Raw genomic sequence first — 288,001 nt, 5'->3', positions numbered from 1 at the left:
GCTCTGGCTGAGATCAGCCAGCTCATCACGGACTGGGAATGGAGCTGGAGACCGTCCTGATCTGTGTGGCCCAGCGTTACATCTAGTCATCGTCGCTGGCTCAAAATTCCGGATCTCCCGATTGACACACTTGTGGGAGCACCATCACCATACGTACTGTAGCGGTTCAGAAAGAAGGCCCACCACCACCTCGGCAACTAGGAATGTATGATTCCACGACGGCTCTGCAATGACGACATGTTAATCCCATTGAAAAGTTATATCGTGCAGCGAGCGTTAGCCATCTGTAAGAAAAACTAAAAGAGTTCATGGATTCTTCGGTCATTGTCCCTGTGATTGAAAGGAACCAGAGAGGGCCTTTATTTGGCAGGAGTGAGGGAAGGAAAGAATCTTGGCTACAACTGGAAAAGTCTTAAAACGACCTCACTGCCCCAGTAAACCAGTTTTAAGATAATTCTCATTGTTCTGTCAATCGTGCTGCCTGATTGTAAGAACCTTGCATGTAATGACGAGCAGCACTCATTTGCCTCTGCCGGCATGGAGGATTATTATTCCCTCCCCAGAATGCCGGAACCTTCCCTTTTAAAAGGTAAGGTGTCTTGTGACTTTCCCTTTTAAAGGTTAAGGTGTCGCTGTGGCCTTCCCTTTAACGGGTAAGGTGTCTCTTTTCAGTTTCCACATTAATTTATTTTTTTCAAAATGTCCACCCTTTTTAGAAAACATATAAATTAACATTTTTTTCCCTCACATTTATTCCCCTTTAATGTTCACCTCTCTTCTTTTAAAGGTGTTGACTCCTTCCCAGTATAGAGTTTAACCGGCAGCAGGTAGCTTCTCGTTCACAATTGATGAGCACTCTTCATGTATGAAACCAGACAGTACATGTCGGCCTACTGTCAAACAGCAGAGGGCAGCAGGGAGCAATGCAGACAGTCTCGCCCAGTGTTCACGCAGCAGGGCTCAGTGAATGGTGATCAGGAGAGGCAAAGTTATCTGATTCTTCCAATTATAAGCCCAGGAACACTAAAGCCAATTGTCACACTCCTGTCCTCACGCTGTATGTAGCCAATTAACTCAGCACAGATCACTGATGGAACCTGGGATCTTGCTCTGTATGATTCAGTCCCACATTGGCTAGCATACACAACTAGGGGCAGCTAAAGACTTTGCTTCTGACCACCTGATTAGAGCTGGCACTTTTGCACAGCTTAATGCCCTGGCGCTGAGGTGTTACATTTCAGTGTTCAGCCTTGCTGTTCCACCCCCCCTGCACTCTGAAGATTCACTGTCAGCGGTGAGGCATCATTCAGACGCACTCCCAGAAATGTGTTTTCAGCTGACTTTATCAGTTTAACAGTTCAGTTACAGGGTATATCTAGATCCAGCAGGGAGCCAGCTAGTGTCCAGTAAAATCTTAAATACCTTTATGTAACTTGGATCAAAAGGTCCTGGGTCAGTTGTGCCTGTGAATCAGAAGGTCGTGGGTTTGAGCCCTACTGCAGAGATTTGAGCACATAAGCCAGGCTGACGCTCCCAGTGCTGATGGAGTGCTGCACTGTCGGAGGTGCCGTCTTTCAGATGGGAAGTTAAACCGAGGCCCCGTCTGTCGTCTCGGGTGGACGTAAAAGATCCCATGGCACTATTCGAAGAGCAAGGGAGTTCTCTCCAGTGTCCTGGATCAATATTTATCCCTCAACCAACATCACTGAAACCAATTATTTGGCCAGTATCACATTGCTGTTTGTGGGAGCTTGCTGTGTGCAGATTAGCTGCCATATTTCCTACATTACAACAGTGACTACACTTCAAAAAAGAACTTCATTGGCCATAAAGCACTTTGGGACGTCCTGAAGTCGTGAAAAGCACTATATAAATGCAGGTTCTTTCTTCTGTCAGTTGGGCATGTTCCTTGCCCGGCTGGGGACGGTGATTCCACCAGTCTTTACAACAGGAAAGCAGTTCAGTTGGTTACAGAGCGTAATGTGTCTGCACAGTGAGGATTAGCACCATCTGCAGCCGCCCGTGGGCTAGTGCCCAACACCGAGCATCCAGTTACAGCCATGCGACCGTGGGGAGCGTGCGGAGTGGAAGAGAAGGTTTACCACCGAAAGGGAACAAAAATTTGAGTCCCGCCCCCCACAAGTCATTCACAAACCACCTAATAGTAGGAGAAAGTATTTCCTATGGTGGGGGAGTACAGAAAAGGGGGGCATAGCCTTAAAATTAAAGCTAGGTCATTCAGGTGTGATGTCAGGAAGCACTTCTTCACATAAAGAGTAGTGGAAATCGGGAACTTTCCCCACCCCCAAAAAGCTGCTGGGGCTGGGGGTCAATTGATAAATTCAAAACTGAGATTGATCGATTTTTGTTGGGTGAGGGGATTCAAGGATATAGAACCAAGGTGGATAAATGGAGTTAAGATACAGATCAGCCATGATCTAATTGCATGGCAGAACAGGCTCGAGGGGCTGAATGGCCTCCTCCTGCTCCTATATTCCTAGTTTACCCCCCCCCCCCCGCCCCAGTCAGTCACGCACCAACTAACAATACACCTGTGTGTAATTACCCCCCAGGTGTGTAATTCCACCCTCCCACCCCCCCCCATGTAATTACCTCCTGTGTCCTGCTTTACTGGTGCAATATTAGATTTATTGAAATCAGTTTTGTTTGTTCATTGATCCGTGTGGAAATTTTGGGTCTTTCCAGAGATTTGTGGACCTGGACAATAGATCAGACAAAGAAAGCCACCCTGACGTGGTAGTTTCATTAATCAAAGTGATTATTTAATGAGTCAAAAAAAGCACATAGCAAGCGTGAAGCAACTCAATCAATACGTGGATTACTCTACCTGATTATACAATTGGTGGTTCGCAATGTTCTTATATTTAATGATTTAAAAAGGAGTATATAAGCAAGGATGAAACCAATCAAGTAGCACTTACAACCTTTGTAAAGCATCAAGTCAGCCGTCTGAGTCTAGACAGAGGGTGTCAACTGCTGCGGTAACAGGTGTGCCGTGGAGGGATGATGTGTCGGGGTTCTTTGGCATCAAAATTTTCCTCTTCGTTCCAGTTCAGTAGTAGTGTCGAAGTTTTGTCTTCTCATCAAAGTTTAGAAACAAAGTCCTTTTGTCAAGGTTTAGAAGCAAAGTATTGTTGGAGGAGCTCATTGTGGAAGTTGTGCAACTGTTACTCCTGTAATGTTGACCCCTTAAGCTTCTAAAATGTCCTATTTTCATATGGCTTTTAGCTGACACGGTGTGCACCAAGTTACGAGAAAGCCCAGTTTGGCCAGTCACCCTTTGTAGCATTAAAGATGGATAGTTGTACCACTCAAGATCTGTGTGAATATTCTCCATGTGAAGCCTGGTGCCTTATCAGTTAGTTGTCCTTTGCATTTGTTATGAGCATCAAGATGCATCTCAAAGCTTCTGAAAGCTTCTGTCTTTCGTGCTTATCAGTTGATATTGAAAACCGCAGTTTGTTAATGTTTCTGTACTTTTGTGCAGTTTAAATTGATATCCAAATGTCCAGTTTAAACTGTCTGCACTTTGCTGTCTTTGCAGTTGTTCTGTCCAAAGGTAATGTCATGGGGCGAGTTAACTCTCACTTTCACATATACTGTCCAAGTGAATGTCCAAATCCTTAAAGGGACTAGTTAACCCTTTACATTGAAACATCCAACAATTCAAAAGAGTAAAATGGGGTCTGACCCAATGTCCAAAATCCTCACAAGTCAAAGAAAGATTTTCACAAATTGATTGAAAACAGAAGACTCGTTAGCGATTTTCTTCTGGAATTTTCTTTCAGTGACATCCTGATGTCTGATTTGGGCCTGATTAATAAAATCCTGTTAATTCAACCAGTGATGAAGTAAAAGTCTCACAGTGACGGGATTAGTGCATCTGTGTGGCTGCATATTGTACTGTTAATGTCACAATACAACCAAAATGCACCTTATCTCCATGGTTTATTAATTTGTACTAAAAGCATTTACACTAAGCTCCAAATATGAATATTCAAACAGATTTCAATCAATTTCTGCTTAAATGCCCTCAGGTACTATTTTTGTGCATATTTTGTTTAATGTGAATGTCCAACAAAATATCACAGTAAGTACAGCACAGGAGGAGGCCATTCAGCCCATCATGCCTATGCCGGCTCTTTGAAAGAGCTATCCAATTAGTCCCATTCCCCTGCTATTTCCCCATAGCCCTGTATATTTTTTCCTTTCAAGTATTTATTCAATTTCCTTTTGAAAGTTACTATTGAATCTGCTTCCACCGCCCTTTCAGGCAGCGCATTCCAGATCATCACAACTCGCTGCGTAAAGAAATGTTTCCTCATCTCACCTCTGGCTCTTTTGCCGATCACCTTAAATCTGTGTCCTCTGGTTACTGACCCTTCTGCCACTGGAAACACTTTCTCCTTATTTACTCTATCAAAACCCTTCATGATTTTGAACACCTCTATCAAATCTCCCCTTAATCGTCTCTGTTCTAAGGAGAACAACTCCAGCTTCTCCTGTCTCTCCACATAACTGAAGTCCCTCATCCCTGGTATAATTCTAGTAAATCTCTTCTGTACCCTCTCTAAGGCCTTGACATCCTTCCTAAAGTGCAGTGCCCAGAATTGGACACAATACTCCAGCTGAGGCCTAACCAGTGATTTATAAAAGTTTAGCATAACTTGCTTACTTTTGTACTCTATGCCTCTATTAACAAAGCCAAATATCTCATATGCTTTTTTAACAGCCTTCTCAACTTGTCCTGCCACCTTCAAAGATTTGTGTATGTGAACCCCCAGGTCTCTCTGTTTCTGCACCCCTTTAAAATTGTACCATTTAGTTTATATTGCCTCTCCTCATTCTTCCTACTAAAATGCATCACTTCACACTTCTCTACATTAAATTTCATCTGCCATGTGTCTGCCCATTTCACCACTCTGCCCCTGTCCTCCTGAAGTCTGTTATTATCCTCCTCGTTGTTTACTACATTTCCGAGTTCTGTGTCATCTGCAAACTTTGAAATTAATCCCTCAATACCCATGTCCAGGTCATTAATATATATCAAAACGAGCAGTGGTCCCAATACTGACCCCTGGGGAACATCACTGTATACTTCCCTCCAGTCTGAAAAGCAACCTTTCACCACTACTCTCTGCTTTCTGTCCTTTAGCCAATTTTGTATCCACGCTGCCACTGTCCCTTTAATTCCATGGGCTTTAATTTTGCTAACAAGTCTATTATGAGGTACTTTGTCAATTGCCTTTTGAAAGTCCATATACACAACATCAACCGCACTGCTCTCATCGACCCTCTCCGTTACTTCATCAAGGACCTTGATCAAGTTAGTTAAACACGATTTTCCTTTAACAAATCCGTGTTGACGTTCATTTATTAGCCCAGACTTTTCCAAGTGCCAATTTTGTCCTGGATTATTGCCTCTTTTGAACAAGAGTGTAACATTTGCAATCCTCCAGTTCTCCGGCACCATCCCCATATCTAAGGAGGATTGGAAGATTGTGGCCAGAGCCTCTGCAATTTCCACCCTTACTTCCCTCAGCAACCGAGGATGCATCCCATCTGGACCGGGTGACTTTTCAACTTTGAGTAATGCCAATCTTTTAAGTACCTCCTCTTTATCTATTTTTATCCTCTCCAATATCGCTACTCCCTCCTCCTTTACTGCTACAATGGCAGCATCCTCTTCTCTGGTGAAGACAGATGCGAAGTATTCATTTAATACCTCAGCCATGCCCTCTGCCTCCACAAGATCTTTTTTGTCCCCAATCGGCCCCACGCTTTCTTTCATTATCCTTTTACCATCTATATGTTTATAAAAGACATATGTTAGCCACTAATCTATTCTCATACTCTCTTTGCCCCTCTTGTTCCCTTTTTTAGATCTCCTGTACTTTCTGTATTCAGCCTGGTTCTCTATTTGTGAAGCTTACATTCATCATAAGCCTTCTTCTCCTGTTTCTCTTTAATCTCCATATCTTTAGTCATCCAGGGAGTTCTAGAATCATAGAAAGTTACAGCACAGAAAGAGGCCATTCGGCCCATCGTGACTGTGCCGGCCGAGAAAGAGCTATCCAGTTTAATCTCACTTTCCAGCACTTGGTCCGTAGCCCTGTAGGATACAGCACTTCAAGTGCACATCCAGGTACTTTTTCAATGAGTTGAGGGTTTCTGCCTCTACCACCCTCTCAGGCAGTGAGTCCCAGACTCCCACCACCCTCTGGGCGAAAAAAATTATCCTCAGCTCCCTGCTAATCCTTCTACCAAATACTTGGACTCTATGCCCCTTGGTTACTGACCCCTCTGCTAAGGGGAATAGGTCCTCCCTATCCACTATCTAGTCCCATCATAATTTTATATACCTCAATTAAATCTCCCCTCAACTTCCTTTGTTCCAAAGAAAACAACCCCAGTCTATCTAATCTTTTCTCATAGCAGAATTCACCAGCCCTGGCAACATCCTCCTAAATCTCCTCTGTACCCTCTCGAGTGCAGACACATTTTCCTGTAATGTAGTGACCAGAACTGTACACAGTACTCAAGCTATGGCTTAACCAGTGTTTTATACAGTTCTAGCATAACCTCCCTGCTCTTATATTCAATGCCTCTGCTAATAAAGGAAATTATCCCATATGCCTTTTTAACCACCTTATCTACCTGTCCTGCTACGTTCAGGGATCTGTGGACATGCACTCCAAGGTCCCTTTGTTTCTCTACACCTCTCAATATCCTCCCATTTATTATGTATTCCCTTGCCTTGTTTGCCCTCCCCAAATGCATTACCTCACACTTCTCTGGATTGAATTCCATTTGCCACTTTTCTGCCCACCTGACCAGTCCATTGATTTTTTTTTCGTTCATGGGATGTGGGCGTCGCTGGCAAGGCCGGCATTTATTGCCCATCCTTAATTGCCCTTGAGAAGATGGTGGTGAGCCGCCTTCTTGAACCGCTGCAGTCCGTCTGGTGAAGGTTCTCCCACAGTGCTGTTAGGTAGGGAGTTCCAGGATTTTGACCCAGCGACGATGAAGGAACAGCCGATATATTTCCAAGTCGGGATGGTGTGTGACTTGGAGGGGAACGTGCAGGTGGTGTTGTTCCCATGTACCTGCTGCCCTTGTCCTTCTAGGTGGTAGAGGACATGGGTTTGGGAGGTGCTGTCGAAGAAGCCTTGGCGAGTTGCTGCAGTGCATCCTGTGGATGGTACACACTGCAGCCACGGTGCTCCGGTGGTGAAGGGAGTGAATGTTGAGGATGGTGGATGGGGTGCCAATCAAGCGGGCTGCTTTATCTTGGATGGTGTTGAGCTTCTTGAGTGTTGTTGGAGCTGCACTTATCCAGGCAAGTGGAGAGTATTCCATCACACTCCTGACTTGTGCCTTTTAGATGGTGGAAAGGCTTTGGGGAGTAATGGAGGTGAGTCACTCGCCACAGAATACCCAGCCTCTGACCTGCTCTTGTAGCCACAGTATTTATATGGCTGGTCCAGTTAAGTTTCTGGTCAATGGTGACCCCCAGGATGTTGATGGTGGGGGATTCGGCGATGGTAATGCCATTGAATGTCATGGGGAGGCGGTTAGACTCTCTCTTTTTGGTGATGGTCTTTGCCTGGCACTTGTCTGGCGCGAATGTTACTTGCCACTTATCAGCCCAAACCTGGATGTTGTCCAGGTCTTGCTGCATGCAGGCTCGGACACCATTATTTGAGGGGTTGCGAATGGAACTGAACACTGTGCAATCATCAGCGAACATCCCCATTTCTGACCTTATGTTGGAGGGAAGGTCATTGATGAAGCAGCTGAAGATGGTTGGGCCTAGGACACTGCCCTGAGGAACTCCTGCAGCAATGTCCTGGGGCTAAGATGATTGGCCTCCAACAACCACTACCATCTTCCTTTATGCTAGGTATGACTCCAGCCACTGGAGAGTTTTCCTCCTAATTCTCATTGACTTCAATTTTACTTGGGCTCCTTGGTGCCACACTCAGTCAAATGCTGCCTTGATGTCAAGGGTAGTCACTCTCACCTCACCTCTGGAATTCAGCTCTTTTGTCCATGTTTGGACCAAGGCTGTAATGAGGTCTGGAGCCGAGTGATCCTGGCGGAACCCAAACTGAGCATCGGTGAGCAGGTAATTGGTGAGTAAGTGCCGCTTGATAGCACTGTCGACGACACCTTCCATATCTTCCTGCAGTCTACAGCTTTCCTCCTCACTATCAACCACACGGCCAATTTTTGTATCATCTGCAAACTTCTTGATCAAGTCCCCCACATTCATTCATCAAATCATTAATATATACCACAAAAAGCAAGGGACCTCGTACTGAGTCTTGCGGGACTCCATTGGAAACAGCCTTCCGGTCACAAAAACACCCGTCAACCTTTGCTTCCTGCCACTGAGCCAATCTTGGATCCAACTAGCCACTTTCCCTTGGATCCCATTGGCTTTTACATTTTTGACCAGTCTGCCATGTGGGACCTTGTAAAAAGCCTTGCTAAAATCCATGTACACCACATCAAACGCATTACCCTCATCGACCCTTATTGTTACCGGCTCAAAAAATTCAATCAAGTTAGTCAGACACGACCTTCCCTCAACAAATCCATGCCCTTGATTAATCCGTGCATTTCTAAATGACAGTTTATACTGTCTCTCAGAACTGATTCCAATAATTTGCCCACCACTGAAGTTGGACTGACTGGCCTGTAATTACTCGGTCTATCCTTTTTAAACAAAGGTACAACGTTAGCAGTCCTCCAATCCTCCGCCTGTAGCCAGGGAGGATTAGAAAATGATGGTCAGAGCCTCCGCTATTTCCTCCCTGGCTTCTCTTAACAGCCTGGGATACATTTCATCCGGGCCTGGTGATTTATCTACTTTCAAAGATGCTAAAACCTTAATACTTCCTCTCTCACTATGTTTATCCCATCCAATATTTCACACCGTTCCTCCTCAACGACAATCTCTGCATCGTCCCCCTCTTTTGTGAAGACTGACGCAAAGTATTCATTAAGAACCATAAAAACATCTTCTGCCTCCACATGTAGATTACCTTTTTGGTCTCTAATAGGCCCTGCTCTTATCCTCTTTTTCTTTATGTATTTATGAAATATTTTTGGGTTTTCCTTAATTTACTTGTCAGTATTTTCTCATGCCCTCTTTTTGCTTTCCTAATTTCCTTTTTAATTTCACCCCTGCACTTTCTATACTCCTCTAGGCTTTCTGCAGTATTGAGCTCTCAGTGTCTGACATAAGATTCTCTTTTTTGTCTTATCTGACCCTGTATGCTCCTTGTCATCCGGGGGGGGGGTCTAGATTTGGCAGTCCCACCCTTTTTCTTTGTGGTAACATGTTTACTCAGAGCCTCCAGTTTTGGATGCCGTTCCTTTCCCCCTTGGAGGGATGAGTCTACTCTGTACCCAAACCAACTCCTCTTTGAAGGCCTCCCATTGTTCAATTATTGTTTTGCTTACTAATTTTTGATTCCAATTGACCTGGGCAAGATCCCTTTTTAACTCACTGAAATGTGCTCTCCTCCAGTTAAGCAGTTTCACATTTGATTGTTCCTCGTCCTTTCCCATACCAAAACGGTGTGCAGATACACAGTGTGCTGAGAGTTTGGTACGTGTGGGAGTTTAAGGGTTAATCTCTTTAAATCTAGTGCATATTGCTTCAACTGTTTAAGGTCAATTTAAAAGTTTAAATTTTTAAGTTTCTGTCAGGCTTCAGCAGAGAGAGCTGCTGCAGCAAGTTAATTGGTTAGCTAGATTCAACTGGTACTTGAAGGTGGGGCAGGCCTGACTCATCTGAGTCTCAACTGTAGAAATACAGGGGCCTGTCAGTGCGAACAGCACGGTGTGCGGATATACACAGTGTGCTGAGAGTTTGGTACGTTGTGGGAGTTCGGTGAAGTGGGGGAAGGAGGTGCTGCTTTGCCTTGCTTTTCCTAACTTTTCCCGCAGAGCGGCAGTGGACCTGAGAGTAGAAGACTGAGATTGTGGAATAAAAACAGCAGCAGACCTGCAACAAGAGACAACTACTGTGCGACGTCACAGGTGAGGCAGGAGAGTCCGAGAGGTGAGCAGAGTATAAAAGGGGAGGCCTAGAGCGGGAGGAGAGTCTGAGAGTCTAAGGCAAGTCATGGCAGCACAGCTCACACCCGTGATATGCTCCTCCTGCACTATGTGGGAAGTCATGGACACTACCGGTGTCCCTGGCGACCATGTGTGCAGGAAGTGTGTCCAGCTGCAGCTACTGGCTAACCGTCTTTCAGAGCTGGAGCTGTGGGTGGATTCACTGTGGAGCATCCGTGATGCTGAGATTATCGTGGATAGCATGTTCAGTGAGGTGGTCACACCGCAGGTAAAGATTACACAGGCAGAAAGGAAATGGGTGACTGCCAGGCAGAGTAAAAGGACTAGGCAGGTAGAGCAGGAGTCCCCTGGGGCCATCTCCCTCTCAAACAGATATTCTGCTTTAGATACTGTTGGGGGAGATGGCTTATCAGGGGAATGCAGCAAGAGCCAGGTTCGGGGCACCACGGGTGGCTCTGCTGCACAGGAGGGGAGGAAGAAGAGTGGCAGGGTTATAGTGATAGGGGATTCAATTGTAAGGGGAACAGATAGGCGTTTCTGCGGCCGCAAACGTGACTCCAGGATGGTATGTTGCCTCCCTGGTGCTAGGGTCAAGGATGTCACGGAGCGGCTGCAGGGCATTCTGGAGGGGGAGGGTGAACAGCCAGTAGTCGTGGTCCATATTGGTACCAACGACAGAGGAAGAAAAGGGATGAGGTCCTGCAAGGTGAATTTAAGGAGTTAGGAGATAAAGTAAAAAGCAGGACTTCAAAGGTAGTGATCTCAGGATTACTACCGGTGCCACGTGCTAGTGAATATAGGAACAGGAGAATAGACAGGATGAATGCGTGGCTGCAGGGATGGTGTAGGAGGGAGGGATTTAGATTCCTGGGACATTGGGACTGGTTCTGGGGAAGGTGGGACCTGTACAAGCGGGACGGGTTACACCCGAGCAGGACCGGGACCAATGTCCTCGCGGGGGTGTTTGCTCGTGCTGTTGGGGAAGATTTAAACTAGAGTGGCAGGGGGATGGGAACCTGAGCGGGGAGTCAGAAGGGAATAAAGTTGAGAGCAGCAAGAGAGGGGAAGACCCAGGGGAAATCTACAATACAAATAGTACAAACAGTTGTTCAAGAACAAGTGAAAGGGAAAAGCGTAGAGCAGCGGAAAGAAAGTGCACTTTAGGTACTTGAGGCACGACAGATAACATGAAAACTAGAAGGCATAAGGAGATTAACCCAGCATCAAAGCTGTGGCAGGGGGTTGGGAACCTGAGCAGGGAGACAGAGGAAAGTGTATCAGGAAGGGACAGAAGGTATGGAGTAAAAGGTAAAGTGTTAAAAAAGGAAAAAGCAGGAACTAAGTGTCACAAAACAGATTTGAAAGTTCTTTATCTGAATGCACGTAGCATTCGTAACAAAATGGACGAGTTAACGGCACAAATAACGACGTATGGGTATGATCTTGTGGCCATTACAGAAACATGGCTGCAGGGTGACAACGACTGGGAATTAAATATGCCAGGGTATTTAACAATCAGGAAGGACAGAGGAAAGATAGAGCAGGAGGTAAGAGAGGAGGGGGAGTTGCGTTCTTGATTAGGGAGAACATCACGGCAGTAGTGAGAGGGGATATATCCGAGGGTTCGCCCACTGAGTCCATATGGGTAGAAATGAAAAATAAGAAGGGAGAGATCACTTTGATAGGATTGTACTACAGACCCCCAAATAGTCAACGGGAAATTGAGGAGCAAATATGTAAGGAGATTACAGACAGCTGCAAGAAAAATAGGGTGGTAATAGTAGGGGACTTTAACTTTCCCAACATTGACTGGGACAGCCATAGCATCAGGGGCTTGGATGGAGAGAAATTTGTTGAGTGTATTCAGGAGGAATTTCTCATTCAGTATGTGGATGGCCCGACTAGAGAGGGGGCAAAACTTGACCTCCTCTTGGGAAATAAGGAAGGGCAGGTGACAGAAGTGTTAGTGAGGGATCACTTTGGGACCAGTGATCATAATTCCATTAGTTTTAAGATAGCTATGGAGAAGGATAGGTCTGGCCCAAAAGTTAAAATTCTAAATTGGGGAAAGGCCAATTTTGATGGTATTAGACAGGAACTTTCAGAAGTTGATTGGGAGAGTCTGTTGGCAGGCAAAGGGACGTCTGGTAAGTGGGAGGCTTTCAAAAGTGTGTTAACCAGGGTTCAGGGTAAGCACATTCCTTATAAAGTGAAGGGCAAGGCTGGTAGAAGTAGGGAACCTTGGATGACTCGGGAGATTGAGGCACTAGTCAAAAATAAGAAGGAGGCATATGACATGCATAGGCAGCTGGGATCAAGTGGATCCCTTGAAGAGTATAGAGATTGCCGGAGTAGAGTTAAGAGAGAAATCAGGAGGGCAAAAAGGGGATATGAGATTGCTTTGGCAGATCAGGCAAAGGTGAATCCAAAGAGCTTCTACAAATACATAAAGGGCAAAAGGGTAACTAGGGAGAGAGTAGGGCCTCTTAAGGATCAACAAGGTCATCTAAGTGCGGAACCACAAGAGATGGGTGAGATCCTGAATGAATATTTCACATCGGTATTTACGGTTGAGAAAGGCATGGATGTTAGGGAACTTGGGGAAATAAATAGTGATGTCTTGAGGAGTGTACATATTACAGAGAGGGAGGTGCTGGAAGTCTTAACGCGCATCAAGGTAGATAAATCTCCGGGACCTGATGAAATGTATCCCAGGACGTTATGGGAGGTTAGGGAGGAAATTGCGGGTCCCCTAGCAGAGATATTTGAATCATCCACCGCTACAGGTGAGGTGCCTGAAGATTGGAGGGTAGCAAATGTTGTGCCTTTGTTTAAGAAGGGCGGCAGGGAAAAGCCTGGGAACTACAGACCAGTGAGCCTGACATCTGTAGTGGGTAAGTTGTTAGAGGGTATTCTGAGGGGCAGGATCTACAGGCATTTGGAGAGGCAGGGACTGATTAGGAACAGTCAGCATGGTTTTGTGAGAGGAAAATCATGTCTCACGAATTTGATTGAGTTTTTTGAAGGGGTAACCAAGAAGATAGATGAGGGCTGTGCAGTAGACGTGGTCTACATGGACTTCAGCAAAGCCTTTGACAAGGTACCGCATGGTAGGTTGTTACATAAGGTTAAATCTCATGGGATCCAAGGTGAGGTCGCCAATTGGATACAAAATTGGCTTGACGACAGAAGACAGAGGGTGGTTGTCGAGGGTTGTTTTTCAAACTGGATGCCTGTGTCCAGCGGTGTGCCTCAGGGATCGGTGCTGGGTCCGCTGTTATTTGTTATTTATATTAATGATTTGGATGAGAATTTAGGAGGCATGGTTAGTAAGTTTGCAGATGACACCAAGATTGGTGGCATTGTGGACAGTGAAGAAGGTTATCTAGGATTGCAACGGGATCTTGATAAATTGGGCCAGTGGGCCGATGAATGGCAGATGGAGTTTAATTTAGATAAATGTGAGGTGATGCATTTTGGTAGATCGAATCGGGCCAGGACCTACTCCGTTAATGGTAGGGCGTTGGGGAGAGTTATAGAACAAAGAGATCTAGGAGTACAGATTCATAGCTCCTTGAAAGTGGAGTCACAGGTGGATAGGGTGGTGAAGAAGGCATTCAGCATGCTTGGTTTCATTGGTCAGAACATTGAATGCAGGAGTTGGGATGTCTTGTTGAAGTTGTACAGGGCATTGGTGAGGCCACACTTGGAGTACTGTGTACAGTTCTGGTCACCCTATTATAGAAAGGATATTATTAAACTAGAAAGAGTGCAGAAAAGATTTACTAGGATGCTACCGGGACTTGATGGTTTGACTTACAGGGAGAGGTTAGACAGACTGGGACTTTATTCCCTGGAGAGTAGGAGGTTAAGGGGTGATCTTATAGAAGTCTATAAAATAATGAGGGGCATAGATAAGGTCGATAGTCAAAATCTTTTCCCAAAGGTAGGGGAGTCTATAACGAGGGGGCACAGATTTAAGGTGAGAGGGGAGAGATACAAAAGGATCCAGAGGGGCAATTTTTTCACTCAAAGGGTGGTGAGTGTCTGGAACGAGCTGCCAGAGGCAGTAGTAGAGGCGGGTACAATTTTGTCTTTTAAAAAGCATTTGGACAGTTACATGGGGAAGATGGGTATCGAGGGATATGGGCCAAGTGCAGGCAATTGGGACTAGCTTAGTGGTATAAACTGGGCGACATGGACATGTTGGGCCGAAGGGCCTGTTTCCATGTTGTAACTTCTATGATTCTATGATTCTATGACAGGAAGGAAGGGGAGGTGGAGTCGCTATGTTAATAAGGGAAGGAATCACTGTAATACAGAGAAAAGATATTGGGACAAAGGATCAGGATAATGAAACAGTTTGGGTAGAGATAAGGAATAATAAGGGGAAAAAAACACTTGTGGGCGTAGTATATAGGCCTCCTAATAGTTGCAACTCTGTTGGAAGAAGTATTAATCAGGAAATAGTCGGGGTATGTAATAAGGGAACAGCTATAATTATGGGGGATTGTAACTATCATATTAACTGGACAAATCAAATTGGGCAGGGTAGCCTTGAGGAAGAGTTTATTGAGTGTATTAGGGATGGATTTCTTGAGCAGTATGTAACTGAACCTACAAGGGGGCAAGCAACCTTGGACCTGGTCCTGTGTAATGAGCCAGGATTAATTAATAATGTCCTAGTTAAGGATCCCCTTGGAATGAGTGACCATAACATGGTTACATTCCATATCCAATTAGAGGGTGAGAAGGTTGGTTCTCAAACAAGCGTACTGAGATTGAATAAAGGAGACTATGATGGTATGAGAGCGGAATTGATTAAAGTGGACTGGGAAAATAGATTAAAGGGTAAGACGGTACATGAGCAGTGGTGTTCATTTAAGGAGTTATTTTACCACTTTCAAAAAATATATATTCCACTGAGGAAAAAAGGGTGTAAAAGAAATGACAGCCATCCGTGGCTAAGTAAAGAAATCAAGGATAGTATCCGACTAAAAACAAGGACATATAAGGTAGCCAAACTTAGTGGGAGGATAGAAGATTGGGAAGTCTTCAAAAGACAGCAAAAAGTAACGAAAGGATTGATTAAGAAAGGGAAGATAGATTATGAAAATAAATTAGCAAAAAATATAAAAACAGATAGCAAGAGTTTCTATAGTTATATAAAAAGAAAAAGGGTGGCTAAGGCAAACGTAGGTCCTTTAGAGGATGAGACCGGGAAATTAATGGTGGGAAACATGGAGATGGCAAAAATGCTGAACAAATATTTTGTTTCAGTCTTTACGGTAGAGGACACTAAGAATATCCCAACACTGGACAAACAGGGGACTCTCGGGGGGGAGGAGCTAAATACGATTAAAATCACTAAGGAATTGGTACTCAGTAAATTAATGGGACTCAAGGCAGATAAATCTCCTGGACCTGATGGCTTACATCCCAGGGTCTTGAGGGAAGTGGCAGTAGGGATTGTGGATGCTTTGGTAGTAATTTTCCAAAATTCTCTGGACTCGGCAAAGGTCCCGGAAGATTGGAAAACTGCCAATGTAACACCCTTATTTAAAAAGGGTAGTAGGCAGAAGGCTGGAAATTATAGACCAGTTAGCCTAACATCTGTGGTGGGTAAAATTTTGGAGTCTATTATTAAGGAGACAGTAGCAGAACATTTGGATAAACATAATTTTATAGGACAAAGTCAGCATGGCTTTACGAAGGGGAAGTCATGTCTGACAAATTTGCTTGAGTTCTTTGAGGACATAACGTACAGGGTAGATAAAGGGGAACCAGTGGACGTAGTGTATTTGGACTTCCAGAAGGCATTCGACAAGGTGCCACATAAAAGATTATTGCTCAAGATAAAGAATCATTGGATTGGGGGTAATATTCTGGCATGGGTGGAGTATTGGTTATCTAACAGGAAGCAGAGAGTTGGGATAAATGGTTCATTCTCGGACTGGCAACCAGTTGCCAGTGGTGTTCCGCAGGGGTCGGTGCTGGGTCCCCAACTCTTTACAATCTATATTAATGATTTGGAGGAGGGGACCGAGTGTAACATATCAAAGTTTGCAGATGATACAAAGATGGGAGGGAAAGTAGAGAGTGAGGAGGACATAAATAACCTACAAGGGGATATAGACAGGCTGGGTGAGTGGGCGGAGATTTGGCAGATGCAATACAATATTGGAAAATGTGAGGTTATGCACTTTGGCAGGAAAAATCAGAGAGCAAGTTATTATCTTAATGGCGAGAAACTGGAAAGTACTGCAGTACAAAGGGATCTGGGGGTCCTAGTGCAAGAAAATCAAAAAGTTAGTTTGCAGGTGCAGCAGGTGATCAAGAAGGCCAACGGAATGTTGGCTTTTATTGCTAGGGGGATAGAAAATAAAAACAGGGAGGTATTGCTGCAGTTATATAAGGTATTGGTGAGACCGCACCTGGAATACTGCATACAGTTTTGGTGTCCATACTTAAGAAAAGACATACTTGCTCTCGAGGCAGTACAAAGAAGGTTCACTCGGTTAATCCCGGGGATGAGGGGGTGGACATATGAGGAGAGGTTGAGTAGATTGGGACTCTACTCATTGGAGTTCAGAAGAATGAGAGGCGATCTTATTGAAACATATAAGATTGTGAAGGGGCTTGATCGGGTGGATGCGGTGAGGATGTTCCCAAGGATGGGTGAAACTAGAACTAGGGGGCATAATGTTAGAATAAGGGGCTGCTCTTTCAAAACTGAGATGAGGAGAAACTTCTTCACTCAGTGTAGTAGGTCTGTGGAATTTGCTGCCCCAGGAAGCTGTGGAAGCTACATCATTAAATAAATTTAAAACAGAAATAGACAGTTTCCTAGAAGTAAAGGGAATTAGGGGTTACGGGGAGCGGGCAGGAAATTGGACATGAATTTAGATTTGAGGTTAGGATCAGATCAGCCATGATCTTATTGAATGGCGGAGCAGGCTCGAGGGGCCGATTGGCCTACTCCTGCTCCTATTTCTTATGTAATGATATTATGATCACTGTTCCCCAAATGCTCCCCCACTGAAACATGTTCCACCTGCCCCACTTCATTCCCCAGAACTAGAATCAGCATTCTTTCCTTCCTTGTTGGGCTGGAAATACACTGTTCCAGAAAGTTCTCTTGAACACATTTCAGGAATTCCTCCCCCTCTATGCCCTTTACACTATTACTTTCCCAGTCTATATTGGGATAATTGAAGTCCCCCTTTTCATTACTCTATAGTTCTTGTATCTTTCTGTAATTTACTTGCAAATGTCCCCCTCTATCTGCTTCCCACTATTTAGTGGCCTATAATATACACCCAGTAGCGTAATAGCTCCTCTATTGTTCCTTAATTCTAACCAAATAGATTCTGTGTTTGACCCCTCAACTTCATCATCCCTTTTCAGTGCTATAATAGTTTCTTTGATCAATACTGCAACCCCCCCTCGCCCCCCACCGCCGTCTTTTCTTTCCTTCCCGATCTTTCCTATATCCTAGGGTTCTAAAAATGGTGGCTGCAGAGATAGTGGATGCATTGATTGTGATCTTCCAAAATTCCCTAGATTCTAGAACGATCCCAGTGGATTGAAAGGTACCAAGTGTAACCCTGATATTCAAGAAAGGAGGGAGAGAAGAAACAGGGACCTACAGGCCAGTTAGCCTGATATCAGTCGTCAGGAAAATGCTGGAATCCATTATTAAGGAAATGGTAACGGGACACTTTGCCTGATCAGAATATGATCAGACAGAGTCAACATGGTTTTATGAAAGGGAAATCGTGTTTGACATGTAACTTTTGAGGATGTAACTAGCACGGTAGATAAAGGGGAACCAGTGGATGTCGTATATTTGGATTTTCAAAAAGCATTCGATAAGATGCCACGCAAGATAAGGGCTCATGGGATTGGGGTAATATAGTAGGCTGGATAGAGGCTTGGATAACGGACAGAAAACAGAGTAGGGATAGGAACATAGGAACAGGAGTAGGCCATTCAGCCCCTCGTGCCTGCTCCGCCATTTGATAAGATCAAGGCTGATCTGTGATCTAACTCCATATACCTGCCTTTGGCCCATATCCCTTAATACCTTTGGTTGCCAAAAAGCTATCTATCTCACATTTAAATTTAACAATTGAGCTAGCATCAATTGCCATTTGCGGAAGAGAGTTCCAAACTTCTACCACCCTTTGTGTGTCTAAATGTTTTCTAATCTCGCTCCTGAAAGGTCTGGCTCTAATTTTTAGACTGTGCCCCCTACTCCTAAAATCCTCAAGCTGCGGAAATAGTTTCTCTCTATCCACCCTATCCGTTTGCCTTAATATCTTATAAACTTCGATCAGATCACCCCTTAACCTTCGAAACTCTAGAGAATACAACCCCAATTTGTGTAATCGCTCCTCGTAACTTAACCCTTGAAGTCCGGGTATCAACCGGGATAAACGGGTCATTCTCAGGTTGGCAGGCTGTAACTAGTGGGGTGCCGCAAGGATCAGTGCTTGGGCCTCAGCTGTTTACAATCTATATCAATGACTTAGATGAAGGGACCGAGTGTAATGTATCCAAGTTTGCTGATGATACAAAGCTCGGTGGGAAAGTAAGCTGTGAGGAGGGCACGGAGTCTGCAAAGGGATATAGACAGGTTAAGTGAGTGGGCAAGAAGGTGGCAGATGGAGTATAATGTGGGGAAATGTGAGATTATTCACTTTGAAAGGAAGAATAGAAAAACAGAATATTTTTTAAATGGTGAGAAACTATTAAATGTTGGTGTTCAGATGAATCTGGGTGTCCTTGTACACAAAGCACAGAAAGTTAACATGCAGATACAGCAGGCAATTCGGAAGGCAAATGGTATGTTAAGCTTTATTGCGAGAGGGTTGGAGTTCAGGAGCAGGGAAGTCTTGCTGTAATTATACAGGGCTTTGGTAAGACCTCACTTGGAGTACTGTATACTGTTTTAGTCTACTTACCTCAGGAAGGATATACTTGCCTTAAAGGTGGGTGCAATGAAGGTTCACTGGATTGATTCCTGGGATGAGAGGGTTGTCCTTTGAGGAGAGATTGAGTAGAATGGGCCTATACTCTCTGGAGTTTAGAAGAATGAGAGGTGATCTAATTGAAACATGTAAGATTCTGAGAGGGCTTGACAGGGTAGATGCTGAGAGGCTGTTTCCTCTGGCTGGAGAATCTAGAACTAGAGGACATAGTCTCAGGATAAGTGCTGAGATTTAGGACTGAGATGAGGAGGAATTTCTTCACTCAGAGGGTTGTGAATCTTTGGAATTCTCTACCCCAGAGGGCTGTGGATGCTCAGTCATTGAGTATATTCAAGGCTGAGATCGATAGATTTTTGGTCTTTAAGGGAGTCAAGGAATATGGGAATCGGGTGGGAAAGTGGAGTTGAGGTCAAAGATCAGCCATGATCTTTTTGAATGGTGGAGCAGGCTCGAGGGGCCGTATGGCCGACTCCTGCTCCTATCTCTTATATTCAGAATACCGTTATAGTCAGGAATATTAAGTACCCATTCCTCCCCTTCTTTGAGTCAGGTCTCTTGTTATTGCCACTATATCATAGTCCCATCTTGCGTGTGCAGCTCACCAACCTTATTTACCACCCTACGTGCATTTATGCACCATGCACTCCAATCTCATCTTAGACTGCCTCACATTTACCCCCTGTCTGATCCCTCCTATTTCTGAACTATTCCTTACTCTAGTGCTACTTGTCCCTCCCAATCCTTTGTGCACCTTGTTTCCCCTCTCCAAAATTTCATCATGGTGCCCACCCCCTGCCAAGTTAGTATAAACCCTCCCCCACAGCACTCGTTAACCTCCCTGCAAGGACATTGGTCCCAGCTCTGTTACGATGCAACCCGTCCATCTTGAACAGATCCCTCCTGCCCCAGAACTGGTCCCAATGCCCCAGGAATCTGAAGCCCTCCCTCCTGCACCGTTCCTCCAGCCACGCATTAACCTGGTATTCCTATACTCACTAGCCCGTGGCACTGGGAGTAATCCAGAGATTACGACCTTTTGAGGTCTTGCTTTTTAACTTCTTCCCTAGCTCCTGAAACTCTGAGTGCTCGACCCTTTTCCTTCCTTTGTCATTGGTTCCCCTTCCACCACCGCCCCCCCCCAAATATTCAGCACCCTCTCCGTGATGTCCTTTACCCTGGCATCAGGGAGGCAACACATCATGTGGGGCTCACGTTGGCGGTTGCAGAAATGCCATCTATCCCCCTGACTATTGAATCCCCTTTAACAACTGCAATTCTTTTGCCCCGGTGCAGCCGAATCTCCCATGGTGCCGTGGATTTGCTTCTGGCTGCACTCCCCCGAAGTGTCAGCACCCTCACTGGTGTTCAACACTGAATACTGGTTTGTGAGTGCCACACTCCCAGGGGTTTTCTGCACTGCCTGCCTGTTCCTCCTAGTTTGTCTGGTGGTCACCCACTCCCTCTCTGCCTGAACTCTCTGTAACTGCAGGGTGACCACCTCCTGAAAGGTGCTATCCACGAAACTCTCAGCCTCCCGTATGCGCTGTAGTGACGCCAGCCACCCCTCAAGCTCAGAAACTCTGAGTTTGAGCAGTTGGCGGCACTTCCTGCGCATGTGGTTTTCCAGGACACACGAAGTGTTCTGGAGTTCCCACATGACATATTTCTGATTAACTGTCCACGTGTTACCATAAAAACCTGGTACGTAAAGCAAAGATAATTCTGGAAAAGCACCTCAAGTTAAACCGTAAGAGTAGGAGCAGGGGCTACACATACAAATTAATGGAAGGCCACTGGAACCATAGAGCCATAGTAAAGATACCTCACAGAAGGGGGCCATTCGGCCCATCGTGTCCGTGCCGGCTCGAAGAACAACCAGGTGCCCATTCTAATCCCACCTTCCAGCACCCGGTCCGTAGCCCTGCAGCTTACAGCACTTTAGGTTCAGGTCCAGATACTTCTTAAAAGAATTCAGGGTCCCTACCTCTACCACCAATTCGGGCAGCGAATTCCATACACCCACCACCCTCTGGGTAAAAAGGTTTTTCCTCATGTCCCCTCTAATCCTTCCACCAATCAGCTTAAATCTATGTCCTCTAGTTCTTGAACTCTCCGCTAGGGGAAACAGGTACTTCCTGTCTACTGTATCTGGACCCCTCATAATTTTGTACACCTCAATCAAGTCTCCCCTCAGCCTCCTCTGCTCCAAGGAAAACAACCCCAGCCTATCCAATCTCTCCTCGTAGCTGCAATTTTCAACCCCTGGTAACATTCTTGTAAATCTTCTCTGCGCTCTCTCCAGGACAATTATGTCTCAATATCCAGCCCCTCCTCCACCGACGCACCGTGGCTGCAGTGTGTACAAGCTATAGGATGCACTGCAGCAACTCACCGAGGTTCCTCCCTCCACCGTGACCTCCGCCACCGAGAAGGACAAGGGCAGTAATGTCGGAAGAACATTGCCTCCACCTCCAAGTCACACATCGTCCTGGCTTGGACGTATATCGGCCGTTCCTTCTCTGTCTCTGGGTCAATATCTTGGAACTCCCTACTAAACAGCATTGTGGGAATACCTTCACCACACGGACTGCAGCAGTTCAAGAAGAAGGCCCTCCACCACCTGCTCAAGGGCAAAAAGGCAATACAGCCGGCCTCGCTAGTGACGCACATACGGGGAACAAATTTTCAAAATTTAGGATTGATGTCAGGAAGTTCTTCACAAATAGATGGATTAGTCTTTGTAGGGTTGTAGAATCATATAAGAAATAGCTGGACTCTGTGATGGGAGGGCTATGGGTTCTTTCTGGGTTGAAGAGCTCAGATAGGCTGGCTGGCTTCACTCATCCATATCTATCTCATGATCTACAGACACCCCATCGAACAGTGGGCCTTACAAACATCTCGGTCTGAAATGAAAATGGAAAATTCTGTCAGTATCTGTAAAGGGAGAAGCCGGTTTAACCTCTCGTCAGAACAGTAATCTTTGGTTTCCATTAACGCCTCACTATCGAGCTGTGAGTGATGATACATCACCGATCACACAACATTTTGAGGTACAAATAACGGGGATCTTAGACATTAGTGTTCATTGGGGCAGCACTACACTCGATAGGATCTTAACAGCAGGAGGCTTAGGTTAAGAGGGACTGGGGGTTTTTGGTTGACATGTGGCTCTTGGAGGCATCTTGGGTGGGTGTTGGGTCTTGTGATCTCCTCGATTCCATTAACATAACATCAGTGAACTCATTGAATTTAATTGAAATTAATTTTTTCTCTCCTCTCCTTAAGCCAGTTACTCGTGTTGCTGTACATTCCCTTGGATACTGGCTGCCTTCTAGACTTCAACCAAGGCGCCAGTGAGGGTTGACCCTGTCCTCACCTGTTTGCGGGGCGGAGACGGGCAATGTTAGAGGTGGAAGTAGGCGGTCTTGGTGATGGAGAGGATGTGGGGTCAGAAGCTCATCTCAGGGTCAAATAAGGAGCCAAGATTGCGAACGTTCTGGTTCAGCCTCAAACAGTGGCCGGGGAGAGGGATGGGGTCGGTGGCTGGGGAATGGAGTTTGTGGCGGGGACCAAAGACAATAGCGCAGCAGGCTCGAGGGGCTGCAGCCTTTGACGTGGTTCACCACACCACCCTCTCCTCTGTTACCCAGCTGGGTGGGACTGTGCTCGCCTGGATCCATTATCTGTCCAGTTGTAGCCAGGGAATCACCTGCAACGGCTTCTCTTCCCGCTCCTGCACCGTTACCCCCGGAGTCCCCCAAGGATCTATCCTTGGTCCCCTCCTATTTCTCATCTACATTCTGCCCTTCGCCGATATCATCTGAAAATACTTCAGGTTGCACATGAACACTGACCACCCCTCCACTGCCTCTGATTTGTCACACTGCATGTCCAACATCCAGTACTGGATGAGCAGAAATTTCCTCCAACTAAATATTGGGACGACCAAAGTCATTGTCTTCACTTCCCGCCACAAGCTCCGTTCCCTCCCCACTGACCCCATCCCTCTCTCTGGCCACTGTTTGAGGCTGAACCAGATCGTTCACAACTTTGGCGTCCTGTTTGACCCCGATATGAGCTTCCGACCACATATCCGCCCCATCACCAAGACCATCTGCTTCCACCTCCGTAACGTTGCCCGTCTCCGCCCCGCCTCAGCTCATCTGCTGCTGGAACCCTCATCCGTGCCTTTGCTACCTTTAGACTTCACAAGCTTTCGGAGGCTTCCTCCTTCCTCAGGTGAACGATGTGGAAATGAAATCCTCGAAATGAAGTCGCATTTATAATTCACAGAACAATGCTTGGTGATTACAGACAGTTTTTTCAACTGCCCGTTGCCAAGGCAATCAGTGTGCAGACAGACAGGTGTTACCTGCCAGGTCTCAGAATATACAAATCACCAAAAAAAACAACAAACAAAAAGAAACAGAGATAGAGAGGTAGAAACATAGAAAAGACAGCAACTGACCCGTTATATTAAAAACAGATAACATTTGTTCGCTGGTGGGGTAACGTGTAGCGTGACATGAACCCAAGATCCCGGTTGAGGCCGTCCTCATGGGTGTGGAACTTGGCTATCAATTTCTGCTCGACGATTTTGCGTTGTCATGTGTCTCGAAGGCCGCCTTGGAGTACGCTTACCCGAAGGTCGGTGGCTGAATGTCCTTGACTGCTGAAGTGTTCCCCGACTGGGAGGGAACCCTCCTGTTTGGCGATTGTTGCGCGGTGTCCGTTCATCCGTTGTCGCAGTGTCTGCATGGTCTCGCCAATGTACCATGCTCTGGGGCATCCTTTCCTGCAACATATGAGGTAGACAACGTTGGCCGAGTCACAGGAGTATGAACCATGCACCTGGTGGGTGGTGTCCTCTCGTGTGATGGTGGTATCTGTGTCGATGATCTGGCATGTCTTGCAGAGGTTACCGCGGCAGGGTTGTGTGGTGTCGTGGACGCTGTTCTCTTGAAAGCTAGGTAATTTGCTGCGAACGATGGTCTGTTTGAGGTTGGGTGGCTGTTTAAAGGCGAGTAGTGGAGGTGTGGGGATGGCCATAGCGAGGTGTTCGTCGTCATTGATGACATGTTGAAGGCTGCGGAGAACATGGCGTAGTTTCTCCGCTCCGGGGAAGTACTGGACAACAAAGGGTACTCTGTTGGTTGCGTCCCGTGTTAGTCTCCTGAGGAGGTCTATGCGATTTTTTGCTGTGGCCCGTCGGAACTGTCGATCGATGAGTCAAGCGTCATATCCCGTTCTTACTAGGGCGTCTTTCAGCGTCTGTAGGTGTCCATCGCGTTCCTCCTCGTCTGAGCAGACCCTGTGTATTCGCAGGGCCTGTCCATAGGGGATGGCCTCTTTGACGTGGTTAGGGTGGAAGCTGGAAAAGTGGAGCATCGTGAGGTTGTCCGTGGGCTTGCGGTAGAGTGAGGTGCTGAGGTGCCCGTCTTTGATGGAGATTCGTGTGTCCAAGAAAGAAACTGATTCTGAGGAGTAGTCCATGGTGAGCTTGATGGTGGGATGGAACTTGTTGATGTTATCGTGTAGTCTCTTCAGTGATTCTTCGCCGTGGGTCCATAGAAAGAAAATGTTGTCGATGTATCTGGTGTATAGTGTTGGTTGGAGGTCTTGTGCAGTGAAGAAGTCCTGCTCGAACTTGTGCATGAAAATGTTGGCATATTGGGGTGCGAATTTGGTCCCCATGGCTGTTCCGTGTGTTTGGGTAAAGAACTGGTTATTGAAGGTGAAGACATTGTGATCCAGGATGAAGCGGATGAGTTGTAGGATGGCGTCCGGAGAATGGCTGTTGTTGGTGTTGAGTATTGATGCTGTCGCAGCGATGCCATCATCGTGGGGGATGTAGAGTGTAGAGTGCCGAGACGTCCATCGTGGTGAGAAGTGTTCCTGGTTCAACTGGTCCGTGGGTACTGAGTTTTTGTAGGAAGTCTGTAGTGTCGCGACAGAAGCTGGGGGTTCCCTGTACGATGGGTTTCAGGATGCCCTCGATGTATCCAGAGAGGTTCTCACACAGGGTTCCGTTGCCTGATACGATAGGACGTCCGGGTGTGTTGGCTTTGTGTATCTTTGGGAGGCAGTAGAAGTCTCCCACGCGGGGAGTACGTGGGATGAGAGTGCGTAGGATGCTTTGAAGGTCTGGATCGAAGGTCTTGATCAGTTTGTTGAGCTGGTGGGTGTGTTCTTTGGTCGGGTCTGCGGGTAACCGTCTGTAGTGTTCCTGGTTGTCCAGTTGTCGGTATGCTTCTTTGCAATAGTCCGTTCTGTTCTGTATGACTATGGCTTCTCCTTTGTCCGCTGGTTTGATGACGATGTTGCGGTTGGTCTTGAGAGCGTTGATGGCGTTGCGTTGTGCTCGGGTGACATTCTGGACTGTCTTCCGAGTGCGGCTGATGAATCTGGCATTGACGCATTTCCTGACAGCTTGAGCATACATGTCAAGCTGAGGGCAGCGACCCTCCGGAGGAGTCCAGTTTGACTCTTTCCTCTTCGGTTGCTGTACCGCGGATCCCTCTGTCTGCTGTTCCGGATCGTTGATTGTCTCATTGGGTTTGCTGCTGAAATCTTGGGGTTTGTGGTAGAATTCCCGGAGCCTCATTCTCCTGATGAATTCCTCTGTGTCCGCCGCGAGACTAGTGGGGTCCATTTTGGTGGTGGGGCAGAAATTGAGCCCTCGGCTGAGAACTTCGATTTCGTCTGGTTGAAGGGTGTGGTCGGACAAATTGACGATAGACTTCCCTGTGATTGCAACCGTGGTACCAGGGGAAGCTTGGTCGATGCTGGTGGTGATGCCGAGTTTCTCAAGTTTCCTGCTCTTGGTTTTCATGTAGGCAGCGTAGTTCCGTTGCCTCGTCTGTTTGGCGGTATATCGTAGCTGGTCTGCTGTGTCCTGAGTACAGGTTGAGAGTATGGACTCTATCTTAGTTTCGAGGTTGTGGCGTCTGCTGTAGAGTTGGTGTATGAGATGGTTGCAGAGTGTGCGAGAGGTACGGCGGCAGAGTCTCTCAGCGTAATCCGAGTTGTATGTGGACCTGAGTGGGTTCGTGATCTGGAGTCCTTTCGGGATCTTGTCTGCTTTCTTGCAGCTCTGTAAAAACTTGATGTCTGTGTCTAAATGCGCGATCTTCTTGGATATCCTTTCCACTGTGAGCCGGCAGTTTGTGGTGTCGATGGTAGTCATGATGTGGAGATGCCGGTGATGGACTGGGGTTGACAATTGTAAACAATTTTACAACACCAAGTTATAGTCCAGCAATTTTATTTTAAATTCACAAGCTTCAGCAGTCAAGGACATTCAGCCACCGACCTTCGGGTAAGCGTACTCCAAGGCGGCCTTCGAGACACACGACAACGCAAAATCGTCGAGCAGAAATTGAGCACCCATGAGGACGGCCTCAACCGGGATCTTGGGTTCATGTCACGCTACACGTTACCCCACCAGCGAACAAATGTTATCTGTTTTTAATATAACGGGTCAGTTGCTGTCTTTTCTATGTTTCTACCTCTCTATCTCTGTTTCTTTTTGGTTTTTTTTGGTGATTTGTATATTCTGAGACCTTGCAGGTAACACCTGTCTGTCTGCACACTGATTGCCTTGGCAACGGGCAGTTGAAAAAACTGTCTGTAATCACCAAGCATTGTTCTGTGATGTATAAATGCGATTTCATTTCGAGGATTTCATTTCCAACAACGTTCACCTGAGGAAGGAGGAAGCCTCCGAAAGCTTGTGAATTTAAAATAAAATTGCTGGACTATAACTTGGTGTTGTAAAATTGTTTACAATTGTCAACCCCAGTCCATCACCGGCATCTCCACATCATGACCTTTAGACTTGATTATTCCAATGCTCTCCTGGTCGGCCTCCCATCTTCCACCCTCCAAAAACTTGAGCTCATCCAAAGCTCTGCTGCCCGTATCCTAACTCACACCAATTCACCCCCTGTGCTCACTGACCTACATTGGCTCCCGGTCCGGCAATGCTTCAATTTTAAAATTCTCATCCTTGCTTCAAGACAGGTTTTTGTTGGGTAAGGAGATCAAGGGATATGCAGTAACAGCGGGTAAATGGAGTCGAGATACAGATCAGCCATGATCTAATTAAATGGCGTAGCAGGCTCGAGGGGCTGAATCGCCTCCTCCTGTTCCTAATATTCCAATGGAAATAATATAGAAAATAGGAGCAGGGGTAGGCCATTCGGCCCTTCGAGCCTGCTCCGCCATTCAATATGATCATGGCTGATCCTCTATCTCAATACCATATTCCCGCTCTCTCCCCATACCCCTTGATGCCTTTTGTGTCTAGAAATCTATCTAGCTCCTTCTTAAATATATTCAGTGACTTGGCCTCCACAGCCTTCTGTGGTAGAGAATTCCACAGGTTCACCACCCTCTGAGTGAAGAAATTTCCCCTCATCTCAGTCCTAAATGTCCTACCCCGTATCCTGAGACTGTGACCCCTCGTTCTAGATAATCATTACAGAAGTTAAACAATGAGTTTGTGAACAGCTGAGGTGGTGAGAGGCAAACTCATGGATGAGGTAAGAAAAATGGGCTCAGAAAAGCTGCAGATCAGGTGTCAAATGTAAACAGGAAATGCTGGCAGAGTACAGTCAGCCTGCCAGCTCCAGGAGAGAGAACAGGCCAATAGCGAGGGTTCACCCCACCCCTGGCAGTCGTCTGTTCCGATAAAGGATCTCCACACACGCCCCCCACCCCTCCGCCTCCCCTCCCCTCGGACTCTGACACACCCACTGCACCCCTCACCGTACAGGAAATGCAGGGCACAAGGGCTGAAGTCATGAAGCCAATGCTCAGATCAGAGAGCCGTGATAAGACGCTGTCCATAAGTCACTGCTCCTCTCAATTAGTGAATGTTGCCTCAGTTTAGCTGGTGAGATTCATTAAATCTTTCACAGTGATAATGAATCAGGAGTTCAAGATAAACAAAGTGTCCTTCACAAAATACTGGAGCTTTGTTGTTGTGGAATTGCTTATCCAAGGCTGTGAGTGAGGAGTGCATGACTTAGATTGCTTCTAATTTTATTTTTGAAAACTGAGGTGGATGAAGTCGGGTTTATAGACGTCTCTCTCTCTCTCTCTCTCTCTCTCACTCATTGTCTCGCTCTCTCTCTCTCTCACTCATTGTCTCGCTCTCTCTTTGTCTCTCTCTCTCTCTCTCCCTGCCTGTCTCTCTCTCTCTCCTCTCCCTGCCTGTCTCTCTCTCTCTCTCTCTCCTTCTCTCCCTGCCTGTCTGTCTGTCTCTCTCTCTCTCTCTCCTTCTCTCCCTGCTCGTCTCTCTCTGACTCTGTCTCTCTGTTTCTCTCCCTTGTGGGAGAGATGTATTTTTAATGTTAGGCCCTGTTGTATTAACCCTTCCATTAACTTTTTCTTCTGTCCAATTTTCTCCATGTCTCTTTTCCCCCCTGGGCGAGCTTGGTTTGAATATCCCACAAACTGAGTGGTGACACATTATTCAACTGTAGATTTTATCACAAGTCCCAAACTAGTTGTTTACTTTATTGCTGCTCCAAATCACAGAAACAGGTTTTAATAACAATGATCAGGAATTTATAAAAAGAACTTACCTTTCTATAGCGCCTTTTACGACCTCAGGACATCCCAAAGCACTTTACTGTCAATGAAGTACTTTTGAAGTGTAGTCACTGTTGTAATGTAGGGAGACGTGGCAGCCAATTTACACTGAGCAAGATCCCACAAACAGCGATGAGATAAATGACCAGATAATCTGTTTCAGTGATGTTAGTTGAGGGATAAATATTGGCCAGGACACTGGGGAGAACTCCCCTGCTCTTCTTCAAACAGGGACAAGAGAATCTGTTTTAGTGATGTTAGTTGAGGTGGTAATGACAAAGTGATATTGTACCTCAGATGTTCTGTTATTATTGCCAAAGCAATGCAGGGCGTGAGGAGCACCTGGAGACAACAGGGTGCCCGATGATGTTACAGCCGACAGAGGCCTTTCTAAAATTAGAGTCCATCCCACGGGAGCTCGGTGGGCTGTGAGGGATTGATTCACTCAGCAAGTCTGGTGCAGCAAGGAATCTCCGCAGGCCCCACTCAACACCAACAACTCCCACTTATACAGAGCCTTTAATGTAGTAAAACGTCCCGAGGTGCTTCACAGGAGCGATTAACAAACAAAATTTGACACCGAGCCACATAAGGAAATATTAGGACAGGTGACCAGAAGCTTGGCCAGAGAGGTAGGTTTTAAGGAGCGGCATAAAGGAGGAGAGAGGGGTAGAGAGATTTAGGGATGGAATTTAGGGCTACGACGGCTGAAGACACGGCCGCCAATGGTGGGGTGATGAAAATCTGGGATGCGCAAGAGGCCAGAATTGGAAGAACTTAGAGATCTCGGAGGGCTGCAGAGCTGAAACATAGGAACAGGAGTAGGCCATTCACCCCCTCGAGCTGATCTGTATCCTAACTCCATCCACCCGACTTGGCTCCATTTCCCTTAATACCCTTGGCTAGCAAAAATCTATCATAGAATCATAGAAAAGTTACAGCACGGAAGAGCAATCCAGCTAGTCCCCCTCCCCCACCCTATCCCCGTAGCCCTGCAAATTTTTTCCTTTCAAGTACTTATCCAGTTCCCTTTTGAAGGCCATGATTGAATCTGCCTCCACCACCCCCTCAGGCAGTGCATTCCAGATCCTAACCACTCAGTGTGTAAAAAAGATTTTTCTCATGTCACCCTTGGTTCTTTGGCCAATCACCTTAAATCTATGTCCTCTGGTTCTTGACCCTTCTGCCAATGGGAACAGTTTCTCTCTATCTACTCTGTCTAGACCCTTCATGATTTTGAATACCTCTATCAAATCTCCTCGCAACCATCCCTGTTCCAAGGAGAACAGCCCCAGCTTCTCCAGTCTATCCACATAACTAAAGTCCCTCATCCCTGGAATCATTCTAGTAAATCTCTTCTGCACCCTCTCTGGCCTTCACATCTATCAACCTCAGATATAAAATTATTAATCGAGCCAGCATCTACTGCTTTTTGTGGGACAGAGTTCCACATTTCTACCACCCTTTGTGTGAAGATGTGTTTCCTAACTTCTCTCCTGAATGGCCTGACTCTGATTTTAAGGTTATGACCCCTTGTCCTAGACTCCCCCACCAGCGGAAAAAGTTTCTCTCTACCCTATCATTCCATTCAAAATCCTAAAACCCTCAATCAAATCACCCCTTAACCTTCTATATTTCAAGGAATACAAACCTAGTTTATGTAATCACTCCTCATAATCTAACCTTTGGAGTCCTGGTAGCAGCCTGGTGGAGGTTACAAAGATGGGGAGCGGGCAAGGACATGAAGGGATACACGTCTGTGATGGGCTCCTTGGAGCAAGCGGAAACCCAGACAGGAGTCCGCCAATAAAATGTAAATTGATCTGTCCCCAGGAAGCTCTCATCTGTTGGGCCAGCATCAATGCCAATGATGGACGTCTCAGCCAAGCTACCTGATTCATACTGCAGAAAGTTCTACACAGCTCATTCAAAAAAATGATCCAAAGCCAGATGCACAATGAACTTCAGGCACTGATCAGCCCAACCACCCAGGACTTCGAGACGTCATCTGCAATAGTAGATGTGTGATTGTACCCAGCTCTGTGCCCTGCCCACTGTCTTGTCCCGTTGGTTCCCAAGTAGTTGATCCCAGGGCGGAGAATCAGTATGTTTCCCCAGAGAGCAGTGAGCCTCTGGACTGCGTTGCCGGTGGGTGTGGTGGGAGCCGACTCTCTGCCTTCAAGAGGGAGCTGGACTGGTTCCTGACTGGGGCAGAGATCGCATCATATAGAAAGGAAGTGTCTTTACAAATAACGCTTGGTCCGTGTGATCTCCTGGTTCCGATCAACTGAGGAGGTCGAAGAGGAATTTTCCAGTGTATTTTTTTCCCTTATTGGCTCTGGATTTTGTCTTTCTTTGCCTCTCCCAGGTGATCACATGACTGGGAGATTGGGGGGAGGAGGAAGTCTCTAGTCAGGATGCTCAGGCCATCATGTTGTGGGGCAGGCTTGATGGACCAGCTCAATTTTGTATGTATCCAAGTTCTTTAAAATGATAAAGGAATTTGATTGGGAAGCTACAGAGAAGCTATTTCCTCTGGTGGGGGAGTCCAGAAAAGGGGGCATAATCTTACAATTAGAGCCAGGCCATTCAGGGGTGAAGTCAGGAAGCACTTTTTCACACAAAGGGTAGTGGAAATCTGGAACTCTCTCCCCCAAAAAGTTACATTGAGTTGCATCGAAACTACAGCACAGAAACAGGCCATTCGGCCCAACTGGTCTATGCCGGCGTTTATGCTTCATACGAGCCTCCTCCCTCCCTACTTCATCTCACCCTATCAGGATATCCTTATATTCCTTTCTCCCTCACATGTTTATCTAACTTCCTGTTAAATGCATCGCTGTTATTCGCCTCAGTTATTCCTTGTGGGAGCGAGTTCCACATTATTACCCCTCTTTGGGTAAAGAAGTTTCTCCTGAATTCCCTATTGGATTTATTTATATTTATGGCCCCTGGTTCTGGTCTCCCCCACAAGTGAAAACGTTTTCTCTACGTCTACCCTATCAAACCCTTTCATTAATTTAAAGCCCTCTATCAGGTCACCCCTCAGCCTTCTCTTTCCTAGAGAAAAGAGCCTCAGCCTTTCCTGATAAGTAGATCCTCTCAGTTCTGGTATCATCCCAGTGAATCTTTTGCCAATGCCTCTGAATCTTTTTTATAATATGGAGATCAGAACCGTTCACAGTACTCCAAGTGTGGTCTAACCAAGATTCCATACAAGTTCAACGTAACTTCTTTGCTTTTCAATTCTATCCCTCTAGAAATGAACCCTAGAGCTTGATTTGCCTTTTTTATGGAGTATGTATCTATACTCCTAGATCCCTCTGCTCCTCTATCTCCTATTATCCAAGCAGTATGTGGCCTCCTTATTCTTCCTACCAAAATGTACCACCTCACACTTTTCTATATTGAAATTCATTTGCCAATCACACGCCCATTCTGCAAGTTTATTAATGTCTTGTATTTTGACGCATTCTTCCTTTGTATTAACTACACCCCCCAATTTGGTGTCGTCTGCAAATTTTGAAATTGTACTTCCGATTCCCGGAAAAACCTTGGATGCTGGGGTTCAATTGGAATTTTCAAGGCTGAGATCGTTAGATTTTTGTTGGGTAAGGGTATTGAGGGATATGGAGCAAAGGCGGGTAAATGGAGTTAAGGGCAGATCCGCCATGATCTGATTGAATGGTGGAAGAGGCTCGAGGGGCTTAAGTCAACGTTACAATCAGAAATTAGAACCATAGTAAAGATACCTCACAGAAGGGGGCCATTCGGCCCATCGTGTCCGCGCTGGCTCGAAGAACAACCAGGTGCCCATTCTAATCCCACCTTCCAGCACCCGGTCCGTAGCCCTGCAGCTTACAGCACATTAGGTGCAGGTCCAGGTACTTTTTAAAAGAGTTGAGGGTCCCTGCCTCTACCACCAATTTGGGCAGCGAATTCCATACACCCACCACCCTCTGGGTAAAAAAGTTTTTCCTCATGTCCCCTCTAATCCTTCCGCCAATCAGCTTAAATCTATGTCCTCTAATTCTTGAACTCTCCGCTAGGGGAAACAGGTACTTCCTGTCTACTCTATCTGGGCCCCTCATAATTTTGTATACCTCAATCAAGTCTCCCCTCAGCCTCCTCTGCTCCAAGGAAAACAACCCCAGCCTATCCAATCTCTCCTCGTAGCTGCAATTTTCAAGCCCTGGCAACATTCTTGTAAATCTTCTCTGCACTCTCTCCAGAGATGTGGTGACCAGAACTGCGCACAATACTCCAGCTGTGGCCTCACCAGCGTTTTCTAGACCCCATTGCTTCAGTCACACTTCCAGCTCCCAACCTTAATGCTTCTCGACTCACCGTTCTGAGAGGACAATGAGGCTCTAGAGAGGGAACAATGCTCCTCACTAGGATGCTGCCTGGTTAGAGGAAGTACAAATACAAAAGACTTGAAGAATTAGGGCTTTTTTCATTAGAAGATTGCGGATTATGGGGTGATGTGATACAGTGTTTAAAATTCTGAAAGGTTGGGACAGGGTGGATAGAAGCAGAATGTTTCCAGCAGTTGAGGGTCTAGAAGGAGGGGTCATCGATACAAGATTAAATGTAAGAGATTTAGAACAGAGAGAAGGAGAAACTTCTTCACACAGAGAGTTGTGAGGCCGTGGGATTCACTTCCAGGGTTAGTGGTTGAGACAGAAACTCTATCAACATTCAGGGATTAGATTGGAGAGGTGGATGAAGGAAAAGGGGTTGGAGGGATATAGGAACAGGGGGTAAATGTGATTAGGGTTATTTGTTTGCATGGAGGGTAAATGCTGACATGGATTGGTTGGGCCGAATGGCCTGTTTCTATTTTGTAACTTCAATGTATTCCTGTGTTTCTGAGGATTCCCGTATTCTTCCCAGCGATTCCCACTTGCCTGTCCCATTACTTGGCTTTTATAATAATTTTCTTCCTTATTGACCATTTTAGCTTCATGTTTATTTATTCTGTGCTGGCTATTTCTTGGTAAATATTTATCCTGCATGCTCAGCAGTATGCATTTAAAGGTGTTCCATTTATCCTCAAATGAGCTGTTATTAAACAATTCCTCCCAATTGACTTGTTTAAACTCTTCCCTCAGTCCCGTGAAGTGGGCCTTTTAAAAATAGTACACTGAGCATTGGTCCATCCCAAGGAGTGTCACAACCTTCGTGCTGGTTGGGTCACTTACCCTTCGTGGTGCCGAAAGCAACTGCTTGTAGTTTCCCTGATGCTCTGGGCTTTGAAGCACTGGTAAATTACACTTAGTATCTCGAACTCTTAACCACTGGGTTTTGCCGATTGAAGTCACCCATGAATATAACTTTCTTCATGGAATAAGCTGTTTTCCTTCTTATTCGGATCTGACTGTAACAAAAGCTCTTTTTGTGCTAATAACATGCAGCCAGGATAGTTTAAGTAGGTTTATACAAAACACAGGATCTAATTGCTTAATTTGATGTCATGGATGATATTGAGAAATACCTCACTTCCTACCCTGAGCACCTTCATTCTCCTCCATCTCCCAGGATTAACCATGTTTCTTATATTCTTATTATATTACACTTCCCTACTGCCACAACAGCCTCAGGCATCTTATTACAAATGCTTCTCGTATTCCTGTACATGCACCTTAATATAGATTTAGTTGCTCTTTCGCCTTCAGTCGCTGTCTGTTATTGTTAGCTGTATCCAGTGTTTCTCACAGTTACTGTCCACATGCCGATATCCGTTCTCCGATCAGTCTTGTACGGGGTGCACTTCACCGACCCCATCTCCGTTAAGTGATTTTCAATAGTTGCCTCTCCGTTCACTGCCTTCCCTGTGGTTCCTCATCTCTGCAGGTGAAGCTCGTCTCTTCCTCACCCTTTTGTCAATGTGAGCATAAGTCACAATTACCCCGCTTTATACTCACACCAACTTCGTCACGGGTACGGGAGTGTCGTGGGTACATTACTGGACTAACAATCCAGGGACTGGGAATTCAAATCCCACCGTGGCAGTTTGAGAATTTGAACTCAGTTTATAAAATTAAAATGGAAATTTTAAAAAAGCTGATATCAGTAAAAGTGACCATGAAACTGTCGGATTGTCGTAAAAACTGAATGGCCTCTTGTACTGTATAATTCTATGACGTCCAGGTGTGCACTTGCAAGCTGGGGTTTACTGGATAATCAGGAGCGTGGACTTCAGCTTTTGCTTCTCCTTCCTCACCCAGTGGTGCTGAAACTAACTGTGACAATCCAACTTGGCTGAATTGTACCCGGAAAAACAGAACAGGATATCTTCATGGTGCGTCTGGCCCAGCGCCCACCACTTCCTTCAGCAGAGGGTGAGATGCTCACTTTGTTCTTCTGAGTTCTTCCCTCAATTTGGTCTCCCTACAGCATACACAATCCTTGGCCACAACATGGCAACATCGCTGTTTGTGGGATCTTGCTGTGCGCAAATTGCCTGCCGCATTTCCTACATTACAACACTGACTACACTTCAAAAGTACTTCATTGGCTGTAAAGCGCTTTGGGACTTCCTGAGGTTGTGAAAGGCGCTATATAAATGCAAGTCTTTCTTCACTGCTTTGCACAACCGGACAAACTCTCCCCAGAGTTCTCTCATAGGAACATAGGGTCAGGAGGAGGCCATTCAGCCCCTCGAGTCTGTTCTGCCATTCAATTAAATCATGGCTGATCAGCATCCTAACTCCATCTACCCGTCTTGCCTCTCGATCATCCTGTTTGCAAATATCATTGACTCAGTCCTCCCAGGGATACAATCAGGCTGATAATGTGATGCTCGGCACCTGTAGGACTGATGCTCAGCAGGCACTGGCTTCCCTCATCACGAGGCCCTGAGGCCTGAGGCCTGCTCAGTGCCTCGATCGCCTCGCGTGCAATAAAGTGCCACTGAAACACCTGTGGCACTCACGGCCAGCGCACCTACCACAGTATAACTCCAGCTATCACCTCCCTACTACCTGCCTGGAGCACCTGAGCAGTGTTCCTAGCTCTGTGTCCCATTTGGAATGGGCACCTCTGATGAGGCCTATACTAAAAAATGATTCTGTTACTCCTGGGTGACCCTCTCCTTCCAGTATCCTGGACTTTGCTCCTGTGGTCTCCAAAGGTCAGCTTTTCTAAGGGGTTATTGTGACCCAAACTTGTTTTAGGCACATGGGAACAGGAAAAGGCCATTCAGCCCCATGAGCCTGTTCTGTCATGCAATTAGATCATGGCTGATCAGTATCTCAACTCCATTTACCTGCCTTTGTTCCATATCCTTTGATACTTTACCCAACAAAAATCTATCCATTTCAGTCTTGAAAGTTTCAATTGACCCCCAGCCTACACAGCCTTCTGTGACGAGAGTTCCAGATTTCCACTGCCTTTTGTGTGAAAAAATGCTTCCTGATTTCACTCCTAAATGGCCTGGCTCTAATTTTTAGATTGTGCCCCCCTTGTTCTGGGATTCCCCCAACAAAGGAAATAGTTCCTCGGTATCTACCCAATCGAATCCCTCAATCATTTTAAAGACCTCGATTAGATCACCCCTCAATCTTCTAAACTCAAGGGAATACAAACCAAGTTTATGCAAACTGGCCTCATAATTTAACCCTTTAAGCTCTAGTATCATTCAGGTGAATCTGCACTGTACCTTCTCCAAGGCCCAGTATATCCTTCCTGAGGGGCGGGGCCCAGAACTGAACGCAGTCTCCAGACGGGGTCTGACCAGAGCTCTGTACAACTGAAGCTTCACTCCCTTCCCCACCCCGTTCCCCACTTTGTATTCCAGCCCCCCTTGAGATAAAGGCCAACATTCCATTAGCCTTTTTGATTACTTTTTGTACCTGCGCACTAGCTTTTAGTGATCCTCCACAGCTCGTTGTCTCTCACAATAAGAAAATATTCTGATTTGTCTTTCTTGAATCAATTGAAGTTGATCTCCAAAGCCAATTGTCTGATCAGTCCCCCGACCGAGTGAGGCTTCACTCGAGGGGCATTAACTCAGAAAATGTACCCGAGTGCATTTACCTCTTATTAACAGTTCACCGTGTCCTCCATAAGAAGATTTTAATGTGATATTATTCTGATCTGATTGGGCAGATTAATATGTCAGTTTAAATTGTTGTCACGTGTTGATATAGTCTGGTTGAAATGCAGGAAAGAGCAGATAGTGAATGTAGCAATCTTAGGCCATCGACCCATCGTTTACTAAAGTATTAAGATTATTAACATTTTTGTTTGCTTGATATCTTGCAATAAATGACTTTACAACAAAGGAGATGAGAGGAATAAACGACCTAAATCTGGCTGCATGGATCTGGTTCAGAGGCTTCGAAAGTCATGGGTACTTTGGGGCTCGTATAGGAACAGGAGGAGGCCATTCAGCCCCTCAAGCCTGTTCCTCCATTCAATTAGATCATGGCTGATCTGTATCTCAACTCCATTTACCCACCTTGGTTCCGTAACTCTTAATCCCCTCACCCAACAAAAATCTATCGATCTCAGTTTTGAAATTTTCAATTGACCCCCAGCCTCAACAGCTTTTTGGGGGAGAGAGATCCAGATTCCCACTCCCCTTTGTGTGAGGAAATGCTTCCTGACATCACCCCTGAACGGCCCGGCTCTAATTTTAAGGTTATTCCCCTTGTTCTGGACTCCCCCCACCAGAGGAAATAGTTTCTCTCTCTCTACCCTATCAAATCCTTTAATCATCTTAAACACCTCAATTAGATCACCCCTTAATATTCTAAACTCGAGGGAGTACAAGCCCAGTCTATGGAACCTGATCTCATAATTTAACCCTTTTAGCCCCGGTATCATTCTGGTGAATCTGCGCTGCACCCCCTCCAAGGCCAATATATCCTCCCTGAGGTGCGGTGCCCAGAACTGAACCCAGTCTCCAGATGCGAGCTGACCAGAGCTCTGTCCACAAGTAGCATAATTTCCACCCCTTTGTATTCCAGCCCCCTCGAGATAAAGGCCAACATTCTATTAGAGTTTTTAATTATTTCTTGTACCTGTATATTCAAAGTAGAAGATTCATCCTGAAAGATAAATTTTGAAACTGGGTACCGTTTACCAAGGAGAAAGAGTAGGATCATCTCATTCATCCAAAGAAACTCTTCCATTCCAAGAAAATTTAAGGAAAGCTGAAAGCAGCATTCTGAAAAAAAGTGGATTAACCCCTTGTGGATTTTTAAAATGGTATGTTCCTGGGATGTGGGCTGTGCTGGCGAATTGCCCATCCCCAGCTGCCCCTTGAGAAGGTGGTGGTGAGCCGCCATCTTGAACCGCTGCAGTCCGTGTGGTGACGGTTCTCCCACAGTGCTGTTAGGAAGGAAGTTCCAGAACTTTGACCCAGCAACGATGAAGGAACGGCGATATATTTCCAAGTCGGGATGGTGTGTGACTCGGAGGTGATGGGAGTTTCCATTACAGTCTGGCTCTTGCCTCAGTGATACAGGTCGTGGGTTTGGGAGGTGCTGTCTAAACCAGCTTGGCGAGTTGCTGAAGTGCATCCTGTGGACAGTACATACTGCAGCCACAGTGTGCCAGTGATGGAGGGAGTGGGTATTGTATCCAGTCCAGTCCTGTTATATAATTATAACTTAGTATTTTTACTTGCAATCTTTTTGGTTTTAGAATAATCTTTAATTGTAAATAAATCTGGGCAATAGTGAAGCCTGTACAAAATTGTCCAGCATTACGATATTTTTGCCTTGTGAATTGACAGTGGAAATAAAGGGTATCCTATATGTTCTCCAGCAGGTTACTTATTAACTGTTAGACCTGGGCAGCAGAGTAAAAGATGCAAGATTCAGGTTGTAAGAGGTATGGTGACCCTTATGGGAACTGACATCAAGCTATTTACATGAGAAAGAGGTATCAGAGAAAGCCTGAATAGTAACAGAACCCCCTCGCAGCAATGGCAGTGTAGGTTGTGGCTGACTGGCAGGAAGGGGACTGAACGGGGAACGGGGGAATGGCCCCTTATCTGGTCCGAAGTCCGAGCCGGGAACAGCACAAACTCGCGGGAGTGACGGGTGACAGAGGATCATGGCAGCGAAATGGAGGCGGGTCTTCGGAGCTGTGCTGGCAAACCTCAATATGATTGGGGGGAGAGTGGGGGTCATGACCTCTCCTGACCCCTGCTGGCTCCGCCACTGCCTCACAGAGAGATGGAGCAGAGAAAATGGAACCAGGGCGGCCAGTGAAAATAGAAAAAAAAACAGAACTTGCATTTCTATAGCGCCTTTCACAATCTCAGGACGTCCCAAAGTGCTTTACAGCCAATGAAATACTTTTGAAGTGTGGTCACTGTTGTGATGTAGGAAACATGGCAGCCAATTTGCGCACAGCAAGATCCCACAAACAGCAATGAGATAATGACCAGATAATCTGTTTTTTTAGTGATGCTGGGTGAGGGATAAATATTGACCCAGGACACCGGGCAGAACTCCTCTGGAAGACATTCAAGGATAGACTCAGCTTGTTGTCAATGGCACTCAGTCACATTTAGTGCCCATAGGAATGGCAAAAATAACAGTACCTGATGTATAATAATGTATTTCATGGGAATTGGAGAACAATGACTTTACAGATACTTAAAAATGAAATGTTGTGCAATTAATTTATGGAGTGTAAGTTTTATTCCCTCCTTTCATTTTCTCCACTTGCTCTATCTGACAAGAAATTTATTGTTTTTGTCTAAGATTTAATTTGATATTCACCTCTTTAATTCTGTCATTATTTTTTTTAAAAACAGCTTCACTCACAGAAATCATATCCCAGTTTAACTTAATAAAATTGTTCAAGATTTTAGTCAATTTGATCATCCCTGATATCTGAGGGAGGGAGCAAGCAATTCAATTCAATTCAAATACAAACATTGAGATTTATTCAAATAATATGTTTGATTTTCAGCTTTATCTTAACTCAGCAAACAGTTATTTAAATCTCCTTGGTCCCTGTCTCTTTATTGAAGATATTTCTCACCCTTATAGTTCAAATCAGTGAGTTTGTCTGCAGCCTTTGAAGAAAGATAGTTCAGTCACATGGCTTTGTTAAATCATTGTCGTCCAATAGAAATCACTGACTAGCCACGTGTAGCTATGGTGACACTGTTTTAGGCTCATGTATTAATTTTAGTAGAAAACTCCTTACACACAATCCAGGTAAATGTACTTCCCACGTGGATATTTACTTTCCGGGGATGAGGGGGTGGACATATGAGGAGAGGTTGAGTAGATTGGGACTCTACTCATTGGAGTTCAGAAGAATGAGAGGCGATCTTATTGAAACATATAAGATTGTGAAGGGGCTTGATCGGGTGGATGCGGTAAGGATGTTCCCAAGGATGGGTGAAACTAGAACTAGGGGGCATTATCTTAGAATAAGGGGCTGCTCTTTCAAAACTGAGATGAGGAGAAACTTCTTCACTCAGAGGGTAGTAGGTCTGTGGAATTTGCAGCCCCAGGAAGCTGTGGAAGCTACATCATTAGATAAATTTAAAACAGAAATAGACAGTTTCCTAGAAGTAAAGGGAATTAGGGGTTATGGGGAGCAGGCAGGAAATTGGACATGAATTTAGATTTGAGGTTAGGATCAGATCAGCCATGATCTTATTGAATGGCGGAGCAGGCTCGAGGGGCCGATTGGCCTACTCCTGCTCCTATTTCTTATGTTCTTATGTAAACATCTCCCATCATTCAGTGACCAAGGGACTAAACCAGCCACAACGATCAAAAAACACTCTCACACTCTCTGCTTTTCGTTTTATCATTTTAGCAACAAATGCACAAAAGGGTTAAAGTTCACATGCACATGCAGCGTGAATTTGAGTATTGAGATCACATGACCAACGATAGTGTCTATAACTCATTTTATATTTATTAATCAGAAATGCAATTAGCCACATCTGTATTCCCAATTATCCACATGTGACTATTGGCTAACGTATTGGACAAGACAGCCTTAGATGGTGAAAAAAGGAAAGGAACTACAGTGCAAGGATATTCTATCATAAATTAGCTCACTGTCACAAACAAGGCCAAGCTGGTGAAGGTGAATAGCTTCTGTAAAAATAGAACTTGAGCGACTGCTGCTATTTGTTTATTCTTTTACTGTTTAATAAAGTTCATAGTCTTGTAGAATGATACAGCACAGAAGGAGGCCATTCAGCCCTTTGTGCTGAGTCCCACTCCCCTGCTCTTTCCCCATAGCCCTGCAAATTTTTTCCTCTTCAAGTATTTATCCAAATCCCTTTTGAAAGTTATTATTGAATCTGCTTCCACCGCCCTTTCAGGCAGCGCATTCCAGATCAGAACAACTCGCTACGTTAAAAAATTCTCCTCATGTCCCCTCTGGTTCTTTTGCCGATTATCTTAAATCTGTGTCCTCTGGTTACCGACCCTTCTGCCACTGGAAACAGTTTCTCCTTATTTACTCTATCAAAACCCTTCATGATTTTGAACACCTCGATTAAATCTTCCCTTAACCTTCTCTGCTCTAAGGAGAACAACCCCAGTTTCTCTAATCTCTCCACGTAACGCATCCCTGGTACCATTCTAGTAAATCTCCTCTGCACCCTCTCTAAGGCCTTGACATCCTTCCTAAAGTGCGGTGCCCAGAATTGGAGAAAATACTTCAGCTGAGGCCTAACCAGTGTTTTATAAATGTTTAGCATAACTTCCTTGCTTTTGTACTCTATGCCTCTGTTTATAAAGCCAAGGATCCCGTATGCTTTTTTAACAGCCTTCTCAACTTGTCCTGCCAGCTTCAAAGATTTGTGTAAATACACCCCCAGGTCTCTCTGTTCCTGCACCCCTTTAAAATTGTACCATTTCATTTAAAATGCCTCCCCTCTTCTTCCTACCAAAATGCATCACTTCACACTTCTCTGTGTTAAATTTCATCTGCCATGTGTCTGCCCATTTCACCAGTCTGTCTATGTCCTCCTGAAATCTGTTACTATCCTCCATATTGTTTACTACATTTCCAAGTTTCGTGTTATCTGCAAACTTTTAAATTATGTCCTCTATACCCAAGTTTTTGATATTTACCCAAGTCCAGATCAAAAAGAGCAGTGGTCCCAACACCGACTCTTGGGGAACATCGCTGTGCACTTCCTTCCAGTCTGAAAAACAACTGTTCACCACTACTCTCCGCTGTGGTAATTAAAGCCTACAATAAAATCTAGTGTTTTCCATCTTCTGAAGACAAAAAGGAGCATGTCATTGGGTCAAAATCCTGGAACTCCCTCCCTAACAGCACTGTGGGAGAACCTTCACCACACGGACTGCAGCCGTTCAAGAAGAAGGCCCATCACCACCTTCTCAAGGACAATTAGAGATGGACAATAAATGCCGGCCTCGCCAGCGACGCCCACATCTCGAGAATAAATATTTTAAAAGAGTGAAAGCACTGGGTAAAATCCGTAACTGAAATAAGATGAACGGCGCTCTCAATCCGGTCCCTGAGCACACGATGAATTTACCTGGATATCTTGGCAAGTGAAAACACTCTGGGACAGGGGCAGCTAAGGCTCATCTACAACAACAGTCTGGAAGCCAAAGTATCTGGAGTGAAAAATAGTGAGGAAAGCCCAAGTACGGACTCTCTCTTCTCCTGAAAGTGGTGGATCATGCTGGGGTATGTTCTATACATGTTGTCCAAAAGGTGACATCACTTGAACTTCCGCAGTGAGTGTCAGTTATTTTACATGAGAGCCTCCCAGCCTGATCCTGTACCGACCTCCATGAGGTCAACTTCCCACCGTTAATGGATAGTGGGCGAAGTGGGTCCCTCAGGTATAGGAGATTGAGTGGTGATCACATCAAGGTGTTTAAAACGTTAAAAGGATTCGATAGAGTGGATACAGAGAAACTATTTCCTCTGCTGGGGAATCAAGAACAAAGGGGCACAATCTTAAAATTAGAGCGAAAGCAGGAAGCACTTTTTCTCACATAGGGTGGTAGAAATTTGGACCTCTCTTCCCCCAAGAGAGGATGGTTGGGGTCAATTGGAGCTTTCAAGACTGAGATCGATAGATTTTTGTTGGGTAAGGGCATCGAGAGACATGGAGCAAAGGCGGGTAAACAGAGATGAGGTACAGATCGGCCATGATCTAATTGAATGACAGAACAAGCTCAAGGGGCTGAATGGCCTCCTCCTGTTCCTATGGAACTCTGCTGATTTTTTTTTCACATCTTCCTATCCCAGGCACATTGTGGCCAATCAAAGCCACTCCTTCCACAGTCCTGACTTAGAGCAGCTAACTCAGCTCAGAGTAAGGATTAAACTGGGAGATTCCTCGCCTGTATGGGTCAGCACTGCATTTGACATCAACTCCACTGAGCCACAGGCGTGTTTTGAAAGACTCTGCTCTCAAGGTCAGACAGTGAACCTGCAGAGCCTGTTTTATTGGTTCCATTTACATTCAACTGCAAAGCAGGCTGGTTTCTTAGGAGTGGTTTACTTGTTTTTACCTTATTCAGTTGAGACTATTCTATTTGCCTAGTCTCTTCACATGGATTCTGTAAATGGTATTAAAATTAGATGAGTAAAAATAGTCCCTTATGCAACTTTTCATTTAAACTTTTGTGAAACAGAACAGGATAAATATCTAACACAGCATTAAACTAAATAATACTACCCCTATAACAACAAAAAAATCCAAAGTATTCGGCACAATTAGGACACGGAGTTAGTAAATCTACATTTGGTGTTTGAAACCTTGATCCCTATTGTCAGCTGGCCCACTAATGCTCCCTGACAGTCAGTATCTGTTATCTCATTGTCCACAGCAGGTTTTACTTTACTCTGGTAATGGTCTGATTCTGTAAAATCATCCAGTCCTGACAAAATACCATATAATACAGAATAACATCAATGGGGCAAAATTGCATTGTGCAATATTAGCATTCAAACACTTCACACACCTGTGTGAAACTCCTTGATTCACTATTTTCATGGAGACATAAAGACTCATTTACAATAAATGAGATAATACCTCCATTAAAATATCAGACAAAGAAATGTCATACAGACGTGTTATGTGCTTGCGCTAATGCCAATGATTTTACTCCCAAATGTTCTGGGTTTTTGATGCCTTCGACAACCAGTTGTGGTTCTGCAAAAGCTTCCTGTGCAAAGAAATATGAAATCCCCTGTAATTACTGGGGATTAAAGCACTTTCCCATTTCAAGCTTCTAACATCAATACAAGCACTCCTGGGTCAAGTATAGCAGGGTTAGACGCAGGGTAAAGCTTCCTCTAATCTGCCCAACAATGGTTCAGCTCCAACCTCAGAGGTGTATTCCTAACGCACCTGTGTGGCATTTCCATTTGCCACATCTCTGGTACCTTTCCCAATTCCCATGTTGGCAGGTGTCTCTGAGAATGCCAAATATTATCAATGATGTGGAGATGCCGGTGATGGACTGGGGTTGACAATTGTAAACAATTTTACAACACCAAGTTATAGTCCAGCAATTTTATTTTAAATTCACAAGCTTTCGGAGGCTTCCTCCTTCCTCAGGTGAACGTTGTTGGAAATGAAATCCTCGAAATGAAATCGCATTTATACATCACAGGACAATGCTTGGTGATTACAGACAGTTTTTTCAACTGCCCGTTGCCAAGGCAATCAGTGTGCAGACAGACAGGTGTTACCTGCAAGGTCTCCGAATATACAAATCACAAAAAAAAACCAAAAAGAAACAGAGATAGAGAGGTAGAAACATAGAAAAGACAGCAACTGACCCGTTATATTAAAAACAGATAACATTTGTTCGCTGGTGGGGTAACGTGTAGCGTGACATGAACCCAAGATCCCGGTTGAGGCCGTCCTCATGGGTGCTCAATTTCTGCTCGACGATTTTGCGTTGTCGTGTGTCTCGAAGGCCGCCTTGGAGTATGCTTACCCGAAGGTCGGTGGCTGAATGTCCTTGACTGCTGAAGTGTTCCCCGACTGGGAGGGAACCCTCCTGTTTGGTGATTGTTGCGCGGTGTCCGTTCATCCGTTGTCGCAGCGTCTGCATGGTCTCGCCAATGTACCATGCTCTGGGGCATCCTTTCCTGCAACGTATGAGGTAGACAACGTTGGCCGAGTCACAGGAGTATGAACCATGCACCTGGTGGGTGGTGCATGGTTCATACTCCTGTGACTCGGCCAACGTTGTCTACCTCATACGTTGCAGAAAGCATCCTACGCACTCTCATCCCACGTACTCCCCACGTGGGGGACTTCGACTGCCTCCCAAAGATACACAAAGCCAACACACCCGGACGTCCTATCGTATCAGGCAACGGAACCCTGCGTGAGAACCTCTCTGGATACATCGAGGGCATCCTGAAACCCATCGTACAGGGAACCCCCAGCTTCTGTCGCAACACTACAGACTTCCGACAAAAACTCAGTACCCATGGACCAGTTGAACCAGGAACACTTCTCACCACGATGGACGTCTCGGCACTCTACACCAGTATCCCCCACGATGACGGCATCGCTGCAACAGCATCAATACTCAACACCAACAACAGCCAATCTCCAGACGCCATCCTACAACTCATCCGCTTCATCCTGGATCACAATGTCTTCACCTTCGATAACCAGTTCTTTACCCAAACACACGGAACAGCCATGGGGACCAAATTCGCACCCCAATACGCCAACATTTTCATGCACAAGTTCGAGCAGGACTTCTTCACTGCACAGGACCTCCAACCAACACTATACACCAGATACATCGATGACATTTTCTTTCTATGGACCCACGGCGAGGAATCACTAAAGAGACTACACGATAACATCAACAAGTTCCATCCCACCATCAAGCTCACCATGGACTACTCCTCAGAATCAGTTTCTTTCTTGGACACACGAATCTCCATCAAAGACGGGCACCTCAGCACCTCACTCTACCGCAAGCCCACGGACAACCTCACGATGCTCCACTTTTCCAGCTTCCACCCTAACCACGTCAAAGAGGCATCCCCTATGGTCAGGCCCTGCGAATACACAGGGTCTGCTCAGACGAGGAGGAACGCGATGGACACCTACAGACGCTGAAAGACGCCCTAGTAAGAACGGGATATGACGCTCGACTCATCGATCGACAGTTCCGACGGGCCACAGCGAAAAATCGCATAGACCTCCTCAGGAGACTAACACGGGACGCAACCAACTTTGTCATCCAGTACTTCCCCGGAGCGGAGAAACTACGCCATGTTCTCCGCAGCCTTCAACATGTCATCAATGAGGACAAACACCTCGCTATGGCCATCCCCACACCTCCACTACTCGCCTTTAAACAGCCACCCAACCTCAAACAGACCATCGTTCGCAGCAAATTACCTAGCTTTCAAGAGAACAACGTCCACGACACCACACAACCCTGCCACGGTAACCTCTGCAAGACATGCCAGATCATCGACACAGATACCACCATCACACGAGAGGACACCACCCACCAGGTGCACGGTTCATACTCCTGTGACTCGGCCAACGTTGTCTACCTCATACATTGCAGGAAAGGATGCCCCAGAGCATGGTACATTGGCGAGACCATGCAGACGCTGCGACAACGGATGAACGGACACCGCGCAACAATCACCAAACAGGAGGGTTCCCTCCCAGTCGGGGAACACTTCAGCAGTCAAGGACATTCAGCCACCGACCTTCGGGTAAGCATACTCCAAGGCGGCCTTCGAGACACACGACAACGCAAAATCGTCGAGCAGAAATTGAGCACCCATGAGGACGGCCTCAACCGGGATCTTGGGTTCATGTCACGCTACACGTTACCCCACCAGCGAACAAATGTTATCTGTTTTTAATATAACGGGTCAGTTGCTGTCTTTTCTATGTTTCTACCTCTCTATCTCTGTTTCTTTTTGTTTTTTTTTGGTGATTTGTATATTCGGAGACCTTGCAGGTAACACCTGTCTGTCTGCACACTGATTGCCTTGGCAACGGGCAGTTGAAAAAACTGTCTGTACTCACCAAGCATTGTTCTGTGATGTATAAATGCGATTTCATTTTGAGGATTTCATTTCCAACAACGTTCACCTGAGGAAGGAGGAAGCCTCCGAAAGCTTGTGAATTTAAAATAAAATTGCTGGACTATAACTTGGTGTTGTAAAATTGTTTACAAATATTATCAAATTAGGGTATTTTCTGCTCTGGACGTGTTTCCACCAAGGGTTGAGAGTTCCCCGAACTTATTTCACGTAGAACCCAGGGTGACGACTTTGACCCCACCACTCTGGGACAGACATAATCCCAGGACCCAGAGATGGAAAGGCAGTACGGTAATGTAGTGAACCACTCAGTCCACAAGGTACAATCGCCTAGTGGGTTATGATACTGGACTAGCAACTGAGACTTGCATTTCTATAGCACATTTCACGAACTCAGGATGTCCCAAAGCACTTCACAGCCAATGAAGTACTTTTGAAGTGTAGTCACTGTTGTAATGTCGGAGATACAGCAGCCAATTTGTGCACAGCAAGATCCCACATACAGCAATGAGATAATGACCAGATAATCTGTTTTTTAGTGATGTTGCTTGAGGGAAAATTTTGGCCAGTTCACCTGGAGAGCTCCCCTGCTCGTCTTTGAATAGTGCTGTGGGATCTTTTACGTCCACCTGAGAGGGCAGGCGGGGCCTCGGTTTAACATCTCATTTGATGGACGTCACCTCCGACAGTGTAGCACTCCCTCAGTACTGCATTGAAATATCAGCCTAGATTTTGTGCTTAAGTCTCAGGAGTGGGACTTGAATCCACGACTTTTTGACTCAGAGGCGAGACTGCCACCACTGAACGACCCCTGAACCATAGTATCATAAGGTTTAGATTAGCTATGGAAAAGGACAAGGAGCAATCTAGGGTAAAAATACTTAATTGGAGGAGGGCCAATTTCAGTGGGTTGAGAACGGATTTTTTTTTATTCGTTCATGGGATGTGGGCTTCGATGGCAAGGCCAGCATTTATTGCCCATCCCTAATTGCCCTTGAGAAGGTGGTGGTGAGCCGCCTTCTTGAACCGCTGCAGTCCGTGTGGTGAAGGTTCTCCCACAGTGCTGGTAGGAAGGGAGTTCCAGGATTTTGACCCAGCGACGATGAAGGAACGGCGATATATTTCCAAGTCAGGATGGTGTGTGACTTGGAGGGGAACGTGCAGGTGGTGTTGTTCCCATGTGCCTGCTGCCCTTGTCCTTCCAGGTGGTAGAGATCGCGGGTTTGGGAGGTGCTGTCGAAGAAGCCTTGGCGAGTTGCTGCAGTGCATCCTGTGGTGAAGGGAGTGAATATTTAGGGTGGTGGATGGGATACCAATCGAGCGGGCTGCTTTGTCCTGGATGGTGTCGAGCTTCTTGAGTGTTGTTGGAGCTGCACTCGTCCAGGCAAGTGGAGAGTATTCCATCACACTCCTGACTTGTGCCTTGTAGATGGTGGAAAGGCTTTGGGGAGTCTGGCCCGAGTAAATTGGATTCAAAGATTGGCAGGCAAAACTGTAACTGAACAATGGGCGGCCTTTAAAGAGGAGATGGTTCGGGTACAATCGAGATACATTCCCACAAGTGGGAAAAGTAGGACAACCAAAGCCAGAGCTCCCTGGATGACGAAGGAGATAGAGAGTAAGATGAAGCAGAAAAAGGGGGCGTATGACAGATGTCAGGTTGATAATACAATTTGAGAGAACCAGGCAGAATATAGAAAGTTCAGAGGGGAAGTAAAAAAGGAAATAAGAGGGGCAAAGAGAGAGTATGAGAATAGACAGGCAGCTAACATAAAAGGGAATCCAAAAGTGTTCCATAGGCATGTAAACAGTAAAAGGGTAGAAGGAGGAGGGGTGGGGCCGATTAGGGACCAAAAAGGGGATCTACTCACAGAGGCAGAGGGCACAGCAGAGGTGCTAAATGAGTACTTTGCATCTGTCTCTACTAAGGAAGAGGATACGGCCAAAGACACAGTAAAAGAGGAGGTAATTGAGATACAGTATGGGATAAAAATTGATAAAGAAGAGGTACTAGAAAGGCTAGCTGTACTTAGGAACATAGGAACATAAGAATATAGGAATAGGAGTAGGCCATTCAGCCCCTCGTGCCTGCTCCGCCATTTGATAAGATCATGGCTGATCTGTGATCTAACTCCATAAACCTGCCTTTGGCCCATATCCCTTAATAACTTTGGTTGCCAAAAAGCTACCTATCTCAGATTTAAATTTAGCAATTGAGCTCGTATCAATTGCCGTTTGCGGAAGAGAGTTCCAAACTTCTACCACCCTTTGTGTGTAGAAATATTTTCTAATCTCACTCCTGAAAGGTCTGGCTCTAATTTTTAGACTGTGCCCCCTACTCCTAGAATCCCCAACCAGCGGAAATAGTTTCTCTCTATCCACCCTATCTGTTCCCCTTAATATCTTATAAACTTCGATCAGGTCACCCCTTAACCTTCGAAACTCTAGAGAATACAACCCCAATTTGTGTAATCTCTCCTCGTAACTTAACCCTTGAAGTCCGGGTATCATTCTAGCAAACCTACGTTGCACTCCCTCCAAGGCCAATATGTCCTTCCGAAGGTGCGGTGCCCAGAACTGCTCACAGTACTCCAGGTGCGGTCTAACCAGGGTTTTGTATAGCTGCAGCATAACCTCTGCCCCCTTGTACTCTAGTCCTCTAGATATAAAGGCCAGCATTCCATTAACCTTCTTGATTATTTTCTGCGCTGTTCATGACACTTCAATGATCTGTGTATCTGAACCCCTAAGTCCCTTTGGACATCCACTGTTTTCAACTTTTTACCATTTAGAAAGTACCCTGTTCTATCCTTTTTTGATCCAAAGTGGATGACCTCACATTTGTCTACATTGAATTCCATTTGCCACAGTTTTGCCCATTCACCTAATCTATCAATATCCCTTTGTAATTTTATATTTTCATCTACACTGCTTACAATGCCACCAATCTTTGTGTCATCGGCAAACTGAGATATGAGACTTTCTATGCCTTCATCTAAGTCGTTAATAAATATTGTGAATAATTGAGGCCCCAAGACAGATCCCTGCAGGACTCCACCAGTCACATCCTGCCAATGTGAGTACCTGCCCATTATCCCTACTCTCTGTCGCCTATCGCTCAGCCAACTTCCTAACCAAGTCTGTACTTTTCCCTCGATTCCATGGGCTTCTATCTGAGCTAACAGTCTCTTATGTGGGACTTTATCAAATGCCTTCTGGAAGTCCATATAAATAACATCCCTGTCCACTACTTTAGTCACCTCTTCAAAAAATTCAATCAGGTTTGTCAGGCACGACCTACCTTTCACAAATCCATGCTGGCTCTCTCTGATTAACTGAAAATTCTCGAGGTGTTCAGTCACCCTATCCTTAATTATCGACTCCAGCATTTTCCCCACAACAAATATTAGGCTTACTGGTCTATAATTCCCTGGTTTCCCTCTCTCTCCTTTCTTAAAAAGCAGAGTGACATGTGCAATTTTCCAATCTAGAGGGACAGTTCCTGAATCTAGAGAACTTTGAAAGATTATAGTTAGGGCATCTGCAATGTGTTCACCTACTTCCTTTAAAACCTTGGGATGGAAACCATCTGGACCTGGGGATTTGTCACTCTTTAGTGCTATTATTTTCTTCATTACTGCTGTTTTACTTATCTTAATTTTATTGAGTCCCTGTCCCCGATTCAATATTCGTTTTCTTGGGATTTCCGGCATGCTATCCTCTTTTTCTACTGTAAATACTGACGCAAAGTAATTGTTCAACATGTCCGCCATTTCCCCATTGTCAATGACAATATCTCCACTTTCAGTTTTTAAGGGGCCAACACTGCTCCTGACCACCCTCTTTTTCCTAATATAACTATAAAAGTTCTTCGTATTGGTTTTGATATCCCTTGCAAGTTTCTTTTATCTTTCCCATTTGCCAGGATCTATGCCATTTTTTGCCTTTTTGTATGCCCTTTCCTTATGTCTTATACTGTCCCTTACCTCTTTTGTTGTCCATGGCTGTTTTTTTTGCCCCTCAGGGGTATAAACCGATTCTGTATCACGTTAAATGTTTCTTTAAACATTTCCCACTGATCATCAGTTGTTTTACCCATTAACAGATTTGCCCAGTTTACTGTGGACAGTCTCTGTCTCATCCCATTGAAGTCGGCCTTGCCCAAGTCTAGAATCTTAGCAGCTGATTCACTTTTTTCCCTTTCAAACACTACCTTGAACTCGATCATGTTATGATCGCTATTGGATAGATGTTCACGCACAGTTAAGCTGTTAACTGAATCTGGTTCATTACTCATTACTAAATCTAGTATGGCTTGCCCCCTTGTTGCCTCCAGGACATACTGCTGTCGAAAACTATCCCGGACACACTCAAGAAATTCACTACCTTTCTGACAGTTGCTCGTCTGCTTTCCCCAATCTATGTGAAGGTTAAAGTCCCCCATTAAGACCACTATGCCTTTCTTACACGCTTGTCTAATCTCTGCATTTATACAATCTAGCACTTCAGAGCTGCTGCCAGGGGTCCTATACACAATTCCCACTATAGTCTTAGATCCTTTCCTATTTCTCAATTCAACCCATAAGGTCTCTGTTGGCTGCTTACCCCTCGTTATATCCTCCTTTATCATTGAAGTGATTTCATATCTAATCACTAAGGCTATTCCTCCCCCTCTTCCATTTTCCCTATCTCTCCTATAGACCTTATAATCCTTAAAGTAGATAAGTCACCCGGTCCAGATGGGATGCAGAGGGAAGAAAGGGTGGAAATTGCAGAAGTACTGGCCACAATCTTCCAATCATCCTTAGATTCGGTGCTGGAGGACTGGAGAACTGGAGAATTACAAATGTTACACCCTTGTCCAAAAAAGGGTGTAAGGATAAACCCAGCAACTACAGGCCGGTCAGTTTAACCTCGGTGGTGGGGAAGGTTTTAGAAACGATAATCTGGGACAAAATCAATAGTCACTTGGACGAGTGTGGATTAATAAAGGAAAGGCAGTACAGAATTGTTAAAGGCAAATCGTGTTTAACTAACTTGATTGAATTTTTTAATGTCGTAACAGAGAGGGTTGATGAGGGCAATGTGGTTGATGTTGTGTATATGGATTTCCAAAAGCCATTTGATAAAGTGCCACATAATAGGCTTGTCAGTAAAATTGAAGCCCATGGAGTAAAAGGGGCAGAGGCAGCATGGATACAAAATTGGCTAAGTGACAGGAAACAGAGAGTAGTGGTGTAGTGGTGAACGGTTGTTTTTCGGACTGGAGGGAGGTGTACAGTGGTGTTCCCCAGGGGTCGGTGCTGGGACCACTACTTTTCTTGTAATACATTAATGACTTGGACTTGGGTGTACAGGGCACAATTTCAAAGTTTGCAGATGACACAAAACTTGGAAGTGAAGTGAACAGTGAGGAGGATAGTGATAGACTTCAAGAGGATATGGACAGATTGGTGGAATGGGCGGACACATGGCAGATAAAATTTAATGCTGAGAAGTGTGAAGTGATACATTTTGGTAGAAAGAATGAGGAGAGGCGATATAAACTAAAGGGTACAACTCTAAAGGGGGTGTAGGAACAGAGAGACCTGGTAGTATATGTACACAGGTCGTCCAAGGTGGCAGGACAGATTGAGAAAGCGGTTAAAAAAGCATACGGGATCCTGGGCTTTATAAATAGAGACAAATAATACCTAAGGAAGTTATGTTGAACCTTTATAAAACACTGATTCGGCCACAGCTGGAGTATTGTGTCCAGTTATGTGCACCGCACTTTAGAATGGATGTGAAGGCCTTGGAGAGGGTGCAGAAAAGATTTACTAGAATGATTCCATGGATGAGGGACTTCAGTTCTGTGGATAGACTGGAGAAGCTGGGGTTGTTCTCCTTACAGCAGAGAAGGTTGAGAGGAGATTTGATCGAGGTGTTCAAAATCATGAAGGGTCTAGACAAAGTAAACAAAGAAAAACTGTTCCCATTGGCGGAAGGGTCAAGAACCAGAGGTCACAGGTTGAAGGTGATTGGCAAAAGAACCAAAGGCGATATGAGGAAAAAGTTTTTTATGCAGTGAGTGGTTAGGATCTGGAATGCACTGCCCGAGGGGGTGGTGGGAGCAGGGTCAATTGTGGTTTTCAAAAAGGAATTAGATAGGTACCTGAAGGAGAAAAATTTGCAGGGCTACAGGGAAAGGGCACGGGGAGTGGGACTAGCTGGATTGCTCTTGCATAGGGCCAGTGCAGGCTCGATGGGGCGAATGGCCTCCTTCTGTTCCGTAACCATTCTATGTTTCTATGATTCTATGTCTATGATTCTATGATTCCATGGGCTCGATATTAGGAGGGAGGCGGTTTGGCAGCGGGGGGTCGACTGGGCGCGTGGGTAACGCGCCCAGTGAATTCGGGGTGCTCCGCACGAGCTTGCAGCCTAATTGAAGGCACTTACCTTGGCTTTCGGGTTTTGCGCTGGAAAACTGCTCAGCGGGCGGACTGCGCACCCGCATCATAGGCTGTCAGCTGGAGGAGCTCTATTTAAAGGGGCAGTCCTCCACTGACTGATGCTGCAGAAAATAGGCAAAATTACAGCATGGAGCAGCCCAGGGGGAAGGCTGCTCCCAGATTTAATGATGCCTCACTCCAGGTCCTACTGGATGGGGTGAGGAGGAGGGGGAGGACAGAGATCTTCTCCCCGGCGGGCGGGAGGAAGTGGCCTGCCTCTGCCAGCACAAAGGCCTGGCTCGAGGTGGCAGAGGAGGTCACCAGCACCACCAACATATCACACACCTGCATACAGTGCAGGAGGCGCTTCAATGACCTAAGTAGGTCAGCCAAAGTGAGTACACTTACTCATTCCCCTACACTCCATCTGCCACATCACTGCCCCCACCCCACATCTCCTTCTGCACTGCCAACACTACTCTATCACATCACCCCTCACATCCACTCAAACCTCATCCTCATCTTACCTGCACCTACTCACCTCACCAGTACTCATCCCGCCACTACCACTCAACCCAATCCTCATACAATCTCATGGCTCGGTCAGCCTCACCCAACCTGCCACTACCTGTGCTGCAGCCACAGGGCATCACATATGTGTAGCAGGAAGCGTAAAGCAAACGTGTCGTGAGCATGAAGGGGATGCACAAGGGTGTTTGAGGGTTTGTCATGGTTTTTACTTATATTTAATTTCTGATCAACTCACATTACATATTATATTGTCACCACTACTGCCACGTCTTGGCCATTCTTGACTGGTTTGTGCAATAATGCCCTTTCCTGAGGATCACCATGAAGACCCACCACTGATGCCACCCATTGTGTCACTGCAGAGTGGGTGTAGGTGTATTTTCAGGGCTCTTTTGTGCAGACGACTGAGAGACGTCGGCGATGTCCCCGGTGGCACCCTGGAAGGTGCGGAGGAGAAGTTGTTGAGGGCAATGGTGACTTTGACAGCGACAGGTAAGAAGATGGTGCTCGGGCCAGCCAGGAGCAGCTCGGCATGAAGGAGGCTGCAGACGTCCACGACTACATGTCGAGTGACTCAGAGCCTCCGTGTGCACTGCTGCTCAGAGAGGTCCAGGAAGCTGAGCCTCGGTCTGTGGAACCTGTGGCGAGGGTAGTGCCTTCTGCAATGCATCTCTCTCTGTGGTTGCCCTCCCTCCTGCTGTGCAGGTGGATGTGTCACAGCACTGTGTTGTGGAGCTCCACGTATCAGAGGTGGACGGCGTGGCCGGTGAGGCTGGTGATGCTGTTCGTCCTCCAAGGAGGTCATGACTGAAGTTACGGCGGCCCCCATCCAGAAGATGTACGTTTGAGGGGGTCCGCAAGGTAGATACATGTGTCTGGACACTGGGGTTGAGGTTGTAAGTTTGTGATTTTTTGTGTTGGGAGGAGGGTGGGGCAGGCCAAACTTTGTCCAAAGTGACAGAGTGGCCTCCTGCAATGAGTGAGGGACCCACCCCCCACCACCTGTCAAATGGACCTTTGCAGCTGCCACAGGCTGGTGGCTACAACACGTCCATTTGAACTGGGAGTGTTTCCCCCAGTACCGGAAACACTCTCAGTTTAGATGAAAATCCCACCCCTCCTAAAATATCCTACAAATCAGGTCTGCTAACGACCTGAAGTATCAAAATAATTGCCTTAAGTGGGATCCCGCGGCTTTAATTGCCGGCGGGAGTCCCGCATGCGGGGGCTGCTCGCACATCTAAGCGCGTCATTGGGGAACCCGGAAGTGGGCGGGTTGGAGCCGGGCTCTGGACCCACCCCGGGAATCCCCGATTATCGGAGCCCCCCCGCCACGAATGCACCCTCTCAGACTTCCGAAAATCGAGCCCTATGATTCTATGTTTCGATGATTCCATGGGGGAGAATTGGATGCGGGTCCATTCTGAGCGATGGTGGCCTGATGCGTTACCACCCCGCGCCGAACCGGCCCTCCGCAGGCAGCACGTGAAATTCGTGCTGCCTGTTACTTACCCTGAAATCTCCGTGCAGCAAACACAGCCCTCGCTGCTGAGAGGCTGCACGGAGAATGAGGAAGTTGGAAATGGGGCGTGGCCAGCGCACGTCATCAGCAGCCTGCACTACTTAAAGGTGCAGGCACATTTCTAATGGCAGATACACAGCCAAGGAGGAGAAGGGAGAATGGCATCACGAGTAGCTGCACCAGCAAGAGAGCGGGCACCAAGATTCTCCGACGATGCTCTGGAGGTCCTGGTGGAAGGGGTGGGCCAGAGGAGGGCAGCATTGTACCCGCAGGGTGGCCGGAGACCATCTAGACTACAGCTGCGTGGGCATTGGCAGGCCGTGGCACAGGAGGTGAATGCGAGGAGCATTGCAGCACGCACGTGGGTGCAGTGCCGCAAGAAATTTAATGACTTGACACGAGTGGTCAAGGCGAGTGAATGCAAGTGGCACATCCTGCCAACTGCACCAATACTCCACGCACGACACCTCCCGTCACCCACCCACCCACCAACAAACACTGCCATCCATACACAATGCTGCATCTCACACGCACATAATACCACACTTGCAGGCTACACAACCACCACTCAAGTCACACAAACTGGCAGCTATTCAACCATGACAGGCACATCACCCACACACCTTGCAGGACACTCACTGACACACTGTTCTCTGTTTTGCAGGAGGAGGTGGCGTATAACACCCGGCAGCAGGAGGGACCTGAGGCTGGAGGGGCACGTCTACACGCCCTCACCCCCCTAGAGGAGATGGTGCTCAGGATCATTGGGCGGGCCATTGCTGCAGCCGTTACAACGTGCCGTGCTGGAGGTCCCGGTCAAGGGGGTCTCTGCATATCTAATGCTCCTTCTCCTTTCCCACATCTCCCTCCTCCCATAATCTTTTCTGACTCACGTGCTGCAGACGCTGTCGGCTCACACCTCGTCCTCACTCCTCTCCCCACTCCACAACTCAACCTGTTTCCCTTTGTCATTGCAGATACCCAAGAACACATGATAGCACCCGAGGAGGAGGAGAAGGGGGGGGGAGGAGGAGGGGGAGGAGGGGGAGGAGGGGGACACTGAAGCCACACCGTCACTCGATCTGACACTTGCTTCCACTGGCTCAGAGACTGACACTGCGCGTCCTTTAGAGGCCGGGTTAGAGGAGGGATCTGCATGTGGTGAGACACCGGGCACAAGTGCACAGGAGTCGGGGCGGGGGGAACGGATACCACAGGTGCCAGCTCACCGGAGGATGAGGTCGCTCACTAGTTCTGCTGCAGTGGAGTCGGATGAGAACTTCGATGGGCCAGGCTACAGAAGACGGCTGATGGGCGTACACCACCAAATGCTCGGGGCACTGGAAAACCTGCCAGAAAGCCTGTGCACAATGAGAAGGGCCATGGAGGAGTCCAGCTTCAAATTGGCGCAGAGCTTTGCGCAGAGCTTGGAGCCCATCCTTTCCAACATGTAACGGGTGGTCACCTCCATCAGCGCACCTGTGGAACCCACCATGATACAGCGTCTGATGACTGATGTCACAGCTTCCATTGCAGCACAAACATCTGCCATCCGAGGTCCGACTGCTGCCTTGGAAGCTCAGACTGCTGCTATCGTGGCTCTGGGGACCACTGTGGAACGGGGCTTCCAGGGCGTCACAGCACTCCAGCAATGCATTCTCCAGCCAATCACCAGGATTGCTGAGGCGCCACCCTGGGAGAGTGGCAGTGGCGCCATGGCAGTCGGACCTGCTGTCCTCTTTCAGGACGACAGCATTCCTGCTCCCACCCCTGCCACTCCTCCAGTGCCCCTGTTGTTGTCTGTCGGCCGGCCAGGCCAGACTGCTGCAGCCCATGCTGAGATGGTGCAGTCTGAAGCCGGGCCCTCCAGGCCCAGAGCTGCTCGAGGTCGTCCTCCAAGGCCATTTGGACGTTCCTCCATTGAAGGCCAGCAGCCTCCCACCACCCATGCTCCAACCACTGGGGAAGCATCTCGTAGGAGCACTAGGATAGGTAAAGACACACGAACAACAGGCACTGAGGGAATGCACAAGGGTCAATAGTTCTGTTATATTTGCATATTTTCATTTATTAATCCATAAATGAGAGTTTGATTTTGCATTTGGTGGTGGTTTTTATTCATGCAATGAGCTGAGAGGGAAACCAATGTGTAATCAGATGGAGGGCGATTTGATTATCTTGTGGGAGTGGAAAGATGGGGAGTGTAGGACTGTTGGTGAGTTGGGGGATGTAGTTCCAATTATTGATAGCGGGCACGGATCAGGCGAGCACGCACAGCCCTCGCAGACAAGGCGTGTGGTTCCTGCTGCACTCTTGCGTCCTCCTCCACTTCCTCTTCTGGCTCCACCCCCTCCTCCTCCTCCTCCTCCTCCTCAGCCTCTTCCTCTTCCTGCTCCTCTGCCTCTTCCTCCTCAGCCTCCTCCTCCTCCACCTCTGGCTCAGGATCTTCTCCAGTCATTGGTGGCAAAGGCTGGTCCCTCATGATGGCGAGGTTGTGCAGCATGCAGCAGACCACCACGAATCTGCCCACCCGCTCAGGGGAGTCCTGCAGGGCTCCTCCAGACCAGTCCAGGCAGTGGAAATGTTGTTTGAGGAGGCCTATGGTGTGCTCCACGATGTTGCGTGTGGCAGCATGGCTCTCATTATAGGCCTGCTGTGCACGTGTGCGTGGGTTCCTGACCGGTGTCATGAGCCACGGTGTGAGGGGATAGACCTTGTCACCCAGTAGCCGGCCTTTGACTTGCTGAGTCGGGTGAAATATAGCTGGCACGTTGGCCTGCCACATGACGAAGGCGTCATGACTACTCCCAGGGTAGCGGGCATCGATCTCCATGATTCGATGCATGTGGTCACACACCAGCCGCACGTTGAGGGAGTGGAAGCCCTTTCGGTTGACGAAGACGGCCGAGTTGATGTGCGGGGCACGCAGGGCAATATGTGGGCAGTCAATGGCACCCTGCACCATGGGGAAGCCAGCAATGCGGGCAAACCCCCGTGCTCACTCGTTCTGCTTGTCTCTGTGGAGAGGGAAGGTGATGAACCTGTTCCTCATCTGGTACAGTGTGTCTGGGACCTCCCTCATGCAGCAGTGCACTGCACACTGCCAGATGTTGCACATGTCGCCAGCAGAGGCCTGAAATGATCCTGAGCCGTAGAAATTCAGCACCACGGTGACCTTCACAACCACAGGCAATGCTGCCCTCGCCCTGCTCTGAGGCTGCAGTTGTGGCCGCACCAGTTGACAGATCTCGGTGACGGCTTCCTTGGTGAACCTCAGGCGTTGGATGCAATCCTCCTCGGTCATGTTGAGGTAACAGAATTGATCCCTGAAGGCCCTCATTGGGTAGGGCCTCCTCCTCGGTGCCCTGCGCCTCCTCGTCCTCCTTCTCCTCGCAGCTTGACCCGCTGGGCGTGGCCTCTCTGCATGCTCCCAGACATGCTCAATGCCCAAAGGGAGCCCTAGCAGACCGCCCATGGTTGCCAGGAATGTTGTTCCACCAGGGTTGTAGTTTCCCGACCCAGAAGGCAATACCTGCCAAAGCACTCTCAAAAGTAGTGTAGGAACTCTGAATAAGAATAGGGAGCTTCAAAAAACACTTCCTACTCCTCCAGCAGCCAGAAGCAATAATCCAGCAACTAACCTGCAACACCTGCATGGCCCTTTAAATAGCGCCGGTGGGGGGTCCTTCAGGCACTGTTAGAAACATTGAGATGGTCGGAGGCAAGACTGTGCGTTGAGTTCAGCATTAAGGTCCAAAATTGTGTGTATCACTTTAAATCGGCGTTGCACACTGATTGCAGCCATTTTCTCCCTACTTTACATGCTTCCAGCGCTCGGGGTTAGCGTCCTATACCAAGATGGCATCTGGCGCACGTCACGCAGGAAACGTACATGCGCATCCAAGAGGCCATCTTGGATGTCGGAGGGCAGTGCAGTGTCGAAACAACGGGCACTATACAGACCACTTTAGCACCCTATGTTTCTTTGATTCTGTGATTTTATGATTCTATGTTTATATGTTCCTTTGTTTCTATGTTTCCATGATTCTATGTTTCTATGTTTCCATGTTTCTATGATTCTATGATTCTATGATTCTATGATTCTATGTTTCTATGATTCTATGTTTCTATGTTTCTATGTTTCTATGTTTCCATGATTCTATGATTCTATGTTTCTATGATTCTATGATTCTATGATTCTATGATTCTATGATTCCATGATTCCATGATTCTATGATTCTATGATTCTATGATTCTATGATTCTATGTTTCCATGATTCTATGTTTCTATGATTCTATGTTTCTATGTTTCTATGTTTCCATGATTCTATGTTTCCATGATTCTATGATTCTATGTTTCTATGTTTCTATGATTCTATGTTTCCATGTTTCTATGTTTCCATGATTCTATGTTTCTATGATTCTCTGATTCTATGTTTCTATGATTCTATGTTTCTATGATTCTATGATTCTATGATTCTATGTTTATATGATTCTATGATTCTATGATTCTATGATTCTATGTTTCCATGATTCTATGTTTCTATGATTCTATGATTCTATGATTCTATGTTTCTATGATTCTATGTTTCTCTGATTCTATGTTTCTATGTTTCTATGATTCTATGATTCTATGATTCTATGTTTCTATGATTCTCTGATTCTATGTTTCTGTTTCTATGATTCTATGTTTCCATGTTTCTATGATTCTATGTTTCTATGATTCTATGTTTCTATGTTTCTATGATTCTATGATTCTATGTTTCTATGTTTCCATGATTCTATGATTCTATGTTTCTGTTTCTATGATTCTATGATTCTATGTTTCTATGATTCTATGTTTCTATGATTCTATGTTTCCATGATTCTATGATTCTATGTTTCTATGTTTCCATGATTCTATGTTTCCATGTTTCTATGATTCTATGTTTCTATGATTCTATGATTCTATGTTTCTATGTTTCTATGATTCTATGTTTCCATGATTCTATGATTCTATGATTCTATGTTTCCATGATTCTATGATTCTATGTTTCTATGATTCTATGATTCTATGTTTCTATGTTTCCATGATTCTATGTTTCTATGATTCTATGATTCTATGTTTTTTTGACTCTATGATTCTATGTTTCCATGATTCTATGTTTCTATGTTTCTATGTTTCCATGATTCTATGTTTCTATGTTTCTATGTTTCCATGATTCTATGTTTCTATGTTTCTCCGATTCTATGATTCTATGATTTTATGATTCTATAATTCTATGTTTCTATGTTTCTATGTTTCTATGTTTCCATGATTCTATGTTTCCATAATTCTATGATTCTATGTTTCTATGTTTCCATGTTTCTATGTTTCTATGTTTCCATGATTCTATGTTTCTATGTTTCTCCGATTCTATGATTCTATGATTTTATGATTCTATGATTTTATGATTCTATGTTTCTATGTTTCTATGTTTCTATGTTTCCATGATTCTATGTTTCTATGTTTCTCCGATTTTATGATTCTATGATTTTATGATTCTATAATTCTATGTTTCTATGTTTCTATGTTTCTATGTTTCTCCGATTCTATGATTCTATGTTTCTATGATTCTATGTTTCCATGATTCTATGTTTCCATGATTCTATGTTTCTATGTTTCTCCGATTCTATGATTCTATGATTTTATGATTGTATGATTTTATGATTCTATAATTCTATGATTCTATGTTTCCATGATTCTATGATACTATGATTCTATGATTCTATGTTTCTATGTTTCTCCGATTCTATGATTCTATGATTTTATGATTCTATGATTTTATGATTCTATAATTCTATGTTTCTCCGATTCTATGTTTCTTTGATTCTATGATTCTATGGGGTCGATTTTAGGAGGGAGGCGGGTTGGCAGCAGGGGGTCGACTGAGCACGTGGGTAACACGCCCAGTGAATTCGGGGTGCTCCACATGCAATCACAGCCTAATTGAAAGCACTTACCATGGCTTCCGGGTTTCCCGTTCCAGACCTGCGCAGCGGGCGCACTGCGCACCCGCACCACAGGCTGTCAGCAAGAGGAGCCCTATTTAAAGGGGCAGTCCTCCAATGCTCCTCCTGCAGCAACAACCAAATTGGCAGGATGGAGTATCCAGAGGCAAGGCTGCTCCAAGGTTCTCTGACTCCTCACTCCAGGTGCTGCTCGATGGGGTCAGGAGGAGGAGGGAAACGTTTTTCCCAGCAGAAGGGAGGAAGTGGCCTGCCTCTGCCACCAAGATCTGGCTCGAGCTGGCAGAGGAGGTCACCAGCAGCAGTAACATCTCCCGAATCTGGGTCCAGTGCAGGAAGCGCTTTAATTACCTAACCAGGTCAGCCATAATGAGTATATTTGCACATTCTCCCACACTCCGTCTTCCACATCACCTCCACCACCACACAACTCCTTCTGCACTGCCACCACAACGCCCTCGCATCACTCCTCACATCACTCCTCACATCCGCTCAGCCATCATCCTCACCTTGCCTGCACTTACTCACCGCCCCAGTTCCCATTCGAACACTACCACGCAACCCAATCCTCATACAATCTCATGGCCATGTCTCACACGCACCCTCCCATGCATCTCCCTCATGGCCACCTCCACCCACACCAATGTGTGCAGCGGGTCACTATGCAATCATCACTCAATCGCGCCTCTCTGTGTTTTGCCTTGATAGGAGAAAAGACGCCAGAAGGCCCGGGAGAGGGATGATGGCAAAAGGGGACATGGAAGTGGGGACGCCTCTCAAAGCGCTTCCACATCTCACCCGTTGCCCCCCTCTCAACCAGTACCCGCAATGCTGCCTCCTCTCCAGGTGCTCGAGCCTGCCACTGCACAGGTACAGGTGGAGCAGACTTCGGAGGGGTCCTCACAGGCACCGAAACCCAGAGGGCGTCCGCGCAAAGCATCTCATCGGTCAGGGCACGGACAAGAGCAACCTGCCACTACCTCTGCTGAAGCCACAGGGGTAGCACTACGTAGGGGTTCCCATAAACGTACGGCGAAGGTTTTGTGAGCACAAAGGGGATGCACAAGGGTGTTTGACGATTTGTCATGTTTTTTATTTATATTTGTTTTCTTCCACATTCACAATAAATCTTATTACCACATCTTGCCCATTCTTGACTGGCTTGTGGAATAAGTCCCGTTCATGAGGTTCACCATGAACACGCACACTTGATGCCACCCATTGGGTCACTCTACAGTGGATGTGGATGTAGTTGCACCACTGTTTTGTGCAGGGGGCAGGGGACGGGGCTGGTGTGGCCGCTCCTCTGTCCAGGTGGTGAGGACTGGACTCTTCACACTGTCTGATGTTAGGAGAACCGTTCACATATCAGTGACTCCCTGGCCTCACAAGCAGCCAGGTGAGCCGCTGTTCTGCCCATGGGTTGTTCCTCCTCCTCGTCCTCCTCCTCCTCATCTCCTCCTCCTCCCAATCCTCCTCCTCCTCAATGTGGGTGGCAGATGTGGATGGGGCCTCCTCCAGCGTTACCCCTCTCTGTTGTGCCCTGTTGTGCAGGGCACAACAGACGACTATAATGTGTCCCATTCTGTCTGGTGCGTATTGGAGCGCTCCCCCAGAATGATCAAGGCACCTGAAGCGCATCTTCAGCAGCCCTATAGCACGCTCAATTGTAGACCTGGTGGCGATGTGGCTGTCGTTATATCGACGCTCTGGCTCGGTGGTGGGGTTCCTCAGAGGTGTCATGAGCCACGTGTACAGGGGGTATCCCTTGTCCCCGAGGAGCCAGCCTTTACCGGTGTTCGGTGCATGGAAGAGGGGCAGGTGTTGGACTCCCAGAGGATGAAGGACTCGTGGCAGCTGCCAGGGTATCTGGCGCACACGTGAAGGAATCTCTTGCGGTGGTCACAGATGAGCTGAGTGTTGATGGAGTGATAGCCCTTCCTGTTGATGAATAGTCCTGGCTCGTGTGGAGGTGCTCGTATTGCTATAAGGGTGCAATCGATTACACCCTGCACCTGTGGGAAGCCGGCCACAGCGTGGAATCCCACTGCCCTCTCCGTCTGGCTGAGATCATCCATGGGGACGTTGATATAGTGCGAGGCCCTGCAGCACAAGCCGTCGGTGCCTTATGCACTTGTGTGCAGACGACTGAGAGACCCCAGTGATGTCCCCGATGGCACCCTGGAAGGATCCGGAGGCGAAGAAGTTGAGGGCAGTGGTGACTTTGACAGCGACAGATAAGAAGATGCTGCTCGGTCCATCCGGGAGCAGCTCGTCATTAAGGCGGCTGCAGGTGTCCGCGACTACCTGGCGACTCACTCTGAGCCTCCATATGCACTGCTCCTCAGAGTGGTCCAGGAAGCTGAGCCTCGGTCTGTAGACCCTGTGGCGAGGGTAGTGCCTTCTGCGACGCATCTCTCTCTGCGGTTGCCCTCCCTCCCGCTGTGCAGGTGGATGTGTCACAGCACTGTGTTGTGGAGCTCCATGTGTCAGAGGTGGACGGCGTGGTCGGCAAGGCTGGTGATGCTGTTCGGCCTCCGAGGAGGTCATGACTGCAGCTACAGCGGCCCCCATCCAGAAGATGTACGTTTGAGGGGGTCCGCAAGGTAGGTAAATGTGTCTGCACACCGGGGTTGAGGTTCCAAGTTGGTGAATTTTAGTGTTAGGAGGAGGGTGGGGCAGGCCAAACTTTGTTCAAAGTGACAGAGTGGCCTCCTGCAATGAGTGAGGGTCTCACCCCCCCACCTGTCAAATGCACCTTGGCAGCTGCCACAGGCTGGTGGCTGCAACACGTCCGTTTCAACTGGGAGTGTTTCCCCCAGTACGGGAAACAGTTGCAGTTGAGTTGAAAATCCCACCCCTCCTAAAATATCATGTCAATCAGGTCTGCAAACGACCTGAAGTATCTACTTAATTGGTTTAAGTGGGATCCCGCGGCTTTAATTGCCGGCGGGAGTCCCGCATGCGGGGGCTGCTCGCACATCGAAGTGCGTCATTGGGGAACCCAGAAGTGGGTGGGTTGGAGCCGGGCTCCGGAACCGCCCCGGGAATCCCCAATTTTCGGAGCCCCCCCGCCACGAACCCACCGGCTCGGACATCCGACAATCGAGCCCGATAATTCTACGTTTCTATAATTCTATGATTCTATGTTTCTATGATTCTTTGATTCTATGTATCTATGCTTCCATGATTCTATGTTCTATAATTGTATTTTTCTATGATTCTATGTTTCTATGATTCTATGTTCTATGATTGTATTTTTCTATGATTCTATGCTTCTATGTTTCTATGATTTTATGTTCCTATGTTTCTCCGATTCTCTGATTCTAAGATTGTATGTTTCATTGATTCTATGATTCTATGTTTCTATGATTCTATGTTTCTATGATTCTATGTTTCTATGTTCTATGTTTCTGTGATTCTATGATTCTATGTTTCTATGATTCTATGTTTCTATGTTCTATGTTTCTGTGATTCTATGATTCTATGTTTCTATGATTCTATGTTTCTTTGATTCTATGATTCTATGTTTCTATGATTCTATGTTTCTATGATTCTATGATTCTATGTTTCTATGATTCTATGTTTCTGTGATTCTATGATTCTATGTTTCTATGATTCTATGTTTCTGTGATTCTATGATTCTATGTTTCTGTGATTCTATGATTCTATGTTTCTATGATTCTATGTTTCTATGATTCTATGATTCTATGTTTCTATGATTCTATGTTTCTTTGATTCTATGATTCTATGTTTCTATGATTCTATGTTTCTATGATTCTATGTTTCTATGTTCTATGTTTCTGTGATTCTATGATTCTATGTTTCTATGATTCTATGTTTCTATGTTCTATGTTTCTGTGATTCTATGATTCTATATTTCTATGATTCTATGTTTCTATGATTCTATGATTCTATGTTTCTATGATTCTATGTTTCTATGATTCTATGTTTCTTTGATTCTATGATTCTATATTTCTATGATTCTATGTTTCTATGATTCTATGATTCTATGTTCCTATGATTCTATGTTTCTGTGATTCTATGATTCTATGTTTCTATGATTCTATGTTTCTGTGATTCTATGATTCTATGTTTCTGTGATTCTATGATTCTATGTTTCTATGATTCTTTGATTCTATGTATCTATGCTTCCATGATTCTATGTTCTATAATTGTATTTTTCTATGATTCTATGTTTCTATGATTCTATGTTTCTATGATTCTATGTTCTATGATTGTATTTTTCGATGATTCTATGCTTCTATGTTTCTATGATTTTATGTTCCTATGTTTCTCCGATTCTCTGATTCTACGATTGTATGTTTCATTGATTCTATGATTCTATGTTTCTATGATTCTATGTCTCTATGTTCTATGTTTCTGTGATTCTATGATTCTATGTTTCTATGTTCTATATTTCTGTGATTCTATGATTCTATGTTTCTATGATTCTATGTTTCTTTGATTCTATGATTCTATGTTTCTATGATTCTATGTTTCTATGATTCTATGTTTCTATGATTCTATGTTTCTGTGATTCTATGATTCTATGTTTCTATGATTCTATGTTTCTATGATTCTATGATTCTATGTTTCTATGATTCTATGTTTCTTTGATTCTATGATTCTATGTTTCTATGATTCTATGTTTCTATGATTCTATGTTTCTATGTTCTATGTTTCTGTGATTCTATGATTCTATGTTTCTATGATTCTATGTTTCTTTGATTCTATGATTCTATGTTTCTATGATTCTATGTTTCTATGATTCTATGATTCTATGTTTCTATGATTCTATGATTCTATGTTTCTGTGATTCTATGATTCTATGTTTCTGTGATTCTATGATTCTATGTTTCTATGATTCTATGTTTCTGTGATTCTATGATTCTATGTTTCTATGTTTCTATGATTCTATGTTTCTGTGATTCTATGATTCTATGTTTCTATGATTCTATGTTTCTATGATTCTATGATTCTATGTTTCTGTGATTCTATGATTCTATGTTTCTGTGATTCTATGATTCTATGTTTCTATGATTCTATGTTTCTTTGATTCTATGATTCTATGTTTCTATGATTCTATGTTTCTATGATTCTATGATTCTATGTTTCTATGATTCTATGATTCTATGTTTCTGTGATTCTATGATTCTATGTTTCTGTGATTCTATGATTCTATGTTTCTATGATTCTATGTTTCTGTGATTCTATGATTCTATGTTTCTATGTTTCTATGATTCTATGTTTCTGTGATTCTATGATTCTATGTTTCTATGATTCTATGTTTCTATGATTCTATGATTCTATGTTTCTGTGATTCTATGATTCTATGTTTCTGTGATTCTATGATTCTATGTTTCTATGATTCTATGTTTCTGTGATTCTATGATTCTATGTTTCTGTGATTCTATGATTCTATGTTTCTATGATTCTATGTTTCTATGTTCTATGTTTCTGTGATTCTATGATTCTATGTTTCTATGATTCTATGTTTCTTTGATTCTATGATTCTATGTTTCTATGATTCTATGTTTCTATGATTCTATGATTCTATGTTTCTATGATTCTGTTTCTGTGATTCTATGATTCTATGTTTCTATGATTCTATGTTTCTGTGATTCTATGATTCTATGTTTCTATGATTCTATGTTTCTATGATTCTATGTTTCTATGTTTCTATGATTCTATGTTTCTATGATTCTATGTTTCTACGATTCTATGATTCTATGTTTCTATGATTCTATCTTTCTATGATTCTATGATTCTATGATTCTATGTTTCTATGATTCTGTTTCTGTGATTCTATGATTCTATGTTTCTATGATTCTATGTTTCTGTGATTCTATGATTCTATGTTTCTATGATTCTATGATTCTATGTTTCTATGCTTCTATGATTCTATGTTTCTATGATTCTATGATTCTATGTTTCTATGATTCTATGTTTCTATGATTCTATGTTTCTATGATTCTATGATTCTATGATTCTATGTTTCTATGATTCTATGATTCTATGTTTCTATGATTCTATGTTTCTGTGATTCTATGATTCTATGTTTCTATGATTCTATATTTCTATGATTCTATGATTCTATGTTTCTATGATTCTATGTTTCTACGATTCTATGATTCTATGTTCTATGATTGTATGTTTCTATTATTCTATGATTCTATGATTCTATGTTCTATGATTCTATGTTCCTTTGATTCTATGTTTCTCCGATTCTCTGATTCTAAGATTGTATGTTTCAATGTTTCTATATATCTTTGATTCTATGATTCTATGTTTCTATGATTCTATGATTCTATGATTCTATGTTTCTATGATTCTATGTTTCTTTGATTCTTTGATTCTATGTTTCTATGATTCTATGATTCTATGTTTCTATATTTCTATGATTCTATGTTTCTATGATTCTATGTTTCTATGATTCTATGATTCTATGATTCTATGTTTCTATATTTCTATGATTCTATGTTTCTATGATTCTATGTTTTTTTGATTCTATGTTTCTATGATTCTATGATTCTATGTTTCTATGATTCTATGATTCTATGATTCTATGTTTCTATGATTCTATGATTCTATGTTTCTATATTTCTATGATTCTATGATTCTATGTTTCTATGATTCTATGATTCTATGATTCTATGATTCTATGTTTCTATGATTCTTTGATTCTATGTTTCTATGTTTCTATATTTCTATGATTCTATGTTTCTATGATTCTATGATTCTATGTTTCTATGATTCTATGATTCTATGTTTCTATATTTCTATGATTCTATGATTCTATGTTTCTATGATTCTATGATTCTATGTTTCTATGATTCTATGATTCTATGTTTCTATGATTCTATGATTCTATGTTTCAATGATTCTATGTTTCTTTGATTCTATGATTCTATGATTCTGATTCTAAGATTGTATGTTTCTATGTTTCTGTGTTTTTTTGATTCTATGATTCTATGTTTCTATGATTCTATCTATGTTTCCATGATTCTATGTTCTATGATTGTATGTTTCTATGATTCTATGATTCTATGTTTCTATGTTTCTATGATTCTATGATTCTATGTTTCTATGGTTCTATGATTGTATGTTTCTCTGATTTTATGTTTCTATGATTCTATGATTCTATGTTTCTATGATTCTATGTTTCTATGATTCAATGTTCTATGATTCTATGATTGTATGTTTCTATGATTCTATGATTGTATGTTTCTATGATTCTATGTTTCTATGATTCTATGATTCTATGTTTCCATGATTCTATGATTCTATCATTCTATGTTTCTATGATTTTATGATTCTATGTTTTTTTGATTCTATGTTTCTATGTTTCTATGATTCTATGTTCCTTTGATTCTATGTTTCTCCGATTCGCTGACTCTAAGATTGTATGTTTCAATGATTCTATATTTCTTTGATTCTATGATGGTATGTTTCTATGTTTCTTTGTTTCTTTGATTCTCTGTTTCTATGATTCTATTTTTCTATGTTCGTGTAATTCTATATTTCTATGTTCTTTGATTCTAGGTTTCTATGATTCTATGTTTCTATGTTTCTATGATTCTATGTTTCTATGTTTCTATGATTCTATGTTTCTATGTTTCTATGATTCTATGTTTCTATGATTCTATGTTTCTATGTTTCTATGATTCTATGTTTCTATGATTCTATGTTTCTATGTTTCTATGATTCTATGTTTCTATGATTCTATGATTCTATGTTTCTATGTTTCTATGATACTATGTTTCTATGATTCTATGATTCTATGTTTCTATGTTTCTATGATTCTATGTTTCTATGATTCTATGATTCTATGTTTCTATGTTTCTATGATTCTATGTTCCTTTGATTCTATGTTTCTCCGATTCGCTGACTCTAAGATTGTATGTTTCAATGATTCTATATTTCTTTGATTCTATGATGGTATGTTTCTATGTTTCTTTGTTTCTTTGATTCTCTGTTTCTATGATTCTATTTTTCTATGTTCGTGTAATTCTATATTTCTATGTTCTTTGATTCTAGGTTTCTATGATTCTATGTTTCTATGTTTCTATGATTCTATGTTTCTATGTTTCTATGATTCTATGTTTCTATGTTTCTATGATTCTATGTTTCTATGATTCTATGTTTCTATGTTTCTATGATACTATGTTTCTATGATTCTATGTTTCTATGATTCTATGTTTCTATGATTCTATGTTTCTATGTTTCTATGATACTATGTTTCTATGATTCTATGTTTCTATGATTCTATGATTCTATGTTTCTATATTTCTATGTTCTATGATACTATGATTCTATGATTCTCTGTTTCTATGTTTCTATGTTTCTATGATTCTATGTTTCTATGATTCTATGATTCTATGTTTCTATATTTCTATGTTCTATGATACTATGTTTCTATGATTCTATGATTCTATGTTTCTATGATTCTATGTTTCTATGATTCTATGTTTCTATGTTTCTATGATTCTTGTTTCTATGATTCTATGTTTCTATGATTCTATGTTTCTATGATTCTATGTTTCTATGATTCTATGATACTATGTTTCTATGTTTCTATGATTCTATGTTTCTATGTTTCTATGATTCTATGTTTCTATGATTCTATGTTTCTATGTTCTATGTTTCTGTGATTCTATGATTCTATGTTTCTATGATTCTATGTTTCTATGTTCTATGTTTCTGTGATTCTATGATTCTATGTTTCTATGATTCTATGTTTCTATGATTCTATGTTTCTTTGATTCTATGATTCTATATTTCTATGATTCTATGTTTCTATGATTCTATGATTCTATGTTTCTATGATTCTATGTTTCTGTGATTCTATGATTCTATGTTTCTATGATTCTATGTTTCTGTGATTCTATGATTCTATGTTTCTGTGATTCTATGATTCTATGTTTCTATGATTCTTTGATTCTATGTATCTATGCTTCCATGATTCTATGTTCTATAATTGTATTTTTCTATGATTCTATGTTTCTATGATTCTATGTTTCTATGATTCTATGTTCTATGATTGTATTTTTCTATGATTCTATGCTTCTATGTTTCTATGATTTTATGTTCCTATGTTTCTCCGATTCTCTGATTCTACGATTGTATGTTTCATTGATTCTATGATTCTATGTTTCTATGATTCTATGTTTCTATGTTCTATGTTTCTGTGATTCTATGATTCTATGTTTCTATGTTCTATATTTCTGTGATTCTATGATTCTATGTTTCTATGATTCTATGTTTCTTTGATTCTATGATTCTATGTTTCTATGATTCTATGTTTCTATGATTCTATGTTTCTATGATTCTATGTTTCTGTGATTCTATGATTCTATGTTTCTATGATTCTATGATTCTATGTTTCTATGATTCTATGTTTCTTTGATTCTATGATTCTATGTTTCTATGATTCTATGTTTCTATGATTCTATGTTTCTATGTTCTATGTTTCTGTGATTCTATGATTCTATGTTTCTATGATTCTATGTTTCTGTGATTCTATGATTCTATGTTTCTATGATTCTATGTTTCTGTGATTCTATGATTCTATGTTTCTATGATTCTATGTTTCTATGATTCTATGATTCTATGTTTCTGTGATTCTATGATTCTATGTTTCTGTGATTCTATGATTCTATGTTTCTATGATTCTATGTTTCTGTGATTCTATGATTCTATGTTTCTATGATTCTATGTTTCTATGATTCTATGATTCTATGTTTCTATGATTCTATGATTCTATGTTTCTATGCTTCTATGATTCTATGTTTCTATGATTCTATGATTCTATGTTTCTATGATTCTATGTTTCTACGATTCTATGATTCTATGTTTCTATGATTCTATGTTTCTATGATTCTATGATTCTATGATTCTATGATTCTATGTTTCTATGATTCTATGATTCTATGTTTCTATGATTCTATGATTCTATGTTTCTATGATTCTATGTTTCTACGATTCTATGATTCTGTTTCTGTGATTCTATGATTCTATGTTTCTATGATTCTATGTTTCTGTGATTCTATGATTCTATGTTTCTATGATTCTATGTTTCTATGTTTCTATGATTCTATGTTTCTATGATTCTATGTTTCTACGATTCTATGATTCTATGTTTCTATGATTCTATCTTTCTATGATTCTATGATTCTATGATTCTATGTTTCTATGATTCTGTTTCTGTGATTCTATGATTCTATGTTTCTATGATTCTATGTTTCTGTGATTCTATGATTCTATGTTTCTATGATTCTATGATTCTATGTTTCTATGCTTCTATGATTCTATGTTTCTATGATTCTATGATTCTATGTTTCTATGATTCTATGTTTCTACGATTCTATGATTCTATGTTTCTATGATTCTATGTTTCTATGATTCTATGATTCTATGATTCTATGTTTCTATGATTCTATGATTCTATGTTTCTATGATTCTATGATTCTATGTTTCTATGATTCTATGTTTCTACGATTCTATGATTCTATGTTTCTATGATTCTATGTTTCTATGATTCTATGATTCTATGATTCTATGTTTCTATGATTCTATGATTCTATGTTTCTATGATTCTATGATTCTATGTTTCTATGATTCTATGTTTCTATGATTCTATGTTTCTATGTTTCTATGATTCTTGTTTCTATGATTCTATGTTTCTATGATTCTATGTTTCTATGATTCTATGTTTCTATGATTCTATGATACTATGTTTCTATGTTTCTATGATTCTATGTTTCTATGTTTCTATGATTCTATGTTTCTATGATTCTATGTTTCTATGTTCTATGTTTCTGTGATTCTATGATTCTATGTTTCTATGATTCTATGTTTCTATGTTCTATGTTTCTGTGATTCTATGATTCTATGTTTCTATGATTCTATGTTTCTATGATTCTATGTTTCTTTGATTCTATGATTCTATATTTCTATGATTCTATGTTTCTATGATTCTATGATTCTATGTTTCTATGATTCTATGTTTCTGTGATTCTATGATTCTATGTTTCTATGATTCTATGTTTCTGTGATTCTATGATTCTATGTTTCTGTGATTCTATGATTCTATGTTTCTATGATTCTTTGATTCTATGTATCTATGCTTCCATGATTCTATGTTCTATAATTGTATTTTTCTATGATTCTATGTTTCTATGATTCTATGTTTCTATGATTCTATGTTCTATGATTGTATTTTTCGATGATTCTATGCTTCTATGTTTCTATGATTTTATGTTCCTATGTTTCTCCGATTCTCTGATTCTACGATTGTATGTTTCATTGATTCTATGATTCTATGTTTCTATGATTCTATGTTTCTATGTTCTATGTTTCTGTGATTCTATGATTCTATGTTTCTATGTTCTATATTTCTGTGATTCTATGATTCTATGTTTCTATGATTCTATGTTTCTTTGATTCTATGATTCTATGTTTCTATGATTCTATGTTTCTATGATTCTATGTTTCTATGATTCTATGTTTCTGTGATTCTATGATTCTATGTTTCTATGATTCTATGTTTCTATGATTCTATGATTCTATGTTTCTATGATTCTATGTTTCTTTGATTCTATGATTCTATGTTTCTATGATTCTATGTTTCTATGATTCTATGTTTCTATGTTCTATGTTTCTGTGATTCTATGATTCTATGTTTCTATGATTCTATGTTTCTGTGATTCTATGATTCTATGTTTCTATGATTCTATGTTTCTGTGATTCTATGATTCTATGTTTCTATGATTCTATGTTTCTATGATTCTATGATTCTATGTTTCTGTGATTCTATGATTCTATGTTTCTGTGATTCTATGATTCTATGATTCTATGTTTCTGTGATTCTATGATTCTATGTTTCTGTGATTCTATGATTCTATGTTTCTATGATTCTATGTTTCTATGTTCTATGTTTCTGTGATTCTATGATTCTATGTTTCTATGATTCTATGTTTATTTGATTCTATGATTCTATGTTTCTATGATTCTATGTTTCTATGATTCTATGATTCTATGTTTCTATGATTCTGTTTCTGTGATTCTATGATTCTATGTTTCTATGATTCTATGTTTCTGTGATTCTATGATTCTATGTTTCTATGATTCTATGTTTCTATGATTCTATGTTTCTATGTTTCTATGATTCTATGTTTCTATGATTCTATGTTTCTACGATTCTATGATTCTATGTTTCTATGATTCTATCTTTCTATGATTCTATGATTCTATGATTCTATGATTCTATGTTTCTATGATTCTGTTTCTGTGATTCTATGATTCTATGTTTCTATGATTCTATGTTTCTGTGATTCTATGATTCTATGTTTCTATGATTCTATGATTCTATGTTTCTATGCTTCTATGATTCTGTGTTTCTATGATTCTATGATTCTATGTTTCTATGATTCTATGTTTCTACGATTCTATGATTCTATGTTTCTATGATTCTATGTTTCTATGATTCTATGATTCTATGATTCTATGATTCTATGTTTCTATGATTCTATGTTTCTATGATTCTATGTTTCTGTGATTCTATGATTCTATGTTTCTATGATTCTATGTTTCTATGATTCTATGATTCTATGTTTCTATGATTCTATGTTTCTATGCTTCTATGATTCTATGTTTCTATGATTCTATGATTCTATGTTTCTATGATTCTATGTTTCTATGATTCTATGATTCTATGATTCTATGATTCTATGTTTCTATGATTCTATGTTTCTATGATTCTATGTTTCTGTGATTCTATGATTCTATGTTTCTATGATTCTATGTTTCTATGATTCTATGATTCTATGTTTCTATGATTCTATGTTTCTACGATTCTATGATTCTATGTTCTATGATTGTATGTTTCTGTTATTCTATGATTCTATGATTCTATGTTCTATGATTCTATGTTCCTTTGATTCTATGTTTCTCCGATTCTCTGATTCTAAGATTGTATGTTTCAATGATTCTATGATTCTATGATTCTATGTTTCTATGATTCTATGTTTCTTTGATTCTTTGATTCTATGTTTCTATGATTCTATGATTCTATGTTTCTATATTTCTATGATTCTATGTTTCTATGATTCTATGTTTCTATGATTCTATGATTCTATGATTCTATGTTTCTATGATTCTATGTTTTTTTGATTCTATGTTTCTATGATTCTATGATTCTATGTTTCTATGATTCTATGATTCTATGTTTCTATATTTCTATGATTCTATGTTTCTATGATTCTATGATTCTATGTTTCTATGATTCTATGATTCTATGTTTCTATATTTCTATGATTCTATGATTCTATGTTTCTATGATTCTATGATTCTATGTTTCTATGATTCTATGATTCTATGTTTCTATGATTCTAGGATTCTATGTTTCAATGATTCTATGTTTCTTTGATTCTATGATTCTATGATTCTGATTCTAAGATTGTATGTTTCTATGTTTCTGTGTTTTTTTGATTCTATGATTCTATGTTTCTATGATTCTATCTATGTTTCCATGATTCTATGTTCTATGATTGTATGTTTCTATGATTCTATGATTCTATGTTTCTATGATTCTATGATTCTATGTTTCTATGGTTCTATGATTGTATGTTTCTCTGATTTTATGTTTCTATGATTCTATGATTCTATGTTTCTATGATTCTATGTTTCTATGATTCAATGTTCTATGATTCTATGATTGTATGTTTCTATGATTCTATGATTGTATGTTTCTATGATTCTATGTTTCTATGATTCTATGATTCTATGTTTCCATGATTCTATGATTCTATCATTCTATGTTTCTATGATTTTATGATTCTATGTTTTTTTGATTCTATGTTTCTATGTTTCTATGATTCTATGTTCCTTTGATTCTATGTTTCTCCGATTCGCTGACTCTAAGATTGTATGTTTCAATGATTCTATATTTCTTTGATTCTATGATGGTATGTTTCTATGTTTCTTTGTTTCTTTGATTCTCTGTTTCTATGATTCTATTTTTCTATGTTCGTGTAATTCTATATTTCTATGTTCTTTGATTCTAGGTTTCTATGATTCTATGTTTCTATGTTTCTATGATTCTATGTTTCTATGTTTCTATGATTCTATGTTTCTATGTTTCTATGATTCTATGTTTCTATGATTCTATGTTTCTATGTTTCTATGATTCTATGTTTCTATGATTCTATGTTTCTATGTTTCTATGATTCTATGTTTCTATGATTCTATGATTCTATGTTTCTATGTTTCTATGATACTATGTTTCTATGATTCTATGATTCTATGTTTCTATGTTTCTATGATTCTATGTTTCTATGATTCTATGATTCTATGTTTCTATGTTTCTATGATTCTATGTTCCTTTGATTCTATGTTTCTCCGATTCGCTGACTCTAAGATTGTATGTTTCAATGATTCTATATTTCTTTGATTCTATGATGGTATGTTTCTATGTTTCTTTGTTTCTTTGATTCTCTGTTTCTATGATTCTATTTTTCTATGTTCGTGTAATTCTATATTTCTATGTTCTTTGATTCTAGGTTTCTATGATTCTATGTTTCTATGTTTCTATGATTCTATGTTTCTATGTTTCTATGATTCTATGTTTCTATGATTCTATGTTTCTATGATTCTATGTTTCTATGTTTCTATGATACTATGTTTCTATGATTCTATGTTTCTATGATTCTATGTTTCTATGATTCTATGTTTCTATGTTTCTATGATACTATGTTTCTATGATTCTATGTTTCTATGATTCTATGATTCTATGTTTCTATATTTCTATGTTCTATGATTCTCTGTTTCTATGTTTCTATGTTTCTATGATTCTATGTTTCTATGATTCTATGATTCTATGTTTCTATATTTCTATGTTCTATGATACTATGTTTCTATGATTCTATGATTCTATTTTTCTATGATTCTATGTTTCTATGATTCTATGTTTCTATGTTTCTATGATTCTTGTTTCTATGATTCTATGTTTCTATGATTCTATGTTTCTATGATTCTATGTTTCTATGATTCTATGATTCTATGTTTCTATGTTCTATGATACTATGTTTCTATGATTCTATGTTTCTATGTTTCTATGATTCTATGTTTCTATGATTCTATGTTTCTATGTTTCTATGATTCTATTTTTCTATGATTCTGTGAGTCTATGATTCCATGATTTTATAACTATATTTATATCATTCTATGATTCTATATTCTACGTTATCATGATTCTATGATTCTATGTTCTATGATTCCATATTTCTATGTTTCTATGACTCTATGATTCTATGTTCCTTCAATTCTATGTTCTCTGATTCTATGTTTCTCCGATTCTCTGATTCTATGTTTCTTTGATTCTATGATTCTATGTTTCTATGTTTGTATGATTCCATGTGGGAGTTCGGTGAAGTGGGGGAAGGAGGTGCTGCTTTGCCTTGCTTATCCTAACTTTTTCCCCAGAGCGGCAGTGGACCTGAGAGTAGAAGACTGAGATTGGGGAACAAAAGCAGCAGCAGACCTGCCAAAAGAGAAAACTACTGTGCGACGTCACAGGTGAGGCAGGAGAGTCCGAGAGGTGAGCAGAGTATAAAAGGAGAGACCGAGAGAGGGAGGAGAGTCTGAGAGTCTGAGGCAAGTCATGGCAGCAGAGCTCGCACCTGTGATATGCTCCTCCTGCACTATGTGGGAAGTCATGGACACTACCAGTGTCCCTGGCGACCATGTGTGCAGGAAGTGTGTCCAGCTGCAGCTACTGGCTAACCATCTTTCGGAGCTGGAGCTGTGGGTGGATTCACTGTGGAGCATCCGCGATGCTGAAACTATCGTGGATAGCACGTTCAGTGAGGTGGTCACACCGCAGGTAAAGAATACGCAGGCAGAAAGGAAATGGGTGACCGCCAGGCAGAGTAAAAGGACTAGGCAGGTAGAGCAGGTGTCCCCTGGGGCCATCTCCCTCTCAAACAGATATTCTGCTTTAGATACTGTTGGGGGAGATGGCTTATCAGGGGAATGCAGCAAGAGCCAGGTTCGGGGCACCACGGGTGGCTCTGCTGCACAGGAGGGGAGGAAGAAGAGTGGCAGGGCTATAGTGATAGGGGATTCAATTGTAAGGGGAACAGATAGGCGTTTCTGTGGCCGCAAACGTGACTCCAGGATGGTATGTTGCCTCCCTGGTGCTAGGGTCAAGGATGTCACGGAGCGGCTGCAGGGCATTCTGGAGGGGGAGGGTGAACAGCCAGTAGTCGTGGTCCATATTGGTACCAACGACATAGGTAAAAAAAGGGATGAGGTCCTGCAAGGTGAATTTAAGGAGTTAGGAGATAAATTAAAAAGCAGGACCTCAAAGGTAGTGATCTCAGGATTACTACCGGTGCCACGTGCTAGTGAGTATAGGAACAGGAGAATAGACAGGATGAATGCGTGGCCGCAGGGATGGTGTAGGAGGGAGGGATTTAGATTCCTGGGACATTGGGACCAGTTCTGGGGAAGGTGGGACCTGTACAAATGTGACAGGTTACACCCGAGCAGGACCGGGACCAATGTCCTCGCGGGGGTGTTTGCTGGTGCTGTTGGGGAAGGTTTAAACTAGAGTGGCAGGGGGATGGGAACCTGAGCGGGGAGTCAGAAGGGAATAAAATTGAGAGCAGCAAGAGAGGGGAAGACCCAGGGGAAATCTACAATACAAATAGTACAAACAGTTGTTCAAGAACAAGTGAGAGGGAAAAGCGTAGAGCAGCGGAAAGAAAGTGTACTTTAGGCATGACAGATAAAATAAAAACTAGAAGGCATAAGGCGATTAACCCAGCATCAAAGCTGTGGCAGGGGGTTGGGAACCTGAGCAGGGAGACAGAGGAAAGTGTGTCAGGAAGGGACAGAAGGTATGGAGTAAAAGGTAAAGTGTTAAAAAAGGAAAAAGCAGGAACTAAGTGTCACAAAACAGATTTGAAAGTTCTTTATCTGAATGCACGTAGCATTCGTAACAAAATGGACGAGTTAACGGCACAAATAACGACGTATGGGTATGATCTTGTGGCCATTACAGAAACATGGCTGCAGGGTGACAACGACTGGGAATTAAATATGCCAGGGTATTTAACAATCAGGAAGGACAGGCAGGAAGGAAGGGGAGGTGGGGTGGCTATGTTAAAAAAGGAAGGAATCACTGTAATACTGAGAAATGATATTGGGACAAAGGATCAGGATAATGAAACAGTTTGGGTAGAGATAAGGAATAATAAGGGGAAAAAAACACTTGTGGGTGTAGTATATAAACCTCCTAATAGTTGCAACTCTGCTGGAAGAAGTATTAATCGGGAAATAGTCGGGGTATGTAATAAGGGAACAGCTATAATTATGGGGGATTTTAACTATCATATTAACTGGACAAATCAAATTGGGCAGGGTAGCCTTGAGGAAGAGTTTATTGAGTGTATTAGGGATGGATTTCTGGAGCAGTATGTAACTGATCCGACAAGGGGGCAAGCAACCTTGGACCTGGTCCTGTGTAATGAGCCAAGATTAATTAATAATGTCCTAGTCAAGGATCCCCTTGGAATGAGTGACCATAACATGGTTACATTCCATATCCAATTAGAGGGTGAGAAGGTTGGTTCTCAAACAAGCGTACTGAGCTTGAATAAAAGAGACTATGATGGTATGAGAGCAGAATTGATTAAAGTGGACTGGGAAAATAGATTAAAGGGTAAGACGGTACATGAGCAGTGGTGTTCATTTAAGGAGTTACTTTACAACTTTCAAAAAATATATATTCCACTGAGGAAAAAAGGGTGTAAAAGAAATGACAGCCATCCGTGGCTAAGTAAAGAAATTAAGGATAGTATCCGACTATAAACAAGGACATATAAGGTAGCCAAACTTAGTGGGAGGATAGAAGATTGGGAAGTCTTCAAAAGACAGCAAAAAGTAACTAAAGGATTGATTAAGAAATGGAAGATAGATTATGAAAATAAATTAGCAAAAAATATAAAAACAGATAGCAAGAGTTTCTATAGTTATATAAAAAGAAAAAGGGTGGCTAAGGCAAACGTAGGTCCCTTAGAGGATGAGACCGGGAAATTAATGGTGGGAAACATGGAGATGGCAAAAATGCTGAACAAATATTTTGTTTCAGTCTTTACGGTAGAGGACACTAAGAATATCCCAACACTGGACAAATAGGGGGCTCGAGGGGGGGAGGAGCTAAATACGATTAAAATCACTAAGGAATTGGTACTCAGTAAATTAATGGAACTCAAGGTGGATAAATCCCCTGGACCTGATGGCTTACATCCTAGGGTCTTGAGGGAAGTGGCAGTAGGGATTGTGGATGCTTTGGTAGTAATTTTCCAAAATTCTCTGGACTCGGCAAAGATCCCGGAAGATTGGAAAACTGCTAATGTAACACCCTTATTTAAAAAGGGTAGTAGGCAGAAGGCTGGAAATTATAGACCAGTTAGCCTAACATCTGTGGTGGGTAAAATTTTGGAGTCTATTATTAAGGAGACAGTAGCAGAACATTTGGATAAACATAATTTTATAGGACAAAGTCAGCATGGCTTTACGAAGGGGAAGTCATGTCTGACAAATTTGCTTGAGTTCTTTGAGGACATAACTTACAGGGTGGATAAAGGGGAACCAGTGGACGTAGTATATTTGGACTTCCAGAAGGCATTCGACAAGGTGCCACATAAAAGATTATTGCTCAAGATAAAGAATCACTGGATTGGGGGTAATATTCTGGCATGGGTGGAGGATTGGTTATCTAACAGGAAGCAGAGAGTTGGGATAAATGGTTCATTCTCGGACTGGCAACCAGTGGCCAGTGGTGTTCCGCAGGGGTCGGTGCTGGGTCCCCAACTCTTTACAATCTATATTAACGATTTGGAGGAGGGGACCGAGTGTAACATATCAAAGTTTGCAGATGATACAAAGATGGGAGGGAAAGTAGAGAGTGAGGAGGACATAAAAAACCTACAAGGGGTATAGACAGGCTGGGTGAGTGGGCGGAGATTTGGCAGATGCAATACAATATTGGAAAATGTGAGGTTATGCACTTTGGCAGGAAAAATCAGAGAGCAAGTTATTATCTTAATGGCGAGAAACTGGAAAGTACTGCAGTACAAAGGGATCTGGGGGTCCTAGTGCAAGAAAATCAAAACGTTAGCATGCAGGTGCAGCAGGTGATCAAGAAGGCCAATGGAATGTTGGCTTTTATTGCTAGGGGGATAGAATATAAAAACAGGGAGGTATTGCTGCAGTTATATAAGGTATTGGTGAGACCGCACCTGGAATACTTATTACAGTTTTGGTGCCCATACTTAAGAAAAGACATACTTGCTCTCGAGGCAGTACAAAGAAGGTTCACTCAGTTAATCCCGGGGATGAGGGGGCGGACATATGAGGAGAGGTTGAGTAGATTGGGACTCTACTCATTGGAGTTCAGAAGAATGATTGTGAAGGGGCTTGATCGGGTGGATGCGGTAAGGATGTTCCCAAGGATGGGTGAAACTAGAACTAGGGGGCATAATCTTAGAATAAGGGGCTGCTCTTTCAAAACTGAGATGAGGAGGAACTTCTTCACTCAGAGGGTAGTAGGTCTGTGGAATTTGCTGCCCCAGGAAGCTACATCATTAAATAAATTTAAAACAGAAATAGACAGTTTCCTAGAAGTAAAGGGAATTAGTGGTTACGGGGAGCGGGCAGGAAATTGGACATGAATTTAAATTTGAGGTTAGGATCAGATCAGCCATGATCTTATTGAATGGCGGAGCAGGCTCGAGGGGCCGATTGGCCTACTCCTGCTCCTATTTCTTATGTTCTTATGTTCCTTTGATTTTATGTTCTCTGATTCTATGTTCTATGATTGTATGTTTCCATGATTCTATGTTCTATGATTGTATGTTTTTCGGATTCTCTGATTCTCTGATTCTATGTTTCTATGATTCTGTGTTTCTATGATTGTATGTTTCTATAATTGTTTGTTTCTATGATTCTATTTTTCTATGATTCTATGTTCTATGATTGTATGTTTTTTGGATTCTATGTTTCTATGATTCTGTGTTTCTATGACTCTATGTTCTATGATTGTATGTTTCTATGATTCGATGATTCTATGTTTCTATGATTCTATGCTTCTATGATTCTCTGATTGTATGTTTCTATGATTTTGTGTTTCTATGATTGTATGATTGTATGTTTCTATGATTGTATGTTTCTATGATTCTGTGATTTTATGTTTCTATGATTCTATGTTTCTATGATTCTATGATTGTATTTTTCTATGATTCTTTGTTTCTATGATTCTATGATTCCATGTTTCCATGTTTCTATGATTCTATGTTTCTATGATACCATGTTTCCATGTTTCTATGATTCTATGTTTCATTGATTCTATGAGTCAATGTTCTATGATTCTATGATTGTATGTTTCTATGATTCTATGATTGTATGTTTCTATGATTCTATGATTCTCTCATTCTATGTTTCTATGATTCTATGTTTCTTTGATTCTATAATTCTATGTTTCCATGATTCTATGTTCTATGATTCTACATTTCTATGATTCTATGTTTATGATTCTATGGTTCTATGTTCTATGTTTCTATGATTCTATGATTCTATGTTTCAATGATGCTATGTTTCTCCGATTCTCTGATTCTATGTTTCTATGATTCTATGATTCCATCTTTCTATGTTTCCTTGTTTCTTTGATTCTATGATTCGATGTTCTATGATTCTACATTTCTATGATTCTATGTTTATGATTCTATGGTTCTATGTTCTATGTTTCTATGATTCTATGATTCTATGATTCTATGTTTCAATGATTCTATGTTTCTCCGATTCTCTGATTCTATGTTTCTATGATTCTATGATTCCATCTTTCTCTGTTTCCTTGCTTCTTTGATTCTATGATTCTATGTTTCTATGATTCTATGATTGCATCTTTCTATGATTCTATGTTTCTATGATTCCATGATTCTCTGTTTCTATGATTCTATTTTTCTATGTTCCTATAATTCTATGTTTCTATGATTCTCTGATTCTATGTTACCATGATTCTATGTTTCAATGATTCTATGTTTCTATGATTCTATGTTTCTATGATTCTATGTTTCTATGTTCCTTTGATTCTATGTTTCTCCGATTCTCTGATTCTAAGATTCTATGTTTCTATGATTCTATGTTTCTATGATTCTATGATTCCATCTTTCTATGTTTCCTTGTTTCTTTGATTCCATGATTCTATGTTTCTATGATTCTATGATTACATCTTTCTATGATTCTATGTTTCTATATTTCTTTGATTCTATGTTCTATGATTCTCTGTTTCTATGATTCTATTTTTCTATGTTCCTATAATTTTATGTTTCTATGATTCTCTGATTCTATGTTTCTATGATTCTATGATTCTATGATTCTATCATTCTATGTTTCTATGATTCTATCATTCTATCATCCTATGATTCTATGTTTCTTTGACTCTGTGATTCTATGTTTCTATGATTCCATGTTTCCATGTTTCTATGATTCTATGTTTCTATGATACCATGTTTCCATGTTTCCAGAAACTATGTTTCCATATTTCTTAAAACTAATGGAATTATGATCACTGGTCCCAAAGTGAGGGATCACTTTGGGACCAGTGATCATAATTCCATTAGTTTTAAGATAGCTATGGAGAATGATAGGTCTGGCCCAAAAGTTAAAATTCTAAATTGGGGAAAGGCCAATTTTGATGGTATTGGACAGGAACTTTCAGAAGTTGATTGGGAGAGTCTGTTGGCAGGCAAAGGGACGTCTGGTAAGTGGGAGGCTTTCAAAAGTGTGTTAACCAGGGTTCAGGATAAGCACATTCCTTATAAAGTGAAGGGCAAGGCTGGTAGAAGTAGGGAACCTTGGATGAAGTGGATCCCTTGAAGAGTATAGAGATTGCCGGAGTAGAGTTAAGAGATAAATCAGGAGGGCAAAAAGGGGAGATGAGATTGCTTTGGCAGATAAGGCAAAGGAGAATCCAAAGAGCTTCTACAAGTACATAAAGGGCAAAAGAGTAACTAGGGAGAGAGTAGGGCCTCTTAAGGATCAACAAGGTCATCTATGTGCGGAACCACAAGAGATGGGTGAGATCCTGAATGAATATTTCACATCGGTATTTACGGTTGAGAAAGCCATGGATGTTAGGGAACTTGGGGAAATAAATAGTGATGTCTTGAGGAGTGTACATATTACAGAGAGGGAGGTGCTGGAAGTCTTAACGCGCATCAAGGTAGATAAATCTCCGGGACCTGATGAAATGTATCCCAGGACGTTATGGGAGGTTAGGGAGGAAATTGCGGGTCCCCTAGCAGAGATATTTGAATCATCGACAGCTACAGGTGAGGTGCCTGAAGATTGGAGGGTAGCAAATGTTGTGCCTTTGTTTAAGAAGGGCGGCAGGGAAAAGCCTGGGAACTACAGACCGGTGAGCCTGACATCTGTAGTGGGTAAGTTGTTAGAGGGTATTCTGAGGGACAGGATCTACAGGCATTTGGAGAGGCAGGGACTGATTAGGAACAGTCAGCATGGTTTTGTGAGAGGAAAATCATGTCTCACGAATTTGATTGAGTTTTTTGAAGGGGTAACCAAGAAGATAGATGAGGGCTGTGCAGTAGACGTGGTCTACATGGACTTCAGCAAAGCCTTTGACAAGGTACCGCATGGTAGGTTGTTACATAAGGTTAAATCTCATGGGATCCAAGGTGAGGTAGCCAATTGGATACAAAATTGGCTTGACGACAGAAGACAGAGGGTGGTTGTAGAGGGTTGTTTTTCAAACTGGAGGCCTGTGTCCAGCGGTGTGCCTCAGGGATCGGTGCTGGGTCCGCTGTTATTTGTTATTTATATTAATGATTTGGATGAGAATTTAGGAGGCATGGTTAGTAAGTTTGCAGATGACACCAAGATTGGTGGCATTGTGAACAGTGAAGAAGGTTATCTAGGATTGCAGCGGGACCTTGATAAATTGGGCCAGTGGGCCGATGAATGGCAGATGGAGTTTAATTTAGATAAATGTGAGGTGATGCATTTTGGTAGATCGAATCGGGCCAGGACCTACTCCGTTAATGGTAGGGCGTTGGGGAGAGTTATAAAACAAAGAGATCTAGGAGTACAGGTTCATAGCTCCTTGAAAGTGGAGTCACAGGTGGATAGGGTGGTGAAGAAGGCATTCGGCATGCTTGGTTTCATTGGTCAGAACATTGAATACAGGAGTTGGGATGTCTTGTTGAAGTTGTACAGGACATTAGTAAGGCCACACTTGGAATACTGTGTACAGTTCTGGTCACCCTATTATAGAAAGGATATTATTAAACTAGAAAGAGTGCAGAAAAGACTTACTAGGATGCTACCGGGACTTGATGGTTTGACTTATAGGGAGAGGTTAGATAGACTGGGACTTTTTTCCCTGGAGAGTAGGAGGTTAAGGGGTGATCTTATAGAAGTCTATAAAATAATGAGGGGCATAGATAAGGTAGATAGTCAAAATCTTTTCCCAAAGGTAGGGGAGTCTATAACGAGGGGACATAGATTTAAGGTGAGAGGGGAGAGATACAAAAGGGTCCAGAGGGGCAATTTTTTCACTCAAAGGGTGGTGAGTGTCTGGAATGAGCTGCCAGAGGCAGTAGTAGAGGCGGGTACAATTTTGTCTTTTAAAAAGCATTTGGACAGTTACATGGGTAAGATGGGTATAGAGGGATATGGGCCAAGTGCAGGCAATTGGGACTAGCTTAGTGGTATAAACTGGGCGACATGGACATGTTGGGCCGAAGGGCCTGTTTCCATGTTGTAACTTCTATGATTCTATGATTCTATGTTTCATTGATTCTATGAGTCATTGTTCTATGATTCTATGATTGGATGTTTCTATGATTCTATGATTGTATGTTTCTATGATTCTCTGATTCTATCATTCTATGTTTCTATGATTTTATGTTTCTATGATTCTATGTTTCTTTGATTCTATGATTCTATGTTTCCATGATTCTATGTTCTATGATTCTACCTTTCTATGATTCTATGTTTATGATTCTATGGTTCAATGTTCTATGTTTCTATGATTCTATGATTCTATGTTTCTATGTTTCCATGATTCTATGATTCTATGTTTTTTTGATTCAATGATTCTATGTTTGTATGATTCTATGATTCTATGATTCTATGTTTCTCCGATTCTCTGATTCTAAGATTGTATGTTTCAATGATTCTATATTTCTTTGTTTCTATGATTCTATGATTCTATGATTACATCTTTCTATGATTCTATGTTTCTATGTTTCTTTGATTCTATGTTTCTATGATTCTCTGTTTCTATGATTCTATTTTTCTATGTTCCTATAATTCTATGTTTCTATGATTCTATAATTCTATGTTTCATTGATTCTATGATTCTATGTTTCTATGATTCTATGTTTCTTTGATTCTATGATTCTATGTTTCTATGATTCTATGTTTCTATGATTCTATGTTTCTCCGATTCTCTGATTCTATGTTTCTATGATTCTATGTTTTTTTGATTCTATGATTCTATGTTTCCATGATTCTATGTTCCTATAATTCTATGTTTCTATGATTCTATGATTCTATGTTTCCATGATTCTATGTTTCTATGATTCTATGATTCTATGTTTCTATGATTCTATGATTCTATGTTTCTATGATTCTATGTTTCTATGATTCTATGTTTCCATGATTCTATGTTTCTCCGATTCTCTGATTCTATGTTTCTATGATTCTATGTTTTTTTGATTCTATTTTTCTATGATTCTATGTTTTTTTGATTCTCTGATTCTATGATTCTATGATTCTATGTTTTTTTGATTCTATGTTTCTATGATTCTATGATTCTATGATTCTATGTTTCTATGATTCTATGTTTTTTTGATTCTATGTTTCTATGATTCTATGATTCTATGTTTCTATGATTCTATGTTCCTTTGATTCTGTTTCTCCAATTCTCTGATTCTAAGATTGTATGTTTCTATGATTCTATGTTTTTTTGATTCTATGTTTCTATGATTCTATGATTCTATGTTTCAAAGATTCTATATTTCTTTGTTTCTATGATTCTATATTTCTATGATTCTATGATTCCATCTTTCTATTTTCCTTGTTTCTTTGATTCTATGATTCTATGTTTCTATGATTCTATGATTACATCTTTCTATGATTCTATGTTCTATGTTTCTTTGATTCTCTGTTTCTATGATTCTCTATTTCTATGATTCTATTTTTCTATGTTCCTATAATTCTATGTTTCTATGATTCTATAATTCTATGTTTCTTTGATTCTATGTTTTTTTGAATCTATGATTCTATGTTTCTATGATTCTATGTTTCTTTGATTCTATGTTCCTTTAATTCTATGTTTCTCCGATTCTCTGATTCTAAGATTGTATGTTTCAATTATTCTATATTTCTTTGATTCTATGATTTCATCTTTCTATGTTTCTTTGTTTCATTGATTCTATGATTCTATGTTCTCTGATTCTATGTTTCTCCGCTTCTCTGATTCTATGTTTCCATGATTCAATGATTCTATGTTCTATGATTCTATGTTCTATGATTCTATGTTCAATGATTGTATGTTTCTATGATTGTATGTTTCTATGATTCTATGATTCTATGTTTCTTTGATTCTATGTTTCCAAGATTCTATATTTCTATTATTCAATGATTCTATGATTCCATGATTCTATGTTTCTATGATTCTATGCTTCTATGATTCTATGTTTCTGTGATTCTATGATTGTATTTTTCTATGATTCAATGTTTCTATGATTCTATGATTCTATGTTTCTATGATTCTATGTTTCTATGATTCTTTGTTTCTATGATTCTATGATTCTATGTTTCTATGATTCTATGATTCTTTGTTTCTATGATTCTATGATTCTATGTTTCTATGATTCTATCATCCTATGATTCTATGATTCTATGTTTTTTTGACTCTATGATTCTATGTTTCTATGATTCCATGTTTCCATGTTTCTACGATTCTATGTTTCTATGATTCTATATTTCTACGATTCTATGTTTCTATGATGGTTTTGTGAGAGGAAAATCATGTCTCACAAATTTGATTAAGTTTTTTGAAGGGGTAACCAAGAAGATAGATGAGGGCTGTGCAGTAGACGTGGTCTACATGGACTTCAGCAAAGCATTTGACAAGGTACTGCATCGTAGGTTGTTACATAAGGTTAAATCTCACAGGATCCAAGGTGAGGTAGCCAATTGGATACAAAATTGGATTGACGACAGAAGACAGAGGGTGGTTGTAGAGGGTTGTTTTTTAAACTGGAGGCCTGTGACCAGCGGTGTGCCTCAGGGATCGGTGCTGGGTCTGCTGTTATTTGTTATTTATATTAATGATTTGGATGAGAATTTAGGAGGCATGGTTAGTAAGTTTGCAGATGACACCAAGATTGGTGGCATTGTGGACAGTGAAGAAGGTTATCTAGGATTGCAACGGGATTTTCATAAATTGGACCAGTGGGCCGATGAATGGCAGATGGAGTTTAATTTAGATAAATATGTGGTGATGCATTTTGGTAGATCGAATCGGGCCAGGACCTACTGCGTTAATGGTAGGGCGTTGGGGAGAGTTATAGAACAAAGAGATCTAGGAGTACAGGTTCATAGCTCCTTGAAAGTGGAGTCACAGGTGGATAGGGCGGTGAAGAAGGCATTGAGCATGCTTGGTTTCGTTGGTCAGAACATTGAATACAGGAGTTGAGATGTCTTGTTGAAGTTGTACAAGACATTAGTAAGGCCACACTTGGAATACTGTGTACAGTTCTGGTCACCCGATTATAGAAAGGATATTATTAAACTAGAAAGAGTGTAGAAAAGATTTACTAGGATGCTACCGGGACTTGATGGTTTGACTTATAGGGAGAGGTTGGATAGACTGAGACTTTTTACCCTGGAGAGTAGGAGGTTAAGGGGTGATCTTATAGAAGTCTATAAAATAATGAGGGGCATAGATAAGGTAGATAGTCAAAATCTTTTCCCAAAGGTAGGGGAGTCTATAACGAGGGGGCATAGATTTAAGGTGAGAGGGGAGAGATAGAAAAGGGTCCAGAGGGGCAATTTTTTCACTCAAAGGGTGGTGAGTGTCTGGAACGAGCTGCCAGAGGCAGTAGTAGAGGCGGGTACAATTTTGTCTTTTAAAAATCATTTAGACAGTTACATGGGTAAGATGGGTATAGGGGGATATGGGCCAAGTGCAAGCAATTGGGACTAGCTTAGTGGTATAAACTGGGCGACATGGACATGTTGGGCCGAAGGGACTGTTTCCGTGTTGTAAACTTCTATGATTCTATGTTTCTATGATTCTATGATTGTATGTTTCTATGATTCTATATTACTATGATTCTATGTTTCTATGATTCTATGATTGTATGTTTCTATGATTCTTTATTTCTATGATTCTATGATCCTATGTTTCAATGATTCTATGTTTCTGTGATTCAAAGATTGTATTTTTCTCTGATTCTGTGATTCTATGATTGTATTTTTCTCTGATTCTATGTTTCCATTATTCTACGATTCCATCTTTCTATATTTGTATGTTTCTTTGATTCTATGATTCTCTGTTTCTTTGATTCTGTGAGTCTATGATTGCATGATTTTTTGACGATGTTTCTCCGATTCTCTGATTCTATGTTCTATGATTCTATGTTTCTATGATTCTTTGTTCCTTTGATTCTATGTTCTCTGAATCTATGTTTCTCTGATTCTATGATTCTATGTTTCTTTGATTCTATGATTCTGTGTTTCTATGAATCTATGCTTCTATGTTCTATGATTCTATGTTTCTTTGATTGTTTGGTTCTATGTTTCAATAATTCTATGTTCTATGATTCTATGTTTCTATGATTCTATGTTCTATGATTCTATGTTTCTATGATTCTATGCTTCTATGTTTCTGTGATTCTATGTTTGTATGATTCTATGTTTCTATAATTCTATGTTTCTTTGATTCTATGATTCTATGTTTCTATGATTCTATGATTCTATGTTTCTATGATTCTATGATTCTATGTTTCCATGATTCAATGATATTATGATTCTATGTTTCTATGACTCTATGATTCCATCTTACTATGTTTCCATTTTTCTTTGATTCTATGTTTCTTTGATTCTATGATTCTATGATTCTATGATTCTATGTTTCTATGATTCTATGTTCTATGATACTTTGTTTCTATGATTCTCTGATTCTATGTTTCCATTATTCTATGATTCTATGATTCTACGTTTCTATGTTTCTATGGTTCTATGTTTCTCCGATTCTATGATTCTATGTTTCTTTGATTCTATGATTCTATGTTTCTATATTTCTATGATTCTATGTTTCTATATTTCTACGTTTCTATGTTTCTATGATTCTATGTTTCTTTGATTCTATGATTCTATGTTTCTCTGACTCCATGTTTCCATGTTTCTATGATTCTATGTTTCTATGATTCTATGTTTCTTTGATTCTATGATTCTATGTTTCTTTGATTCTATGATTCTATGTTTCTATGTTTCTCTGTTTCTTTGATTCTATGATTCTGTGTTTCTTTGATTCTGTGAGTCTATGATTGCATGATTTTTTGACTATGTTTCTCCGATTCTCTGATTCTATGTTCTATGATTCTATGTTGCTATGTTTCTCTGATTCTTTGTTCCTTTGATTCTATGTTCTCTGAATCTATGTTTCTCCGATTCTCTTATTCTATATTTCCATGATTCTATGATTCTATGTTTCTTTGATGCTATGATGCTATATTTTTATGTTTGTATGATTCCATATTCCTTTGATTTTATGTTCTCTGATTCTATGTTTCCCTGCTTCTCTGATTCTATGTTTCCATGATTCTATGTGTCTATGATTCTATGTGTCTATGATTCTATGTTCTATGATTGTATGTTTCTTTGATTGTATATTTCTATGATTCTATGATTCTATGTTTCTATGATTCTATGTTTCTAAGATTCAATGATTATATTTTTCTATGTTTCTATGATTCTATGATTGTATGTTTCTATGATTCTATGTTTCTATGATTCTATGTTTCTGTGATTCAATGATTGTATTTTTCTATGATTCTGTGATTCTATGATTGTATTTTTCTATGATTCTATGTTTCCATTATTCTATGATTCCATCTTTCTATATTTCTATGTTTCTTTGATTCTGTGAGTCTATGTTTCTTTGATTCTGTGAGTCTATGATTGCATGATTTTTTGACTATGTTTCTCCGATTCTCTGATTCTATGTTCTATGATTCTATGTTGCTATTTTTCTATGATTCTATGTTCCTTTGATTCTATGTTCTCTGAATCTATGTTTCTCTGATTCTATGATTCTATGTTTCTTTGATTCTATGATTCTGTGTTTCTATGAATCTATGCTTCTATGTTCTATGATTCTATGTTTCTTTGATTGTATGGTTCTATGTTTCAATAATTCTATGTTCTATGATTCTATGATTCTATATTTCTATGATTCTATGTTTCTATGATTCTATGTTCTATGATTCTATGTTTCTATGATTCTATGCTTCTATGTTTCTGTGATTCTATGTTTGTATGATTCTACGTTTCTATAATTCTATGTTTCTTTGATTCTATGATTCTATGCTTCTATGATTCTATGATTCTATGTTTCTATGATTCTATGTTTCCATGATTCAATGATATTATGATTCTATGTTTCTATGACTCTATGATTCCATCTTACTATGTTTCCATTTTTCTTTGATTCTATGTTTCTTTGATTCTATGATTCTCTGTTTCTATGATTCTATGTTTCTATGATTCTATGTTCTATGATACTTTGTTTCTATGATTCTCTGATTCTATGTTTCCATTATTCTATGATTCTATGATTCTACGTTTCTATGTTTCTATGGTTCTATGTTTCTCCGATTCTATGATTCCATGTTTCTTTGATTCTATGATTCTATGTTTCTATATTTCTATGATTCTATGTTTCTATATTTCTATGATTCTATGTTTCTATATTTCTACGTTTCTATGTTTCTATGATTCTATGTTTCGTTGATTCTATGATTCTATGTTTCTATGACTCCATGTTTCCATGTTTCTATGATTCTATGTTTCTTTGATTCTATGATTCTATGTTTCTATGTTTCTCTGTTTCTTTGATTCTATGATTCCACATTTCTATGATTCTATGATTACATCTTTCTATGTTTCTGTGTTTTTTGATTCTATGATTCTCTGTTTCTATGATTCTACGATTCCATCTTTCTATTTTTCCATTTTTATTTGATTCTATGTTTCTATGATTCTATCTTTCTATGTTTCTTTGATTCTATGTTTCCATGATTCTATGTTTCTATGTTTCTTTGATTCTATGAGTCTACGATTCCATGATTTTATAACTATATTTCTATCACTCTATGATTCTTTGTTCTACGTTACCCTGTTTCTATGATTCTATGATTGTATGTTTCTATGATTCTATATTGCTATGATTCTATGTTTCTATGATTCTATGATTGTATGTTTCTATGATTCTTTATTTCTATGATTCTATGATCCGATGTTTCAATGATTCTATGTTTCTGTGATTCAAAGATTGTATTTTTCTCTGATTCTGTGATTCTATGATTGTATTTTTCTCTGATTCTATGTTTCCATTATTCTATGATTCCAGCTTTCCATATTTCTATATTTCTTTGATTCTATGATTCTATGTTTCTTTGATTCTGTGAGTCTATGATTGCATGATTTTTGACTATGTTTCTCCGAATCTCTGATTCTATGTTCTATGATTCTATGTTGCTATGTTTCTCTGATTCTTTGTTCCTTTGATTCTATGTTCTCTGAATCTATGTTTCTCCGATTCTATGATTCTATGTTTCTATGATTCTATGATTCTATGTTTACATGATTCTATGATTCTATCTTTCTATGTTTCTGTGTTTTTTTGATTCTATGATTCTCTCTTTCTTTGATTCTATGATTCCATCTTTCTATCTTTCCATTTTTCTTTGATTCTATGATTCTATGTTTCTTTGTTTCTTTGATTCTATGATTCTATGTTTCTTTGATTCTATGATTACATCTTTCTATGTTTCTGTGTTTTTTGATTCTATGATTCTCTGTTTCTATGATTCTATGATTCCATCTTTCTATCTTTCCATTTTTCTCTGATTTTTTGTTTCTATGATTCTATCTTTCTATGTTTCTTTGATTCTATGTTTCTTTGATTCTATGATTCTATGTTTCCATGATTCTATGTTTCTATGATTCTATGGTCTATGATTCTATGTTTCCATGATTCTATGATTCTATGTTTCTATGTTTCTTTTATTCTATGAGTCTATGATTCCATGATTTTATAACTATATTTCTATCATTCTATGATTCTATGTTCTACGTTACCATGTTTCTATGATTCTATGATTGTATGTTTCTATGATTCTATATTACTATGATTCTATGTTTCTATGATTCTATGATTGTATGTTTCTATGATTCTTTATTTCTATAATTCTATGATCCTATGTTTCTATGATTCTATGTTTCTGTGATTCAATGATTGTATTTTTCTCTGATTATGTGATTCTATGATTGTATTTTTCTCTGATTCTATGTTTCCATTATTCTATGATTCCATCTTTCTATATTTCTATGTTTCTTTGATTCTGTGAGTCTATGTTTCTTTGATTCTGTGAGTCTATGATTGCATGATTTTTTGACTATGTTTCTCCGATTCTCTGATTTTTTGTTTCTATGATTCTATGTTTCTATGATTCTATGATTGTATGTTTCCATGATTCTATGATTCTATGATTCTATGTTTCTATGACTCTATGATTCTATGTTGCTATGTTTCTCTTATTCTTTGTTCCTTTGATTCTATGTTCTCTGAATCTATGTTTCTCCGATTCTCTTATTCTATATTTCCATGATTCTATGATTCTATGTTTCTTTGATGCTATGATGCTATATTTCTATGTTTGTATGATTCCATGTTCCTTTGGTTTTATGTTCTCTGATTCTATGTTTCCATGATTCTATGATTCTATGTTCTGTGTTCTATGATTCTATGTTCTATGATTGTATGTTTCTTTGATTGTATGTTTCTATGATTCTATGATTGTATGTTTCTATGATTCTATGATTCTATGGTTCTATGTTTCTATGATTGTATGTTTCTATGATTCTGTGTTTCTATAATTCTATGATTGTATGTTTCTATGATTCTATATTACTATGATTCTATGTTTCTATGATTCTATGATTGTATGTTTCTATGGTTCTTTATTTCTATGATTCTGTGATCCTATGTTTCTATGATTCTATGTTTCTGTGATTCAATGATTTGTATTTTTCTATGATTCTGTGATTCTATGATTGTATTTTTCTCTGATTCTATGTTTCCATTATTCTATGATTCCAGCTTTCCATATTTCTATGTTTCTTTGATTCTATGATTCTATGTTTCTTTGATTCTGTGAGTCTATGATTGCATGATTTTTGACTATGTTTCTCCGATTCTCTGATTCTATGTTCTATGATTCTATGTTGCTATGTTTCTCTGATTCTTTGTTCCTTTGATTCTATGTTCTCTGAATCTATGTTTCTCCGATTCTATGATTCTATCTTTCTTTGATTCTATGATCCTGTGTTTCTATGAATCTATGCTTCTATGTTCTATGATTCTATGTTGCTATGTTGCTATGATTCTATGATTCTATGTTTCTTTGATTCTATGTTTCTTTGATTCCATGATTCTATGTTTCAAGGATTCTATGATTCTATGATTCTATGTTTACATGATTCTATGATTCTATCTTTCTATGTTTCTGTGTTTTTTTGATTCTATGATTCTCTCTTTCTTTGATTCTATGATTCCATCTTTCTATCTTTCCATTTTTCTTTGATTCTATGATTCTATGTTTCTTTGATTCAATGATTACATCTTTCTATGTTTCTGTGTTTTTTGATTCTATGATTCTCTGTTTCTATGATTCTATGATTCCATCTTTCTATCTTTCCATTTTTCTTTGATTCTATGTTTCTATGATTCTATGTTTCTTTGATTCAATGATTACATCTTTCTATGTTTCTGTGTTTTTTGATTCTATGATTCTATGTTTCTATGTTCTATGATTCTATGTTTCTATGATTCTATGTTTCTATGATTCTATGTTCTATGATTCTATGTTTCTACGTTTCTATGTTTCTTTGATTCTATGAGTCTATTATTCCATGATTTTATAACTATATTTCTATCATTCTATGATTCTATGTTCTACGTTACCATGTTTCTATGATTCTATGTTTCTATGTTTCTTTTATTCTATGTTCCTTCAATTCTATGTTCTCTGATTCTATGTTTCTCTGATTCTCTTATTCTATATTTCCATGATTCTATGATTCTATGTTTCTATGATTCTATGTTCTATGATTCTATGTTCTATGATTCTATGTTCTATGATTGGATGTTTCTCTGATTCTATGTTTCTATTATTCAATGATTATATTTTTCTGTGATTGTATGATTCTGTGTTTCTATGACTCTATGTTCTATGATTGTATGTTTCTATGATTCAATGTTTCTATGATTCTATGCTTCTATGATTGTATGATTGTATGTTTCTATGATTCTATGTTTCTATGATTCTATGTTTCTATGATTGTATGTTTCTATGATTCTATATTACTATGATTCTATGTTTCTATGATTCTTTGATTGTATGTTTCTATAATTCGTTGATTCTATGTTTCTATGACTATGCTTCTATGATTCTATGATTGTATGTTTCTATGATTCTATGTTTCTATGATTGTATGTTTCTATGATTCTATATTACTATGATTCTATGTTTCTATGATTCTTTGATTGTATGTTTCTATAATTCGTTGATTCTATGTTTCTATGACTATGCTTCTATGATTCTATGATTGTATGTTTCTATGATTCTATATTACTATGATTCTATGTTTCTATGATTCTTTGATTGTATGTTTCTATAATTCGTTGATTCTATGTTTCTATGACTATGCTTCTATGATTCTATGATTGTATGTTTCTATGATTCTATGTTTCTACGTTTCTTTGATTCTATGATTCTTTATTTCTATGATTCTATGTTTCTATATTTGTATGTTTCTATGATTCCATGTTTCTGTGGTTTGATGATTCTTTATTTCTATGATTCTTTATTTCTTTGATTCTATGTTTCTATGATTCCATGTTTCTATGATTCCATGTTTCTATGATTCCATGCTTCTGTGACCCTTTCATTAATTTATGTTTTAGCACCAGAAAAGGTCCATGAAAGCTACTTGTCATAAAAACCCAAGTGGTTCGTTAATGTCCTTCGGGGAAAGGAACTTGCTGTCCTTTATCATGACTCTCCTCCCACACTGCATGGTTGACTCTCCATGGTTCAGGTTAACTAGGGATCACAATAAATACTGAATTGCTAGTGTCACCCACATCCCAAGAACAAATAAAAAGAACCATTATAAAAGCAAGATCACAATATGAATGTGCTTTTGTGATTCCTCCTCTCCTGAAGGCAGTGACTCCTTGCTGGACTATATTTCTACAGGTGCTTCCCAGTACAACATTCTTCATGTGTAAGCCTTGGCGGTCAGTGTCACTAGCCTATTTTACTGTGGAGGGCATCACAGTGAGTCTGATCCTGTCCTCATCCATACTCTATACATGCATGCTTTCCAGCAGAGAATACATGCCTGGATGAGTGCAGCTCCAACAACACTCAAGAAGCCACTCGACACCATTCAGGACAAAGCAGCTCGGTTGATTGGCACCTCATCCACCACCCTAACAAACATTCATTCCCTTCACCACCGGCGCACTGTGGCTGCAGTGTGTACCATCCTCAGGATGCACTGCAGCAACTCTCCATGACTTCTTCGACAGCACCTCCCAAACCCACGACCTCTACCATCTAGAAGGACAAAGGCAGCAGGCACATGGGAACAACACCACCTGCACGTTCCCCTCCAAGTCACATCCCAGCTTGGAAATATATCGCCGTTCCTTCATCGTCACTGGGTCAAAATCCTGGAACTCCCTTCCTAACAGCACTGTGGAAGAACCTTCACCACACGGACTGCAGCGGTTCAAGAAGGCGGCTCACCACCACCTTCTCAAGGGCAATTAGGGATGGGCAATAAATGCTGGCCTCACCAGCGATGCCCACATCCCATGAACAAATAAAAAAAGTCAGGAACAGGATGTTCCCCTCTCACCAGAGGGGTGCTCAGGCCATATAACACCCCTACTGTCACTCTGGTTGTGTTCAGCTAACTCTCCAAAGATTGGGGATCGAATCTGAACAAAATTTCACATGAAACAATGTGAGTTGCACTAAAGAGGCAGTGCTGGACCTTGGGGAAACTCTGTAGAGTTGCCTTTGCTTGCTGCCTTGCACCAGAGATCAGACACTTCCTCAAAGAGAGGGAAAAAAACAGCAGGACAGTCACCATGCACTGTTTGCACACTCCTCTTAGAAAATGTTTTTGGGAGAGTTCTGGGAGTAGGTTAGCTGCCTGTGCTCTTCTCCAGGGTCCAGTACATACCTCACGTGGGGAGACTTATTATCTGTGATAATATGAAAAATGATTGTTCTCATTCTCCCAGTTTTACCTTGTTTACCAAACTGTTGACCAGGAACAATGTAAACCGGTTCTAAACTAACTCACAGCTCTATTATTTGGACACAGCTGAGAATCCAACCTGTACAAAGGTTCCGTAATCTCACACAATGATTGCAAGGCACACCGCTGTTCTCTCCAACTCACACTCACATTTCAACCCAAAACCTGCATATGATTCAAGAACCATGGAGATTTACAGCCATTTGGCCCATCATGTCTGTGCTGGCTCTTTACTAGAGAAATCCAAAACTAATTCCACATCCCTGCCCCCTCAACATAGATAGAACCAAAGTGGTTTTCAAGGAAATTTTATCCAATAGCACTTGAATTAGAGAAATTAAACTCAGTAACTAAACGGTGTTCTGGTACTAAACCACATAGAAAAGGGTCCCAGGTTTAATCCCTGGTCTGTGATTGAGTTACCTGATCATAGGGTGGTCAGAATTGGCCATAGGACCTTTGGCTACAAGGGGAAAAGCCATCCAGAGTTCTGATGCTGGAAGGTGTCTGTAGATGTTGAGTGAGGATAAGATCAGTCTGTTATAATGCCCCACCACATTTATAAACAGCCTACCAACACTCACAGTCCCATTTCACACATGGAGATTGGGTGAGGTAGCAGAGGGATGTCTGTATTTGTATCCCATCATAAGTCAGCACAATGAGGCGGGAGGCAGGGGTGGAATGGCCATATGGGAAATCAGATTACCCCAGTGCCCATGAATGGTTCGCCCCCCCCCCCACTTTCTGTGAGAATCCCACACCCTTTCTGGGAGAGCCAGTCTGCCCCTGACTGAATGAAACCCCAGAATCTTAGTGCAAACAAATCAGCTGAAAAATAAAGCAGAGAAAAGTTCTTTTTCAGGCATGGAAGTGCTTAATGATAATTGGGAGACCCTTTTTAATTTTTTTTTTAAAAAAGCAGTATCAGAAATAATGTTGAAAAGGGAGATATTCGGTGCCTCTGTATCACTTCTTTTCCATTAAGGATTTATTATTTTAGACCTAATAAAAGTATCCCTGTCTGCAACTTGCGCCTGGGAATGCGGGGTGCAGTTAACTTCACGCTGTGGGGGATTGTATTTGGATGCAATGATACACATGGGCTGCTGTGCCCCCTTTTTTTGGAGGAGGATGAGCTCTCGTGACTTTAAACTTCCCAAAGCTTTCTTTCCAAAAACGTTGAACAAAATGCAGGACATTTTTACATCCGGGAAATGAAACATGAGCAGTACGTGGATTGCAATCGTTAGATTTTTTTTTTGCACTCTGTATAAAGCTGCTGTGCCAATATCAATAAGTAAAAACCCATGCGATTGGCGGATCTCAAAGAGGGGAAAAAAAAAGCTGCTGGATTTCCGACAAAAACGAAATTGCAGAAAAAAAGGAGAAAATTGCAAATATTTGCATCTTTTTTTTAAAAAGTGCATTAATAAGCGCAATCTGCAAATATAACATTTAGATGGTTGTTTTATTTTGTCGCTGTAGTGGTACCTGGACACGGCCAATCCTACAGACGCTAACAGAAATGCAAATGTGCACAATGGGAAACAGGCACCGAGCGAGGCCCCGCCCCCGCGCCGCGTAACCCAGCTTGAAACGGGAAACGCCGCCACGCCGCTTGATGGACAGCGCCGGTCGGCCAATGGGCGGCGGAGGAGCTTTGACGGGCGGTGGCCGGGGCCAATGGCGGGGCGGTTGCGAGGGTGGAGGGGGCGGGTTTCCGCTAGCAGGCTAGGCTGCGCTGGAGCCTGTGTGAGCACCGTAGGCAGTAAAGTTCCCAAATAATAGCTGTTTGTATTTTGGCTGCAGCAGTAGCCATTTTAGGTAAGTACTTGTGGTAACTTTTCTATTCCGATCACTCCCTTCTCCCATTCGCCTCTCCCCCCGCTCTCGCTGCATCTTTTCCTAAGTCTCCAGCCTACCTGTGAGGAAAACTATCAGCTCATTTTGGGAATGAAGTGGTTGGAAACCACTGCTGGACTTTCCCCCCCCCCCCTCTCTCCTCATCCCCTTCTCTCAATCATCTTCCCCCCCCCCCCCTCCTCTCAGCCTGTCATTTTTTTTTAATCCATTGGGACTGTGAGATGGTGTTTAAATCCTTATGAGCTTGCCTGTGAGGTGAAGAGGGGTGGCCATGGGGTGAAAGGTTGGGGGGCTTGGTCCCCACCCCCACAGAGACATCTCCAGACACTGGCTGAGGGATTGGGGAGGGGGAGGGGAAAGGGGGTGGTGGTGGTGGTGGGGGGTCAGCACGTGTAGGGGCTCTGGAGCATTCAGATGACATGACAGACATCACTTGCACAGGTTGGCTATGGAAACAACCAGATTGTACTTTGCTGAGACTTTTTGTTTTATTGGTGTGCTTTAAGAGAGTTTCCCCCCCCCCCTTTCAAAAACACCCCTCTCTCCCTCCAGCCCATGAATGGAGTACAAGAGTTGGGAGTCAATTTGGGGGCATAAAATGCTGTCAGAGTGACCCCACTTCTGCAAGCTCTCCTGTTTTTTCAGTCATGCAACGGTGGACTTTTAAATCATTTTAGAACTTTTCAATGTATTAAAATCAAATGGCAATTTCCCCCAACTTTTATGTAATTCTGTGTTCTCTTTATATTTTTTGTAGAACTATTAATGTATTTTATTTTGAAGTTAAATTACAGCTCAATGCAGTCTAAATATTAATGAATTTGCTGTAAAAAGAGTAACACTTTTGTATTTCATTCTGTTCTTTTTGTGGAGGGAATGGGGAAAGATTGTGTCTGTCACTAGGAGACTTTACTGATTGAATGAATGGAGAGGAGGCGTCTTTAATGATTGTTGCTTGAAGGATTTGGAAGATGGGGCAACAAGAATACATTTACGCTAGGGGTAAAACTGGAGCTTGTACCTGGCTTGACACAGGCTGCTTATAATGCAGACTCATCTAATTTGCTCAAACTTTTGGAGGTGGGGGTTGCATAAAATTTTACTAAATATGCAATTGCTGCAGTGCATCTTTCCTTTAAGCATGCATTTAAAAGATCATTTGCCTTTTAGATCTATTTAAAAATTGATGGTCATCCTAAAAGTTTATTTGCCCTTATCTAGTTGCATTTTTAATTTAGCAATCTATTTTAAAGTGTTTCTCAATCTGCAAAATATTTAAGTCTCAAGATTTGCCTCAATAAACTATACATTGTTAAGTTAGTGTTGTGATATTTTGGGATATTTCAGATCTCTTGACACACAATGTTCTGAGTAGTGATTTGTGTTATCGATTGTAAATCGTGGCAAGATATTTTAAAGTAGTCTCTACTCGTTCCTTTACCAAAAACAAAACCCCTCTGTTTCTGCTGTTTTGTGGAATTGCATTTAGTGCTTCTGTTAGAAAATTCTGAAAACTGTGTATTTGATTTATTTTTTTAACAAATTCAACAAAATTTGCTTTTAGTATGAATTAAAAAAAATTCCTCCCCTCCTCCTCCTTCTTCTCTCTCTTTTCCCTTCCCCCCCCCCCCCCCCCCCCCCCCAATCCTCCTGAAGATGCAGATTCTTCTGAGATACGGTTCCACAAACTCTGGTAGCCCTTTGGTGCCTCACTGAAGTGTCTGTTTGCCATGGTGAGCCTATACTGTGAGTGCATGCTATTCAACTGTGAAGAGCATCACAGCAAGTCTGATCCTGTTCTCATTTGACTTGTGCTTTCCAACAAGGGTTTAGTGATCAAGAGCAGGAACTCGTCCTGATTTAACCTTTATTTTCACTGATTTTTTTGTTTTATTCTCTCTGGCCTAATGCATCAAATGGGATATTTGGGAAATGAGTTGTATTTTTATTCTCCGATGTATTTGGGGGCACATGGCACTCCTGAATGTATTGTTGTGTCATGCTGCATTATTTTGTTCCTTTCTGTTGCTTCACAAATCTTTTCCATGCCAAACGCATCTAAAATTTCATCATGGATTAGTAAGTAAGTAAATTTAAAATTTTCATTTAAATGGACACCCTGGTTGGGATTGGGGGTTAAAGAGGACAATAATAAGTCTTATAAGTCTTTATTAAGATGATGTGACTGCTTTTCTGGGTAAATTTACTGTGTGATGTCTCAAATATCCCACCTGAGGCACTCCTGATCACTAACCAGCAATCCCCATGCCGTGCAAAGTACAAGTCAGGTGAACACAGGGTCAGGCTTGCTGTGATTCCTTTTGGAGTCAAATGGTATCACAGCTGACACCCCTGGAATAGTGAGCTTCCCAGACCTGGAGGGTCCATTGTCTGTGCTGAGTTAGCTGATCTTTCTTGAGGTTCTTGCTTTCCGATCATTCTCCTCTTAACCTCTGTGCGGGACTGTGTGCCCGTTAATGTCAGGTGATAACTGGATTTGGGGGTTGGGGGGGGGCTGATGGGAGTGGAGACCCCCATCCCATCCTGAACTCATGGTCAAGCATCCTGACTGAACAGGATGGGCCTCTTTTCTCTAGAAACAAGAAGGCTGAGGGATGACCTGATAGAGATCTTTAAGATTATGAAAGGGTTTGATAGGGTAGACATAGAGAAAATGTTTCCACTTGTGGGGGAGACCAGAACTAGGGGCCATAAATATAAGATAGTCATTAATAAATCCAATAATGAATTCAGGAGAAACTAGTTTAGAGGAGTGGTTGAGGTGAATAGTATAGATGCATTTAAGGAGAAGCTAGATAAACACATGAGGGAGAAAGGAATAGAAGGATATGCTGATCGGGTGAGATGAAGTAGGGAGGGAGGAGGCTTGTGTGGAGCATAAACACTGGCATAGATCAGTTGGGCCGAATGGCCTGTTTCTGTGCTGTACGTTCTATTTGGGCAGTTGCCTGATGCGGCTTGGATGTTGGAGTACTAGAGGGACAGGCTTTAATTGGGCCCGATTTGTCTTTTCATCCCTGACTTACTTGTACAGTACTGTCTGATGTCTGGCAGCCAATCATTGCATGCTCCGTCACAGCATTGCTTGGTGGATCGTGCGTCTCCATCTCTCGGTTCCTCTGGTGGTGAAGATCCCTATATTCTGGGACCTGAAGTCGGGGGCCAGGTGCTACTGGAGATCTTCAGGGGGACAGGATCAGAGTACCCTGAGGTGTCATGTGACCGGTCGAGGCTGACCGCCTGGCCTAGCAGCGATCAGCATCTTTTGGTGATTATGAAACTTGTGGGGAGGTCACCTTTCTGACCTGACTATTGGTGACATGGGCAACCACCGCATATGGCAGATGTCACTGATCTTCTGAGTTGTATTTTTGCCCGGTTTACCTACCAGACACTCCCAAGTCTCGGATGCACACGGGAGAATTGGAGTGATGCGAGTGTTATCCAGGCGGAGTTTTGTTGGGAGCTTTGGATGCGATGACCATATGGCCGGGTCCATAACCCTAGCAACTTCAGGAGAAGGCCTTCAGTGATGTGGAGAGAATGGAGAAGCTGAGATTGTTCTCCTTAGCTTAGAGAAGGTTAAGAGAAAATTTAATAGAGGTGTTCAAAATTATGAGGGGTTTTGATAGGGTAAATAAGGAGGTGGGTGGGTTGGTCACCAGAGGACACAGATTTAAGATCATTGGCAAATGAACCAGAGGGGAGATGAGGAAGAACATTTTTTTTTAAGCAGCGAGTTGTTATGACCTGGAATGCACTCTGTGTAAAGGTGGTGGAAGCAGATTCAATAGTAACTTTCGAATGGGAATTGGAAAAACACTTGAAAACTTAAAATTTGCAGGGCTATGGGGAAAGCGCGAGGGGGAGTGGGACTAATTGGATAGCTCTTTCAAAGAGCCGACGCAGACACAATGGGCCAAATGGCCTCCTTCTGTGCTGTGTATGATTCTATGATTTCTGTAATTTATATGAAAAGAAGGGAAGGATCCAAGAAAATGATGGGAGGCAGGAGTGGAATTTGCGATTGCCCCAGTCAGATTACACTTCTCACAGATGGCCTTGTACTCATTCTAAGTTTCAGGTGTGTGAGGATGAGTCAAGTTAATGATGCTTTGTGGCATGGCCTCTTCATACTACTGTTTGTAGGTTATTCCTGTCATTTTTCTTGGGGGTTTTTAACCATCTCTTGGGCAATGGGGAGGTGGGAGAGGGAAAGGGGCTGTGTGCCATGATCCTGTAATCTACAGACAGACGCAGCAGCTGGGGTTGGGAGTCCTGGGGAGCTGCGGCTGATTATTTTCTCCCACCCCCTCCCCTTGACCAGGGTGCTGAGATTAGGTGTGTCGCCCTGGCTGTCATCAATTAACTCAACACTGACCCGTGAGGATATTTGGGAGTGTCCTGGTCTGTGTGCATCTGTGTTCATCTCTAATGAGCTCCGGCAGCATTATTTTCAGTGCAGCTAGTTACTTAAACGTTTTTTTTTAAACTTGGCAGGAACCTATGGGTTTTACTTGTATTATGTAGGGAAAAGATATTGAAGTGTCACTAATTAAAGTGACACTATTTCGAAGAAGAGCAGGGGAGTTCTCCCCGATGTCCTGGGCCATTATTTAACCTCATGCAACGTCACTAAAAAATATTATCTGTTCATTATCACATTGCTGTTTGTGGGACCTTGCTGTGTGCAAATTGGCACAGCAAGGTCCCACAACCTTTTGGGGAAGTGAATTCCAGATTCCCACTATGTGTGAAGGTGGCAGATTGTGCAGCCTCCCCTGGTTAAACAGTTGTGTTCTGTGCAGACTTATTAAAGCAATGATATTTGTGGAAATTTTATATAATGGCCGACTCCTGGGCATGTTTGAATTTGGAAAATATAGTCTATTCTTAATTCAAAATCACTTAATTCAGAAAGAAAGATAGATTGCATTTCTATAGCGCCTTTCACAACCTCAGGACGTCCCAAAGCGCTTTACAGCCAATGAAATACTTTTGAAGTGTAGTCACTGTTATAATGTAGGAAACGCGGCAGCCAGTTTGTGCACAGCAAGGTCTCGTAACAGATATGAGATAATGACCAGATAATCAGTTTTTTAGTGATGTTGGTTGAGAGATAAACATCTGCCAGGACACTGGGGACAATTCCCCAGCTATTCTTCGAATAGTGCCATGGGATCTTTTATGTCCATCTGAGAGGGCAGATGGGGACTCAGTTTAAAGTCTCATCTGAAAGGCGGCACCTCCGACAGTGCAGCACTCTCTCATTACTGCACTGGAGTGTCAGCCTAGATTATATGCTCGTGTCTCTGGAGCGGAGCTTGAACCCATAACTTTCTGACAATCGTGATGTGGAGATGCCGGTGATGGACTGGGGTTGACAATTGTAAACAATTTTACAACACCAAGTTATAGTCCAGCAATTTTATTTTAAATTCACAAGCTTTCGGAGGCTTCCTCCTTCGTCAGGTAAATGTTCAGGAGCTCCTTGAAGTCTACGCATTTATACATCACAGAACAATACATGGTGTTTACAGACTGCCCCTGCAACTGCCCGTTGCCAAGGCAATCACCGTGTTCAGACAGAGAGGTGTCACCTGCAGAACCCCCGAATACACATTCAACAAAAAAACAAACAGGAAAAAAAAACAGAGAGAGGCAGAAACATCCGGAAGGCAGAGAAAGCCAGCAAATGACCCATTATATTAAAAACAGATAACATTTGTTCACTGGTGGGGTAACGTGTAGCGTGACATGAACCCAAGATCCCGGTTGAGGCCGTCCTCATGGGTGCGGAACTTGGCTATCAATTTCTGCTCGACGATTTTGCGTTGTCGTGTGTCTCGAAGGCCGCCTTGGAGTACGCTTACCCGAAGGTCGGTGGATGAATGTCCATGACTGCTGAAGTGTTCCCCGACTGGGAGGGAACCCTCCTGTTTGGCGATTGTTGCGCGGTGTCCGTTCATCCGTTGTCGCAGCGTCTGCATGGTCTCGCCAATGTACCATGCTCTGGGGCATCCTTTCCTGCAACGTATGAGGTAGACAACGTTGGCCGAGTCACAGGAGTATGAACCATGCACCTGGTGGGTGGTGTCCTCTCGTGTGATGGTGGTATCTGTGTCGATGATCTGGCATGTCTTGCAGAGGTTACCGTGGCAGGGTTGTGTGGTGTCGTGGACGCTGTTCTCTTGAAAGCTAGGTAATTTGCTGCGAACGATGGTCTGTTTGAGGTTGGGTGGCTGTTTAAAGGCGAGTAGTGGAGGTGTGGGGATGGCCATAGCGAGGTGTTTGTCCTCATTGATGACATGTTGAAGGCTGCGGAGAACATGGCGTAGTTTCTCCGCTCCGGGGAAGTACTGGACGACAAAGGGTACTCTGTTGGTTGCATCCCGTGTTGGTCTCCTGAGGAGGTCTATGCGATTTTTTGCTGTGGCCCGTCGGAACTGTCGATCGATGAGTCGAGCGTCATATCCCGTTCTTACTAGGGCGTCTTTCAGCGTCTGTAGGTGTCCATCGCGTTCCTCCTCGTCTGAGCAGACCCTGTGTATTCGCAGGGCCTGTCCATAGGGGATGGCCTCTTTGACGTGGTTAGGGTGGAAGCTGGAAAAGTGGAGCATCGTGAGGTTGTCCGTGGGCTTGCGGTAGAGTGAGGTGCTGAGGTGCCCATCTTTGATGGAGATTCGTGTGTCCAAGAAAGAAACTGATTCTGAGGAGTAGTCCATGGTGAGCTTGATGGTGGGATGGAACTTGTTGATGTTATCGTGTAGTCTCTTTAGTGATTCCTTGCCGTGGGTCCATAGAAAGAAAATGTCGTCGATGTATCTGGTGTATAGTGTTGGTTGGAGGTCTTGTGCAGTGAAGAAGTCCTGCTCGAACTTGTGCATGAAAATGTTGGCGTATTGGGGTGCGAATTTGGTCCCCATGGCTGTTCCGTGTGTTTGGGTAAAGAACTGGTTATCGAAGGTGAAGACATTGTGATCCAGGATGAAGCGGATGAGTTGTAGGATGGCTTCCGGAGATTGGCTGTTGTTGGTGTTGAGTATTGATGCTGTCGCAGCGATGCCGTCATCGTGGGGGATACATCGAGGGCATCCTGAAACCCATCGTACAGGGAACCCCCAGCTTCTGTCGCGACACTACAGACTTCCTACAAAAACTCAGTACCCACGGACCAGTGGAACCAGGAACACTTCTCACCACGATGGACGTCTCGGCACTCTACACCAGTATCCCCCACGATGACGGCATCGCTGCGACAGCATCAATACTCAACACCAACAACAGCCAATCTCCGGAAGCCATCCTACAACTCATCCGCTTCATCCTGGATCACAATGTCTTCACCTTCGATAACCAGTTCTTTACCCAAACACACGGAACAGCCATGGGGACCAAATTCGCACCCCAATACGCCAACATTTTCATGCACAAGTTCGAGCAGGACTTCTTCACTGCACAAGACCTCCAACCAACACTATACACCAGATACATCGACGACATTTTCTTTCTATGGACCCACGGCAAGGAATCACTAAAGAGACTACACGATAACATCAACAAGTTCCATCCCACCATCAAGCTCACCATGGACTACTCCTCAGAATCAGTTTCTTTCTTGGACACACGAATCTCCATCAAAGACGGGCACCTCAGCACCTCACTCTACCGCAAGCCCACGGACAACCTCACGATGCTCCACTTTTCCAGCTTCCACCCTAACCACGTCAAAGAGGCCATCCCCTATGGACAGGCCCTGCGAATACACAGGGTCTGCTCAGACGAGGAGGAACGCGATGGACACCTACAGACGCTGAAAGACGCCCTAGTAAGAACGGGATATGACGCTCGACTCATCGATCGACAGTTCCGACGGGCCACAGCAAAAAATCGCATAGACCTCCTCAGGAGACCAACACGGGATGCAACCAACAGAGTACCCTTTGTCGTCCAGTACTTCCCCGGAGCGGAGAAACTACGCCATGTTCTCCGCAGCCTTCAACATGTCATCAATGAGGACAAACACCTCGCTATGGCCATCCCCACACCTCCACTACTCGCCTTTAAACAGCCACCCAACCTCAAACAGACCATCGTTCGCAGCAAATTACCTAGCTTTCAAGAGAACAGCGTCCACGACACCACACAACCCTGCCACGGTAACCTCTGCAAGACATGCCAGATCATCGACACAGATACCACCATCACACGAGAGGACACCACCCACCAGGTGCATGGTTCATACTCCTGTGACTCAGCCAACGTTGTCTACCTCATACGTTGCAGGAAAGGATGCCCCAGAGCATGGTACATTGGCGAGACCATGCAGACGCTGCGACAACGGATGAACGGACACCGCGCAACAATCGCCAAACAGGAGGGTTCCCTCCCAGTCGGGGAACACTTCAGCAGTCATGGACATTCATCCACCGACCTTCGGGTAAGCGTACTCCAAGGCGGCCTTCGAGACACACGACAACGCAAAATCGTCGAGCAGAAATTGATAGCCAAGTTCCGCACCCATGAGGACGGCCTCAACCGGGATCTTGGGTTCATGTCACGCTACACGTTACCCCACCAGTGAACAAATGTTATCTGTTTTTAATATAATGGGTCATTTGCTGGCTTTCTCTGCCTTCCGGATGTTTCTGCCTCTCTCTTTTTTTTTCCTGTTTGTTTTTTTGTTGAATGTGTATTCGGGGGTTCTGCAGGTGACACCTCTCTGTCTGAACACGGTGATTGCCTTGGCAACGGGCAGTTGCAGGGGCAGTCTGTAAACACCATGTATTGTTCTGTGATGTATAAATGCGTAGACTTCAAGGAGCTCCTGAACATTTACCTGACGAAGGAGGAAGCCTCCGAAAGCTTGTGAATTTAAAATAAAATTGCTGGACTATAACTTGGTGTTGTAAAATTGTTTACAATTTCTGACAATCAGAAGGGAATTGGATAAATACTTGAAGGAAAAAAAATTTACAGGGCTATGGGGAAAGAGCAGGGGAGTGGGACTAATTGGAGAGCTCTTTCAAAGAGCCGGCACAGGCATGATGGGCCAAATGGCCTTCACCTGTGTGGCACCTACTATGACACTATAATATGATTCAGAGGCGAGAGTGCTACCACTGAGCCACAGCTGACATCTGCTTATCATAGACTTTCATCTTTTAAGGGCTATATTCCCACTTTGCTGTGTTATTTACATTGCTTAATTCAATTTTTTATAGTGCAAATAATGCCTTTGATTTTATCAGGAGGTTTTGGGACAGTGTAGAGGGAGCTTTACTCTATATCTAACCTGTGCTGTACCTGCCCCGGGAGAGTTTGATGGGACGGTGTAGAGGAAGCTTTACTCTGTAAGTGCTCTATACTTAATAACTGGGAGATATTGACTTAAAGGATGATTCTGCTTTGATGTCCTACATGCAGAATAGTGGGTAATGGGGTGAGTTACAGGCTAGAATCTAATTGTGGGGGGAAGAGGTTTGCAAGATGTAAATCATTTGAACGATTTGGAACTGTTACCTGAACTCTTGAGTAAATCACAGCCTTGAAATTATTTCTTGGATTGTATATTTTGAAATTTAAAATATATCTGGTTTTTACTTGACATTAAGTTTTTAGGCCAGGAGCCACAGTAGATGCGGTGTTTGTCTGATAAAGTGCATTCGGAAGTCTGATCCTAATCATTGAGTCACTTTTTGCACCAACAAAATTTGAATTATCCCATAATTTGAATCAGCAATGTAAATAACACAGCAAGGTGGAGATTTGGTGCTTTAAAAATGTGAATGATCAGATTATTTGAATTAAGAGTAGTCGGTGTTGATAAATGGTCTGCAGTTTGAGTTCTCCATTATTAAATCACTTATTAAAGCCCATACAACAAGGGCCTCAAGCACGGTAACTGCACAAGACTTCAAATGGGTAGATGTACTGCTTGACATACTTTGGTGGGGGGGGGGGGGGCGGGTGAGGAGGGGGAAGAGTGTTGGGGGGACGGGGGAAGGCTGCGCGAGTGGAGGGTGGGACTATTTCGAAGAAGAGCAGGGGAGTTCTCCCTGGTGTCTTGGCCAGTATTTATCCCTCAACCAACATCGCTAAATCAGATTATCTAGTCATTTATCACGTTGCTGTTCATGGGAGCTTGCTGTACGTAAATTGGCTGCCGCGTTTCCCTACATTACAACATTGACTACACTTCAAAAGTACTTAATTGGCTGTAAAGTACTTTGGGGCGTCCTGAGGTCGTGAAAGGTGCTATAGAAATGCAAAGCTCGCTCTTTTTTAAGAGTAGCCAGGCAGCTTTGATTTTCTGGGCTGTGCTCACGCAAGTCGTCAATAAAGGCACCAGGAGACTGGAACGCAAACACCCGGGCTTTTTATTTAAGCAATAACACTTAAGTTTTTATTACATTGCAATAAAGTGTAATGAAAATGCTGTCAGCGTAACCTGGTTACACAAAGCTTAATTCTACTGATTTTTTGCAGTCGAACTTTACAGAGTTTGAGATGGTTTTCAAGTTTTTGTAAAAGTATTGGCAATAGGAGAGGAAAAAGATGTGATCGCAAACTGGAGTGCCTCCCTTCCCACCCCTCCAACAACTTCTGGGAGAGAGAGGGAAACCAGGTGCTCAGTTGATTTTTAAAAAAAAGAAAGACTTGCATTTATATAGCGCCTTTCACGACCTCAGGACATCCCAAAGTGTTTTACAGCCGATTAAGTACTTTTTTTGAAGTGTAGTCACTGTTGTAATGTGAAATGCGGCAGCCGCTTTGCGCACAGCAAGATCCCGCAAACAGCAAAGTGATAATGACTGGATAACCTATTTTAGTGGTGGTGGTTGAGGAATAAATGTTGGCTAGGACACGGGAGAACACCCCTGCTCTTCAAAATGGTGCCGTGGGATCTTTTACCTCCACCTGAGAGGGTAGACGGGGCCTCGGTTTTAACGTCTCATCCGAAAGACGGCATCTCTGACACTGCAGCACTCCCTTAGCACTGCACTGGAGTATCAGCCTGGATTTTGTGTATTGTCTGTTGTATTAGTAGGCTGCACAAACCCGGGCTTGATTTTTCCTGTCCAGCTGATCTTGGCTGGGCCAACCGTATAGGGTGCTACAGTAGGCCTTGTTCCAATTGATATAAGGGCAAAAGGGTAACTAGGGAGAGAGTAGGGCCTCTTAAGGATCAACAAGGTCATCTAAGTGCGGAGCCACAAGAGATGGGTGAGATCCTGAATGAATATTTCACATCGGTATTTACGGTTGAGAAAGGCATGGATGTTAGGGAACTTGGGGAAATAAATAGTGATGTCTTGAGGAGTGTACATATTACAGAGAGGGAGGTGCTGGAAGTCTTAACGCGCATCAAGGTAGATAAATCTCCGGGACCTGATGAAATGTATCCCAGGACGTTATGGGAGGTTAGGGAGGAAATTGCGGGTCCCCTAGCAGAGATATTTGAATCATCCACCGCTACAGGTGAGGTGCCTGAAGATTGGAGGGTAGCAAATGTTGTGCCTTTGTTTAAGAAGGGCGGCAGGGAAAAGCCTGGGAACTACAGACCAGTGAGCCTGACATCTGTAGTGGGTAAGTTGTTAGAGGGTATTCTGAGGGACAGGATCTACAGGCATTTGGAGAGGCAGGGACTAATTAGGAACAGTCAGCATGGTTTTGTGAGAGGAAAATCATGTCTCACGAATTTGATTGAGTTTTTTGAAGGGGTAACCAAGAAGATAGATGAGGGCTGTGCAGTAGACGTGGTCTACATGGACTTCAGCAAAGCATTTGACAAGGTACCGCATGGTAGGTTGTTACATAAGGTTAAATCTCATGGGATCCAAGGTGAGGTAGCCAATTGGATACAAAATTGGCTTGACGACAGAAGACAGAGGGTGGTTGTCAAGGGTTGTTTTTCAAACTGGATGCCTGTGTCCAGCGGTGTGCCTCAGGGATCGGTGCTGGGTCTGCTGTTATTTGTTATTTATATTAATGATTTGGATGAGAATTTAGGAGGCATGGTTAGTAAGTTTGCAGATGACACCAAGATTGGTGGCATTGTGGACAGTGAAGAAGGTTATCTGGGATTGCAACGGGATCTTGATAAATTGGGCCAGTGGGCCGATGAATGGCAGATGGAGTTTAATTTAGATAAATGTGAGGTGATGAATTTTGGTAGATCGAATCGGGCCAGGACCTACTCCGTTAATGGTAGGGCGTTGGGGAGAGTTATAGAACAAAGAGATCTAGGAGTACAGATTCATAGCTCCTTGAAAGTGGAGTCACAGGTTGATAGGGTGGTGAAGAAGGCATTCAGCATGCTTGGTTTCATTGGTCAGAACATTGAATGCAGGAGTTGGGATGTCTTGTTGAAGTTGTACAGGGCATTGGTGAGGCCACACTTGGAGTACTGTGTACAGTTCTGGTCACCCTATTATAGAAAGGATATTATTAAACTAGAAAGAGTGCAGAAAAGATTTACTAGGATGCTACCGGGACTTGATGGTTTGACTTACAGGGAGAGGTTAGACAGACTGGGACTTTATTCCCTGGAGAGTAGGAGGTTAAGGGGTGATCTTATAGAAGTCTATAAAATAATGAGGGGCATAGATAAGGTCGATAGTCAAAATCTTTTCCCAAAGGTAGGGGAGTCTATAACGAGGGGGCACAGATTTAAGGTGAGAGGGGAGAGATACAAAAGGATCCAGAGGGGCAATTTTTTCACTCAAAGGGTGGTGAGTGTCTGGAACGAGCTGCCAGAGGCAGTAGTAGAGGCGGGTACAATTTTGTCTTTTAAAAAGCATTTGGACAGTTACATGGGGAAGATGGGTATCGAGGGATATGGGCCAAGTGCAGGCAATTGGGACTAGCTTAGTGGTATAAACTGGGCGACATGGACATGTTGGGCCGAAGGGCCTGTTTCCATGTTGTAACTTCTATGATTCTATGATCTATATGTTGATGGGGTGGGAGAATGCTCGTATGGAGCATAAACACCGACCGGCATGGACCCCTCATCTGCTGTAAATTGTGTAATTGTGTAAACACGGCAGCCAATTTGCGCACAGCAAGACCCCACAAACAGCAATGTGATAATGACCAGATAATCTGTTTTTGTGATGTTGGTTGAGGGATAAATATTGGCCCCAGGTCACCAGGGAGAATTCCCTCGCTCTTCGAATAATGCCATGGGATCTTTTAAGTCCACCTGAAAGGTCAGACTTGGTTTAATGTCTCATCCGAAAGACGGCACCTCCGACAGTGCAGCGCTGCCTCAGTATAACACTGAAGTGACAGCCTGGATTATGTTCTTAAATCTCAAACCCATAATCTTCTGACTCAGAGGCGAGAGTGCTTCCACCGAGCCACAGCTGACACTAAAATGTCCAGATATGCTCGGTGGCAGTCGGTCTGCTGTGCTCTCGCTGATCTTTGCTCCCTCGGGCCAACTCAACCAAATAGCAGCTTGGCTCAGTTGGAACCACCTTATTGCCACTGGGTCAGTAGGTTGTGGGTTTTAGCCAATCCTCACACTAATATAGAATCATACAACACAGAAGGAGGCCATTCGGCCCATCGTGCCCATGCTGGCTCTTTAAAAGAGCTATCCAATTAGTCCCACTCCTCTGTCTCTAAAGTCCTGCAAATTTCTCCTTTTCAAGTATTAATCCAATTCCCTTTTGAAAGTTACTGTTGAATCTGCTTCCACCACCCTTTCAGACAGTGCATTCCAGATCATAACTCGCTGCGTAAAAAAATTTCTCATCTGCGCCTCGGCTCTTTTGCCAATTATCTTAAATCTGTTTTCACTGGTTACTGAACCTTCTGCCAGTGGAAACAATTTCTCCCTATCTACTCTATCCAAACCCCTCATAATATTGAACACCTCTATTAAATCTCCCCTTAATCGTCTCAGCTGTAGGGAGAACAATCCCAGTCTCTCCACGTAACTGAAGCCCCTCATATCTGGTACCGTTCTAGTAAATCTCCTCTGCACCCTCTCCAAGGCCTGGCCATCCTTCCTAAAGTGTGGTACCTGGAATTGGACACAATACTCCAGCTGAGGCCTAACCAGTGATTTATAATGGCCTAGCATTCTAGTGCTGAGGGGACGCTGCATTGTCGGAGCTGTGAGCTTTCGGGGAAGACATCAAACCCTTGTGTGCTTGTTCAGTTGGACGTGAAGGATCCCACGACACTATTCAAAGAAGAGCATGGGAGGTTTGTTGGTGTGCTGCCAAATGTTCCTCCTTCAAACACCAAAAACGGATCTCCTGGTTGTTGCTTTGTGGGATGTATGCCAGTGTAGAATGCATCGTAACAGCCTCTGCACTTTGTGCACAGAGTGAAGTTAGGAGGTTCTGCTATTTCTTCAGCTGCCCGCTAGTAAGTCCTGTACGTATTACAGAGGGCTTCAATAACTTCCAAAGTAGTTGTGAGATTCTCCTAAATTCTACCTACACCCCGCCGAGATCTCTGCGCTCCTCCAATTCTGGCCTCTTGCGCGTACTTGATTTTAATCGCTCCACCATTGGCGGCCGTGCCTTCAGCTGCCTGGGCCCTAAGCTCTGGAATTCTCTCCCTAAACCTTTTCGCTTCTCTATCTCTCTCCTTTAAGACGCATCTAAAAACCTACCCCGCCTAATACCCCCTTACGTGGCTCGGTGTCAAATTTTGTCTGATTACGCTCCTGCGAAGCACCTTGGGATGTTTTACTATATTAAAGACGCTATAGAAATGCAAGCTTTTGTTGTATGTTTGGCCCTCTATTTGTCAGAGCCTTGTAATGTTTTATTTGTAAGATTAAGACCCCCCACACCCCACTGTCTATCTCCTCTGTTCCTCACTCAACTACATTCAGGTCACCTGGCCCACCGAGGCCCGTTTCACTGCTGCTTGTTGAGCTAGTTGCCGTGGAATTGTGTGTAGGATCCATGGGTGTATCAGTGGAAAGTCTTATTATCCTTCCCTCCAATAGTAGCTGCAACGTTGCTTTATACTGGTGGCAGGGATAAGGTTGCTGGGTTGTTCCCCATTTCCTTCTCCCAAGTTATGTATTGACAATAGAGAGGGGCTCCTTTGTGGTCAGGTGAAGGGGTTGCAGGGTATGTATTGTGACTGTGGTGACTAAGGATGTAGCTCTTGAGTTGTTGTGAAGTACTTTAATATGGCGCAGTCACTGAGTGAGTGTTTTCTGCGATCTAACACCCTTCAAGATCTCTGTGTTCCTCCAACTCTGGCTTCCTGCGCACCCCGCACTCCCTCCGCTCCACCATTGGCGGCCGTGCCTTCAGCTGTCTAGGCCCTAAGCTCTGGAATTCCCTCCCTAAACCTCTCTGTCACTCACATCTCTCCTGCTCAAGAAGCTCCTTAAAACCTACCTCTGTGACCTGGTCACTTGTCCTAATATCCCCTAATGTAGCTCGGTGTCAAATTTTGTTTGGTTACGCTCCTGTGAAGTGCTTTGGGATGTTTTACTACGTTAAAGGCGCAATATAAATACAAGTTGTTGTGACGGTGGTACCATCAGAAGCCCTGTCTGCTCGGGCCTTAATGTTATGATGTCACTGGGTGCCAGATATACGCCTTTCGTCAATCTTGCAAATGTTCATCACATAACTGATAGGATGGCTGTTACAGGGTTTCTTTCATCCAGGAGATACTGGGTGTGCCGTTCATGCAATATTTGGTATGCCGTTCATGCAATATTTGGTACCTTGGAAAAAAAATTAAGTGTATGATTATACAAAACTGTTTTTCTTCTCTCTCTCCCTCCTTCTTCCCCCTCATCCCATGCAGTGCGTCTCTTGTGCCAGCTCGTTTCTCTGGTGCCAGCTGTTGTCCGCCTGTACTGGGGGGGGGGGGGGGAGGGGAGAGAGTGTGCGGGGCCATTGTCTGCCTGTACCGGGGGTGGGGTGGGGTGGGGGGTGTGCGGGGCCATTGTCTGTCTGTACCCAGGTGGGGCGCGGGCCGTTGTCTGCCTGTAGCCGGTATGATTTGAGCCTTCAGTAATATTCATACACTGAAGGAATCCATATCGAGTACTGGATTCTGCTGTACAGATCTAATTCATTTAGAAAAATTGTTTTACCATTGTAGCAATAAGACTGTTTAATCAATGTAGAATTGTGACACTTACACAGACTGAATGACAGGCGTTGGTGATTAATAGGGTGTTAAATAGACTTGTTCCGGTGAGTAAGGAAGGATTAGAGTTTGCAGAAGGGATGTGGGGGCTTTAACCCATTTCTCCACTGCAACACATTATTCTGTGCTCATAGCCCACTCAAAGCTTCTTTAGTTAGTGTCCCGTTGCACTCCCCACCTGGATGATGGGCAGGAGACCTGTTTTTAATTCATTCTCGGGATGTTCGCGTCGCTGGCAAGGCCGGCATTTATTGCCCATCACTATTTACCCTTCTCTGAAGTTGACAGCAAGCCACTCAGTTGATATTTAAGAGTGAACCACGTTGGTGTGGGACTGGAGTCAAATACAGGCCCAGAGCGGGTAAGGACAACAGGTTTCCTTCCCTAAAGGACATTAGTGAACCAGCTAGATTTTTACGACAATCCAACAGGAAGTTCATGGTCACTTTTACTGATAGCAGCTTTTTACTTCCAGATTTTATTTTTAAACTGAATTGAATTTCTCAAACGGCTGTGGTGGTATTTGAACTCCTGTTCTCTGGATTACTGGTCCAGTAACATAATCGTCACACTATCTGCTTCCATGTTTGGTAGGTTTGAGGTTAAACGAGCTCCCGAAAGAACTCTATTTTAAGTAGGTTACTCTTTCACTTGTTCTGGTAGCTTAACCTGTGAGCATCGCTGACCCTACAAACAAGGATATCAAAGGACCAGCTGGTCCTTCAAGCCTGTCTTATCCTGACATGGTTCAACCTAAGCACCCCATCTTGCATTTATATAGCGCTTTTCACAGCCTCGGGACATCCCAAAGTGCTTCACAGCCAATGAAGTACATTTGAAGTGTAGTCATTGTTGTAATGTAGGCAACGCAGTGGCCAATTTGCCAACAGGAAGGTCTCACAAACAGCAAATAGATAATAACCAGATAATCTGTTTTTAATGGTGGTTGAGAATAAATGTTGACCAGGACAGTGGGGAGAACGCCCCTGCTCTTCTTCAAAATAGTGCCATGGGATCTTTTATTTATACCTGAGAGGGCAGACAGTGCCTTGGTTTAATGTCTCATCCAAAAGATGGCACCTCCGACAGTGCAGTACTGCCCTGAAGTGTCTGAATGCCCTCAGTGGTGGCCTAGCAAGCTGCCCAGTTGCTAGAGATGACCAACAAGTCTAGCATTGCCCACGTCCTAAGAACATTCTACTCAGCCATGAGGAGCAGTCTTGTTGGGTTCCATGAAATAATCAGAAAAGACCATTGCAAACCATCAGACTGCTCCCAAAGTATCACTCGTGCTTCTCAGTCATTTCTACCAAATCTGTCTGTCTCTCGAGTTCACCTGCATTCTCTCCCTGTTCAGTCTGTTCCACCTTCTTTTGTGAAGTAAATGTAAACTCTCTGTTTGCCTTCTCTCCTCTTAAGTGTGAGTCCCTCGGTTACAGACTTTGAGGTCATGTTAAATAATTCAAGTTTCAAGACTCTTAAAAACTTTGATCAGGTCTCCTCTGAGCTGCCTTTTCTCCAGTGTAAACTTTCTTGGTCTCGCCCTGTAGCTCAGCTCAGGGGCCTCATCCCAAGTATCCGCTTAGTCCCTGCTATGGTAGACTGACCAGAATTGGACTCAATATTTCAGTTGAGGCAATGCTTTATACAAGCTGACCGTCACTCTTGGGACTTGTGTTCTATCCCTCTGGTTATTAACCTCAAGATCTTGTTTGTTGCCTTTACTGCCGTGCATTCAACAAGTTGTCTCTCTGTGTCCCCAGATCCTTCTCCTGCGTTATGTCCTGTGGTTCGCTGCCTACCATCTAATATCCCCACTGCTTAGTCCCGTTTTTCAGTCTCTCTGTTTATCTGCATTAATTGATATCTTCCATTTGTCAGCGCAATCCCCCAAACCTCTCCTGTTCCCATTATATTTGGTCTACGAGTTTCCTGTTATTTGGAACTCCTCCTCCTTCCTAACCGGGTTTTGTGTGGTCAACCAATTTAGCTCGTTTGTATCCATTTGCAAATCTTTTACGGTCAATGTAATGTTCCTCGGACTTGTACCTGCTAATGCCATCCTCTATCCTGATGAAGTTTTATGTGCAACTACCCTTTTGCTTCCTCTGAGTCAACTTCCTCTTCACTCTAGAAGCTCCTCATTATTCTGTGCCTTCCAACCTTTTAGCCCAATCTCCTGTCAGATTCGGTGCTAAATTCTAAATGTATAGTTGAGTTTCCTTTATCCACTATGTTCATTATATCTTCAAAGATCTCCAATAGTTGTGCCAGACATGACTACCATCTCATAATCTTCTATATTCCATTGAAGTTTGAGGTAATCTAATTGAGGTGTTTAAGATAGAATCATAGAATCTTACAGCACAGAAGGTGGCCATTCGGCCCGTCATGTCTGTGCTGGCTCTTTGAAAGAGCTGTCCAATTTAGTCCCACACCCCAGCTTTTTCTCCATAACCGTGCTAATTGTCATCTTCAAGTACATGTCCAATTGCCTTTTGAAAGTTCCTATGGAATCTGCTTCCATCACTCTTTCAGGTAGTGCCTTCTAGATCTTAACAACCCTCTGTGTGGGGGAAAAAAATTCTCCTCATTTTCCCTCTAGTTCTTTTGCCAATTATTTTAAATCTGTGACCTCTGGTTACCGACCCACTTGCTAGAGGAAACAGAGCAAGTCAGGAGAAACTATCAAAACCCCAAATAATTTTGAATACCTCTATTAGGTCTCCCCTTAACCTTCTCTGCTCTAAGGAGAACAATCCCAGCTTCTCCAATCTTTCCATATAACTGAAGTCCCTCATCCCTGGTATCATCCTGATAAACCTCATTATATGCCCCCTCTTGACATCCTCACTAAAGTGTGGTGCCCAGAATTGTACGCAGTACTCCAGCTGAGGCCTAACCAGTGATTTGTAAAGGTTCAGCATGACTTCCTTGATTTTGTATTCAATGCCCCTATTTAAAAAGCCAAGTATCCTATTCGCTTTCTTAACTGCCTTTTCAACTTTCCTTGCGAACTTCAGAGATTTATGAATATGTACCCCCAGGTGTCTCTGCTCTTGCACTCCCCCCCAAAATAGTATCATTTAGTTAATATTGCCTCTCCACGTTGTTCCTCCCAAAGTCTTTCACTTCACACTTATCCGCATTAAATTGCATCTGCTATGTGTCTGTCCATTTCATCAGTCTGTCTCTGTCCTCCTGAAGTGTGCTACTATTCTCCTCGCTATTTATTACGTTGCCAAGTTTTGTATCATCTGCAAACTTCGAAATTATACTCTCTATACCCAAGTCCAGGTCATTTATTTATATATTATATAACAAGAAAAGCACTGGTCCTGATACCGACCCTTGGGGGACCCCACTGCATACTTCTCTCCAGTCAGAAAAACATCCGTTCACTGCGACTTTCTGCCTCCTATCCCTGAGTCAAGTTACTACAGTCCCTTTAATCACATGCTTCTATTTTCTGAATACATCTGTTATGTGGTACTTTATCAAATGCCTTGATGATCAAAGGAAGTGATAGTCTCTCTCTATCTACCTTATTCCCTCTGGTGGAAGAGTCCAGAACAAGGGGGCATAACCTTAAAATTAAAGCCAGGCCGTTCAGGGGTGATGTCAGGAAGCACTTCTTCACACAAAGGGGAGTGGAAATCTGGCACTTTCTCCCCCAAAAAGTTGTTGATGCTGGGGGTCAATTGAAAAGTTCAAAACAGAGATTGATAAATTTTTGTTGGCAAGGGTATTAAGGTTACGGAGCCAATGCGGGTAAATGTAGTTAAGATACAGATCAGCCATGATCTAACTGAATGGCGGAACAGGCTCGAGGGGCTGAGTGGCCTCCTCCTGTTCCTATGTTCTTAAATCCTTGCTGATCCTCTCTCGTTATTCTACATTTCTTCAAGTGTTTCATTATTACTTCCTTCAGGATTGGTTTAACATTGTGCCTACTATAGATGTCAGACTCACTCTAGTTCTCGAGGTTATCCCTGTTACAGGCTGGCATTTCATTTGCCCATCTGTGATCCTCGGCCACTATTTTGGTTGGACTCTGGAACTATCTATAGATGTATGGCAAACACTTCCTGTTCACAAACCTTACTTCCTGCTGTCATGACATTTTATCATTTACCATTGTAATTTGCTATGTCAACATTTTCCATTCAATTTTGCTTTCAGTTGTCATGTAGTTGCAGGCTTTGACACTAGGTGGATCTGTGGAGCAAACCATCTTGTGTATATAATTTTTGAAAAAAAACTTGTTCATCGACTGATCGCAGCCAACACCATGGGCAATTTACAAGTAATTAATATATTTCCTTGAAATGTGTATCTGTTCACTATTAGCTGACATTTCATATGGTTCTGTCATTACAGAGACTAAGCTGGATATCCACAAACTGGATCATGAAAATACAGAAGAAAGAAAAACTGGTGAGTAAACCAGCCTAATTTCTAAAAATATATAAATCCCCCCCTTGTGTGTCTTGAGGTAACAGTATGTTTCTGCTGAAGTGGTCCTGACTTTATCCTCCCTAGTTTCCCTTGTGGCATTTACTACAGGCTGGTTACCCTCCACTGACTATTTATTCATGTGTGTGCCTTGACATTGAGTGTCAACGGGCGAATTGCCTACAGGGGAGTAATGGTGGGTCATAAGCAAGCCTGATCCTATCCTCATCTTGACGCCTACACAAGCACTTCCCACCGAGGTAGCTGTTTCGGAGCCCAGCCCCCGGGCTGATTTGAATTTTATTTTTTCTTTCCCTCTCTTTCTCAGCCAGAGGAGCTGAGGCCAATTCTAGCACCCCAACTGTCTGAGATCATCTAACACTGCACAGACTGGGAATTGAATTTGGGATTTACATAGTTATTATGCGTTAACCTACCTACTTGATCAACCTGCTGAACCATTGGCTGAGAATTCGGTGTGTTTTTAATTGCAGTTGTTGTAACGACTATTCTTGGTTCCCCACGGTAACGGAAGCCCACGGTAACAGCTTACGGGGGATATGATAGGAGTTGCAGTGAATTACTGCACTGTACAGGGTTCTGGCATAAAATTCCTCTGCAGTCTGCCTGATCTGCCAGACCACTACACTGAATGCATAAATATTTTTATAATGTAATTAAAGCGGCAGTGTGGATATGAAATTGGCAGGACAAGTTGATAAGGCTGTTTAAGAACAAAAGCATTCGGGATCCTGGGCTTTTTAAATAGAGGCATTGAGTACAAAACTAAGGAAGTTATGCTAAACCTTTATACATCACTGTTTAGGCCCCAGCTGGAGTATTGTGTCCAATTCTGCGCACCACACTTTAGGAAGGATGTCAACAACAACTTGCATTTATACAGCGCCTTTAACGTCCCAAGGCACTTCACAGGTGTGTAATCAAACAAAATTTGACACCAAGCCACAGAGATATTAGGACAAGTGACCAAAAACTTGGTCAAAGAGGTAGGTTTTAAGAAGCGACTTGAAGTAGGGAGAGAGTTGGAGAGGTTTAGGGAAGGAATTCCAGAGCTTAGGGCCTAGGCAACTGAAGGCACGGCCGTCAATAGTGGAGAGAAGGAAATCGGGGATATGCAAGAGGCCAGTATTGGATGTGGATATTCAGAAGGGGTTTGCTGGTGTTTAACACAAGGCTTGTTGGAATGAAAAACAAGGAGTGTGATGATTTAAAATGAGAGAAAAACAGCAATGGGGCAAAGGGCAGGGTAGGGTCTGTTGCCCAAATAAGAGTTCTATCCACTAATGCATGGAGCATAAGGAATAAAACAAGTGAATTAGAAACACAAATTTAGCTTGAAGGGCATGGCGTAGTGGCCATCACTGTGGCCTGGCTACAAGTTGGGCTTGACTGGCAGACAAATATACCAGGTTATATGGTCTTTAGAAAGGACAAGGAAATTGGAAAAGGAGGAAGAGTAGCAATATTGATAAAGGACATTATTACACCATTAGAGAGAGCGCTATTACAGCGTGAAACTTGTGGAAATGTGGGGGATAGTAACAGACTTCAGGAGGTCATAGACAGGTAAAATGGGCAGACATGTGGCAGATGAAATTTAACACAGAAGTGTGAAGTGATGCATTTTGATAGGAAGAATGAGGAGAGGCAATATAAACTAAACAGAACAATTTTAAAGGGAATGAACGAACAGAGACTTGGGGGTGTATGTACACAAATCTTTGAAGGTGGTAGGACAAGTTGAGAAGCTGTTTTTTTAAAAAAAAAAGGATGTGTGATCCTGGGCTTCATTAATAGAGGCATAAGAGTACAAAAGCAAGGAAGTTATGCTAAACCTTTATAAATCACTGGTTAGACTGCAGCTGGAGTATTGTGTTCAATTCTGGGCACCACACTTTAGGAAAGATGTCAAGGCCTTAGCGAGGGTACAGAAGAGATTTACTAGAATGGTACCAGGGATGAGGGACTTCAATTATGTGGAGAGACTGGAGAAGCTGGGGTTGTTCTCAGAGCAGAGACAATCAAGGGGAGATTTGATAGAGGTGTTCAAAATCATGAACGGTTTTGACAGAGTAAATAAGGAGAAACTGTTTCCAGTGGCAGAAGGGTCGGTAACCAGAGGACACAGATTAAGGTGAGCAGTAAAAGTGCCAGAGGTGACATGAGGAAATATTTTTTTATGCAGCAAGTTGTTATGATCTGGAATGCACTGCCTGAAAGGGCGGTGGAAGCAGATTCAATTGTAACTTTTAAAAGGGAATTGGATAAATACTTGAACGGAAAAAATTTACAGGGCTATGGGGAAAGAGCAGGGGAGTGGGACTTATTGGCTAGCCCTTTCAAAGAGCCGGCACAGGCACAGTGGGCCAAATGGCGGCCTCCTGTGCTGTACCTACTATGATACTATGAATTTGAATGAATCAATACTAACTGCTTCCCTAGGGAGTCTGTTCCATAGATTGACCACTCGCCTACTGAAATATTGGCTGAACTATTTCCAATGGAGCTGAGGAGATTTAAGAGGCATTTAAAATTGTGAAGGGTTTTGATCAGGAAAGACTCTTTCTTCTGGTTGGGGAGTCAGTGACACGGGGTCTTCAATTTAAAATAATCACCTGAGAGTGAGGAGAGAGAGAGGTGGAAGAATTCTTTTTACACAGTTGTTGGGGCATGGAATGATTTGCATCTTTGCAGGGAAAAGGAAATTGGATAAATATTTTGAAGCATAGAGGACTGTGGGGGAAGAGCAGGGCAGTGGGATTAGTTTTGGATTGATAAAGGACTATAGTGAGGCAGTGGGATTATTATGGGATTGATGCAGGGCTATGGGGGAGAGAGGGACAGTGAGATTAGTTTGGATTGATACCATGGGAAGAGAACAGGATAGTGGGATTAGTTTTGGATTGATACAGGGTTATGGGGGGAGAGCAGAGCAATGGGATTCGTTTGGAATTGATGCAAGGCTATGGGGAGAGGGTGGGGTAGTGGGATTGATACAGGACTATGGGGGAGAGCAGGGCTGTGGGATTAGAATGGAATTAATGCAGGGCCATGGGGAGAGCGGGCAGTGGGATTAGTTTTGGATTGATAAAGGGATATAGGAAGAGAGTGGAGCAGTGGAATTAGTTTGTGATTGACATAGGGCTATGAGGAATGAGTGGGGCCGTGGGATTAGTTATGGATTGATCTAGCAAATAGCTGGATCAGACACGATGGGCAGAGTTGTAAATATCATAGATTCTATGCGTTTGAACTTTTCTTTTGGGGATACGCTGCCTTTTCTCTCCCCTCCATAACTTGCTCTGTTTTGTCTGTTATGGGCCAACTGCGGCTGTGTCTACTGGTAGCTGTTAGCCTGGAGCTGTGTGAGAGCAACCTGCAGGTGATGTATTGCTTGGGGCTGGTCTGCATGGTTGAGAGCCACACTGGGCAGTGTATCGCATGCCCGAGCCACTGCGGGACCTCTTTACTGTAGAATTACCAAACTGCATTTATCCGCTGAGCTTGGAATCTGGACAGTGTGTTTCAAGCTTCGCATCGCAGCATTTTAACTGGTGGAGCGGGTTAACTGAATCCTCCAGGGATAGTATTATGCATTTTATTAGAAGTGAAATCATTTTTATTTTTTCCTAATTTTCTTTTCCTAAAAGGAGCCGACCCTTGCTGATGGCCTCCAGTACTTTGACTAAGTCCCCTTACTGCGTGCACCTAGCCTATTGTGGTCAGGCTATTTGACTGTAGCTGGCAGATCGCAGCTAACCCTAATATCCACTCCAATGTCTACTCTCTAATGGGGGATTCTGGTAGCTGAGAGGGGTGAAAATCCTGACTTTTTGCCTTCCTCTAACTCTGGCCTCCTACGCATCTCTCCACTCCCTTCACTCCACCAATGGCGGCTGTGCCTTCAGCCGTCTAGGCCTAATGCTCTGGAATTCCCTCCGTAATCTCTCCACCTCTCTCTCCCCTTTAAGACCCTAATTAAAATCTACCTTTTTGACCCAGCGTTTAGTTACCCCATCCTGATATCTCCTCCTTTGGCATGATGTCAATTTCAGTCTGATTACACTTCTGTGAAGTGCCATGGCGTTTTACTACGTTAAAGGTGCTATATAAATAGAATCATAGAATGGTTACAGCACAGAAGGAGGCCATTTGGCCCATCGAGCCCGTACCGGCTCTTTGTAAGAGCGCTCCAATTAGTCCCATTCCCCCGCTCTTTCCCCATAGCCCTGCATATTTTTTCTCCAAGTATTTATCCAATTCCTTTTTGAAAGCCACCATTGAATCTGCTTCCACCACCCTTTCAGGCAGCGTATTCCAGATCATAACTACTCGCTGCGTAACAAAGTTTTTCATCATGTCGCCTTTGGTTGTTTTGCCAAGTCCTTCAGGGAAGGAAACCTGCCGTCTTTGCCCGGTCTGGCCTATATGTGACTCCAGACCCACGGCAATGTGGTTGATTCTTAATTGCCCTCTGAAATGGCCTAACAAGCCACTCAGTTGTACAATCTTGCTTTAAAAAAAGTCATAATAAGAATAAAACCGGACGGACCACCAGGCACCGGACACAACAAAGGCAAACCAAGCCCAGTTGACCCTGCAAAGTCCACCTCACTAACATCTGGGGACTTGTGCCAAAATTGGGAGAGCTGTCCCACAGACTAGTCAAGCAACAGCCTGACAAAGCCATACTCACAGAATCATACCTTTCAGCCAACGTCCCAGACTCTTCCATCACCATCCCTGGGTATGTCCTGTCCCACCGGCAAGACAGACTGACCAGAGGTGGCGGTACAGTGATATACAGTCAGGAGGGAGTGGCCCTGGGAGTCCTCAACATTGACTCTGGACCCCCATGAAATCTCATGGCATCAGGTCAAATATGGGCAAGGAAACCTCCTGCTGATTACCACCTACCGCCCTCCCTCAGCTGATGAATCTGTCCTCCTCCATGTTGAGCACTACTTGGAGGAAGCACTGAGGGTAGCAAGGGCACAGAATGTACTCTGGGTGGGGGACTTCAATGTCCATCACCAAGAGTGGCTCGGTAGCACCACTACTGACCGAGCTGGCCGAGTCCTGAAGGACATAGCTACCAGACTGGGCCTGCGGCAGGTAGTGAGCGAACCAACACGAGGGAAAAACATACTTGACCTCGTCCTCACCAATCTACCTGTCGCAGATGCATCTGTCCATGACAGTATTGGTAGGAGTGACCACCGCACAGTCCTCGTGGAGACGAAGTCCCGTCTTCGCACTGAGGACACCATTCAACGTGTTGTGTGGCACTACCACCGTGCTAAATGGGATAGATTCAGAACAGATCTAGCAGCTCAAAACAGGGCATCCATGAGGCGCTGTGGGCCATCAGCAGCAGCAGAATTGTATTCCGGCACAAACTGTAACCCCATGGCCCGGCATATTCCTCACTCTTCCATTGCCAACAAGCCAGGGGATCAACCCTGGTTCAATGAGGAGTGTAGAAGAGCATGCCAGGAGCAGCACCAGGCGTACCTAAAAATGAGGTGCCAACCTGGTGAAGCTACAACTCAGGACTGTGCATGCTAAACAGCGGAAGCAACATGCTATAGACAGAGCTAAGCGATTCCACAAACAACGAATCAGATCAAAGCTCTGCAGTCCTGCCACATCCAGTCGTGAATGGTGGTGACAATTAAACAACTAACTGGAGGAGAAGGCTCCATAAACATCCCCATCCTCAATGATGGCAGAGTGCAAAAGACAAGGCTGAAGTGTTTGCAACCATCTTCAACGAGATGTGGCGAGTGGATGATCCATCTCGGCCTCCTCCCGATATCCCCACCATCACAGAAGCCAGTCTTCAGTCAATTTGATTCACTCTACGTGATCAAGAAATGGCTGAGTGCACTGGATACAGCAAAGGCTATGGGCCCTGACAACATCCCGGTTGTAGTGCTAAAGACTTGTGCTCCAGAACTAGCTGCACCTCTAGCCAAGCTATTCCAGTATAGCTACAACACTGGCATCTACCCGACAATGTGGAAAATTGCTGAGGTATGTCCTGTCCACAAAAAGCAGGACAAATCCAATCCGGCCAATTAACGCCCATCAGTCTACTCTCAATCATCAGCAAAGTGATGGAAGGCGTTGTCGACAGTGCTATCAAGCGGCACTTACTCACCAATAACCTGCTCACCGATGCTCAGTTTGGGTTCCGCCAGGACCACTCAGCTCCAGACCTCATTTCAGCCTTGGTCCAAACATGGACAAAAGAGCTGAATTCCAGAGGTGAGGTGAATCAAGGCAGCATTTGACAGAGTGTGGCACCGAGGAGCCCCAGTAAAATTGAAATCAATTGGAATCAGGGGGAAAACTCTCCAGTGGCAGGAGTCATACCTAGCACAAAGGAAGATGGTAGTGGTTGTTGGAGGCCAATCATCTCAGCCCCAGGACATTGCTGCAGGAGTTCCTCAGGACAGTGTTCTAGGCCCAACCATCTTCAGCTGCTTCATCAATGACCTTCCCTCCATCATAAGGTCAGAAATGGGGCTGTTCGCTGATGATTGCACAGTGTTCAGTTCCATTCGCAACCCCTCAGATAATGAAGCAGTCCGAGCCCGCATGTAGCAAGACCTGGACAACATCAGGGCTTGGGCTGATAAGTGGCAAGTAACATTCGTGCCAGACAAGTGCCAGGCAATGACCATCTCCAACAAGAGAGAGTCTAACCACCTCCCCTTGACATTCAACAGCATTACCATCACCGAATCCCCCACCACCAACATTCTGGGGGTCATCATTGACCAGAAACTTAACTGGACCAGCCATATAAATACTGTGGCTACGAGAGCAGGTCAGAGGCTGGGTATTCTGCGGCGATTAACTCACCTCCTTTCCACCATCTACAAGACACAAGTCAGGAGTGTGATGAAATACTCTCCACTTGCCTGGATGAGTGCAGCTCCAACAACACTCAAGAAGCTTGACACCATCCAGGACAAAGCAGCCTGCTTGATTGGCACCTCATCCACCACCCTAAACATTCACTCCCTTCACCACCGGCGCACAGTGGCTGCAGTGTGTACCATCCACAGGATGCACTGCAGCAACTCGCCAAGGCTTCTTCGACAGCACCTCCCAAACCCGTGACCTCTACCACCTAGAAGGACAAGAGCAGCAGGCACATGGGAACACAACCACCTGCACGCTCCCCTCCAAGTCACACATCATCCCGACTTGGAAATATATCGCCGTTCCTTCATCGTCACTGGGTCAAAATGCTGGAACTCCCTTCTTAACAGCACTGTGGGAGAACCTTCACCACACGGACTGCAGCAGTTCAAGAAGGAAGCTCACCACCACTTTCTCGCAGGCCATTTGGGATGGGCAATAAACGCTGGCCTCGCCAGCGACGCCCACATCCCATGAACAAAAAAAAATCACCTTAAATCTGTGTCCTCTGGTTCTCGATCCTTCCGCCAATGGGAACAGTTTCTCTTTATTTACTTTATCTGAACCGTTCATGATTTTGAACACTTCTATTAAATCTCCTCTCAACTTTCTCTGCTCTAAGGAGAACAACCCCAGTTTCTCCACGTAACTGAAGTCCCTCATCCCTGGAACCATTCTGGTAAATCTTTTTTGCACCCTCTCCAAGGCCTTCACATCCTTCCTAAAGTGGTTTGGATGCAATAATCTAGTTGTGACCAAACCAGTGTTTTATAAAGTTTCAACATAACTTCCTTGGTTTTGTACTCTGTGCCTCTATTTATAAAGCCCAGGATCCCGTATGCTTTGTTAACCGCTTTCTCAACCTGCCCTGCCACCTTCAAAGATTTGTGCACATATACCCCAAAAGAGTGGGAGGAACAGTTCTGGATTTAGTTTTAGGGAATGAAGGTGGGCAGGTGGAAGAAGTATCAGTGGGAGAACATTTTGGTGGTAGTGATCATAATTCAGTTAGATTTAGCATAGTTGTGGGAAAGAACAGAGATAGAACAGGAGTAAAAGTTCTATATTGGGGAAAGGCCAACCTCCTCCAGTCCTACAACCCTCCGAGATCTCTGCGCTCCTCCAATTCTTGCCTCTTGCGCATCCCCGATTTTCATCACCTCACCATTGACGGCCGTGCCTTCAGTTGCCTAGGCCCCAAGCTCTGGAATTCCTTTCCTAAACCCCTCTACCTCTCCTCCTTTCAGACGCTCCTTAAAACCTAGCTCTTCGACCAAGTTTTTGGTCACTTGTCCTACTATCTCCTTATCTGGCTCGGTGTCGAAGTTTGTTTGGTAACGCTCCTGTGAAGCGCCTGGGGACGTTAAAGGTGCTATATAAATGCAAGTTGTTGTTGTACACCCAAATCCAGCTAATTTTGTAATAATCAAAAAGAGCAGTGGTCCCAACACTGACCCCTGGGGAACACCACTGTATACTTCCCTCCAGTCTGAGAAACAACCCTTCACTGCGACTCTCTGCTTTCTGTCCCTTAGGCAATTACGTGTCCATGCAGCCACTTCCCCTTTAATCTTATGGGCTTCAGTTTTGCTAACAAGTTTATTATGTGGTACTTTATCAAATGCCTTTTGAAAGTCCATAGACCCATCAACCGCACTACCCACATCAACCCTCTCCGTTACTTCATCATTGAACTCAAATCAAGTTAGTCAAACACGATTTGCCTTTAACAAATCCGTGCTGGCTTTCATTTATTAACCATACTTTTCCAAGTGCCAATTAATTTTGGCCCAGATTATTGTCTCTAAAAGTTTCCCCACCACCGACATTAAGCTGACTGGCCTGTAATTGCTGGGTTTATCCCTCTCCCCCTTTTTGAACAGGTGTGTAACATTTGCAATCCTCCAGTCCTCTGGCACTGACCCCATATCGAAGGAGGATTGGAAGATTATGGCTCGAGCCTCCGCAATTTCCACCCTTCCCTCAGTAACCTAGGATGCATCCCATCTGGACCGAGTGACTTTTCTACATTGAGCACTGCCAATCTTTTAAGTAGCTCCTCTTCATCTATTTTTATCTTATCCAATTTCTCTACTACCTCGTCTTTTACTAATTGAACTCGGCTAAATCGCCAAGTGGCGAACTGAACCTCGGTCGTTCCTGACCAGTGTTGGTCAGTTGCACATTGGATAGTGACTGTATTAGCTGAGTGGGACATTGTGTATTTTTTTGACCAATTTATTTATTTTTTGGTGTGGCTTTTTTAAAGGTTTCTTTGCCTTTTGCCGGTGTGGTTTGTTCTGTAAATAGCTCTATTAACTGGTGAAGTGTTTGTTTCTCTGAGAATTTAGTTGAAAAAATCCCCCAGTTCTTGATGTCATGTTTGACCTGAGCTGCAGAGCTGGTGATTTACTGTAAACACCTGTTGCTAATCTCCTCCCATCTTCTACAGGGACAGGTAAATGTAGAACATATAACCTGCTGGTAATATAATGCCACCTGGATTATGAATACATCAACAAAAACTTGCACCTTTAATGGAGTAAAAAGTCCCAAGGTGCTTCATAAGAGCGTTATCAAACAAAGTTTGACACTGAGCCACAAAAGGAGATATTAGGACTGGTGACCAAAAGCTCAGTCAAAGAGGGAGGTTTTAAGGAGCGCCTGAAAGGAGAAGAGAGAGGTTTAGAGAGGGAATTCTAGAGCTTAGGGCCTAGGCAGCTGAAGGCACGGCCGCCAATGGTGCAGTGATGAAAATCGGGGACCAATTCTTCACACCAGGACACAACATAAGTGCAGGTCCTTTGAGATGGCATTTGGTGGAGCTTGGCAGTAAGTGTGGACTGGGGGCTCCATTTGTAGCCCACCTCCCCATGCCCTGCTGGCCATTTGCACGTTTGTCAGGATCTCCTTTCACAGCCTAATTAATACCCCTGAGTTGAAGTATCCTTGCCCAGGTGGATTGTGATCACCTCGAAATACATACCAACTTGCATTTATATAGCAGCTTTAATGTTGTAAAACATCCCAAGGCGCTTCATACGAGCGATTATCAAACAAAATTTGATACCGAGCCACATCAGGAGGTATTAGGACAGGTGACTAAAAGCTCGGTCAAAGAGGTAGGTTTTATGGAGCATCTTAAATGGGCAGAGGGGCAGAGGGGTTTAGGGAGGGAATTCCAGAGCTAAGGGCCTAGACGGCTGAAAGTACAGCCACCAAGTGTGGAGCAATGAAAATCAGGGATGTGCAAGAGGCCAGAATTGAAGGAGTACAGAGATCTCGGAGGGTTGTAGGGCTGGAGGAGGTTACAAAGATAAGGAGGGGCGAGGCCATGGAGGGATTTTAAAACAAGGATGAGAATTCTAAAATCGAACCCTTGCCGGACTGGGAACCAATGTAGGTCAGCGAGCACGAGGGTGATGGGTGAATGGGACTTGGTGTGAGTTAGGATACGGTTTACATTGAAGTCACAACACTGAAACAGGCCATTCGGCCCAACTGCTTTGTGTTGGTGTTTATCCTCCACTTGAGCAAATACTCCGAATCACATTTACCCTCCCTGTTCCAATATTCCTCCAACCCCTTTTCCTTCATCCACCTTCCAATCCAATCTAATCTTGAATGTTGAGACAATCTCAACCGCTAGCCCTGGAAGTGAATTCCACGGCCTCACAACTCTCTGTGTGAAGGAGTTTCTCCCGCTCTCTATTCTAAATCTCTTGCATTTAATCTTGTATCTATGGCCCTTCCTTCCAGACCCTCAATTACTGGAGACAGTCTGCCTCCTTTTGTCTTACGCTATTATCACTGTTGTCATTTAGTCATCTCCTGTCCTCCACCTAATTGTTTTCCAGCTCATTCTTTTTCTTGTGTGTGGTAATTTATTTTCCTTGCCCCTTTTCCTTTGCCGGGTTCCTCCTCACAAGCTGTTCTTCGTGTAGCAGCTTCTGTTTCTGATGCAGGGTCATAGTCCTGGAATGTTAGTTAACCTTTTTCCTTTGTTCACGGATGCTGCCTGACCTGCTGAGTGTTTCTCACATTTTCAGTTTTTACTGCTGTCTGCTTCTATCTACCCTGTCCTATCCTTTCATTCTTTTTTTTTTAAGACAGCAGCTTGTGACGCCAGGTAATGCCAGTGAGAGGTTGCATGTTATTTTTGTGGGCATGTTATGCCGAGTCTGGGCCTGATCCTGCCAAGGTTCAGGTGGTGTGCCCATGTGTTGTGTTGCTGCAGTACTGGATTTCGTCAATAGAGGCCCCCAGTGAGCTCTGTTAGAGCTCCTCTGGTGGCAGAAAGCTGGTACTGCTGGTTAAGCCAATTTCATTCCATTTCTCACAAGGCCGCTGGACTTTAGACTCTGTGTCACATCCTGTCTGGGGTGCTAGACCTACATCGCTCCATAATAGAAACTACATTGTGGATCTGTGCGATTTAGAAGATTAAAATTACAAAGGGGCACAATAGGGTGGATGTTGAGAAACTTGTGGGTGAGTCCAGAACAAGGGGCCATAAATATAAGGTAGAATCACATGGAACAGAAACAGGCCATTCGGCCCAACTGGTCTGTGCCACACCGGCCTCCTCCCACCCCTCTTCATCATCTATCCCTATCAGCATAACATATCAAATGAAAAATTTAGGAGGAATTATTTTACACAGTGGTGAGAACGTGGAACTTACTGCCACGTGGAGTGGTTGAAGTGGAGAGCGTTGATGCATTTAAGGGGACGTGTAATGTATACATGAGGGATACAAGGGCAGGGTAATTGGAGTGGGAGGAGACTTGTGTGGAGTAAAAACACCGGCACAGACCAGTTGGACCGAATGGCCTGTTTCTGTGCTGCAAACCATTTTAGGTTGGGTTTGATGTCTGTTGTGAGCTGTATTGGCTGGGGCAGTTGAATGGTGCTGATTGCCCTCGGGTGAGGGTCGGTGGGGGGGGGGGGGGGGGGGGTGAGTGGAATGAAGAGAAAAAGTAATCGGCTGCATTGACCTTGGTGTTGAGGAGAGGCAAGAAATCGGCCAAGGTTCCTGTTATCTGGCGACCCTGCTGGGAAGTGTATCTGTGGACGTTGGTTGTGAACAGAACTGGGCTCTGCTGTGATGGCCCCTCTTACATGAAAAATGGCCACTTGATCAAGATGCTTGGATGACTGCCCATCGATCTGTACCTTAGCAAAAGATAATTCACTCAGAAGAGGAGGGAACTAATTTTTTTCAAATAGATAGTGCTTAGCAACGGGATGCCTGGCGTATGAATTAGCAAGTTATCCCCAATAATGGGACATTCCTTGTACCGCTTCTTATATAAAAAAAATTAGCCCCAGGAAATGTCGGTCAGAGTAGAAGGAACAGATTGAATGTGTTTATATCACTGAAAGTAGGCCGAATGGGCTGTTTCTGTGCTGTAGACTCAATGTAACTTTAACTGTCTACAGGTGGCTTTTGTAAACTGCTGGTTGTGTGTGAAATGGCCTCCAGTCTGAGTTTCAGATTTCCAGGATACACTTCCTCATGTGTGCTCATCAAGCCTAAATTAGTATATTTGTTTTTCTTCAAGAATTAAAGTGAAGTTTTTGAATTGCTGCAACTTGCGGGATCCATTGATTAGTCAAGTTGCGAGGTTCTTTTCTGAAATGTTCGTGTATTTTGAAAACTACAATATTTTGTTCTTTGACGACCACTTTCTGAGATGGTGATTCCTGCCACGCATTTATAGAACCATGGGAGTTTACAGCACACCAGGAGGACATTCGGTCCAATGTATTCATGCTAGCTCTTTGCTAGAACAATCACAAACTAATCCCACTGCCCTGCTCTCCCTACAGTCATGTGTGCTTCAAATATTTATCCAATTTTTTCTTAAAAGATGCAGTGGCCTCTGCCGTAACCACTTCCTGTGGCAAATCATTTCATGCTCCAACAACCCTGTGCAAAAAAAAAATTGCTTAACCTCTCCTCACTCTTAGTCTGAAATTGATGATCCCCAACCAGAGGAAATAGTCTTTCCCTATTCACACTATCAACTATTCACTCTTCAAAAATTGAAAAGCCTCTGTTAAGTCTCCTCTTAGCCTTCTCTACTCCAGTAGAAATAGCCCCAGAAACTTGAGTCTCTCCTCATAACTATGTTAGTGTTTTTGGAAGCAAGGTGTACCATAAACGACAACAACTTGCACCTATATAGCACCTTTAACGTAGTAAAACATCCCAAGGCGCTTCACAGGAATGTAAAGGTGGTAGAACACAGTTCCAAGATCAGCACACTGTAACACCCAGCATTGTGATATTCACGGGAAGGTTGAGGACGAGATGCTGTATTCGCGAAGCTAACGCGGGGCGGCACAAATCGGCCAGCAACTTGTGGTGATTTGTAACTCACGGGTTATCTTTTCCTCGCCACGAGTTGCTGGCCGATTTGCACATTCATAACAGCGGGTGTCGTTCGCACGCTGTTATTTTTTCAGCAAGTTCTGGCCCTCTGAATCTACCATACAATGTACCACATGCGGGAAAGGGGCAGTGAGCTCTCTCTCATGGCAGAATGTGAGTACTGCGTCATTTTAATGTACTCCACAGGTCCAAAGATTTGAGATTCCACAATAAGTATAACCTGGGTGCATTTGCTTTCTCCCTCCCCCCGACTAGTTCCCTGTTCATTGAGAATTAGAAGGACTCGAGCCCATTTGTGTGTGAACTTTCATTTATGGCCAGAATTTGGGATGGATGTTGTCTATTTGAGTGATTTATGTCAGAGATGATTTTGGAAATATTAACAGGGAACATCTGTGATAACTGAGTTTTTTTTTATTCCCCTATCCTGAAGTTTAAGTAACATTTATTCACCTAAATTAGCAGACCTAGTGAGGCATAGGTTCAGTGCTGTGAAGCACAGCTACAGACTGGAGGCCGGCGAGTTTCCTGACCCAGGGGGTGATCAGCTGAATGAGTTGTCAGAGCGAGTGGCTGGGACCAGGACGCCGGGGCTTGTCGGAAACGGCTAGACCCTGTAACGAGGAGATGGGAGGATGAAATCGAATGGAATAAAGTGCCCTTTTTTCAAAAATCTGAATCTACCTTGCGAGCTTACTTTTGTGAAGCTTACACACCATCCTGACTTCAGAAATATATCGCCCGTTTCTTCATTGTCACTGGGGCAAAATCCTGAACTCCCTCCCTAACAGCACAGTGGGAGAACCTTCTTCACACGGACTGCAGCGGTTCAAGAAGGCGGCTCACCACCACCTCGAGGGGCAACTGGGGATGGGCAATAAATGCTGCCCACATCCCGAGAATACATTTTTAAAAAGTACTGGAGTGTGATTCTGTTGGGCATGTTTTATGCTCCAACACTCGTCTGTGAATGGAACAAACTTCTTTAGGTGGAACCTGGATGGAGCCAGAATTGCCAAAGGGGCCATGTTCCTGCAGGCATTGAACACCCAGAGTTATTGAGGATATGGAGGCAAGGGGAGCAGTGGAAGAGTGACCTAGGGTAACTCGCCTCCATGTTTTCCTGCCTTTCCCGAGTGCCTGGCACACTCCCTTGCTGCTGGTTCTGGAATGGCATTGATGGACATTTGGACACTTGGCAGAAGGTTGCTTCTCCCCTCCCCATCTCGCTTCAAAGGCTTTGGAGTAAAGATACATTTTTAAAATTAATCAACTAATTTTTGAGTTGCTTGTGCGGTTCCAAAAACAAGCTACTGTGGAATCTGTATTAGCAGCGTTTCCGTGTGCCTGAGACGGAGCGCCATAGGGACACTCCCCACTTACCTAAGCTAGTGGACTCGGTACCTGGTTGCAGGGTTGCAAGACCCCCCAAGTTTGGAACATAGGAACAGTAGGCCATTCAGCCCCTCGAGCCTGTTGCGCCATTCAATGATCAGTGCAGTACTGAGGGAGTGCTGCACTGAAGTATCAGACTATATTATGTACTCGAGTTTCCGGAGTGGGACTTGAACCCACAATCTTCTGACTCCGAAGCGCTGGGTGTTACCGACTGAGCCATGGCTAATTGAAGCACCTGTACTGTTGAGATCAGCTAATGTACCATGGATCAAATCGGGAATCTTCTTGGCCTGTGTGGCTCGTTTGGGGGAGCTGGTTTTAACAATTTTAAGGCCTTTGACGCGTTAATATAGGAACCTCACTGAGCAGAGGGATGGATAATTTAATCACATTTATCGCTGGTGGATTTTATGGAAATAATTAATGACCCAAAGTCCTCTAACAAAGTAATGAAGTGCTGTTATATGTAATGTCATATTATTGGGGATTCTGGAGTGAGTCTGTCACAGGATTCAGTCATTAGTGAATCTCTTAACTGTGGCGTTCTGCGTTCAGTTGTCTTTAACAGGAGGGAGAATGCAAGCAGTAGTAGCGTGCTCCCCTCCTGAAGGGACTGCCACTTGCTGGAGGACAGATCTGTGGGCGTAAGGTAGTTCTCTGGTGCCTTAACCCATGTGACTGCTCTCAGTGTGTCAGTGGACAGCTTATTTGATTGGAAATGGACTTGCGGCCCAGTTTGAACCAGATGTCCCCACGCGCGCACGTGTTTTCAAGCAGGGGACACTGGATAGTGATCAGGAATGCAAACCGTTGTTGATTTTCTTCCATCCTCTCCCAGACCCTCAAGTCTACAGCACGATCGTATAACTGAATCAAAGCTCCCATGTGTTTTGGAACTCCTTTAAGTTAGCAACTCCGATTCCGGAGACAGTGGTCTGATATAAATGTGGTATTTGCATTGCTGATGTACAGGGACCACTCTCTAGGTTTCAGGAAGTTCCCACAGCTAGAAACATTGTCACATTCAGAGAAAGCCAACCAGGCCAGTCCCTGGTATCCGAGGGATGAGCTGCGATGGACAACTAGACGTGCTAGGACTCTTAGGCCTTGTGAAGACATATTAGAGGGGAATTTATGGAGGTATGCAAGATGTTTAATGGCATGGAGAAGGTAAACAATACTTTAAGGTAACACAAAGCAGCAGAAATAGATTTTTGTTTGCTAGTTTTGTTTTAGGCAAGGGTATTGAGGGTTTACAGAACCAAGGCGGGTAGATGGAGTTAAGAGGCAGATCTGACCTGATCTAACAGAATGGCGGAACAGGCTTGAGGGGCTGAATGGCCTCCTCCTATTCCTATGTTCCTAAAAAAAAAAAAGGCTGCGAGTTGAAGGACAAATGGTTGGGAATATTTATGCACTGTGTGATCAACAGCTGGGTTGCCAGAAAGAGTGGTTGAGATCAGGGCACTGGGCTCATTTCAGGAACAGCGAGAAGCAGTTGGAGATCAATTGGACTGGAGGGCCTCCCATCTAAAACAACCTTGTGTGCACAGCTGCACACTGGCACATGCAGTTGTCCCAATGTTGCCTTGGTGCTTGAGATCTGTTCCATGGCGAGACTGGGGCAAATCCATAACAGCAGCTGTACTAGGGAGGCGTTGAAGGGACAGTATCAATGGCATGAGGTTTGGAGAGGTCTCTGACCAACTGTTCATGCCTGAAACGGCAGCATCATTGCACAACTGTGAACCCACGGAGGGAAGTGTCGGCATTCTCACTCTCCCTGGGAATAGCGCGAGATAACGGAATGTGAGAGAACCCTCAGGAACAATCCCATGACATTTCTATAAACCCGCTATGGGAGGTGTCTGTATTTTTCTTGTCTTTGGGAATAACGCGAGATAGCGGAATGTGTGAGAACCTTCTGGAACAATTCCCCTGACCGTTCTATAACGGTAGCCCAGCAACAACCATGGAGCATCCCACCAGGTGACTGTATGGAGTACATCTTTCTTCCATGGAGAACGAGCTTGATAAATGCTCTTGTGCTCTTGGCTTCTGGGAATTATAGGTTTTTTAAATACCTGAGCTGTACCATCACAGGGCATGTGCCGCTTAAAAGGTTTCTTGTATCCTTTTGGCGTTTCCATGTTTGGCCCCAGTGTCTCTATTTACTTGGATGTGGCTGTCCTTATTCTCCTGATGTTTGGTTTTGTATGTTGGGGTAGAATGTTTGGTTTCTCTTTGTACAGTCAGCCACCTCTGATACCACTTAATCTCTACCTTCTCCAACTCCTAGTCATTGCTCATCCAGCCATCTTTAAAAGCCTGGGTGCCAGCCTTAGCACGGAGTCAGAAGTGGAGGGTTCAAGCCCCACTCCAGAGATTTGAGTTGACACACCAGGGCAGTACTGAGGGAGTGCTGCACTGTCAGAGGTGCCGTCTTTCGAATGAGACATTAAACTGAGGCCCCGTCTGCCCTGTCAGGTGGACGTAAAAGATCCCACGCCACTATTTGAAGACGAGGAGGGGGGTGTTCCACCCGGTGTCCTGGCCAATATTTGTCCCTCAACCAATGTCATTAAAAAAAGATAATCTGGTCATTATCTCATTGCTGTTTGTGGGACCTTGCTGTGTGAAAATTGACTGCTGCGTTTCCTACGTTACAACAGCGACCACATTTCAAAAGAACTTAATTGGCTGTAAAGCGCTTTGGGACATCCTGAGGTTGTGAAAGGCGCTACATCAATGCAAGTTCTTTTTCTTCCTTTCCTTATCTTTCCTTCTTTCATATTGCTCTTGCATAGAGGCGGATGGACTCGATGGGCCGAATGGTCTCCTTCCCTGCTGTAACCTTTCTTTCCTTTGCTTCCTTCCTTCCTTCCTTCCTGTCACAGAGCTGAAACAGTCCTTTCCAAACTTCCAGGTCTACAAAATTCAAACAGAACAAACCAGCAAATAAGAAATAGGAGTGCAAATAGCAAGCAGCCTTGGCGTTAAGGACTCGATTCCGAAGGTGAGTGGGCTTTCGATAGCCCTGCGCTAGAGAATTTCCATCTGGGGACAGGTACACATCCCTCAGCACCATCAAGAATTTTTTCTGATTTGCTAAAGCATTATTTCTGTTGCTGGATACTAAGAAAAATATTCGGCAGTGTTAGCATTTTCCTCCTCTTGGGTAACTACCATTATCTTTTGGAAGTTAAGATGCGGGTCCCAGGAATGTGTCAATATTTGTAGGGGGTCCCAAGCATGAGGTTTGAAATCGCCATTGCGTTAAGGCACAGAGAGGCCCCCCAGGTGACCTGAAATGGATTTTTGTTTCCCCGGAGTTGCATCATTTTTCCACTCTGCCGGTGAAATGGGAGTTTGCACCTAAGGCTACAGTTAGATATCGAGGAGCTCACAGCGTGTCTGAGCTGAGTGATCCTTGTGTTCTCATCCTCATTCAATCTGCTGGTTTTTATGAGTCAGCAATTTGAGCATTTTCACGAGAATTATCATTATTGTTGTATCATGCGACTTTCAGGATAGTAGAAGGTGAATTTTATAGACCTTGGTCTTTCTCAGGGCAGCAATTCCAGTGTTCTTATGTTTGGGCCAGAAGTTTTTATTTTTCATTTTCCTTGCTGATTCTCTCTCCTCCCAACCTTGAAAATTTTGAAACTGAGATTGCTAGGTTTTTGTTAGGCAAGGGTATTAAGGGTTATGGAACCAAGGTGGGTAAATGGAGTTAGGTATACAGATCAGCCAGCCATTATCTAATTGAATGGCGGAACAGGCTCGAAGGACTGAATGGCCTCCTCCTGTTCCTATGATCCTCCCTGCCTGAAGGTGCAGATTCCTCATAAAGTAATCAAAAAGGCTAATGGGATGTTGGCCTTTATCTCAAAGGGGTTGGAATTCAAAACTGAAGAAGTGATGTGATACTTCAGTTGTACAGAGCTTTGGTCAGACCCCATCTGCGTTCAGTTTTGTGCACCGAACCTCAGGAAGGGTATATTGGCCTTGGGTGGGTGCAGTGCAGATTGACCAGAATGATACCGGGGCTAAAAGCATTAAACTATGAGGACAGGTTGCATAAACTTGGCTTACATTCCGTTAAGTTTAGAAGGTTGAGAGGTGATCTAATTGAGATGTTTAAAATGATAAAGGGATTTGATAGGGTAGATACAGAGAAACTATTTCCTCTGGTGGGAGAACCAGAACAAGGGGACTCAACAAAATTAGAGCTCGGCTGTTTAGGTGTGAAATCAGAACACACTTTTTCACACAAGTGGAAATCTGGAACACTCTTCCTCTAAAATACAGTGGATGCTGGGTGAACTGAAATTTTCAAGATTGAGATTGAAAGATTTTTGTTGGTGAAGGATATCAAGGGATATGGAGCAAAGGCGGATAAATGGAGTTGAAGTGCAGATCAGCCATGATCTAATTGAATAGCGGATCAGGCTCGAAGGGCATAATGGCCTCCTTCTGTTCCTACATTTCCCATTGGGGAGCAGTTTCACGGATGGTGGCCCTTTGGCATGTCACTTCAACTAATTTTCACACACGCACTTAAAGCAGAAATTGTGGTCCCTTCTAGCCCCTCCCTTTTTGATATCAACTCGGCCTACATTCTTTACCCAGAGAGAGGTACTTTACCACATGGAGCAGTTGAGGCGATAAGCATAGATGCCTTTAAGGGGAAGCTAGATAAGCACATGGGGGAGAAAGGAATAGAAGGGTATGCTGATGGGGTTAGATGAAGAGGGGTGGGAGGAGGCTCGTGTGGAGCCATAAAGACTGCCATAGACCAGTTGGGCCGAATGGCCTGTTTCTGTGCCTATGTAATTCCATCTCCTTCTCACTGTATCCCTCAGTCTCCAGGGCCAGATCTAGTTTCCTGATTTCACTTGTACTGTCTCATTCAGTGGGTTTCCCTGAGAACTTGTCTACAATTTTGACCATTTGGGAGGATGTTGATGGTGGGGAACTTGGTGATGGTGGTGCTGTTGACGAGTGAAGGGGAAATGGCTGGGCTTTCTCTTGTTCAAGATGGTTATTGCCTGGCACTTCAGTGGTGTGAATATTCCCTGCTACGAGGGGTCACAATCTCAGGATACGGGGTAGGACATTTAGGACTGAGATGAGGAGAAATTTCTTCACTTAGAGAATTCCACAGGCTCACCACCCTCTACCACAGAAGGCTGTGGAGGCCAAGTCACTGAATATATTTAAGAAGGAGCTAGATAGATTTCTAGACACAAAAGGCATTAAGGGGTATGGGGAGAGAGCAGGAATGTGGTATTGAGATAGAGGATCAGCCATGATCATATTGAATGGTGGAGCAGGCTCGAAGGGCCGAATGGCCTACCCCTGCTCCTATTTTCTATGTTACTCATTAGCCCAAATCTGAATGTTGCAGCTTTAGGCTGGCATGGGCTGATTCATTATCAGAGGAATTGCAAATGGAGCCGAACGCTGTGCAATCGTTAGTGAACAGCCGCACTCCTGACCTTATGATGGAGGGAAGATCATTAATGAAGGTGGTTGGGCAGAGGACGCTGCCCTGAGAAACTCCTCTAGTGTTGTGCTGAGGTTGTGATGATTGGCCTCCAACAACCACAGCCATCTTCCTTTGTGTTGTGTATGACTCCAGCCATTAGAGCGTTTCTCCTTTGGACACCCCCCCCCCCCCCCCCCCCCCCAAACAGTTGACCTAAGTTTTGCTTGGGCTCCTTGATGCCATACTTGGTGAAAGCTGCTTTGATGTCAAGGGCAGCTACTCTCACTTCTCCTGTGGCATTTAGCTTTTGTGTTCATGTCTGGATCAAGGCAGTGATGAGGTCTGGAGCTGACTGGTTCTGGCATGACCCAAACTGAACATCGGTGAGTAGCTGTCTCCTGCCATCACTTTACTGATCTGGAGGCAGCTGATCGGGCCGTAGTTGACCGGGTTAGATTTATCCTGTTTTTTTAGGGATCAGACATACCTGAGCAATGTTTCACATTATCCAGTAGATGCCAGTGTCAGAGCTGTACTGGAGTTTTTGGAAGAGTTGTTTCTTCATTTTAGTTGCACTATAAAGGCAGCTGCCCTTCCGGTCAGCATGCAGCAATCCCTTTACAACAGAAGAGGGTGGTAATGTCTTGTTGGTTAGCAAGCAGCGATTCCACTATCAGGAGGTGGGGGGGGGGTCTTTTGGTCGCCAAGCAGTGGTCCCACTGTAAGATGTGTGTCCTATTGGTATCGATCACTACACTTCTAACCTGCTGGAGTTCCTTGTGAAGTGCAGCAGACTTTAGTAAGTTCTGAACTGAAGCTCCATTTAATTTTTTCCTAGTTGCTTACAGTAGGCTTCGAACATGTTTTCATTAAAAAGAAAAAGAAAGATTTGCATTTCCATAGCGCCTTTCATGTCCTCAGGATGTCTCAAAGCACTTTACAGCCAATGAAATACTTTTGAAATGTAGTCACTGTTATAATGTAGGAAATGCGGCAGCCAATTTGTGCACAGCAAGATCCCACAAACAGCAATGTGATAAATGACCAGATAATCTCTTTTTTAGTGATGTTGGTTGAGGGATAAATATTGGCCCTAGGACACCGGGGAGAACTCCCCTGTTCTGCTTTGAAATATTGTCATGGGATCTTTTACGTCCACCTGAGAGGGCAGATGTGGCCTCAGTTTAACGTAGTTTACAGTTAGGTTTTAATGTGTTTTCATACACAATCTATCAGAGGTTAATCAGCATTTTCTAACAACTTTTTATTTTCCAAAAAAAATTGCTCACTTTTTTTCCTCTGATTTTATTTTTTTACAGTAACTTCTTGATTTTTTTTTGTGGGAAAGAAAGTTGAATCTATGCAAGAATTTTTAAAAATTCTAGCTGTGACCACCCTCCCCCGCACACTGTGATGATGGTGTTCCAGATGGCCGGTTGCTGGCCTGAAATTCTCTCTAGCAGGCTGTTCCCAGGCTGATCTCTTTCTCATGAAGACTCCATTTAAACGAGACCTTTCATTTGCAGCGAGAATGTTCTTGTGAGTCTGTAGTCTGTGTTTGTAGAGGAGGGTGTGTGGGTAGTGAAAGAAATGGTTCAGTTTTTTTTTTGGGGAGGTGGGTGGGCTGATCGAACCCTGTTTGTGTTGAGCGCGAATGTATTGATTTAAGTGCTGGGTCCTGCATTGATTCTCGTCCCCTACTGTGCATGCAACGTAATGCTGCAGTATATCAGGAGGAGGGGAAAAAAAGCAATTTGTGCAGTGATGTAGAGAGAGAGAGAGAGCGAAAGCATCAAGTGTTGATGCAAACGTCTGGCTTTTCCCCGTTGAACTGGAGACAGAAGTCTGGCTAAGGATGGTTGGACATGGCCTGCTTTTTAATGGGGGCAGACACTGCACTACCTTTCCCCGGTGAGGTTAAATATCAGGTGAGAATTGTTGGGTGAGTTGCAGTGGTGACCTGAGGTATTCTTTTGTGTTTTTGTGTGTGTGTGTGTGTTAGAGAGCCTCATTTGGAGCTTGGGGCCCTCTGGGCCTTCTAAACAAAAACAAATGTAGAGCTCTTTGAGCCATCTCCTTTCTGGAGTCGCCAGCACTTGTTCGGTGCATTGAATGAAGGATTTCTTTCAAAATAAGGCACCACTCTTCTTTCAAAACAGTTGGAGTGAATTTCCGGGGAACTGCCCGTTGTGGGGACAGTGACCCTAACGAATGAGCGAGTGATGTGTTCTAAGATTCCCTAAACTCGCTATGTTAGTGTTGGGTCAGTGAGTGTCTTTTAAGGCGCTTGTACAGTTAATGCCGGTGCTGTAGATTTAATCCTGTGTTGTGATGGGAATGGTATTTATATATAATCCGGGTCAGCACTGTCGTGGGTGTGTGTTGTTCAAACATATTTTGTGCTCGTATCTTTTTAATGTAGGGGCATGGATCTCCGACCCTGTTTGTATGTAGTACATTTTCTGTAGGATGGAATATCGGGATGCAAAGTTGAAAGGGTCAGTTCTGATAAACTTACACGAGGCTTGGGTGTCTAGGATCTGAATCTGTTTCTGTTTGTCTTGTGATCGCTTCACAAGTATGCATATTTTATACAATTTGCACAGAATGCAATTTGTGTCTTGTATATAAAATATATATTGACTTACCTGTCCGGGGGCAGTACTATTCTTTTGTGTGTGTCCCCGTCAATGCCTCAATTTTAAAGTTCTTATCCTTGTGTTCAAATCCCTCCACCGCCTCGCCCTCCCTCCCGATCTCTGTAACCCCCTCCAGCCCTACAACCCTCCGAGCTCTGTTGCTTCAACTCTGGCCACTTCCTTTGCTTCACCATTGGCGGCCGTGCCATCAGCCGTCTTAGCCCTAATCTCTGGAATTCCCTCCCTAAACTTCTGAGCGACTCCACCTCGCTCTCTCTCTCCTCCTTTTAAGACCCTCTTTAAAACCTACCTCTTCGACCAAGCTTTTGGTCACCTGTCCTAATATCTCTTTTGGCTCGGTGTCAATTTTTGTCTGAATTATGATCCTGTGAAGCACCTTTAACGTTTTACCACGTTTAAAGGTGCTATATAAATGCAAGTTGTTGTATGTTGCGTTGCTAGGAGAGGTTGCTAGGAGAGGTCTAACTGCTTTTAAGCTGCTAGCCGGATTCAGAACTTGTTTGAGCACAGGGAGGTCTTTCTGGGGTTTGAAAAGTACTGCGTTAGTTTGGAGCAGTTGGCAAAAATGTTGCCTCTAGGTCAGAGAGTTATTAGGACTTGAGGTCATAATGTAGAGCAACATTCAGCATCAACAACACCTTGCATTTATGTAGTGCCTTTAACATAGGAAAATGACCCAAGGTGCTTCACAGAGGCATTTTTTTTTTTTAAAAAAGGATTTTCAGCCAAAGGAGGAGATATTAGGAGGGGTGACCAAAAGCTTGGCCAAGGAGTTCAGTTTTAAGGAGGGTCTTAAAGGGAGAGAGGGAGGTGGAGGGGTTTAGTGAGGGGATTTCAGAGCATTGGATTGTAGTGGCTGAAGGCATGGCTGCCAATTGTGGGCGATGGGAGGGGGAGATGCACGAGAGGCCAGAGCCACGGGAATAGAGAATTTGGTGGGGGTGGAGGAGAATTCTAAGACTACAGGAGGTTACATTGATAGGGAGGGGGGCGAGGCCATGGGGCAGCGGTGGGGGAGGTTTGAACACAAAGATGGGAATTTTAAATTGGAGGCATTGGTGGAATGGGGAACGATTTAGGTCAGCGACTACAGGGGTGATGGGTAAGCAGGACTTAGTGTGGGACGGGGTACGAGCAGCACTGGGGGGGTGTTGCATTGTTGGAGGTGCCGTTCGTTGGATGAGTCATTAAACCAAGGTCCTGTTCAAGTGGATGTTAAAGAAGTCTTGGCACTATTTGAAGATGAACAGGGAGTTCTCCACATGTATTCCACCCTGAACCAATACCAATGCTGTTTGTGGGACACTGCGAGCTTAGAATGGCTGCCATAGTTGCCGACATTCATAAGCTTCCAAAAAGAGTTACTGATTGTCTGAAATGCTCTCACCTCTGAGTCGGAAGATCATGGGTTCAAGTCCAAGAACTTGAGCACATAATCTAGGCTGACTCTCCCAGTGCAGTACTGAGGTAGTGCTGCACTGTCTGAGGTGCTGTCTTTCGGATGGGATGTTAAACTGAGGCCCTGTCTGCCCCCTCAGGTGGATGTAAAAGATTCCGCGGCACTATTTCGAAGAAGAGCAGAGGAGTTCTCCCCGGTGTCCTGGCCAATATTTATCCTTCAACCAACATCACTAAAAGAGATTATCTGGTCGTTATCTCGTTGCTGTTTGTGGGATCTTGTGCACAAATTGGCTGCCGCATTTCCTACATGACAACAGTCACTACATTTCAGAAACACTTCATTGGCTGTGAAGCATGGTGGGACGTCCTGAGGTCTTGAAAGGTGTTATATAAATGCAAGTTCTTTCTTCAAGAGCAGCATATCAGAAATCTATTGGCTTATCAAAGATTTTTCCTACATGCAGTATATGGGTATCCGTATGCTAAATAATACGGGTGACAACATTAATAAGCTCCCCTGACCACTTTGTAGGTCTGTGGTGTGTGTTATGTTGAGTACGGTGCCTGAATAGATCAGGCTTTGAAGTATTCTACCTAATCAGAAGGAAAGATTCCAAAATCTTCATTAGAGACTCGCCCATCTATCAGGTAGTTGTCACAGTTAGATTGATTCAGTCAGCTCAGATGCTGAGTTGAGTGGGCAGGAGCCGAACACAGGCTATGGCATTTTTTGGCTGGGGGTGGAGGTGGGAGGAGGAGGAGAGGAGTTTGTGTCTGGACAGTCTGGCATCTTCAAGCAGTTGGTTGCAGGAGGCATAGGTACAACTTACAATCTTTTTACCTCCCAAGTGTCAGTACCCCTGCGTCAATTTGGTTGTACTTTCTGCCTCGAAGTCTCAAGGTTGTGGGTTCAAGCCCCATTTCAGGACTTCATCAATTTAGGCTGGTTTTCAACCTTCCGTGGGCTGAACCCTTCTCTGTATCGTATGGCCCAAGGAGCAGGTACTGGTTTAAAACAAGCACTCCGTGAACAGATACCACTGACATTCACATTCAACTGCTCTTCCTGCTTCATTCTGGGCGGCTGGAGCAGTTTTCTACTGGCGGGATTGAGCAGGCCTGCTGGGAGTGGAACGAGGGTGTGAGCTAGGTGCACCTGAACTGAGGGAATTATCTGTCCCGTTGATCTGTTCCTGGTGACTTTTTAGGTGTCAGCCATGGCTCAGTGGGGGTAGCATTCTTGCCTCTGAGTCAGAAGGTTGTGGGTCTAAGTCCCACTCCAGGGACATGAGCACAAAATCTAGGTTGACACTCTCTGTGCCAGTACTGAGGGAGTGCTGCACTGTTGGGGTGCTGTCTTTCAGATGAGATGTTAAATTGAGGCCCCATCTGCCCCCTTGGGTGCATGTAAAAGATCCCATGGCCAATATTTATCCCCCAACCAACACCTAAAACAGATGATCTGGTCAGTAACATAACCACTACGGTAGCGTAGTGGTTATGTTACTGGGCTAGTAATCCGGAGGCCTGGACTAAAATCCAGAGTCACGAGTTCAAATCCCGCCACGGCGGCTGGCGAATTTAAAATTCAATTAATTAAATAAAAATCTGGAATTAAAATACTAGTATCAGTAATGATAGCCATGAAACTACCGGATTGTCGTAAAAACCCATCTGGTTCACTAATGTCCTTTAGGGAAGGAAACCTGCCGTCCTTACCCGGTCTGGCCTATAGCCAGACCCACAGCAATGTGGTTGATTCTTAATAGCCCTCTTAGGGATGGGCAATAAATGCCGGCCTTGCCAGCGACGCCCACATCCCGTGAACGAATAAAAAATAAATTAAAAAAAATGTAATTGCTGTTTGTGGGAGCTTGCTGTGTGCAAATTGACTGCCATGTTTCCTACATTACAACAGTGACTGCACTTAAAGTACTTAATTGGCTGTAATGAAGTCCCTCCCTAAACCTCTCTGCCTCTCTACCTCTCCTCCTTTAAAACGCTCCTTAAAACCTACCTCTCTGACCAAGCTTTTGGCCACCTGTCCTAATATCTCCTTATGAGTCTCGGTGTCGAATTTTGTTTGATAATCGCTCCTGTGAAGCTCCTTGGGACGTTTTATTACGTTAAAGGCGCTATATAAATGCAAGTTGTTGTTGTAATAATACACTTTGGGACATCCTGAGGTCGTGAAAGGTGCTATATAAATGCAAGTTCCCTCCCTCCCTCCGAATGGCCTCCTCCTGTGCTGTACCTACTATGAAATGACCAGATTAATTGTTCTAGGTGTCAGTTAAATATTAGCCAGGGAATATTAGCTAGGAAATGTGGAGGAGCAGAGAGATTTAGAGGTTCAAGTACAGAAATCACTAAAAGCTAGTGGACGGGTACAAAAAATAATTTAAAAGGCTGATAGAATGTTGGCCTTTATCTCAAGGGGGGCTGGAATACAAAGGGGTGGAAGTAATGCTACACTTGTACAGAGCTCTGGTCAGTTCCTGTCTGGAGAGACTGCGTTCAGTTCTTGGCACTGCACCTCAGGAAGGATATAGTGGCCTTAGAGGGGGTGCAACACAGATTCACCAGAATGGTACTGGGGCTAAAAGAGTTAAATTATGAGGACAGGTTGAATAGACTAAGCTTCTATTCCCTTGAATACAGAAGATTAGGGGGTGATCTAATTGAGGTGTTTAAAGACGATTAAAGAATTTGATAAGGTAGATAGAGAGAAACTATTTCCTCTGGTAGGGGAGTCCAGAACAAGGGGGCATAACTGTAAAATTAGACCTAGGCTGTTCAGGGGCGATGTCAGGAAGCACTTCACACAAAGAGTAGTGGAAATCTGGAACACTCCCACCAACCCCCTGCCCCCCCCCCCCCCCCACCCCCCTCAAAAGCTGTTGAGGCTGGGGGTGAATTGAAAAATTCAAAACAGATTGTAGATTTTTGTGAGATAAGGGTATTAAGGATTACGGAGTCACGGCAGGTAAATGGAGTTGAGATACTAATGAGCCATGATCTGATTGAGTGGCGGAACAGGCTCAAGGGAATGAATGGCCTCCTCCTGTTCCTACGTTCCCTGAGAGGGTTAACGGTCAACCTACCTCTTTGACCAAGCTTTTGGTCACCTGTCTTAATATAATAATGGCTCAGTGTCAGATTTTGTTAATGCACCTTGGGACGTTTCACTACGTTAAAGGTGCTATATAAATGCAAGTTATTGTTGGTTGTCGTGCTGGAGGAGGTTACAGAGATAGGGAGGGGTGAGGCCACAAAGGGATTTGAAAACAAGGATGATAATTTTAAACTCGAGGCCTGTGTCCTCAGGGTAGGGAGGAAAATGTCAGCCAGGGTTTGTGCTCTTCATTTGCTATCCAGCTATTGGAAAATGTGGACAGGATAGTGCTCAGCTTTAATCACCACATACCCCGGTCAAATGGCACGTTGACACTCACTGTCCGGGCTCATAGATAAAGAATAGCCTCTTTACTGAAGTACTAGAGGGTTGGTGCGCCCCTGTCATGAATAATTGCTTCAGGAAAGGAGAAAAGAAATCGGGAAAATAAAAGATGGGAGAAAATATAATATATTAAAATGGTACATTTGTGTGCACTTCCTGTCAACATTTTCTATAATAAATTTGTCCATTTTTATAATGGAATCGGCTCATATAACCTTGTCACGCTGTGATTGTGCCCACTCCTCCTCAGTGGAGGAGCTACAGCGCCAGCAATGGCAGAAGGGTGTAATTACACAGTGACATGTTTACATATGCAGTTTCCATTATTAACATAGACGTAAGAATTTCCAATGGAAATGGAACTATTATGTTTACATGCCCTATTTTAGTTATCCACTGCCCTGTAGCTCCATTTCACCTGAAGACTACACTCGGTCTTGACTCCCAGTGGGTAACACCATGGATGATTAATAAGTTTTAAAATAAGAAAATTAAGTTTTAGAAGAATTTGAATTAATGCTTAAAGTTTTTTATAAACTTTCTGGAGTTAAATTTCTTTTTAAAAAAAGGTTTTTTTTTTGTTGCAGCCTTCCACTTCAAAGACATCCAAGCATCCTCTGACCCCCGGTGCCTCACCAGTTGGTGGACACACAGTACAGCTGTCACACACGAGCACCAAGGACCAACAAAGCACGCACAATTCAGCAAAAGCTCCAGAAGTAGCTGGTCACCTGGCCGAGACCAGCAGCAAGAAGGTCGTTCAAGGTGCACAGGTCGATGTGAGCACGGACCAAACGCTGCCCCTTAACAAGGCCGAGGATGGCGGCACTGGGGTTAAGAAAAAAAGGAAGAAAAAAGAACCAAAGGAGGAGGCGAGTAATGAAACGGTAACCAACGACAGCGCACCCAAACCAAAGAAGAAGAGAAAGGACCCCAAGGGGGATAAGGAACCTAAAGAGGGCAAAGGGTCTAAGGAGCCAAAGGGTTCTAAAGGATCCAGGGGCTTTAGAGAACCTAAAGGGGCCAAGGGGGCCAAAGAGCTTAAGGAGCTTAAGGGTGCCAAGGAACCGAAGCAGCCGAAAGAGCCAAAATGTAAATCCAACACTACACCCAAAACCAAGGGCAGCAAGAAAACCAGGTGAGGAGTTTTCATTGCATTTGTTGACTCTTCAGTTTAATTTTTCTTGATGGGTCTGTGTTTATTTGTATGGTATCCTCAGTCATTGTATTAGCTTAATTCAGCATTTTACCAGAATAGTAAATTGTTTTGGTCCCAGCAAAGTTTCACCAGTGTTTTCTCCTCTCACTGTTGTAAACTTCGACTGGTCAGTGTTTGGGAGGTGGGATTTTTCCTGCGATTACTGCTGTTGTAACTCTACGTTTAACTGAGTGACACAGTAAAACCAACGCTATTGGTTTTCAACTTGCTCAACCATCAAGAGTGTTCATAGAATTACATAGAAATTATAACATAGAAACAGGCCATTCGGCCCAACTGGTCTATGCCAGTGATTATGCTCCACACGAGCCTCCTCCCATCTTACTTCATCTCACCCTATCAGCATATCTTTCTATTCCTTGCGCCCTCGTGCACTTATCTAGCTTCCCCTTAAATGCATCAATGCTAGTCGCCTCAACCACTCCATGTGATAGCGGGTTCCACGTTCTCACCACTGTCCAGGCAAATAAGTTTCTCTTGAATTTCCTATTAGATTTATTAGTGACTCTCCTACATTTATGGCCCCTAGTTCTGGTCTCTCCCACAAGTACGTCTACCCTATCAAACCCCATCATAATTTTAAAGACCCCTATCGGGTCACCCCTCAGCCTTCTCTTTTCAAGAGAAAAGAGCCCCAGCTTTCCTGATAGTTTCAGTCTTTCCTGATAGTTATAACCTCTCAATTCTGGTATCATCCTTGTAAATCTTTTTTGCACCTTCTCTAATGCCTCGATATCCTTTTTATAATATGGAGACCAGAAGTGTGCACAGTGCTCCAAGTGTGGTCTAACCAAGGTTCGATACAAGTTGAACATAACTTCTCTAGTTGCAGCTAGTTGATTGGACAGTTTTGTGTTAGTGGGTGACAGATATCCTTGGGTCTAATCCTGTACTTGGAAGGTCACTTGGATTATTTTTTATTTTAATTTTTCTCTTACAGTCCCCCCCCACCCCCCAAATCTCTCCCCTCCTGAAGGTGCTGCCTCTTGTTAGTATGCGGTTAAATAAGCACTGCCAGTGCTGAGTTTTGTTGCCTAAGTTGCCATTCTTCTAGATTGAGTGTAGTCGTTGAGCCTTGGTAGGCTGTTTGGTTGCGATTGGGGAGCAGGAGGGGAAAGAGGGAGCTGCAGTTAAGTCCAACTCTACACTCACCCAGCACCCTGGAAACAGTGGATGCATTAGTGATCATCTTCCAAAATTCTATAGACTCTGGAACAGTTCCTACAGATTGGAGGGTGGCAAATGTAACCCCACTATTTAAAAAAGGAGGGAGAGAGAAAACGGAATTACAGACCAGTTAGCCTAACATCAGTAGTGGGGAAAATGCTAGAGTCTATTATAAAAGATGTGATAACAGAACACTTAGAGGGCATTAACGGGATTGGACAAAGTTAGCATGGGTTTATGAAAGGGAAATCATGCTTAACAAATCTACTGGAGTATTTTGAGGATGTAACTAGTAGAATAGATAGGGGAGAACCAGTGGATGTGGTGTATTTGGATTTTCAGAAGGCTTTTGATAAGGTCCCACACAAGAGGGTTAGTGTGCAAAATTGAAGCTCATGGGATTGGGGGGAATATACTGGTATGGATTGAGAATTGGTTGACAGACAGGAAACAGAGTAGGAATAAACGGGTCTTTTTCCGGGTAGTAGGCAGTGACTAGTGGGGTACCGCAGGGATCAGTGCTTGGGCCCCAGCTATTTACAATATATATCAATGATTTGGATGAGGAAACTAAATGTAACATTTCCAAATTTGCAGACGACACAAAGCTGGGGTGGAATGTGAGCTGTGAGGAGGATGCAAAGAGGCTCCAATGTGATTTAGACAAGTTGGGTGAGTGGGCAAGAACATGGCAAATGCAGTATAATGTGGATAAATGTGAGGTTATCCACTTTGGTTGTAAAAACAGAGAGGCAGATTATTATCTGGTGATAGATTGGGAAAAGGGGAGGTGCAATGAGACCTGGGTGTCCTTGTACACCAGTCGCTGAAAGCGAGCATTCAGGTGCAACAAGCAGTTAGGAAGGCGAATGGTATGTTGACCTTCATTGCAAGAGGATTTGAGTACAGGAGCAGGGATGTCTTACTGCAGTTATACCGGGCCTTGGTGGGACCACATCTGGAGTATTGTGTGCAGTTTTGGTCTCTATCTGAGGAAGGATGTCCTTGCCATGGAGGGAGTGCAACGAAGGTTTACCAGACTGATTCCTGGGATGGCAGGACTGACGTATGAGGAGAGATTGGGCCGACTAGGCCTATATTCACTAGAGTTTAGAAGAATGAGAGGTGATCTCATCGAAACATATAAAATTCTAACCCGACTAGACAGACTAGATGCAGGGAGGATGTTCCTGATGGCTGGGGAGTCCAGAACCAGGGGTCACAGTCTCAGGATATGGGGTATGCCATTTAGAACCGAGATGAGGTGAAATTTCTTCACTCAGAGGGTGGTGAACCTGTGGAATTCTCTACCACAGAAGGCAGTGGAGGCCAAGTTATTAGATGTATTCAAGAAGGAGATAGATATATTTCTTAATACTAAAGGGATCAAAGGATATGGGGAAAAAGCGGGAACAGGGTACTGAGTTAGACAATCAGCCATGATCATTTTGAATGGCGGAGCAAGCCCGAAGGGCCAAATGGCCTACTCCTGCTCCTATTTTCTATGTTTCTATCCCCAAACCACAGGACTGACTGGAGATTGATGAACACAAGAATTGCCCTGGTTTGTTTTTTTTCCTCTTTTTGTATGGGATTTCTGAGGCCAACTAAAGCAGCTCCATTACTATGCAGGCTAGGGTTGGTTAACACAATCCATGTAGCCATGCCTCATACTCCATATGAAACACATTTTTGTTCCCCTGCCAATTTTCTATCCCCTCCTGAAGGTGCTGACTTTTACTTGTTCTCGGGATGTCGCGCCACTGGCAAGGCTGCATTTTTCTTGTTCGAGGTGGTCATTACCCGGCACTTGTGTGGCATGACTGTTACATAAGAGCATAAGAAATAGGAGCAGCAGTCGGCCATGGGTCTCCTCGAGCCTGCTCCGCAGGTTACTTGTCACTTGTCAACCCAAGCCTGACTTGTTATCCAGGTTCTGCTGCAGACTGCCATGGGCTGTTTCTTTATTGGAGGCTAACTTGTCAAGTAAGAATGGAACAAGAGAAGACGAACCTGATCCTGTCCTTATCCAGTGTCCACTTGCACGTTCCAGCATTGGTCGCTGGATGGTGATTAAGTGGAACTCTGGATGATTGTACCCCATCCTTAGGCCCAAGTATACTGAGGCCAATTGGGGTATATTGGGAGGCTTGCTTTTTGCATCCCCCCCCCCCACTTTTAATGTTGATTCCTTGTTTTTATTTAGAATTTATTGGCCCAGAAGGTGACCATAAGTAATAAAGTTTCCCGCTGACAGTAATAATTTTTCTACAGAGAAACATTCAATTTGAACCATTTCACAATAAAATCACAAAAGAATGCATCGGTTCTTTGTGATGCTGAGTGTTACAGGTTGTGATTACACCCTCATTTATATTCTGTACCTTCTGACAGGATGATGGTTATTAAGCACACTTGTGTTGCTTGGAGTTTGGTGACGATACAAGGATGCCTCAAGATTGAAAATAAATTACGAATTCAAGATCTCCCTGTTCCATGCATTTTCTCCCCTGGGCACCTTCTGATATCTCACCTGAGTATCCATTTCTCATGTGTGAGCCTAGACACCGAGTGTTGGCAGGTTAGGCAACTACCAGGGTGGTGGAAGGTAAATGAGATGGACCTTATATTTTTTACCCGGTGTCCTAGCCAGTATTTATCCCTCAACCAACATCATTAAAACACATTATCTGGTCATTATCACATTGCTGTTTGTGGGATCTTGCTGTGCGCAAATTGACTCCCGCGTTTCATATGAACATACGAATTAAGAGCAGGAGTAGGCCATTTGGCCCCTCGAGACTGCTCTGCCATTTGATAAGATCATGGCTGATCTGATTGCGACCTCAACCCTACTTTCCCGTCTACCTACTATAATCTTTGACTCCCTTGTTAATCAGGAATCTGTCCAACTCAGCCTTAAAAATATTCAATGACCCTGCCTCCACTGCTCTCTGGAGAAGGGAGTTCCACAGACTCACGACCCTCTGAGGGAAAAAATTTCTCCTCATCTCTGTCTTAAATGGGAGACCCCTTATTTTTAAACTGTGGCCCCTAGTTCTAGTCTCTCCCACAAGGGGAAACATCCTCTCAGCATCTACCCCTTCTAGTCCCCTCAGGATCTAATGTTTCAGTAAGACCACCTGTCATTCTTCTAAACTCCGGTGTATACAGGCCCAACTTGTCCAACCTTTCCTCATAAGATAACCCCCTCATCCCAGGAATCAGTCGAGTGAACCTTCTCTGAACCGCTTCCAAAGCAATTATGTCCTTTCTTAAATAAGGAGACCAAAACTGCACACAGTATTCTAGATGTGGTCTCACCAATGCCCTGTACAACTGTAGCAAAACATCTCTACTTTTATATTCCATTCCCCTTGCAATAAATGACAACATTCCATTTGACTTTCTAATCACTTGCTGTACCTGCATACTAACTTTTTGTGATTCATGTACTCAGACACCCAGATCCCTCTGTACCTCAGAGTTCTGCAATCTCTCTCCATTTAAATAATACACTGCTTTTCTATTCCTCCTGCCAATGTTTCCTACATTACAACAGTGACTACACTTCAAAAGTACTACATTGGCTGTAAAGCGTTTTGGAACAATCTGAGGTCATGAAAGGCGATATAGAAATGCAAGTTCGTTCTTTCTTTCTAGCAATTACTCTGTTATTCGGATGAAAGGAGCCATCAGCGTCTAGGCAATTCTGCCCTCCCTAATGCATGTCCGCTTCCAGTGGTGGTTGCTGGGTGCCAATTTCCCCATCATGACCAAATGATGGTGCCTTTATCTCTTCCTTAGCTCAATTCATCTAACTCAGCACAGACTGGGGATTGAACCTAGGACCTTCCAGGTCTCTGAGGCTGAGCTACACGCTTTAACCAGCTGAACCATCGGGAAAAGTGTTTGGGAAAAGCCTGGGACTTGGGATAAGAAAAGAAAGAAAACAAACTTGCATTTATATAGCGCCTTTCACAATCGTAGGACGTCCCAAAGCGCTTTACAGCCAATAAAGTACTTTTAAGTGTCGTCGCTGTTGTAATGTAGGAAATGCGACAGCCAATTTGCGCACAGCAAGGTCCCACAAACAGCAATTTGATAGAGACCAGATAATCTGTTTGTGATGTTGGTTGAGAGATAAATGTTGGCCAGGACACCGAGGAAAACGCCCCTGCTTGTCTACAAAATAGTGCCGTAGGATCTTTTACGTCCACCCGAGAGGGCAGACGGGGCCTTGTTTTAACGCCTCATCTGAAGGACAGCACCTCCGACAGTGCAGCACTCCCTCAGTACTGGCACTGGGAGTGTCAGCCTAAATTTTGTGCTGGAGTCTCTGGAGTGGGAATAAGCAGGAAATGGCAAGAAGTAGAAGCCACTGTATTAGTGTAACTTTGCTTCACAGTGGCTCATTTGGTACAGGCACCGCCTGGTCTGATACTGGGTTAGCTGTACTCGGGTGCTGTAGCTGGACCCATATCTCTCTCCTCGGGAGCGGAGAGAATTCACCAGGCCTCCTGCTACTGATTACTGTCCAACAGTCTCTCTATGTGTGTGGATTGTACCTGATGACTGCATTGTGCAAAGCTGTGAGGCCTCTCGCGCTCAAATAGTCCGTTGACACTTACTCGCCGCATATATTATTGGGCAGTTAAGTGGAAATGGTGTTAAATTTGGAAGTAAATTCATCTTCCTTTGGCTGCTGTAGGAGTCACTTTCGGGATCCCTGATAGGGCTTTGGAAAGCCACAGGAAGCTGTTGAGCTGTAAAATCAAATGAAAAGATCTGGATCTTGCTGTCCAGTAGTTTGTTTGGTAAATGCCCTGTTTAGTATGGTTCTGGCCCATTAAGGTCAGAAAGGGGCGGTTTGATCCCAGGTCTGTGCTGAGGTAGGTAATCTCATCTTGTGTGGCCGTTCTGGCACTGCAATTGGCTGTTGCATCCTTGGGATAGGATCGTAGAATTAAACAGCACAGAAGGAGGTCGTTCGGCCCATCGTGCCTTTGCCGGCTCTTTGAAGGAGCTATCCAGTAAGTCCCACTCTTTCCCCATAGCCCTGCAAATTTTTCCTTTTCAAATACGTACCTAATTCCCTTTTGAAAGTTACCATTGAATCTGCTTCCATCACCCTTTCAGGCAGTGGAACATAGGAACAGGAGTAGGCCATTCAGCCCCTCGTGCCTGCTCTGCCATTTGATAAGATCATGGCTGATCTGTGATCTAACTCCATAAACCTGCCTTTGGCCCATATCCCTTAATACTTTTGGTTGCCAAAAAGCTATCTATCTCAGATTTAAATTTAGTAATTGAGCTAGTATCAATTGCCGTTTGCGGAAGAGAGTTCCAAACTTCTACCACGCTTTGTGTGTAGAAATGTTTTCTAATCTCACTCCTGAAAGGTCTGGCTCTAATTTTTAGACTGTGCCCCCTACTCCTAAAATCCCCAACCAGCGGAAATAGTTTCTCTCTATCCACCCTATCCGTTCCCCTTAATATCTTATAAACTTCGATCAGATCACCCTTTAACCTTCGAAACTCCAGAGAATACAACCCCAATTTGTGTAATCTCTCCTCGTAACTTAACCCTTGAAGTCCGGGTATCATTCTGGTAAACCTACGCTGCACTCCCACCAAAGCCGATATGTCCTTCCGAAGGTGCGGTGCCCAGACCTGCTCACAGTACTCCAGTTGTGGTCTAACCAGGGTTTTGTATAGCTGCAGTATAACTTCTGCCCCCTTGTACTCTAGTCCTCTAGGTATAAAGGCCAGCATTCCATTAGCCTTATTGATTATTCCACATCATCATAACTTGCTGCATACAAAGACTTCTCTTCTCTCCTCTAGGAATGGGGTAATCGACCATGGTCGCTGCACCAGATAATTATGCAGTGCCCCTGTCGGTAGATTGTGCGTGTGTGTTTATGTTGACGTCCGATGAGAATAGGATTGGGCTCATGTGCAGGGTTGCCAACACTTCAGGATTGCCCTGGAGTGTCCAGGAATTAAAGATTAATCTCCTGGACCCTGCTGCAAGCAACTAGAGGGGGAGCTATCATAGGGGCAATGTGTTCACTTAACTTTTTTGGATCACTTTCATTTATTATTTATAAAAATACTCGAGAGGGGGGATAAAAAGCTGTTTGACTGAAAGTCAACCAACATCCAGTGGGGCACTGAAGAATCTGCTCACTTCCCAATGGGCATGGGAAGGGGGTGTGCTGTGAGGATGGACATGTTGGGTGACCAATGGCCAGAGTGTGGGGGCAGGGCAGTTAGAGGCAGGATGTCAGGTGATGAAATCTTTAGGAATACGTCCAACCAGAGTTGGCAAGCCTACTTGGGTATGAAGCCCCAAGGTAGAATAGCCCGGTGATGCTCACTGTTCTAAACTCCATTAATCCTCTGCACAGTCATCCATTTATAATTGTAAAAATGAAATCCTCGAAATGAAATCGCATTTATAATTCACAGAACAATGCTTGGTGAGTACAGACAGTTTTTTCAACTGCCCGACTGGGAGGGTTCCCTCCCAGTCGGGGAACACTTCAGCAGTCATGGACATTCATCCACCGACCTTCGGGTAAGCGTACTCCAAGGCGGCCTTCGAGACACACGACAACGCAAAATCGTCGAGCAGAAATTGATAGCCAAGTTCCGCACCCATGAGGACGGCCTCAACCGGGATCTTGGGTTCATGTCACGCTACACGTTACCCCACCAGCGAACAAATGTTATCTGTTTTTAATATAACGGGTCAGTTGCTGTCTTTTCTATGTTTCTACCTCTCTATCTCTTTTTTTTTGTTTGTTGTTTTTTTTTGGTGATTTGTATATTCTGTGAGACCTGGCAGGTAACACCTGTCTGTCTGCACACTGATTGCCTTGGCAACGGGCAGTTGAAAAAACTGTCTGTACTCACCAAGCATTGTTCTGTGAATTATAAATGCGATTTCATTTCGAGGATTTCATTTTCACATCGTTCACCTGACGAAGGAGGAAGCCTCCGAAAGCTTGTGAATTTAAAATAAAATTGCTGGACTATAACTTGGTGTTGTAAAATTGTTTACATTTATAATTGAACATTTCCACACCAATTTGGCACCAGATGATTGTCCCCTGCCCCCATGTGCAGAAAATGATGCTTTAAAAAAATATGTATCATTTGTGCTTGGAGTGAGATACAGGACATTGCTGTGGCTTGACTTTTTCTTTTTTCAATTGTTTGAGAACCCAGATCTTGGGGTGTACGGTTTCATGAAGATTGACAGATGTCGGCCCTCCCTTGGTTTGCTGTCTGCATTCCTCACATTCCAGCAAGCCAGTGAAGAAAGGGGCTGTGATTGTTTTACAGGATGATGTGTGATGGTTCCAGGCTACAGGGCCTTGATTTAAGGCTGCATCACACAGCAAATGGATATTTACTAATGAAAAGAAACAGCTTACATTTATACAGCCCCTTTCACAATCTTAGAATGTCCTAAATCCCTCTGCACCCAATGATGTACTTTTTGAAGTGTAGTCACTGTCGTAATGTAGGAAAATTGGCAGCCAATTTGCGCACAGCAAGCTCCTCAAACAGCAGTGAGATAAATGACCAGATCACCTGTTCTTTAGTGATGTTGGTTGAGGGATAAATATTGGACAGGACATTGGGGAGAACTCCCCTGCTGTTCTTCGAATGGTGCAGTGGGACCTTTTATGCCCACCTGAGGGCATTCGGGGCCTCGGTTTAATGACTCATCTGAAAGATGGCCCCTCCGACAGTGCAGCGCTCCCTCAGCACTGCCCCTCCGACAGTGCAGCGCTCCCTCAGCACTGCCCCTCCGACAGTGCAGCGCTCCCTCAGCACTGCCCCTCCGACAGTGCAGCGCTCCCTCAGCACTGCCCCTCCGACAGTGCAGCGCTCCCTCAGCACTGCCCCTCCGACAGTGCAGCGCTCCCTCAGCACTGCCCCTCCGACAGTGCAGCGCTCCCTCAGCACTGCCCCTCCGACAGTGCAGCGCTCCCTCAGCACTGCCCCTCCGACAGTGCAGCGCTCCCTCAGCACTGCCCCTCCGACAGTGCAGCGCTCCCTCAGCACTGCCCTGAAGGGTCGGTCCTTGGAGTGGGGCTTGAACGCACAATCTTCTGACTCAGAAGTGAGAGTGAGACAGTTTACTGCAGTCCCACACTATGTGGTTGACTCTTAATGCCCTCTGAAGTGGCAATCCAGTTGAATAATAGTAAAGTCAGCAATGACCCCGACATCGTATCGGAACAAGAGTAAAAAATTCTCAGCCCAGTCACCCTCACCAGCATCTGGGAACTGCTGTCCACAGACCAGTCAAGCAACAGCCTGACCTAATCGTACTCACAGAATCATATCTATCAGCCAATATTCAGACTCCTACATCGCCATCCTATCCCACTGGCACAGTTCACAATCAGGCGGGAGCGGTCCTGGGAGTTCTCAACTTTGAGGTTGGTCAAAGAGGTGTATTTTCACAACCCCAGGACATCACTGCAGGAGTTCTTCAGGGAAGTGCCTCGGTCCAGTCATCATCAGCTTCTTCATTAATGACTTCCCTTCAATGTAAGGTCAGAAGTGGGGTTGTTCGCTGACTATTCCAGGGTGTTTGGCTCCGTTTCCAAGAGTAGGATAATGTAGTGGTTATGTTAGTTGTGTGGAGGATGCAAAGAGGCTTCAAGGCGATTTAGACAAGTTGAGTGAGTGGGCAAATACATGGCAGATGCAGTATAATGTGGATAAATGTGAAGTTATCCACTTCGAAAGGAAAAACAGAAAGGCAGAGTATTATTTAAATGGTGATCGATTGGGAAATGTTGATCTACAAATGGACTTGGGTGTCGTTCTACACCAGTCACTGAAAGCAGACATACAGGTGCTGCAAGCAGTTAGGAAGGCAAAGGATTTGAGTACAGGAGCAAGGATGTCTTACTGCTGTTATACAGGGCCTTGGTGAGACCACACCTGGAGTATTGTGTACAGTTTTGGTCTCCTTACCTAAGAAGAGAGGATATACTTGCCATAGAGGGAGTGCAGCGAAGGTTCACCAGACTGATTCCTGGGATGGCAGAACTGTCGTACGAGGAGAGATTGGGTCGACTCGGCCTGTATTCACTCGAGTTTAGAAGAATGAGAGGGGATCACATTGAAACGTATAAAATTCTGACATGGCTAGACAGACTGGATGCACAGAGGATGTTTCCCCTGGCTTGGGGTGTCCAGAACGAGGGGTCACAGTCTCAAGATACGGGGTAGGACATTTATGAGGGGAAATTTCTTCACTCAGAGGGTGGTGAACCTGTGGAATTCTCTACCACAGAAGGCTGTGGAGGCCAAGTCACTGAATATATTTAAGAAGGAGCTAGATAGATTTCTAGACACAAAAGGCATCAAGGGGTATGGGGGAAGAGAGCGGGAATATGGTATTGAGATAGAGGATCAGCCATGATCATATTGAATGGCAGTGCAGGCTTGAAGGGCCGAATGGCCTGCTATACTCCTATTTTCTATTACTGGACTAGTAATTCAGAGGCCTGGACGGATAATCCAGAAAACATTAGTTCAAATCCCCATGGCAATTTGAGAATTTGAACTCCGTTTTTAAAAAAAGGAATCTGGGGAAGCTGTCATTTTGTCATTAAAACCCAACTGGTTAACTAATGTCCTTTTTAGGTAGGGAAACCTGCCGTCCTTATCCAGCCTGGTCTATATGTGAGTCCAGTCCCACACCAATGTGGTTGACTCTTCCCTCTGAAGTGGCCTAGCAAACCCCTCAGTTATATCAAACCACTTATGCAGCGGTTCAAGAAGAAGGCCCACCACCACCTTCTCAGGGCAACCAGTGATGGGCAGTAAATGGTGGCCTGGCCAGAAATGTCCACCCTGAGAGTTAATTTTTAAAAAATCACTACTCCTCTGATAATGAGGTAGCCCATGCCAGCTTACAGCAAGCTCTGGATAATATGCAGGCTGGAAAGCAACAGGCAACATTTGTGCCACATTAGTGCCAGCTAATGACTGTCTTGAACAAAAGAAAGTCCAGGCATCTCCTCATGACCCACCACAGTCCACTATCGCTAAGTCCCCGTTATCAACATCTTGGGAGGAACCATTGACCGGAAGCTTAAATGGACTAACCATATCAACACAGTTATGAGAGCAGGGCAAGGAACTGGTTATTTTGCAGTCAGTGTCTCACCTCCTGATCCCTCAGTGCCTCTCTACCACTTACAAGGTTCAAGATTGGAGTGTGATGGAATACTTAACACTTGCCTGGATGGATGCAGTTGCAACAACACTCTAGAAGCCCAACACCGTGCAGGACAGAGCAGTTCACTTGATTGATGCTCCTTTCACCAGGCTCAATACGCACTCCCTCCCCCACCGATGCATTGTGGCTACAGTGCGTACAATCTACAAGATGCATTGCAGCAACTTGCCAACGCCCTCCCCTGTGACCTCCACCATCGACAAGGACAAGGACAAGGACAAGGGCAGTAATGCCATCACCTCTAAGTCCATGAAGTTGTAAATGTTGATTTGGACATATGTCACTACCTAACAGCATTGTGGGAGCACCGCCACCACACAGACTGCAACGGCTCAAGGAGAAGCCCTCCCAGCGCCTTCTCGAGGCAATTGGGGACGGGCAATAAATGCCGGCTGTGCCTGTGATGCCCACATCCTGAGCACACATTTTTTTTAAAAATTGGCTGTCGCAATGGCTCCTGCTTGTCTCTTGAGTTATGCAGGCCAGAAAGGTCCTAAGTTTGATTCTTAGTCTTTGAGTTAATTTGTTGTTGGCTGTGGTGATTGTATGGATGCTATGATAGTTCCCAACACTGAATTAAAAAGAAAAATCAGACAAGGTCCTCGCTGTTGATTGTCATCCAGTGGCCTCTGAATTAGGGAGGGTAAAATGAACCAGAGACCCACTTCAAATTGCTGTTCTTAGTACATACTCAAATTTGCACTTCGCAACACTTGATGGTTTATACAAAAGGTGCACATACAGACCTACCCAGGAGACAAGGCACAGGGTTTTGTGTCATATCACACACGGTAATTTAGTTTCGGTAAGCTTTGTCCTATTTCATGGCGATACACACTGGGACTCCACCAAGGTTAGGAGAGAAGACTTGATAAATGAGGGAATCTAAATGAGTTTTGAGTTCCTGGGTTGGGCAATGAGTTGGAGCAAGGAATGTCCTGATGAGTCTACACACACTTGTAGTTTGTCATCTTAACCCCTCAGCTGGGTTAGCATTTCACTATCTATTTCCTTGCGTATAAATTTTATATATGAAGATAAATAGCACATTCTGAAACAAAACCACGCAGTAAATCCAGTGCTTGCTAAACCTTTTACGTTTTTTTATCTCATTAACATAACCGTTGTAATGTTTTAATTTGTGGATGAAATTGAATGCATTCCAAAGACTGATTGGCTAAGATTTATATTCCACTCGTGGCACTGACCACAACCCACTCCTGTCACCAGTGAATTATCAGGTCAGTCCGCTAGTGAGACGTAAATCTTCTTTCATAGCTCTTATTGATGTAATCTCTCTGAACTTTACAGGAAAAATCCACATGTATAATTTTTTTTTAAAAAGTGGATACCATGTTAATTTGAGACGTTGAATCCAGTCTCCTCGTGTTGTCTGAAAGTGCCTTGCTTACTTCCTTGCTGTCTTCTTTCACTCCACAATACAATTTATTTCCCAGGATCTTGAAGGATCCTGACCCTGACAGCGCTGACTCTGGCAGGGCACAGTTCCGCAGGCCCAGCAGCCCACAGATACCTTGCCAAAGAGGCCGGTCCCCATGTGTGAGCATTAAGCACCAAGTGTCGATGGGCTATTTGACTGTGGAGGATATCGTGGTAGAACCTGATCCTGCCCTCGCCCCATATCCACGCATGGGCCTTTCTACAGGAGGTATTAGGTAGCGATCATGAGTGAAGGTCTTAAGTGATTTTTTGAGGAGGGGAGGAAAGCCTGGGTGGTTTTTGGAGAGGGAAACCGCTGGGTGAGTTTATTTTTCTTCTCCCTAGACCAGAGAGGAAAACAACCCCCAAAATTGTATCTTCATTGAGTTGATGTGACTTGCATAGAATTACATAGAATTTTACAGCATAGAAACAGGCCATTCGGCCCAACAAGTCTATGCCGATGTTTATGCTCCACACGAGCCTCCTCTCATCCTACTTCATCTCACCCTATCAACATATCCTTCTATTCCTTTCTCCCTCATGTACTTATCTAGCTTCCCCTTAAAGGCATCTATGCTAGTTGTCTCAACCACTCCATGTGGTCGTGAATTCCACATTCTTATCACTCTCTGGGTAAAGAAGTTTCTCCCGAATTCTTTATTGGATTTATTAGTAACTATCTTATATTTATGGCCCCTAGTTTTGGACTCCTCCATATCTATCCTGTCAAACCCCATCATAATTTTAAAGACATCTGTCAGGTCACCCCTCAGTCTTTTTTCAAGAGAAAAGAGCCCCAGCCTGTTCAGTCTTTCCTGATAGTTATAACCCCTCAGTTCTGATATTACTTCACCAATGAATTGCTGCACAATTAAGTTGTAAGAATGCTCAAAACTGCAAACTAACATTATTTGCAGAACTGTAGATTTGTTTTTTATCTGTTTGTATTTATCGTTTGACTAGAGTACCCATCGGGTGAGTGACTGACTTCTACAGAAATAACCCAGATGGATGTGAGTTTGGTGGTTGTCCTGTGGTGGTTTATTTTGTGTAATCTACTGGCTTTGAATGAGTTTTCACATATTCAAATTCACCCATTGGCAGAATAAAAATGCAAAAGGCAGTGGAATGCTGTTAATTGGAATACCAGTGCTCGCATAAGTGAATAAATCCAGAATGCCAACCCTACTGTTAAACATCCACTGGACAAGCTAAAGGGCAGCACCTCCGACAGTGCGGCATTCCCATTGTACTGTACTGGGGTGTCAGCCTAGATTATGTGCTCAAGTCCCGTTCACCCATCACCCACTGTGCTCGCTGACCTACATTGACCCCCGGACTGTCAATGCCATGATTTTAAAATTCACATCCTTGCGTTCAAATCCCTCCACGGCCTCGCCCCTCCCTATCTGTGTAACCTCCTATGGGCCTGTGCTCTCTGGAGTTTAGAAGAATGAGAGATGATCTCACTGGAACATATAAGATTCTAAGAGGGCTTGATGTCAGTAGATGCTGAGAGGATGCTTCCTCCTCTAGGCTGGAGAGTCTAGAACTGGGGTAGGGGGGGCGTCATAGACTCAGGATAAGAGGTCGGACATTTAGGACTGAGATGAGGAGGAATTTCTTCACTGAGGGTTGTGAATATTTGGAATTCTCTACCCCAGAGGGCTGAGGATGCTACAGTCGTTGAGTATATTCACTCCCTTCACCGGCGCACCGAGGCTACAGTGTGCACCATCCACAGGATGCACTGCAGCAACTCGCCAAGGCTTCTTCGACACACCTCCCAAACCCGTGACCTCTACCACCTAGAAGGACAAGAGCAGCAGGCACATGGGTACAACACCACCTGCACGTTCCCCTCCAAGTCACACACCATCCTGACTTGGAAATATATCACCGTTCCTTCATCGTCACTGGGTCAAAATCCTGGAACTCCCTTCCTAACAGCACTGTGGGAGAACCTTCACCAGACGGACTGCAGCGGTTCAAGAAGGAGGCTCACCACCACCTTCTCAAGGGCAATCAGGGACGGGCAATAAATGCCGGCCTCGCCAGCGACACCCACATCCCATGAACGAATAAAAAAAAAATATTCAAGACTGAGATCGATTAAATTTTTGGACACTAAGGGAATCCAGGAATATGAGGATCTGGCGGGAAAGTGGAGTTGAGGTCGAGGATCAGCCATGATCTCGTTAAATGACGGAACAGGCTTGAGAGGCCACATGGCCTACTTCTGTTCCTATTTCTTATGTTTCTCCTCCAGCTCGATAAACCTCCAAGATCTCTGCGCTCCTCCAATTCTGGCCTCTTGTGCATCCCCTATTTTAATTGCTCCACCATTGGTGGCCGTGCCTTCAGCTGCCTAGGTCTTGTGTTCTGGAAATCTCTCCCTAAACCCCTCTGCCTCTCTATCTCTCTCTCGTCCTTTAAGACTCTCCTTAAAACCTACCTCTTTGACCAAGCTTTTGGACGAGTGTGGATTGGCTAGGGAAAGCCAGCATAATTTGTTAAAGGCATATTGTGTTTAACCAACTTGATAGAGTTTTTTGATGAGGTAACAGAGAGGGTAGATGAGGGCAATTCAGTTGGTGTGGTGTATATGGACTTTCAAAAAGCATTTGATAAAGTTCCACATGGTAGGCTTGCTATTAAGATTGCAGCCCATGGAACAAAGGGGGCAATAGCAACATGGATACAGAATTGGCTAAATATCAGGAAACAGAGAGTAGTGGTGAACGGTTGTTTTTCGGACTGGAGGGAGGTGTACAGTGGTGTTCCTGAGGGGTCGGTGCTGGGACCACAGCTTTTTTGATATATATTAATGACTTGGACTTGGGAGTACAGGACAAAATTTCAAAATTTGCAGATGACACAAACTTGGAAGGGTAGTAAACAGAGAGGAGGATAGTGATAGACTTCAAGAGGATATAGACAGGCTGGTGGAATGGGTGGACATGTGGCAGAAAAATGCGAAGTGATGCATTTCGGCAGGAAAAATGAGGATTAGAAACTAGAGGGCACAATTCTAAAAGGGGTAGAGGAACAGAGGGATCTGGGGGTACATGTGCACAAATTGTTAAAGGTCACAGGGCAGGTTGAGAAAGCAGTTTAAAAAAAGCGTATGAGGTCCTGGGCCTTTTTAACAGAGGCATTGAGTAAAAAAGCAAGGAAGTCATGATGAACCTTTATAAAACACTGGTTCGGCCACAACTGGAGTATTGTGTCCAGTTCTGGGCACCACACCTTAGGAGGGATGTGAAGGCTTTGGAGAGGGTGCAGAGGAGATTTACTAGAATGATTCCAGGGATGAGGGACTTAAATTACGTGGATACACTGGAGAAGCTGGGATTGTTTTCCTTGAAACAGAGAAGGTTGAGAGGAGATTTGATTGAGGTATTCAAAATCATGAAGGTTTTGACAAAGTAGTTGGAGAGAAACAGTTCCCATTGGCAGAAGGATCAAGAACCAGAAGGCATAGATTTTAAGGTGATTGGCAAAGAACCAAAAGTGATATGAGGAAAAACTTTTTTACACAGCGAGTAATTAGGATCTGGAATATACTGCCCGAGGGAGTGATGGAGGCAGTTTCAATCATGGTCTTCAAAAAGGAACTTGAAACAAAAAAAATTTGCAGGGCTACAGGGAAAGGGCGGGGCAGTGGGACTAGCTGGATTGTTCGTGCATAGAGCTGGCATGGACTCAGTGGGCTCCTTCCGTGCTGTAATCTTTCTATGTTCACCTGTCCTAATATCTCTTATGTGGCTTGGTGTCAAATTATGTTTGATAACGCTCCTGTGAAGCTGCTTTGGGACGTTCTATTACGTTAAAGGAGTACATAAATGCAAGTTGTTGTTGAGTGTGGCTTGAAGCCCAAACCTGCTGGCTCTGAGGCGAGAATACTACCACTGAGCCATGGCTGACACTTTGTCCTGATGTTGCGCTGTATTAATTTAGCATAGAGACTGACACAGTGATAAACAAAGGGATATAGACAGGTTAAGTGAGTGGGCAAGAAGGTGGCAGATGGAGTATAATATGGGGAAATGTGAGGTCATTCACTTTGATAGGAAGAATAGAAAAAGAGAATATTTTTTAAATGTTGGCGTTCAGAGGGATTTGGATGTCCTTGTCCACGAAACACACAGTTAACATGCAGGTACAGCAAGCAATTAGGAAGGCAAATGGTATGTTGGCCTTTATTGCAAAGGGGTTGGAGTACTAGAGTAAGGAAGTCTTACTACAGTTGTACAGGGCTTTGGTGAGCCCTCACCTGGAGTACTGTGTACAGTTTTGGTCTCCTTACCCAAGGAAGGATATACTTGCTTTAGAGGCGGTGCAGCGAAGGTTCACTTGATTGATTCCTGGGATGAGAGAGTTCTCCTATGAGGAGAGATTGAGTAGAATGGGCATAAACTTTCTGGAGCTTAGAAGAATGAGAGTTGATCTCATTGAAACATATACAATTCTGAGAGGGTTTGACAGGGTAGATGCGGAGTGGCTGTTTCCCCTGGTTGGAGAGTCTAGAATTAGGGGGCATAGTCTCAGGATAAGGGGTCGGCCATTTAAGACTGAGATGAGGAGGAATTTCTTCACTCAGAATCTTTGGAATTCTCTGCTCCAGAGGGCTGTGGATGCTTAGTCGTTGAGTATATTCAAGACTGAGGTCGATAGGGGAATCCAGGGATATGGGAATCAAGAGGGAAAGTGGAGTTGAGGTCGAAGATCAGCCATGATCTTGAATAGCGGAGCAGGCTCGAGGGGCCATATGGCCTACTCCTGCTCCTATTTCTTATGTTCTTAGTACAGTGAACCCCGGTTTGGTTAAGTGGCTGTTCAGGAAAAATTGCCGTCTGTTGTACTTTTAAGAAGTTATAAGAGAAATAATTTTACTAAAAGTTTTTTTTAAAAATATGTATTTTCTTGCAGCAAAGAGCAAGGCCCAACACCAAGTGAAAAGAAGAAGAAAGGGAAAAGGAAAAGTGGTGTTCCGGGGCAGAATTCAGAACAGGAGCAGTCAGCAGCAAAGGCATCTCAGGCCGCAGAGGATCTAACGGACGCCCAGGTAAAGCTGGTTACTGCAGCCAACAGCCAGAGCCCCCTGCCCCAGGGCTGCTCCAGGTGAATTATGAGAGGTTTATGGGCTCTGATGGGATTTGGAAGGGGGCTTAAAGAAAAGTAGTAATTAAATGTTTCAACCAGTAGGGGATTTGAGAGGCTTGAAATGTGGATGAGAGGGGGGCAATTTGTTCGATGTAGGCATTAAAAAAAAAAGTTGACGAGTCCAGCTGGGATAGTTAGTGATGTCACCGCCCAGTTTGATGCCGGGCCCTGCGGACCGGGAGCGGTGCCGGGCCCTGCGGACCGGGAGCGGTGCCGGGCCCTGCGGACCGGGAGCGGTGCCGGGCCCTGCGGACCGGGAGCGGTGCCGGGCCCTGCGGACCGGGAGCGGTGCCGGGCCCTGCGGACCGGGAGCGCTCCATTCGGTGTGATACTAGACTGTAAAGACCAGGGAAGGTGCCAGGCTTGATCCCTGGTTTGCGCTGTCAGCTGGGAGTGTTTAGGTGGCACAATTGGCCTTAGTGTTGTTGGGTTAAGCAGGAGAAAACAAGCCAAGGTTTCTGTCCCTGGTGAATATCCAGTGGTAGTTGCTGGAAAGTGCACGTGTGCGAACAAGATGTGACTCAGTTGGGACGGCTCATGATGGTGTCGCCCGCTGACAGCAGCTGCCCAGATCGCCCATCTCAGCATGCTGGGGAAATTCTCCATGAATTGAAATGTGCGGGAAGAGCAAGTGCTTAAAAATTGTATCTAGCGTCTCACGCATGTTATTGCCTGAACACTAAGCCCATAAACCTCTTAATACACTTGGGTTGACCTAACCTCATGAAATTTCTGCCTCAAAATTTTTGCATCATGTAACTTAAAATGCATTCCTCAGAACTGTTTTAATTTGAGAGGGTCCGTCTTTCGGATGTGACGTTAAACCGAGGCCCCGTCTTCCTTCTCATGTGGACGTAAAACATCCCACGGCCACTATTCGAAGAAGAGCAGGGGAGTTCTCCCTGGTGTCCTGTGCCAGTATTTATCCCTCAGCCAACATCACTAAAACAGATTATCTGGTCATTGATCTCATTGCTGTTTGTGGGATCTTGCTGTGTGCAAATTGGCTGCCGCGTTTCCTAGTGACTATACTTCAAAAGTACTTAATTGGCTGTAAAGTGCTTTGGGACGTCCTGAGGTCATGATTGGCGCTATATAAATGGCAGTTTTTGTTTCACAATTGAAAGGGAAACACAAGGTTTCTGAGTGTTTGATAGACATTTGCTGCTTGCACTCTGTGGTTGTGAGTTACTGTTCACACCTGCAGTGGGCACTCGTTCCCAGTGACCAGCTTTGAAGCTGAACCTAAACATGTGTGATGGAAGGGAAAAAGCACGCTGTTGGGAGCTGAAGGTAATCTTAAAATCTCTGTACTGTTGGGAGAGAGTGGTTCTTGCTTGGTTGCTGAGTTCGGGAGAGGTTGAGCGCTGCATTTGGTCTCTGAGCGTGGGGAATGTGTAGGTTTCTCGCTGTTGCTTTGCTGATGTTGCCTGAGCAGGTCTCGTATCACCATGTGACTTTAAGTTGTTGGTTCTCCTCGGGGTGACGATGGAAGAATGTTTCTATATTTATTAGTCAACAGTATGCTAACCAAAGAAATGCTGACTGGCGCGCTGTGTATTTCTAGCACTTTGTTTTTATTTGATTTCTAGCATTTGCAGTTCTTTTTATTTTGTTGTATCTGCCTTGAACACACAGCAGTGTATCGAAGTGGAGATGTTTGCTCAATGAAATGGAACATGCTGCGTTTTTATTTTATAGCCATGATTCTGCCACGACTCGAGTTCAAAAAACCTTCTGATGTAACTGATTTTAAGTTCGTGTGTGTGTGAGAGAGACATGGTGCAGTGAGCTGAGCCATAGAATAGTGGGGTTCTGCTTCATTCCCTGTGTCCTTTTGAATGTGAAATTGAGCAAAGGGAGTGGGGAAAGTGAATGAATCGGGTTCGGAGTCCGGGTCATTTCTTGAACCTGTTTCCAAATGGTGAAACTCAAATGGGCTTTTCCCCTGGATGATGTTTTAAAGGGAAGCTATGAGCAGTGTGACTGGGGAGCAAGTTGTCGTTAGTAAAATGCAAAGTTGACATAGCTGATGCCCATGTTTGGATCTCTAACATTTCCAATTTGTTAATTTTACGTGGGGATTTATTTAAGAGTTACATAGAATGTACAGCGCAGAAACTGGCTGTTCGGCCCACTTGGCTCATGCTGGTGTTAATGCTCAACACGTGCATAACCTTTTATTCCTTTCTCCCTCGTGTGTTTATCTAGCTTCTCCTTAAATGCATCTATGCTATCTGTCTCAACTACCGCATGTGGTAGCAAGTTTCACATTCTAATCACTCTCTGGGTAAAGAGGTTTCTCCTGAATTCCGTGTTGGATTTATTGATGACTATCTTATACTTATGGCCCCTTGTGTTGGGCTCCCCCACAAGTGGAAACATCTTCTCATAGTCATAGAGTTATACAGCACGGATAGAGGCCCTTCGGCCCATCGTGTCCGCGCCGGCCATCAGCCCTGTCTACTCTAATCCCATATTCCAGCATTTGGTCCGTAGCCTTGTATGCTATGGCATTTCAAGTGCTCATCCAAATGCTTCTTGAATGTTGTGAGGGTTCCTGCCTCCACAACCCTTTCAGACAGTGAGTTCCAGACTCCAACCACCCTCTGGGTGAAAAGGTTCTTTCTCAAATCCCCTCTAAACCTCCCGCCTTTTACCTTGAATCTATGTCCCCTTGTTATAGAACCCTCAACGAAGGGAAAAAGCTCCTTAGTATCCATCCTATCTGTGCCCCTCATAATTTTGTACACCTCAATCATGTCCCCCCTCAGCCTCCTCTGCTCCAAGGAAAACAAACCCAATCTTCCCAGTCTCTCTTCATAGCTGAAGCGCTCCAGCCCTGGTAACATCCTGGTGAATCTCCTCTGCACCCTCTCCAAAGCGATCACATCCTTCTCTACATTGACCCTGTCAAACCCCATCATAAATTTAAAGACTTCCATTAGGTTGCCCCTCAGCTTTCTCTTGTCTAGACAGTTAATACAAAAGGGAATATAATTTCCTCCCTGTATGGGGAAAACTATTCTAGAACTCATTTATCTATTTAGGATAAACTTCTGTCCTGATGGAAGACTCCAAAATGTAAAGGATGTAATTGAGATGTTGTAGCGGGTGTTGCTCTGTATGTTACCGAGGTGTCTCATTCAGTCACAAAGCCCCACCTGTGAGTCTGTTGTCTGTTCAGCTTTCCCAGGTGTGTTCCAATGACGCTTGCGTGCCTTCAAAATCATTTCCATCCTGACAGTAGATGTTGTTCCTGCAACTCTCAATGTCTTATTGAAGTCCATCAACAGTCTGATGTTGATCCTAAGTGTTTGTTCCTGTTTCAAAAGTTGCTCAGCTGAAAATAGAACACCACTTTGCCGTCAACAATTCACGCTTATATGTGAGCAGCAGACGTTCTTATCGGGGTATTGCAGAGCGCGGGGGCCTAGGTGGCTGATGGCACGGCCGTCGATGGTGGGGCAAAGGAAGTGGGGGGAATACGCAAAAGGCTGGAGTTGGAGGAATCAGGAATTCAGGGGGAGGGGCTTGTAGGGCTGGAGGAGGTTACAGAGATAGAGGTGAGGCCATGAAGGGATTTAAACATAAGGATGAGAATTTTAAATTGCAGATGTTGGGTGACTAGTAGCCAATATAGGTAAGCAAGGACAGGGCTGATGGGTGACTTGGTCTTGGTGAGAGTTAGGATTTTTTTTATTCGTTCATGGGATGTGGGCGTCGCTGGCGAGGCCGGCATTTATTGCCCATCCCTAATTGCCCTTGGGCAGTTTTAGATGAGTTAAAGTTTCTGGAGGATGGAAAGAGGGGAGGCCAGCCAAGAGAGCATTGGAATAGTCGAGTCTGGAGGTAACTAAGGCATGGATGAGTATTAGCAGCAGTTGGGCTGAGGCAGGGGCAGAGGAGGGCAGTATGATGGAGGTGGAAGTAGGCGGTCTTGGTGATGGGACAGGAAAGGGGTTGGAAGCTCCACTCGGAGTCAGATAGAACACCGAGGTTGCAAACAGTCTGGTTCAAGCTGAGATAGTGGTTGGGGAGGATGTTGGATTTTGTGGTAAGGATGCAGAGTTTGTGGTGGGGGTTGAAGATGATGGCTACGGTCTCCCAAATGTTTAACTGTTTTTATGTTTGTTATTTCTGGATTCTCTCCTTGGGTTTTATTTTTTGTTTGTTTTTTTTTGGAGGTGGGGGGAGCTATTAAGCCCTCAGAAATCCCCTGCTATTAGCTGTTGCTCTTACTCTGAGGCTGAAAGAAGTAAGAGCAACAATGGGTTGAGTAACGCATCATTTTATGCTGGTTATAATGCACTGTTGCTGACCCAATTTAATGCTCCCACAAAAATGGAACTTTGTTGGGACAAATCAGTGTCTGGTGTTGTTTAGTTAGAGTCTCCCATGCCTAGTGACACACGAGGCAACCCATTTCTCCCATTGTTGCCTGTCCAGAGCAAGATCTTTGACTCTGATCGGCGTATCATCTTGCCTTCCCCTCCACCCCCTAAATGTTCTTTTTTCTCCTGAAGGTGATGATCCGTGCCGAGGTCCAATTCCACAGGTACCTGCAACCCTCTGGCACCTCATCCAAGTGGCCATTGTTCATCAGCCTAGAACACTGGGTGTCAGCAAGTTATTTGATTGGGGAGGTGGCTCCATTTACAGCTGTGCCCAATTTGTCCCCTATTAGTTCGTGATCAAGAGCAGGAGCCCTGCCTCACCTGCCCTCCCATCCCTCTCCCCTCACAAAGAAGTGCTGAGGTTAATTGTTGAGCCCTTTTTGGGCTGAGAATAGTGGGGATTAAACCTGGGGATTTGTGCAGGGGGGAGCTGGGACCTATGTCCTCGCGGGGGGGTTTGCTAGTGCTGTGGGGGAGGGTTTAAACTAATTTGGCAGGGGGATGATCACCAAGATGTAGCATTGGAAAGGAGAAACAAGGGGCACAAAGGATTGGGAGAGAAGGATAGCACTAGAGTAAGAAATAGTACGGTATTATGTGGGATCAGACAGAGTAGAAGAAAGTCTAAGATTGGTTTACAGTGCATATGTGTAAATGCACAAAGCATGGTAAACCAGGTTGTTGAGCTGCAGGCGCAAATAGACATATGGGAATGTGATGTGGCAATAACAGAGACCTGGCTCAAAAAAGAGCAGGATTGGGTGCTAAATATTCTTGGATATAAGGTGTTCAGGAAAGAAAGGAGAGGGGGGGTGGCAGTATTGATTAAGGAGAGTATTGCAGAGCTGGAGAGAGAGATGTCCTGGAGGGGTCAAGGACAGAATCTATTTGGTTAGAGTTAAGAAACAATAGAGGTGAGATTACATGACTGGGTGTATTTTATAGGCCACCAACTAGTGGGAAGGATATAGAGGAGCAAATTTGCAGGGAAATTACAGAGAGGTGCAAAAGCCAGAGAGTAGTGATAACGGGGGACTTCAACTATCCTAATATAGACTGGGATAGTAATATAAAGGGCAAAGAGGGGGAGGAATTTTTGAAGTGTGTTGAAGAAAGCTTTCTTGATCAGTCCGTTTCCAGCCCAATGAGGAAGGAGGCATTGCTGGATCTGGTTCTGGGGAATGAGGCGGGCCAAATGGAGCAAGTGTCAGTGGGGAAACATCTAGGGAACAGCGATCATAGTATCATAAGCTTTAGATTAGCTATGGAAAAGGACACGGACCACTCTTTTTTAAAAAAAAAAGTAAAAATACTCAATTGGAGGAGGGTCAATTTCAGTGGGTTGAGATCGGATGTGGCCCGGGTAAATTGGAGTCAAAGATTGGCAGGCAAAACTGTAATTGAACAATGGGCGGCCTTTAAAGAGGAGATGGTTCGGGTACAGTCCAGGTACATTCCCATGAGAGAGAAAGGTAGGGCAACTAAAGCCAGAGCTCCCTGGATGACAAAAGAGATAGAGAGTAAGATGAAGTAGAAAAAAGGGGCGTATGACAGATGTCAGGTTGATAATACAAGTGAGAACCGGGCAGAATATAGAAAGTTCAAAGGGGAGGCGAAAAAGGAAATAAGAGGGGCAACAAAAGAGTACGAGAATAGACTGGCGACCAACATAAAAGGAATCCAAAAGTCTTCTATAGGCATGTAAACAGTACACGGGTAGTAAGAGGAGGGGTGTGGCCAATTAGGGACCAAAAAGGAGATCTATTCATGGAGGCAGAGGGCATGGCTGAGGTACTAAATGAGTACTTTGCATCAGTCTTTACTAAGGAAGAAGATGCTGCCAGAGTCTCAGTAAGTGAAGATGTAGTTGAGATACTGGATGGGCTAAAAATTGATAGAGGTACGAGAAAGTACTTAAAGTAGATAAGTCACCCGGTCCAGATGGGATGCACCCTGTGTTGCTGAGGGAAGTAAGGGTGGAAATTGTGGAGGTACTGGCCATAATCTTCCAAACATCTTTCGATACGAGGGTGGTGCCTGAGGACTGGAGAATTGCAAATGTTACATCCTTGTTCAAAAAAGGGTGTAAAGATAAACCCAGCAACTACAGGCCAGTCAGTTTAACCTCTGTGGTGGGGAAACTTTTAGAAACGATAATCTAGGACAGAATTAGCAGTCACTTGGATAAGTGTGGATTAATAAAGGAAAGCCAGCACGGATTTGTTAAAGGCAAATCGTGTTTAACTAACTTGATTGAGTTTTTTGATGAGGTAACAGAGAGGGTAGATGAGGGCATTGCAGTTAATGTGGTGTATATGGACTTTCAAAAAGCGTTTGATAAAGTGCCACATGGTAGGCTTATCAAGATTGAAGCCCATGGAATAAAAGGGGCAGTAGCAGCATGGACACAGAATTAACTAAGTGACAGGAAACAGAGAGTAGTGATGAACGGTTGTTTTTCGGACTGGAGGGAGGTGTACAGTGGTGTTCCCCAGGGGTCGGTATAGGACCGTTACTTTTGTATTAATGACTTGGACTTGGGTGTACAGGGCACAATTTCCAAATTCGCAGATGTCACAAAACTTGGAAGTGTAGTGAACAGTGAGGAGAATAATAGACTTCAAGAGGATATAGACAGTCTGATGGCATGGGCGGACACATGGCAGATGAAATTTAACGCAGAAAAATGCGAGGTGATATGTTTTGGTAGGAAGAATGAGGAGAGGCAATATAAACTAAAGGGCACAATTCTAAAGCGGGTGCAGGAACAGAGAGACCTGGGGGGTATACACAAATTGTTGAAGGTGGCAGGGCAGGTTGAGAAAGCGGTTAAAAAAGCATACGGGATCCTGGGCTTTATAAATAGAGGCACAGAGTACAAAAGTAAGGAAATCATGCTGAACTTTTATAAATCACTGATTCGGCCACAGCTGGAGTATGGTGTCCAGTTCTGGGTACCCCACTTTAGGAAGGATGTGAAGGCCTTAGAGAAGAAATTTACTAGAACGATTCCAGGGATGAGGGACTTCAGTCGATCCACATAACTAGAGAAGCTGGGGTTGTTCTCCTTACAGCAGAGAAGGTTGCAAGGAGATTTGATAGAGGTATTCAAAATCATGAAGGGTCTAGACAGAGTAGATAGAGAGAAACTGTTCCCATTGGCAGAAAGGTCAAGAACAGAGGATATAGATTTAAGGTGATTGATAAAAGAATCAAAGGTGACATGAGGAAAAACTTTTTTACGCAGCGAGTGGTTAGGATCTGGAATGCAGTGCCAGAGGGAGTGGTGGAGGCAGGTTCAATCATGGCCTTCAAAATGGAACTGGATAAGTACTTGAAAGGAAAAAATTTGCAGGGCTACGGGAAAAGGGTGGGGGAGTGGGTCTAGCTGGATTGCTCTTGCCCAGAGCTGGCATGGACTTGATGGGCTGAATGGCCTCCATCTGTGCCGTAACCTTTCTGATTCTACTGGTTTGTGTGACTCATAATTCCACACTGAGCAATACATTTACACATGGCGCCATTAAAAAGAGCTGTTTTCTTTAGAGTGAATATCAATGTACCCGTTTTGTCCAGTTACAATCTGGTTAGCAAATGGGCTTGTTAAAACCCCTCGTCCTTGACTAAATTTGTGAGCGTCTATTTTGATGTTATGGTGTTACTGGAATCCTTTAAATTCTCCCTTACATTGACTTGATTGTAAGTCCATTGCAGTTCCATGGAGCTGTGACGTGAAGTAACTAACGAGCTGATGACTGACTCTCCAGCGAAACTGCTACTGAACGTTTTAGAAAAAGCATCTTACCATAGACTGGATGTGACCTATTGACTTCTTGGGTCTGTGCCTGGAAGAGTGTCTGCTGTTGAAGCTGTGCTTGCAACTGCTGTTAGATGCAACATCTGAGCTGTTCACATCCGCTCTGCAAATGAACTGTTTCCATCGCTTCAGTCCCAGGAGTAACTAAAATTGGAGCAAGATTGGGTCGGTTCTACTGGTTAGAGAGAAGTTCATACAGTGGCTGATAAACTTATAGGGAAAGTGGACTTTTTGTCTGTTTATAAATTGCTGGTGTGTACAGCATGTTGTAATATCTTGGTCATCTGGTACCATGGTTACAGGCAAACCTGCAAAATGGTCCAGTTGAAAAGATCACTGAAGGCTTCAAGGAGGCAATTTCTCATGTGCCTGGTCCCCTTTTTCTAGATTGCCATCTGTAGCACCTTGGGCTGAACATCTGAAGATGAACTGGGACCTATATAATGGTGGGGTTGGGTGATGGAGGCAGAAGAGGTGCCAGGTCTCACTGGATGCATGCCCTGGAACCTGTTTAACCAGATGTTCAGTCTTAGGGTTTGGAGTAAAATCTGACCTATGCTGATTATTCATAACGAGGCTTAGTCTTGGTCTGACTTATCAGATTTTGTGTTCAGGCCTAAAGAGAGCCGGAAAAGCCTTGGCCTGTTCTGGCCTAGCCTACTTCGGTGCTCCTTTCTTTGTTCAGACGAATCTATATGAATGTTGCTAGTTTCAGAATGATTGTCTCTCTTTCTGTCCCATTTCATATCTCTTGTTGATATTGCCAGTTTGGGTCGTTTTGGGAGGTGTTGATCGATTGTACTTTTTCCCCATTGTCGTTCTGCGGAGTTTGCACGGTCCCGCAGTTGTGGAAAATCTTCAGGTTAAAATTTAGGACTTGAAGCTGTAGAATTATCCAGGGGAAGGAGTCTGACCAGTTTAATGAAACATAGGAACAGGAGTAGGCCATTCAGCCCCTCGAGCCTGTTCCGCCATTCAATTAGATCATGGCTTATCTGTACCTCAATTCCATTTATCTGCCTTGGTTCCATATGCCTAAATACCTTTGCCTAACAAAAATCTATCGATCTCAGTTTTGAAATTTTCAGTTGACCAGGGGCCATTGTGCAGGTCTGGGCCACTGACCGGTCCAGTGAGCACACGGATTGCCTCTTAGTTGCAACAGTGACTGCAAATGCGACCCATGTAAACAGAGTTGTTTTGCCGATGAAACGTGAAGTTTTCTATTTGCTCCCCTGCTTTGTTTTTGGTTAAGTTCGTAATTTAAGAAAGGTCAGTCTTGATTGAACGATTCTTGTATGGGGAGCGGGAGATATAATAGGAAATAATGGATTGGATGTGATGCTGGAGGCTGAAAAGGATTGATTGAAAATGGGATCTCCTTGGTTAACAGTGCCAGCATGTACTCTCTCAGTCTAAATGAGAACTTTTTGGATCCCTCTTTGGTAAGTCCTATGAATTATCTGGTGAGTTCAAGAGTGATGGAAGCCAAGAGTTGGGACTGTTGAGAATTTCCAAGATGGCCATTAGCAACCGGAAGTTCTCCTGGCAATGTGTAATAGTGAGGTCCTGCACCAAGTCTGGCTGCAAATCACCAAGTCGCTTTAAAAGTTGGAGTGAAAGTACTTCTCGAATCTGATCGCTGACCGGAGTGCTGCTAACCTCATCTGCCTCTGTGCCAGGTTTGGTTGAAATTGGTTGCATTTCCAGAAGTTGCCACGACAGAAAGACAAACACCGATTGCCATACCTCTTCCCGCGTTCCTGGGCTTTTCACGTTTGGGGTAGCAGGTTCATCCGAAGGGTGCCGTGGTCTGGACAGCATCTCAGAAATGTGAAGGTTTCTACGTTAAATATATTGGAGAGGATGGAATTGGGGGATTAACATTTGGAGATTGACATGGTTAATCAGCTATAGTTTTAGTACGACTGTTCTCATGCCATGTGCTGAATTGCAAGTTTGCAGAGGACAACAGCTAATGCCAACTAGATTGTGTAGCACAATAGTGCCGTTGATACAGCCCATAATATTAATACTGCTATATAGGGGAGGGGCAAGACAGTTATATCATTTAGTTGTACCAGGAGTGAAGACTTGTGCTGTAATCTCAGATTATTTATCACTTTATTTCAACTACACACACTTACAGTTAAAGGACATCCACTTATTTGTGGCCTCTAATCAGAGATATGTGTGAAAGTACAGCCATTAATGTCAGTTGATGGGGTTGGCTAAAGTGGGTAAGGGTGATCCAGGTCCATTTTCAGGAGTACGACTTCATTGTTACTGATTTCCCCACTCCCAGGAGTGCTGGAATTTATGTTAAGGAAGTTAGTTGACACGAGCAGGATTTGTTTTTTTTTAACTTGCCTATGTTAACTTTCAAAGGACCAATTGTTACTCGAAGACCAGCCAGAATAAATAAACCATGTAAAGAAATAGCCTACGCCCTCAGAAATTGACCGAACATTAGGAATGGGATTGTTGGAGGGAGGAATAGAGGAAGAAGAGTACAAGTGTGGCTGTAGACATCTGGAGATGCTGAGGAATGATTGGAGATGCAGAGAGATAGTTATTGGGCTTTCTAATCCTGGCAGGTTCTTGCCTTTTATCAGCCAAAGCTCAAAACCAATCTCCCCCTGTGGTGAGTGAAACTTCCTAGCACTGACCCAGCCCTCCCCGCCCCAGCTAAGCTATGTAGACTTGTGTTTAGCGTAGTTGTGACAGTTTCTGAGATGCTGTCTTAATGACGCAAGTTTCTTGTTTGTTTGGTAGAAGCGACGATCGGGCCGGCAAGTAAAACGAAGGAAGTACAATGAAGACTTGGACTTCAAAGTTGTCGATGATGCCGGTGAAACAATTGCTGTACTGGGAGCAGGGCGGATTTCTCCGAACTCTGGGTCCTCACAGAAAGGAAACCAGACGACGGTAAGGCGCTTAAGTTAGAGAGCAGATAGGGACATCACTAAACCAATGAACCTTTAGGGGGGGTGGAGTGTGGGCCACGTTTTCAGGGGATTCAAGCAATTAGCACTCTGTTCCTTCTGAGGACCACAGTGTGGGAGAGTGGAGCACAAAGTTTCCACAGAATGGCTGGCTGTTAGCTGTGTGTGTATAATGATCCCTTTGAGTGAGGGATGGTGTCAAGTTAGGAGCCCTAAGACTGAACGCAGTTGTGGTAAAGGCTGTAGGTGTTCTTTTGGACCACACGTGAATTTGATGTGGTGTCCAGATAGATCCATGTTTTTGCTGATTAAAATAGCCCAGGAATGAATAATTGGAGCAGGCGTACAGATTGGACTCTGGATTTGTTTGTTGGACTGTGGAGTAATTGCGGTATTTTCCCCTTACAGAAGTGGGGAGATCCCCTGTCGGTGTAAGGTCCCGGTGTCTGTCTTTCTGTCTGTGTTTATGGAGTATTGCATCAGTGGATTCAAATCAAACCTGATGTAACTGTCCTCTTTACTGCAGGCAGTCCTTTATCCAAAATCATTGCGTTGCAGTATTCTGATGTTACTGAGGTTACACCAAAATCCATCAATGAGTTTGCACCAAATTTGATGTAGAGACTTCTGGTGAAATTCAGGATGCCCCTGCACTATGTTGGTTCTTAGTGTTGCATGAATAACTTGAGAAATTTTCCATGAGGTTAACAGAAATTTCAGTCTGTGTAGATTCTTCACCTATAAAATAGGACCATGTGAAGCAGGAGGGGACTATCAGTGACCTAGTAATCTCACTGAGGCTCCCCCACCGGTCAAGTGTGCTCGAATGAGTAAATTAGTCTATATGCTTCTAAGAGCCGACCATAGATTTGAATTGTTTTTGAAATAGCGCTTGGAAGAGTGGCCCATCAGTGTGAGTGCTGTGTAATCCTAGGCCCTAAGCTCTGGAATTCCCTCCCTAAGCCTCTCCGCCTCTCTACCTCTATCTCCTCCTTTTAAGATGCTCCTTAAAACCTACCTCTTTGACCAAGCTTTTGGTTACCTCTCCTGATACCTCCTTATGTGGCTCGGTGACAAATTATTGCCTGATATCGCTCCTGTGAAGCGCCTTGGGACGTTTTACTACGTTAAAGGCGCTATATAAATGCAAATTGTTGTACTGCGCAGTTCTGTCCTAAAATGGTAATCAGGGTTTCATGTACGTTATAGGTCTTTAATTTTCATATTTAAAGGGGGTCGATTGACTGAAACTGGCAGGTACTTTGGCTGCGCAGCGGTAGACCCCTGTAAACGGGCAGCCTGTTGGCATTAACGGGGCAGTAATGCTACTGACCCCAATTTGAGGCTGTTACTACTCTGTTAATGCCGATTTAAACAAGTTAAAATCGACTTCACACTGTTCTACAGAGTGTTCAGTTTGCCTTTAATGCCTCAAACTGTACCTGGTCTTTGTAACATCAGAACGTCTAACACTTTGTGCACAATGATGGGATTAGGGACAATATTGGTTGTCTGCTATTTCATTTGAGATTGTTTTTGTCTTCCTAAAACCTTTTTATTGAGAAACTAGGTGGAGGGCCAAGGTTGCTAGTGCAGGACAAGAAATAATAGTTGGGTGACACCAACCTTAGCTTTTAAAAGCTTGTAGATTGCAGGAGGATGGGAAAGCTGAGGGAGGGAAGTTTTCAAGTCCAGAGAAAGAATGAGGATAGGAGAAATAGATTGGGTCTTAATTTCACCACAGGGAGGATGTGTAGAGTGTTGTGCGCACAGGGTGGGGCCATGTTTGGATCTTGGGGGGAGCAAAAGTGGAGAGTTCAGAGGAGCAGTGACCATAATGGTGATAAAATGGGGAAAGGTTGAGGCGAGGGAAAAGGGATGGATTGGAGGCTGACAGTGAAGAGAACATGTTCTTTCTTGTGCTATGTCCAGGAGAACAAGAGCGTTGTTGGTGTTATCTCTGTTATGGAAACAGCCTTAGATTCTCAGAATCTTACAGAACAGAAGGAGGGCATTTGGCCCATCCTGCCTGTGCCGGCTCTTTGAAAGAGCTATCCAATTAGTCCCACTTCCCCAGCTCTTTCCCATAACCCTGCAAATTTTTCCTTTTCAAGTATTTATCCAATTTCCTTTTGAAAGTTAGTATTGAATCTGCTTCCACCGCCCTTTCAGGCAGCGCATTCCAGATCATCATAAGTCGCTGCGTTAAAAAAAATCTCCTCTGCACCCTCTCCAAGGCATTATACAACATTTGGTGAGAACTTGTATTAGAATTTGTACTGGGCTGCAATTTGTTTTATTTACAATGCTAATTGAGTGAAGGTTTGTTGTATGTTGGTGAGTTATAAATCTGGCCCAGGGTCACAGGGATGACTTAAACTGTATAATTATTTGTCTGCTATTATTTAATTGCTACTTTGGCAGTGTGCACTACTTTGATTAAAGTTTTTACCTGAAGGAATTGAACCTGGAAAGACTTTTCATATTCCAGCCACTGGAAGCTCCTTGCAGAGCACAGAGGCACTGGTCCTTGGGAAGGATCGACTTTGGCCTTGGAATGATTCCGTGGCTTAGAGGGTTAAATTATGAGGACAGGTTGCATAAACTTGGCTTATAAGTCCTTGAGTTTAGATGGTTGAGGGGTGATCTGATCGAGGTATTTAAAACATTAAAAGGATTTGATAGGGTAGATACGGAGAAACTATTTCCTCTGGTGGGGGAATCAAGAACATGGGGCTATAATCTTAAAATTATAGCTCGGCTGTTCAGGAGCGAAATCAGGAAGCACTTATTCACACAAAGGGTAGTAGAAATCTGGAAGTCTTTCCCCAAAAGGCTGTGGATGCTGGGGGTCAGTTGGAGCTTTCGAGACTGAGATTGATTTTTGGTGGGTAAGGGTATCGAGGGATATGGATCAAAGGCGGGTAAATGGAGTTGAGGTGCAGATCAGCCACGATCTAATTGAATAACTCAGCCGACTCAAGGGCCTGAATGGCCTCCTCCTGTTCCTACGTGCCTACCTACACCGCCCCTTGACTGACCAAGAATCTCTGAGTTCCGTCCCTTCGTCTACCCTCAGTGGCCTTGGGCTTCCGATCACTGCTGCTACTGGGAAGAGTGTGGGGATGGGATTGGGCTTTACTCTGTTACTCCCTCCTGGTGAATTAATGGCCAGTGCTCGTGGTAGGGGCTCGTATATGAAGAGGTACCAGAAGGCTACTGGTGGAGGTGGCATGAGTCGGTTATTGGGTCATTGTACAGGGTCCAGGGACAATAACAGAAAGGTGGGGTGAGGCTATCTCTTTGCCCCCCCCTGTTGCCCCCATTCTCTCTTCTCCCCTACCCCACCCCCTCCAGCCATTATTGTACTTCATTGCCTGACCACATGCTGTTTTTTGTTGCAGGAGAACCAGGAGGAGGATGAATCTGCCGTCATTGAGAAAATTTTGGCCTTGCGCTTGATGCAGAAGGAGGTGAGGCAACAAGTTACAATGCACCGTGTAGTAAACGGGAGTATTGACCGGGCCTGGGCAGCTCTAAAATGTCAGTTTGTATTTGTTTACAGAATCCTTCTCCAAACCTTCCCCATTGATCCAACATGGGAAAATTGGCTGCGTTTGGGCAGCCATTAAATTGTGCTTAAATTTTGTCCATATAACAACCTGTACCTAATAAATGCATGTTGTGCTTTAACTTAATGCTACAGGAAATGAATAGCTGAGAATTGGGAGTAGGGATGGGTGTTTCCAACTCTGTCCCAGGAAACATTTATTCATGCAAAGGGTAGTGGAAATCTGAAACACTTCCCCCTACACCCCCCCCCCCCCACCCCGGAAATGATGTGGATGCTGGGGTCAAGTGAAATTTTCAAGACTGAGATCGCTAGATATTTTTAGTTAAGGGTATCAAGGGATATGGAGCAAAGGCAGATAAATGGAGTTGGGTGGTGAAGATTTGGGATTGAGCCTCAGTGCGGGAGAGAGCTGGCGTTTCAAAGGTGGAAAGCGACAGTCCCACTAACGGAGTTTATGTGAGAAGGAAGCTCACCTCTGGGTTGAGCAGAGCACCAAGGTTTTATACCTCAGTCTTAGCAGCTAGGGAGGCTGATGGGCCCAGGTCCAATGTTTGTAAATGTTGACAGGAGCTAAAAACGATGTCTTTGCTTTCGTTAACATGAACCTGGAGTTAATTATAGAATGATACAGCACAGAAGGCGGCCATTCAGCCCATCATGCCCATTGAAAGAACTATCCAATTGGTCTCACTCCCCTGCCCTGTTGCCGTAGCCCTGCAAATTTTTCCCATCATGAAATGTTGGCTCACCAAGGTCTTAATGTCAGACAGAGAGTTGGAGAGTGTAGCAACAGCCTTGGGATTGATGGGGGAAGGGAAGAGATAAAGATGTGTGTCATTGGTGGGCGTGCAGGAGCTCATGGTGTGTTTCTGAATTATATCAGCGAGGGCTGGGGCTGATGGAACCCTGGAGTAGGCTGGGGTGATCCTACAGGCACAGGAAAGGACATTGGAACAGATGTAATGTCTTTGTGGGACAGGTTTGAGTGAACGATGAATGAGCAGGGTCATGCAGATAGAATGCGATGGAGTTAAGGGAATGCTACAAGGAAGCAGGGTTATCCAGGCCTCCACACTACAAGTGAAAGGGTCCTGTTAACATCTAACCTTTGGTCGTCCAGCTTTCTTCTCTTGCTTTAGGGAAGTGTCTGGACTACACTGGGCAACAGCTCAAAATGGCCAGTTACAATCAGGAGCTCACTGCATGAGAAATCACAGGTACAGACCTGGGTCCTATCACTGTGGGGGAATCGCAGGATCCAGGTCTGTACCTATCACTTAGTTGGAATATTCCCTCCCTAAACCCCTCCTCTTCTACCTTCTTCCTTCCTTCCACCTCCCTTTTCTCTTTTAAAACCCACCTCTTTGACCAAGTGTTTGGTCACTCCTTCTTAACATTTCCTCCTTTGTCTTGGTGCCCATTTTTGTCTGATCACACCTATGTGAAGCATCTGGGGATGATTTCCTATGTTGAAGGAGCTATATAATTGCAAATTGTTGAAGATTCACTGGCAAGATATCACTGGTGAGGGGATTTACAGTGAGTGTAATATCAATTCAGGGTAGTTTTGTGTTCAAAATTGGTTTGAATTAAGCAACTGTATTAAAATAGCACAGGGGGCCATTACTGTAAGATCCCCGTTCAAATTTACATAATGTGAATGAAGAGGTGTGGACTCTAGTTCTGATGAGATGGGGAGAACTCGGGCTGTAGTGATGAGCAAAGTAGGTTTAGAGAGGATCCAAAAGATGAGTTTGTGAGAGTAAAAAGTGAAAGTTTTTTTTCCACCAGTGGTTGATTTGGTATTGAGGTGCATAAGTTCAGGGTTCGTACCAGAAAGGGAGGGGATGGGGGGGTGGGGGGTGAAGGAATGTTTTCCTGCAAATGGGTATTAGAGTAAAGCATGCATTCCTGCTAGTGGCTATTGAAGCCAAGTAAATTATGATATTTAATAGATGAGAAAAAACACCATGGGCAAACAAATATTAGAGGGTGAAGGGAAATTAGATTTAAGTAGGGAGTTCTATTGAGGATCTGGAACAATCACAGACGGGCTCCATAGACATTTCCTGTGCTGAAATTTCTGATTCTGTGAAAAGATTCACTGAGCACTTGTTGGTGAACAATTAAACAACCTGTTTCAGCGTCATTGATACCAATCTTTTGGGTTTCAGCAGACTCCTGGTGGGAACCTGTTGGAGGTGGAAGAATTCTACGTCAAATACAGAAATTAGTAAGTATTGAGAGCGAAAGGGGAAAAATGAATACTTTGCACCCCCCCCACCCCCAATTTTGTCCCACTCTCTAACACTCAGTCACAGTTTTGTGCAGCAGGTTTGGCCAGGGCACCGTAGCTTCAGTTCCCGGTCAGCCAGGTAGAGCTCGGCTCAGGAGGGTGGTACTCTTGCCTCCACGTCAGAATTTTGTGGCTTTAAACCCCCCACTAGATCTGGAGAGTGTAATGTAGACATTATCAAAGGTGCTGCCCTTCAACTGAGATGTTGAACCGGGGTTCCAGCTCCCTGTTCAGCTGGACATTAAAACTGTGATGGGAAGGTGGTAGGATTGGTATTCGCGATGGATTAGATCAATTCTTCATGCAAACCTATCGTGCGTGACCTGTGTTTGACGTTGGGATCATTGAACTTTACAGCACAGAAGGTGGAGATTTGGCCCATAATGTTTCTGTCACGTCTCGAAAAGAGCTCTCCACTTAGTCCCGTTCCTTTCCTCTTTCCCCATTCCCTTTTACTGATTTCTTTTTGAAATATTTACCCCCTTACCTTTTAAAACCTGTTATGGATTCTGCTTCCCCCACTGTTTCTGATCAGGCATTCCAAGTCCAAACAGCCCTTTGCATAGAAAGATTTCTCCTGACCTCTCCCTTCATTCTTTTGGTGTTGATATTAAATTTATGGCCTCCAGTTACTGACTCACCAACCAGTAGAAATAGTGTTTCCATGTTTACTTTATCAACATCTCCATCAGATCTCCTCCTGACCTCTGTGCTGACAGGAGTCCCAAGTTTCTCTCTTCGCTCATAATTAAAGCCTCTCACCCCGGTACCATTTTAGCAAATCTTTTTTGCACCTTCTCCTTCCAAAAACTCGACACGATGTCCTAAATGCAGCCTAACCAATGATTTATACAGGGTAAGTGTTATTGCGTTGGTTTTGTACTTTATAACGCTATGAAACCTAGGATCCTAGATATGCTTTTTTTTCACAGCTTTATGAACTTGTTCTCCTGTTTTTATATCTGAACCCCTGAGTTGCCCTGTTCCTCTACTTTTAAAGTTTTACCATTTAGTGTATATTGCCTCCCTTTATTTTTCCTCCCAAAATGTATTGCCTCACATTTTTCAGCATTAAATGTCATCTCATACTTATTTGTCCAATTTATTAACCTGCCAGTCCTCCTGAACTTCTGAAATTGCATAGTCCTCTTCGATTTCTTTTACATAAATGTGCGCACTCTGACACGCACACAAGCAATGGTCCCAATACTGACCCCTTTAAAGTTCAGAATGCACCCATTAATCACTGCTGTTTTCTGTCCTTTAAATAACTCCCTATCAAGTCAGTCTGTCACATTCTTTAATACTAATCCAATGACTTTTGAAAATCCATATAAATGCCATTCACTACATTTCCTGCTCTGCAGTCCTGCCACATCCAGTTGTGAATGGTGGTGGACAGTTAAACAACTAACGGGAGGAGGAGGCTCTGTGAACATCCCCATCCTCAATGATGGCAGAGTCCAGCACGTGAGTGCAAAAGACAAGGCTGAAGTGTTTACAACCATCTTCAGCCAGAAGTGCCAAGTAGATGCTCCATCTCTGCCTCCACCCGATATCCCCACCATCACAGAAGCCAGTCTTCAGCCAACTCTATTCACTCCACGTGACATCAAGAAACGGCTGAGTGCACTGGATACAGCAAAGGCTATGGGCCACGACAACATCTTGGCTGTAGTGCTGAAGACTTGTGCTCCAGAACTAGCTGCGCCTCTAGCCAAACTGTTCCAGTACAGCTACAACACTGGCATCTACTCGACAATGTGGAAAATTGCCCAGAAAAGTCCTGTCCACAAAAAGCAGGAAAAATCCAATCCGGCCAATTACCACTCCATCAGTCTACTCTCAATCATCTGTAAAGTGATGGAAGGTGTTGTCAACAGTGCTATCAAGCAGCACTTACTCATCAATAACCTGCTGACCGATGCTCAGTTTGGGTTCCGCCAGGACCACTCGGCTCCAGACCTCATTACAGCCTTGGTCCAAACATGGACAAAAGAGCTGAATTCCAGAGGTGAGGTGAGAGTGACTGCCCTTGACATCAAGGCAGCATTTGACCGAATGTGGCACCAAGGAGCCCTAGTAAAATTGAAGTCAATGAGAATCAGGGGGAAAACTCTCCAGTGGCTGGAGTCATACCCAGCACAAAGGAAGATGGTAGTGGTTGTTGGAGGCCAATCATCTCAGCCCCAGGACATTGCTGCAAGATTTCCTCAGGACAGTGTCTTCGGCCCAACCATCTTCAGCTGCTTCATCAATGACCTTCCCTCCATCATAAGGTCAGAAATGGGGATGTTCGCTGATGATTGCACAGTGTTCAGTTCCATTTGCAACCCCTCAAATAATGAAGCAGTCCGTGCTCACATGCAACAAGACCTGGGCAACATCCAGGCTTGGGCTGATAAGTGGCAAGTAACATTCGCACCAGACAAGTGCCAGTCAATGACCATCTCCAACAAGAGAGAGTCTAACCACCTCCCGTTGACATTCAACGGCATTACCATCGCCGAATCCCCCACCATCAACATCCTGGGGGTCACCATTGACCAGAAACTTGACTGGACCAACCACATAAATACTGTGGCTACAAGAGCAGGTCAGAGGCTGGTATTCTGCACCTCCTGACTCCCCAAAGCCTTTCCACCATTTACAAGGCACAAGTCAGGAGTGTGATGGAATACTCTCCATTTTCCTGGATGAGTGCAGCTCCAACAACACTCAAGAAGCTCGACACTGTCCAGGACAAAGCAGCCCGCTTGATTGGTACCCCAACCACCACCCTAAACATTCACTCCCTTCACCACCGACTCACCGTGGCTGCAGTGTGTACCATCCACAGGATGCACTGCAGCAACTCACCAAGGCTTCTTCAACAGCACCTCCCAAACCTGCAACCTCTACCACCTAGAAGGACAAGGGCAGTAGGCACATGGGTTCTCAGGAACACACCGCTAAACCTCCTGTACAAAGTTGTTTCACTGGCTTCTTTGTATAGTGGCTCGATACCAATGTATATTTTATTTTTAAAAAATTTTTACTGTTCAGACACCTGCAAGTTCCCCTCCAAGTCACATACCATCCCGACTTGGAAATATATTGCAGTTCCTTCATCGTCGCTGGGTCAAAATCCAGGAATTCCCTTCCTAACAGCACTGTGGGAGAACCTTCACCACACGGACTGCAGCGGTTCAAGAAGGCGGCTCACCATCACCTTCTCAAGGGCAAATAGGGATGGGCAATAAATGCCGGCCTTGCCAGCGACGGCCACATCACATGAACGAATTTTTAAAAAAAATTTCCTTTATCAATATGCTGTGATATTTACCCCCAAGATATCCTTTGAATTTGTCAGATACAGCTTGCCTTTTACAAATCCATTCTGGCTGTCCTTACTTAACCCATGTCGTTCTAGATAAGTATGAACTTTTCCCCATATTTTGGCCTCTAGATGCTCACCCGCTACCGATGTTAAGCTGACTGGTCTGTTGTTACCTGCCTATTCCTTTCCCCTTTGACACAGTTCACGAGGACGTTTCACGTTACTTTAGTTTGCTTTCTAATTTCACTGAGGCCCAGTGATTTGCATAAACTTTTTTGTGCACAGAATTAGCAAAGGACTAAAATGCATATCATTGATTCAGCAATATCTGCGTAAGTCACTAATGGATTTAGAAGCCGTTGCATTCCACAGCCAGGCAATTCGATGGTCCAGAGTCTCAGGTGCTGAGCCCAGTGGTTATATTTCTGCAGCTTGTTGGGAGTCACATGTTTACTGCATTATGCACGTTGGCAGGTGCTTATAGTAAAGAGTAGAACCAGTGTCCCAGTTGTGATGTGCTGCCAGGATTGTCTCGGCTACAGTGCTGGAGGCAAACCTTTTAGTGCTGTAAAGCAGCATTGGAGACAGTGAAGTAATTTTGGTTAATTTTAGCTGCATAATCTGATCCTGGATTATTTTAGTTAAAATTGTAGCCGGGATGGAAAATTGCTACAACATTCATCCTTCAACCAACAGATGATCTGGTCATTTTTGCTGTTTGTGGGAGCTTGCTGTTCACAAATTGGCAGCTGTGTTTCCTACATTACATCAGTGAGTATAGTTCAAAATTACTCTATTGGCTGTGAAGTGCTTTGGGATGTCCTCAGGATGTGACTGTACAAATGCAGGTTCGTTCTTCAGTGTACAATCTTCCTTTATGTTCCAGCTCCTACCTGCACTGCAAATGGGCCACAGTGGAGGAGCTGCAGAAAGACAAAAGGATTCACCAGAAGATCAAACGTTTCAGGACCAAACAGGCCCAGATGAAGAATCTTTTTGTTGAGGTAAAGGGGATGGCTAGAGACCAATTGGTTATTTACTAGGCTGTGCATTTGAGTGGTCGCTTGCGTATAATTCACGAACGTAGATAAAGAGGATAGCTTGGCTGTAGGGTACTTGGGTAATCTCACTGAGAACATAAACTCTTTGACAGCATCTTTCCAGAGTGTAAAGCTGCTGGGACTGAAGTCAAATTGATGAAGACTGCTGTTTGTGGCCTTGATTTTAGAATATTACTAAGATGCTTTTATTTCCAGTGGCTCTTGGCCCACATTGTGGGGGTATTGACCCTCCCAGTGGGTGGGTTATGGCACTTACTGGTCTCTGTTGGTATATGATGGCAGTGAAGACCCACTTGTTGCAACCCCCTCCCCCCAGTCTGCTGCTGGAGTTTGTGTTGGCCCCTTAAGTGCACTAAGTTTGTTCAGCACTTAAGCTGCTTGCATCATTGAGTAAAGATGGACCATGACGTGACTGTGGGTAGCTTGACATCTATTGCCAAACCTGCCACTTCATTTATTTTTAAATTGAAGAATCATTGATGATCAGTTCCTCTGCTCCCTTGTTGGAGACTAATTCACAGAGTGGTCGGCATGCAGTGAAGACTGGCTTGCCTCCTTACTCCCACGTTAGCCACCAGTGGACCTGCAGGACAGAACTGAACCTGGGAGAGTAGTTGGCAAAGGTCAGTTTCGTGTCACATGCCTTCACTTGCCTCTTGAGGGGGGGAATTCTCATTCTCACTCTTTACATTGCTGCCCAAGTTATAGATCCTACGGCATTACTCAAAGAGCTCCTGACGACCTGATCAACATACCATCCTCAACCAACACCACCAAGAACAGATCAACTGGTAATTATTTCATTGCTGCTTGTGGGATCCTCCTGTGCATAAAATGACTGCTTATAATATCACTGCACTTCAAATTCGTTGCATGTATGTTTGAGAGATGCGATGAGGTGCTACCTTAATGCATTTACTCTCCATATAATTTTTGAAGTGCATTGACTGGGCAAAGGCCGCACCTATTCTGTGCCAGCTATATCCCACAAACGACAGCAAAGTGAATGACCAGTTAATCTGTTTTTGGTTTTTTTTTTGGTAGTATTGGTTGAGGGAGGTATATTGTATCCAGCTGTGGTCATTGATCTTATGAAGCAAGAGAAGCAGCAGAAAGCATGCAGTGCAGGGAATGGCCTGTGGTCTTCACAATAGTTCATTGAATGGATAATGTGGGGCGTGGAGAATTTGTGCAAAAGTGGAATCACAAGATAGATCAGTGAAGCCCATTGTATCTCGTGTCCAGAATGAACTTGCAGTCTTGTCCCTGACTCTTCTCCCAATCAAGGCATCCAGGTTTTTGCTTCCCACAATCCTACTCGGGAGTCCATTCCGTACATTGATCGCTCTTTTTGAAAAACTTCCTGATATCGATCTAAAATTTGCCTCGGGCCTTTTTGAACCTATGCGTCGTTGTCCTGTTTAATCTGTAGCTGTGTGAAAATTGGAGGGTGTGATTATTAGCTAAGGAAGCCACAAACCTAACTTCACCTGAGGACTGCGATAGTGCTGTTTCAAATCGGGTTCTAAAAATTCTGAGGGGTGAGTAGTTGTGCATTTTTATAGTAAATATAAATGATTGCTTCATGCACGCTGTACAATTGAGGTAAGTATCGATATATGAGCTGGATTTCCTTGCAAAAAGCATAAATTTAAATTTTAACATGAAAATTGTGTGTTACAACCTTAAATCTTGTGTAAAGTTTTCCACCCAGTGCACTGCATAGCAACACAATTGGAGTGTGTTAACAAAAGGAATTGGGTCAATTCCTGATTGAGCGTAGGGTGGGGGGATGGGAGGAGGAGGGATGGAAATTTAGGGTTGATATAATAGGAAGTTCTTGTGACAGTGATCAATATATGGAATGGACTCCCAGATATGGTGGAGGTGAAAACTCTGGAATCATTTAAGAAACAATTAGATGCTGGACTTTGGGGGGGACTTCATGGTATCATATAATGTTACAGAACAAAAGGAGGCCATTCGGCCCATCGTGCCTGTGCCGGCTCTTTGAAAGAGCTATTCAGTTGGTCCCACTCTTCTGATCTTTCTCCATGGCCCTGTAAATTTTCTCCCTTCAAGTATTTATCCATTTCCCTTTTGAAAGTTGTTATTGAATCTGCTTCCACCGCCCTTTCAGGCAGCGCATTCCAGATCATCACAACTTGCTGCGTAAGTCACCTCTGGCTCTTTTGCCAATCACCTTAAATCTGTGTCCTCTGGTTACTGACCCTTCTGCCACTGGAAATACTTTCTCCTTATTTACTCTATCAAAACCCTTCATGATTTTGAACACCTCTATCAAATCTCCTCTTAAACTTCTCTGTTCTAAGGAGAGCAACCCCAGCTTCTCCAGTCTCTCTACATAACTGAAGTCCCTCATCCCTGGAACCATGCCAGCAAATCTCTTCTGTACCCTCTCTAAGGCCTTGACATCTTTCATAAAGTGTGGTGCCCAGAATTGAACACAGTACTCCAGCTGAGGCCTAACCAGTGTTTTATAAAGGCTTAGCATAACTTCCATGTTTTTGTACTCTTTGCCTTTATTAATAAAGCCCAAGATCCCATATGCCTTTTAAAAAGCCTTCTCAGCTTGTCCTGCCGCCTTTAGAGATTTGTGTACATACACCTCCAGGTCTCTCTGTTCCTGCACTCCCTTTAAAATTGTACTATTTAGTTTATATTGCCTCTCCTCATTCTTCCTACCAAAATGAATCACTTTACACTTCTCTGCGTTAAATTTCATCTGCCATGTGTCTGCCCATTTCACCAGTCTGTCTACATCCTCCTGAAGTCTGTTACTACCCTCCACATTGTTTACTATGTTCCCAAGTTTTGTATCATCTGCAAACTTTGAAATTATGCCAAATCTAGGTCATTAACATATATCAAAAAGAGCAGTAGTCCTAATACCGATCCCTGGGGAACACCACTGTATACTTCCCTCGAGTCTGAAAAACAACCGTTCGCCACTACTCTCTGCATTCTGTCCCTTAGCCAATATTTTATCCACACTGCCACTGTCCCTTTAATCCCACGGGCTTTAATTTTGCTAACAAGTCTATTATGTGGGACTTTATCAAATGCCTTTTGAAAGTCCATATATGCAACATCAACTGCACTACCCTCATCAACCCTCTATTATTTCATCAAAGAACCCAATCAAGTTAATCAAGCATGATTTTCCTTTAACAAATCTGTGCTGACTTTCATTTATTAGTCCATACTTTAGCAAGTGCCAATTAATTTTGTCGCAGATCATTGTGTCTCAAGGTTTTCCCGCCACCGACGTTAGGCTGACTGGCCTGTAGTTGCTGGGTTTATCTCTCTCCCCTTTTTGGAACAGGGACTTGTAGGCCCATTGTAGATGAATGGGCCGAATGGCTTTCCTCGTCCATAATTATTCTGTGTTCAAGTGCTGAATTGGGAGCTGGACGGTGGAGCAATGCGAACAGACTTTCTCATTCCTCCATTCTTGTCTTTTTTACTCTTTCTGCTGTTGCGATTGATGCCAGAGAGAGACTAGAGAATGCAGTGAAAGAATACGTCAGAATAGGAGTGTGGCATAATCCACGGGTTGCTATAGCAATGATTGAGTTGTAATAAACACTGGGTGTAGTCTTCCATTTCAGTAAATTAAAATCTAAAAACTGCTCTGAAAATATCCCAGCTCTCTTCCCGTCTGAAGCCAGCACATGTTGGAAGTGGTTCTTTTCAAGAAGAGTGCTAGCCTGCTGGGTATGTAAATTGGAAGCATACATTGTCAGACAGTGTAACCTCTTGCTCCTGGTATTGAACTCTCCACTTGTGGCATCAGATGGTGTGAAGGTTCTTGGCTGGTTCTGCCCTGCACTCTGGAACATTCTCCTCAACTCCCCCCACACGACTGAATCATTGTCCTTCCCCCAAACCCACCTTCTCCGCCACTCCTCCAGTCACATCTTTGACACTTCCCCCTACCCTGCTTGATGTCACATCTCTCCCATCCCCAATGGAAGAGTCTTGGAATGTTCTGCTATCTATGTGGTATAAATACAGGATGTGCTGGGGATCTGTGTTTCCTTTTGTGTTCTGTAAAGGAATTATTTCAAACTATAAACTTATCAACTGTTCATAAACTTCTGATAAGGTTTTGTAGAGTTTAAGAACCCCACCAATCACTAGATAGCAAATTTGTTTCATTTCTTGCATAACTGTTAAAATGAGAGGGAAGGAGATCCTTCTAATTGCATGCACATGGGGGTCAGCAGACAATCACTTCTTTGTTGCTTAAGGGCCATCCCTGTGGGACCCTCCCTCAATCCCTCCCTCCAGTATGTTTTGTCCCTGTGGGATTACCAGTTATCACCCCCGCCCCCCCCCCCATAGGTGTCAGCGCCTTCAGGAGTGGAGACTGGGATGAGATATAATGGGTTAATCGTTGGGAGCTGCTACTCTCTAATTACCTTCAATGCCTTCCCTTCATATTAGTTCAGAATTATTGCCTGTCTTCATAACCCATCCAGCTGTTCAGAGACAGCAATTAAAACAAAAATGAAATTGTTTTAATTAATTTGTGGCTCTGCTCTTGATATGTTTAATTTGTTTGACTAACCTTTCTCCTATCTACAAGATAAATTTGTGTAAGTGAGGACAAATTAGATAGTGCTGAATACAGAAGTGTCAAATCTTTATTCCTATAAATTAAATTAATAAACGGCTTCAACAGCATAAAGTGAATTTTAAACAACTTGTTTTTTTTGATTGCCTATCCCAATATTTAAACCTACCCATTAAATGGAGCAACTCAATTAGGATGCAAATAAAAAGGTCCAAATAAATTTAATGTAACCACTGAGAGTGAGTGTGTTTGGGGCTCGAGTCCCTGCTGCCCGTGTACGCGGGAGAGACTCGCGCCCTGTGTCTGGGACTGACATGCGCCGCATGTCTATAAGGGGGAGTGACGTGCGGCGCACGCCTGCGGGGGGAGCGACGTCCACATTTCTGGTCTCCATATTATAGAAAGGAAATAGAGGCGTTGGAGAGGTTGCAAAAATGATTCACAAGGATGGTAACAGAACTGAGAGGTTACACCGATAGGAAAGGCAGAACTGGCTGGGGCTCTTTTCTCTAGGAAAGAGAAGACTGAGCGGTGACCTGATAGATGTCTTTAAGATAATGAAAGGGTTTGATAGAGTGGACGTAGAGAAAATGTTTCCACTTGGGGAGTCCAAAACTAGAGGTCATAAATATAAAATAGTCACTAATAAATCCAATAGGAATTTCATGAGAAACTTCTGTACCCAGAGAGTGGTTAGAACGTGGAACTTGCTACCACAAGGAGTAGTTGAGGTGAATAGCAAAGATGCATTTAAGGGCAAACTAGATAAACACATGAAGGAGAAAGGAATAGAAGGATATGCTGATAGGGTTAGATGAAGTAGGGAGGGAAGGAGGCTCATGTGGAGCATAAACGCCGACATATACCTGTTGGGCCGAATGGCCTGTTTCCGTGCCGTAGTTTCGATGGAACTCGATTTTGTGCCTATGTGAGATTGATTCCATCAGTCTAGGCTGAATTTGGACCCAAGTTCTAAAAGTTGAAAGGGCACTGACTAAGACATTGCACTATCCAGCTCCCCTGGTTAATGTGAAGGTAACACTGGTCCATTAACAGTAACTGTAGTACGGGACAATTTTCGTATTCTTATTAAAATCTATACTATGCATCTGTCATCTTCTAGGCCGATGAGGAGCCCTTTAATCCAGATTATATCGAGGTCGACAGGATTCTGGATGTAGCGCACACGATAGACTCTGAAACTTCAGAGGTGGGTAACTGCATGAACTTCGCTGCTTTTTCCTGGAGTTTAGAAGGTTGAGGGGTGATCTGATCGAGGTAATTAAAATGATAAAAGGATTCGATAGAATAGATACGGAGAAACTATTTCCTCTGGTGGGGGAATCCGGAACAATGGGCCAGAATCTTAAAATTAGAGCTCGGCCAGTTAGGAGTGAAATCAGGAACTCTTTTCCACCCCCACACCAAAAAATGTGGATGCTGGGGGTCAATTGAAATTTTCAAGACTGAGATTGATTTTTGTTGGGTAAGGGTATCAAGGGATATGGAGCAAAGGCAGGTAAATGGAGTTAAGATACAGATCAGCCATGATCTAATTGAATGAGGGGCTTGAATGATCCACTCCTGTTCTTACGTAACTGTGAGCTGAGTGATTTCTACCAGTGCTTCTTGGGGCTCTTGAACAGTCTTGTCCTGACTAAGTGTGTTGGGCAGTGACTCTGAGCCTGGAGAGTAGTTTGGAGGTACGATGGGCTGAGGTCCCAGCTTCATTCATGAGCAGCTGGACTGTGGAGTTCACTGCTGTTCCTTCTCCTGCTCATGTTCCCATGGAGGGAAACCCATCCCAGAACATCACTGAGGTAATGAAACAACAGAATTGGTAGTATTTAATCATTCTATTTGTGTATATTTTTCTCTCTCTTTGACTGTGCCTCACCTCCATTCAGCAACGACACGTTGTGACATTATGGGATGGAATGGTGATGAAATGACTCTTCCATCATTCTGTGGTGCATTCCTCACAGTTGCCCTCTCGCAAGATGGTGGCCTTGGCCCAGGCTTTGATTGCAGAGAAACCCAACACTGGAAGCTCGGTGTGTGGACTGGGTGGCCTCCAGGTGCTCACCCCACTGAGCTCTGTCCTTTTTTTATTCGTTCATGGGATGTGGGCGTCTTTGGCAAGGCCGGCATTTATTGCCCATCCCTAATTGCCCTTGAGAAGGTGGTGGTGAGCCGCCTTCTTGAACCGCTGCAGTCCGTGTGGTGAAGGTTCTCACACAGTGCTGTTAGGAAGGGAGTTCCAGGATTTTGACCCAGCGACGATGAAGGAACGGCGATATATTTCCAAGTCGGGATGGTGTGCGACTTGGAGGGGAACGTGCAGGTGGTGGTGTTCCCATGTGCCTGCTGCCCTTGTCCTTCTAGGTGGTAGAGGTCGTGGGTTTGGGAGGTGCTGTCAAAGAAGCCTTGGCGAGTTGCTGCAGTGCATCCTGTGGATGGTACACACTGCAGCCACGGTGCACCGGTGGTGGAGGGAGTGAATGTTTGGGGTGGTGGATGGGATGCCAATCAAGCGGGCTGCTTTGTCCTGGATGGTGTTGAGCTTCTTGAGTGTTGTTGGAGCTGCACTCATCCAGGCAAGTGGAGAGTATTCCATCACACTCCTGACTTGTGTCTTGTAGATGGTGGAAAGGCTTTGGGGAGTCAGGAGGTGAGTCACTTGCTGCAGAATACCCAGCCTCTGACCTGCTCTTATAGCCACAGTATTTATATGGCTGGTCCAGTTAAGTTTCTGGTCAATGGTGACCCTCAGGATGTTGATGCTGGGGGATTTGGCGATGGTAATACCGTTGAATGTCAAGGGGAGGTGGTTAGACTCTCTCTTGTTGGAGATGGTCATTGCCTGGCACTTGTCTGACGCGAATGTTACTTGCCACTTATCAGCCCAAACCTGGATGTTGTCCAGGTCTTGCTGCATGCGGGCACGGACTGCTTCATTATCTGAGGGGTTGCGAATGGAACTGAACGCTGCACTCATCAGCGAACATCCCCATTTCTGACCTTATGATGGAGGGAAGGTCATTGATGAAGCAGCTGAAGATGGTTGGGCCTAGGACACTGCCCTGAGGAACTCCTGCAGCAATGTCCTGGGGCTGAGATGATTGACCTCCAACAACCACTACCATCTTCCTTTGTGCCAGGTATGACTCCAGCCACTGGAGAGTTTTCCCTTTGATTCCCATTGACTTCAATTTTACTAGGACTCCTTGGTGCCACACTTGGTCAAATGCTGCCTTGATGTCAAGGGCAGTCACTCTCACCTCACCTCTGGAATTCAGCTCTTCTGTCCCTGTTTGGACCAAGGCTGTAATGAGGTCTGGAGCCGAGTGGTCCTGGCGGAACCCAAACTAAGCATAGGTGAGCAGGTTATTGGTGAGTAAGTGCCGCTTGATAGCACTGTCGACGACACCTTCCATCACTTTGCTGATGATTGAGAGTAAACTGATGGGGCGGTAATTGGCCGGATTGGATTTGTCCTGCTTTTTGTGGACAGGACATACCTGGGCAATTTTCCACATTGTCGGGTAGATACCAGTGTTGTAGCTGTACTGGAACAGTATGGCTCGAGGCGCGGCTAGTTCTGGAGCACATGCCTTCAGGATGTTGTTGGGGCCCATAGCTTTTGCTGTATCCAGTTCACTCAGCCGTTTCTTGATGTCATGTGGAGTGAATCGAATTGGCTGAAGACTGGCTTCTGTGATGGTGGGGATATCGGGAGGGGGCCGCGATGGATCATCCACTCGGCAATTCTGGCTGAAGATGGTTGCAAACGCTTCAGCCTTGTCTTTTGCACTCATGTGCTGGACTCTGCCATCATTGAGGATGGGGATGTTCGCAGAGCCTCCTCCTCCTGTTAGTTGTTTAACTGTCCACCACCATTCATGACTGGGTGTGGCAGGACTGCAGAGCTTTGATCTGATCCGTTGGTTGTGGAATCGCTTAGCTCTTTCAATAGCGTGTTGCTTCCGCTGTTTAGCATGCATGTAGTCCTGTGTTGTAGCTTCACCAGGTTGGCACCTAATTTTTAGGTACGCCTGGTGCTGCTCCTGGCATGCTCTTCTGCACTCTTCATTGAACCAGGGTTTATCCCCTGGCCTGTTGGTAGTGGTAGAATGAGGAATATGCCTGGCCATGAGTTTCGAGATTGTGCTGGAAATCCATTCTGCTGCTGCTGATGGCCCACAGCACCTCATGGATGCCCAGTTTTGAGCTGCTAGATCTGTTCTGAATCTATCCCATTTAGCACGGCGGTAGTGCCACACAACACGTTGGATGGTGTCCTCAGTGCGAAGGCAGGACTTGGTCTCCACGAGGACTGTGCGGTGGTCACTCCTACCAATACTGTCATGGACAGATGCATTTGCGACAGGTAGATTGGTGAGGACGAGGTCAAGTAAGTTTTTCCCTCGTGTTGGTTCGCTCACCACCTGCCGCAGGCCCAGTCTGGCAGCTGTGTCCTTCAGGACTCGGCCAGCTCGGTCAGTAGTGGTGCTACCGAGCCACTCTTGGTGATGGACATTGAAGTCCCCCACCCAGAGTACATTCTGTGCCCTTGCTACCCTCAGTGCTTCCTTCAAGTGGTGCTCAACATGGAGAAGGACAGATTCATCAGCTGAGGGAGGGCGGTAAGTGGTAATCAGCAGGAGGTTTCCTTGCCCATGTTTGACCTGATGCCGTGAGATTTCATGGGGTCCGGAGTCAATGTTGAGGACTCCCAGGGCCACTCCCTCCTGACTGTATATTACTGTACCGCCACCTCTGGTCGGTCTGTCCTGCCAGTGGGACAGGACATACCCAGGGATGGTGATGGAAGAGTCTGGGACGTTGGCTGAAAGGTATGATTCTGTGAGTATGGCTATGTCAGGCTGTTGCTTGACTAGTCTGTGGGACAGCGCTCCCAATTTTGGCACAAGTCCCCAGATGTTAGTGAGGAGGACTTTGCAGGGTCGACTGGGCTTGTTTTGCCTTTGTCGTGTCCGGTGCCTGGTGATCTGATGCCAAGTTGTCTGTCTGGTTTTATCCTTATTATGACTTTTCATAGCGAGATTTTACAATTGAGTGTCTTGCTCGGTCTCCGCTGCAGTGAGAGGAAGGAAGCCTCGGGCGGTTCATGCCACCAGGCAACCAGTCCTAAAGTGATGTTGGCAGTGGCCAATCACCAATGCTGCCTATTTCCACCTCTGTAAGGTCGCATGTCTCCATCCCGCCTCAGCTCATCTGCTGCGGAAAATCTCATCCATGCCTTTGTTACCTCAAGACTCGATAATTCCAATGCTCTCCTGTCTGGCCTCCCACTTTCCACTCTCATTAAACTTGCGCTCATCCAAAACTCTGCTGCCCGTATCCTAAGTCACAGCAAGTCCCGTTCACCCATCACTCCTGTGCTCGCTGACCTATATTGGCTCCCGGTCTGGTAATGTTTCGATTTTAAAATTCTCATCCTTTTCTGAAATCCTTCCATGGACCTTGCCCCCTCCCTATCTCTGTAACCTCCTACAACCCTCTGAGATTTCTGCCCTCTTCCAGTTCTGGCTTCTTGCACAACCCCCTGATTTTAATCGCTCCACCATTGGCGACTGTGCCTTCAGCTGCCTAGGCCCTAAACCCCTCAGCCCCTCTCCTTTTAAGAAGCTCCTTACAAACTACCTCTTTTACCAAGCTTTTGGTCACCTGTCCTAATATCTTCTTATGTGGCTCGGTGTCAAATTTTGTTTGATAATCGTTCCTGTGAAGTGCCTCGGGACGTTTTACTACATTAATGACGCTATATAAATGCAAGTTGTTGTTGTGGCGGCTTGGGAGCTGGTCCCATTGGCTGTCGGGGGCATGGAGAAAATAGAGAGTGAGGAAAGCAGGACAGAATGCATTCTGGTTCAGATCCAGAGCTGATGGAAGGAAATGGCGACTATCTTTGACAGCTGTGGAAAGCTGGGTGGTCTCTAATTGCTGTGGGACGTGCGGTAAATTCAGAGCTACAGGCTGTACCAGACTTGACATCAGTTTTGAGCTTCCTCTGAGGAACTGCACATTTGGAGAATTTATTGCAGTTTTACTGCTGTTTGTCTTGCGTAGAATGGGCCTGTTGCAAACTTGGACGAAATGGATTTCACTTAGCATGATCAGGTAATTGCAGTGTCCAAGATGACCGAATGTATGAGTGAATCGAAGAAGACCCCAATTATAATGAAATTACTACCCACAGCCTGAAATCAATTACAGAGCACGGCAAAACTCTATTTCCTGTCATAAAGTTACTTAATCTTGGTCCCTGCACCGACCCAACCTTAGTTGCATGTTATAAAAGTGTGTGTTTTTTGGCGATTTCTCTCATTCCTCCCTCTTCTGAGTCAAGCTGGACTGCAATTCCATGGGTGCTGGTCACTTGAGTGGGCCTGATACATGTGGACAGTGACTGTCATCAGGCTGTTAGAGGCTGTCACATTTGAGTCTGATCTTGTCCACGTGTGCACGTTTTCTGTTAGAGGTTACCGGATAGTGATTAGGATGGGGACCCAAGCTGAATTTATCTCCCCTCTTTTCCACCCCCCCCCCCCCCCCCCCCCCCCCCTCCCCACCCCTGCGAGCCCAGAAGTGCTGAGGCTAATCGTGGCAACATGGACACTATCCCGTCAGCGCAGATCAAACCTCGCCTTTCTGCTCAGCACGGTTCAGTGCACACCAGGCAGCACAGTTATTGAGAGGGCCATAGGGGAGCTGCTGTACTGTCCTCCAGCCTCAGAACACCCCAATAGCCCTCCGTTACTCCGACTCTGGCCTCTTGTACATCCCTCCCTTCACCCCCACCATCAGTGGCTGTGCCTCCAGCTGCCTAGGTCTCACACGATGGAATTCACTCCCATAAATCCCTCTGCCTCTCCTCCTTTAACACCCTCCTTAAAACCCAGCTCTTCACCCCTCCTAAAATCTACTCTTTTGATTCAATGTTCGTTACGCATCGCTGAAGCGTCCTGGGACATTCTTCTACGGTGAAGGTGCTCTATAAATGCAAATTGCTGCTGTTTTACTAGCACTGAATGCTGCTCCTTGTTCCCTGACTGTTAGATTTTTACAGGTAATACAAAGTAATCAAAAAATAATACAAAAGTGAGGAAGTGATGCTTCGGTTGTACAGACCCTTGGTCAGACCGCATCTGGAGAACAGCATTCAGGTTTGGGCATCGCACCTCAGGAAGGATATATTGGCCTTGGAGGGGGTGCAGTGCAGATTCACCAGAATGATACCGGAGCTAAAGGGGTTAAATTATGAGGACAGGTTGCGTAGACTTGGCTTGTATTCCCTTGAGTATAGAAGATTGAATGGTGATCTGATCTGTTTAAAACGATAAAGGGATTTGATGAGGTAGATAGAGAGAAACTATTTCCTCTGTTGGGGAAATCTAAAACAAGGGGACCCAATCTTAAATTTAGAGCTTAGAATGTTTAGGAATGAAATCAGGAAGCACTTTTTCACATAAAGGGCAGTGGAAATCTCGAACTTTCTCCCCAAAAAGGCCGTGAGTATTGGGTCAATTGAATCTTTCAAGACTGAGATCGATAGATCTTTGTTGGGTGAGGGTGTCAAGGGATACGGAGCAAAGGAGGATAAATGGAGTTCAGGTACAGATCGGCCATGGTCTAATTGAATGATGGAACAGGCTTGAGGGGCTGAATGGCCTCCTCCTATTCCTAAGAGTAGACCAGTGACCAGTGTTTAATATTTGATATTCTCTCTTTCCCAAGCCTGTGACTCATTACTTGGTGAAGTGGTGTTCCCTACCTTATGAAGAAAGCACTTGGGAGCTGGTGGAGGACATCGACCCAGCCAAGATACAGGAATACGAGGTCTTGCAGATCGTGCCTGAAGTCTCAAATTTGGTAATGAGATTTAGCTCGTTTGTGAGTGCATAATGTCGTCTGTTAGTGAATCACAGGTGAGCAGTACTGAGTGTGGTCCGTGGGGGGGAACCACTTCTTTCATACAGAATGAGTTCCGTGGGGGTCAATGAAAAGGGAACCAATTGTACTGCTCACCAGCGAAAGGGTTATCTTGTGACACTGAATTCATCAGCAACCTGTTAAAACCGCAAGGATCGTATCTTTGAGTGGGCGGAGGGTAAGCTGTGTGTTTCATGGCTATGTTTGAAAGCTAATTTAGTAAAAGAGCGAGAACTGGTGAACAGTAAATGGACTTCTCTCTGATGTTTTTGCACTAACAAAAGCAAAATATTCATTTCTAATGTAGGGTTCAGTAATTGGGGAGGAACAGGTGACTTTGGACCTGTGGTTCCCAAAGCTCTCCCACACTGGGGGTTTTCCTCGTCTCATGTCTGGGTCTGTAGTAGACTCATTGATAGAGATTTGATTGCTATGATTAGTCAACAACTCCGTTATCTTGCGACTACCAGGATGGTAGAAGACAAACTAGATGGACATTGTTCTTTTTCGTTTGTTCCTATGCGCTGGAGCTCTGGTTGTGAGACCCAGGGATGAGAGTTCTACCCGCTGATCATGAGCTGGCACACACAGTGCCACTGTCACATGGCAGAGCAGTGGGGTTGCTCTCTGCAGTGTGGGTGGCCTTGCAACTCTTGACTGAAAGCCAGCTGTGTGTGCTGAAGGGAGATGCGTGATGCTTCTGTTCTTTCTGCCAGGCTCATCTACTTTCTTTGCTTGAAATAGGAGCGACCACCTGCTGAAATGTGGCAAAAACTGGAGCTGTCGAGACCATACAGATCAGACAATAAACTCAGGGATTACCAGCTGGAGGGGATGAACTGGCTGCTTTTCAACTGGTATAACAGGTGAGTGTCTGGCTTCTGACATTCCTTCTCATTATTTTCTGGAGTTGCACTCTCGTCAGTCTCCCTCCCCCTCCCCTTCTCTCTCCTCTCCCCTTCTCTCTCCTCTCCCCTCTCTCTCCTCTGACTGTCTCTGTGTGTCTCTCTTGTCTTATCCGTGTCTCTGCCTCTCTCTCCTTCTGTCTTATCCGTGTCTCTGCCTCTCTCTCCTTCTGTCTGTCCGTCTCCCTGCCTCTCTCTCCCTCCGTCTGTCCGCCTGCCCCTCTCTCCCTCCGTCTGTCCGCCTGCCCCTCTCTCCCTCCGTCTGTCCGCCTGCCCCTCCCTCCCTCCCGCCCTTTGTCCGCCGGCCCCTCTCTCCGCCTCTCGCCCGTTGTCCCTGCCGGCCCCTCTCTCCGCCTCTCGCCCTTTGTCCCTGCCGGCCCCTCTCTCCGCCTCTCGCCCTTTGTCCCTGCCGGCCCCTCTCTCCGCCTCTCGCCCTTTGTCCCTGCCGGCCCCTCTCTCCGCCTCTCGCCCTTTGTCCCTGCCGGCCCCTCTCTCCGCCTCTCGCCCTTTGTCCCTGCCGGCCCCTCTCTCCGCCTCTCGCCCTTTGTCCCTGCCGGCCCCTCTCTCCGCCTCTCGCCCTTTGTCCCTGCCGGCCCCTCTCTCCGCCTCTCGCCCTTTGTCCCTGCCGGCCCCTCTCTCCGCCTCTCGCCCTTTGTCCCTGCCGGCCCCTCTCTCCGCCTCTCGCCCTTTGTCCCTGCCGGCCCCTCTCTCCGCCTCTCGCCCTTTGTCCCTGCCGGCCCCTCTCTCCGCCTCTCGCCCTTTGTCCCTGCCGGCCCCTCTCTCCGCCTCTCGCCCTTTGTCCCTGCCGGCCCCTCTCTCCGCCTCTCGCCCTTTGTCCCTGCCGGCCCCTCTCTCCGCCTCTCGCCCTTTGTCCCTGCCGGCCCCTCTCTCCGCCTCTCGCCCTTTCTCCCTGCCGGCCCCTCTCTCCGCCTCTCGCCCTTTCTCCCTGCCGGCCCCTCTCTCCGCCTCTCGCCCTTTCTCCCTGCCGGCCCCTCTCACCCTGCCTGACCCTCTCGCCCTCTTTCTCTCTAACCTGCTGTTAAATTTGTTTCCCTCCCTACTTATTAATTAATAAAGTTTTGAAAATTTATATTTTTCAGAAAAAATTGCATTCTGGCGGATGAAATGGGCCTGGGCAAGACCATCCAATCAATAACATTCCTGTATGAAATATACATGATGGGAATCCGAGGCCCCTTCCTCATTATTGCACCTCTCTCTACAATAGCCAACTGGGAGCGGGAGTTTCGCACGTGGACGGAGGTAAACGTAATCGTGTATCACGGCAGTCAGATCAGTCGGCAGATGATTCACCAATATGAAATGCACTACAAGGACTCCGAGGTGAGGCTTTCAGTCCTGTGGCCGGGTGTCCGCATAGGTTTAGTGATTTCCTTTTCAAGAGTATAACTTTTTTATTGAGATCTAATAATGCCGTTTGTAAATAAAAAGTAAACACTAGAAATCTGAAATAGAAACCGAATATGGCCCAAAACACACAGCAGAATCTGCGAGGTTAATGTTTTTGGGTTGAGACCCATTGTCGGAATTTAAGTCTCCACCTGAAATATTAGTCGGTCTCTCTCCAGAGATCGACGGAGCTGCTGTGTGTTTCTAGAACTTTCTGCTTGTATTCCTGTTTGTGAAACGCTGTTAAACTAAGTCCGGGATCCTTGAAGTTTCTATTTGCCTTCAGTGCCAAAGATTCCTTGTGATTCTCTTAACCCATTTCTGGTTGATTTTTCCAGGACTTCTAAGGGAGTCTTAAGTATCAGCAGATCTGCTGCAGCTTCAGATAATTTGATAAATGTTAAAGTGCTGGGTTGAAGACAGCATTTTAGCCATCAAGAAAAATGTAATCAACTTGGGTCGTCTGAAAAACCAGCTTAAGTTGGTCGCGTCTTTGAAGCAGATCTCATGACCTATTGGTCGTGGAAGGAGAATCACGGACAAAATAAATGGGAGGGGAGTAATTGCGCCACTATTCCGACATTCCGAAGTACGATGCTGGGACGGTGTACTGTGGGGTCGATGCCTAACTCTGCAGAGTTCCTGATCTCCCACTACTTCCTCGTGCCTACTGACAGCCAGCTCAGGGTGGTACTGACAGTGGCCTGTGGAGTAGCTGGCTGGTCCTCTCTGTGTATGCCGTGAGGAGGGATTGAGCAGAAGAAAGATGGGTCCATATGTTTGCCAAAATGGAGTTGCTTCTATGTGAGCCGTACCACTGGATAATTGTAGGTGTAAAGACGAACGGGGGAGGGGGGATGGATATGGTGAAAACGTACAACACTCCAGTAAGCGCTAATCTATCTTAATGTCTTGTTTTTGAATCTCCTTTCTTGCAGGGCACTCCCATTCAGGGAATTTTCAAGTTCAATGCAATCATCACCACCTTTGAAATGATTTTGGCCGATTGTCCTGAGCTGCGAAAGATCCAGTGGAGTTGTGTGGTCATTGACGAGGCCCATAGGCTGAAGAACAGGAACTGCAAACTGCTGGAGGGTCTCAAGCTCATGGCACTGGTGAGGATGCAGATGATCTTGTGATCACCTTGGATGATGGGTGGTGCTGAGGAACATAGGAACAGGAGGAGGCCATTCAGCCCCTCGAGCCTGTTCCGCCATTCAGTTAGATCATGGATGACATGTATCGTAATTCCATCTAACCTGAGAGTTGAAGATAGTAGGAACCCATTAGTTGCTGATGGTTCATAGTCTGTAGTTCAAATCCCGAGGTTTGGTGACATGGTTCTGTTTTTAATTGAGATTGGTGAAGGGCCAAAACTCACTGCAGAGTACCACCAATGTTGAACAGCGAAGGTGAGGTGAATTCAGTACTAGCCGGTGGCAGCAAGCTTGAGTTCTTAGTTTGTAAGCTGTGGGAGAAAGGGAGGACTAAAGGAGGTAATTTTGAGATCTTAGGTGGGGAAAGAATTAATTAGTGTGTTGAGTTTTGATTGGTGCAGTCCTGAGGGAGTGCGGTAGCGCCAAAGGTATCGTCCTTTGCACAAGACGTTAATCTTGGGTCCCATCTGCCTGTTCTGGTGCTTCCTGGGGTTTAAAAATCCCAAGGTACTATTTGAAAAGCAGTTGTCCTGGGCAATACCAGTAACACCAAAAACTGCTCACTTGGCTAGTTGCTGTTGGTCGCACCTTTCTGTACACAAATTGGTTGCTGTGTTTTTCTACGTACTGCCAAAAAAATTTTAACCGACCCTTTACGATACTGTAGCTTGTAGATGTTAAACAACAACAACATTTATATAGCATCTTTAACATAGTAAGACGTCCCAAGGTCAACAGGAGCATTATCGGACAAAATGACACCGAGCCACATAAGGAGGAGCACAGAGATCTCAGAGTTGTGGGGCTGGAGGAGATTACAGAGATGGGGGGGGGGGGGGGGGGTCCGGGAGGAAGCGAGGCCGTGGAGGAATTTGAAAACAAGGATGAGAATTTTAAAATTGAGGTGTTGCCGGACCAGGATCCAATGTAGGTCAGTGTGTGCAGGGGTTGATGGGAGAATGGGACTTGATGTGAGTTAGGATACGGGCAGCAGAGTTTTGGATGAGCTCACGTTTATGGAGGATGCAAGGAGGGGAGGCCAGCCAGGAGAGCATTGGAATAGTCAAGTCTGGAGATAACAAAGGAGGTGAAGAATAAGTGTGGTTTCTCTACTGAGTCACTGCACGTAGAATTCACTGATTGAAGATTTGGTGAGATGCTGTAAAAATACATGTACTGTGTTACAAGTAGCAGAGGATGTCTTAACAGCACCGTACAAGATCTCATTTATATCCCATGAGCGGTTGGCCTAATAATTTATAAGCAGTAAAGATGCAGGTGAATTATGGGTGGTTTTGGGAGATAAATCCTACTCCACGGGTCTTCACAAGGTGTTCTGTTTATACCATACATTAAAAATGAATGGGGTTGAGTTAATTAAGCTGGGTTCAGTGGTGCACTCGGATTCTCTGTGGTTTAGCTCCATTGCAGCTGAAGGCTGCGAGTGACAATCATTCACGGGTTTACAATGTTTAAGGTTCGGACTTGATCTCTAGATTAGCTTTCTTCAAAAAGAAAAATCATTCCAATAATTTAAGAAGTAGCAGAGATTTACTCTGCAGTTTTGTGGCTCCGAAATGTTCCTTTGACCTGGTGTCATGCGCACTAACTTGTTCTGCTCCGCCCCATCTCTCCTCCTCCCCCATCCCCCCTTCTTCCCCTCTTCCCCCCTCCCCAATTCAGGAACACAAAGTCCTTTTGACTGGAACGCCTTTACAGAACACAGTGGAAGAGCTTTTCAGTTTGTTAAATTTCCTCGAACCAATGCACTTTCCTTCTGAGTCCACCTTCATGGAGGAGTTTGGAGACCTGAAGACAGATGAGCAGGTACGTGAGATTTGGCGGTGATTGTTGTTGACCATTATTCTCGGGGGAAAGTAAGTGGGTTTTTTTGGGGTCTGGTTGGCTCCAAAATGACGCACCTTGCAATAAGTGATTGGACCAAGTTGTCCCTCCGAGGCAGACTCGGTAATCCAATAGCTGAGCTAGGCCAGTCTGCATTTCTCCAGCTGTTGATTGATCATCTAGCTCATTTAATGGGACCTGAAGACTCAGTGGGGTTACAAGCCAGTTCCCTATTGGCAGAGTAGTCCTAGTTGGGCAAGCAGTAGGAGCCATGGGAGTGCTGGTAAGCTGCATGGGTTTAGCTGGTTAAACTCCAGCAATACCCCCTGCACACCTGAAGTTTCCATGCTGTGGTTCTTGACAACCTGTACACAATTTCTTTTGGCTTAGATCAGTGGAGTGTGTCTGTATGGGCAGAGTGTGCTGTACTTGTGTGGATTTCTCACTAGTTTTAGAGACTCCTAAGCAAGTATATGTTTGGCTCAGTTAGTAGCACTCTTACTTAGGAACAGGATTGGCCATTCAGCCACTCAAGCCTGTTCTGCCATTCAGTTAGATCATAGCTGATCTGTATCTTAACTCCATCTACCCTCCTTGGTTCCATAACCTTTAATATCCTCGCCTAACAAAAATCTATCAATCTCAGTTTTGTAATTTTCAATTGACCCCCAGCCTCAACAGTTTTTTGGGGGAGAGGGGAGAGGGGAGAGGGGAGAGGGGAGAGGGGAGAGGGGAGAGGGGAGAGGGGAGAGGGGAGAGGGGAGAGGGGAGAGGGGAGATCCAGATTTCCACTACCCTTTGTGTGAAGAAGTGCTTACAGATATCACCCCTGAACAGTTCTGAGTCAGAAGGTCGTGGGTTTAAGTCCCACTCCAGAGACTTGAGCACATAATCCAGGCTGATACTCCAGTGCAGTACTGGACTATCGGAGGGGCAGTCTTTCAGATGAGATGTTAAACCGAGGCCCCGTCTGCCCCCTCGGGATGTAAAAGATACCATGGCACTATTCGAAAAACAGCGAGAGTTTTCCCAGTGTCCTGGCCAACAGCACCAAAATATCTGAGTGCTGCTTTCTGGATCCTGCTGTGCCCAATTTGGCTGCCTCATTTGCCGACATATATGATTTGGCATGTTTTGATGAAGTTTTTCGTGTCTCAGGCACCTGGACAACCAGCTATTGAAAAACAAAATTGCATTGTTGTTCCCAGTGACACTGAACTCAGCTTATGTGCAGGTTAAAACTTTAGAGGTGGTCCCACACTTCTTGAACTTAGTACGGTCAAGAGTCAGGTGGCTGACCCGAGTTGTTCGGCTGCTGCTTTTGGGTTGATGCGAAGCTGAAACCCCTTTGCGTTGGTTTGAAAGCTGCAAAGTAGCTGGCCCGTGAGGTGGTAAGCTGAATATGTTTGCAAGCATCTTGAAAATCGAAGTATTTTGGTAAATATCCTCTCTCCTTTCTTTTTCCTCCTAAGCTCTAAATACATTGGCCATACACTCCTTTCCATCTCCCTGCACCCTCACTGTTGAAAACAAGACTTGTCGCACTGTCCCCTACTCTCTCTCTTTCCCAGAATCTGCTGACCTTCTTCAAACAATCTACAGGCTTTTAAAACCCAACTTTGGCATTAATTTATCACTACTTCCTGACTTAGTTTACCGCCTCTTTTCTCTTTAACCTTGACTGTTCTCTGCACTATGGGCATCGCCCCTTTGCGTAGGTTTCTCAATTCTTTTTGTTGTTGCTCATTGAAATTGCCTTCAGTTTCTCCAATTTGAAGGGCTAAATGCTTCTTTATGATCATTTCATTTGGGATCATCGCTTGTCCGAGCAGGGTGCAGATGACTGGCACGTGACTGTAACATAGCCCCTTTCCCCCTGTGATAGGTGAAGAAGCTGCAGGCAGTGCTGAAGCCCATGATGCTTCGAAGACTGAAGGACGATGTGGAGAAAAACCTGGCACCGAAGGAGGAGACCATCATTGAGGTGGAACTAACCAACATCCAGAAAAAGTACTACAGGGCCATCCTGGAGAGGAACTTCTCCTTCTTGGCCAAAGGAGCCAACCAAGCCAACATGCCAAACCTGCTGAATACCATGATGGAGCTGAGAAAGTGCTGTAACCATCCCTACCTGATCAATGGTGAGTCCAGCATATTGCACTCAACTTCATGGTGTTAAAATTCTCATCCTTGTGCTTAAATCCCTCCATGGCGTCGCCCCTCCCTGTCTCTGTAACCTCCTCCAACTCTACAACCCTCAGAGATCTCTGCACTCCTCCAATTCTGGCCTCTTGCGCATCCCTTATTTGTATCTCTACTGATTGTTACCTCTACACACAACTATTCCAGTGCTCTCCTGGCTGGCCTCCCACCTTGCACCCTTCATAAACTAGAGCTCATCCAAAACTGATTCCCGTATCCTAACATGCACCAAGTCCTGTTCTCCCATCATCCCGGTGCTCGCTGACCTACTTTGGCTCCCGGCCTGGGAACATCTCGATTTTAAAATTCTCATTCTTGTTTTCAGATCCCTCCATGGCCTCACCCCTCCCTATCTCTGTAACCTCCTCCAGCCCGACAACCCTCCGAGATCTCTGCATTCCTCCAATTCTTGCCTCTTGCGCATCCCTGATTTCCATCGCTGCACCATTGGCGGCCGTGCCTTCAGTTGCCTGGGCCCTAAGCTCTGGAATTCCCTCCCTAAACATCTCTGCTTCTCTACCCCTCTCTCCTCCTTTAAGACGCTCCTTAAAACCTACCTCTTTGACCAGGCTTTTGGTCACCTGTCCTAATATCTCCTTATGTGGATCAGTGTCGAATTTTGTTTGATAATCACTCCTGTGAAGCGCCTTGGGACGTTTTACTACATTAAAAGGCGCTATATAAATGCAAGTTGTTGTTTAATTCCAAGCAGTAAACTAGCTAGAATGTCTCGCATAAAATATTTATGTCCTGGGACTGGAAAACTCAACTCTTGGTGTTCAGAGGGGTAGAGCCACTGGATCGGGGCGGGGGGAATAGGGGAAAGGGAAGGTGGTCTTATTTCTAGCCTCTGTGACCACCTTGGTAAGTAAGTAGCCAAAATAGCATTTCATACATATACGTGGTTCATTCAGTCTCACGTTTGCTGTATTTGGCCAACGTATAGAAGTGTTTTGGGACGGAGGGGAGTGGTCTCCCCTAATGTCTCAGTGGGTAAGTGCATGGTCTGATGCACTGTTGAGCAATACAAAGTAAAAGGCTCCAGGTTCAATCCCCGGTCAGCGCTGTTTGCTAGGAAGGCAATGCTGCCTTCATATCCCCAACTAGGTAAAGAAAATTTGCTCATAGTTCTAGCTCCTGATTGCTCTCCATTGACCCTCCTTGTAGGAGGGCGTGCGTGCGTGGACACCCGGTGACAGTAGGATCTGGCTCAACTGTGATGCTCTCTGTGATCAAACAGTCCGCCAACATTCACTGTCACACAGACAATGCTCACTTAGGTGAAGGGGAGATTTAATAGAGGTGCCCATAATTATGAGGAGTTTTGATAGAGCAGATAGGGAGAAACTGTTTCCATTGGCAGGAAAGTCAGTAACCAGAGGACACAGATTTAAGGTAATTGGCAAAAGAACCAGGGGGAGATGAGAAACTTTTTTATGCAGCGAGTTGTAATGATTTGGAATGCACTGCCTGAGAGGGCGGGGGAAGCAAATTCAATCATAACTTTCAAAAGGGAATTGGACAAATACTTGAAGGGGAGAAATTTGCAGGGCTCTGGGGAAAGAGCAGGGGAATGGGAGGACTAATTCGATAGTTCTTTCAAAGATCCGGCACGGGCAAGATGAGCCGAATGGCCGCCTTCTGTGCTGGATGATTCTAAGTCCCAGCGGGCCTGCCTGGAGGCGAGGGAACAAAAAGAGTCTACATGGAGCATCTAGATGAGGAGTACCATAACACAGACAGAACTGAGCTTCTCCACGGGGAAAGATGCGTAATGAGAATTTGAATTTTGATTCCTGGTAGGTGCTGAGGAGAAAATCCTGGATGAATTCCGTGAAGTGCACAACCCTGACGCTCCTCATTTTCAGCTGCAGGCCATGATTCAGGCTGCGGGTAAACTGGTGCTGATCGACAAGCTGTTGCCCAAACTCATCGCTGGTGGGCACAAAGTGCTGATTTTCTCCCAGATGGTGCGCTGCCTGGATATACTCGAAGATTACCTCATCCATAGACGGTGAGACCCCCCCCAACGCTGAGCCCAAGCTGCCTCCTCTGTTAGAGTGGTTAGAATGTGGAACTCACTACCACAAGGAGTAGCAGAGATGCATTTAAAGGGAAGTTAGATAAGCACATGAGGGAGAAAGGAATAGAAGGATATGCTGATAGAGCGAGATGAAGTAGGGAGGGAGGAGGCTCCTGTGGAGCATTAACTCCGGCATGGACCAGTTGGGCCGAATGGCCTGTTTCTGTGCTGTACATTCTATGTAAATCTATATTATGGGCATTACTTATTCGTGTAAAACTTGATGGATATGAAGAATTATGAATGGCTGGTGACATCGGTTATAAATGAATCCCCTTTGTCATTTTAATTTTTGATGGAAATTAAAAACACACCCAACCCTATTCAGCTGTTGTGATTCTAGCTGCCTTGATGGCCCAGTGGGTACAGGCACTAAACCATACAGATATGATAGTCGCAGCTTTAAGTCCTAGTTTTGCTAAAGTGTTTGACCACAGCTGGAGGCAACACTTGAAATGCCCTGGGTTAGGGGATGGGACAAGAATCGGCCAGCGTCTATTCCCAATGGTTGCCCGGTCATCCCCACTGGATATCCAGGTGGGAATTCCAGGACTTTGACCCAGCAACAGTAAAGAAATGATGATATCTGTCCAAGTCAGCGCGGTGTGTGATTTGGAGGTGACATTCCCCCATTATTTTGCTGCTCTTGCCTTTCTTGGGGGTAGGGGCTGTTGAAGTAACCTTGGAGAGATGCTGCAGTGCATCTTGTAGATCACACATACTGCGCCGGCGATGGAGGGGCTGCATGTTGAGTCCAGTGGCAGGGACATGTTCCGCTTCCACCACGGCTTCTTCGGCAGCACCTCCCGAATCCGTGACCTCCACCACCGAGAGGGACATGGGAACACCGTCACCTCCAAATCGCCACACCATCCCGACTTGGACATATATCGCCGTTCCTTCATCATCGCTGGGTCTAAATACTGGAGCTCCCTCCCTAAGAGCATTGTGGGAGCACCTTCACCACGTGGTTCAAGAAGAAGGCCCACCACCACCATAAGGGGCAACCAGGGATGAGCAATAAATGCTGGCCTTGCCAGCGAAGCCCACATCCCGAGAATGAATTTTTTTTAAACGAAAAAGGCTGAATAAGTGGCATATTTACTGGGAAATATCTGGATTGAATTTCATGGCCAGTGATGCCATTTAATGACGCACCAGTGCAAATATCACTGGGTAACTATTGTAACTTAACAGGGATTAAGAAAATCACTGGGTCAGCGGTGCATATTCTGATCCAGTGTGCATTCCAAACGGGCGGTCCAGAACTCTGTGTCGCAGAACTTAGATTGTTCCTGTGACAGTGAAATTATGTATTTCACCACATTCTTCTCCCTTTTTGTATTTTTAAAAAATAAATTTATATGTATAAAATCATCTGTGTGGACTCTTTCCCTGTCTCACTATCAGTCTCCTATCTGTACAACATTAAGGAGTAATGGTCCCCAATGGCAAAGTATCTTGAAATCTGTCACTTCGTGCAAAGTTTGAATCCTTTCTGAGACAACTTTATGTCTGAATGTTTATCAAATGTTGAGCAGGTTTAAACAAGGTCTCACTGTATAAATACAGTAAATGGTTCAATTTTAAAGGGGGTGTAGTAACAGTTATCTAGAGAGAGACTAGGTAAGCTGGGATGATTCTCCTTAGAGCAGAGAATGTTGAGGGGAGATTTAAAAGAGGTGTTCAAAATTCTGAGGCGTTTTGACAGAGTAGCTCAGGAGAAACTGTTACTACTGGCAGAACGGTCGGTAACCAGAGGACACAGATTTTGATGATAATTGGCAAATGAACCAGGGGGAAGATGAGAATTTTTTTTATGCAGCGAGTTGTTATGATCTGGAATGCGCTGCCTGAAAGGGCGGTGGAAGCAGATTCAATAATAACTTTCAAAAGGGAATTGAATAAATACTTGAAAAGGAAAAAAATTGCAGAGCTATGGAGTAAGAGCAGGGGTGGGGGTGGAATGGGACTAACTGGATAGCTCTTTCAAAGAGCCGGCACAGATACGATGGGCCGAATGGCCCCCTTCTGTGCTGTAAGATTCTACAAAGTACAAACTCGCCAGTTTAAATATTCAGCCTTTGTTTTTAAATGTTTTTGTCAGGTACACCTATGAGCGCATTGATGGCAGAGTAAGAGGGAACCTGAGGCAGGCTGCGATTGATCGCTTCTCCAAGCCGGACTCAGATCGCTTTGTGTTTCTCCTCTGTACCAGAGCAGGGGGTCTTGGTATCAACCTTACCGCGGCAGACACTTGTATCATCTTCGATTCAGATTGGAACCCACAGAATGACCTGCAGGTGAGTCTCCCGGTGAGCTGCATGGTGGAAGCTCCTCCACTGGGAGTGGTGTTAATTGATCTGCCTCTCGAGCTGCACAGACTCTACACACTGCTTCTGTCACTAATCCTCTTCACTGAGCACCGCGGGTTTATAGAAGCTCGCTGTGGAGTAGCCTCTGGGTTAGCTGTGGCCTGTGTAATCCTTCGGGGGTTTCCGATGGATTTTCTTGCAGTAAACACATTAAATTAGCTGGCAAAGGAGAATGACACATGCCAAATTTCTTCAACCCACACAAACAAACGAGACGTAATGAAGCTAATTATAATGAGGGATAAATGGTTGTAATATGGACTTATTATTTGGAGTTGCAAGGCAAGATGTCGGTGTTACAATCTGGAAAAGGTGATAATAATGGAGTGAGGGGTAGGAAAGGTGGTGGTAACTGCATAATGTGAAAGGGTAACATTAGGGACTGATACAAACCATACTGGAAAATATGAAGCGTACTGGTGTCAGAGAGAGGGAGAGCCTGGGGGAAGGGGGGCCGGGGCTGGGGGAGGAGCCTGGGGAGGGGGCGGAGCCTGGGGAGGGGGCGGAGCCTGGGGAGACTGGGTGAAGGGGGTGGAGATAGAGAATAAAAGCATATGCTTGTCAGTGAAACAATCTTGGTAGGGTTATTGTAAATGTTTGAAGAGAAGAAATTCTGTGGGTAGTTTGAGGATTGGGGGGGGTTTCAGGGAGGTAGGAACCCTCCTTGTTTCTGTGCTGATCTCGACTGTGCTACAGCGTGGAAACGCTTGGCATTTTTCCATCTGATGCGGCCGGGACTGGTTGATCATTTTCCCTCTTGCCACTGATGACATATAAAAAAAAAATTGCTGTGTCCTCGCCCAAAATGAAGTACAGTGCCTGGAGAGGCAGTGAATGGAGCTAAGGAAATAAAATCAGAGGAAAGCCCAAGTATAGTGCATTTATTGGCGTGTACGAATCTTGGAATAAATTGCCTCGCCCGTCCACTTCAATATTTGGTGATCTGAATGTGTTGCGTCTTAGAGATTGCCTTTGCCCGATGCAGGTTCATTCCCTGTCATTGTTTCCAGGCTCAGGCTCGATGTCACCGGATAGGACAGAGCAAAGCTGTTCAAGTGTATCGCCTAATAACTCGCAACTCGTATGAGCGAGAGATGTTCGACAAGGCCAGTCTGAAGCTGGGTCTCGACAGAGCTGTGCTGCAAGCAATGAATCGCAGAGGAAACACTAATGGGGTAAGGAGCCCTGATACAGTATTAAACCCCAGTTGTTTACCATTCGATTTTGGAATGCATCTGCTTGCTGAGGGATGGTGGTGCTGGAAATGGAAGGGTTTTCTGTTTCGAGGGCTCAGTATCTCAGGTCAGGTACAGCACAGGGTAAAGCTCCCTCTACACTGCCCCATCAAATACTCCCAGGGCAGGTACAGACTGGGTTAGATACAGAGTAAATTTGCCGTTGATTCTGTGCGATCCACTCGTCGAAAGTCGACCGTCCTGAAATACATGCAGGTGCCCTTCGGCACCACACGCTGAGTTGTGTAACTGCTGATTTAAGACTGGCATGAAGTGAAGTCTGGGAGCAGCTCGTCCACCTACTGGTTCTCTCCGCTGCAGATGACATAAGAGAAACAGTATGGATTGGAAAAGTAAGCTCGAGAAAGCCCATTTCCAGCAAATTTCCTCCACACTTGTTACTCGTTTCCAGCTCCTAATTTTTTCCCAGTGTGGGTTCCTGGTGGTCAGTGCAGTTCAGGACTGCTTTATATTGAAATCACTGTCACATGATAGTGATTGTTGGAGGCCAATCATCTCAGACCCAGGACATTGCAGCAGGGCAGTGTCCTTGGCCCAACCATCTTCAGCTGCTTCATCAATGACCTTCCCCCCATCATAAGGTCAGAAATGGGGATGTTCGCTGATGATTGCACAGTGTCCAGTTTCATTCACAAACCCTCAGATAATGAAGCAGTCCGTGCCAGCATGCAACAAGACCTGGACAACATCCAGGCTTGGGCTGATAAGTGGCAAGTAACACTCGCTCCAGACAAGTGCCAGGCAATGACCACCTCCAACAAGAGAGTCTAACCACCTCCCCATGACATTCAACGGCATTACCATCGCCGAATCCCCCACCATCAACATCCTGGGGGTCACCATTGACCAGAAACTTAACTGGACCAGCCGCATAAATACCGTGGCTACAAGAGCAGGTCCGAGGTTGGGTATTCTGTGACGATTGACTCACCTTCTGACTCCCCAAAGCCTTTCCACCATCTGCAAGGCACAAGTCAGGAGTGTGATGGAATACTCTCCACTTGCCTGGATGAGTGCAGCTCCAACAACACTCAAGAAACTCGACACCATCCAGGACAAAGCAGCCCGCTTGATTGGCACCCCATCCACCACCCTAAACATTCACTCCCTCCACCACCGGCGCACAGTGGCTGCAGTGTGTACCATCCACAGGATGCACTGCAGCAACTCACCAAGGCTTCTTCGACAGCACCTCCCAAACCGGCAACCTCTACCACCTAGAACGACAAGGGCAGCAGACACATGGGAACAACACCACCTGCACGTTCCCCTCCGAGTCACACACCATCCCGACTTGGAAATATATCGCCGTTCCTTCATCGTCGCTGGGTCAAAATCCTGGAACTCCCTTCCTAACTGCACTGTGGGAGAACCTTCACCACACGGACTGCAGCGGTTCAAGAAGGCGGCTCACCACCACCTTCTCAAGGGCATTTAGGGATGGGCAATAAATGCCGGCCTCGCCAGCGACGCCCACATCCCGTGAATGAATTTTTTAAAAATTGAAGCACGTGTGCCTTCCTGTGCAGGTGCAGCCACTGTCTAAGATCGAAGTGGAAGATCTGCTTCGTAAAGGAGCGTACGGAGCCCTGATGGACGAGGAGGATGAAGGTTCAAAGTTTTGTGAAGAGGACATTGATCAGATACTTCTTCGTCGAACTCGCACCATCACCATTGAATCGGAAGGGAAGGGCTCCACATTCGCAAAGGTTAGTAGCAGCATTCTGTCACAGCTTTAGGGGTCCCACTCGTAACATTGACCCCTTTCTCTATTGCAGAAGGTGACTGACCTGCTCTTCATTTCCAGTGTTACTGTTCATAGCAGGTTCTGCAGTTAGTGATTGTTCTCCTTAAAGCAGAGAAGGTTAAGAGGAGATTTGATAGAGGTGTTCAAAATCATGAAGGGTTTTGATAGTGTAAAAGAAAAACTTTTTTGTGACAGAAGGGTCGGTAACCAGAGGACACAGCAGATTTAATAATAACTTTCAAAAGAGAATTGGATAAATACTTGAAGGGAAAGAATTTACAGGGTTATGGGGAAAGAGCAGTGGAGTGGGACTAATTGGACAGCTCTTTCAAAGAGCCGGGACAAGCGCGATGGGCCGAATGGCCTCCTGTGCTGTATCTCACTATGAAACTATGCAAGCTAGGGGTTAATTGGTGGTCGTAGTAGAATATTTTAACTGCTGGTATTATTGGAAGAGGGTCAGAAAAGTCACAATAACCTGTTTGCTGCTGCATTTACTGATGGCTGTTCGTGAGTGCATTGCTCAGGGTGGTATTGAATTGTACAGAACAGAAAGGCGTCTGGTTTGATCTCTCGTCTTTGCTGATCTCAACCAAGTGGCCAGAAGGAGCCATGATTTTCCGCTGTGGTTTGTGCTTTGGGGGAGGGAGGATCAACGAGGGCTCCTGCTCCTGATTGCTGTCCAGTGACCATTGCTGGAAAGTGTCCTGGTGTGGGCGTTGAATGGATTAGCTCGGCTGCTACGTTCCCCTGTTCTCCTCTCCCTCCCTCCCCCAACCATTGAATAACCTACCAGCACTCTCTGTCGAAACTTCTCGCTTCCTCCATGATGATGAGGTGAACGTCAGAGAGATTCAGGAATCCTGGAACAGCATAGGAGAACTATAGAAGTTTACAGTACACAAGGAGGCCATTTGTCCCATCGTGCCTGTGCCAGCTCTTTGCTAAAGCAATCTTAAACTAAACTCACTGCCCCGTGCTCTCCCCATAGCCCTGTATCAATCCTAAACTAAACCCACTGCCCCCTGCTCTCCCCATAGCCCTGTATCAATCCTAAACTAAACCCACTGCCCCCTGCTCTCCCCATAGCCCTGTATCAATCCTAAACTAAACCCACTGCCCCCTGCTCTCCCCATAGCCCTGTATCAATCCCAAACTAATCCCACTGCCCCGCTCTCTCCCCATAGTCCTGTATCAATCCCCAAACTAATCCCACTGCCCCACTCTCTCCCCATAGCCCTGTATCAATCCCAAACTAATCCCACTGCCCCGCTCTCTCCCCATAGTCCTGTATCAATCCCAAACTAATCCCACTGCCCCACTCTTCGGAGTCCTGCTTATTGAGTCCACCTGACCAGGTTTGAATGGGAGGCCATGTGGTACTACAGATCTTGCTAATTTAGCCTCAGTCCCTGTTCCTGTGTATCGTGAGTTAATCTGGGATCACTTTGAGATCCAACATGTTGAGCAGTCAGACTTTGTTCCCTCTGTCTTGTGAATTAAGTGCCTCAGAATGTTAGGCCAGAAGGTACTTGAAGTACTAATTCGACATCAGTCCGAGCTCAATGCATTCATTCAGGTCTGTTTCCACCATGCTGTTAAACACATTCGCTTTCAGACCCCATAACGTGATCCGAGCATGTTGCGCTACTTAATTCAGACTTCCCTTTGTAAGTCTCGGACTGTGTTCCTGCTGAGTAATTTTAGTATAATTTGCAGGTCCTTTTTATCTGTGTTAGTCACTGGTATCGTTTACAGCTCCATTACAAAGAACTGTTGTTTTTAACACCTATGGAATTCTGCTGTGATTTGTTTCTGCTCCAGGCCAGCTTCGTGGCTTCAGGGAATAGAACTGACATCTCCTTAGACGACCCCAACTTCTGGCAGAAATGGGCCAAAATTGCAGAGCTGGATATAGAGTTGAAAAATGAAAAAGTAAGTGGCTTCATCAGTGTTGTTGGACAGGCATTTGCATGTGCCGCCATTTTAGAAAACATCAAAAAAAATGGGACAGCCGTGGCTCTAGAAATGGCAATTGTTGTGGCTGGGTTGTTCTGTCCCCAGCTGTCCCCTGACCCAAGAACTGTACCCTGTACTGGACCAGTCCCTCTTGTTAGAATTATTCAGCATGTTTTTTTTTCATCCCTGTCTCTTGGTCTCTCTTTAAACCATGTAGTCATAGAGTTATACAGCACGGATAGAGGCCCTTCGGCCCATCGTGTCCGCGCCGGCCATCAAGCCCTGTCTAATCTAATCCCATATTCCAGCATTTGGTCCGTAGCCTTGTATGCTATGGCATTTCAAGTGCTTATCCAAATGCTTCTTGAATGTTGAGGGTTCCTGCCTCCACAACCCTTTCAGGCAGTGAGTTCCAGACTCCAACCACCCTCTGGGTGAAAAGGTTCTTTCTCAAATCCCCTCTAAACCTCCCGCCTTTTACCTTGAATCTATGCCCCCTTGTTATAGAACCCTCAACGAAGGGAAAAAGCTCCTTAGTATCCATCCTATCTGTGCCCCTCATAATTTTGTACACCTCAATCATGTCCCCCCTCAGCCTCCTCTGCTCCAAGGAAAACAAACCCAATCTTCCCAGTCTCTCATCATAGCTGAAGCGCTCCAGCCCTGGTAACATCCTGGTGAATCTCCTCTGCACCCTCTCCAAAGCGATCACATCCTTCCTGTAGTGTGGCGACCAGAACTGCACACAGTACTCCAGCTGTGGCCTAACCAGTGTTTTATACAGCTCCATCATAACCTCCTTGCTCTTATATTCTATGCCTCGGCTAATAAAGGCAAGTATCCCATATGCCTTCTTTACCACCTTATCTACCTGTTCCGCCGCCTTCAGGGATCTGTGAACTTGCACACCAAGATCCCTCTGACCCTCTGTCTTGCCGAGGGTCCTCCCAAACATTGTGTATTCCCTTGCCTTGTTAGTCCCTCCAAAGTGCATCACCTCGCACTTTTCCGGGTTAAATTCCATTTGCCACTGTTCCGCCCATCTGACCAACCCATCTATATCGTCCTGCAGACTGAGGCTATCCTCCTCGCTATTTACCACCCTACCAATTTTTGTATCATCAGCGAACTTACTGATCATACCTTTTACATTCATATCCAAGTCGTTAATGTAGACCACAAACAGCAAGGGACCCAGCACCGATCCCTGTGGTACCCCACTGGCCACAGGCTTCCAGTCACAAAAACAACCTTTGACCATCACCCTCTGCCTTCTGCCACTAAGCCAGTTTTGTATCCAAAGTGCCAAGGCACCCTGGATTCCATGGGCTCGTACCTTCTTGACCAGTCTCCTGTGGGGGACTTTATCGAAGGCCTTACTGAAATCCATGTATACCACATCCACTGCGTTACCCTCATCCACACGCCTAGTCACCCCCTCAAAAAATTCAATCAAATTAGTCAGACATGATCTTCCCTTGACAAAGCCACGTTGACTATCCCTGATTAATCCTTGCTTCTCCAAGTGGAGACTAATTTTGTCCTTCAGAATTTTTTCCAATAATTTTCCTACCACTGATGTTAGGCTCACTGGCCTGTAGTTCCCCGGTTTTTCCCTACTCCCCTTCTTGAATAATGGTACTACATTAGCGGTTCTCCAGTCCTCTGGCACATCCCCTGTGGCCAGAGAGGTTCTGAATATATGTGTTAGAGCCCCTGCAATCTCCTCCTTTGCCTCACACAGTAGCCTGGGATACATTTCGTCCGGGCCTGGGGATTTATCCATTTTTAGGCCTGCTAAAACCGCCAATACCTCCTCCCGCTCGATGTTAATATGTTCGAGTATATCACAGTCCCCCTGCCGTATTTCTATGTCTACATCGTCCTTCTCCATAGTGAAAACAGATGCAAAAATTTCATTTAGAACCCCTCCTACATCTGCCGGCTCCACACACAGATTGCCATTTTTGTCCCTCGTCATCCTCTTACCCTTAATATACTTATAAAACATCTTAGGATTTTCCTTTATTTTGCTCGCCAGTGTTATTTCATGGCCCCTCCTTGATCTCCTAATTTCTTTTTTAAGTATCCCCCTGCACTTTTTGTACTCCTCTAGGGCTTCCTCCGTCTTTAGCCTTTTGTATCTGCCAAAAGCCCTCCTTTTTTTCCTAATCCATTCTCGTATATCCCCTGACATCCAAGGTTCCCTGGAGTTCTTGGAACCACCCTTGACCTTTACGGGAACATGTTGCCATTGTATGGTCTCAATCTCCCTTCTGAAAGACTCCCATTGCTCCGATGCGGATTTTCCTACAAGCAGCTGATCCCAGTCCATTTTGGCCAGATCCTGCCTTATCTTATTTAAATCGGCCTTCCCCCAATTTAGAACCTTTATTTCCGGCCCCTCCCTGTCCTTTTCCATGACCACCTTAAATCTCACCAAATTATGGTCACTGTCACCAAAGTGCTCACCTACTAGCACTTCTTCCACTTGGCCGGCCACATTCCCTAGAATTAGGTCCAGTACCGCCCCCTCTCTTGTAGGACTTTCTACATGCTGGCTCAAAAAGCTCTCCTGGATGCACGTTAAGAATTTTGTACCCTTTAAGCCTTTTACACTCTGAGTATTCCAGTTAATATTGGGGAAGTTGAAATCCCCCACTATTATTACCCTATTATTTGCACAATTTTCTGAGATTTGCCTACATATCTGTTCCTCTATCTCCCCCTGACTGTTTGGGGGCCTATAGTACACTCCCATCAAAGTGCTTGCCCCCTTTTTGTTTTTAAGCTCCACCCATATGGCCTCATTAGAGGAACCTGCTAATATATCATCCCTCCTTATGGCAGTAATTGATTCTTTAATTAATATTGCGACCCCCCCTCCTCTTATACCTCCCCCTCTGTCTCGCCTGAAGATTCTGTACCCCGGAATATTGAGCTGCCAGTCTTGCCCCTCCCTCAACCATGTCTCTGTGACAGCAACAATATCATACTCCCATGTGTTTATCAACACCTTCAGTTCATCCACCTTATTCGCAAGACTCCTTGCATTAAAATAGATGCCATCCAGCCTTGCCCTTACATATTTGCCCTGTCTTCCAAGCTGACTTGTTTTTTTCTCTATATTTGGCTGCACATCACCCCCTATTGTAGTTCCACTCTGTATCCCATCCCCCTGCCAAGTTAGTTTGAACCCCCACCAACAGTGCTAGCAAACCTCCCCGCAAGGATATTTGTCCCGCTCTGGTTCAGGTGCAACCCGTCCGACTTGTACAAGTCCCACCTTCCCCAGAAGCAGGCCCAGTGATCCAGGCAACTGAAACCCTCCCTCCTGCACCAACTCTTTAGCCACGCATTCATCTGTTCTATCCTCCTATTTCTATACTCACTAGCCCGTGGCACTGGGAGTAATCCAGAGATTACAACCTTTGAGGTCCTGCTCTTTAATCTGCTACCTAGCTCCCTAAATTCTTGATGCAGGACCTCATCTCCCTTCCTACCTATGTCGTTGGTCCCAATGTGGACCACGACCTCTGCCTGCTCACCCTCCCCCTTGAGAATGTCCTGTAGTATCTGATGCGGACGGCAGACCTGTGCCAATGTAGCTCTGGTCTTGGCCGTGCTGTGTTTTGCCTCTTCCTTATACCCTGTAGGGAGATGCCTAGACTCTGCCCAGCACTTCTCTCAGCACTATGCTGAGATTAGGAACTTGGCAGGGCAGGGTATCATGGATGTGTCCATACACATTAATCTACATTATTGTCAAACAGTTGGATAGATTATAGAGCGCATGTATTTGTGTGTGTATATATCTATAATACAATATATCGTCTGCATGCTCTTCCAGTGCCTCCACGGGCAGGAGGGTGTAATTACAATGTGACAATTTTATATAGGCAGTTTTCATTATAAATGTTGACATAGGAATCTATAATAGAAATATAAAAATAAGGACAGAATATATGACTTTGAAAAGGGAACTGAACTATACGTGTGTGCCCTGGCCCCTAACCTCACCTTCCCTGAAGACTGCACTTGGTCATTACTTCCACTGAAGATATTTATATTTTAATAAGCGATGCACGGGACTGTGTACTTGCAATCATAAATGATGAGGTTTACATCCTTTAAATGAAATGTTAAACCAGCGCCCCGTTTGCCTATTCAGATGGACATTAAAGATGTAGTGTCACTATTTAAAGATAAGGAAAAGGTTGCAACATTTCTCCTTCACCAAAAATTTGGTTGCCATCTGCAGGATTGCTGCTACGTTTTCCTACACAAGTTTAAGTGGGGGAAAGAGGGAGGGGAAGGGAGTTCCTGAGAACAACGACTGAAATCTGCCGCAAGTGGTGGGGTGGAGAGACGGTCAGGAGACTCGGGTGCGAAGGGAGAGTAAGTCTGGAGGACGTTACCACAGTCAGGCGGAACAAGGTCATGGGGTGGGGGGGAGCCGAAGACGAGGATTTTTAATTTAATGTGTTGGAAGCCAGTATAGCTCAGCATGTACGGGAGTGACAGGCGAGCTGGACTTAGTGTGGGGTAGGATGCGAGCGGCTGTACTTTGGATAAGTTGGAGTTTATGGAGCATGGCCAACGAGGAGAGCATTGGAACAAAGGAGTCTACAGGTGTCAAGTGGAGTCTGTGGGGACGCTACGGTAAGGGCAGAAGTAGAAATCCATGGTCATGTTGACGGAGAGAGTATGGGGTTTAGAAGCTCAGGGTCTTAACAGAATACCAAGGTTGCGCATGGTCTTGTTAAACCTTTAATGAAGAGCCAGAGGGGTGGGAGTGGAGTAACGATGCTCATCTCTGTTAATGTCTCGCACACAGGACAGCTTGGTGATTGACACACCGCGGGTCAGGAAACAGACCAAACACTACAATTCGTTTGAGGACGACGAGTTGATGGAGTTCTCTGAGCTCGACAGCGACAGTGAAGATCGACCTTCGAGGTCTCGCCGTCTTCATGACAAGACTCGTCGGTACCTCCGGGCAGAGTGCTTTCGGGTGGAAAAGAACTTGCTGATATTCGGGTGAGTGTGTGCATGCCCAATGCTTCCTCCTGAATTTAATTGGATATAAACTGAAAAGAGTTTGAGCAAGAAAAGAAAGAACTTGCATTTATATAGCGCCTTTCACGACCTCAGGACATCCGAAAATGCTTTACAGCCAATAAAGTACTTCTGAAGTGTAGGCACTGTTGTAATGTAGGGAAACACGGCGTTAAGTAGGTTAACCTTGAACCCAATCCCAATCCAGATTTTATTCCAGGGCAGGTTCATTTCAGGACATCAAGATCGGGAGGAAGGCCGGCAGGGATGGGAAAACCCTGAAAAAAAATTTAAAAGACAAACCTGGTTGACCCAAGGGCATTGAAGAGTGTGGGACTGGAGTCAGGTGTTGGCCAGACTGGGGAAGGGTAGCAGATTTCCTTCCCTGAAGGATATTAGTGAACCAGTTGGGTTTTAACAACATTCCGGCAGCTTTCATGGTCATTTTCTGGTACAAGCCCACCAATTGTTGGATGTACTGAAACCAACTTCCCAATATGTCATGGCAGGATTTGAACTCTCAACCTGCTGGTCCAATACCATAACCACTAGGTCACCACATCCTCTCGGGCCACATGGAAACACAGTCTGCTGTTAGGTGCCAGCTTGTCAATTTGCGCACAGTCAGATCTCACGAACAGCAATGTGATAGTGACCGGATAATCTGTTTTTCAGTGACGTTGGTTGAGGGATAAATATTGGCCCGGGACATCAGGGAGAACTCCTGCTCTTCGAATAGTGTCCTGGGATCTTTTACACCCGCCTGAAAGGGCAGACAGGGCCTCGATTTAATGTCTCATCCGAAAGATGGCACCTCTGACCGTGCAGCGCTCCCTCAGCCACAGCTGGCACCAAAAACAGCAGACTGTGTTTCCTTGTGGACAAGGCCCGAGAGGATGTGGTGACCTAGTGGTTATGGTATTGGACCAGCAGGTTGTGAGTTCAAATCCTGCCATGACATGTTGGGAAGTTGATTTCAGTACATCTAACGATTGGTGGGCTTGTACCAGAAAATGACCATGAAAGCTGCTGGAATGTTGTTAAAACCCAACTGGTTCACTAATATCCTTCAGGGAAGGAAATCTGCTACCCTTCCCCAGTCTGGCCGACACCTGACTCCAGTCCCACACTCTTCAATGCCCTTGGGTCAACCAGGTTTGTCTTTTAAATTTTTTTTCAGGGTTTTCCCATCCCTGCCGGCCTTCCTCCCGATCTTGATGTCCTGAAATGAACCTGCCTGGAATAAAGTCTGGATTGGGATTGGGTTCAAGGTTAACCTATTTCATTGGAGATTATATTCTGATAAAGGGGGTGCTCTAGCTGGTGGGTTAGCTGGAACTGGGAGGGAGAGGGGCACTCTATGGTGAAAACCACCATTTGATATTCGCCCTGCTGCTTCCTGGGGTCAGAATGAGTGAGGCCAGCCAGGGTACAAAAGCGGAGAGGGGTTTGTGAGTATCACTTTAATTACTGCAGGAAGTGCAGTGCTGACCAGAGTTGACCCCGTCCAGTTTCGCTCCAGAAGGTAAACTGGACGCACAAACCTCGCTCTTAAAACGGTTTCTTTAATTCCACTTGTTTCTGTGATTTGTGGTTCACAGGTGTTCGTTACTGGGGCTATTGATGTATTTTTGGGAAGTGGAACAAATGTCACATTATAAACATCTTCCGTTTGGACTTTGTAAAAGGTGTTATCCCTGTCACTGACGCTGGGTCCAGAAATGGGAACTGTCCCACTTCCTGATGCCAACATCCCCCTTACTATGATCAGCACAAAGTAAAACTGCATCTGTACCAGCTCGTCCATGAATTGATTTTAACCATGGCTCAAAAGCTTGGACCACAGTAATCAACTGTTTTGTTAATACAGCCCCCTGTGTTAGAACAGCAGAAACGGCCAACTTCCTCTTCACTCCCTGACGGGTGGTGTCGTAGCTCCTTTTGCAAATATCCTTTGCCTCATGACAATGCGGCGTATTGCTGGCTGCTGTCGGAATAAGGTGTCGTCTAAAGTGCTGGTGGGGCTTTCACCCTCCTGTGTTGCAGGTGGGGGCGATGGAAGGACATCATGTCACACGGACGATTCAAGTGGCACCTGACGGAGAAGGACATGGAGACCATTTGTCGCACTCTCCTGGTTTATTGCCTGAAACACTACAAAGGGGATGAGAAGATAAAAAGCTTCATCTGGGACCTTATTACTCCCACAAAGGATGGACAGAATCAAGCACTGCACAATCACTCAGGTATGAGATCCTTTGAGGCAGCTTTACTCCTGAGCTTTTAGTTGAGGATCTCACACCCAAGCCTTCCTTCCCTTACACAGAATGTACAGCACAGAAACAGGCCATTCGGCCCAATAGGTCTATGCCGGTGTTTCTGCTCCAAATGAGCCTCCTCCCTTCCTACTTCATCTCACCCTATCAGCACATCCTTCTATTCCTTTCTTCCTCATGTGTTTATCTAAGCTGAAGGTCAGGCTAGGATGTGTGGCCCAACTAAGAGTTCTATATACAAATGCACGGAGTATAAGGAATAAATTAAATGAACTACATGTTCAAATTCAAATTGGAGGGTATGACATGATAGCTATTACTGAGACATGGCTGCAGGATGGTCAGGATTGGGAACTAAATATACCGGGTTATAAGGTCTACAGGAGAGATAGGGAAAATGGAAGAGGGGGTGGAGTAGCCTTAGTGATTAGAGATGAAATCACTTCAATGATAAAGGAGGATATAACGAGAGGTAAGCAGCCAACAGAAACCTAATGGGTTAAATTGAGAAATAGGAAAGATTCTAAAACTATAGTGGGAATTGTGTATAGGACCCCTGGCAGCAGCTCTGAAGTGCTAGATTGTATAAATGCAGAGATTAGACAAGCGTGTAAGAAAGGCATAGTGGTCTTAATGGGGGACTTTAACCTTCACATAGATTGGGGAAAGCAGACTAGCAACTGTCAGAAAGGTAGTGAATTTATTGAGTATGTCCGGGATAGTTTTCTACAGCAGTATGTCCTGGAGGCAACAAGGGGGCAAGCCATACTAGATTTAGTAATGAGTAATGAACCAGATTTTGTTAACAGCTTAACTGTGCGTGAACATCTATCCAATAGCGATCATAACATGACTGAGTTCAAGGTAGTGTTTGAAAGGGAAAAAAGTGAATCAGCTGCTAAGATTCTAGACTTGGGTAAGGCCGACTTCAATGGGATGAGACAGAGACTGTCCACAGTAAACTGGGCAAATCTGTTAATGGGTAAAATGACTGATGATCAGTGGGAAATGTTTAAAGCAACATTTAACGTGATACAGAATCGGTTTATACCCCTGAGGGGCAAGAACTCTACTTGCCAAAAAAAACAGCCATGGACAACTAGAGGTAAGGGACAGTATAAGACATAAGGAAAGGGCATACAAAAAGGCAAAAAATGGCACAGATCCTGGCGAATGGGAAAGATACAAAGATCAACAAAGGGTCACAAAACAGATAGTAAGAGCTACAAAAAGAGAGTATGAAAAGAAACTTGCATGGGATATCAAAACCAATACGAAGAGCTTTATCGTTATATTAGGAAAAAGAGGGTGGTCAGGAGCAGTGTTGGCTCCTTAAAAACTGAAAGTGAGGATATTGTCATTGACAATGGGGAAATGGCGGACATGTTGAACGATTACTTTGCGTCAGTATTTACAGTGGAAAAAGAGGATAGCATGCCGGAAATCCCAAGAAAACTAATATTGAATCGGGGACAGGGACTCAATAAAATTAAGATAAGTAAAACAACAGTAATGAAGAAAATAATAGTACTAAAGAGTGACAAATCCCCAGGACCAGATGGTTTCCATCCCAAGGTTTTAAAGGAAGTAGGTGAGCACATTGCAGATGCCCTAACTATAATCTTTCAAAGTTCTCTAGACTCAGGAACTGTCCCTCTAGATTGGAAAATTGCACATGTCACTCCGCTTTTTAAGAAAGGAGAGAGAGGGAAACCGGGGAATTATAGACCAGTTAGCCTAACATCTGTTGTGGGGAAAATGCTGGAGTCTATAATTAAGGATAAGGACTGAACACCTTGAGAATTTTCAGGTAATCAGAGAGAGCCAGCATGGATTTGTGAAAGTTAAATCGTGCCTGATAAACCTGATTGAATTTTTTGAAGAGGTGACTAAAGTAGTGGACAGGGGAATGTCAATGGATATTATTTATATGGACTTCCAGAAGGCATTTGGTAAGGTCCCACATGAGAGACTGTTAGCTCAGATAGAAGCCCATGGAATCGAGGGAAAAGTACGGACTTGGTTAGGAAGTTGGCTGAGTGAAAGGCGACAGAGTAGGAATAATGGGTAAGTACTCACATTGGCAGGATGTGACTGGTGGAGTCCCACAGGGATCTGTCTTGGGGCCTCAATTATTTACACTATTTATTAACGACTTAGATGAAGGCATAGAAAGTCTCATATCTAAGTTTGCTGATGACACAAATATTGGTGGCATTATAAGCAGTGTAAACATAAAATTACAAAGGGATATTGATAGATTAGATGAATGGGCAAAACTGTGGCAAATGGAATTCAATGTGGACAAATGTGAGGTCATCCACTTTGGATCAAAAAAGGATAGAACAGGGTACTTTCTAAATGGTAAAAAGTTAAAAACAGTGGATGTCCAAAGGGACTTAGGGGTTCAGGTACATAGATCATTGAAGTGTCATGAACAGGTGCAGAAAATAATCAATAAGGCTAATGGAATGCTGGCCTTTATATCTAGAGGACTAGAGTACAAGGGGGCAGAGGTTATGCTGCAGCTATACAAAACCCTGGTTAGACCGCACCTGGAGTACTGTGAGCAGTTCTGGGCACCGCACCTTCGGAAGGTCATATTGGCCTTGGAGGGAGTGCAGCGTAGGTTTACTAGAATGATACCCGGACTTCAAGGGTTAAGTTACGAAGAGAGATTACACAAATGGGGGTTGTATTCTCTGGAGTTTCGAAGGTTAAGGGGTGACCTGATGGAAGTTTATAAGATATTAAGGGGAACAGATAGAGTGGATAGAGAGAAACTATTTCCGCTGGTTGGGGATTTTAGGAGTAGGGGTCACAGTCTAAAAATTAGAGCCAGACCTTTCAAGAGTGAAATTAGAAAACATTTCTACACACAAAGGGTTGTAGAAGTTTGGAACTCTCTTCCGCAACGGCAGTTGATACTAGCTCAATTGCTAAATTTAAATCTGAGATAGATAGCTTTTTGGCAACCAAAGGTATTAAGGGATATGGGCCAAAGGCAGGTATATGGAGTTGGATCACAGATCAGCCATGATCTTATCAAGTGGCAGAGCAGGCACGAGGGGCTGAATGGCCTACTCCTGTTCCTATGTTCCTATCTAGCTTCCCCTTAAATGTATCTTTGCTGTTCGCCTCAAATACTCCTTGTGGTAGCAAGTTCCACATTCTGACCACTCTCTGGGTGAAGAAGTTTCTTCTGAATTCCCTATTGAATTTATTAGTGTCTCTTATATTCATGGCTCGTAGTTCTGGTCTCCCCTGCAAGTGGAAACATTTGCTCTATGCCTACCCTATCAAACCCTTTCATATTCTTAAAGATCTGTATCAGGTCACCCCTCAGTCTTCTCTTTTCTAGAATCTGCTCAATCTTTCCTGATAGGTGGAACCTCTCAGTTCTGGTATCACCCTAGTAAATCTTTTTTGCACCTTCTCCAGTGCCTCCATATAATTTTTATAATATGGAGACCAGAACTGTTCACAGTGCTCTATGTACTTAAATTTGTCTCGTCCAAATACTTGAATCTATCTTGTGCAACGTAAACTTAAACTAGAGGATTAGTACTGGACACGTAAAGGGGGCTGAGGGAGGATTTCATTTTCTGACACACAGGGTTATTCAAATACGGAAAGCTTTGCCCCAAGTTGAACTTGTTAGTCGCAGCATTTAAGAGGGAATTAAATGTTTAAGGGCACGGGGAAAGTGCTGGAAAATGGGATTCTAGTTGGTAGTTGCGATGTGGAGCGAACATTGGCAGCAGATGGTCGGAATGGCTGCCTTTTTTGTGTGTGCGAGCAAACATTTCTACAATTCTTAGAAGCTCTGAGAACGGGTGAGCTGTGGGTGGAGGCCCAGGGAGGTGGGCCGTAAGTGGCCCTGGGATCATAGAAATTTACGGCACAGAAGGAGGCCATTTGGCCCACTGTGTCTGTGCCAGCTGAAAAAGAGCCACCCAGCTTAATCCCATTTTCCAGTACTTGGCCCGTAGCCCTGTAGGTTACGGCACTTCAAATTCACATCCAGGTACTTTTTAAATGAGTTGAGGGTTTCTGCCTCTACCACCCTTTCAGGCAGTGAGTTCCAGACCCCCACCACCCTCTGGGTGAAAAAAATTCTCCTCAGCTCCCCTCTAATCCTTCTACCAATCACTTTAAATCTATGCCCCCTGGTCATTGACCCCTCTGCAAAGAGAAATAGGTCCTCCCTGTCCACTCTATCTAGTCCTGTCATAATTTTAGATACCTCAATTAAATCTCCCCTCAGCCTCCTTTGTTCCACAGAAAACAACCCCAGCCTATCCAATCTTTTCTCATAGCTAAAGTTCTCCAGTCCTGACAACATCATCATATATCTCCTCTGTACTCTGTCGAGTGCAATCACATCTCTCCTATAATTTGGTGACCAGAACTGTACGCAGTACTCAAGCTGTGGCTTAACCAATGTTTTATACAGTTCCAGCATAACCTCCCTGCTCTTGTATTCTGTGCTTCGGCTAATAAAGGAAATTATCCCGTATGCCTTTTTAACCACCTTATCTACCTGTCCAGCTACCTTCAGGGATCTGTGGACATGCACTCCAAGGTCCCTCTGTTCCTCTACACCTCTCAGTATCCTCCCATTTATTGTGTATTCCCTTGCCTTGTTTGCCCTCTCCAAATGCATTACCTCACATTTCTCTGGATTGAATTCCATTTGCCACTTTTCTGCCCACCTGACCAGTCCATTGATATCTTCCTGCTGCAGCTTTCCTCCTCACTATCAACCACTCGGCCAAGTTTTGTATCGTCTGCAAACTTCTTAATCATGCCCCCCACATTCAAGTCCAAGTCATTAATATATACCTCAAAATGGGACCTAGTACTGAGCCTTGTGGAACTCCACTGGAAACAGCCTTCCAGTCGCAAAAACACCCGTCAACCATTACCCTTTGCTTCCTGGCACTGAGCCAATTTTGGATCCAACGAGCCACTTTCCCTTGGATCCCATTGGCTTTTATGTTTTTGACCAGTTTACCATGTGGGACCTTGTAAAAAGCCTTGCTAAAATCTATGTAGATTACATCAAATGTGTTACCCTCATCGACCCTCCTTGTTAGCTGCTCAGAAAATTCAATCAAGTTAGTCAGACACGACCTTCCCTTAAATCCATGCTGACTCTCCTTGATTAATCCGTGCCTTTCTAAATGACGATTAATACTGTCCCTCAGAATTGATTCCAATAATTTGCCCACCACCAAGGTTAGACTGACTGGCCTATAATTACTCGGTCTATCTCTTTCTCCCTTTTTAAACAATGGTACAACGTTAGCAGTCTTCCAATCCTCCGGCACCACGCCTGTAGCCAGGGAGGATTGGAAAATGATGGTCAGAGCCTCCGCTATCTCCTCCCTTGTTTCTCTTAACAGCCTGGGATATGTTTCATCTGGCCCTGGTGATTTATCTACTTTCAAAGATGCTAAACCCCTTAATACTTTCTCTCTCTCTGTTTATCCCATCCAATATTTCACACTCCTCCTCCTTAACTGCAATCTTTTGTGAAGACAGACTCAAAGTATTCATTAAGAACCATCTTCCGCCTGCACACATCGGTTACCTTTTTGGTCTCCAATAGGCCTTACTCGTTCCTTAGTTATCCTCTTTCTCCTTATGTACTTATAAAACATCTTTGGGTTTTCCTTGATTTTACTTGTCAGTATTTTTTCATGCCCTCTTTTTGCTTTCCTAATTTCCTTTTTAATTTCACCCCTACACTTTCTATACTCCTCTAGGCTTTCTGCAGTATTGAGCTCTCGGTGTCTTCCTTTTCTGCCTTATCTTACCCTGTATGCTCCTTGTCATCCAGGGGGCTCCAGATTTGGGAGTCCCACGATTTTTCTTTGTGAGAACATATTTGCTCTGAACCCCTTGAATCTCCCCCTTGAATGTCTCCCACTGCTCTGACACTGATTTACCTTCAAGTAGCTGTTTCCTGTCCACTTTTGCTAAATCACTTCTCAGCTTAGTAAAATTGGCCTTTCCCCAATTGAGAACGTTTACTCCTCTTCTATCTTTGTCCTTTTTCATAACTATGCTAAATCTACCTGAATTATGATCCCTACCACCAAATTGCTCTCCCACTGATACTTCTTCCATCTGCCCAGCTTCATTCCCTAAAACTAAATCCATGTCTTACATGTGTCGTTCCTTCATCAGTCGTGGAAAGAGTACTGACCTCCCAACCAGAGAGGTTTTGTTTTATTTGTTCATGGGATGTGGGCGTCGCTGGCGAGGCCGGCATTTATTGCCCATCGCTAATTGCCCTTGAGAAGGTGGTGGTGAGCCGCCTTCTTGAACCGCTGCAGTCCGTGTGGTGAAGGTTCTCCCACAGTGCTGTTAGGAAGGGAGTTCCAGGATTTTGACCCAGTGACTAGGAAGGAACGGCGATATATTTCCAAGTCGGAATGGTGTGTGACTTGGAGGGGAACGTGAGGTGGTGTTGTTCCCATGTGCCTGCTGCTTTTGTCCTAGGTGGTAGAGGTCGCGGGTTTGGGAAGTGTTGAAGAAGCCTTGGCGAGTTGCTGCAGTGCATCCTGTGGATGGTACACACTGCAGCCACTGTGCGCCGGTGGTGAAGGGAGTGAATGTTTCGGGTGGTGGATGGGGTGCCAATCAAGTGGGCTGCTTTGTCCTGGATGGTGTTGAGCTTCTTGAGTGTTGTTGGAGCTGCACTCATCCAGGCAAGTGGAGAGTATTCCATCACACTCCTGACTTGTGCCTTGTAGATGGTGGAAAGGTTTTGGGGAGTCAGGAGGTGAGTCACTCGCCACAGAATACTCAACCTCTGACCTACTCTTATAGCCACAGTATTTATGTGGCTGGTCCAGTTAAGTTTCTGGTCAATGGTGACCCCCAGGATGTTGATGGTGGGGGATTCGGCGATGGTAATGCCGTTGAATGTCAAGGGGAGGTGGTTAGACTCTCTCTTGTTGGAGATGGTCATTGCCTGGCACTTGTCTGGCGCAAATGTTACTTGCCACTTATGAGCCCAAGCCTGGATGTTGTCCAGGTCTTGCTGCATGCGGGCACGGACTGCTTCATTTTTTGAGGAGTTGCAAATGGAACTGAACACTGTGCAATCATCAGCGGACATCCCCATTTCTGACCTTATGATGGAGGGAAGGTCATTGATGAAGCAGCTGAAGGTGGTTGGGCCAAGGACACTGCCCTGAGGAACTCCTCCAGCAATGTCCTGTGGCTGAGATGATTGGCCTCCAACAACCACTACCATCTTCCTTTGTGCTGGGTATGACTTCAGCCACTGGAGAGTTTTCCCCCTGATTCCCATTGACTTCAATTTTACTAGGGCTCCTTGGTGCCACACTCGGTCAAATGCTGCCTTGATGTCAAGGGCAGTCACTCTCACCTCACCTCTGGAATTCAGCTCTTTGTCCATGTTTGGACCAAGGCTGTAATGAGGTCTGGAGCCGAGTGGTCCTGGCGGAACCCAAACTGAGCATCGGTGAGCAGGTTATTGGTGAGTAAGTGCCGCTTGATAGCACTGTCGACGACACCTTCCATCACTTTGCTGATGATTGAGAGTAGACTGATGGGGGGGTAATTGGCCGGATTGGATTTGTCCTGCTTTATGTGGACAGGACATACCTGGGCAATTTTCCACATTGTCGGGTAGACGCCAGTGTTGTAGCTGTACTGGAACAGCTTGGCTAGAGGCGCAGCTGGTTCTGGAGCACAAGTCTTCAGCACTACAGGCGGGATGTAGAAAGAGTGCAGAAAAGATTTACTAGGATGCTACCGGGACTTGATGGTTTGACTTACAGGGAGAGGTTAGACAGACTGGGACTTTATTCCCTGGAGAGTAGGAGGTTAAGGGGTGATCTTATAGAAGTCTATAAAATAATGAGGGGCATAGATAAGGTCGATAGTCAAAATCTTTTCCCAAAGGTAGGGGAGTCTATAACGAGGGGGCACAGATTTAAGGTGAGAGGGGAGAGATACAAAAGGATCCAGAGGGGCAATTTTTTCACTCAAAGGGTGGTGAGTGTCTGGAACGAGCTGCCAGAGGCAGTAGTAGAGGCGGGTACAATTTTGTCTTTTAAAAAGCATTTGGACAGTTACATGGGGAAGATGGGTATCGAGGGATATGGGCCAAGTGCAGGCAATTGGGACTAGCTTAGTGGTATAAACTGGGCGACATGGACATGTTGGGCCGAAGGGCCTGTTTCCATGTTGTAACTTCTATGATTCTATGATTCTATGATGTTGTCGGGGCCCATAGCCTTTGCTGTATCCAGTGCACTCTGCCGTTTCTTGATATCACGTGGAGTGAATCGAAATGGCTGAAGACTGGCTTCTGTGATGGTGGGGATATCGGGAGGAGGCTGAGATGGATCATCCACTCGGCACTTCTGGCTGAAGATGTTGCAAACGCTTCATCCTTGTCTTTTGCACTCACGTGCTGGACTCCGCCATCGTTGAGGATGGGGATGTTTACAGAGCCTCCTCCTCCCGTTAGTTGTTTAATTGTCCACCACCATTCACGACCAGATGTGGCAGATCTGCAGAGCTTTGATCTGATTCGTTGATTGTGGAATTGCTTAGCTCTGTCTATAACATGTTGCTTCCGCTGTTTAGCATGCATGTAGTCCTGAGTTGTAGCTTCACCAGGTTGGAACCTCATTTTTAGGTACGCCTGGTGCTGCTCCTGGCATGCTCTTCTGCACTCCTTATTGAATCAGGGTTGATCCCCTGGCTTATTGGTAATGGTAGAGTGAGGAGTATGCTGGGCCATGAGGTTACAGATTGTGCTGGAGTACAATTCTGCTGCTGCTGATGGCCCACAGCACCTCATGGATGTCCTGTTTTGAGCTGCTAGATCTGTTCTGAATCTATCCCATTTAGCACGGTGGTAGTGCCACACAACACGTTGGATGGTGTCCTCAGTGCGAAGACGGGACTTCGTCTCCACGAGGACTGTGCGGTGGTCACTCCTACTAATACTGTCGTGGACAGATACATTTGCGACAAGTAGATTGGTGAGGATGAGGTCAAGTAAGTTTTTCCCTTGTGTTGATTCGCTCACCACCTGCCGCAGGCCCAGTCTAGCAGCTATGTCCTTCAGGACTCGGCCAGCTCAGTCAGTAGTGGTGCTACCGAGCCACTCTTGGTGATGGACATTGAAGTCCCCCACCCAGAGTACATTCTGTGCCCTTGCTACCCTCAGTACTTCCTCCAAGTGGTGTTCAACATGGAGGAGGACAGATTCATCAGCTGAAGGAGAGCAGCAGGTGGTAATCAGCAGGAGGTTTCCTTGCCCATGTTTGACCTGATGCCATGAGATTTCATGGGGCCCAGAGTCAATGTTGAGGACTCCCAGGGCCACTCCCTTCTGACTGTATGTCACTATACGCCACCTCTGGTCGGTCGGTCTGTCCTGCCGATGGGACAGGACGTACCCAGGGATGGTGATGGAAGAGTCTGGGACGTTGGCTGAAAGGTATGATTCTGTGAGTATGGCTATGTCAGGCTGTTGCTTGACTAGTCTGTGGGACAGCTGTCCCAATTTTGGCATCAAGACCCCAGATGTTGGTAAGGAGGACTTTGCAGGGTCGACTGGGCTTGGTTTGCCTTTGTCGTATCTGGTGCTTAGTGGACCGATGCCGGGTGGTCTGTCCGGTTTTATTCTTATTATGACTTTTTTTAGCGAGATTTTACAACTGAGTGGCTTGCTAGGCCATTTCAGAGGGCAATTAAGAATCGACCACATTGCTGTGGGTCTGGAGTCACATATAGGCCAGACCGGGTAAGGACGGCAGGTTTCCTTCCCTAAAGGACATTAGTGAACCAGATGGGTTTTTACGACAATCCGGTAGTTTCATGGCCACCATTACTGATACTAGTATTTGAATTCCAGAATTTATTTAATTAATTGAATTTAAATTCCCCAGCTGCCGTGGTGGTTATACGTACCAATAAAGTATGTTTTGGAATCTAGGCCTTTAGTAACGCTGACTCATCAAAATCAGCACCCTAGTATCCTAGAGGAGGCACGATGGGCCGAATGGTTCCCTTCTTTGCTGTATGATTCTCTGAACTGTAAAGCGGGTCAGCAGGGGAGATCCAAAATGATGGTCTGCATGAGGCCAAAGCATCCCTTTGAAAACAGGGATCTCCTCGTAGATGGTAGAGATGGGAAGCATTTCATACTGAGGATCCAGACCTCCCCACCCCAGGCTTTTGTTCGCCTTTAAGTGAAGGAGCTCCAAACATTTAGTACGGAGATGAGAATCATAGCGTAGAAGGAAGCCATTCGGCCCATTGTGCATGTGCCAGTTTTTTTTGGAAGAGCTATCCAATTACTTCCCCTCCTCTTCCCTGCCCTATCCCTATAGCTCTGCAAATTTTTCCTTTTCAAGTACTTATCCAGTTACGTTTTGAAAGTTACTACTGAATCTGTGTCCTTTCATAAGAGGGAACCTCTCTCATTCTGGTGGTAATGAAATAAAATCGGAAAACGCTGGAAGTATATAGATCCTTCAACATTTGAGAATTGAAAAGCTGGGTTAACGTTTGGTCGGAGACCCTTGGTCAGAATGTTGTGTGCCTTCGAGTGTAGAGAGTGGGTGAGGGTACCAGCAAAAGGGGAATTGCTGGAACCGAAATGTAATTCACGTACAAGTGCTATGGATCGGTACATTCAGTAATTTGAGGCCTTGTACCGTTTCTTCTAGGTTTATCAGCGCCTGTACCCAGGGGGAGGAAAGGCAAGAAGATAAAGATACCGCTGTCTCAGCCAGAGGTGAAGAACGCCGATTGGATGTCCAGCTGTAACCCAGATGTGCTCTTCCATGATGACGGCTATAAGAAACATCTCAAACAGCACTGCAATAAGTGAGTGCCCGTGGGTCAGACCGAGGGGGTGGGAGCCTGTCGGTCAGACCGAGTGGTGGGGGGGGGGGGTCACCTGGGACAGACTGGGGACTAGGTCGTCATTTATTGCCTATCCCTAGTTGCCCAGAGAAGGTGGTGGCGGACCTTCATGAATTGCTGCAGCCCATCCTTTCTTGTACTTTGATGCAGCTGAGTGGCTTGCTAGGCCACTTCAGAGGGCATTTGAGAGTCAACCACATTGATGTGGGATTGGACCGCACTCCTGCTCCGCAATATCCTCTCCCCCCTTGTAAAGCACTATTCTACGTGAGGGGCATTGTGTAAGTAAACAGTGGTTGTTTCTGCCCCTCTCTATCTTGAGCTTTTTATTTTGCTTTGTGTGGTTACTCATAGGGTCTTGCTGAGAGTCCGCATGCTGTACTACCTCAAGCAGGAGGTGCTGGGAGAGGCTGCCGACAAAGCTTTGGATGGTATCGATGCGAGGTATGTCTCATATCAAAACTGCTTCTGTGTAATGGAACCGTACGGTTTGATGCTGAGCCGTACAGAGCAAGAAGGTCCCAGTTTGCCAATTTTAACCATAGATTCTTGCTCCTGGCCCCCTCTGAAAAAGCATGTGTAATATTGGGTGAAGATGGGATTCGGCTCAACTGCCCCTCCACATTTTCTTTCCCACCATAAACCTCTGTGAGGATACTTGGGATGTTTTTCTATGTTCAATTATGAGGAGTTTTGAAAAAGTAAATAAGGAGGATCTGTTTCCAGTGGCAGGAGGGTCAGTAACCAGAGGGCACAGATTTAAGATAATTGGCAAAAGAGCCAGAGGGAGATGAGATTTTTTTTTGCACAGCGAGTTATGATGTTGACGACACAGTACTGATGGGACTGATTGTGGTTTTCAGTTAACATCAGAAAATGAGCATTTTGGAACGGCGGGAACTACTGTTTCTCATGGAAAGTCCTCAGTGGAATCTGGAATGCATTGCCTGAAAGGGTGATTCAATAATAATTTTCAAAAGGGAATCGGATAAATACTTGAAAAGAAAAAATTTGCGGGGCTCCGTGGAAAGAGCAGGGGAATGGGACAAATTGGATAGCACCTCCAAAGAGCCAGCACAGGCACGATGGGCTGAATGGCCCCCTCCTGTGCTGTAAGATCCCATGATACAAAGTGTTATATCAATGCAAGTTGCTATTGAACAGCTATTGACGCTCAGCTGAAAAATGGCCCCTCAGGTGAGGTAATGGTAATCCAGCAAGGAGTCAGTGACTTCAGGGGAGAAAATTGATGGAAAAGGAGAAAAAAATTATCTTAAAAATGCTAAGGACATTTAAAACTGTTCTGGGCCTTATCATGGAGTTATTTTAATACCAGTGTATATAAAATCAACCCCAGTACTTGTATCAGAATTTTTCACAAGTACCCTAGTAAAGAATGATACTGGGGCTAAAAAGGTTAGATAATGAGGACACATTGCATAAATGTGGCTTGTATTCCCTTGAGTTTATATGGTTGAGGGGTGATCTGATTGAAGTATTTAAAATGATTAAGGGATTTGATGGGGTAGATAGAGAGGGACTATTTCCTCTGGTGGGAGTAATCCAGAACAAGAGGATGCTATCTTAAAATTAGAGCTTGGCCATTTAGGAGTGAAATCAGGGAGCACTTATTCGCATAAAGGGTAGCAAAAGTCTGGAACGAACACACACACACACACACACACACACACAAGGCTGGGGGTCAATTGAAACATTTAAGACTGAGATTGATTGATTTTTGTTGGGTAATGGTATCAAGGGACATGGAGCAAAGGCTGAACTACAGATCAGCCATGATGTAATAGAATGGCGAACAGGCTCGAGGGGCTGAATGGCCTCCTCCTGTTCCTGTGTTCCTTAGAGTTGTCACTCGAAGCAAGTGTAAAGCTGCAATACAGCTGTTCTCTGCTGGCATATGATAACACCAATATTCCCACTAGTTATTGCTTTTAATTAATGATTTCTAATTGAATTGATTTTTTTTCCCTCTTTTTCTTGCTCGTTCTCTCCTTCCCTTCCCCACACCCTGGGGTACAGTAAGCTGGAAGTCTGGATTCCTGAGGTTGACTATAATGATGTCCCAGTGGACTGGTGGGGTGGAGACTCGGACAAGTCCCTGCTCATTGGAGTTTATAAACATGGTAAGGCTGCACCATTTGATGGAAAGTTAAAGGTTATGTGACACTATTGCCTTCCTGGCATTGTAGCTGGTGCAGAATGATTACTTCAAAATTATTCATCGTGTGAAGCTCCTGGAGATGGTTAGACCTAAAGTGTTGAAGGCTAGTATTCCGATGCTGGGAGTGGATGTATTTCTGCTGGGGACTGAGATAATGTATTGCGGCTGGAATATTTTTACGAGCACCCTCTCTCCATCCCCGCTCAGCCATCCTGCTTTTAATTTGAAAGTTTGAGTTAATTGGTTAAACAGTGCTTCATTTTTCATAAAATTCTGAAATTCATTCCTGCATTGGTCGCTTTCCATTTACAGAGGAAAAGGAATAGGCCATTCAGCCCCTCCAGCCTGTTCTGTCATTCAATTTCTAACTAGTTTTCAAAATACAAGGTTCCCTCAAGCCACGAACACTGCAGAAGTTGCTTCTTTTATTATATAGCAACAAACGTAACGTGAGCCAGTCAATAAATACAGGCTTGAGTTTTGAGGGTTCCCCGGGAGTGTGTCGCTATTTGCAGGGGGTCCCCGGGAGTGTGTCGCTATTTGCAGGGGGTCCCTGGGAGTGTGTCGCTATTTGCAGGGGGTCCCCGGGAGTGTGTCGCTATTTGCAGGGGGTCCCCGGGAGTGTGTCGCTATTTGCAGGGGGTCCCCGGGAGTGTGTCGCTATTTGCAGGGGGTCCCCAGGAGTGTGTCGCTATTTGCAGGGGGTCCCCGGGAGTGTGTCGCTATTTGCAGGGGGTCCCCGGGAGTGTGTCGCTATTTGCAGGGGGTCCCCGGGAGTGTGTCGCTATTTGCAGGGGGTCCCCGGGAGTGTGTCGCTATTTGCAGGGGGTCCCCGGGAGTGTGTCGCTATTTGCAGGGGGTCCCCGGGAGTGTGTCGCTATTTGCAGGGGGTCCCCGGGAGTGTGTCGCTATTTGCAGGGGGTCCCCGGGAGTGTGTCGCTATTTGCAGGGGGTCCCCGGGAGTGTGTCGCTATTTGCAGGGGGCCCCCGGGAGTGTGTCGCTATTTGCAGGGGGCCCCCGGGAGTGTGTCGCTATTTGCAGGGGGCCCCCGGGAGTGTGTCGGTATTTACAGGGGGTCTGCCCATACATCAGTTTGAAAACAACCGCTGTAGAAGCAGTCTCTTTGAGGAATTATATGATGGCTGAAGTAGAATTGTTTTGGTAATGAAACTTGCTTGGACTGTCTGTCTTGTACCAGTTCCCAGTAAATCGCGTCATTGCTCTCTACATATACGGATTGGCTTAGCTCAAACCTAGTTGAAAAAGACCTTGTATATGTTTTGTGCCTCACATACAGGACCTATCTAGAGATGTAACAGTGGAGTTCCCTGATGCCTCAGCTGGTAAATGTACTGCCTGAGCAGTACTGAGCCACACAGACCAGAAAGGTTTAAGGACCGATCCCCATTCTGTTCTGGGTCAGTTGATCCCAGTGCTGGATCTGTGGTTAGCCTCAGCGACCTTGCGCTAGTGAGAGGTGTGAGGAGAGGAACCCAGTTAGAGCTTTTACTCCAGATTGCTGTCCAGTAAACCCTGTTGGAAGGTACCTGTGTGTGGATTAAAACAAACCCTTAGCAGGTCAGGCAGCATCTGTGGTGAGAGGAAGGTAGAGTTAATGTTTCAGGTGGCTGACTCTTTGCCAGGTTTCCAGCACCTGCCGTATTTTGCTTTTTGTTTCAGCTTTGTGTGGATGTCGGGTGAGCACTGGATCAGGCTCAGCTGTGGTGCCACATTCCAGTGACACACTGACACTCGCCAACTGGGATTGCACAAGTTATGGCCACTGCACTGAGAGATCCCAACTTGAGTCAGGACCCAGCTTGAGTCAGGAGAAGGGAGTCACTTGAGGGGGGTGCGGGGGAGGGAACTTTGTATTTGTTTTAGGCCCTTTTAGGCCCTTTGCACAGTGGAATGACGTAATGTTTTCAAATTAAATACAGTCCCCACCTCTTGTGGGTGCGTTTATGCGAACGCGATTTGCCCACTATACACTCTAGCCGGTATAATGGGGTGGTATGCTTTCTCCAATTTTCCCCCTCCCAGTTCACACTGGCACTGTTCTCCGATTTTTTTTTTCCCCCCCCCCTTCCCAGTCCATGCTAGCACCGTTCTTTCTAGATTCTACCTTTACTCTTACCTGTTGCTCCGGAGGAATTGAAACTTCCTTGCATGCTGTCGGCAGTAGTTTTTGTAGATCGGGAATTCCTGTACACAACGTGTAGCAGACTTTGGATTCCTGGAGTAGCAGAGTCAGGTAGGCGAAGGGAAAAATTGGGGAGCTCTGTTGATTTCAATCTGCAAATGCAGACAGGCAGACACTATGTCTGAAACATGGGCAGCTGCAGTGCACACATGGGGTGTTAATGCGTCGTTGGCTGTGCACCTCTGAAATTTGTACCAACATTTATTAAGTTATTGATCAGGAATTGTAGAAATATATGAAGCCTAGAAATTTCTGTTAGTATATTTTGCTGGTGGCAATTTCATGATATTATTTGTGGAATAGTCTCTTAATTTGAAGACAGTTTGTCTTATCAAACAAGATCGTAATTCTTGCGTTCAGTGCACTGTAACGAGGTGGGAACTAATGAATAAGCAGAGCTGTATCTGCCCGAAATAAACGGAGCACCTAAGATGCTATAACTTTGAAATTGATAATGCAAATGGATAATGGTTATTCCTTTTTGGCCGATGTGAGCGACTACCCGTTTTAAATGTGGATGTTTTAAGACTGTATTGGCTATCAAGTAGCCAGCTGTGGTTTCTGATCTATTTTACAGGGTCTTTGAACACTGCAGCAATTTACCATTAATTAGTCGCGTTTCCAAAGCTGTGGAGCGGAGCCTCTTGTACAGTCAGCTCCTCGGATGCGCGCAGAACCGCTGAGACCTGCTGTGACCCCGCTGTTTCTCTCCATTTCAGGTTACGAGCGATATAATGCGATGAGAGCCGACCCAGCGCTCTGCTTCCTCAAGAGGGTTGGCATGCCCGATGAAACCTCGCTAGCAGCTGAGCAAGGAGCTGTTGACCTTCCACCGGACATAGCTGAAGGGTAAAACAACGACATCTGTGGTGGGGGAGGGAGAGGCGAGGAAATGTTTGGCACAAGGCAGCGCGAGTCACTGATTCGAGGAACACTCTTTCATTCGATCCTGAGCAGGGACTCACTTCAGCAGCCAATGGTGCCGCCATTTTCTCTGTGCCAGAAGGCGGTGAGTTCAAGCACCACTCGGAGCACATTATCCAGGCCGATATGCTAGTGCAGCACAGAGGGAGTGCTGCATTGTTGGAAGTGCCGTCCTTCAGATGAGCCATTAAACTGAGGGCCGTCATCCTGTTCGGGTACTTCAGGTGGATGTTGAAGATTCCGTGCCACTATTCAAACAAGAGCTGGGAGTTCTCCATCCATTCGTCCATAGATTAATACCATTAAAAGAAAGAGCAGGTTAACTGGTCATTTGCTTTGTTGCTGTTTGTAGGATCTTGCTGGTCACCTGCATAGAGTCACTTCACCTGAAAAATATTAATTGTGTGTGAAGTATTCTTGGTGCACTACGATCCCAGCTTCTCACCAGCCCCAAAAGCATGTGCTGCTGGCTTCTATCCCCATTCTCCAGCACCACTCTTGCATTCAGCTCCCTCACCCTCGCCGTTCCCTCCCCCTCGGGATATGGTTTCTCAGGAGACTGGCAAATCTCCTGAATCTCACCCAAGTAACCATTCTTTATTTGTGTGCCTAGACAGTGAATGTCAAAAGGCTATTACACCATTGGAGGCATCACAGCCTGACCCCGTCCATACCTGACATTCATGCATGCACACTTTCCAGCAGGACACTCTGGATCAAAAATGGGGAATTCTGATGCCTTTTTTTTCTTTTCTTCTCTTCTCTCCTCTCTCTCTCAACCCCTCAGCCCAGGGGAGTGAAGGCCAATATTTGTGGCCCCAATTGCTCTCCTTCCTGAGATCGTCTAACTTGGCACAGATCAGGAACAGAACCGGGGACTTCCCTGCGCTATATGACAGTGTTAGAATGGCTGGTGCATTTACTCACTGAGCCACTAGGAAAGGACTTTTGCAGATTCATTCCCACCTGTTCTCTGTTGTGATGGAGGCTGTTAATAACAAGCCCCCTCATGAGCTGCTTTATACTCTTTTTAAAATGCAAATTTAAGGAAGGTTTGAAAGAGGCCACGGTCATTCGTTATCCTGGAAGCCGAGGCTTCTTCGACAGCACCTCCCAAACCCGCGGGCTCCACTACCTGGAAGGACAAGGGCAGTAGGTGCATGGGAACACCATCACCTCCAGGTTCCCCTCCGAATTACGCACCGTCCTGACTTGGACATATATCGGCCATTCCTTCATCGTCGCTGGGTCAAAATCCTGGAACTCCCTCCCTAACAGCACTGTGGGAGAACCCTCACCACACGGACTGCAGTGGTTTAAGGAGAAGGCGGCTCACCACCACCTTCTCAAGGCAGTTGGGGACGAGCAATAAATGCCGGCCTTTCCACTGACGCCCACATCCCGAGAATGAATATTAAAAAAATACAACTGCAGACTCGAGGCTGGTGAGGCACAGTCTGCATGAACTCAGGTTTTAAGACAACGTGTGTATTTTGATGCAGTATATCTCTAGTCCTCAACAGGTAGATTGGGGACAGGGTTGCTATGCTGGTGGTTAACGCTTTGTGTGCTGAATTATAGGACTGACCTGTGCAAAGGTGATGAGTCTGAGTTGAAGTCTGACGGTGGACAATTTAAGGACCAACCAGATGTGAGTATGATGTCTTGAGATTATTTGTTGAATGAGTTTTTTTTAAATCTGAAATCTTCCCCATTTCTTCTAGTTGTCTTCTCTACTATTTCTTTCTACAATGGCCTCCTCTCCCCTCCTGAAGGTACTGGCTCTTGCTGGAGTGCAGTTCCACAGCCAACAGCCCCTCTACAGCACCACAGTGTAGTAGCCGTTCCTCGAGTGAGTCTGGACCGTGACTGTCGGCTGGCTCCAAGTTGTGGCCGTATTGAAGATTCTCACTTTCCAGCAACGGGCCAATGGATGGTGATCAGGAGTAGGAGCCTTGTTTGATCTGGAAGCACAGAAGCCAGTTACAGCATTGCTATCGCTGCTGTGGCTAAGATCGTAGGAACAGGAGGAGGCCATTCAGCCCCTTGAGCCATTCAGTTAGATCATGGCTAATCTGCACCTCAACTCCACTTACCTGCCTGCTCCATAATCCTTTGATGCCCTTACCTAATAAAAATCTGTTGATCTCTGTCTTGAAAATTTCAATCGACAGCCTTTTCATAGAATCATACAGTACAGAAGGAGGCCATTCAGCCCATCGTGCCTGTGCTGGCTCTTTGAAAGAGCTATTCAATTAGTCCCACTCCCCTGTTCTTTTCCCATAGCCCTGCAAATGTTTTGGGGAGAGAGTTACAGATTTCCACTGCCCTTTGTGTGAAAAAGTGCTTCCTGATTTCACTCCTAAATGGCTCAGCTCTAATTTTAAGCTACGTCTTCTTACTCATGATTCCCCACCACAGAAAATAGAGTTTCTCTTTATCTACCCTATCAAATATGTTTATCATTTTAATCATTTCATTTAGATCTCCCCTCAACCTTCTAAACGCAAAGGAATATAAGCCTAGTTTATGTAACCTGTCCTCATATTTTAACCCTTTAAGCCCTGGTATAATATTGGTAAATCTGCTCAGTGCCCCTCCCAAGGCCAGTGTATTCTTCCTGAGGTGCGGTGCCCAGAACTGAACGCAATGCTCCAGTAACTTAGCACAGACCAGGAACTGAACTCTCCAGAAATGCGTCTAATTCCCTCTTGAACCCATTTGTACTGTCTGCTCCAATAGGCTTCCCTGCTAACTTAATCCACAGTTCTATTATTCTTCGTGTGACAAGTTTCCACCTGATTTCCCTTCTTAGCCCTTAATTTCCTGCTCTGCTACAGCTGTATGGAAAGAAAGCTAGTCATTTCCTGCTGGTTTTTATAACCCTGGCAAGGAGCCAGGGATTTATAAACAACTGCCCATAGACAAAGAAAACGGTTATTCCCGTTGACCTCAAGATGTGCCTATTTGCAGCAATTAGACCATGTAGTTTTAAAGGGACAGGCCAAGTCGCGAAGAGCTCCACCGTAGCAGCAGAATAGTACACGTCACGTTGCATGGTATAATGCTGCTGTCCTTAGTAAACACGGTGTGTCCAACTCGGCATGAACAATATCACTGGAGATCGAGTAGTGAATAATGTAATATGCCTGGATCAGTTCCCTTCATAACCTTCAAAGTTGCGAAGAGCAGGCCACACTCTCAGGACAGCAAAACTCCTGGCAGCAGCAATGGGCGCCCAGTGTCAGGGTGGGCACTCGCTTGAGCTTAGGTGGTGTGTGGCGCAGGGACACCAGCAAAAGGCATGGGAAGAAAGGGTTGGGGGGTGGGGGGGGTGGTGGGAATGGGGAACTAGTCTTGCTCTAACTCTAGTTCCTGCCCCCATCCCCAAAATAAATCGTTCTCTTATAGTTAATGAAATGTGTTGTCCTACAGGAAGATGCAAACTCCTGCATTGAATCGGGGATTATGGAGAAAGGGGAAGATTCCATCACAGGTAAGATATGTGGATGGTGAGGGGGTTGTATTAAAGGCTCCAGCTCCTATTATTTTTTTCCTTCCCTTGCCCCATTTCCCCTAAAGTTGGTGACTGGTGCTGGGGAGCCTTTCTTCTGACATTTGGTAGTGGTTATCCTCTGGTATCTCACCTAAGCAAATGTCAACTCTCCATATTTAATTTGCATGACTCTAAAGGGAAGTGGAGTGAGAGTGTCTGACTTCACTTCGTTCTAGAGTTGGCTTGAGTCCCAACTCTGGTTTTACGCTGGATCGGCATTGTACTTTGCACCAATGTTAACCGTGTAGTGCAGATACTTGTTTTAGAGGCGGTGCAATGAAGGTTCACAAGATTGATTCCTGGGATGAGAGGGTTGTCCTATGAGGAGAGATTGAATAGAATGGGCCTATACTCTGGAGTTTAGAAGAATGAGAGGTGATCGCATTGAAACATATAAAATTCTAAGAGGGCTTTACATGTTAGATGTTGAGAGGCTGTTTCCCCTGGCTGAAGAGTCTAGAACTAGAGGTCATAGTCTCAGGATAAGGGGTTAGCTGTTTAGGACTGAGATGAGGAAAAATTTCTTCACTGAGGTTGGTGAATCTTTGGAATTCTCTACCCCAAAGGGCTGTGGATGTTCAGTCGTTGAGTAGATTCAAGACTGAGATCGATAGATTTTGGACACTAAAGGAATCAAGGGATAGAGGATCGGGCGGGAAAGTGGAGTTGAGGCCGAAGATCAGCCATGATCTTATTGAATGGCGGAGCAGGCTCGAGGGGCCGTTTGGCCTGCTCCTATTTCTTATGTTTTCTATGTTCTTAAATGCACCACAAGAAGTTCTCAAGATGCATTCTGAGTGCTTCCCCTAATTGGCACTTCATAAGAACTTATTAAGAGATTTCAGTTCCCAGTTAGTTCTCTTCTACTGTGCTATTTTACAACTTGCATAAAATTTACAGCACAAAAACAGGCCATTCGGCCCGACTGGTCTATGCCAGTGTTTATATTCCACATGAGCCTCCTCCCGCTCTGATTAGCACTTCCCATCTTGCCCCTGTTTCCCTCTCTTCCCTTCTCCCTCATGTATCTTTTAAAGCAGATAGAATTACAAAAATTTTTTTTTAAAACTTTCGGAAAATCTGCTTCATACTTGTTGACTTTTTGCTAACGTTAATGAAGAAAGCAAAGTACACCCAGTATTTACACAACGTTAGAATCTTACTGCACAGAAGGAGGACTTTCAGCCCATCGTGCCTATGTCGGCTCTTTGAAAGCACTATCCAATTAGTCCCATACCCCTGCTCTTTCGCCATAGCCCTGCAATTTTCTCCCCTTCAAGTCTTTATTTAATTCCCTTTTGAAAGTTACTATTGAATCTGCTTTCCATTCTGCTCTGCCCAGCATTCTCTTTTTTTAACCACTATTTTTCTAGTTCCCTATTCTATCTTCTATCCTCCCTGTGTAAGGAAAACTCTGTGCTCGAAAAAAGGGAGTGGGAGGTCCAAAAATATTTTGTCAGTTTAACCCGGCTATATTGCAAGAATGACCCAGATCAACTTTGACCAGGTTTGATGGGTCGATGTTCGGTCGCCTGCGTGTTGAATCATCTCATCAGAGACACTCAAAGGGTTAAGCTGTCTGTTACTCTGGAATATCATGGGTTGTAGTCACCTGGATTTCCTGCTCAGTAATGGCTAACCGGTATCTCTAACCGTTTGTTTCCATTGAAGCCCAGGATGGTACAGACATTGATCGATCGCCATGGCCGGTTGCACCTGTGCTCACAGCTCGTCTCCGCCGCCTCATAACGGCCTACCAGCGCTGCAATCGCAAGGAGTTGGTGCGGATGGAATCGCTGGCTCGCAATAACAGACGACGCTGGTACCCACAGGACGAGATCTGGGGAAGAGTGCCAGAAATGGACATCGTTACCATGGAAATTCAGCAACGGTAATTGATTGTGGATTTAAAAACCCAGTGATCCAAATAATTACCATATTCATGTGGGTTTAGGCTCCCCTCCCCTCCCCTCAAACTTGAGGAAGAATATTAACTCATAGGTAACATCCCCAAATTAAACTAAACCTTTTTTTATAAAAGAATCGTGCAATCTATGTGCAAGTACAGGACAAAGAAGCTGCTGGGTTTTTTTTCATTCCTTGTAAAGTGGTTTGCTGAGTAACTTGGATAATTTGAGTGGATTTACAAAAAGTAATAAATTAATACTGACTTTCTGGAACTTAAAGTTCTTCCTGGATCTGTTCATGTTATAGGAACTTTAATCTAAGCAACAGATTCTACTAGTTTACAGTAATTGGTACTTTGTGGGGACATTTTACCCCTACTCCCCCTTCCCCCTCCTGAAGGCATTGTCCTGTGCTGGAATTAATGTGCGAATTCAGACAGTGAGTGTTCAGAATCAGAAAACTTTTCAGGACAGAAGGAAGGCATTCAGCCCATCACGTTCCTGAAAGACTTATCCACTTGATCCCATTCCCCTGCCCTTTCCCCCTGCGGCTGGAGGGAGGGGGGATAGGAAAATGGAGAGCAGTCATAAAGCCCGATATCTTGCCTTGTTCGATCCCCGATTGCTCTTTGTACTTTGTCATTTGATAATTGCGTGATGGGACTTGCTTTTGGTCTTGTCCAAAGATTCACAGCTTAAGAATCCCCCCCCCAACCTTTTTTTTTAGGTGGACTAGGAGAGAGCAGACAGATTTCTATCGTGTGGTCTCGACTTTTGGCGTGGTATATGATCCTGACAAGAAGCAGTTTGACTGGAACCAGTTCCGCAGCTTTGCCAGGTTGGAAAGAAAGACTGATGGGAGCCTGGAGAGGTATTTCCGAAGCTTTGTGGCTATGTGCCGGAATGTGTGCCGGTTGCCTCAGAGGAAAGAAGGTGAGAATTTCGCCGTGTTGCTGTCCCATGGTTTTGTCGCATTTTAATCCAGCTGGAGGAACCCTGGCTTACTAGCTTGCTGAGTCAGGTAGACCAGAAGGGGCCCGGGTTCCATCCTGCACCTGTGTTGAGTTAGCTGATCTCCGATGGAGCAGTGGTAGGGACGCTGCAATTTGCCCCAGCGACCCTTGAGCGGGGATGGGGAAAATCAGTCGGAATTCTTGCTTTCGATCAGCGTCAAGTGACTCTTGCTGGAAAGTGCAAGTGTGGACATCAGGTGAAGGGTTTGGTTTTGTTCTCCCTGTGGTCCAGTAGCATGCCAGCATTTTCTACAGTCTTGCACATGGAGGATGATCACATGGATGACCTGCTGGAGGGCGACTGACAGTCTACCTCAGCATGAGTCTGTGCCTTAAGGAGAGGGGTCATGAAATTGAGGGGGAGCGATGTAGTCTTTTAAACCGGACGAATTCTAACACGCACCAGACTGAGTGGATGAACTCTGTCTTGTCAGGTGGCACAGTTTGTGTATTCCATTGTTTCTCCTCTGATATTCTGCATCAAGCCAGTCCAAACTGAGCTGTACCTAGTGAAATGTCCTGGTTACTTTGTGAAGCTGGAGGTGGCTTGCTAGACCACTTCAGAAGGCAGTTAAGTATAAAGCAGTTAACCATATTGGTGTGGGACTGCAGTCACATAATAGGCCAGACTGGGTAAGGACAGCAGGTTTCCTTCCCTGAAGGATATTAGTGAATCAGTTGGGTTTTCAGGACAGTCCAACAATTTCATGGTCATGTTTAATGATACCAGCTTTTTATTTCCCCAGATCATGTTTTCAAAATTGAATTCAGTTTCTCAAACTGCCGTGATGGGATTTGAACTCACGTTCTCTGGATTACTAGTCCAGGTTTCTGGATTACTAGTCCAGTGACATAACCACTACACTACCGTGAATAAAGACGTTTTTTTTTTAAAAAGTCTTGGGGCTTGTTACACTGAACAGACCCTGCTGTTCATCTGGGACCTGTGTTCAAATCCAGCTGATGTAACGAATGTTCACTCTGTTAGCTGTATTTCTGCATGAAGTGAATCTGGGGCAGTTCCAAGCTGGTTCGTAATGCTTGTGGGGCCCTTAACTATTCTTAACCGGTACAGTTGTGGCAGTAAATGGGCACTCTCCCTCGAGAGGTCACAGGATGGCTGGTGTGGGGGAATGGACTTGTGCAGTAGGGACTCTCTTCTGGCCCACGATGTTGGGGCGAGCAGAAGAAGCTTCACTGCACATATAACCCCCCCCCCCCCCCAGGGCTGGGTGTATGAAATGGGGAAAAGGTTCCGTTCCATTCCTCAGCAGTGACTTACCTTAGTTTGATAAGAACAAAAATTCTCAAAGTTGATTCCCAACATAGTATTTTGTAAGTTACTGAATATTACAAAATGGAATTCTACATAGGGTCAAGTTGGCTCCAAGATGTTGGGTCTGATGATTGGAGATTGGGATCAAGTCATCCTCTGTGGCAGATGTGATAATCTGAAACCCCAGGCTGGCAGGCAGGTCTGGAGTACTGCAATGTTTATAACTAACCAGCCAACTTGGTTCACTGAAGGGACCCGGAGGGTTAGACCTGTCACCAGGGTTGGGATAACTGCTAACCTTACCTGCCAATGCCCAAAATGTTGGTCGCAGCCGGATAAGCAGAAGGACCCATGCCAGTACTCGATGCTGGTAAACAATGTATTCTTGGCTGGCGTATCCTAACTCTCACCAAGTCCCGCTCAATTAATCACTCCTGTGCTCGCTGACCTACGTTAGCTCCCGGTCTGGGAACAACTCGATTTTAAAATGCCTAGGCCCCAAGCTCTGGAATTCCCTCCCTAAACCTCTCCGCCTCTCTACCTCTCCTCCTTCAAGATGTTCCAAGCTTTTGATCACCTATCCTAATATCTCCTCCTTATGTGGCTTGGTGTCAAATCTTGTTTGATTAGAATGATACCCGGACTAAGTTACGAGGAGAGATTACACAAATTGGGGTTGTATTCTCTGGAGTTTCAAAGGTTAAGGGGTGATCTGATCGAAGTTGATAAGATATTAAGGGGAACGGATAGGGTGGATAGAGAGAAACTATTTCCGCTGGTTGGGGATTCTAGGAGTAGGGGGCACAGTCTAAAAATTAGAGCCAGACCTTTCAGGAGTGAGATTAGAAAACATTTCTACACACAAAGGGTGGTAGAAGTTTGGAACTCTCTTCCGCAAACGGCAATTGATACTAGCTCAATTGCTAAATTTAAATCTGAGCTCGATAGCTTTTTGGCAACCAAAGGTATTAAGGGATATGGGCCAAAGGCAGGTATATGGAGTTAGATCACAGATCAGCCAGGATCTTATCAAATGGCGGAGCAGGCTCGAGGGGCTGAATGGCCTACTCCTGTTCCTATGTTCCTATTACGCTCATGTGAAATGCCTTGGGATATTTTACTACATTAAAGGCGCTATATAAATGCAAGTTATAGTTGTTATCAGACATCAGCACACATTGGTTGGAGGGTGGGGTGGGGGTTGGTGTGTGAGACCCTAAACCTTGGCTTTCACCAACCTATGCCTAGGTTCTCCTGGCTTTATGTCAGTGTCCCTACAGGGAGAGTGTGCAATCTCTGTGTGGGTTTCTCGCTTATTTAGTCTGGAGACTGATGTTGGGTTCCTGCCTGTGTCACACGTCTGGCTGAGTGAGAGAAACCTGATGTGAAATTGCAGAGGTGAATTTCCAAACGTGATTTGCCAACTGGTTCTTTTTGACTCTTTCAGAGGCTTCGGATCCGAGCATCTTCGTCGAGCCCATCACAGAAGAACGCGCTTCAAGGACTCTGTACCGGATTGAGCTGTTGCGGAAGGTTCGGGAGCAGGTACTCCGGCAGCCGCAGCTGAATGAGCGACTGAAGCTCTGCCGCCCCAGCCTGTACCTGCCGGTGTGGTGGGAATGCGGGAAACATGACCGGGACTTGCTAATTGGCACCGCCAAACATGGCCTCAGCCGGACAGACTACTACATCCTGAACGACCCTCAGCTTTCCTTCCGAGAGGCCCACCGGAACTATGTGCAGAACGGGAGCACCTATTTCCAGAACGCGCCGACGCCTTATAGCCAGTCCTCGTTCAATCTTAGCCAGTCTGCTTCTCCTGCGTCCACTGTGCTCACTCTAGGGGAGAAGGACAATATTGAGCAGATCGAAGCGGAGCAGGAGAAGATGGAAGAGGCTTTGGAAGATCCGAGCCCGGAGGCAGAAATGCTCAATGTCTGTTTGGAAGTGAAGTGTGAAGAGGGTGCTGCTGATCCCGCAAGCAAATGCAACGTTTCCCAAACTAAACCCAGACTGCCTGAACCGGTAACTCCCGGGAGTGAATGGGGACCTGTAAATTGCGTAGAATCTGGATTTTACAGTGTGCCAAATACACACATTGAGTCTAAAGGGATAAATGACTTGGGCGAAAACTGCAAAGAGGAGGATGGGGTGGACAGTTTACAAAATCCCATCCTTGAATCTTGCAACACTGCAGAAACTGTACCGACAGAGAATTTGCAGCCATTGTGTGTTGGTGCCTCCCAAACTACACTGAACTGTCTAAACTTTCTACAGGTGAAATCCAATGGTGTGTTAGAAGTGCAGACTGTATCAGAGGAGATGGTAGACAGTGTAGCACCTGTGTGTGGTATTGATAGCGTACAGCCTGAGTTGGATACAGTGGTCGGTGTGATTGCTAAGTGTGACCTTGCACAGCATGCACTGGTTAAAGCTGAGAACGGATGTACAGAAGATAAGAGTTCAGCGGAGGTTACTGATAGGAAGGCTGTAATGATTGAACGTACCTACGACATGCAGGCAAAATACCTGGGCGTAGATCACACACAGACCGCAGCCAATGGCACAGAGAAACTGCAGGGTGAAATCAACCAGGTGGACGACTTAAACTCTTCAGCTACTGGGCCCCGAAGTCCGGAGGCCGCCAATGGTTTGAAGTTCACCGAAACCATTAGCAGCAGTGAGCGACGAGCTGCAGCCGAGAATGAGGGCAGTGCAGGAGAGGAGGTGGGGAACATGGCCAATTCACACACCCAATCGGACAGCGCGCAGTTCGAGGCAGTTGCTGCCGACTGCGTGCCGTGCGGACCTCAGTCCTTCGGGCTTGCTCGTTCCATCGTGAAGATGGTGCAGGGCGAGCTGGGGTCGCCCTCACTCCCTGTAGGAGTTGTCCCCATAAAGCGTGAGCTGACGATCAGACATCTCCTCGAGGACTGCATCAAGGAACACGACAGTCCGTGTGAAACCGAAGAAAAATCTGAGGAAGATAACTCCCAGCCTGAAGGTAGGTGCTTTTCATTCTGTTGAGATTAGAAAAAAGGGCTAAATATTAGAGATCCCACAAATATCAGGAATCCCCAAAGTACAAACTGTACAGGATAATTTTTCTTAAATTTACTTTAAACTTAATCTATCCTTTAAATAATCAAATCTTAAAAATTTAGCGTTTGCTCCTTTGAATATATACAGTTGGTGTTTGCAAGCTGCTAACCATGGAGGGCACCACAGTTGAGCTCGATCCTGGACAGTTACAGAAAGGTATAAAAAGCAAACTTCAGGGCTATAGCGGTTAAATTGAGGACAGGTTGCATAGACTAGGCTTGTAATACCTTGAATGTAGAAGATTAATTAATTAATATGGTGATCTAATTGAGGTGTTTAATTACCACTCCCAGTGCTGACCCTGTGGACTCTGCCAGTGGATCAGCTATCATTGCCCCTCTCCGCATCTCCCTCCAGAAAGTCCGTTCACTTGTGAACAAGGCCCTTGCAATCCATAGAATCATAGAAGTTACAACATGGAAACAGGCCCTTCGGCCCAACATGTCCATGTCGCCCAGTTTATACCACTAAGCTAGTCCCAATTGCCTGCACTTGGCCCATATCCCTCTATACCCATCTTACCCATGTAACTGTCCAAATGCTTTTTAAAAGACAAAATTGTACCCGCCTCTACTACTGCCTCTGGCAGCTCGTTCCAGACACTCACCACCCTTTGAGTGAAAAAATTGCCCCTCTGGACCCTTTTGTATCTCTCCCCTCTCACCTTAAATCTATGTCCCCTCGTTATAGACTCCCCTACCTTTGGGAAAAGATTTTGACTATCTACCTTATCTATGCCCCTCATTATTTTATAGACTTCTATAAGATCACCCCTAAACCTCCTACTCTCCAGGGGAAAAAGTCCCAGTCTATCTAACCTCTCCCTATAAGTCAAACCATCAAGTCCCGGTAGCATCCTAGTAAATCTTTCTAGTTTAATAATATCCTTTCTATAATAGGGTGACCAGAACTGTACCCAGTATTCCAAGTGTGGCCTTACTAATGTCCTGTACAACTTCAACAAGACATTCCAACTCCTGTATTCAATGTTCTGACCAATGAAACCAAGCATGCCGAATGCCTTCTTCACCACCCTATCCACCTGTGACTCCACTTTCAAGGAGCTATGAACCTGTACTCCTAGATCTCTTTGTTCTATAACTCTCCCCAACGCCCTACCATTAACGGAGTCGGTCCTGGCCCGATTCGATCTACCAAAATGCATCACCTCACATTTATCTAAATTAAACTCCATCTGCCATTCATCGGCCCACTGGCCCAATTTATCAAGGTCCCGTTGCAATCCTAGATAACCTTCTTCACTGTCCACAATGCCACCAATCTTGGTGTCATCTGCAAACTTACTAACCATGCCTCCTAAATTCTCATCCAAATCATTAATATAAATAACAAATAACAGCGGACCCAGCACCGATCCCTGAGGCACACCGCTGGACACAGGCCTCCAGTTTGAAAAAGAACCCTCTACAACCACCCTCTGTCTTCTGTCGTCAAGCCAATTTTGTATCCAATTGGCTACCTCACCTTGGATCCCGTGAGATTTAACCTTATGTAACAACCTACCATGCGGTACCTTGTCAAAGGCTTTGCTGAAGTCCATGTAGACCACGTCTACTGCACAGCCCTCATCTATCTTCTTGGTTACCCCTTCAAAAAACTCAAATCAAATTCGTGAGACATGATTTTCCCCTCTCAAAACCATGCTGACTGTTCCTAATCAGTCCCTGCCTCTCCAAATGCCTGTAGATCCTGTCCCTCAGAATACCCTCTAACAACTTACCCACTACAGATGTCAGGCTCACCGGTCTGTAGTTCCCAGGCTTTTCCCTGCCTCCCTTCTTAAACAAAGGCACAACATTTGCTACCCTCCAATCTTCAGGCACCTCACCTGTAGCGGTGGATGATTCAAATATCTCTGCTAGGGGACCCGCAATTTCCTCCCTAACCTCCCATAACGTCCTGGGATACATTTCATCAGGTCCCGGAGATTTATCTACCTTGATGCGCGTTAAGACTTCCAGCACCTCCCTCTCTGTAATATGTACACTCCTCAAGACATCACAATTTATTTCCCCAAGTTCCCTAACATCCATGCCTTTCTCAACCGTAAATACCGATGTGAAATATTCATTCAGGATCTCACCCATCTCTTGTGGTTCCGCACATAGATGACCTTGTTGATCCTTAAGAAGCCCTACTCTCTCCCTAGTTACTCTTTTGCCCTTTATGTATTTGTAGAAGCTCTTTGGATTCTCCTTTGCCTTATCTGCCAAAGCAATCTCATGTCCCCTTTTTGCCCTCCTGATTTCTCTCATGAGTTTATTGTGGATGATCGCATCAACGTCATGGCCTTGACAGAAACCTGGCTGACGGGTGATGACACCTTCCCCCTTAATAAAGCCTCCTGCCTGGCTATACCTTCCACTACTTGCCCCGCCCAGACCGCCACGGTGGTGGCGTGGCCCTTATCACCAAATCACACCTTGGTCTGTCCCCCTACTCCTCTGGCACCGTCACCTCCTTTGAGCATCTCACCTTGCTCAACCCCTCTCACCTCTCCTTTAAAACCCTCATTCTCTACCGCCCACCCTAGTACGTTTCTCACCGAGATATCTTCACTGCTTTCCTCCCTCAGCCTCTGCACCGAGCGACTTCTCCCCTTGGTGATTTCAACCTTCATCTCAACTCCTCGTGCTCTCTCTCCTCTGAGTTCCCTGACCACCTATCTTCCCTTAATCTCTCCCTCCATATAAACTCCCCAGCTCATATTCACGGCCATCCCCTCGACCTTGCCATCTCATGTGGCCTCTCAACTCCCATCGTGTCAATCACAGATAAGGCCATCTCTGTTTATTTCCTTGTATCCCTCAACATCCACATCCCCTTCCCCCTCCCAATCCCACTTCCTTCCGTGTTCGCCCCTGGAAAAACTCTCCCCTAAGTCACGCACAATGGTACTTGCAAATTCCCAACTGTCTAGCCTTCGGCCGTCCATTCACCATGACATTTCTGCAGCTACCGATCTGCTCAATCACACCCTCACCTCTGCCTTTGATGCCCTTGTCCCTATTAAAACCGTTACTCTCTCCCACCCTGGTCATTCCCCCTGGTACGGCCCTCATCTTCACTCCCTTAAGTCCAAACTTAAATGTTTATGGTGGACAACCGGTTTAGCCATTCGTCGCCAGATCTGGCAGGACCACATCAAGCACCATCGGGTCCTGCTCTCCTCTGCCAAATTTTGCATTCCAGGATCATCCTGGAATGCAAAGATAACCCCCGGCTTCTCCTCCACTGAAAACCGTCTTCTGAAACCTCTCTCCCCTGTGCCCTCCACCCTCACCTCCAACAAGAAGTGCCAGGAGCTCATGGATTTCTTTGTCACTGAGATTGAGACCATCCGTTCAGCTGCCTCTGCTGCTTCCCTCTCTTCCCCTAGCCCACCGAGCCAAAAGTCCCATAAGGCTCCCCCCTGCCCTAGCCCTGAACTTGCATCTTTCTCCAGTTACTCTCCTATCTCCCCATGCCCTCTCTGAGCTCATCTTGTCCATGAGACCCGGCTCCGGCTCCCTTGACCCTATTTCCACTAAACTGCTGACCATCCAACTTCCCTTCCTGGCCCCCATGTTAGCTGATATTGTTAACTGTTCCCTCTCCTCGGGTACTGTCCCCCTCCCCTTTAAATCTGCTATCATCACCTCCTTCAAAAAAAACCACCCTAGATCCCACTATCCTCGCAAACTATCGCCCCACCTTCAACCTCCCTTTACTCTCCAAAGTCCTTGAACGTTTCATCTGTGCCGATCTTTCCCGCAACTCCATGTTTGAATCCCTCCAATCAGGTTTCCGCCCCGGCCACAGTACTGAAACGGCCCTTATCAAAGTCACAAATGACATCCTATGTGACTGTGAAGATGGTAAACTCTCCCTCCTCATCCTTCTCGACCTGTCTGCAGCCTTTGACATGGTTGACCACACCATCCTCCTCCAACGCCTCTCCTCCATCGTCCAGCTGGGTGGGACTGCGCTCGCCTGGTTCCATTCCTGTCTATCCAGTCGTTAACCAGAGAATCACCTGCAATGGCTTCTCTTCCCGCTCCCGCACCATTACCTCTGGGAGTCCCCCCCCAAGGATCTGTCCTTGGCCCCTCCTATTTCTCATCTGCGTGCTGCCCCTCGGCGACATCATCTGAAAATACGACGTCAGGTTCCACGTGTACGTTGACGACACCCAGCACTACAGCACCACCTCTCTTGACCCCTCCACTGTCTTTCATTTGTCTCACTGCTTGTCCAACATCCTGTACTGGACAGGCTGAAATTTCCTCCAACTAAATATTGGGAAGACCAAAGCCATTGTCTTCGGTCCCCACCACAAATTTTGTTCCCTAGCCACCGACTCCATCCCTCTCCCTGACCACTGTCTGAGGCTGAACTAGACCTTTCGCAATCTTGGCATCCTTTTTGACCCTGAGATGAGCTTCCGACCACATATCCACTCCATCACCAAGACCGCCTACTTCCACCTCCGTAACATCGCCCATCTCTGCCCCTGCCTCAGCTCAGCTGCTGAAACCCTCATCCATGCCTTTGTTACTTATAGACTCAACTATTCCAATGCTCTCCAATCTTCCACCCTCCATAAACTTGAGCTCATCCAAAACTCTGCTGCCTGTATCCGAACTCACACCAAATCACGTTGAACCATCACCCGTGTACTCGCTGACCTACATTGGCTCCCGATCCGGCAACGCCTCGATTTTAAAATTCTTATCCTTGTTTTCAAATCCCTCCAAGGCCTCACCTCCTTATCTCTGTGACCTCCTCCAGCCCTACCATCCTCCGAGATCTGTGGGACTGGAATTATATGTAGGTCCCTTTCCTGAAGGACATTAGTAAACCAGTTGGGTTTTAATGACAATCTGTGGATTGTAGTGTCGATGGTAGTCATGATGTGGAGATGCCGGTGATGGACTGGGGTTGACAATTGTAAACAATTTTACAACACCAAGTTATAGTCCAGCAATTTTATTTTAAATTCACAAGCTTTCGGAGATTTTCTCCTTCCTCAGGCAAATGTTTCAAGATCTCAGATCTTGAAACATTTGCCTGAGGAAGGAGAAAATCTCCGAAAGCTTGTGAATTTAAAATAAAATTGCTGGACTATAACTTGGTGTTGTAAAATTGTTTACAATCTGTGGATTGCCAGACGATCAGATTTATTGCATTCAATTTTACAATTTGCCATAGTGGGATTTGAACGTCAAACCTCTGGGTTGCTAGTCCAGGACCATAACCACTAGGTTACTGTTACAAGGAAGGATGGTAACACCTTGGAGAGGGTGCAGAAGAGATTTACTGGAATGGTACCAGGGATGAGGGACTTCAATTGTTTGGAGAGACTGGAGAAGCAGGGATTGTTCTCTTTGGAGCAGAGAAGGTTAACGGGAGATTTAATAGGTGTTCAAAATTTTGAGGGGTTTTGATAGAGTAGATAGGGAGAAGCTGTTTCCACTGGGAGGAGGGTCAGTAAAGAGAGGACACAGATTTAAGATAATCTGCAAAAGAACCAGAGGTGAGATGAGGAGAATTTTTTTTACTCTGAGTTGTTATAATTTGGAATGCACTGCCTGAAAGGGTGGTGGAAGCAGATTCAATAGTAACTCTCAATTGGGAATTGGATAAATACTTGAAAAGGAAAAATTTACAGGGCTAAGGGGTAAGAGTAGGGGAGTAATTGGACAGCTCTTGCAAAGAGCTATCACAGGCATGACAGGCCTAATGGCCTCCTTCGGTGCTGTATGATACTATGATTAAGTCTAGTTGTTGTTATTATTACAACAAGAATGTTGGTCTTCTTAGCTATCCCGCTGAAGAATTTCGATGAGGAGAGCAACACTTCCACCAGCATGGTCCAAGACGAGATCCAGGACAGCCTCCTTCAGGATATCCGAGAACCAACCATCGCTCAGCTGCTTCAGGAGAAGACGCTCTATTCTTCTGCAGAGTGGCCAAAGGCGAGTCCGAGAACAGAGGCAACAGCTTCATGTACAGGCGGCAGGCTGCAGTGGATAGGGTTTTACTCTAATCTAGGCTGACACTTCAGTGCAGTGCTGAGGGAGCGCTGCACTGTTGGAGGGTCGGTGCTGAGGGAGCGCTGCACTGTTGGAGGGTCGGTGCTGAGGGAGCGCTGCACTGTTGGAGGGTCGGTGCTGAGGGAGCGCTGCACTGTTGGAGGGTCGGTGCTGAGGGAGCGCTGCACTGTTGGAGGGTCGGTGCTGAGGGAGCGCTGCACTGTTGGAGGGTCGGTGCTGAGGGAGCGCTGCACTGTTGGAGGGTCGGTGCTGAGGGAGCGCTGCACTGTTGGAGGGTCGGTGCTGAGGGAGCGCTGCACTGTTGGAGGGTCGGTGCTGAGGGAGCGCTGCACTGTCTGAGGTGTTGTCTTTCGGATGAGATGTTAAACCGAAGCTCCGTCTGCTATCTCAGGTGGACGTAAAAGATTCCATGGCCACTATTTCAAAGAAGAGCAGGGGAGTTCTCCCCGCTGTCCCGGCCAATAGTTATCCCTCAACCAACATCACTAACCAGATTATCTGGTCATTATCTCATTGTTGTTTGTGGGATCTTGCTGTGTGCAAATTGGCAGCTGCGTTTCCTACATTACAACAGTGACTACACTTAAAGTACTTTATTGGCTATAAAACGCCTTTGGGACATCCTGAGGTCATGTAAGGCGCTATATAAATGGGAGTTCTTTCCTTCCTTACTTCTGTTCACAAACTGCCCGAGAACATTCTGCCTTTGAACCGGGGCTTAACTTTTTTTCTCTTTTTCTGTAACCAACCTTCAGATTTGCACTGACTGCTGTTGTATTTTTTATTTTCATCCTCTCAGGACCGAGTCGTCATAAACCGCATCGACAACATCTGTCATGCTGTGCTGAAAGGAAAATGGCCGTCAGCGCAGCAGCAGAACCTCGAACCTCAGGGCGTGATGTATTCCATGGCTGCTCCGGCAGAGAGTCTGAACGTTAGGAGCTGCCTCAGCGTTCCCGTGCAGGCCGCGCACACCCTCAGCTTTGCTGATGGCTCCGTCTCCTCCCATCAGCTTACAAAGGCAAGTCGAGCAGCTGCCTCCGCCCCAGACCGTGCCCAAGGTGCTGTCTGTTACCGGGGGTAATCTGCACCCTGAACCACCGAATTCCCGAACTCGGCTACACTCCCAAACAGAGATCAGACACCCCTGTGGGCGGGGGAGAGGCAAGGGGAACTGAAGCTTTCCTTGGGCTGTTGCATATCTCCTCCTGGCCTCTTCATGGTGACGTTGACGGAGGGCTGAGAGTGGATTAGCTGCACAACACGCAGTATACAATCTTACAGCATAGAAGGAGGCCATTCGGCCCATCGTGCCTTTGAAAGAGCTATCCAATTAGTCCCACTCCCCCCGCTCTTTCCCCATAGCCCTGTAAATTTCTCCTTTTCAAGTATTTGTCCAATTCCCCTTGAAAGTTACTATTGAATCTGCTTCCACCACCCTTTCAGGAAGCGCATTCCAGATCATTACATCTTGCTGTGCAAAAAAAATTTCCTGGCCCCTGACCTGGCAAGGATAAATGAGATATGATACTCATTTGATTCCTTAAAAGCAGCTCAACTCCCCTGCTGCAAACCGTCCCCTGATACCTCACCTGTTCAGGCGTTAACCTTATTTTATAAAACAAAATGAGATGAGATTTGTTTTCTTAAATGAGGCGATGAGACAATTGTAGGATTTTCTCTCTGGAATTGCAGCTCCAGCGCTGAGTCACACTCCGTGGATGATGATTACCATCCCCTTCAGTTCGGCTATGGATTATGCTGCTGTGCAGCCAAGAGGGAGGATTATAAAGTACCTTAGAAAAGAGATGCGTTGTGGATTTACAACATCTCTGCCCACGATGTGATTGCAGCCTTGAATTATCTGACACTTGCCTTCTTGTTCCCCGTTCACTTTAACCCTGTTCCCTGATCCCAGGATCCCGTTGCGGGCTGATGATGTAAATGGGTTCACTTTCTTCAGGCAATGCCCCCGCCCCCACTCCCTTTCAAAACTCCTGTCATCATCCCCTCCGCAAAACCATGACCAATCAATTCTCTCCAGTTACTGCCCCATCTCTCATTCCTCTCCGAGGTTTTCGAACCCAGCTTTGTTCCCATTTCCTGTTTGAATCTTTCCAGTTCGGCTTCTGCCTTCCTCACATCGCCGGACAGCCCTAATCAAAGTCAAGACAGTGACTGTGATGCCTTATCGCTCTTCGATTTCCTCAGCCTTTCCGCATCCTTTGATACAGTCGACCCAGCCACCCTCCTGTAGCTCCGTGAGACCTCCCTCATTGCCCGTCCCTAGTTGCCTCGAAGGTGGTGGGCACAACTAGTGGCTTGTTAGGCCACTTCAGAGGAAAGTTAAGAGTCAACCACATTGATGTGGGACTGGAGTCACATATAGGCCCAGACCGGGTAAGGACGGCAGGTTTCCTTCCCTGAAGGACATTAGGGAATCAGTTGGGTTTTTACGACAATCCGACAGCTTTGTGGTCACTTTTATTGATACCAGATTTTTATTTCTAGATATTTTAAAATCAAATTCAAATTCTCAAACTGGCCAGGGTGGGATTTGAACTCCCGTTCTCTGGATTATTAGTCCAGTAATACTACTCTACCGTTCCACACATCCATCCAAACAGCCAGTGCATCTCCAGCGACTGTTTCTCATCCCACTCCATATTCTCACCTCTGGAGTTCCCCCCACATCCCGGGATCTATCCTTGACCGTCCCCCTCCTCCTTCATCGATCTGCTGGCCCTCAGCAACATCATCCGCAGGCACGATTTCCATTTGTATGCAGCTGATGCTCAGCTCTATCTCTCTACCACTTGACCACCTCTGCTGTAAGACTGCCTTTCTGACTTTGTCACGAGTGATTCGTAGCTTCCTCCAACTGAACGTCAGGAGGACTGGAACCGACGTTTCCGGCCGTCATAAGCTATGCTGTCTTGCCACTGATTTAATTCCCCTCCTAGCCATTCGACCAGGCTGCAGCAGATCGTACAATAACACCGCCGTCTTCCTCAGCCAAGTTGATAACACTGGCCTCCTGCTCTCCACATATTAAATGTAGAATCCTCATCTTCAAATGCCTCCACGTCCTCGGCCTGGCCCATTCCACTCTATCTCTGAACCTCCTCTAGCCTTAAGACCTCTCCCGCACCCTTCTAAATCTGGCTTTTTCTCATCCCCTTGGCCCCCCACATTGGTGGTGGAGCCTCGGACCCTCTTTCTGGAATACTCTCCTCAAACCTCTCCGCTCTCTCCTGCTGAATAACCATCTTCTCGACCAAACTTTTGGCCACCTGTCCCAGATTCTCCTTCCATTGCTTGGCGTCCAGCCTTATACCCTTTTCCATTAGTGAAGTGCCTGTGGAAGTTTTATTTTGCTGTTAAAGGTGCTATCTAAGTGCCAGTTGTTCGTGCAGGGCTGCCACATTGAAGGCTGTTTTGGATGAGGTTTAGTTTCCCATAGAGTGGGGTCGATTGCGAACGCATTTAAACACATGGAACTGTTTGTCTGAAGTGACGCACAACAAATATGCTGCAGTACATTTCTAAAAACCAGACGTCACTGCTAATGAGTGTGAGTAGCCAAGTCTGCATTCTAAACCCTAAGCGTTGATTCCCTGATTGTATGTAAGCCTTGGTAAATGCACTGAACTAGACGGACTGAATATCGTATTTGGAAGCTGGGATTCCTTTGCTTTCCTTTAATGGAGAGCAACTAAAGGTGTAAGAACAGCACTGAATCACAGCTGTGTCAACATCCCGCAACCAGGCAGGCCATGAATGGAGGCTCAGAGGTTGAATGGGAGGTGGGCTGCAGCTCCCCTGGCCCACTTTCTGACTGCTGTATCCCTCCATGAAGTGGTTTTCATCTCTCGGTCTGGTATGTGTTCAACTCGTGTGTGTGTTTTATTCTCTCAAATTCTGTCACGAATGTTGCTGATGCAGTGCAATTCTGTTTGGAAAGCAGGAGAGCTTGCTCGCACTAACGTTCCCGAGGGATCAAAGAAGAAGGAGACGGAAGTATGAGTTTGAGACAGACCGAGGTGCTAAGAGGAAGAGCCTGGAGGAGGTTGCCCCATCTCTCACTCGCCCGCCTATAATTTTGAATGGGTGGCAAGAGACTGCCATGGACCTCTCGAAGGCGTCTGAGGAGGCGACTGGTTCAGTGCCGGTCATTATCAGTACAAGCACCCCAAAGCTGGGCTCGCTGGACCCCTCGACTGCTTTCAGGGCAGACATGGCCGGGATCCTGCAGGCAGGCCTTGTCCATCCAGTCACGGGACAGGTGATCAACGGCGCCTTTAGAGGGGACGACACGTCGAGGAGGAGGAGAGGGCGAAGAAAGAACGTTGAAGGAGTTGACATTCTCTTCATGAAGGAGAAAAGACCAGAGAACCTGGTAAGTAGCCAAGAGTGTCGTGCCGTGACCGTTAAGGCATAGCGGCAAGCACCAATGGCGCAAGGAAATGGAACGCTCTTGCACTGTATAGCCTGTGATTGTGTCGCGTACTTTCTGGTTAGTAGTGGCCTTACTGTCTGAATTCAGTTTGAGTTTGGTTGGTGTATTTGAGATGTGCCGTTGGAGTAAGAACCAAAACCTCCTTGAAATAATTCAGGACCAGAACCCATAATCGGGGGATAGAAACGGGGATCTAAATAAATTCCAGCACATTTCTTCAGCCTTGGTGAGGGGTGATTTTGCTCCTCACCCCCCCCCCCCCCCCCCCCCCCTTACTGTATGTTCACTGTGAGCTCTAACTTTCTGTTATGGCCCTCGCTCGGTACGGTGTGTAGAAGCTCCCTCTGGTGGCAGAGATGCAGCACCATGCTGAGACCGCCCACATTTCAAAGACTCGGACCTCTGCTTCTTTGTGAGGTTGCATGTACTCACACTGGGACTGGGGACTGACTGCTGATTGTGTAGAGTTCTGAAGTAGATTTTCCCAGTGTCATTTTATTGGGGATGTTTTTGTCAGAACAGAGGAGATTATGGTGTGATATGATAAGAGATGATTAAAATTATGAAGGGGTGGGACAGAATAGATAGAAACAGTCTGTCTCTGGTGACTGAGGGTCTAGAACAAGGGGACAGATATAAGATTAAATGTAAGAAGCTTAAGACTGAGAAGAGGAGAAATGTTTTTACACAGGGTTGTGAGGCCTTGGAATGCACTACCAGGGATAGTAATTGAAAGCAGAGATCATGTCAACATTTAAGAATAGGTTACAATTTGCATTTATATAGCACCTTTAACGTAGTAAAAAGTTACAAGGCGCTTCACAGGAGCGATTACCAAACAATATTTGACACCGAGCCTCTTAATAACTTATTAAACAGGTGACCAAAAGGTTGGTCAAAGACATAGGTTTAAAGAAACGTCTTAAAGGAGGAGAGAGAGGCGGAGAGGTTTAGGGAGGGAATTCCAGAGCTTAGGGCCTAGGCAGCTGAAGGCACGGCCGCCAGTGGTGGAGCGATTAAAATCGGGGATGCACAAGAGGCCAGAATTGGAGGAGCGCAGAGATCTCTGGTTGTAGGGCTGGAGGCGGTTACAGAGATAGGGAGGGGCGAGGCCATGGAGGGATTTGAAAACAAGAATGAGGTTAGGTAGGTGGTTGAAGGAAGGGGGAATAAAGGAATATGGGAACAGGGCAGGCACATGGAATTAAGACTACTGCTCACATGGAGGATAAACACCAACATGGACTGGTTGGGCTGAACAGCCTGTCTGTGTTGTAATTCCTATGTAATTCTTTGTTATTAGAGTGTTGGTATTGTCACTAGGCATGCATATGTAGGGTATTGCTACCAGTGCACTATAGGAGAAAAGAAGCGTTTAAATTAGTGACACGTGCTTCCTGTGTTAATCTTAATTCATCATGAATTCATCCCGGCATCAGTGACAGACCTGTAGTCACCAGTAATTCTCCCTCGAACAACTTCCCTTCAGAAAGTGTTTCCATGTAACTGATGTCCCCAGGCATTTTACAGGGAAAATGGTGCACACTGAGCAGGAAGCTTTGGGTAAGACAATCAAAAGCATGGAGGTTTTGAGGAGGAGCGAGGTGGAAAAGGTTTAGGAACAGTATTCCAGAGTTCAGGAGCATGGTAGGTGACGGGATGGGAATGCGCAGTAGAGCAGAGGCTTTAGAGCATTGTGTATTTGATCGAATGCAGAGCTAGGGTGCAACAAGGCCACCATGGTGGGGGAGGGGGGGGGAGGTGGGTTTCAGATAAGAGCACGGATTTTGAATTCTAGGGCAGGGGTATCGAAGGCTTTTGCCTTCGTGGCTGGGCTAGGTCTGTACCATGAACTACATATAAAGCTTAAATCTGTGTTCGCATAAATTGCTAACAGGTCTCTGTGTTGTAAGATTTATCTGCCAATGAGGCAACAGTGCTAAAAACAGCCTTTTCCCAACCTCACTGCCCATTCAAATTCACACTGGACAAACCAGCAAGTCAGAAATATAACTACAAGTAGGACTGATTGCCCAAGCTCAGGGTCTGTATATAGTCCATGGCAGTTGTTTGGACACCCCTGTGCTAAGGGACAGGGAATCAGTGAAGGTCAGTGAGGACAGGGCTGATAGGTGTGAAGGACTTTTGTGTTGTACAATTTAAAATGCTCTCTCCAGACACAACCCAAGCCTCTTAATTATTCCACTGGGTGTTCTTCACAGTTCAAATGCACAAAATAGAAAAGTTCAGCTGTAGCCAGTAGCCCATTGCAGATGAAAGTTTAATATTTTTTTCCTTGCCCTTAATTTTTATTGAGTTTTGCAAATTTTTGCACTTGGGTCCTGCTACATTATAGACTTTAATTGGTCCTTGCAGATATATATTTTGAGGAACTTGCACGGTTCTGTACATTACTCATGAATTATAAGCAGTTTTGATCGAGTACGTGGGGAGAAACTGTTCCACTGGCAGGAAGGTCGAGAACCAGAGGACATAGATTTAAGGTGATTGGCAAAAGAACCAAAGGCGATATGAGGATAAACTTTATAACGCAGCGAGTAGTTATGATCTGGAATGCGCTGCCTGAAAGGGTGGTGGAAGCAGATTCAATCGCAGTTTTCAAAAAGGAACTGGATAAATATTTGAAGAGAAAAATTTGCAGGGCTATGGGGAAAGAACGGGGGAATGGGACTAACTGGATTGCTCTTACAACAAGCTGGCACAAGCTTGAAGGGCCGAATGGCTGTCTTCTGTGCTGTAATGATTCTATGATAGAAACATAGAAAATAGGAGCTGATCGTCTAACTCTGTACCCTGTTCCTGCTTTTTCCCCATATCCCTTGATCCCCTTAGCATTAAGAAATATATCTATCTCCTTCTTGAATATATCTAATGACTTGGCCTCCACTGCCTTCTGTGGTAGAGAATTCCACAGGTTCACCATCCTCTGAGTGAAGAAATTTCTCCTCATCTCGGTTCTAAATGGCATACCCCGTCTCCTGAGACTGTGACCCCTGGTTCTGGACGCCCCAGCCATCGGGAACATCCTCCCTGCATCTAGTCTGTCTAGTCCTGTTAGAATTTTATATGTTTCAATGAGATCACCTCTCATTCTTCTAAACTCCAGTGAATATAGGCCTAGTCGACCCAATCTCTCATACGTTAGTCCTGCCATCCCAGGAATCAGTCCGGTAAACCTTCGTTGCACTCCCTCCATGACAAGGACATCCTTCCTCAGATAAGGAGACCAAAACTGCACACAATACTCCGGATGTGGTCTCACCAAGGCCCTGTATAACTGCAGTAAGACATCCCTGCTCCTGTACTCAAATCCTCTTGCAATGAAGGCCAACATACCATTCGCCTTCCTAACTGCTTGCTGCACCTGAATGCTCGCTTTCAGCGACTGGTGTACAAGGACACCCAGGTCTCGTTGCACCTCCCCTTTTCCCAATCTATCACCATTCAGATAATCTGCCTTTCTGTTTTTACAACCAAAGTGGATAACCTCACATTTATCCACATTATACTGCATCTGCTATGTTCTTGCCCACTCACCCAACTTGTCTAAATCACATTGGAGCCTCTTTGCATCCTCCTCACAGCTCACATTCCACCCCAGCTTTGTGTCGTCTGCAAATTTGGAAATGTTACATTTAGTTCCCTCATCCAAATCATTGATATATATTGTGAATAGCTGGGGCCCAAGCACTGATCCCTGCGGTACCCCACTAGTCACTGCCTGCCACCCGGAAAAAGACCCGTTTATTCCTACTCTCTGTTTCCTGACTGTCAACCAATTCTCAATCCATGCCAGTATATTACCCCCAATCCCATGTGCTTTAATTTTGCACACTAACCTCTTGTGTGGGACCTTATCAAAAGCCTTCTGAAAATCCAAATACACCACATCCACTGGTTCTCCCCTATCTATTTTACTAGTTACATCCTCAAAAAACTCCAGTAGATTTGTTAAGCATGATTTCCCTTTCATAAACCCATGCTGACTTTGTCCAATCCCGTTAATGCCCTCCAAGTGTTCTGTTATCACATCTTTTATAATAGACTCTAGCATTTTCCCCACTACTGATGTTAGGCTAACTGGTCTATAATTCCCTGTTTTTTCTCTCCTTTTTTAAATAGTGGGGTTACATTTGCCACCTTCCAATCTGTAGGAACTGTTCCAGAGTCTATAGAATTTTGGAAGATGATCACCAATGCATCCACTATTTCCAGGGCCACTTCCTTTAGTACTCTGGGATGTAGATTATCAGGCCCTGGGGATTTCAGCCTTTAGCCCCATTAATTTCCATAGCACTTTTTTTTACTAATACTGGTTTCCTTCAGTTCCTCCCTCTCACTAGACCCTTGGTTCCCTAACATTTCTGGCAGGTGATTGCTTCTGTCTTCACAAAGGAGGACACAAAAGTATGTGTTTAATTGTTCTGCCATTTCTTTGTTCTCCATTATAATTTCCCCCATTTCTGACTGTAAGGGACCTACATTTGTCTTCACTAATCTTTTTCTCTTGACATATTTATAGAGGCTTTTACAGTCAGTTTTTATGTTCCCTGCTAGTTTACTCTCAGACTCTTATTTTCCCCCTCTTAAATCAATCTCTTTGTCCTCCTTTGCTGAATTCTGAACTGCTCCCAATCCTCAGGCTTGCTGCTTTTTCTGGCAATTTTATGTGTCTCCTCTTGTGTACCCTTCTTGCATGCGTCTCTAATTTCCTGTTTATTGCCCTCCTCTACATCTCCATTACTGTTTGGGGGCCTATAGACAACCCCCACCAACATTTTCTGCCCCTTGGTGTATCTTAGCTCCACCCATACAGATTCCACATCGTGATTTTCCGAGCCAATATCCTTCCTCACTATTGCATTGATTTCCTCCTTTACTAACAACGCTACCCCACCTCCTTTCCCTTTTTGCCTGTCCTTCCTAAATATTGAATACCCCTGGATGTTCAGTTCCCATCCTTGGTCACCCTGCAGCCATGCCTCCATAATTGCAACTATATCATAACCGTTAATATCTATCTGCGCTGTTAATTCATCTACCTTATTGCGAATGCTCCACGCATTAAGACACAATGCCTTTAGACTTGTCTTTTTAAGATTGCAAGTCATCTTAGTTTTATTTTGCATTATGGCCCTATTTGTTTTTCGCTCTTGTTTTCTCTGCCTTCCACTATTGCTTCTTCCCTTTCTGTCTTTTATTTCTATCCTTGTTTCCCCCTCCTCTGTCTCCCTGCTCAGGTTCCCATCCCTCTGCAATTCTAGTTTAAACCTTCCCCAACAGCACTAGCAAACACCCCCGTGAGGACGTTGGTCCCGGTCCTGCTCGGGTGTAACCCGTCCCGCTTGTACAGGTCCCACCTTTCCCAGAACCGGTCTCAATGTCCCAGGAATCTAAATCCCTCCCTCCCACACCATCCCTGCAGCCACGCATTCATCTGGTCTATTCTCCTGTTCCTATACTCACTAGCACGTGACACTGGTAGTAATCCTGAGATCACTACCTTTGAGGTCCTGTTTTTTAATTTATCTCCTAACTCCTTAAATTCACCTTGCAGGACCTCATCTCTTTTTTTACCTATGTCGTTGGTACCGATGTGGACCACGAATACTGGCTGTTCACCCTCCCCCTCCAGAATGCCCTGCAGCCGCTCCGTGACATCCTTGACCCTAGCACCAGGGAGGCAACATACCATCCTGGAGTCACGTTTGGGGCCACAGAAACGCCTATCTGTTCCCCTTACAATTGAATCCCCTATCACTATAGCCCTGCCACTCTTCTTCCTCCCCTCTTGTGCAGCAGAGCCACCCCTTGTGCCATGAACTTGACTCTTGCTGCTTTCCCCTGATAAGCCATCTCCCCCAACAGTATCCAAAGCATAATATCTGTTTGAGAGGGAGATGGCCCCAGGGGATTCCTGCTTTACCTGCCTAGTCCTTTTACTCTGGCTGGCGGTCACCCATTTCCTTTCTGCCTGCGTAATCTTTATCTGCGGTGTGACCACCTCACTGAACGTGCTATCCACGATAGTCTCAGCATCGCGGATGCTCCACAGTGAATCCACCCGCAGCTCCAGCTCCGAAATGCGGTTAGCCAGTAGCTGCAGCTGGACACACTTCCTGCACACATGGTCGCCAGGGACACCTGTAGTGTCCATGACTTCCCACATAGTGCAGGAGGAACATATCGCGGGTGCGAGCTCTGCTGCCATGACTTGCCTTAGATTTACACTGCGCTCACCTCTTGGACCCTCCTCTCGCTCTCTCAGACCCCCCGGCGCTCAGCTCTCGGACCCCCTGCAGAGGATGATAAGGGATTGTTTTTCTTTTTAATGAAGGAGGTGGACCTGTCGAAGCAGCTTTTCTCTGGGGCTGCTCGCTCTACCGACAGCGTGTCTGGCATGATGATTAAACTCCCCCAGGGCAAGCAGCGACTGCCGACCGAGGAAGAGCAGAAAAACAAGAGTCTGATCGAGTGGCTGAGGCAACATCCCACCTACACTATGGATGTGTCTAACCTGGCCCCTGTAAGTATACTGTTGGTGCAGCATGAGTACACCTGCAGGGCTGGAAAGGATTTTGTATTTTGATAGGTTGGTTTCTGGTGGTATGCAGGCTGCTGGCCATATTGCAGCAGCTGGATTGCCAACTATTCTCTAGGTACAATCCAAGACAAAGCAGTCCACTTGATCAGCATCTCATCCATTTGCTTAAAACCCACTCTTTCACCATTGGCACTCCCGTGGCTGCAGTGTGTACTATCTACAGTATGCAGTACAGGAACTCGCCAAGGCTTCTTCGGCGGCACCTCCCAAACCCACGACCTCCACCACCTAGAAGGACAAGGGCAGCAGGTGCATGTGATCACCATCACCCCCAAGTTCCCCTTCAAGTCACACACCATCCTGACTTGGAAATATATCGTCGTTCCTTCATTGTCGCTGGGTCAAAATCCAGTTGGGGTGTAGTAGTCTGATGAAGATGGGATTGGCCTGAATATCTTACATTTCTGACATTCATTGTCTACGTTTGCACATGATAAATGGCCCATTGCTGTGGTACCAGAGAGCAGCTGTTGCCCATGGAACTGTCGGCATGTTAGGAAAGGAGAGAAAATCGAGAAATAACATCGCATTTTTCTACAGCTCCTTCATGTAACAAAACGTGCCTTGGCACTTTATAGGGGGAGCAGTGGACACCAACCAGGAAATGGATATGTTGAGGCCACTGACCGAAGGCAGTGGTCAGAGGTAAGTTTTGAGGAGATTTTTGAAGGAGGTGAGAGTTAGACAAGCAAACATTTAGGGAGAGACTTTGAGTGCTAGGAAATTCTGGCTGAAAGTTCTATCACTGAGGGTGTAGCAAAGGGAGGAATGTAAAATAGAGCAGAGTCTTACAGGATTCATCTCAGATTCTTTATTTACATGTGTGTTAGTGTTGCAGGTACATAAATGAATGGGTGTGGTGCAAATAAATGTAGGCCCTCACTGTTGCAAAGGTGTTTTGTTAACAGCTAGATGATGTTTTCTGCCTCTTCCTCACCCATCTCGTCCCTTACTTCCTTCTTTCCCTAATGCAAGGCCAAGTTATCTCATTGTTCTGTTTCTGTGGCAGAATTGCACAGCAATTTTACACGGCCTTTCAGAGCGGCCCAAACAGAGGAGGCATCGCTGCAAGGATCCCAGTAAACTGGACATCAACACACTGACGGGGGATGAGAGAGTACCTGTCGTCCATAAGGGAAGCGGAAGAAAGGTCAGATCATGTGTGGAGAGGGTGGGGGTCATTGGATGGGTTATGAAGGGATGTAAAATGAGAATTAAGTCAACATGATGGAGTTGATTCTGTAATTTAAAGGTGTGGTCCTCAGTGGTACAAGTGCCTGAACACTTCGTGCCACAACGTTGGTGTGTTTCTCCTTGTTTGGCTCCATGCCTAAGCTACAGTGAGCTGTGGAGGCCTCAGCAGTCCTTCAGAAGAGAGGAGGGAAAATCGGACGAGGTGGTCCTGCCTCCCAGTGGGGACTGGAGCTCTGGGAGCATGGCTGTCCGATTGTGTGTCCTCGGCAGAAAAAAATACAAGTACAGATGGGCTGATGGATTGGAACAGCTTCCCAACAAGACTTGAAACCGTAATGAAAATATTACCTGAATTCACGTTATTTGAATAAGATTCTTTCTGTTTCTCTCTCCCCACCCACAAAGTTATTTATTGATTGTATCCCTTAACAACTGTGTACTGGCTACAGCTCTGTCAGGCAACCATATTCAGAAGGGTTCCCATTGGCCTGAATTCCAATAAGTGTTGGCCTTGGCTCAGTGGTAGCACCTCTTTGCCCCGCTTCAGGATTCGAACACATAATCTAGGCTGACACTTCAATGCAGTGCTGAGGAAGTGCTGCGCTGTTAGAGGTGCAGTCTTTCAGATGAAATATTAAAGATCCCATGCTGCTATTCGAAGCAGAGTGGGGGAGTTCTGCTGGTGTCCTGGCCAATATTTGTATCTCAACCAACACCACCAAAAACAGATGAACTGGTCATTAATCTGATTGCTGTTTGTGGGATCTTGCTGTGCACACAGTGGCCTGCAAAAGAGCAGTGACCACACATCAAAAATAATCCATTGGCTGCCAAACGCTTTGGGATGTCCTGAGAATGTAAAAGGCGCTATATAAAAGTGAGTTTGTTCTTGGCACTGATCTGTTGACTGTAAGCGCTAACTTGTAGTGGGAGGCTGGTGATATTCAGGTCTCAGCTGGGGCATCTGGTAAAGGGACTCGTTGGAAATGAAGAGCTTCTCCAATGGATAGTGAAGCAATAGCACAAGTTGAACGGGATCGTGCTAACACACTCCCTGCAAACTCATTTGAGGATGCGGGGAAAGACGCACAAAATTGTTTGCCTGTTTTCATTCTTTGTCTGAGACTGGGGCATGACATGGGGATGGCTAACTCAACTGAGGAGCAAATTAAGGAAATAAAAATCTGTTGCATGTGCTCTTAAGTGTCCGGCTTTAATTCCAGGGTGGAGGGTGAAACACAGGCGCTGATAGTGCAGTTGGTTAAGACTGAACAGCTGAGCGGCACAGGCCAAGATGGTTCCAGGTTGGATATCCTGGTTTGTACTGAGTTAACTAATCCTAGCCAGAGGCTTATTGGATGGCGAGGACCAGGTCATGAGGTCGGAGATATAGAGTGATTTTAGAATCTTCCCAAGTGATCCCAGGTGAAAGCCAGTTGCAGCGCTACAGTTATCTGAGTTCCTGGACTAGAGAGAGGACAATGGGCCAGAGTTCCTGATTCTGATTACTGACTCCTGCTGGAAAATGTATGTGTGGACATAGAATGAATGCCCAGATTGGGCGGTGATGCTGTCTGTGTTCAAATAGCCAGCTGACACGCATTGCATATACTGGACCATGCATAATGGCTACTTGGATATCTTTTGTCACAGCAAAGGGTTCGGTGACTATGTTACAGCATTTGTTTTTGTGAGCGGCGGAGCAGGTAAGTTATACTATTTGGTTAAAATATCCGTGGCTCAGTGGGTAGCTCTTTCCCCCTCCGAGTCAGAAGGTCGTGGGTTTAAGTCCCACTCCAGAGACTTGAGCACGTTATCACAACCGACACTCCCAGTGCTAGTACTGAGGGAGCGCTGCACTGTCGGAAGTGCCGTCTTTTGGATGAGACGTTAAACCGAGACCCCGTCTGCCTGTTCAGGAAGGACATAAAAGATCCCAGGGCACTATTCAGAGAAGAGCAGGGAGTTCTCCCCGGTGTCCTGGCCAATATTTATCCCCCAACCAACATCAATAAAAACAGATTCACTGGCCATTGATCTCATTTGCTATTTGTGGGATCATGCTGTATAATGACAATGACCGTGCTTTATCAGCTGTGAAGCATTTGGGACAACATGATGGGGGTTATGTAAGTGCAAGTTTTCCTTAAAACATGTTATATTCTGAAATTCAGCTAGGGGGAGCTATGGCGCCGCTGATAAAGGAGCTGGCAAGATGGCTGGATGCGAACCCAGAGTACGCTGTAGCGCCAGAGTGGGCAGAAATTGTGAAGCATTCGGTATGTATTCGGACTCTGTAAAATAACTCCTGTGACCAGATGGGGGGAGGGGCACACATACACCCATTTTTGTTTTGATGTCGCCGTGTGTTGAAAGCTTGGATGGTGTAGTACTGAACCATTAGCAGCAGGAAGGTTCCAGATTTGACGGTATGCTAAGTTGACTGCCCCAAGTTGGATTCGTATTGAGGGCATTAGAATTGGCCCTTAGTCTAGAGACAGGAAAACCCAGTGAAGTTTCCTGTCCCAGGGCTGCATGTCTGTGGATGTCTGGTGACAACAGGATTGGGCTTGGCTGTGTGCCTCAACTCCATTTACCTACTGTTGCTCCATATCTTGACAGAGTAGATGCTGAGAGGTTGTTTCCCCTGGCTTGGAGAGTCTAGAACTAGGGGGCATAGTCTCAGGATAAAGGGTCTGACATTTAGGACTGAGATGAGGAGAAATTTCTTCACTGAGGGTTGTGAATCTTTGGAATTCTCTACCCCAGAGGGCTGTGGATGCTCAGTCGTTGAGTAGATTCAAGACTGAGATTGATAGACTTTTGGACACTAAGGGAATCGAGGGGAATGGGGATCGGGCAAGAAAGTGGAGTTGAGGTCAAGGATCAACCATGATCTTACTGAATGACGGTGCAGGCTCGAGGGGCTGTATGGCCTACTCCTGCTCCTGTTTATTATGCTCTTATGTTCTTATCCCTTGATACCCTTACCCTATGGATCTCAGTCTTCGAAGGGAGAAAATTACCTTTAATCAGGAGCGCGATTGCACTGCTAAGGATTGAGGTACGTCTCTTCCTAAGGTTATGAGATGCTGCTGTATTTCCTTAAATCGCTTTTTATTTTGTCTCTTCAGGGCTTTCTACCGGAGAGTAAGTTCAGCCGTATCCTCACTGAGCCCGTGGTGAAAGAGGCCGGCGGCAGAAAGAGGGGGAGGAGACCAAGGAGTGAAATGGCCAAAGCCGGCGGGGTTCTGACTGAGACCGCCTCGGCAATGGGACCAATGTTCATGAATGGGCTCATCGCTGGGATGGATCTGGTGAGCCTTCAGAACCTCAGAAATATTCATAATCTTCAGCTAGCCGGGCTGATGGGCTTCCCAGCCGGCTTTGCTGCAATCCCTACTGGAGAGGATGGCAAGAACAGCCTGAACATGTTGCCCATGATGCTCCCCGGAGTGGCCGGGATGTCGCACGTATTTGGCGTCGGGGGATTGTTGAACAGCCCATCAGTGGTGTCGAGTACCAGCTCTTCGAGCACGGCCACCTTGACAATGAGCACTTCTTCAAAAGAGGATAAAGGCAGCGAACAGAAGGGTAGTGCTGCGGAGTCGAAGAAGCATGAGGAAGGTTCTGCGTCAGGAGATAAGCCTGGTCCGAGTTCATCTTTCCCTGACTCTGGCGAAGCCAGAGTCACCACCAGCAACCCGTTGTCCTTCAACCCATTCCTGCTGCACGGCATGCCCGCCGGATTAATTTACCCATCCATGTTTCTTCCACATGGCATCGGCATGGCAATGCCTGGCTTTACACAAGCCGGACACTCTGAGGCAGAGAGCACCGAGAGCCCAAAGAAGAAGAGAAAGAAAGCCAAGGAGGAAACTGCAAACGATGGAACTGAACCCAGTCCACAGGAAACAACTGCTGAAGAGAGCACGGGGAAATCGACAGACTCCTCTGCCGTGCCGGACAGTTCTGGGCAGGAGACTGAAAAAACTCTGTAGAGGGTACCCAGAATGCTGAGTAGAATTTGTATTTGCTTTTAGGTCAACTCTAGGTTTTCTTCATTTCAAAATTTAAACCATGTTTATGACCCTTTTCTCTCCTGCCTGGTCTCTTTCCCCCACTCCCCGCGCCCCCCGCTGTGTGCGGCTTGGGAACGTAAAGCAGTCATGTTAAATTCATCCTGCGAGTTCGTTTTAATGGTGTACTTTTTATTGGTCAGCTACAATCTCCACAGCGTGAACTTTGCTACGATTGTTGGTACGGAGATTATGGTTGGCCGATCTTTGGGGAGGGGAAAGGTGGGGAGGCAAGAAAGTGCTGATTATCCATACACCTCTCCAAATATATCACACAAGGGGGCCATCAACATTTTATTCGATGCCGCCATCCTCTAGTTTTGTCAGTATTTCACCTCCCCATTTTTTGTAAAACACTGGTCACAGGGGTGGATTCTGCCAGCTTAACCCTCCCTGGCTGGTGAGATGGAGAGGGTTTAATGTGCTTGTCCTGCCTTTACACAGTACCAGTAGCCTGTTGGTCAGTGCGTTGTTAGGGGACGCAGTGTGGCTGTGTATCACGGTCTAATAAACTATAATAGGAGTGCGTATTTCACACAATAGCTGTTCCACTTTCTCTTACTATTTTAGAACAAATTGGAGCGTTTGATATTGGGGATGGGGTAAGGGGGAATAAAAATTATAATGATGCCTCTTCAGGATTAATTCCCTTTGAATAGTTTGCAAATTAGACTTTTAAAAGATGCATTGAATGCAAAGGTTTTAGAACAATTCTGTACATTTTTTGTTGTATCTCTGAATTGGGAAACCAGTGGCAAAGCATGACTCCTAAAACTGAAGGGAGTGGCACTCTATCACTGGCACCCTCATCTTGCCACACATATGGTCCAATATCTGGTAAGAGTAAGTTAATAACTCTGTGTGGCACCCTGATCAGTGTGTTATTTTGAGACAAGCAGATGTAAATGGTCCTGACCTGTAAAGATGAACTGACGCTGTGAAACTCCAGTTACAGATCAGGTTAGTTGGTTTTAACTAGTATCAGTTGAAGATCACCGATTATGAAACTGACTGAGAGGGTTGCCAGATATGGCACCTTGCTTTGCGTTTGTCTACTGTCAACAGCCAGAATCAGTACCAGTTCTGTCCCTGTATCTGCTCATCCCACAATGTGCCAGCCAACCTGTGCTGGCTAAGTACACCCACCGCAGGTTTTAATCTCACGCTCTCTTTCTCCCCCCACCCCCCTCCCTCAAGAAAATCTGTACAAATCAATTTCGGTCCTTCCAAAACTGCAAGACAATGCTTTAGAATTGAAAGCAGTACATGTGACGCCTAAAAAAAAGAAGTGAGTTTTCCCCGCTCCCATAGTGAGTTATCCGGGACAATTTGGTTTCCCTGTAGCGAGAAGGGAGAAGATTCTGATTCCTACTTTAGTAATTTTGTGTAATTATAAAATGAAATACACAGTAGGTGTGTGAGTGGAAGATGAGTTTTTCCTGTTAACTGTATAACACTTAATTTTTGGGGATTTTAACTTTGTTTGTTTTATGAGGGGTGGAGGGGAAATGACAAAATTATAATCCCCAGAAATACTTTTCTGCCATTCTTTTAGCCTTTTAGTTTAGTTACAATTTAGTGAATTGTATCGATAAATTGTTTTTTTTAACGTTTTTTTAAAAAGGAGGGTCACCAAGGACCTATTTGCTTGATGACTCATTCCGAATCCAGATCCTGACCCAGTTCACTACTAGTTGGTGCCTGTCTTGCTCAGAGTTCCTTGTTCCCAGGTGGGTGGCAGTGTAACTGTAGCCCATTAGCTTGAATGGGACACTGTACCAAGTAACATTGCAGTGGCAGCATGCACTGCATTAGTCATTACTTGATAAAGTACCCCTCTCTTCCCTCCCCACCCCATCCCATCCAACATTTTGCCAGATTGCAGTGTAATTGTGGCTAATCAACAGATAGGGAGACACCGTACAGAAGTTATCTCACAATGGCAGTGTGTACTGAATGAGTTTTTAACTCTCTCAGCTCCCTCCCTTTCCTTTTCCCTTAACCTCTTTGACAATACCAGCAGACTGACGCAGCAGGTGAAGACTCTAGCTTCAGATAAGCCAAGCAAAATCCCCTGGTGCCAGGCGTTACACCAGTTCTCGACTGAGCTTGGAGATGAAGCTTTTAGTTGGCGGTTTATTTCCAAAGGGAATATCAAGTCTCGAAGTATTCACATAGTTTACTGTCCACAGAAGTTTTTTTTTTAAAACAAGTGTTGGTTTTCATTTTCTTTACTGTTACAACCTTACATAAGTTATGGATTTGTGCTGAGGTCCAAATGTTGAGTCATATATTTCGTTGTTGCATTATTTATTCATCTGTTCAATGTCAATGTGTTTTTTTTATTATATATAATAATTATTCTGAATCACTAACTATAAAATTCTGACTGACTTCTGTTTTTTTTTAATCTTGAAGGCAAGCAAATGGTTTTCAATTTTTGCACAGCATATTCAGCAGTTTGATGAAGTCTAAAAAGTTTCTTTTTAATAATTTCCAAAAACTTTTATCGATAAGGGTTTTTTTTTTAAAAAAGCAGTGTTTAATGAGACAGTGTCCCATCTGTTTGTCTGCAATGAATTCTGATAACCAGAATCCCTTTTTTAAAAAAACAAAGCCTAGTCTTGCACTATGCAAAGTTACCCTCAGTTTGTTATATACGGCAGTGAATAATCCTGAATTGCCCTGCAAAAGGCAAAGGGTCATGTCTCAGACTAATAGTAGAAGTGGATCTGACACAGCTATGAGTCCTGGGAAATATGGGCCAGTTAAATGTTCCACAAATGACACTGGAATGTTACAAAAACATCACTGGGGGTCGGGGGGAAGGAAGGAAGGAAAGAGTTAAAGGCATCAGAATTCAGGTGACAATACAATATTGTTCGACCCCTCTTCCCCACCCCCCCTCCCTCCTCCCCTGTTGTATCCTGCTGCCCAACTCTTGGTTATTGAGGTTACAGCTACTCTTTCCCCATTTGGATCATGTTATCGGAAATGAGCTGAGAACAGTTGGAAATTTCTGGACACCACAGAATACTGAACACCTGTTTACTCTCTGGTGAGTGGGTGTGGAGGAAGGCAGACTCCACTTGCATTAATTAACATTAAGATACTTTTGGTACAAATTTGGAGTCAGTTGAGGCATATCTTGTCAGAGGTAAAACAGTTTGTGAAGCGAGATGTTTTACAGTCCCCAGTAAGGGCTGTGCAGCATGGTGAACTATCAGGTCTGGGATGATGCTATGGATGGGACCCTGTAGCAGGTAATGTTGCAGCAGCAGTGTGCACGGTTTAGCTATTGTCAGAACTGCCCATCCCTGTTTTCAGGGAGCTGCTGGATTAGTGTATGACCCTGACTGACACATTTAAAGTGATGTTGCAGTGGCAGCATCAGAGGATTAATTTCCTCACTACTCCGTTCCTGATTTGAGGAGAGGAGCAGAGCACAGATTCTGAGATCTACCTGTCTGGTAAGGGGAGGAGAGCAAAATTCAGGTGAGGGTGTACTTGTCAGGTCACTGTTTCGCACTTCCTAATGGCTTGCCAAAGATGATTTTGGTAGCGGCCTGGGTGCAGGTCCCCTCCCTCCCACCTTGTTGAAGATGCGATTTGGCAGAGCTTTATAAATGGGAAGAAAACCATTTCATTGGAGGAGTAAACGGATCCTTTCAAACTTCTTGTTGGATAGCAGTGTACTGAGCCCTGGGAAGGATATGCCAGCATTAGTTACTGATGGCTAAAAGATTTGGTTACTTTTTTGTTTCTCTGATTACTACTGTAAGCTTGTTTGAACAACAAATGCCAGTGACTACATTGAAGGGGGTTCTGGCACTGAGGAGTCACCGAGTCTGACTGGTGGATAAACAGAATTCAACACAGTTGCAATGACAATCTCTGAAGCAGCTGGGTTAATGGCTGCACAGCCTGCACATTCAGATCCCACACATTGGCCTCGGTATCTTCCAACCCATGTATTCCCTGATGGGGTCATCAATATAAGTTCTAAACAAAAATATATTTTAAAGAAAGGATGTTAAAGTTGATCCTATTGAAAATTTGATATTAACTCTTTTTCCACCCCCTCTCCATTCAGCCCCTCGAGCCTGTTCCTCCATTCAATTAGATTATGGCTGATCCGTACCCTAACTCCATTTACCTGCCTTTGCTCCATATTCCTTGAAACCCTTACCTAACAAGAATCTATTGATCTCAGATGGGCTTTTGTACAACTGAAGCATAACGTCCTCCCCTTTGTATTCCAGCCCCCTTGAGATAAAAGTCAACATTCCATTAGCCTTTTTGTACTTGTGCACTAGCTTTTAGTGATTTGTGCACAGGGACACCTAAATCCCTTTGCTTCTCCACAGCTCTTCGTCTCCCAATTAAGATTTGTCTTTGTCGGATTCAAAGTGGATGACCTCACACTTTCCCATATTGAATTCTATCTGCCATAGTTTTCCCCACTCAGTTGTAACGTTCTGTTCCCAGCTACACAACTTAATGAGCCTCTTCAAATTTGGATAAACATTACATAGAATGTACAGCACAGAAACAGGTCCATTCGGCCCAACAGGTCCATGCCAGTGTTTATGCTCCACACGAGCCTCCTCTCACCCTTCTTCATCTCACCCTCTATTCCTTTCTCCCTCATGTGTTTATCTACCTTCCCCTTGAACGCATCTATACTATTCGCAACAAGTACTCCTTGTGGTAGCGAGTTCCACATTCTAACCACTCTCTGGGTAAAGATGTTTCTCCCGAATTCCCTATTGGATTTATTAGTGACTATCTTGGCCTCTAGTTCTGGTCTCCCCCACAAGTGGAAACATCTTCTCTATGTCTACCCTATCAAATCCTTTCATAATCTTAGACCTCTATCAGGTCACCCCTCAGTCTTCTCTTTTCTAGAAAAAAGAGCCCCAGCCTGATCAATCTTTCGTGATAAGTATAACTTCTCAGTTCTGGTACCATCCTAGTAAATCTTTTTTGCACCTTCTCCAGTGCCTGTACATTCTTTTTATAATATGGAGACCAGAACTGTTCACGAGTACTCCGTGTGGTCTAACCAAGGTTCTATACAAGTTTAGCATAATTTCCCACTTTTCAATTCTATCCCTCTAGAAATGAACCCCAATGCTTGGTTTGCTTTTTTTTTAATGACCTTATTAACCTGTGTCGCTACTTTTTAGTGAAAATACTAACTGTACCCCCAGATCCCTCTGCTCCTCTACCCCATTTAGACTATTATCCAAGCAACATGTGACTCCTTATTCGTCCTACCAAAATGTATCACTTCACACTTGTCTATATTGAAATTCATTTGCCAATTACATGCCCATTCTGCAAGTTTATTAATGTTTTCCTATATTTTGTCACAGTCCTCAGTATTAACTATACCCCCAATTTGGTGTTGTCTGCAAATTTTGAAATTGTAGGTTGGTCAAGCATGATCTTCCCTTTTGAAATCCATGCTGACTATTCTTTATTTTGTTTTTGGTTTCTAGATGTTTTTCTATTACATCTTTAAATAAGGATTCCATTATCTTTCCTACCACCGAAGTTAAGCTAATTGGTCTACAGTTCCCTGGACTTGTTCTGTCTCCCTTTTTAAATATAGGAATCATATTAGCTGTTCGTTAGTCCTCTGGCACTATTCCCTTTTCTAATAAACTTATATATATGTGTAATAGTGCCTCTGCTATCTCTTCCCTAACTTTTAATATGTGCTGATGCAATCCTTCCAGACCAGGGGCTTTATCCTCTCTAAGTTTGATTAGTTTAACAATTATCTTCCCTCCCTTTCTATCTTAAATGTCTTTATATCTTTGATCTCTTCTTCTAATGTTATGCCCACCATGTTAGTTTCCCTAGTAAATACTGAGGCAAAGTAATTATTTAATATTTCTGCCATTTCGCTGTCATTACCTGTGAGTTTTATCAAGTGTATCCCTTAGTGGCCCTATCCCTGTCCTAATTTTTCTTTTGTTATTTATGTGTTGTAGAATACTATTTGTTTTGATATTCCTTGATAATTTAATTTTGTGGTTTCTCTTTGCCTTTCTAATTGTTTTTTTTGACTTCTTTACTCACCTTTCCTAAACAACTCTCTGTTCCTTCATCCAAGTCATTAATATATATGGTTAAATGCTCAGATCCCTGAGGAACACCACTTGTCACATCCCATCAATCAGAGAACATTCCCTTTATCCCCACTCCCTGTCCTCTATTTCAGTGCAGTACTGAGGGAGTGCTGCACTGTTGGATGTGCTGTTTTTCAGATGAGACATTAAACTGAGGCCCTGTCTTCCCTTTCAGGTGGAGGTAAAAGATCCCATGGCACTATTTGAAGATGACCAGGAAAGTACTCCCCAGTGTCGTGGCCAATATTTATCCCTCAACCAAAATCACTTTTTAAAAAAAAATTATCTGGTCATTATCACATTGCTGTTTGTGGGACCTTGTGTGCAAATTGGCTGCCGCGTTTCCCTATAACAGTGAGTACACTTCAAAAAAGTACTTTGTTGGCTGTAGAGTGCTTTGTAACATCCTGAGGTAGTGAAAGGCGCTTTATGAATGCCAGTTCTTTCTACTTCCCAACCATTTACCAACACATGTCACATGGTTACCTCCAATTCAAAGTGCTTTTATTTTTGCTGCGAATCTCTTAAGCGGACGGAATCTTATCAAATGCCTTCTGGAAGTCTATATACACAGTATCTTTAGACACTCCCCTATCTGGGACCATGCTGGTAACCCCATCAAAAATTTCAACTAGATTAGAGACATGACCTACCTTTCACAAATCCACGCTCTCTTTGATCAGCTCTTACTTGTCCAAGTACTCAGTCACCCTGTCACTGATAGATTCCAGTAGCTTCCCCACAACTGATGTTAAATTGATGGGTCTGTAGTTACCTGGTTTGTCCCTCCCTTATTAAATAATGAGTGACATTTGCAATTTTCCAATCCAAAGGCACAATTCCTGAATCTAAAGAGCTTTGGAAAATTCTGACTAACACATCTGCAATTTCCTCATCTATTTCTTTTAATACCCTGGGGTGAAAGCCATCAAGGTCTGGAGATTTGTCTATCTTAAATCCCATTATTTTCTACATTACCAATTTTGTACTTCTATTAAATCCATTAAGTTCTTCCCCTTGACATTTTTAGGTTCCCTTGTATGGTATGTTGGCCTTTATTGCAAGGGGATTGGAGTACAAGAGTAAGGAAGTCTTGCTGCAATTGTACAGGGCTTTGGTGAGACCACATCTAAGGAAGGATATACTTGCCTTAAAGGCGGTGCAACGAAGATTCACTTGATTGATTCCTGGGATGAGAGGGTTGTCCTATGAGGAGAGATTGAGTAGAATGGGCCTTTACTCTCTGGAGTTTAGAAGGTTGAGAGGTGATCTAATTGAAACATAAGATTCTGAGAGGGCTTGATAGGGTTGATGCAGAGAGGCTGTTTCCCCTGGCTGGAGAGTCTAGAACTAGGGGGCATAGTCTCAGGATAAGGGGTCGGATATTTAGGACTGAGATGAGGAGGAATTTCTTCGCTCAGAGGGTTGTGAATCTTTGGAATTCTCTACTCCAGAGGGCTGTGGTTGCTCAGTCGTTGAGTATATTCAAGACTGAGACCGATAGATTTTTTGGGCTCTATGGGGATCGGGTGGGAAAGTGGAGTTGAATCGAAAGATCAGCCATGATCTTACTGAATGGCGGAGCAGACTCGAGGGGCCGTATGGCCGACGACTCCTATTTCTTATATTCTTATTTTGTCCTCTCTGAAAAGGGATACAAAGTATCAATCTGCCATTTCCTTATTGTCCATTTATAGTCTTGCTAATGGGCCCACATTCCACTTTACCACTCTCAATATATTTATAAAAACTTCCTTAGTTTTGATATCCCTTGCAAGTTTTTTGTAAACCTTTTCTTCTTGCCTCATTTGTTGACCGTAGTTGCTTAACTACACAAGTGGAGCCGTTGGCTTTGAGGTACACATTAGTTTTGTATCGTACCATTTACTTTGACTACTTCCCATTGTTTGGTCCCTTGTCCAAATGGCCAGTCATAAGATTAAGGCTTTTCACCATGCTCTTGTATCAGTATCTCCAATAAATGGTTATTGATTTGAATTTTGCTTGTTGAGCGAAGGTTGCGATAATGTTTTCGGAATCCCATTGCCTTGTTCCAGATCTAATTCTAATAATTAGCGCTGGTGTCAGTCCTCTGATATTTCCATAAGTACAGATCACATACTCTTTCTCCACCCCCCCCCCCCCACCGCCTTGTATCTTCCTGCTGTTAGCAGCCACACAACACGATTGCTGGTATTGGACTTCCTCTTTAATAATGCACTGAGCAGTGCAGCGTCAGGAGTGTTTTGAGAGTGGTAGGAGCACAGTTTCGTTGCCTGCACACACCAGTCTTAAGTCTGGAAAAGCAGAGCTCATTGTAATTAAAAAACAAGCACACGTTGGTTTAGCTTTCAACTCCTGGTGAAAATTCCAAAGAGAAGACCAGATGGGCCCATTGCCACAAATCATTCGAAATTTTGACAGGCAGTTATACTGAAGCCAGCGTGTAACACCAGTGGTGCAAGACTACTTCTTGGGATGGGCTTGTTTGGGCCTAATGGCCCTATCCTGTTCCCAAACATTCTTCAGTATGGTGCTTTTATTGATGCCAAAATTTGGCAGTGTTATTGGCACTATTTGGCATTGGGGTTGGGCCTGTCACCTTTTGCACCCAATCATACAGTCTAACTGAGGCAAATATTGTTCAATTTGCTTTTGAGGGTAGCCTGTTTGAGCAGACCAACAGATGGGAGTTAAGTCTCTATAACTTAATAGCTCTTACTGCGCAGTGAACTGTGCAGACTTTGCATTTCCTGCTACAAGACTCTTAACACTAAAAGCTTTGCAAAGAGGAGGAACAGTGAAAACTCACAGAAACCATTCCTGCTTGTAGATGACAAGCCCTTTAGTTATTTACATGTAATGATGAGTGCATCGTGTGGGTTTTTTTTAAAAACAATGCATCTTGAGAATTTGATGCGGATGTGCGCACTACAGGGGGGCCACTTTGATGTATCAAACCTGAAGTCAAGATGAATCCATTTACTTGAACCCAGAAAAAATCTCACTTAAAATCGATTGTACGAGATCAGATCCTTGTCTAAAGAGCACTTTTTTTTAAAAGTGTCATGCAATTGCAATCTCGAATTAAATCAATCCCCTAATAATATCCTTTCTTTTTGCCCTTTATGGTAAATTGACCAAAAGCTGATTGAAACAACAATTAGGTACCTGGTACAGGGTGGAACATGTCGATAACCAGAACCAGGGTGAATGAACTGTAGTCTTTAAAGCTGTGTGTGGGACAAGAGGTTACATTTATACCACAAGGCAAGCTGTATATTATGGGAAAATGAGCACAAATTGAGAGAGGGAAGAAATGGGCTACATATCACAAGGTCAAACCTTTTGTAAATATAAAAATATACTTGACACTCTTTATTTAAAACGCAGAGGGACTCTTTAGAGAATTATAGCAATAAATTAGAGAACTGTTATGTGTTGTATAAAGAATTTGTGAAGTATATTTCTGTTCCTCTGTTCATTTCAGCAGGCTTTGTTTTATACTGAGGTCACTGTAGAATATTGAGTAAAAAGAAAAATTAAAAAAAACTTTAGAACTGCTTAGATACTGAACACTCTGTTACACAATGGCAGTGGAAAGTGAAACTAGACTGTGTGTAGTTTCTTCTATTTATCCTTTTAATTTGTTGAGTTTTCCTTTTTTTTTTAATAGGTATACCTTTTGTGTAATTTATATATAGGTGTACAGACTATATATACAGGTCACTGGTTGAGAGCAGCTTCCCTTTGAGAGCTGTCTTTAGTTTGATGTACCAATGTTATTTGGATCAAATAGCAGCATTGAAAGACAAGCCCCATGTAGACGGACCCATTTAATCAAAGATTTTAAATGTTTCAGTGTTCATGAAAGGTTTGTGTGTTCTTGTTACCTTGTGCTAACAAAACCCAGAAATAGCTGGGAGAGCCAGAGTTAAGTTTCTGACTGCACCCGTGTAGGCGTGCTGCTTGTTTTTTGCAGGGGGCGGGGAAAATGTATCAAACCTTTTAATGGAAGATGTGAAGCTGGAGTGTGAATCTTCAACCATTTTGATAGCGTTGCATATTGAAGTGATATTGGAGAAAAAATTATTTAAGGGAGGAATTGCCCCCAAAAATGTACCTGCTTCACCTCTCCATCAGACTGATCTGGGTCTGCAGTGTTTACACTCCAAGCCTCAGTGACACACTCCAGTTCCATCTACTGAACGGTAACTGAAATGGGAATGGACTTTGTTACCCAACCCCCCCCACCCATGCTTTGATTTCTAACAGAGTGACTTCTACCCTCTTCTCTTTCTCCCACCCCAGCCCTCCGATAAAAATAAAGTTTCCACCTCGCGTTGTGAAATAGGCATCACTTCGTCCACGAATGCTATGGGCATCCTGCAGGCCTTACTGGCAAGTAAAAGTATCATCATGTTGTTTGTCTTGGATGGAATATTCCAATCAGTCCCGTTTTTTTTTTATTCCAGTCAAGCATTTCCGGTAACCTGGCATTAGGTACAAACTGTTCAGTGATGATTCAAGCACTGTGTTTTATTAACTTTTGTTTCCACTGTTGTTTCCATTGTGTCGGAAACGGAATAAAATTTAACTATCAATAAAAAAAAAGATAAATGGAAGTTGATAACATTTATATTTTAGATGTCTTAATTTCTGAATAATAGATTAGTATATCCTGTTTGCGTTGTACAGCAGCTCTCAAGACCACACTGTTCCAATCTTCAAGAATGTGTGCCTCAGTTGTCTAATGGGTACAAACCCACTGACCCCAGCTTCAACTTCCAGGATGGCTGTCACTTGAAGTATAGTTAAGGAAATGCTTTGCCTGTTCTCAGCCAAGGGATATGGGGGAAAAAAGCGGGAACAGGGTCCTGAGTTAGACGATCAGCCATGAATGGCGGAGCAGGCCTGAAGGGCCAAATGGCCTACTCTTGCTCCTATTTTCTATGTTTCTATGTTTCAAAGTCAGCAGGTGAAATACCTTGAGAGCAAAATCTTCTGCCATGGCAAGGTTTGGGGGGCGGGTGGGGGGGGGTGACCTAGATTTTGCTTATCTTGCCATTTTATGTCTGTGTTTAATGGTTATGGATCAGTGTTGGCCAGCATTCATGAACAAGCCTGTGGCCTGCACTACCCTGCTGTGTGGCAGTGACATCCCTCACAGAAAGGGGAATTGAGCAACAGTATTACCATGACAGTTGCCCAGTAGTTTAACTTAAGATGCTTGCTTTACACTCCTGTCACTGGATGATTTCCAAACTGATCAAGCAAGAAAGATTTTTTTTTCCCATTTCACATGGGCCACTAGTTGAAGCTGGCTTCCAAAAGCAGGAGCATCTAGGCTTTGGGTTTGAAGAGTATGTAATGCAAGACTCCTGTGGCAAACGAGGCTTCTTCCAATTGTGTTTTCCTTCGTCTCCACTAACGGGAACTAGTGGCATCATGGCATGGATTCCCTCTGCTCTTCAATCCCTTCACCCTCTTTCCTATTCTCAAAACTAAGCCTTAGAAGACATTGTTTTCAAATTTAGTTGCAATACTATGCTGAGTACTGAATACCTCATTTATTTTGTATCAATATCCCCAAGTCTACTGATATGATTGCTCTTGTATCTAAATACTGTACCTGACTTGTTGAAAGCCTCAATAAAATGTTAACAACCCGGCGTAGAGCGGTGTTGGTGTCTGAGGTCATACAAGAGTTTCCATCTTGTTTGCTCAGTGGAAGAATGCCTGGAGACCAGCCATTGAGGTGGGTTTTACTTTTTTTTTAAAAAAGTAATGAAATTAATGTTTGTTTGAGACTGTAACTAGTTTCTTTCAGTACTACCTGTAATAGAGTCTGGGAGCCATTTGTGGTTCACCTCCTCACCTGTGGCTCTCGAAAGACTCACTGTTTCATGTGTCTCTGGGCGTTACCTGGCTGTATGATGTTGTCAGAGTTGAATTCTGCATTTTGGTGTCTCCCTTGCTGTTAATGATGGAAATTAAGGTAATGATTTTGGGAAGCAGGTTTTCCTACAAATGATGGGAATCTATAGTTTTAACAAAACTATTGATCATCTTTGTCCCTGTGAGGAGGTGCCTGATTTCACAGAACTGCCAGGCTGGAAGTTCTGAGTTCAGAATCATCCTGCGGGATATCCCAGACACAGATCCTCAATGCATTGCCCTCTGGTGCTTTGTATTGGAGCATTCAGGAAGATGTATCTGAGCAAGGCACGAGGGTTAAAGCCCTTTACTAGAAGTTAATAAATATTAACTTGCCCTCTAAAGGACTTTATGGTCTCCAACCCCTTGGTCAATGGTTCTGTTGGTTTACTAAGACTGACCTTTACCATTGTGATTTTTCTCTTTGGAGCACGTAGATGTAATTAGTTTTATTAAATGTCTCAAGTACAGTATTTAAGTAATGCTGGACTGGGGCTTCATTTAGATAGGAACAGGAGTGGGCCGTTCAGCCCCTCAAGTCTATTCTGCCATTCTATTAGAACATGGCTGATCTGTATCTCAACTCCATTTACCTGTCTTTGCTCCGTATCCCTTGATACCCCTTCCCAACAAAAATCTAGCGATCTCAGTCAAATTTCAAATGACCGCCAGCATCCACAGCCTTTTGGGGAGAGTGTTCCAAATTTTCACTACCCTTTGCGTGAAACTTCACTCCTAACTGGCCTAGCTCTTATTATGTCCCCTTGTTCTGGATTATGCAGAGGAAATAGTTTCTCTATATCCTATTGAATCCCTTTATCATTTTAAACACCTCATCTTTCTACTCTGTACTTCGCCACCCTTTGGCCTTAATTCTGACTAACAACTTCAGACCTTAATTATAAGTCCCGTTTCCCCTCTGGCAGTAGGTAATGGCAATGTAGGATGGGTGTGTGGTGTATCTGCATGGCGTGGGGTAGAAGGTGCAGGTTGGTGCTTCGAGTGGGGATGTCCATTCAGAACACTGCTTGGTGGGGGGGTGGGGGCAGTGGTCTGCACCCTTGGTACCAATCTGCTTTTTTCTTCGAGGTGGCTGGGCCACTGGAGCCTACTCTGCTTTTCCAAATTTTTCACGCCTTTCTACATGCCTATTTTCCTCACCCACCCCAGCTACCCTTTGTCTGTGTCTTGTATATGTCTTTGATTTCATTCTTTTTGTCTGATTAATATCACTTCTATTATTTAACCATCTCCATTTGAGCACTTTACAGCATCACCAAGATGGTGGAAAGCAAATTTGATTGACCTTGGTCTTTTCTCATCTTGCAATTCCTATTCTATTTCTTTTCCTGTGTAGGGTTGGGTATGGGTTCTTTATTTCCAGCTCTACAACCCTCCGAAATCTCTGCACTCCTCCAATTCTTGTCTCTTGCGTAGCCCCAATTTTAATTGTGCCGCCAGTGGTGGCTGTGCCTTCACTCCTTTTAAGATGCTCCTTAAAACCTCCCTCTTGGTCACCTGTCCTAATATCTCCTTCTGGGGCTAGGCGTTCAATTTATTAATCATGCCTGTGAAGTAGCTTGGGATGTTTTACTACGTTAAAGGTGCTATATAAATGCAAGTTGTTGTTGGGTTGGGGACCATCTTATATCAGACTGATCGAGCCCTCCGCGCTGCCTTTATACAGGCCCAAGCTCCAGCTGGGGTGTATATATTTATAATTTATGA

At 44.5% G+C, this 288,001-nt stretch overlaps 1 protein-coding gene across 1 annotated transcript; it reads left to right on the top strand.

The window, feature by feature from the left end:
- Positions 1–98,686: 98,686 nt before the first annotated feature.
- Positions 98,687–276,567, top strand: chd6 (chromodomain helicase DNA binding protein 6). Its single transcript, XM_068000152.1, is given in 39 exon segments — positions 98,687–98,759; positions 119,346–119,402; positions 147,769–148,319; positions 166,222–166,357; positions 177,445–177,597; positions 181,019–181,087; positions 183,366–183,421; positions 187,690–187,807; positions 193,588–193,674; positions 200,226–200,360; positions 201,165–201,286; positions 202,426–202,669; positions 203,674–203,850; positions 205,576–205,719; positions 207,623–207,878; positions 209,743–209,953; positions 212,130–212,325; positions 213,408–213,572; positions 215,183–215,362; positions 217,225–217,335; positions 222,197–222,399; positions 224,464–224,663; positions 235,424–235,583; positions 235,977–236,066; positions 237,660–237,763; positions 240,725–240,854; positions 242,511–242,580; positions 244,365–244,425; positions 246,157–246,376; positions 247,120–247,325; positions 250,129–251,685; positions 257,607–257,761; positions 258,639–258,860; positions 261,807–262,238; positions 268,657–268,845; positions 269,933–270,073; positions 272,292–272,396; positions 273,252–274,107; positions 274,110–276,567. Coding segments are annotated over 38 exon segments (8,271 nt in total). The 5' UTR covers positions 98,687–98,759; positions 119,346–119,375; the 3' UTR covers positions 274,142–276,567.
- Positions 276,568–288,001: the final 11,434 nt, after the last annotated feature.

The sequence above is a fragment of the Heptranchias perlo genome, chromosome 19 (assembly GCF_035084215.1).
Source record: "Heptranchias perlo isolate sHepPer1 chromosome 19, sHepPer1.hap1, whole genome shotgun sequence".
Classification (NCBI taxonomy): Eukaryota; Metazoa; Chordata; class Chondrichthyes; order Hexanchiformes; family Hexanchidae; genus Heptranchias; species Heptranchias perlo.
Note: the sequence above shows the minus strand (reverse complement) of the source record. Positions and strands in the feature narration are given on the sequence as shown.